Consider the following 219,931-nt stretch of genomic DNA (forward strand, 5'->3'; position numbering starts at 1 on the left):
AAATGGCAAACCACTCCATTATCTTTGCCCCAAAAAACCCCTCATGGGATCATGAAGAGTCCAACACAACTCTACAACAAGCAAAAGAATAAAAGAGATCAAGTGTAGAATCAATCTTTTTCATTCCCCACCTCTACCCCTTTTCCCTATTCTCTTTTTGAGATGGAGGAAACTAAACATATATATGAGACCAGCAGCCTGAAAATGGATTCCTTTGATCCCTGGCTCCTTAGGAATTAAATAATGGTCCTCAGCCAGATAACTCCTGGACTTTGAGCTCCTAGACTATGATGGTCTAAATCCAGTCTTGGTCAACCAAAAGTCTGTGGCAGTTGTGCACTTGCTCGGACCCATGGTCTGCTCTAGAGAGGAGAATTACACGAGGCACTAGCCCTCTACAGAGAGAGGACAATTCTTGAGCAGTGTCAACTGAAGGGAGCCTTAGGACCCAGCCTTCGGTGGGAGGGGGGGGAATTCTAGGACAGCAACAGCTTCTTAAAGAGAAAAGGATGGCAAAACAAGACCCTGGAAACCCCCTCAGAGCAAGAAGAGCATCAAGGGATGAGAGCCACACATAAAAAAGCAAGATACCTGAACCTTCTCCAGACTCTTTCGATTGCCAGGTATTATTTAGATATTAATGTTATCTGTATTATTGTAGATCTAAACAGAATGTTGGGAAAAAATTGAAGGTAATAGATCTCTGGAGTCTGATGGGAAAACTGACACCTCTCTAGAAATTCCAATTTGCCTTCCCCTTTTCTGGGGACAGGTAGTGAGTGCTAGTACCATAAGTCTGGATATCTATAGGGGTCTCTGGTGAAGGTGGGGAGCACTGCAGTGGTAGGAGAGTTCCCTTTTGGGCAGTCTTAACTATAGTTCACTTCTGGGGGAAGCCAAGGCCTTGGGGTAGTACCATAATGTTGTATGCCTGGAACTAAAAGGGTATTCACCAGAATGATGGAGGTTAATCCCCTTTGCAAACCCAAGTTTTGTTTTTCTTACAATGGAAATCAGAATGACAGGATAAAGCTGAGTCTGGGAGATTGAACTGGATCTTAAGAGAGAATGAGACTCACTGGATAGAAATAGGGAAACCTATTAACTATTTATGGGTTACTAATCTGAGGGTCTGATTAATTGATTAATCTGGTCCAGCTTCCTCACTGATCTCCCAGAAGATGGCAAACCGCTTGTAGTGATGTTCATTACTTTTAAAAGATACTAATTATTTGAATTATCTACAGCATCCTGAAATGTACCAAATTTATTTGTAAGATGAAATAAAATTATAAATACCAAAAGGAAATTTTTATCCACTTACTCCTCTCCCAGAAGCAAAAATAAACAAATAAAGGGATTCTCTGTTTCACTGGTCAATAAACCAAAGTTTCATTAGCTCAGCAAGGAAAGCTAGTTTTAGAATAAGTTCTTTGGCGTAAAATTCAGAAGTGTTTCTAGGTGGAGGAGGCATTTATCTAGAAGTGACTGATGTATGAAAGATGACAATATAATTTTAATTGTAAAAAATGGAAGGGGGGAAAATCTTTCCCATAAAGTTCAGCCTTTGTCATCATAAGTAAATCCTCAGTTGAGTTATTAACAGTCTTCTGGGCAGTAAAGTAGTTTTTCCCCCTGTCCTTCCTAGGGAGGTTCTAGCAGACATTTCCATCTTCCCTTTCCTAAATCATAGCATTTTAGAGCTATCCTGGGACTATGGGTGTGGGACACTGCATATATTTGTCAGATTCAGTTGATGTATTAGCTAGTTTTGCTGAATTTTTTTTTCTCTTTTAAAATCCTTGTTATAATGGTTAGCTTCCTGGAGAAGAGAAAGGAAAAGATAGATCTGGACATTAAAACGATATTTAAAAATCTATTCATATGTTAATTTTTAAAAAGACTTTTGGAGCCAGAAAGGACTTTATTGATCATTCTAATTCTAATCCTCTCATTTCACATATAAGGAAATGGAGACACAGAGAATCTTGTGCTCAGGCCCAGTTAATTTCCTGAGTTTCTCTGTTCCTTTTGGCAACTGCAGATCTTTATTAGTGGCGGAAGTAAAAGAGAGGTTTACATGGCCAATTCCAATAATGAGATTCCTACACACACTTCATATCCTTCTCTTTATATCCCTGGGGCCACTTGGGCCAACTTCCATTTAAATCTAAAGTTTAATTACAGCAGGAAATCATAATCTCTGTCCCACTCCCTTTCCATAGTTTTTCTGAATTTTCTTGGAAAGTGACACCCGTATATGCAAATCCAGGCAGTCTTCAAAAAGCAAACAACAAAAATATCTTCACTTGACTCTGCCTTTGCCCCCAGACTATTATAGTCTTTTATCTCCCTTCCCTTTCAAGGTTAACTTCAGAGATATCAGTTGAATAAGATTGATGATAGCAATCTCTAGTTTTGCTTCTTACCACCCTCTACTTTTCTAGGACTTTTGTTGGGTCTTCTTGTAGCCTCAGGATAATTGGAATTAGGTTACTAGAGGACTGGACAGGAGTCAAAAAAGGGGAATGGAAATGGGGCTCCATGGGGTCTGATATTACCTCGCTAGAAACCCCAATTTCACTTATCATTTATCAGGGGAGGAGGTGAAGTACCAAGAGTCTGGCTACCTGGGTGGGTCTCTGAAGTGAAAGTGGGAGAAAGTATTAACCAGGCCAGAGGCATGTCCTCCCAGGCAGTTTTATTGTGTAAGGAGAGCCTGGTTAGCCTAAGCATATTCCAGCTTTGGGCAGCTAGGGTGGGGATGGAAACAGCAATGGAAGAGTACAATGAAACTTGGATAAAAACTAGACAGTTTGAATAAAGCCCACTGTGTGGCTCTAGAGGAAGTGTCTTAGACCAGTTAGTTCCTAGGTCTATCTGACAGCTTTACAAACTAGCCCGGGAGTAGTGAGTTTTAGAGCCAAACTGTAGAAGAACCTAGACCTGCCCTTTATCAGTACTGTGAGTCACATGGGCTGTGTAGGGTCAGGTCCATTGCTCACACAAAAGTTTACTAAAAATTTCCATGTTCTGTGCCAACAGGAGATTATTCCCCAAGGCATCTATCGCCATTAAGGTACACAAAAAATTAACAAAGTTTGTCCTGTGACAATCAGAGGGGGTCTTTCTCTTAGTCATTGCTGGCCCAAATCCTCCTTAATAGGCTAATCCTTCACCCGGAAGATTATCTTCCACCTGAGAGCCAGGGTGACTTCAGAAAGGGCTGAGGAGCAATCGATATGGTGTTTACTGCCCAACAACTCCAGAACAAGTGCCAGGAGCAGAATAGAGGTCTTACATACACAACATTCATTGATCTGATAAACTTGATATTGTCAGTGAGGGCCTGTGGGAAATTAATCAAAATTTGGTTTCCTGAAGGGACCCGTATGTGCAAGAATGTTTGTGGCAGCCCTTTTTGTCGTGGATGCCCCTCAATTGGGGAATGGCTGAATAAATATGGTATATGAATATTATGGGATAGTATTGTTCTGTAAGAAAGGACCAGCAGGATGAGTTCAGGGAGGCCTGGAGAGAGATGAACTGATGCTGAGGGAAATGAGCAGAAACAGGAGAACATTATACAGCCGTGTTGTTAAAATCCTTCATACAGCATCAAGGTCAACTACTACACCCATGGTAAATTCTTTACCTTGAAAAGGTTCCAAGCCAAGACCAAAAGTAAAAGGAGAATCAGTTCATGATTTTTGTTTTGTTTGTTTGCAGATGATTGTGTTTTTAATGAAGCCTCTGAAACTGAGAAGCAATAAAGTGTGGATTGATTTTCTGCTGCTTGTGCTAATTCTGACCTAATAATTAACATCAAGAAAACAAGTACTTCATCAGCCAGCATCACATCATCCATACACTGAACCATAGATCACAGCAAATGGAGAAGTTTGAATACTATGTTCTATATTGGATTACTTGTCATCTAGGAAAGGAGGTGGGAGGAAGGAGAGCAAAATTTGGAACACAAGGTTTTGCAAGGGTCAGTGATGAAAAATTATCCATGAATCTGTTTTGGAAAAAAAAAAAAAGCTTCACTAAAAAAAAAAGGGGAGATATTTTCAACAAATGATGAAGAAATTTTAAAAAAGAATACTATGTTCACTTACCTGGGCAGTATCCTTTCTAAGGATGTATACATTGATAATGAGATTGATGCACACATTACCGAAGCTAGCTCAATGTTTGGGAGAATCTGAAGGAGATGTGAGGGATAGAAAATCCTATCCAAAAATGACTACTCAGAGACCTCTGGAAGTAAAAAGCAGAAAAGGTGTTTATTCTATTAATTCTTATGAGAATGGGCAATTCCACCTCGAGGAGGGAAAGAGAGAGAGCTCATGGTAGAAGGTTTAAAGAAGGGGATAAGGTATACAATTTTTATAGGTTTTAGTTACAAAGGATTACATCATGAGTTGGAGAACATTAAGAGATAGGTGCCCCCCCCCCCCTTAATTGGATGTTATTGGTGCCAAAAATAGCAGATTCCCTAGTTCTGGGAGGAACCATACATCAGGCAACTAGTTGTCTAAACACTGATAACTTGAACAGCGATAAATGTCATCATTCTAGGTTAAATACATATATCTAAAATCTAAGTACATATTGGCTACTACTCAACATACTTAGGTCACAGAGACCTAGAGAAACTAAAATATAGATGAGGGATTTAACCGTCCTTGGAAGTTCTTTACCTTATCTTTATTACACACAGCTGCTGGAAGTTCTTCAACCACACACACACACAGAGTATGGGAAAGAAGAGGTATTAGACTGACCACTAAACTGAAGGTCATTGTACTGATCTCTTTATTATCCACCTGTGAAACCAGTGCCATTTCAGGAAACTGAATTGCTTCCATTTGAATTATCTTAGAAAGACTCTGAAGATCGCCTGGCAGGATAAGGTAGCAGACACTCAAAATAAAGTGCCAAGTGAAGTGTTCAAGAAGGGACCCTGAAACTCTAAAACTCCTTGAAGGAGAAATTCTCCTTGGACTCTGCCTCAGTGAGAGACCCTCCAGAGGTAAACAGCTTCTTTCTCTTATCTAGGTGGGGCTGGTTTGGTCCTGAGCTAAAAGAATTCCAACCCTGTTCAATTAAAGAAACTCATTCAATTCTATTCAAATTCAGCTCAAGCTGAAACCCAGCTAGTAGATGAGCCAACTTGGGACTCCACCCACTAGCCCCCTTCAGCTTGTAGCCAAAGCTCCTATTATAAAAGAGTCAATGTAAAATCCTCTCTTTGCAGAGGTTCTGAACACTGCCATGCTATGCCAAGGAAGCCTCTGCCCATTGGATAATATTCTCTTCCAGGGTCACACTCTTTTTATCCTCACCTATTTCTCTAACAAGACTTTGTGCCTCTCTGTCGAGATTTCTAAGCTTCCCAATCCCTATAATAAACCTCTTTTATTAATCTAGGTTTTCAGGTTTATAAATTCCTTTACAGAGAATCTCTGTGCTGCCAGAAGGGGGTTCCCCAAAACTCCCTATCCTTGCGCCGAATCCCAAGGGGTGTAGGGGAGCCAAACTCCATTTGGTTCCCTGAACCCCGAACCTGCCACTAACCTTATCATTTAATTCCCTGACCATCAGAAACCCTAATCTCGTTTTGATTCCCTAAATCTAGACCTTATCATTGATTCCAAGGGAACCCAAAAACCTAATCCTCATCATATTTTTGGTTCCCTGAAAAGGAACCCCCAAAACTAGACTTTACCTCATCAATTCTACTGCACAGAGCACAATTCCCATGAGTTGGCCACTTTGTTCAAATACCAAATGCATGTTTTTCTAAAAGACTATTTTACAGAGAATTTGAGGAAAAAAAGCCACCAATGTGGTGGTTAGAAGAACTACAAGAATACTCTCAAGGTTTCTCTAAGAACTTTTGAATTGAATGCATGACATGGGAGATGCTGGCAAATAACTACAGAGCATGGCATCCTGCATCAAAGATGGCCCATACTCTGAGCAAAGCAGAGTCACTGTAGCTCAAAAGAAATGTGAAGGGCAGCTAGATGGTGCAGTGGGTAGAGCACCATCCCTGAAGTCAGGAGGACCTGAGTTCGAATGTGACCTCAAACACTTAACACTTCTTAGCTGTGTGACCCTGAGTAAGTCACTTAATCTCAACTGTCTCAAGGGGAAATAAAAAGAAAGAAAAGTGAGATGTGCAGATTTAGAGAATCCACCCCAAAAGTTCCCATGGACTATTTGTGCTTAACCTGCAGTGGAGACTTCAGAACTCATAGTGGGCACCCTGTAACGTGACTGATATAGTGATGTTGTTTTGATCTTTGAGAATGAAGAACAACCAAAGTTCAGGGAGGTGAAGGGAATCACTATTTCGCTGGGTTCTTTCTTCAGTTTGGAGGGACTTCTACCTCATGGTGACACTGGAGAAAAATTGCACAGTCTCTTGGGAAACATGGGGCCCAACAGAGAGCAAAGTTTACTTGACCATGAGTATGTGTGCTGTTGGTATTCTTTTTTTCATATGAAAACACATATATGCACACACCTTGTTAAACATTACATTTCCTGCTATCTTAGTGCTTGCAAGGACATCCAGCCTAATTCTTTTTATTTTCTTTTTAATAGTATTTTTTCCGAATTACATGTACAAATAATTTTAAACATTCATTTTTTAATAAAATTTTAAGTTGTAAATTTTCTCCCTCCCTTCCTTCTCCCCTTTAAGCAATTTTATATTAGTTATATATGTGCAATCATATAAAATATTTCCATACTAATGTTGTTGTAAAAAAAGTTTTCTTTCTTTTTTTTTTTTAATTTATTTTATTTATTTATTTTATTTTATTTAATAATAACTTTGTATTGACAGAATCCATGCCAGGGTAATTTTTTACAACATTATTCCTTGCACTCGCTTATGTTTCGTTTAAAAAAACAGTTTTCAAAAGGAAAAAAAAAACATACAAAAAAGTTAGGGAAAACAGTATGTTTCAATTTGCATCCAGATTCTCTAGTTCTTTCTTTGGATGTGGATGGCATTTTCCATCCAAGAGTCTCTTGGAATTGTTTTGGATCATTGTGTTGCTGAGAAGAACTAAGTCAGTCATAATTAATCATTGTACAATGTGGGAACCAATCTAATTTTGATATTCCCAAGCCAGAATTGTTATCGGAACACTTTCAATGGGTAAATATGATACCAAGCTTGGCAACTGATAAGTGGATTGATTGCACCTATACTTGCTACCTCTACATCTCAAGGTCCCCTTACTTCTCAATTTCTTACAATTTGGCTTCTGAACTAAAGACTCAACTGAAACTCTTTTAGGCAAGATAAGCATCAAGTAATATAAATCTGAAGGCTTTTTCTCAGTCTTCATCCTTCCTGACCACTCCATCTTCTGACATTGTCAATCATCTGCTCTTCCTGGTTGTACTTTTCTCCTTTGGTAGCCAGGACATTTCATTTTCCTGGTTCTTCATGAAATTATCTGATTCCTCAAATAGGTACAGGATCCTCCATCTTCTTTATGGGATCAACCATCTTCTGGTTCTTCTCCTACCTATTGGATTGATCCTTCCTAAGCTCCTTTGCTTAAGGCCAAATTTACTAACTTGGAATCTTTACAAAGTGTTAACTCATTAGAGTTGATAGAGACAATAATTATCTAATTTAGCCTGGTTCAGTATGATTGATCTGATCCTAGGAGGAGATGTGATGGGTCAGAACTTGAAACAAGGTACAAAGTGGAATCGAGGAGACAATGTTTAAATCTAGTTTAGCACTGATTTAATCATACAACAAATAATGGTTTCCCAGTGATATGATTGGTGTGTACTCAGTGAACAGCATATAAGCAAGAAGCTCTCAGGGCCAAAGAGAACTCTGGGACAGACACAGGAGCACACTGGGAGATACAGAAGCCCACTCTCGGAGGCAGAGTCAGACCATTCCATTTTCTACCTTTGTGCTGGCTGGAGGCTGAAGGCAAACCTTTGGATTTGGAGACATTCAGAGGGAGCTCTTGGAACCAAGCAGAGAGATAGACCACCAAGAAAACTAACCAGGCTATTTTGGAGGAAGCAATAAAAGATCTGAACTTTTAACACCTGGCTGCATTTGGAGTGATTATTGATCTGAACTGAAACTAAGGCTGCCTCTAGAAAACCTCCCCAAGAAACCTGCTCCCAGAGAGAACCATTATATTTTAAAGAAGAGAACACCACAACTAACCAGGAGTGTTCCCCAAAAGCTCTGTTCTGGATCACTTCTTTTCTCCCTCTATACCACCTCACTTGATGATTTCATCAGTTCCTCTAGATTCAATTATTATCTTTCTACCAATAATTTCCAGATCTCTATATTCAGGTCTAAACTCTTAGCTCTGGTTTTACATTTCCAACTGCCTCTTAAACAATTTGAACTGAATGTCTTATAGACATCTCAAACTCAACATGTCCAAAAAGAGAGCTCTTTATCTTTTCCCCCAAAACCTCCTCTTTCCAACTTCCTTCTTATTGAGAAGACCATCCTCCAGATCACTCAGGCTTACAATTTGTATATATCTTTCTTGACTCCTCACTAGCACTCAACCTAGATCTCCAATAGATTCTTAATCTTTCTTACTTTCACATCTCTCTCTTTTTTCTTTAATCACAGAGCCACTTGCCCTGTTTAGGCTCTCAGGTCTCACATGTAGAATATGGAAATGATCTTCTGCTTGTTTTCCTGCCTCAAGACCCTCCCTACTTCAATCTATCTTCCACCTAGCACTCAAACTGATTTTCCTAAAGTTCACATCTGTCCACATCATTCTCTCCCTCTTCCATTGCCCTCACTCAGTAAACTAGTAGTTTCTTATTACTACCAAAATCAGCCATAAAGCCCTCCATTGGACATTAGGATCTCTTTGTGGTTTTACCTCTACTTTTTGGAAGATTAAAATCAGATAAAAGCCCTGAACCAAAAAATGAAAAGGAGTTGACAAGGAGCTTCTATGAGGTTCAATAAATTCTCAGCCAAAACTCCTAAAAATTGCTTTTGTACAATCCTTGCCCTTAGGACACACAGGACAGTTTCAGATCAATCTTCCTGGGAGCGAAGTTAAATCAGAAGAATACAGCCAGGTCTCACCACTTGCTCACCACAGACCCACTGCTCTAGATGGAGGATGGAGGCTTAACTCATATCTCCCTAACTCTACCTGGTCCAGCACAAATCATGTTTTCCCTGTCTTTCTTTCCTTCTCCCATATCAAAATCATTTTCTGAGTGTTTTGTTCTTCCATCCATGTTTCACTAGCTACACTAATTCATCTTATCAGTTTTTTTTTTTTTCCTGGAATGTCTTTATAGCTTCTTCAGTGGGCTCCCTCTAGATTTCCTTCTCAGATCCATCTTTCTAAGCCACAGTTTTAATTAATTAATACCTGGTTAATAACCTTCAATGGCACTCTATTGTCTCAAGGGTAAGAGATAAACCTCTTAGTCTGACAGTCAAAGTCCTCAGTTACTTGGTCCCTACCTGTACCTTTCAGATTTACTTCCTTTCATGGATTCTACAATCCAGCCCACCTAGACCACGGGCTATTTATTCCCTGAATTCTTATTTATCTACAACTTGAGTGTACAGATGATTCCCCCATGCCTGGAAAGCTCATAAAATGCTTATCTTTCTTCAAGGATTGATTCAATCAGGTGACCCTTTTCCTGATCCACACAGGTTAGATGCCTCAGGGTAGGGGGTCCAAGCTCTGGAGCGAGGAAAACCTGAGTTCAAATCCAGCCTCAGACACTGGCTCAGACACTTAAATTTTCTCTGCTTCTTTTTTTTCAACTGAGAAGTGAGGATCACAACAGCACCTATCTCCCAGAGTTTGGGCGAGGATCTACGGAAATTATGTTTGCAAAGTGCTCTTTAAGGTACCCTGTACATAGTAGGTGCTTAATAAATGCTCTTGTGTCCTTCCTTCCCTACAAAATTACTGTCTCTTTTCTTCTTTGACTTACTTAAAAGAATCTGTGATCTCTTAGACGTGGGTGTTCTTTACAACAACATAAATTGCAAGCCATCTGTGCCTCCCCATGCTGTGAAACTCTTCCCTAAGTTTGCCAGAGGGGTCTGCCCAGTGTTCAAGGGAACTTGCTCACAAGCTAGCCCACAGGCTAGCTTCGTCTTGCTGCCATGCTATGTGACCAGCTCATCTTTTTTCTTTTTCTCTTGTACATTTCCTCGATATTATCCTTTATTCTACATCATAATTCCACATTTATGTCATCGTCTGTTCACCCTCACCATGAACTCTCCATTGCCCTCTGGGTGATGGATGTTTTCAATTTCTTAGAGATTGTCGTATTCTAGGTCTCACAGCCATACAATAAAATAGGAAGGATTTTAAATTAAAAAGAGGGACGTTTGAGAGCAGTAAAAGGATTTTACATTTTTCCAAAGATCATCCGTAGACTCTGATCCTCCTGTTCAAAACTTGTTGATCTGAATTTAAGTCCATTTTCCATTCAGTTTTCAAAAGCCCAGGTCTGACCCTCTAACCCTCCTGCTTAATAAATTCCTGTGGCTCCCTATCACCTCCAGGATCAAATGTGAAAATCTGTTTGGTGTTCCAATCCCTTCTACCTTTCTGCTCTTCTTACATCCTGAACCCATCCTCCTCCCCACCAACTCTGCAGCTCTGAGACTGGCCTTCCTTCAGCAACCTCCCTGTTCCCCACCTCCCGGAAGTGATTTTGGGCTCTTTCTGCTCATCCCCATCTCCTGGCTTCCTTCAAGTCCCACCTTCACTGGAAAGTCTTATCCAATCCCCACTCATTTCAGTGCTTTCTGCTGATTGTTCCCAATTTATTTTACACAGAATCTGCCCTTCGCTGCTTATATGTTGTCTCCTCTAGTTGAACTCCGGATAACAGGGGATTTCACCTTTCTTTGTATTCCTAGTGCCTGGCACATGGTGGTTTGACCTTGTTTTGGAAGAGGACCAATGACATCACAGGTGATGTTTTGACGTGCTCGTGAATTGGATTTAAGTGCGGCAGAGTTGCACCAGCGAGCTTGACCAGCTCGGCTCCCTCTCTCTCCTGAGTCATCAAAATCTAGTGGCAGGACAAAAGTCAGGAAGGTTGGCGAGAGCCCAAGAATCAGTGCATGACCCTGACATCTTTCATGTCTGACCAAGCTCTAAGGGCTCCAGCTGCCTTCCCATTCTTGTTATCTGTCCAATCAACCAGGGAGAGTCCTCCCATGCTTGGGGCAAACATCTCCCTGACTTACGGACAGTCTGGGGCTCCCTTCAGCCTGGGTTAGCTCGTCTGCCCAGGATGGTTTTGCCAGGGTATGACCGCTGGTCGTGCTACCTCTTCTTGAAGTCACAGCTAAGAGTCGAGGGCAGGCAGATGCCAAAGATGGATGAACAGCCCTGAAAAGGGCTTGGCAAGCCCTCACATCCGAGGGGCCAGTCCTTCCTGAGGCCTCCATATACCCCGGGAGCCCTCAGTGAATGTTTGTTGAATGGATGGATTGGCGATATCTGTTCATGGTATATATGTCTGTGTATGTATTTATGTGTGTGGATGATACATACTCTAACGGGCAGGCTGAATATTGCCTGAACAATAGACATTGTTCATCGACTTGTTCAGCCTAACTCTTTTGCCTGGTCATAAATCTCATTTAGCTTCTCTGCAATGTTCTGATAATTGATGTAATTTGCACAAAGTCAGCTGCCAACGGAGCATCTGGAGGACTTCATCACCTATGAGCAATCCCTCTCCACTTCAGCTCTCTGGTGGATCTCCATGAGGCAGCAGGATGTTAGTTTTTCCTTTTTTTAAATTCGGGCACCAATAAACCCCTTAGGATTGTGCAAGCTCTATGTCTTGTTTCTACGTCTTCTATGTCAAGAAAGTCAATATCAAAGAAGACAAATTGACGTTAGCGCTGTCCCTCATATGTGACACTCCATCTCCACCTCCAAGCCTTGGCTTTGGCCATCCCACTTGCTTGGAATACACTTTTCCTGAATCTCTACATATAATGCCTTCAAGATGCAGCTGGAGCATCCATCTGGGTTCTACAGCTAGGACCCTCCCCCTCAAACTAACATGAATATCATCCCCTGGAGGCTCACTCTCCCCAAACAGTCTTCACAATGGCAGAAGTTGGCTTTTTTGCCATCAGGTGTCATACTGAGAGATTGAGCCCTTATTAAATAGTGTCCCCTAAAATAGATCAACCAGTTGAAACCAATCAGACAACAAGAGTTAATTTGCTTTTAGGGAGGTGGTTTAAAAACGGTTGGTACATCAACCCCCTCCCAGCCCCCAAACACATAGTCTGGAACATCCTCTCCCTTAAGTCCCTACTGAATCCAGAGGAAAGTGGGGTCAATTTTGGGAGACACAGAGGGCAAAGGGGCAACTCATAGCTCTTGATTGGAGGGAAATCCTTTTCTACCTTTCTGAAATCTTTATGAAGTTCCCCTTAGCTCTCTGCTGACGTTTGAGAGTCTGTGTCCATCTAGAGACCAGTTATTGCTTTTCCTCATTGTCTGTTTTCCTTGGGGAGTCTCTAAAGTCCCAAATGCAAATATAGCAGGTCTTCTGGAGATGCTACTACCAATACCAACAGTAAACCTCCCAACTTTTCTATACCCAAAGCAGCTTTGGTCAAGGAAGAAGAGAGAGAAATACTCATTCAATCTTCCCCACCTCTTCCTGCCCTCTGATTTTGAGTTCATCTCCTTAAAGAAACTTGACTATCTTTCCTGCTCAAATCCTTTTTTTTTTTTGACATTGTTGTTATTTTCAGTTGTTTTTCAGTTGTGTCTGACCCCATTTGGGGTTTTCTTGGCAGAGATACAGGAGTTTGCCATTTCCTTCTTCAGCTTATTTTACAGGAGGAACTGAGGCAAACAGGGTTACGTGGCCTGCCCAGGGTTACACAGTTAGGAAGTGTCTGAAGTCACTATAATTGTGAATTCAACTGTGGTGGTTTCGTTACCCTTGATGCTGAAAAGAGTTTGCAAATATTTTCCTTCTTTCATCCATTTCTTGGACTCCTTCCATCTTAATCTTCAAATGCCCTCAGGATGACTTTGAACAGGCTTTCCCACCTATTGTTTCTTTTTGTCTTATGAAAAAGCTCCAACAACCAACTTCCACTCTTCTCTGTTTGATTGTACAAATGAAGTTGTTTTTGCTAGGCAAATAAATCAAGTGTTTGCTGGGTCTACTCATTAAGGCAATTGGTTTATTTGGCTTAAACACATGAGATTATTATGCTCTGTGCAGATTCCTCTACTTTCCATATCCCCTTCCTTTTTTTTTTTTTTTTTTTTTTTTTACACATCAGTTTGGAGTCACCATAGAGTTCTTATTTGTATTCCTTCTTTTGATTTTGTATTAATTTTGATCTTTGCTTTAACAAGTCAGTGATCTGACTGTATGTAGTAAGATGATTCAGCCACGACTCCTACGTCAATAATGAGTCATTTCCTGTGGGTTAAAATATAATCAATTTAACTTTTTGGATGTCTTTATTTGTTGTTTGTTTTTCAAGTACCTTCTGTACCTTTCCCACCCCACCACAGTGTTATATAGATAGAAGGTTTCTGTTCAGTACATATACCTTTGACTTGCCTCGTTCCTTCTTATTTATTTATTTTCCATTCTTTACTTCTGTTCTATACTTGTTCTTGTTCATTCTTGTCTAACTGTTGGTGAGTCTTGGTTTTCTTGGCAAAGATATCTGAGCAGGTACTGATCAGGAGCATTTTTCTTTAAGGTGACCCAGTGAGCCTTAGAATGATGTTTTCTTTTTGAATCTGGATGCAAGATAAAACCAATTCTGCTTTTCTTTGCCTTTCAAAAAGAACCTGGGAGTCTTTCTTTTATCTAATTGACACTTCCTTTTGTCTTCTGGTTTGGTTTATGGTAAACAGATCAAGATGGAAGGGGCTATTTCAGTTCCTTCAGTAACATGACCCACTGATAATCGTTGAACAAGAACCCACATTGAGAGTACCAGCAGCTAAGGGATGTATATTTATATACAGTCTAAAAACTAATTCTTTGCTCCTTCTGACCTCTGTTCTACCATTTGGTCACTTTTATTGCAGGAGAAGGGGGCCCCCAAGGTCAGATCTCTTTGTTTCCTGGGTTTTCAGGCTGGAAAAACCCAAAACAAAACAAAAAAACTCAATTCATCACCAATTGGCCAGATTATATATAATGGTCTTCTCCCTACTTACTGAGACTGATCAACTAATAAATTAATCAATGACTCAACCAATCAATCACAAAGCATTTATTAAGTGCCAAGCACCGTTGCTGGAACTGAACTTGAAGCTTTCCCAGCAGGGCAGAACCTGTCAGAACTTGTGTTTTGCTGGCTTGCCTTTGCGCAGGGCACCTGGGCTGCTGCCAAGCCATGATGAGGGAGGCATCCAAATAGGTCTTGGTGGAGGAGTCCTTCCCACCCTCCACCCCAAGGCATGCTTGTTGTCTCTTTGCTCACTGGCCTGTTATATTTATTTGTCCTCCACTTTGATCCCTCTAGTAAAATACCAACTTCTTCAAGTGATAAGCAATAGAAAGCCAACTCTTTGAGGGAGGGGATAGGTTCACTTTCATCCCTATTTCCCCAGCGCTGGGCACACAAGAGATGCTAAAGAAATAAGAATAACTGTATATTTATACTGTGTTTACTACTGATGGCTATCAGGATGGTGGAAGGGAAGGGCTACATTGGGAAACGAAGGTGTAGTAAAAACAGAAGATTCTACTACCAGTTCAAGGATGCCAGGAAACCTTCCTTGCCCACCTGGTAGAAGGGTGCCCCGGAACCCTATGCCCTCCTGGACTTGATTGTGCAAACCAGGGGAGAACCCTTGGGCCTGTTAGAGGGATGCTTTCACAAGCACAGCTAATCTCTCCTTGACTAACAAACAAGCAGATTGGGCTGCTGGTAGCTGGCTGTCACTCAGCCTTCAGGGAAGATTTTCCCATCAGTCTTTAGCAGGTTGTGGACAGGGAGCCAAAAAAAAAAAAAAAGGTCCCTCCCCCCACAGGTGCCGGATAATTTTAGCTCTCTCTGTGCCGGCGCACTCCTTGCTGAGACAGGAGCCACTGCCGGGCCTTTTTATAGACTCTGCGCCTCCTGAAGCGCTGGACAGAGTCCTGTGTCTGGAGTTCTGATCCTGACAGGACACGAGGGAGAGCTGTGACCCAGCAAATCCCTGAGAGGGCCGGGTCCTCTTAGCCTGACCTCCCAGCCTTTGCACTAGGGAGGCAGCCAGGAGTCTGCCACCTGGCAGGTCATTCTGCATCAAGGGATCCGCCCCCTGTATGTTAGGATTGAGGATGGTTATCAGTGGTGGGCAGGTTAACATTTAACAGTCCGGGTGGAGTAGAGTGGAAAGAGTTGTATTTTTAGTTTTAGTCTGAATCATGCACATTTACTCCATGGCTTTCTTAAGTCTAGACAATCAACAAAACAATAAATCAAACCCGAATTTGCTGTGTCGGCCGATTCTTGAGCTTGAAGATGTTTATGGGTACAAACGATACCTAAAGTGGACAAAGGCTGGGTCTCCCCACGACTGGCAGGTCCTCAACCACAAAGATCCAAGCGATGGGCGTTGGGAATCCCCGGAAGTTTCCAGGGGATTTCTGGGTACGTGCTCCCTGGGCTGACTTTCACAGGCTCATTCAGCCTCACTACGTTATTACTACACTAGTAAGTGTCTAAGGTTGGATTTGAATTCCTGACTGCAGAGCTGGAGCTCTATCCACTCTGCCATCTAGCTACCTCCTGAGCTCAAATCTGACCATATGACAAATAATAAATTAAAGTAAAAAATAAAATTACAACACAACATAGATAATGTTAATTTGTGATTTTCAAAGTCAACATGCAGGAATGCATTTCTATTTGAGTTTGACATCATTGTTATAGAGCTCTCTTTGTCTTTCTATATATCTATATATATACATATATAACTATATGTTTGAATATGGGTATGTTTATAAACTTATTTCCAGATTATTCTTTTTTTTTTTAATTTAAATTTTTTGGATTGATATGTTATTTTTATTTCCCAAAGAGAAACCTATCTTTTCCCCAAGCTAATTAGGATGAAAGGGAAGAAACATTTATTAATTACCTGCTATATGCTTGACATTTTGCTAAGCATTTTTTTTCAATTCTCATTTTTTCTTATTAAGACTTTTTATTTTTAAAACCTATGCATGGATAATTTCCAATACTCACCTTTGTGTTCCAAATTTTTTCCCTCCTTTCCCCCACCTCTTCCCCTAGATGGCAAGTAATTCAATATATGTTAAAAATGTGCAATTCTTCTATATATATTTCCATAATTATTGTGCTGCACAAGAAATATCAGATCAAAAAGGAAAAAAATGAGAAAGAAAACAAAATGCAAGCAAACAACAACAAAAATGAAAATACTATGTCCACACTCAGTTTCCACAGTCCTTTCTCTGGGTTTTGCAGATATTTATTTCAGTTGCATTCTCACAATAACACCGGGAGAGAGATACTACTATTATCTCCATTTTACAGCCAAAGAAATTGAGGCAAAGAGGATTAAATGATTTGCCTTGAGTCATGTAGCTAAAAAGTGCCCGAGATTTATTGAGGATAGACTAGAGACAAAAGGAAGCTGAAAGGTTGGGGGATGGGTGGGTAAGAGAAGAGCTGCCTGAAAAATATGCTAGGAAGCATGATAGAAAAATCAGAGAAAGTCTGTAGCTAAATCAGTAAGATGAGTCCTTCTTGACTCCAGGCCCAGTGCTCTATACACTGTACCACCTATCTGCCAGTACTCACAGTGCTTAATAAATGTTTATTGATTGATTGACTGAAGTAAGAAAAGTACACTTTTGGGGGGATGCCACTTTATGATGTTTCCTCGATTGAATTAACTATTTAGTTTACATTTTATAGCTCTTTAGGCTTATTTAAAAAAAAAACTGCCTCTGAAATATTTTAAAAATATAATTCAATCATGATAAAAAAAAAGGAATTAGAGAAAGGTAGAAAATTATTAAAAGAAATAAAATTTTTAAACAAAAAGGGCATTTTGCTATAAATGAATATGCACAATAGTTTTCTATGTTGATAAGTGCAGATGTCACACTGGAGGCATCTGGTTTAAGGGAGTGGACCAAATCAAACAGGGAGATCCACATATCAGTCTATGAGAAATTCAGGTTTGAGTCAGTGAAAGTGGCTTGAGATTACCCCAAGGACCGAGAATGCTTACTACTACAAAGGGATGTATCCTTTGCCCATAATTATTACTGTGCTGGGTCAGGATTTAGGGGCCAAGATTCCAAGACTGTGGCAGAAGCTAAGGTGTGGTCAGCATGTAATGTAATACTCTGAAATTTATACCACGCAGGAAGAGCTTCCAGTAGTGGAAGCCAATTTTTCTAAGTGGTTACCGCCCAGCTTCCACTATCTTTAGAGTCCTAGGGCAGATACCTATTAGGTAATGTGGTGGCTGCTTATCTAACCTCTCCTCCCAGAGGCCAACAATATCAAAAGTTTGTGTGAAACCTACTTATTTTTAAGAATTTAGCAACTCAGATTGCGAGGCGTGAGGTGTACAGGAATAGCAAATAGGCATTTATCAGAAAAATAAAAAAAAAGAGTTTTACTTAACGTGTTTTATTAAAATGAAATGCAAATAATAAAGAGATTTTATGTGTGTGTGTGCAGATATTATTATTAAAAATATTAAGGGTGAGGACTTAGCAATAACCAGATCTGCTTGTGTCCTTATCAAGAAAAGATCAGCCACAGTTGTGAAAAGCTCGTTATTGAGCTTCAAGATCCCATCAGCCTTGGGACTCTACCTGATCCCCCACCCTGTGTCTCTCTGTGAAAGAATGGAGTCGTGGATTCCCAACCCTCCATTTAAGGAAGCTCAGCTCTGAACTTGTCTCCTTTTTCTCCTGGCTTCACTCCTTTGGGACTTTCTTTGATTTTTCTATAATGCTTCCTTAGGATATTTTCCAGGCCCTCTTCTTACCCCCCACCTCTCAGCTTCCTTCAGTAGATTGTAAGATCTCCCTTGGGGCAAAGACCAGTTCTGATCTTTGTCAAATGGAGGGGCTTGAATTTGGGGATCTCTTTTGAAGCTCCTCCCTGGTTCTCATCCATCATGGATGACTCTCAGAAAGGTGTTTTGTGATTTCCCCACCTTGGTGTTCTTCCTGGGGCACATTTTACTACCTGAAAAACCTGAGGGCCAAAAATAGGTGAGCACAAGCTGTGGAATGTCTCCCTACTCCACCCAGGACACCTGGTCAATGACAGGGTATTTCCACACACTGTAAACCTCCCTGACTCAAATAATCTCTGATGGAGGAAAGGAGGCTCTAGCTTGGGTCTTAATAAAGACAATAGAGGTATTCTTTTTAACGGCCTGGGATGCTTTCAGTTTGGACTTTTACCTAATCCTGAGCTAATCCTCCATTTTGGGTTTAATGATATTTGGTACCAGCTAGATTGCCCACACACTGTAATTACACAATTTGTTATATCCTTATGCCCGTTGAGGGCGGGAGAGTCCAGTGTTTGATCATTAACCAGGTTTAGAGAAGTATTCTTTGTTATGCTTGGAACTTCTCATAATTATTTGCCGGTCTTTCACACTGGCTCTTTTTTTTTTTTTTTTTTTTTTTAAATAAGAATATGAAAGTTTGTTTGTTCTTCCAAGATTGAACCATAGCCATGATTTGAGCTTTAGAAATGGTAACATCGACATCTTTCCAGGAAAAAAAAAAAGGCTACTTTCTTTATAACTATCACTGTTTTCTCAAATTAATTGTGTTTGGACAGTATATGGACAGCATATACAATTAAGTAAATGAATGTCCAGAGATTTTGATTATGTATGTAATGCTTTAAAGTTCACAAAGTGTTCTTCTTACAACCCCTGTTATATTCTATTTTGCAAAGATGGAAACAGTCTCAGAGATGCAAATTCACTTGGGCAGGATCATGTGAACTATTAAATGCCAAGTCAACTAGCATTTATTAAACACCTACTATGTGCCAAGCATTGTGCTAAGGACTTTGGATACAAAGAAAGGTTAAAAAAAAAAGTAAAAAATACTTGCTTTACAGGAGTTCAAGATCTAATGAAGAGCTCAAAGTGACAGATCCTGGGCCCAAGCTCCTTTGCTTCTAAATCCTGAGACCAAAATTCCACTTTATCACTTTGCCTAAAACAGAAGGCCTTGTAATCTTGGCCTGTAATATTTATTCAGGTTTGTTTGATGAAGGCATGGAGAGAGACCTTCAATAGAAAGCTGTTACAATTCAATAAAATTGGTTGTTTCAAGTGTTTTTTGGTTCATATATATGTGGAATCCCTTAATGGCCTCCTTGGATTATGCCAGCAGGTCCAGTCTTTTGGGAAATCAATCCTTTCCAGGGGAGGGAGGATTGAAATTAGGCTTTAAAGGGTGGATTTGTTGAATAGAAAGTAACTTCCAAACAGCTTTGACCTTTTTGCAATTATTCTATTTACTAAACTTTTGCTTTTCTATTTTTAATAATAATTTTTCCAAATACACACAAAATCATTTTGAAATTTTTTATTTAAGATCTAGGTATAATTTTCAGCATTCACCCTTGCAAAACCTTGTGTTCTAAATTTTTTCTCCCTCCCTTTCCCCCATCCCCTTCCTTTGACAGTACTCCAGTATATGTTAAATATGTGCAATTATTCTATATATATCTTGCCACAATTACGCTGCACAATAAAAATATGATCAAAAAATAAAATGAGGGGGAAAAAAAGCAAGCAAACAACAAAAAAGGTGAATATACTATGTTGTGATGCACATTCAGTCTCCATGGTGCTCTTTCTGGATACAGATGATTCCTTCCGTCACAAGTCTATTGGAATTGGCCTGAATCACCTGACTGTTGGAAACGAGCCACGTCCATCAGAATTGATCATCATATCATCTTCTTGTTGCCTTGTACAATGACCTCCTGGTTCTGCTCCTTTCACTCAGCATCAGTTCGTGTAAGTCTCTTCAGGCCTTTCTGAAATCATCCCCCTGATAGTTTCTTAGAGAACAATAATATTCCATAACATTCATGTACCATTACTTATTCAGCCACTCCCCCACTAATGGGCATCCAAGTCTCTGGCCACTACAAAGGGCCGCCTCAAACATTTTTGCACATGTGGGTCTCTTTCCCTCCTTTGTGATCTCTTTGGAATATAAATCCAGTAGAAACACTGCTGCATCAAAGGGTATGCAGAGATTGATAACCTTTTGGGCTCTCCAGATTGCGGTCCGAATGGTTGGATCAGTTCACAACTCCACCAACAATGCGTTAGTGTCTCAGTTTTCCCACATGCCCTCCGACATTTATCATCTTTTCCTGTCATCTTATCCAATCGGAGAGGTGTGAAGTGGTACCTCCAAGTTGTCTTAATTTGCATTTCTCTAATCAATAGTTTGTTAAGAGCCATTTTTTAATAGGACTAGAAATAGTTTCAATTTCTTCACCTGAAAATTGTCTGTTGAAATCCAACGCGAATTTATCATTGGAGAATCACTTGTATTTTTATAAATTTGAGTCAATTCTCTTCGTGTTCAACATTCACCTTTGCAAAACCTTAAGGTCCAAATTTTTCTTCTCTACTCCCTCCCTTTCTCCTCCCCAAGAATTATTTGAAAAACAAAGAAAACAAAATTTAGTCAGGACTGTGTGACCCCATGGGGGTTTCCTTGGCAGAGACCCTGGAGTAGTTGGCCCTTACCGTCTCCAGCTCATTTTACAGATAAGCAAACTGAGGCAGACAGGGTCAAGTGCCTTGGTAAGAAGCGTCTTGGGTCTTCTGGCCTCCTGCACGCTACCCACTGGGCCACCCAGCTCCCCTTAGAGCTAGACATTTAGAGTGTAATTATGTGGTGATGGAAGTGCAGCTGGCTTTGTGACTTGTCTCCTCTCGACATACTCCAGCAGTTTCTGGGCAGCCAGAGACCCAACTCCTCTTGCTGCCTGCTAGAGGGGAAAGCGACTACAAAAAGGGAGGGGCAGGGACTCTGGAAAGCCCCAGAGGGCCTGGGGTCCAAGCCATCTCTGATTCTTACCCAAAGATGCCACTTTGGCCCAGACATCTCTGGGGCCTCCATTTCCCCTGCATTGATGGGGGACAGTAAGCGGTGGTGGCCAGTGGCTCCCCCACCCGGAGTCACTTGTGTGACCCTGGCCAAGTCGCTCTGTGTGCCTCAGTTTCCTCATTTGTCAGATGAACTGGAGATGGAATGGCCAGCTACTCCAGCATCTTTGGCGCCCCCCACAAACCCCCCTAACCCAAGGGGATCAGGAAGAGTTGGATATAAACCATCCGGTCCACCTGAGTCCTTTTAGAAAGCTCCCTGAGGCCGGGAGAGGGACTGAGCCGCCCAAGCAGTAACTGATCAACACTTATTGAAACTTACTCCGTTCTAGGCAACGTGCCAAGGTTGGGAGCCAAGCAAAAAGGGGCTGCCCTCAGGGAGCTTCCAGTCTCATTGGCAAAGTGGAGGATGCTCCAATATTTATTTATCATGTATTTATATTCGTTATACATAAACATGTATGAAATAAAAATCCATAAATTGGGGGAAGCGCATAAAATTAGAAGTGGCGGCGGCTGGATTTAAAGGGACAGCACTGGGGGAACGGTGGAGGAGGGGGTGGGGAGAGAAGGGAAGGTGTCAAGCATCATCAGGCTCCGCCACAGGTGCTTACGGCAGGGATAGGAGGGAGGGGTCAAGGGCAGGGGGCGTAACCAGACGGTAAAACCGAAATGCGCATGCTCAATCACTGGGGCCGAGCTCTCGGACTAGTAAGCATTTGTCCTTTGGGACCGGTATCCCCCACTTCACCTTTCGGCTTTTATTTGCGCGACTTCCCCAAGCCTCGCGAGAGTTGGTTGCCCACAGTTAAGATGCCTGGGCATGCGCCTTGCCCTTGAGGGGGAGGCTTCCCATCCCAGAGAAGCATCTTAGAGAGTCTCCCAGGCGCAACTTTCCCTCCCTACCTCCAGAATACCTCTTTTGTAGTGGAACAGGATCGCGTCCCCTGCCGTCACGCTAAGCCCCAGGCCGCAGTCCACTTTCCCTTCCCCAGTCTTCACTGCCCTTAAGCAACATGGCGGCCTGAGCCTCCCGGAGCGCCCCACCCCCACCAGTATGGCGCCCCGGCAGCCCGCCCCACGCCCCGCCCCGCCCTGCCTCTTTTTGCCCACACCCAATAGGGCCCCCGCGGCGTCGATCACGTGGGCCCGGGAGTACGGCGCGGGAGAGGGGCCGGGCGGGCGGGCTAGTGCAGGGTGCGCGCTCCCGCGGCCGGCCGTCCGTCCGTCCCGCTGGTAGGTCTCCGTCAGAGTCACTATGGCGGCCGGGGCCGGGGCCGGGACCGGGGTCGGGGCCGGGGCCGGGACGGGGAGGGCCGGAGGGGCGGCGGAGGGCGCCTGACGGGCCGGGAGGGCGGGCGGCGCCTGACGGCGGCCGGTCGCGGTTCTTGTCGCCCGCAGGTCGGAAAGTTTGGCGGCGGCGCCGCGTGAGCCGGGGCGGGCGGCCGGAGAGGGCCCGCAGGCCAGCGTTCGAGGCGGCGAGAGAGCCGGGAGAAGCGACGACCCCGGGGCCGGCCCGTCGGCGGCCCCCCACGCGCCGCCGCGGACACGCGGGAGCCCAGCCCGGGCCGCCCCCGACGCGCGATGCGCGGCCCCCGCTAGCGCGAGCCCGGCTGGATCGAGGAGCTAGCGAGCCGCCAGGCAGCCCACGAGCGAGCGGGCCCACGGGGAGGGGAGCGTGCTCCATGCGGCAGGGCCGGCGCGGGTCCGGCTCACGGTCCTCGCGGGCTCGCGCGTGAGCGCCCCGAGCGCCTCCCGGAGCAGCCCCGCGTGGATGCAGGACGCCCCCTCCGTGCCGCCCGCCGGGAGTCTCCTCCAATGTGGTTGGAACCCCCGGGTGCTGAGCCCCGGGGGGATGGAGTGAGGGGGGCCCCCCACGCGTGCTCGTGCCGCTGCTGCCGCTGCGGGGCCCCGCGCCCTGGCCATGCCCGGACCATTCCCGCGCTGCTGACCCACGCGGGGCCGATGCTGGCTGGGCTGTGACCGAACCTGCTGCGGGGGGGTGGGCAGGGACACGCGTGGCGTGGCCGCCTCGGACAGACGGCGTGGCTCAGGAGGAGCGCCTCTTCGGACCCGGGCCTGGCTGGAGCGGGCTCCCCGAGCTGTCCTCGATGCCTTCGGCCCTGGCCATCTTCACTTGCCGGCCCAACTCGCACCCGTTCCAGGAGCGCCATGTCTACCTGGACGAGCCCATCAAGATCGGGCGCTCGGTGGCTCGCTGTCGGCCCGCGCAGAACAACGCCACCTTCGACTGCAAGGTGCTGTCCAGGAACCACGCGCTCGTCTGGTTTGACCACAAGACGGGCAAGGTAAGGGTCGCCCACCCGGGAAGGTAAAGGGGCAAGGTGAGGTCAGACCGCTGCCCACTGCGGGTGCGAAGAGGGGCCAGGTGAGGGCTGGACCCTTACCCACTGCGGGTGCAAAGAGGGGCAAGGTGAGGGCTGGACCATTGCCCACTGCGGGTGCAAAGAGGGGCAAGGTGAGGGCTGGACCATTGCTCACTGCGGGTGCAAAGGGACTGGATCAGCACCCACAGCAGAGGGCCAAGATAAGGTTAGACCAGTGCCCTCTGCAAGGAGCAAGTGGGCAAGGGAAGGGCTGCCCCCCCTCCTCACAGCAGGGGCTGGCTGCCTCCCCTCATCTCCAGCAGAGGGGGCCAGGTGAGGGCTGCCCCACCCCCTGGGCAGCAGCCCTCTCAGCAACCTCTCCCCAGGAGACCCAGCGGAACCAAGGACCCCCTTTGGCACAGGCTGGCTCTGAGCCGCACAGGTGCTGTCCACCTGCTGTGCTCTTCGAGGGCATTTCCTCACCCGGGACTGCCTCATAAGCCATCCCAGGTGAACTTGGCTGAAATCAGAATTCCTTCAGCGTCAGCCTGGTGGTTTGTGGGGACTGGGGCTGGAGCTGCAGGCGGGTGGGAGTCGGGAGGAATCGGGCTCCAGCTTTCCTTCTGACACACCCCAGTCACCCAGTTGGGGAAGTGCTTTAACCCCTCTGCCCCGGGCAACCTGATCAGCCTGAAAGTTAGCCGAGCCTCCCTGGCACTGGCAGAGGGAGTTTCCCGGTGGCGTTCTAGAGCCAGTGAGCCGACCCAGGCCTGGAGAATGGAACCGCGGAGCCCCTGGTCCTCGGCCCAGCCGGTTGTCCAAGTCCTGCCCGAGTCTCTCTGGGTTAAGCTACTCTAAGAGGATTTTAAAATCTAGGGCTGGTGTGTTAGGCTCCTTTGCAGTCATTGGAGAAAGAGAAAAGGGAAGAAAGGTCTTTGGGATTCTCTGGGGTTCTCGGGTCCTGAAAGGACGGCATTGCAGAGTCACTGGCTTTTAAAGGCAGGAGCAGAAAGAGCCCTTCGGCGTCCGCGCCCAGGAGTTGGGGGAGAGCGAGGAGCGACGGCCGCATCTCCTAGGAGAATGCCAGCAGGCTGCCTCACCTGGGCAGTGATTTTCCTTGGGTCCTCTCTGAAAGCCGGCCGTTTGTGTGTAGGCCAGACTTCCTGGAACCCAGGGAAGCTTGGAAGTGCTCCTGGGGCCGGGAGAGATCCTCCCTCACCCAGCCGGCTCTTGGCTCCCAGCTCGGAGGAGCAGGCGACCGGGGGCTCCCTGTGAGACATTTTAAACACCGCTTTAAGTTTTGGGGGAGAAATGGTAATCGGTAACATGAAGGAATCCTTTCTAGGACTGTGCAAAGATAATATCCCACTGGCTTAGTGGGAGATGACTAAGACTCTTAACAGAAGTGGGCGGTTTTTGGCATGAGAATTGAGATGACATGTTCAAAATTTGTACTAAACGTGTTCTTGAAAGCTCTTCAACCACAGTTACCTTTTAAAATGAAACAATTGGGCCATTTCGAATATTCTCCCTTTTCCCACTCCCTAAAAGAGGGTAAATAAAAAAAAAACTGGCTGATAGGAGGGTGTTAGTTGCCAGGATGAATCAGTCTGTGGCACTGTGGTTGATCAGGTGGGACTACGTAGAAATAGGGTCATAAATGGTCAGTGGTCATTTGGAAATGTGATTGCATAGGCGAGAGAGACAAGCCTAGCGGCCCTGTCGTGGCCTGATGTTCTTGTGAGAAATCTTCGGATGTTACCTTTGTTTCTCCCTTTGCCCTGACCCCGGAGCCCCCTCGCTCCAGCAGCTTCCAGTGTGGGACAAGTTCTCGGCTTCATTGTGTTTACACCGAGCCACTTAAAAGGGGAAATAGTTTGAATTTCGGTCCTCGTCCCTGCAAGTTCAGAGGACTTTGCGTCATGTCATTGAGACACACTTTAGGGAACTGTCCAGCTTCTTAGGCCGTGCTGGACTTTGCAGAGACAAAAAGAGGTGGAAGGAAATCTCTGGGGCTTAGCGTGTCTTCTGTGAGAGGAGGCAAGTGGAGGGGCCGGTCTTCTCACACCCTGGGCCCATCTTTCCTTGTCTGTAAGCTGAGGCATTGGACTAAACGGCCTTTGAGGTCCCTTCCTGCTCCAGGGTTTATGACCCTGTGGACTTGGGGAAAATGGTAATAAAGACATTAGGACCTGAAGTTATTTTCCCAACCACCCTGGGAGGTAGGGCCTCTTATTATCCCATTTTATAGATGAGAAAACTGAGGTGGAGTTTAAATGATTTGCCCAGGTTTCTGCAACTAGAAGGAGGAATTTGGATTTGAACTTGGGGCTAGTGCTCTATCCACTAGGCCATCCATCTACTTTTCCTTTGCCTGGGTGAGCTTGTGGAAGGCTCTGCCCTGACCCAGGCTCATTTCCATCTCAGGTTTTGAGGTTTGCAGAGTCTCATTTTATTCTTTTAGCAGTCAGAGGAATTGAGCACCTACTGTGTGCCAGGCAGCGTTGCTGGGTACTGATGGCCCCAAAGGAGCCCAAAGGCTGCCCCTCCTCAGGGAGCACCCCGGCGGGTGGGCACGGACCAGGTTTAGCCTGGGGGCACCGAGCAGCCTGGGAGGGAAGGCACCAGCACCAGTGGGGACTTCCTGTGGCCGGGCATTTCAGGGGAACTGGCAGGGAGCCAGGAGTGATGAGGAGAGAGAGATGGAGGCGGTTGGGCTCTGGGGCCCCGGGGGCTGCTGGGGAGGTGGGAACGGGCACTTAGCAAGGGCTCTGGAGGCCAAACTGTATTTTGTCTTTAGTTCTGGAGGCGATAGGGAGATGGGGGCGCTTGGGACCCTCAGTTATCGGCTTGGTGAGGACCCCCAGCTGGTGAGCCTGGGCCCGTGAGAGGATGGTGGGGCCTCCATCAGAACAGAGAGCTCGGGGAGAAGAGCCTGAGATCCCTTCTTGAGATCCCTTCCCAAGAGGCCAAGAGGATTGTCTCATGGAGACAGCCCCATTTTCCAGATGAGGACCTAGAACCATTAAGCTGCCCAGCAGGTTGCCCTCAAAGGTGGCGTGTAGGCCCCCTGGCTCCCTGTCCTCGTCCGTCCGCTGTGGGCTCTTGCCCCACGGACGTGGGTTCCCAGGGCCCGCTTGGAGTTTGGCTTTGCACAGAATGTGCTGAGTTTGTGGGGAATGCTCAGCAAGGAGAAGCCCCCCTGGTCCTGCTGAGAGGCCGGCCCAGGGGCTTCTGTCCAGCCGATGCTCAGAGCCAGGCCAGGGAACCAAGGGGAGGTCAAGCTGGTCTGGGGGCCGGCCATTAGGAGTGCTCTGCCTTTGTGGGGAGGACCAGCGGACGAGGAGACTGCCTTCAGTACCATGCTGTGCCCAGGGGTGGCAGGGCCGTAGAGCATCGGCCGTGAGTTCTTGAGGGGCGCCCAGAAGCCCCCTGGTATCCAGTACCCCCCAAATTAAATCCTGTGCTGAAGGAGCTGCCGCCTTTGTTCTGTTCTATTACTGTTACACACACTGATTTGAGAAGGAAGGGAGAAGAAGGGGGGCTGTACTCCAGGGAGCCGCTGGGAGATGACCAGGAAGGAGCTGGAGGTGGCCTGCCAGCCATAGGCTCTGAGATGGGCAGTGAAGAACCGGGATGGCCGAGGAGGATTCTTGGTGCCAGGCTGAGGAGGGGCAACCACGTGCTAGGGGAGCCAGAGGACCCCCGCAGCCAGATACCCAGGCCTCCTCCAGGTTCCTAGGAGGCTGCTGGTGTCCTTCTGTCCAGACGGAGCTTCTCTGCCCTGTGTAACTAGGTCTTTGGGCAGGGCTGCCTGTGGCGCGTCCATCGTGCCCCCCACGGTGTGCCCACTGTGCCCCCTGTGGACAGGAGTTGTCTGGCTGTGTTTTATGGAGGTGATTCTGGTCATTTTGAGAGATCAGGGAGATACTGGAAACCGAAGAGATGAGGGAGCAGGGGGCAGGAGCCCCTTGAGTGGAAAGAAGAGATTTGGGGGGACGGCCATCACATGGCAACTGAGTAGCTGAATCTAGCTTTGTGGGTGACTCTGGGTTTGTGAACCTGGGGAATGAAGAGGCAGGAGAGGGAGAGTTAAGAGACGGGGGTGGGAGTGGGGGGGAGGGAGGGGCATTTTGAACAGTGGGAGTGGGACAGGCCTGGGCCTCCTGCTGGAGGGGGAGTCATCCGCAAAGTCAGAAGTGACCCCTGGAAGCTGGAAAGTTCTACCTGAGAGGTGCAGAAAAAAGAGGACCCAGGATAGCCTTGGGGAAAGACCCGAGGTGAGGGCGGGGGCAGGGAAATGGTCCAGAGGAAGACTGAGGGGACACTGAGGAAAGAGGAGAATTCTGGGGCCAGAGGTTAAGGAGTTGGGCAATGGGAGGGGGTGACATCACAGGAAGACCAGGTGGAGTCAGTGATCCCCTAGAAACCCCGGGAGTGGGGATGGGGGGGAGCTATTGGTGGCCTTGGTGGGGCAGCTGAGCAAGAGTTTGAATTTTCCTTGACTAGGATGTTCATGCAAGTATGTGGATGGACGGGCATTTGCATTAGATAGGAGTCTGAGAAAATTGAGAATGTTTATCAGGCATAGTAAATGGACAGTTCTGAGAGCCCGGACTCCTTTTTCATTTAATTTTTAATTACATCTCAGGACAGTGAAAAAGAAAATATGAAAACAGAATGAGAGATTCTTTCCTTGTGTTTTGCAGAAGAACCTTGTATGAGTGGGAAAACTTGCTTAATTTTTTTCCCTGTCTAACTGGAGTGCTTTGGTTTTCCCCCAGACTCTCAGAAGGGATAAGCTAGGGATTGGTCCTTTTGTATTGATAGAGGGAACGCCCAAATGAGGGAACTCCCTGCTGGCCCCTTCTTAGCCACTCGGCCTTAAGCTGCCCAGAGCAGACATCAGCCACATCCTCCATGCAGCCCTAAGGAAGCCAGATTGTCAGAGTGCAGTATTTAACAAAATAAAGATCCAGTAAAACGGGGATCCTATTAACAGGGTGGGGGTTTCTCCGTCAGTATGTGGCCTGTAGGGCATCCTCTCGGGTGGAGTAGTGGCTCTGCTTTGACTTGTCTGACCCACTGGCCCGGAAGCGACTTCCTAATCCAGCCTCCTGCCCCAGAGTCTCCAGGAAGGAGAGAAAGGGCGTGAGATTGATGTTCTCGATGGGAATTCCTCCACATTTGTGTCCCCCGAGGAAGAAAGGGGTTGCCTTTAGCTTCTACCCCTTGTTCTCCCCAGAGAAGCCCGGCACTCTCCCTGGAAACAACCCCTGGTCGTTCTGTATAGAGTTTGGGGCCCCAAACAGCCGAGCTCTCATAACAGCCTCACAGGGTCAGACATGTTTCTTAGTATATATAAGATGCCAAGCATTGTGGGTACCGGTCTCGCCTCTGCCCTCTCTGTAACGGGCCGATGAGGACGGTGGTCCCCGACTGGCCGGAAGCTCACGTAGCCTCTGCTCCCATTGCTTCCCACTTCTACCAAAAAGGCCCTGCTTTGGCTAATTCTGTTTTTCCAGGGCCCCAATTAGTCATTAGAATTACTCAGGTGTGTGTAATGTTCCAAGTCGTTTGTCAGCCATGGACATATTCCGCAGCTCTGTGGGGAGGCCAGGGCAGGGACCAGTTCCATTTTACATGTAAGGGCAGAGAACCGGAAGCCCGGGTGACTTGTTCAGAGCCATCCCAAAGTCCAGGTTTTCTGAAGAGGCCTTTCAAGTAGCCCACCAGACTTTCTTTTTAGGGATTATTGCTGACTACACATTGTATAACTTTTTTGGTAAAGTGTCTCAGTTTTCATTAAAATAATTATTTTTTAAAAGAGATGGTTTTGGAATTATAATCTTCAGCTTTTCTAGTGATCTACTATCTTGTGATCTAAACCATGGCTTTGTAGACATGATCAAAATGTCATATGATGGAATTACAGAGACTCCGTTAATTGTTTCTGGGTCAGCTTACATTTTTGGCTGATGCTGTTGCCCCTTTTAGAGGTAGCTGGAGGCTCCTTTTCTTCCTTGGCATGCATTTCAGCAACTGAACTAGATTTGGGGGCATGTACATATGAAATGAGACATTGACAGTTTTTTAATCTTTAAAATGAAAACTTTGAAAAATGTAGTTTATACAGCAGTGCATAGAGTGTCAGGCATGAAATCAGGAAGATCAGAGTTCAAATCTTATCTCAGACACTTAGGAGCTGTGTGACCCTGGTCAAGTCACTCAACCCTTATATTTACTCAGTTCCTCTTTTGTGAAATAGGGACACCCTGGAGGGGAAATGGCCAAGAAAACCCCAAGGACAAGTCCATGGGATCATGTAGAGTTAGCTACAACTGAACAATCACTATTACACATAAGCTTTAGAGTATGGTATTAGTTTTTTGTTGCTCTAAAAGGTTGATTGTCAAATATACCCTTTTTGGTTTAGACTTGGTATTGAAAACATCGCTCGATGTGAAAAGATTGAACTATTTTTAGGTTCCTTTATGCAGATACTTTGCATTTGTAACTGTATATTGCGGCTTTTGATACTTAATGGTTATAACTTATAGGTGCCATATTTTACTATATTCTGCAGGTTCTGTGTGAGGAAGAGTGCTGGACAGGCTAAGATTTAGAAAATTGGTTTCTAGTCTCCTGTGTCACAGGCTAGCTATGTGACCTTGAGCAAGGAACCTGTCTTCAGTTTCTGCACATTTAAAGTTCTTATCAATTATAACATTGCATGAGTCTATGATTAAAAAAAAACCCTGATATTTTATTTGTCAAATTATTTATTTAAATAATTTATTTAAAGTCACATTGGTTGTGTAGAATTCCTTTCTGTATGTTGTATTAGAAGAATTCAGCATGTTTCTATGTGAAATTTTTCCATTGTAGGTTAGAAAAATGGGTAAATATGCTGAGTTTTTTTAAATTTAATACACATTTTAAAATGCTCCCTTTATTTGGTGAGAAAACTGTTCATTCCCTGTGATTCTGTGAGATAGGCAAACATCTCGAGTATGTCACACACACAGAGTAAATTGCCATTGACATAAAAAACAGTCCTAACAGCCCTTTTGTGGTAGCAAAGAACTGGAAATAAGGACATATTCTGTTAGGGAATGTGTTTCTGAACATGCCAGGAAAAATGAAGGTTACAAAGAATCGAGAGAAACAGAAAGTCCTTCAGTAAACCAAGACAAAGTGAAGTTAGCAAAACCAGGAAAACAACACACGAAAGCCTAGAAGGGATGAGAAAGAGAGAAGAATCGAACCTCGGATTTGCCTTTATACACATGGCGACCCTGTCCAGTGTGGATTGCTTTGCTTGTCTTTGGTCCTGCCTCCTCCTGCCTGATTTCCTCTTACTTCATGCTATGAGTGCAGCCTTACAAGGGGACTGTGACAGTTGGGTCCAGACATAGGAGTTCTGTTCCTGTTGCCGGTGACGAGATGTTTTCAGTGATCCTTAGTGTACTTGGGTGTGTGAGTGCTCGGGAGGTGACTGGATCTCCCACCAGCTCGTGTGGGTTTGTTCTCAGCGGCGTCTCACTATTTCTGAAGCTGCACTCTCTCTGCCTTCTTGTTTCAGTATCTTTGGCTTTCTTCACATTTGACTAAGAAATTGTGATGGTATCTTCTTTACTTCTCCCATTTTTGTTCCCGCTTTTCAGAATTAACAGATTAGCTTAGAGAGGATTCATCAGAGTAGCCAGCTCCTTTTCCATATTCTCTTTGCTTCTCATTCCATATGGACTTTGACCTTCGTTCTAGCCAGGCTTTGACTCTGTTGGACTGACAGCCGATTCTAAGGTTAAGTCATTCTGCCAATTTATGATGTTTGAGACCCATCATTTTGAACATCTTTTTGAAATACTTTTTTTAATTATAGCTTTTTAATTTTCCAAATACACGTGAAAATGATTTTCAACATTCACCCCTGCAAAATCTTTATTCCAAATTTTTCGTTCTCTCTTTTCTCCTCCTCTCTCCCCTAGACAACAAGCAATCCAGTATAGGTTAAATATGTGCGATTCTTCTAAAGCTATTTCCATATTTAAAATGCTGTACACAAAAAATCTGATCAAAAAGGAAAAAAGAAAACACAAGAAAGGAAAAAAACCAAGCAAACAAACAACAACAAAAAAGGTTGCAGATACTCTGCTTTGATCCACATTTGGTCTCCATAGTTCTCTCTTTGGATGTGAATGGCACTTTCCATCACAAATCTATTGAAATTGCCTTGAATCACCTCATTGTTGAAGATAGCCACGTCCATCAGAGTGGATCATATAATCTTGCTGTTGCTGTGTACTGTGATCTCTTAGCTCTGCTCACTTCCCTTGGCATGAGTTAGGTAAATTTTTCCAGGTCTTTCTGAAATCATCCTGCTGATCATTTTCCCATTCTTTGCCACTACAAAAAGGGCTGCTACAAACATTTTTGCACATGTGGATCCCTTTCCCTCTTTTATGATCTCTTTGGTATACAGACTCAATAGTGAATCCTTTGAGTATAGTTTCAACTTGTTCTGCATAATGGTTAGATCAGTTCACAACTCCATCAGCAATGTATTAGTGTCCCAGCTTTCCCACATCCCTTCAACATTTCTCATTATCTTTTCCTGTCATCTTGGCCAATCTGAAGTGGTACCTCAGAGTTGTCTTAATTTGCATTTCCTAATCAATAGTGATTTAAAGAACTTTTTGAAATTCTTCTTGAAGAAAATATTCACGATGGGAGAATTTAGGATAGCTTATAAATCTTTGGTATTAATCAATTCTTCATCCTGTCATGTTTTCTAATACAATTTTTGCAATTTTCTTTTGCCCTTAGCTGTATATTTAAACAACTGATAATATTGCATTCCTCTACTGTAATGTTTTATTTCACATTTATATTCCCAGCCCCAATACAATGCCTGGGACCCTTAATAAATGCTTGTTGGATGATAGATTTTTTTTTTTTTGCCCGAGGCATTTAGGGTTAAGTGACTTACCCAACTTAGCACAGCCAGGAAGTACTAAGTGAGGCCAGATTTGAACTCTGGTCCTCCTGACATCAGGGCTGGTGCTCTATTCATTGTGCCACCTAGCTTCCCTGGATGATAAGAGTTTTGAAGTAAACATTGGCTACGGAAGAGGTCATTTTTCATAGATTTTTCTTTATCAGTTTTTATTTGTGTAAATATTTTCTTCAATTACATATAAAAACAATTGTTAATGTTTTTTTTTTTTTTTTTTTTTTTTTTTTTTACAAATTTTATGTTCCATTTTCTTTTCTTTTCTTCCTTTTTCCCTGCCCTTTTCCTTGAGGAGGCAAGCAATTTGATATAGGTTATACATGTGCAGTCATGCAAAACACATTTCTATATTAGTCATGTTGTGAAAGAAAACGGATCAAAAAACCCCATAGGAAAAAAAAAAACGAAAATAGTTTTGATTTCCATTCAGACTCCATCAGTTCTTTCTCCGGAGGCAGATAGCACTTTTCATTTTAATTCCTTTGGAATTGTTTTAAATGATTGTATTGTTGAAAATAAGCAAGTCATTCCAAGTTTGTCATGGTATCATATTGGTTTAACTGTGTACAGTATTCTCCTGGTTCTTTCTGCTCATTTCACTTTGTATCAGTTTGTACAAATCTTTCCAGATTTTTCTAAAATCATCCTGCTTATCATTTCTTACAGTTACTCATTTTTCACGCCACATCTTGGTGAATAATATTCATTGTGATAGTCTGCTGGTGCATTATTGTCGAGAGAATAAGTATGCAAGATGAAATGACCTAGTATTCCACAAAATAGTATTTCTTGTCTCTGGGTGTGGGATGAAAACAGTGTCTTTATTTACATCTTTGGGAAGAATTGGCCAGCTTCCATTTAATGGTGGCTTCATGTCATCTAGTTTCACTTATGGCAAAAATAGTAACATGGACACATTTTGGTAACGTGACAGTTGTGTTGCTGGACACAGTGTGGCACATCAAGCACCAACATTTTGGTTGGCTTTGCCAAATTTTTTTCTTTTCAATTTTGTTACAACGGATGATATTATAAGAGGAAAGGAGGATAGATGTGGAAATCAAGAATACAGAGACAAACAATTTAAACAAGAAGTCGATAAAAATAGAGAAAATATTTTCAGGGTATGCCAACATTTAATCATTTGTAGGCCATCTCACAAGTCTGATTCTTAGCATCCTCTTCCCCCTTGTCTGTAGTCCCAGTAGTCTTGCCTATGGAAGGGGAAAGAGACTGACTGCACAGGCCAGAGGAGGAGTCTGTCGTTTTGTCTGTTTTGTGGGACCGCTCAGTCAAAAGCTGGTGACTAACCTCCTGCTGATGACCCTTGGGTGCTCAGGCAGTGGTAGTGGTCCAGGCCCTCCCTGAAGCCCTCCGACCCCGTTGGTCTGGCTGCTAGTGTGGCCTTTGAGAGCGCAGAGTCTCTTCTGGTTGCTGGGAAGAGTTTGATGTTCTTACGAGTTCCTTGGCGAGTCATATGTGTACATGACTTTTCACAAAACTTGGGGAAACTTTTCAAAGGCTCTGTAGGAAGAGTATCAGTCACTTACAGCTCCTGCTGTCAAGCTCTGACATTTGTCTCCTTCATGGAGAAGCATGAGGGCTTCCTGCTGGAAGGAACCTTGGAGATGTGAAGGGAGTCCTCTAGGAAATAAGGAAGGGAAGGCTCAGCATGGGAGGATCCTGTTGAGGAAAGGGAGCGCTGATGTGGAAGGTAGAGGAAACCAAGTTCATATGCTGCCTCTGAGCTTAAGGCCTTGGGCAAGGCGAGTGATTTCTTGGGCCTCAGTTTCCTGTGCCTGGCTCCAAATCTATGATCGGGACCATCAGAATAGACTGTGGGTGAGGAAGTGGTGTGAGGGAGCGGGCCCAGACGGTGCTGGGGCCTGCAGGAGCCCATGAGCACTGGGGCTGGAGTGGCGCGTGAAGAATAAGTGCCAGGCCTGCTTTGCCAGGGAGAGCCTGGGCTGAGATCCCTGGGCACTTGGCTTCTCTCTAGGGGAGGTAAGGTTTCAGTTCTTGAGGGTATTTGTTTATGCTGAGGTGAAGGGCAAAAGGGGAGGATTGCTTCCCTGATAGCCTCTCCATTCTGCATTCTAGGGAGCTCTGGGAACCTCTTCTGATAGTCTCGATTTATGTTTCAAGGACATTTGTTTGAGTTCTAATTACATATCTCCTTTCGACTGTGAATCTCTCCGTACAGCTCACTTCCAAAGGCTCCCTCTTGGCTGCAGCCTCGTTCCAGGTGCTCTTGCCCTTCCTCCTTGTTACTTTTCCTGTAATAAAACCCCACTTGTGCATCTCTCAGTTCCTTTATGTGTGTTATATGTGCCTCCCTCTGTCCAGACTGAAAGATACTCAAACTTTGACTGTCTCTCAGGCCTAGAGTATGGTGGGTGCCAAAAGATACTGTTAAACATTGATTTGTCTCCAGCCCTTCCAGGCTGCTAACGTGGTGGGGTGAAGAGAGTGTGTTCTAATAGTAAGAAGTGGAGGCAGGTAGTCTGGGAAGTTGGGAGTAAAGTTAACCCTTGCCAGAGTGGAGAACTCATATTCAGAGCCTGAAATACTCCTGTTTTGAATTTTGGTGAAGTAGCAAACTTTTAAAAATTTTATTTTTTTTTATTTAATAATAACTTTGTATTGACAGAATCCATGCCAGGGTAATCTTTTACAACATTATCCCTTGCACTTGCTTATGTTTCATTTTTTCCCTTCCCTCCTTCCACCCCCCTCCTCCCAAGATGGCAAGCAGTCCTATACATGTTAAATATGTTGCAGTATATCCTAGATACAATACATATTTGCAGAACCAAACAGTTCTCCTGTTGCACAGGGAGAATTGGATTCAAAAGGTAAAAATAACTCGGGAAGAAAATCAAAAATGCAAATAGTTCACATTCGTTTCCCAGTGTTCCTTCTTTGGGTGTAGCTGTTTCTGTCCATCATTTATCCATTGAAACTCAGGTCTCTTTGTCATAGAAATCCACTTCCATCAGAATACATCCTCATACAATATCGTTGTCGAAGTGTATAATGATCTCCTGGTTCTGCTCATCTCACTTAGCATCAGTCCATGTAGGTATCTCCAAGCCTCTCTGTATTCATCCCGCTGGTCATTCCTTACAGAACAATAATATTCCATAACATTCATATACCACAATTTACCCAGCCATTCTCCAATGGATGGGCATCCATTCATTTTCCAGTTTCTAGCCACTACAAACAGGGCTGAGTAGCAAACTTTTAAAAGCCATTTATTTTAAATATGAAAGTCCTTGCCCTCCTCCTGCCTGTTCAGTCTTCTTCAACCCTTTCTCCTTTGGTATCATTGCAGCATCATGAGGATGTGAGATGACCTCTATGGAAGCTTTAATACAGTCCAAGGGACAGGGCCTCTTTGGAGGGACCATCAGATTGATGAATCCAGCCATCAGGAGACAATTAAGTCCCTTTTGGAAACTGCTGAGCTGGTCAGCCTCACAGCAGATGGTCTCTTACTCTTTGGGGCTTTCTGGCTTTCCAAAGGTACTGAACTCTGTTAGAGTGGTTGCCGTTCCTTATTGTGTCCCTTCTCAGAGGAGCAGGTCCGCCTCTCCTGGCCCTGGGAGTCACCGTCCTCCATCATTGGTGTCCCTGCCCGGGGACCCTCTTCTCTGCTGGTGCTCAGAGAGCCAGGCTCATGCCCAGCTCCTTCCTCTGAGCTTGGCAGGTGCGCAGCCTTTTTGGCTTCCGTGCTGTGTTTCAGACAGATTGCTGAAGAGCTGTTTGGTTCTCGTTTTGCTGATGAGAGGCGTGCGTTTGTCAGAGGAGGGACTTGTGGTGAAGAATTTCCTTTGCCTTTCTGACCCTCAGAGAATTAAATGAAGTGACTTGTCAGGAGCCTTTCCAGAGCTGAGCTGTTGGGAGGGGCAGGGTTAGTGTATTTTGTATCTGAGGTGACGTGTTGGTGTTGCACAGGTGGGATTTGAAAATGGCTGTGTGCTTCCAAGATACCTTTGATGCAACCTGCTTCTTTAAATGGGGAAATGTCTAGCTAGATGACATTTTAGGAAGAAAAAACTTGACCTTTTGCTTAGTGATTTAAATTGGTTTTATTTAAAGCAGATACAGATTAACCTTGTCTGTTCCCCAATGAAATCCATATGATTTGGGATTGCTGTGCCTAATTTGACAGTTGAAGAAATGATGGAAGTGACAATTTGTTGAAGTTCCATGGTCACAACTCAACAATTCTTCTCCATCTTCCTTATTGGAAGTTTTTGTTCTTGAATGGTGACTGATGGACTAGACAACTAGACCAAATGCTGAGTATCTGTTTTGTGCATGGCATTAGGGTCTCTCACTTCCCTGCATTGTCAGCCATAAGATCTTTCATGGTTTTAAGGTCGACCTTTTTCATTGCTGTTCAGCTGGTCGAGATCATAGTTTCTACCCTCAGTCTATTTTTTTCTGCTTAATTTTTAACTTGTATTGGTGCCTTTTGTTTTAGATCAGTCATTTCTTGACATTCTGCTCCCGCTTTGAACTCTTCCTTGTTATCAAGAAAAAGTTAAGCCAGACCATCTCCTCTCCCCCCCTCCTCCCCATGAGCACCGGTCTCTTCCCCTCCTCTCAGGCCCCAGGGGCGGCATTCACAATTCCTCAGTTGGGCCTCCTTTTTAGGTTGTCTTTTGCCCCCTCCTTTTAGTCTTGTCTCTTGTTCTCCTGGCTCTGCCTCCTTGACTTTGCTTCAGTTTAAGCCTTCCCATGTTCTCAGAAAAACCTATTTGTCTTTGGGTTTTAAAGAGATGTCATTGGTACCTTTCCCCCTTTGCTTCGGGGTCACTTCACAGAGACTCTTTGGCCCCTCTATGGAAAAGACAAAGGGTATTGGCAAGCCGAGGTGAGAGATCCGAGATAGACTGGCCTGAGCGGAGAACGTGGGGTCAGCACGTAGAACTCTCTGGAACCTCACAGGAATTCTCGCGGTTCCCCTTTGGGGTCCACAGAGTCCAAGTGAGTGTCCAGAGGCCCCTCCAGGGGCAGCGCTCGGGGGATGGAATGCCAGGGCCCCATCAGCCTCAGGGTCGGCAAGAGCTGAACTCAGATGGGACACTTGAGGTTCCGCCTGGGTGATCGTAGATAAGTCACTTAACTTCTGTTTGGTAATAATGCGGGTAGTCACTTCCCAAGATCAAATGAGGGTATGTTTACGAAGCACTGCGCAGGGTGCCGGACACAAGTAAGCACTGTATAAATGTTGGCTTTTACGGTACTCTGCTTTGATGGGCTGGCCAGTTTTGTGGAACTGCTTGGTTTTTGTTAATAGGGAATGCTCTTGGGCTTAGGGTTGGGATTCACTGTGATACAGACGCAAGGATGTCAGTAAGAACACTAGTGTTTCTTCCCTCCCGGTAACACTGTCATACTGACCAAGCTGGTCCCGTTTTCATCGCTCCCTTTGTGCCTCTGCTGTCAGACTTGTTGGATGGGGTGATTCGATTTGCTTTTTTCCCCCACTCTTTTTGTTACAAGGACTGGTTGTTAGGGTGAGGGTTGGGGTAAAGGATGGGGAGGACAGGGATAAATTTAAAGTGATATTAAAAGAAATTAAAAATAGACTTTAAAATTGTGATAGCATGACCTTTAAAACTATGCTTTAGACAAAACAGACAAAATAAGTGTCTCCTTTGTTTCATAATGAGATGATTTTCCTGTCTCTTACATTTGTTGTATTTAAGGTTAATTTCAGTAGTCTTGCCAATTTCCTTTTGAATAACAAAGTGACTTGTAAATATAGATCTCTTTGTCATCAAGCAATATGAAATTTCCTCTTAATTAAACAAGTCTTGAGATGCAGCGTGGTGTAGAGATATCAGAGTTGAACATGGAATTAGAAGAGACTTGTATCTAAATCCCCATTCAGTACTTACTAGTGCTGTGGCCAGGGCCAGTTACAGCCTCTCTCCACTTTAGTTTTCTCATCTGTAAATGGGGATAATAATAAAATCTCTTACCTGCGTAAGGCTGCTCTGGGAATCAAAAGAGCTTTAATTTAGAGCCTTTGAAGGCTCTGGATTTAAATGTTAGCTCTATTGTTGTCATTTTGGAAATATAGTTGCTTCTTGGTCTCTCTTCTACCTACATTATTGGAATTTTTTTCTTTTCCTCACTTATTTGATCAGAAATGCTATATGATGGGGACTGGCTCTGGTGTGTCACTTTACATTTTGGTTTTCTACTGGTGTGAAATAGATTATTCTTTCTAGCCCATTGAAATTATTGCTTCTGGGAAAAGTATTGCTGTGCTTTCGTGTTGTGCTGAATCATTTGTGTGGCTTCTTAACTTAAGTGGGCGTGGTCAAAAGCATGGACATAGAAAGGAATATAGGCTTGCTGCCTTCCATGCTCAAATTCAATTTCTAAGCCAGTTGGGCCCTATGAGGTGTGGGAAACAGCAGCAGGTGGAGGGGCAGAAACCCTGGTTTTTAGTCTTGGCTTTGCTGCTTAGTGCTCAACTAAGCCTAGATGAGGCACTCTTTACCTCAAGTTGCCTTCTCTTGAAAGTACTTGGACCTTTATTCTTTAGATATATTTTGAATATTTGTATTTGAGTCCTCATAAGAAATTCAGCATGCTTCAGTTTGCTTCTTGTTCTTTTTCAATGTCCATATGTTTCTGAGGAAGGAAATGACTTTACATTAACTGTATGTGGGATTAGATAAGAGGAGGATATTTATTCTTCACTAGATGAATAACTGGATGTTAATTTGGTTAAACATAAGGAGATATTAAGTTATGAGACGTTCTCTTGAAAGTGACTTAAAAATCTTGTATAATATTTTAGTAATAGTTGATCAAATGGATTTTTAAAGTTTTAGTGGTTATACAGAGATCTTTTTGTTTTTATTTTGGGAAATATCTAACTTTTAAAAAAAAAGTTAGAAAAATATAATCACCTGGGACTTGGAAACATTCACATTTTAGTTCCTGAAAGTGAGTTAATGTTTAATTTTAGTTACACAACTTTATCCCTTTCCTTGTTAATGCTTTTACTACTTTGGACTTGTGTGGATCTGCTTTATTTATTGTTAAATAAGTTGAATTTTAGAGTTAAAGTTATGATGTGATTTTTAAAAAATTGATTTTATGATTGAAAAAAGCATTTAAGTGATTACTTTCTGCCACAAATTCTTGCTCTCTCTTGAATTCTAAGTAAGGGAGACAGCATATACTGGAGACTGTAGTGTAAGAGTGGATGGAAAGCCCAGGAGTTCTTAGGTTAGGCTGTGGGGCAAGCTAGAGTGTGGGCTAGGCCCTCTGTTTGCTGTGGAAGGCACTAGATGTACAAGATTTAAGTTATTCTTTGGACAGGTAGGTAATGATTGGTTATTGGTAAAAAAAAAAATCATTTCTGAATAATCTGTTTATAGATATCAAAATCAACAGCAAAGTAGAAGAGAGGATAAAGATGTAATCATGCACATTGTCCTCTTAATCCACCTATTCAAATTTATTCTAGCATTATTTATTTTAGAAAACAGATAAAGGAAAAACTTTGAGAGCATATCACCATTTTCTCTAGGAATATCTAGCAATTTCTGCACAGTGGGGTACCCCAAATTCCCAGAAATCATCACAACTAGTATACAGCTTCATATTGTTATCAAGCAGAGAAACATGGCAGCCAAAAATCCATCATTTTTGAATAAAAACTCACTTATAAAATGCTGAGGAAGAAAATCATGAGCATTATTGCTTTAGAGACTCTTACTATATCCTAAGTAGATTTCATTTTCTTTTCTGTAAATCTCTTCCAAACTCCTTCAGTCAAAGGTACCACTTTTCTAGTCCTTTAGCTTTGTACCTTTGGTATGGTTCTTGTAGAATTCTCTCTAATTTAGTTCAGCTCCCCATCACCTCTTAATTATTGGAATGGCATTCTACTGTCCCTTTCCTTTAGTGTCTCTCCATTATAAACCAGTAAGCAGGTGCCAAAGTGATTTTGCCTCGCTGTGGATCGTCACTAAAAATATAGGGGCTCTAGTGCAATGTGAGAAGGGCTGGTGGTGAGGAGGGTTAAGGGGAAAGCCTCATGAAGAAATGGGACATGGAGGTGGACACCGGCTGAGGGGTTCAGAGAGAGAGAGGAGGAGTGATGGCTCTCGAGCCCTGGGAGAATTCCTCCTGGAGATCATTGCTGAATCTGTGCTTGCTGATGAGGGCAAGCAAAGAGAAGAAGAACCAGAACGGAGTTCCAGGCTGTGCTGACATATCAGGGGTGTTGATGGAGATACTGGGGAGAAAAGAGAGAAGAAGAGGCTTGAGGGACAGTAAGAGGAAATGCCAGCAGCCAAAGCTTGGCGTGAGATGGATGCCAGAAGGGGCTGTCTGTCAGCAGCATGAAGAGAGGACAGGGGGAAAGGGATCAGATGAGAGGAAGGAGATAATGGAATGATAATTTAAAGAGGTAGCATGGGAGACTCAAGGGAAAACTTTTTGGACCTGTTGTGAACAGTAGTGACAGAGCCCACAGGTAAGAGTTGGAAAATGAGAGGATAGGGACCATTCAGTGTTTCACATCCTTATACTGTATGCCTGGGAGTCATGTCATAGCATACTTTTTAGGGATCCCAGGTTCAGGTGGCTCAGGAAGCAAAGGAGGAGTGTATGTCCTGCAGGCTGCAGCAGCCTGTCCCTAGTCCTGTCTTCACTCACTGTATGGTATAAAAGATTTCATTGATAAGAAGTGTGACCGAAGCAAGAGACGAAGGTACGGAGCAAACATTAGAGGAAGGCTTGCTCTTGGGGCAAGTTTTTGGACAGGCTGTTTAGAAGGGAAGGTCCTCTTTATTGTATTGTATTTTTGCCGAGGTTTTGAAGTGTGGAAGGTGCTCTATGTAGTGATGTGTAGATTTAAAACATTTTAATGCAATTTCTTTAGGATGTAAAATGGAAGATTTTTAGAAATTACAAAATTAGGTTTGAATTTACATTTATATTATATAAATGCACAATATCTGGAATGTACTTCCGTATATAAAAGGAAAATATTTTCCCTAATGAAAGACCATATGTTTAAGTGACAAATTAAAAATTGAAATTTAACTTACATAAGAAATAAAAATCTTCAGTCACTTCACAATATAAAGCCATATGTAAAATATCTTCTAGTGTAAGTATTTGAAACATATCTATTTCTAGAAAGAAAAAAATTATAAATATGTGATTCCTAAATGGAAGTCAGGGAATATTTTTTTAAATAATTACGCTTTGTGGTAATTTATAGATTTATTTATATTTTATTTAAAGAAAATTCAGAAAGAGAAAAACAGAAATCAGATTTTCTAGTCATACTTAAGGTGTGTTGACACATTTAGCATAGTATCAAGTGCCGTTTACTCATTTGATAAAAGCTAAGTTCTTAAAAAGCGTAGCATTCTGCTTTGTTTATATTCAAAAACATTTAGATAATAAGTGTAACATTAAAATGTATTCCATGATAAAAGTAGAAGTATTTCATATTTTTGTTTGTAACATGAAATCTGCACAGTCACTTCCTTATTTTAAAAGCTTGCTTTGCTATAAAGGTGACAGTGACATAAGAAGACTTGGTAGATTGTTTTTCATGGCTTTGAAGAACAAGTCTACATTAGAACAAAAAAGAGAAATCCCTAAGGTAAGGTATCTTATTTTGGGGAATATGCACATTTCCAAGTTAATTTTAATGCTTGGTCAAGTTTTAGGTGATATAAACATAACTTGGCAAATGTTTAGATATAGTGTAAGCCTTATTTTTGTTTGTAGTCCATTAAAATGGAAAATTTGAAATATTTTATTTTGGGAGGATAATTTCCAAATTGCTCACTAATAAGCAATTCATAGTTAAATTTTTTGTGGTTCTTTATGCTTTAATTGTGTATATTTTTAGTGCTTATAAGATAAAACATTGTGTTGTAATTTCAGGAAACAAATAAATATGATAGTAATAATAATAGCCACTATTTGTATTTGCAAAATATTTTATATATGGCATCTCACTAGTATATATATTTTTTAGTTTAAAATTCCATTTTACTTCTAATTTGCAGACTCAGAGTTCCAGGAATATATATTAATTTGCTGCTTTTTTTTTTTTTTTTTTTTTTTTTTTAAGATTGAATTTCCTCATCTTTCTTAATTTGATCCTGATAGAACAGGGTTGTAATTTACATTACTGCGGTTATTAGCATTTTCACCACTTTGGAAAATTTCTTCTGCCTTTCCTGTCAATGCTTACCATTCGAAAATGGCTCTTGTTATTTTAAATGTGCATCACTTTATATTTGTTAAATGTCAGGTTTTTATCAGAACTGTTTAGTGCAAAGATTCCCCTCCCTCTATTTTATTATGTTTAAGTCCTTGTTCCTCCTTCCTCCCCCTTATAAAACACACTTTTTTCTTTTATCTTTCTCTTCTCCTTGTCTATTGCTTCCTTTCCTGTTACTTACGTTTTGCCCAAGTCTCCTTCATCCATTAAAGAAACAAAAGCCAAATCTCTCATTTGATTGATATTCTCCATTTGCTTTCTCCTGCTCTTTGAACCGCTCTGTGGTCTGGCTCCTGACCTCCTCATCCTTCCCTCATTTCCTTCTCCAAAGTCAGCCAATGGCCTTTCTCAGGTCCTTTCTTGACCTCTCTGTAGCCTTTGGCATTCTGGATCCACATCTCCCCTTGTCTGTCCTCCCTTGGTTTATGTGATGCTCCTCGTCTGACCATTTTTTCTTGATGTCTGGATGGGTCGCCATCCACCCCCTACCCCCCCCGACTCTCTTCTGGTTCTGGTCAAGTCCCCATGGGGGTTATCAGATGCACAGCCATCCCAAGGCTCAGAGCACTTGGGACAGCTCAGACTTTATATGCCTGAAAGGGAACTCATCCTTTCCCCTCAAGCTCCCCCCTTACCAGCTTCCCTCTTGTTGAGGGTAGCAGCATCTCCCAATGAGCCAGATCACCGACTTTGCTTCATCTTCTGTTCTTCCCTCTTGGCCCGGGTCATCTATCTTCCCCTTGGTTCCTGTGGATTTCCTCCTTCATCCCTGCACTCCTGAGGCCTGGTTCTCTTTCTGCCTCAAGGCTGTTCCCATTTTGCTTGGCTGCCCAAAGCTTAGGGGTGACCATGTCACCCCCTCAGTGAACCCCTATGGTTCTTAAGTGGTTCTTCCAGCCCTCTGTTTAAAGTCCCTGCCTCCCTCTTCAGCCTTCCTACCCCTGCTTCCTTTAGCTGTCCACATCAGACCCATAGCTCCAGCCCTGGGGACTCTGCCCCTTATCCCTGGCGCCAGTCTGGGAATTCTGCACTTTCTCCAAGACCAGGAGACCTTGGCCTGGGCTTCTTAGCTGCGGGTGCTTCTCTTCCTAGAGACCGGGTCGGCTTTGGTCTGTCTGCTCGCTCAGTCCTGCACCGAAGGAGGTTTTCTGAGAGTAGCAGCCTGCTGGCTCACTTGGGTTTTTCTATCAGAATTTTGCTCATGTGATAGTGATCCTTGGCTGTGTATGGGGCACATGTCTAGAACTTTTTCTCCAGTAATAAATGTGTTTTAGGGAAATGCCCATATTTGATCAAATAGCTAGTTTGTAGTACATCTGATTTTTTTTGCTATGTTTTGTTTTGCACATGCTGTTTGACCATTCCAGTCTTGTTTTTTTCTTTGTTAATTCGGTTCTTCCAAGGCTACTAAGTGTGTTTATAGTATTGTAGTCATAGTATTCCAAGTATTCAATGATAAACAGTTCTGAAGAATCAACTTTTTTTTTTTTTTACTTTTAAGATGTGTAAACTATAAAATTTGTGTGCAAAAATAGTTTATATTCACCAATTATGAAGTTTTTTTTTTTTTTGTGTTATGCACGTCATGAATTTCTTAAGTATATAACCTGGGATTACTTAAATTTTTCTCAGTACTAATATTGTTTAGTGAGAGAAATTTTAAAATATACTTATTGAGACAGAACAGAATAATGACATAGTAAAAAATGTTCCTGATAGTGTTTTCAGTGACTTTTATATCACTTGCTAAGGGTTAAACTTACAGCAAACTTAGAGCTGTTTCTAAACAGCTTATCACCATGACATCATCCTTAAGGTAAGGCACAGTATTGCTCTAGATCAGGCAGCTGGATGGGGCAACACCTACTTAGAAGCAGCAAGACCCATGTTCCAACTCCAGAGACATTTCAGTGCTGTGTGACCCAGAATCAGCCAACCCTTCCATCTCCACCCCAGTCTTTTATTAGTGATTCAGAACATTTTTCATATGAGTATTGATAGCTTTGATTTTATTTTCTTTTGATAACTGCTTGTTCATATCCTTTGGTCATTTGCCAATTGAAGAATAACTTTTTTAGTTATAATTTGGCTCATTTCCCTATATTTGGGAAATCAGGCCTTTATCATAGATAAGTGCTGTAAAAATATTTCCACTTTTCTGCTTTTCTTCTAATTTTGTCTGAAATGTTTTTGTCCATATAAGATTTTTAGATTTCATGTAATCAAAATTATCCATTTTATCAACTCTAATCTTCTTTATCTCTTGTTTTGTCATAAAGTCTTCCTTTATCATAGATCTTAACACATAATTTATTCCATGCTCCTCTAATTTGTTTGATATGTCTTCCTTTATGTCTAAATCATGATTCCTTTTTGACCTCATCTTGATTTACAGTTTGAGATGTTGTTCTGTGCCTGATTTCTGCCAGATTACTTTCTAGTTTTCCCAGTAGTTTTTGTCAAATAGTGAGTTCTTGGCCCTAAAGCTTGGATCTTTGAGTTTACTAGGTTATACTAGGTTATAATGGTCATTTGATTCTGTGTATTGTATAATTGTATACCTAATCTGTTCCACTGTTCCACCACACTGGGGTGGGGATGGGGGGTTGGCTTATTCTGGGTCTCACAGCTCTGAAATGTCTCTGGAGTTGGAGCTTGGGTCTTCCTGCTTCTTAGGTGGGTACTGCCCCATCCAGCTGCCTGATTTAGAGCAATACTGTGCCTTACCTTAAGGTTGATGTCATGGTGATAAGCTGTTTAGAAACAGCTCTAAGTTTGCTGTAAGTTTAACTCTTAGCAAGTGATATGAAAGTCATTGAAAACAGTATAAGGAATATTTTTACTACATCAGCATGTTAGCATTTGTATTTGGGTGACCATTTGTTGATCTAATCTCTTTTCCTTGTAATTGAAAGTTCTCTTTCCTTCCTCCGAATTATCATGCAATAGTTTATTTGTAGCTTTCTGTGTACACATATATTATAATTTCCTTGTGAATTATACCTGTTAGGGCAAAAAATAATTTATTGATTTTTTTTTTTTAGTCCCATAACTTTTAGATATGGGTGCTCAAAAATTCACTTATTTCTCACTTTCCAGCATTCACAACAATCAGTCTCTGTTTAAATCTTTTACCTTTTTTCCTCTCTTCAAATGCCATTGTATTTACTTATTTATGTACCTATTTTTGTCTCCTTAATTTCCTCTTAACACTCCTACCCTCACTTTCATGCAGTTACCTTGAGGGCCAGGATTGTGGGTGTTATAGACACTCAATGATTTTATTGGAGGAAACTCTTCCTCCCCAATCAAAAAAAAAAATCAGCTATCTTCTTTAAGTCAGTCATTAAGCATTTATTAAGTGCCTACTATGTGCCAGGCAAGCATTGGGAGTATAAAGAAAGACAAAAGACAATTCCTGCCATCACAGAACTCCCAATTGAAAGAAGGAAACCAGGTACACACAGGCACACATGGGATCCATGGGAAACCATCCACAGAGGGAAAGCTCTATGATGAAGAGGGGCTAGGAAAGCTTCCCTATAGGAGGTGAGATTTTTAACTTGGATGGGAAGGAAGCCAGAGGAGCTGAGAGGTGGGAAGGAGGAGTGGGAGTGACCCAAGTTATTGGGGGAATCCAGAAGGAAGGCCTGCAGTGGGCACTGACAGGGGGTGGGATGAGATTCCTTCTGGAGACGGAAAAGGAGACTGATCCAATGGGCCTGAAGAGAGCGCCCAGGGAATTTGAAGGGGAGGCCTTTTAAATTTAATGTACACATTAGCATCAGCAGGATCTTTGCTTGGGCAGAGTTGTCCATTATCCAGTAAAGTGCTGCCCAGTTTAGTCCAACTAGATGGAGCCTGGGCCCTTGGCATCCTGTTAGAAGCCTGGTGGCGCGTGGTGAGGTGCTACATGTGAATCTGACCAAACCAGCTGGACCAGATGTGGCCTGAGAGGAACGTTGCACATATTGCAAGGGGAAGGGGGGGTGAGGGGGTGGGCTGCTCAGCCAAGTTAAACTTGAACAAGACTGAGGTGGAAGGTCAGCTGTAGCTGATGGAAGACGGCCATAAAAAGGTGATGTGATGTATGGTCAGGAGGCGGCTGCTTGGTGCCCATGAGCCCTGCGAGCTGGCAACATAGGCTGTTGTGTATTCCTCTGCAGCAGAAAATAGTCCTTAGCCTTGGGAGAGAATAGAAAACCTTCAGTAGGGAGCTTGATTTGCCAGATTAAGGAGGATTTAGTAAGAGCCACCCAGCTGTTGCCCTTAGTTCATGTTACCTTCACCAGATTAACTGGATTCTAGGGTATTATGAGGACTGGCAGGTAGGATTGATGATGCACTGAGAGTAATGATGGGAGATTTTCAGAAACAGCAGAAAATGAAATCTGTAAACTAGAGGTAATTCTATGTGTTACGCATTTAAAAGCATGATTCTGAGAAGGGATTCATAGATTTTACTGGACTGCTCATACTGTCAATAACACATAGATTTAATTTGTTATTTTTCTTAATGAAAATTTCCTGTGAAAGGAAATTGTATGTATGCCTGTGAATTTTCTCTGAGAACTGCCTTTGTTTCATCCCAAAAGTTTTGGTATGTTATTTTAATATTGCCGCATTCTTTGAACTTATCTGGCCTTTTCTGATTTCAGAAAAGTATGGAAAAACTTACATGAACTAAACCAAGTGAAGTGAGTAGAACCAAGAGAAAATTGTACACAGCAACAATAAGCTTGTGTGACCAACTGTGATGCCCTTGGCTCTTGGATCAAAGCTAGTATTTTCACCTTTTGTTGTTGCTATTGTTGTGTTTTTTTCCCCCCTTTTAATATATAAATCTAGCTATTGATCTTTCAATCTTTTTTTTCCTCATTTAGTAATCCCCAGAGATCCATCACAGCTATCTTTTGTAACATTTCTTAACTTCATCTTGTTTATTTTTGAATGGGTTTGAGAAGGATACATTGACCTCTATCATCCACGTTTGGATATCTTTTCCCCGGTAATTTGATTTACTTCATCTATTTAGATGCCAGGCCATTTGATGCATATATACACTGAGTATTGTTATTATTTCAGTTAATAGTGCTTTTAAAATTAATGTCGTTTCTTGTTTTTTAGATTTTTTTTTTACTATTGTTTGAAATCATGATCAACAACAACAAAGAGATTGTTCTTGTTACTTATAGTTTTTTTTAAAAAGTTCACCTGAATCATAGTAAATTCATATTAACTGTATCTTTATATTTCAGGTATTATTATTGTTAAGTAGCTTATTATTGAATTTTGTTTTCTAATCCATTCTGCTGACCTCTTGTGTTCTATGGATGAGTTAATCCCATTCACATTCATGAAAATGATTGTTGCATTTTTCTCTCTGTGGTAGACTCTTACTTTTCTATTTCCTTAAAAGGAAAATGTTTGTAAAAGAGAAGGAATGAGATCCACACTGATTTTCAATTAAAGGCGTCTGCTTTGCCCTGCATTGTTACTTCTCTCTTTCTATCTTTTTTGGTTCTTAGTCTTTCCTTCTTTCTTCCTTCCCTCCCCTCTCCCCAATTCTTTGAAGTTGAACTTGTTTTGCTTGTAAAAACAATTAAAAAAAAAATCTTTTCCTGATTCTGCCATCCCTCTTAGCTTTTTTCATACTTAGCTGTTCCCTGTCAAGTTAGAATATATTAATTTTTGTCTAAAAAGAGTGTGTTATTTCATCTTCATTCTCAGAAAAGACCATGACATTCCAGAGGTGATGCCCTGACTTAGAAGTGGATTGGATTTAAGTGAGGGAGGGCTATGACTTACTTTCCCCTCCAGAGCCACATCTGGGAGACCACAGCCTATTTAAGCTAAGATTTAACAGATCTCAGTTTGACTGAGACAAGGACCAATTGGTGATTGGCAAATCAAGAAAGTAAGAGGCCAAGAATGGTCTCTTTTACTTAGTCAAAAAACCAAAAATATCAAATTCACCCCAGGATTTCTGTCTGATAAGCAATTGCTATTTACATTCACTCTGAGCCAATCTGGGCTTGAAATGTGAGTAAATGGAGTTAGGTCTGGGACCTGGGATGATTTGAGTTTGAGACATGGTTCTAGCCAGTGGGTCCTAGGATATCTTGGGAGTTTGCAGAGATTAAAATGTACACCTCTGGACAGAGTGCCCACAGGTAAGGGTCAGATACCCTGTGTGGGCTGAGGTAAGGGAAGAGAAAAAAAAAAGAAGGGAAAACATCTGTATGCATGCAACTCTTTGCCAATTCAGGCAAAATCACGTTTCATAAGATGCTTGCTCCCTTTATATGTTCTTCTGTGCTTTATACTCATACTGTCCCTATATTCCTAATTTTTCCCCTATAATGTTGCTTTATCTCTTGGACTTTGAAAACAGAATGAAACCACCTTTAATCCTTCTGTTTGTATTATTCAATTTCCTATGTGACTCTCCAAGACATTGTAAAAGGAGACTTCTCTCTTCACCTTGTCTTTCCTATTAGAATATTAGCCTTTCAGTTGCTTAAATATATTTACTTAAAAAAAAAATTGTTCCTTTGGGCTCCTATGTTTGAATTGTGGTCTTTCCTTCCAAATACTTTAAAAGTCTTCGGCCAATTAGTATCTCACCTGTCTCCATCCCCAATTCCTTTCACCATTATTATACTTAGTCTTGCAGATTGTTATTCTTGGTTTTAAGCTTTTGCCTTTTGTGGAGTCTTGTTATGCGACTGATTTTTTTTTTTAGTATTGAACTCTTTTGGCTGTGTGTGGGACAATAGTGACCACTAGTTTGAGTATGAGTGCAGGAAAAAGTTTGTTTCTTTCCTCATGAGAAAGATTGTGCAGTCTGACAGAAAGCTGATTTGAGAGGTACATACCAAGGCTGGGGGGGAGTTCCCTTTTTAATTCCCTAAGGTGAACTCCCCTCCCCAATCCTTAGGTCCTTTCCTCATTGGCTGCGATCTGTAAAGCTCTATTTCTAAAAATGTGAGGTATGAAAGCCTATCAATTGCTTTCCCTGCCTGCTAGGAGCTTCCATTCTAGAAAGGGAAGAATACAGTGGAAAGCAAGGGGCAAAGAACAAAAGATTCTTTGCAAATCTCAGGCCATCTACTTTGATTACAGAGTCATGTCCCTTCCCCTAAAGAGCTCACATTCTTATTTTTTTTTTTTTGGGGGGGGGGGGAGTAACCTCCACTTTCTTATGTCCCTGTGGCTTTTAATTTTCCAATTTAAATTTCATTTCTCCAATTTAATTTTTATAACTGTGCAAACCAAATAAATGCCCATCCATTTCTCACAGCTGCTTGCTTTATTTTTTATTTAACCTAAAAACCCTGTGGAAGTTTTTATATCGATTTTTCCTCAAGAATGGAGTTCTTTCTCTTTTCACTTTGCCAACTAGTTCAGATAAAGTTTGGTTGTTTTCAGTTTTTATTTCTTGATATCCAGAATATCTTGATATCCTATTTCTTAGTATTCAGTTTTTGCCTTTAAGTAGAGGATAGGAAAATAGGGTGTGGGAGTTGGATTTTTTTTTTCCCCAGGAAATCATAGATTTTTTTTTTTTAATATGTGCAGTCCTTTTTAATGATTTCCGTATTTGTCATGTTCTAAAAAAATCAGACCAAAAGCGAAATAAACCATGAAAAGGCAAAAGGAAATAATAAACAAGCAAAAAAGGGTGAAAATACTATATTTCAATTCACATTCAATCTCCTTAGTTCTCTCTCTGGATGTGGATGACATTTTTTATCCCATATCTGTCTGTTGGAATTGTCTTGAATCACCTTTTTGTTGAGAAGAGCCAAGTCTGTCACAAATGATTATCACATAATTTTGTTGTTATTGTGTACAATATACTCCTCGTTCTGCTCACTTCACTTAGCATCAGTCATCCTGCTCATCAAATCATACAATTCTATACATACATACAATTCCATAACATTCATATACCACAATTTATTCAGCTATTCCACAATTGATGGGCATCCATTCACTTTCCAGTTCCTTGCCTCTACAAAAAGGGCTGCTCTTCCTTATTTTTGCTCATGTGGGTTCTTTTCTTTTTTTATGATCTCTTTGGGATACAGACCCAATAGTGGATCAGAGGGCATGTATAGTATAGGACATTGGGCATAGTTCCAAATTGCTCTCCAGATGATTGGATCAGTTTACAACTCCACCAAGAATGCATTAGTATACTAGTTTTTCCACATCCCCTCCAACATTTATCATCGTCATTTCCTGTCATCTTAGCCAATCTGAGAAGTGTGAAGTGGTGCCTCATATTTGTCTTTACATTTCTCTTAATAGTAAATCCATGGATTGATAAACTATATTTCCTTGATCTGTCTTAGTAATCAGCTCTTTCTGATAGTTGATCCCTTATATTTTCTTCTTTTTTTTTAGTCTTTATTTTGTTTTGATGTTTCTTGTCATTTTATGGAATCATTATGTTCAGTCTATTTCTGATTTTCAGGGAGTCTATTATTTGCATAAATTCTGTCTTCTTTTGTAAGCTGTTTTCCCAATTATTTATTCCAGAACACTTGTTTTGCATATATATAACATATCTTGCATCATTTCTGCCAGATTTTCCTGTGGACACGCTTTTTTCCCTCTAAGGCTCTGTTTGTCGCTGTTGGCAGTTGTTTTTTTCTTGGTTTGTCCTTAGGAATCTTTTCTGTTTGCTCATCTCTCCAGCTTCACTTCTTGATTTGGAACTTGGTGTGGGTCTCGACTCTAACCCTTCCCCTATTTTTGGCTATGATTCCCTAGGATCTGTTTTATTCCTGAGCCCAGTTTTCTGGAGCCCTGTTCTCGGCCTCCTCTTCCCCCACAACTCCCCTTGCTCCTTGTCCTCTGCCTTCTGGCCTGCTCCCTTGAGCTTGGACTGGCTCTTCTGGCACCTCTTTTCCTCCTGGCCCTCTTTTTGTGTTGTCCTGTGCTGACTGAAAGTGCTCCGTGCTGCTTCTCATTCAGTGTCTTGATCATTATTCATTTTTAAATGTTAGAATGTGTATGTATGTGGAAGAGCTGAATTTTTCTTTTCATGCCAGCATCTTCACTAGAAAGGGAGGATGCTCATTTCTCGTTTATAATATGGTGTGTAATTCACCATCATATGAGTAAGTCATAATTTATTCAGTCATGCTGCATTTATTACATTTATGAACTACTTCAGTTGTGAAATTTTTTTGTACTCATTGGACTTTTTTAAAGACTGTATTTCAGGGTAAAATTCTTGCAATGGATGATAGTCATAGATTTAGAAGGTGGAACAGAAGGGAATAAATATTTCTGTAGCACCTACCTTGGGCCTGGAACTGTGCTCTTTGTTATTCAGTCATTTCAGCCCTTTCCTTTGACAACATTTTGGGGTTTTTTGTTAAAGATATGCTGTGGTTTGACATTTCTTTCTCCAGTTTCTTACATGGATGAAGAAGGGGTGAAATGACTCACCCAGAGTCACCCAGCTAGGACATGTCAAGGCCGCTGCCCTTGGACTATGTAAAACATTTGACAAATGCTTTGATGCTCACCAGAGCCCTGTATGGTAGGTGCTGTTCAGCCTTTTAAAGTTAGGAGACTCAGCAGACATAACTGTGGTCAAGACTGAATTTGAATTCAGGTCGTTCCTGCATCTTCTCCATTGTGCCATATTGAGGTGATGGGGATTAGAGATCTGGTAGGCCAAAGAACCAGGGCCTGTGAAGTTTAGGGATTCTCCCAGAAATAAATAGATGGGAAAACAGATTGGGATTCAGGTCGTTTGACTTAAATCCAGAGCTCTTTCTAGTGCAGTTCCAGGTATATATTGGTTGGCTAACTCTGAAAGTGAATGATTTGCTGAGCCATTTCCTTTGGGATTTTTCTTCCTTGACTAATAAGTCTTATTATACGGGTGGGATCTTAGGGATTTAGGAGTTATTCTCAACTGTAACAATATAATCATCTAAATCTTAAGTCACTTTGGATTTGGCAAATTGTTAAAGTAAATGGTAGAAAGATTTAGAAGGATGAGCTTCTATGTCATTATGCTTCATTATTGAGCAAAAAAATTTTTTTCTTTGCAGTAGATTTCTTTGAGATAGTAATTTTGTGAAATATGGAAAGAAACAAGGAAATAGGGCAAAGCATAAGTTTAAATCCTATGTGTTAGAAGGTGGCTGAGGATCCAATAGAGTTGTTGAGAGGGAATGTTTAGTTAGGCAGGAGGAGAACTAAGAGAGAGGAGAGTATCAAGGAAGGAGAGGATGAGGGTCCACAGGGTCAGAGGTTGCAAGAAGGTTAAACTGAGTGAAGATTGAGAAAATTGGTTTTTGGCAATTATAAGAGGTCATTGGTAACTTTGGAGGGAGTAGATCAGTGTGATAATGAAGTTGGAAGCTGTTTTGTGAGGGCTTAGAGAGGAGAGAAAATAGAGCCTTCGATTGTAAAAGGCTTTTGCAAAAGAGTTTTGAGATGGAACAATCCCAGAAGGGTTTGTCTAGAAGGTGCTTGGACATGTTTGTAGACAGCAAGGACAAAACCAGAAGAGCAGCAGAGACTAAAAATACATGATAGAGTGGAGTTGACAGAAGGAGTCATCTTTGAAGAAGACTGGATGGAAAGAGATGGCTTGAGGCTTGGTGAAGAGGAAGGCCATCCCATTATGTGTGCTTGGGATGAAGGAGCAGAGAGGGGCAAAAGTGGAGGGTTGTAAACTCTTAGAAGAGCTCATCACTTTCACTATACAGAGGAAAGGGCATTTACACTTGTTTCTTCTGTCCCCCTCACCCCCAACTCATTTTTTGTTTCTTATGACTTTTGTTACACCATTTGCTAAAACTTTTTTGTTTGTTTGTTTGAAGGTTATTGGCAGTCTGCTAACTCCTTGATGCAATGGCCTTTTCTCAGCTGATCTCTTTTCTTGTGTCTTCTCTTTTACCTGTATTCTTCTCTCCCTTACCCTCTTTCATCAAATTTCTGACTGCTAATCAAATAAGTCACTGTTTCTTATCATTCTTTTTAGCTATCCCCTAGGCCTGGAATGTTCTCCCTCCTTTGCTCCGACTGCTGACCTCCCTAGCTTCATTTAAGTCTTGACTAAAATCCCATCTTCTACAGGAAGCCTTTTCCAGCCTATATCAATTCGTATTATTCCATAAATTCTTATCTACCCTTTATATTTATGTATAAACATGCTTATATTTATCCTGTATATAACTTGCTTTGTATATATTTGTATGTTGTCTCCTCACGTTGGATTGGGAACTCCTTTAGTACAGGAACTGTCTTTTGTGCTCTTTTTGAATATGGAGGACTGTACTCAAGAAGTGTCGATTAATCTAAGTGAAAGTGATTCTCCATATCAGGAGCCTCTTTTTAGCCATTCCTAGGTCTCCTGATCATTTTTTGATTTTTATATCTCATATCAAATGCTTTTGTTGAATGTGCCACCAAACTAAAACTAGACTTTTAAATACTTCCAACCTACCAGCCTCTGCCTAATCTTTCTTTTCTCCACTATTCTCCAAGATTTACCACTTAGGAGACTTCCTTGACCTTACTCTTCCTTCTTTCAGCCAATCATTTGCTTCATTTTGGTGATCCTACTCCTTCCTCTTGAAATTACTTTGTACTAATTTTCTTCCCCTACATATATAGAGTGAGGCAAAATTTTATTTTGGTCTTTGTAGCCCTAGAATGTGCTATGGTTTTCTGCATGTAGTAAGGCACCTCAAAAATATTTTCAGTTTGGTTGAATAATGTCTTCGAAACAGCATAGCCTATATTGGAGGGATTTCCCCGTGTAGTTCTCTATGTTAATTTTAGCTCCATCAAGCTTGTGCCCTAGAGTTTTATTTTTATATCCTTAACTCTAATAGCATTTTTATTCTGATCTCCAAGAAGATGATTCTTAGAGTAAAAGTCATTGGCAACTGGAGAGGAAGTGACCCCATCATGTTAAGAATTGGGTGTTACTCAGAATTCTGGCCTAGGCCTTCTGTGCTTCCTCTGCACATTCTCTCTTGGGAACATCAGTAGCCATTATCGATTTATCATTTCAATGCTGTTCTCTCTGCCTCAGGCTTTAGTCCTGCACCCCCAGTTGCCATTGATACATTTTTTGCAGAATATCCTCCAATCACCACAAATGTCACCCATCCGAAACTGACTTCTTCTCCAGTGCCACATTCACCTCGTTCCCCCCTGCAGATTTCCTAATTTCTGCCAATGGCATCTCCATCCTTTCAGCCTCTCAGACTTATAACTCAGAATTAGCCTTGACTTCTCACTGTGCTAATCTCACATATTCCTTCATTTGCTTAAATAATTTCATTTCTGTCTCAACACATCAAATCCCCTCCCCTTCTCTGCATTCAGACCCTCATCTGTCATTCATCATTTTAGGATCTCAACAACACTTGCCTAGATTATTACAACTTCCTCAAGTCTCCACTCCTGTCCATTTTGCATGCTTGCATGCTGCTAAAGAATACCGATTATATGGCTTCTCTTGCCAGTAAATTCCATTGGCTTTCTGTAGCCTCTCCAACAAAATATAAACTCCTCTCTTTAGCCTCTCCTTTCAGCCTAAATGGACTTTATTTTCCTTCCTGTTGTTCCCCGATACAACCAAAGCTTCCCCACTAAAGCTCCCAGTCCTCATATGTGACTCTACATTTCCCAACTTTGGAGAAATAAATGATGACTTTTATTTTGGTTGTACCAGCACTTCCCATGTCTGGAGCACGTTTCTAAGGAATTTCTCCTCACTCGTTTTAGCTTAATGGAACTATTTTTTCTTTTTTAAACAACAAAATAGTTCTCTTCCTGTTATTACCATCCTGAGAAATTAAAAATAAAACAAATTCTAGTAAAACAGATTGCCACATTAGACATGTCCAAAAATGTATGTCTCTGTATTTTAAATTCATCATTCTCTGTGTCAGAAAATGAACGGCATGTTTCATACTCTTTCTTTTGGACTGTCATTGTGTTGTTAATCAAAGTTTTAAAGTCTTACTTTTCATTGTAACATTATCATTGTATAAATTATTCTCCTACTTTTTCTCATTTCTTCTGAATGATTTTATAAAGGTCTTCCTGTTTGCCTTTAAAATTGTTCATTTCATAATTTCTTATGGTCCAATGATATCCTATTACATTTATATTTCATAATCTGTCTATCTCTCCTCCCCCCTTTTCTCCATAGGAGGACATCCCTTTAGTTTCCAATTTTTGGCCACCTTGAAAAAACTACTAAAGATAATTGTTTCTTTCTTTTTTCCTTCCTTCCTTCCTTCCTTCCTTCCTTCCTTCCTTCCTTCCTTCTTCCTTCCTTCCTTCCTTCCTTCCTTCCTTCCTTCCTTTCTTCCTTCCTTCCTTTCTTCCTTCCTTCCTTCCTTCCTTCCTTCCTTCCTTCCTTCCTTCCTTCCTTCCTTCCTTCCTTCCTCCCTCCCTCCCTCCCTCCCTCCCTACTAGTGGTGTAACTGGGTCAAAGGTTATGGAAAATTTGTTTATTTTTGGAAGGGTCTTGTTTCAAATTTTCTCAGATTAGGTCCAGAATAGCTGGACTAATTCCATTAATACATGGACATTTATCATTTTCCATTTTTGTCATCTTTGTCAGTCTGAAAAGTTTGAGGTGTTTCAGAATTGTTTTAATTTGCATTTCTTTAATTAGTAATACAGATCATTTGATTTTATTTCTTTTTTTTTTTTTTTTTTGAGACTACCTATTTATATCCTCAGGCCATTTTCTGTTGGTAAATGGTTATAAATTTGAATCAGTTTTCTTAGATATCTTGGAAAGAATACTCTTATTTATTTATTTATTTTTGCTGAGGTGATTGGGGTTAAGTGACTTGCCCAGGGTCATACAACTAGGAAGTGTTGAAGCACCTGGGAGCAGATTTGAACTCAGGTCCTCCTGACTTCAGGGCTGATGCTCTGTCTACTGCACCATCTAGCTGTCCTGGAAATAATACTTTCATCAGAGAACAAATTTTCTCCTTCTTCAGTTAACTTTTTCCTTTCTGTTCTTAGGAGCATTTATTTTGTTTGTGCAAAATTTTTTTCTGATTGTTAAAAATTGTCCACTTAATCTTTTATGATCTGCGTGATAATTTCTTTCTTGCTCTTCTAATTTGCTTATGATGTGACCTTTATTATCTAGGCCAGTTGGCTCTTGGTGGATGGCATGAAATCTTTTTTTTAATAATTTCTACCAGATAGCTGTCCAGTTTTCTCAGCATTTTTTGGTGAAATAGTGGGTTCTTCCTTTAGTAATTGGGATCTTACTTTTTTTTTTTTTTTTTGATTACCTAATCAGTTTTGCTGATTGGACTTTTTAAACTAGTGATTACTGAAAACATTTTGAGCTTATTTTCATTTAAGACATAGATAGTCCCAATACTTCTTTCTGCTTGAAGGCTTTCTTGATTCTTTCCCAACTGGTAGTACTTTCTCTCCCCATCTATCTTAGCCATTTTATTTTTATGACCTTTATGTTTATGCAAATCTATTTTCTCATTAAGTTGCAAGCTCCTTATCAGAGATTTTTTTGGTACTTAAGTCCTCATCACCTAGCAGAACATTTGGTACTTGGTAGATCTTTAGTAAATGCTTGTTGATTAATTAAATAACTGCAGGTCATATGTACTTTAGGCTTTAAGAAATCGGATTTCAAAAATTTCCGGAAATGGATAGATTTGAATGATGTAGCCTGAAAATCTTCCTAGTGTTTGGACTCAAAAGGGATGTGATGCTTTAAGGTATGAAATTCCAGCCAAACAATTGTTTCAGGTGAGAAAGAAAAGGCAGAATTATTTAGAGATCTCTCTGGGCTGGGATAGGAAACAATTCAATCACCTCCTGTTTTAAAAGACTTGAGAAAAATACTCTAATTGAATAAAGATTCAGAAATACGAGGAATAGAAAGAAATCTGGGAAAGTACATTATTTAATAATACAAGCAAACCACTATCATGTAAAAGGAAAAGTGTATGGAAATGAATGAACAGAGGAACTATCTTTGAGGAAGGGATTGACAAATTGTATCATTTTAGGCAGTAGTTATAAATTATTTACATGTAAATAGTTGCAAATTAGATTTGATTATATTGATGTTCCCTGAGGACTTAGGTTAAAATTAAATGTTCCCATTAAAAACCAGAGAAACTAAATAAAATTGTTTCAGAACTTCAGTATTCTACTGCATCTGTGATTTAAAGTGGGAACTTTTTTCCTTGCTTTCACTATGACCACATCATTATTTTTTCCTGTCCTTTATTTCTATAGTGATATCTTTTATATCTTTCTGTTTAATTCCTCATTTGCAGCCTGCTCATCCTCTACACCTAGAATGTTCTTTTTCCTCATCTCTGTTTCTTGGCTTCTAATTTTAGCCAAAATCCCATCTTCTATAAACTGGATTAAAATATCTGTTTCTGCGTCATTGATGACACTAAAGTCAATTCTTAGAGAGGAGGGAATACCAGATAATCTTACTGGTCACTTGAGGAATCTATTTGGAACAAGAGACAATAGTTGGAACAGAACATGGAATAACTGTTGGTTTAAGATTGGAAAAAGAGGGGCAGCTAGGTGGTGTATGGGATAGAGCACTAGACCTGAAGTCAGGAGGACCTAAGTTCAAATCTGGTCTGACACTTAACTGTGTGACCTTGGACAAGTCACTTAATCCCCCCAAAAAGATTGGAAAAAGACAGGGCTGCATATTGTCATCTTTGTTATTTGGCTTATATGCATAGTAACTTATGTGAAATGTCAGGCTGTATGAATCAAAAGCTGGAATTAAGGTTGCCAGGAGAAGTATCAACAGTTTCAGATATGCAGACAATAATGCCATTCTGATGACAAAAAGTAAAGAAGATTTAAGAATACTTTTGATGAGGGTAAAAAAGGACAGTGTAAAAGCTGACTTGAAGCCTAACATCTAAAAACCTAAGATCTGGACAACTAGTCTCATCACTTCTGGCAAATAGAGAAGAAATGGAAGCAGTATCAGGTTTTCTCTTCTTGGGCCCAAAGATCAGTGCAGATGGTGTCCACAGTCATGAAGTGTAAAGACTTTTGCTCCTTGGAAGGAAAAGGCAAATCCAGACAGATACTAAACAGCAGAGACATCACCTTGCCGACAAAGGTCAAAGCTGTAGTTTTTCCAGTAACAATGTGTGACTGTGAGAGTTGAATTATAGGGAAAGCTGAGTAGCACAGAATTAATGCTTGCAAATTATGGTGCTAGAGAAGACTTTTGAGAGTTCAAATACTTTGGTCATGTAATGAGGACATGAGACCCTTTTGGAAAAGACCCTGATATTGGTCTGATATTGGAAAAGATTCAAGGCACAAGGAGAAGGGAATGACACAATGATTTGGAAATAGTGTTATGGAAGCAATGAGCATGAACTTGGACATGCTTCAAGAAATAGTGGAGGACAGAAGGGCCTTATATGTTGTGGTCCGTGGAATCATGACTGAACAATTACAACAAAAAGGAAGCCTTTCTCCAGTCTTCTTTCTGCTACTTATTTCCTAGTTAATTTGAACATAGCTTGTTTATGCTTATTTGCTTATTGTTTCCACAGTTAGAGGGAATCTCCTTGTGAGCAGGGTCTGTGCTATTAACTTGCTAATGCCTATCACTTGCTTCTCCATTACCTTTTTTTTTTTTTTTAATATTTTATTTTATTTTATAATAACTTTATATTGACAGAATCCATGCCAGGGTAATTTCTCCATTACCTTTTGAACAATTTTTAATTTTATTTCAAAGACCATACCATATAGAATTAACAGAAGAATGCTGTGTAATAATCTACCTTTCAGTAAGTGAATATTAATGCATAAAATGACCTCCAGTATCTTGACTATATCTTCTGTGGGAGGAAAAGGCGGTAAAGAGAAACATAGTGGTAGAAGTAAGTGGTTTGAGCCAAGCAAGACAGTCTAGTAGCCAGAACACATGGAATTAGGAAGATCCACTGAGGCGCTTTGGAGAAGAGTGAACTGGGCTTTGGGAGAAGCGGCTAATACACTGAAGCTGGTTCTGCCTGCTTGAGATGCCAGAAAGAGTTTTTTTAAGAAACTAAACAATAATTGTAGAAATATATATAGAAGATTTGCACGTATTTAACATATATTGGATTACTTGCCATCTAGGAGAGGGAGTAGAGGAAGATAGAAAAATTTGGAACACAAGGTTTTGCAAGGGTCTTAAAAATAAAACACTTTAATAAAAAAAATTTTTTTAAAGCTTGCTAGGGGAACAGTGGACAGGTAAAGAAAGCTTAAGATGCTGTGTGGGGTGCAGGGGCACAGTGAGAAGCCAACAGATGTTGAGAGAAATAAAAGGGAGATAGCTTCTTTATAGTTTTGTGGTTCAAGGGAATTTGCTCCTATTTTTTTCTGACAAGGAAAATGATTGGTCCAGAATTCCCATCACTAGGAAGCATAGACCAAAACTGTTCACCAAGGAACTGGGAATCCCAGATAATTGAGAAAAAAATGAACACTTACTTGTTCTCAATTATTAATGGTTGCCAGGACTGGACAGGCTAAATCTCGGGATTGAAAAGCCTTGTGAATTTGATTCTTGGGCTGTTTTTAGTAAGGAGGAGGTCAGAGCAGGTATGGTCACCTTCAACTCCGTTCATAGAAATCTGGAATGAGGAAGGTCATCTGGCCTGCTTAGATCCCTTTAGCCACATTGTTCTTGAATCTGAGTCGCACTGCTTCCTTTCTTAGTGTGGACCAAGATCACATTAGTCATTTTGAGTGTCCTCCCGCATTTCAGGAAAATGCTCAGGTTTGTTTTGGACCAACTGCAAGGTAGCCACACTGTGGGCATCTTGCACTGGTGAAGTTAATCTTTTGTACTTAAACAAGGACTTCTTTTTTATCCTTAAGAAATTTCATCAAACTGTTGCTGAAATTTCTGGTATGTCTACATCAGGAAGTGAGGCTAGCCTGCGTGAAATCAAATTGTCTGGCTTGTGATCATGATCTTTTCTAAAAGTTTAATGACCATCCCTTTTATATAGTCTGTAATTTTCCCAGAAATAAAATGTCAAGCCCAATTATTATTAATTCCAGGGAGTTAAATTTAGCATTCAGATTCCACTGTTTGTTTTTTATGAAAGTTGGGATATTTGCCTTTTCCTAGTGCTTGTTTTTGGTTTTGTTTGTGGTGTTCTCTTCTTTGTTATAATATATGATGGTTCTCTCTGGGAGCAGGTTTCTTGGGAAGGTTTTCTGGAGGCAGCCTTAGTTTCAATTCCGAGTAATAATCACCCCAAATGCAGCCAGCTGTTAAAATCCAAACGTTTATTTTCTCCTTCCAAGTCTTGTCTCTTTCCTTGGGCTCAGGTAGCTTTTTTAGAGGCCTATTTCCCTCCTTGGTTCCAGAGCTCTTGCAGCTTGTCTTATAGCTCTTCCAGCTTCTGCCTTTAGCTCAACTCCGACTAGTGGCTTCTCAGTCTCCAACTGACGCTCCCCTCTCAATCTTTTCAACTGAGCTCTCCTGACTGAGCTCAGCTGTTTTTATGCTCTTATAGAGTGTAAACTTAAAGGTTGACTCCTCCTCTGAAAGTGGGATTATAGGAAGTGTGAATTTGGATATCTCATACTGAACTCTGAAATCCCCCTAATGTGTGAGCTAATGTGTGAACTCTTAAAGGTGTTAACTTCTGCATTGTTTCTATCAATTCCATTGAGTTATCACCTTGTTTCCAGTTCTGGTTCATAACATTTGTTTTTTAATTTTTATCCCCCACCTCATCCTTCAGTATTCGCTGACAGTAGCTCAGTAGTTGTTTAGGTACCTCATGGGTCTAGTTTCTCTAGGTCTGTGGATTTGAACTTGGCACAGGCATTTAGGTTCTTTTGTTCCCCTTTGGTCTTAGTTTCTCTTTACTGTCCATTTTTATTCTTTCCTTCCCATCTCTCCTTTTCCCCATCCTCTTTATTTCCTCTTTCCCTCAGGCCAAAGGGCTGAGTAAAAACCAAAGTGAGCGCTTCACCTTTTTTTTTCTGGGGAGCTTTGTGGTGGTTTGTGGATGGGTAGGTGGGTTATGTTTCTATCCTGAGCTGAACTGCTTACCTGTGGGCTATGTAGGCCTCTATTTTTTTCATTTGTAAAATGAGAAGTGAGCAATAATACAAGATTCACAAAACATTTTACACAAATATTGTCTTATTTTTTTCTTATTAACAACCCTGGAAAATAGGTGCCAGTATTAATTATCCTCATTTTACAGTTAAGTGACTTGTCCTAGGTCACACAGCTGATAAATGTCAGAGGCCAGCTTTGAACTCCAGATTTGCTGATACCAGCTCCTGGGTTCCATCCACTGAGTTAGCTGGCTAGGCCTTTGGAAAATCACTTCCAAAGCTCTTATTCCCAATGTAAACTATTAAAAAGATAAACAGACAAAAAAGCCTTTTTTGTGGTCCCCTGCTTTCATTTATGAGTTCCAGGTCATTCTGAGCCTCTTGCTCCTGGCTGTTTTTTTGGAATGAATTTACATTTTTATTTACTCTGTTACCTGCCTTATGCATGTATTTAATTAAAAAATAAACAAACCACAGAGTTGGTGGTTAAGGGCTCTGGGTATTCCCTTGATCTCTGTAGACTACACCCTCTCTCTGCTAAATTGTTTTTATGTATGTGTTCCAAGATTTATTATTATTATTATTATTGGAGACAAATATTTCTGTTTTGGAAGAGGTGTTACTCAGGACTCCATTCCAATGGAAGCTTTGACCTGCTCTGTTTTTGACCTGGGCTAGTTTCTTCCTGACACCATGTTGTAGACTGGCAATCTGGTAGCACTGCCCCTCCTACCCGAATGATGCTGGTCTTAGTGGTCCTACCCTTTAAATTTAGATATTCACTGCAGCACAGAACTCCTAAGTTTAAGAGCTCAGTGCGTCTCAGGCTCCCTGATCATGGACAATTCTTGAACTTTCTGTTCCTTTGCAGAGTTTTATTCCATGAAAACCTATCTGTCCTTTTCCTGAACTCTGAAATTTGGTCTTTCTAAATCTAAAGTGTTTTAGCAGACCATTTCTTAGGTTTCTTTTCCTTCTCTGTAACACATTTTAAAGTTGTTTCTACTCAAGGACTTTCCTAGCAGATTCTGTTTAACCCCCAGTAAGAGTCATGTCCATGATAGAATTCTACTTTGTGTTTCTGCCTTTTGAAGTATGAAATTTAAGGAAACCTAGAGTATATTAGTTGCTCTGTTTTTCAGAGAGAAAGAGAGAGAGAGAATGCGCCAGAGCACCTGCACAGTGCCCAACTCTGCAGTGTCTCATCTCCTTGTTGGACTGATAAAATTTGTTTTTTTGTCCTTTTGTATTTAATGATGATTAATATTTTTTTTTGTTTTTGTTCTTTGGAATTTCATAACTTTTTAATGAGAATTATTGTCCTTTATTAGAAAATTTCTTTTGGTTTTTCAAAACTGAATGCAAACAAAGGTTTGTTCTGTTTTTTTTTTTTCTTCTGTGGCCTCTGTAGATATTTATATGGATATAGATATCTATAGATAATTGTTATTTATAATGATATTCATGGAGCACTATTTTAAGATCTATATGTTCAGCTGTTAGATTGATCTATTTATATGTCTATCAGTTGTTTATTGTTGAAGTAGCTAATGGGAAAAGAGCCTTAAAAATAATAATAAATTAAACTCTTGTATATTATATTTTACATAGCAGTAGTTCTTTCTTCCTCTCCCCTGTCTTCTCTTTCCCTGTAACTTTTTCTCTTCTGGATATGCCCCATTTCATCTCCATTCAAATGAGCTTCCTCTTGTGACAAAAAAAGAACAGTAAAACAAAACATCAGCTTTGTCTCACAGAGGTAGGCAGCCTTGCACACCCTTCTTTTCTTTCTCTCTGGTGAATGGAATGAGGTGCATTTACTCATCTTGTTTCCAGAGCCCAGGATTAGTCTTTAAAATCACACAGTATTCAGTTTTACTGGTTTACTTTACTTTAGTAGCACAAGTGCCCTTGAAAGAATTCTCAGAGAGACCTGTGGGAACTGAGTGTGGATCATAACATAGTATTTTCACTCTTTATGTTGTTTGCTTGCATTGTTTTTTCTCATTTTTTTCCTTTTTGATATGGTTTTTCTTGTGAAGCATGATAATTGTAGAAATATGTATATAAGAATTGATTGGATTACTTCTCATCTAGGAGAGAAGGTGGGAGGAAAGGGGGAGAAATTTGGAACACAAGGTTTTACCAGGATCAATGTTGAAAAATTATCTTTGCATATGTTTTGAAAATAAAAAGCTTTAATAAAAAAACTTAATATAAAAACGATTAAAAAAAAAATTCTCAGAGCTTAAAAAACTTTAGGCATACAATTACATGTATTTTAAAAACTAACAAATATCTATTTGTATACGTTCAGATGCAAATATGCTATTATATATACACAGTTTCAATAAGAATGATTGCCAGTATCTTGGCTATAACATTCTTGGCCCTCCTAGAATAAGTGGCCCTCTGGTTCACCCCTTGAATCCGGTTTCCCTCTTTGGTTAGAGCTCTCTCTGTTTAACCCTACCCAGATCCAGTACATAGCTCACTAGCCACGTTCTGAGCATCTGTCACGTGTCTCTCCTCTACTTTGACTTCAGCAGGAACACTTTAGATCCCTTCATGGGGCCCCTGTGTTTCCTTATTCCCTTTTTCCTTTCCATTCAAAACTCTGGGAGCAGTACTCAAACCATCACTTCCATTCTTGGAAAAAGACATATCAGTTGGTCCACTCACCATCTCTGTTATTTCTGGGACCACAACGCCAGTCTCTGGCATATTTATTGTTTATTATTAGCTTAGCATCATGCCTAACGTATAAGCTCTACTTAATATATGCTTTTTTCATTCCTTTAAGTGATAGCACAAAGAGTGATCTAAGAACTAAAAGTCAAGATGAATATCAATAGGTGGGTGTCAGTGGAGGAATCAGAAAGCTGTAAAAGGATGGAAGTCTCTGAATTAAGTTCTGCAGTTTAAGACCTTTGTGGTCTGAGGGAAGGAGGTAGGAATGAATCATGATGCTAAAAAGATAGAAAGTATGGACTTAGGATAGCCGGAGGGCTTGAGTCTTGTCAGTGAGGTAGAAGGCTGTGACATCTGCTGTAATGACTGTAACTTGTTGAAAAAGAAAAGGTTTGGAACAATGACTAGAGCAGGAGACAGAATTCACAGTGGATCAGCAAGAAGGATCATTTATAGCAACAAAAATTCAGCAGAGATTGCCTGCTTTGAAGACTCAGCTACATTTTGTGACTTGGGTAATTTTTCCATGGGGAAATGATAAAATATAGACAGAAATTGGATGGATGAGAAAGTATGGGAGGGTTTTCTGATTGATCTTGTTTGTTGGAAGCCCTTGGGTGATCTAGCTTATCAATATGGTGAATGTTTCCATTGGTATAAGCAGATAGCAATTTGTCCACAGTTCATTCTTTGAATCTCCTGCCCATGCCCCTGCATAAATTTTAAACTATGCAGTAAGGGCATTGGAGGCCTTCCCTTCAGTCTTTTAGCATTTTGTGGGTACCAGGAAGGCAGTTTCCAGCCCATCCATCTGGAATCATTCTTGGTCCATGACTTGACTCACCTCCTTTTCCAAATGTATTTTTTTGGATTGTATTTTTGTTTAATCCAGGGACATTTCCCAGCTTTGTTCTTTCTGGTGTTATTTCTAACTTTTCTATAATCCCTCTGGGACTGGGGTACTTGATTGAAAAAAAAAAATGCTACTATTGTTTTTGCAGGGTTTTTTTTTTTTTTTCCCTTTTTTTTTTTTTCCTTCCCTCTATTTTCATTTTTAAAAGGTCCTTAGGGTAAACTTAATCAGCTTGATAGTTTCTAAGTTGTCTTCAAATTTTTTTTATCCTTTACTGTTTGTCATTGTTTTATAAGAAGCCTTCTTAGTAAGATTTTACAAATAAGTTTATATTTTCATTTGTGGCCTTTGAAAGCCATCTATGTAAAAGGGTGATTGAGGCATTTTTAGGCTCTTTTAATTCCCGTGATATTTAATGTCCATTGGTTAAATTTTTATGGAAGTTTAGTTAATGTTACTTCTCTTGTCAATTTTAGAAATTTGTAAAATATTTGTTTAAATAGTTCACGATTATGTTGCTTGACTCATTTTTCTTATTAAAAAAAAAGACTAATTCAGTCTTAGCTGTGATAAGCTTGAGCACAGCACATTTCAGTGAAAGTTCTGTATAATAAAGAATAAAATAAAATAAAAATGATATTTGAATTAGTGTTTGCTTTTCCAACATCTACTGAGCTGTTGTGTTTTTTTTTTTTTTTTGGGGGGGGGAGGGGAGGAGCGAGGGGAAGAAGGTCAACCACCCAAGCAAAAGTTAAAATATAGAAAAAGATCCGAGAAGCTTAGTGACCTGAAAACTTGGTATAAATCAGCAGTATGACATAGCAGTCTCAGGTGATTCTAGTAACAGAAACACAATAAAGGAAGAGTAGACAAGCAGAAGGCAGTGTGGTTCCCAATTGGTAGTTTGGGGGTATTGTTGTATGGCTCAAAGTTGAAGCAGAATAGACATCTTTAGCCTCTTTTCCCACCCACCCTTTTTCAAGAGAAATTTTAATTCCTCAGGAGGGAGAAGCAAGAGATTAAGGCTGGAAGTTGACTGCTTTCTTCAGAGAGGAGAGTGTACCAGGCTAGAATTCTGTCTTAGCTGTTTGCTTAAATACTGTTAGTCTCCTGGAAGATAGGGTTCTCACATTCAAATTTTGTCAAGTCATTTATTTCACAGCCTTTTCTGACTATGGAGGGGCCTTTGGGGCCATCTGATCTACTCTTATTTCCTGTCCTGCCTGAGGAGTCCTTTAGTTCTTAATTCTGAAATATATTTTGCACTTTATTGCTCTCCTTCTAAGGCTTACCTTTGTGGAAGTCACCAGGTATCAAAATACAAAGAGGATCTCATCCGATTCTTTGTAGAATTTTTCTAACTCTACATGGGCTATTTTTATTTATTTTTTATATGTGTGTATGTGTGTGTGCATGTGTGCGCGCATATGCACACTTATTCTTAAGATCTTGAGTGCTGCCAAGGAAGAGAGATTGTTTTTTGTTATCTTTGGGCACATGCAATGAAACCAATTCTGCGTTTTGCTTGTTTTTTGGAGCCATTTTTCCATTGAACTATGACTATTTTATGTCATGTAATGGAAGGAAATCTTCAGGAAAAGTACTAGCATTGGAGATGGCTGGGAAAGATCTCTTATATAAAGCAGGATTCGAAGAAACCAAGAAGTGAAAGTGAGGAAGGAGGAGGACATTCTGGGCATGAGGCAATACTAGAGCATAGATGGTATATAAAAGTGACTATACACTTAGGTGCTTTAAGAAATGCTGAAGAGGATGATTTCAGAGAAGACACATAAGAACTCATGCAAAGTGAGCAGAATGAGAAGTACAGTTACAATCAAACAGCAGTGATGTAAAGATACTTAACAACCCTAATCAATACAATGATCCACCACAGTTCCAAAGAACTCACGGTTAAACATGGTGTACACCTCCAAGGAGAAAGCTGATGGAACTCAGAGTGCAAACTGAAGTTACATTTTATTTCTCTCCCCCCTTCTCTCTCCCTTTATATGTCTAATGGGAAAATTTTCCTTCCATGATTTTATGTGTATACATACATATTTTATGTACACACACAGAGAGAATGGATTTTGTTTTGCTTATCTTCTCATTTTCACGTTGTTAAGGGGAGTGGAGAAAGACAGAATTTGGAACTGAAAAATAAATAAAAGGGATTTAAGATACAAATCTAGAAATAGAGAATAACTCTTAAAAAATCTACAGGTGTGTTTTGTTTTGTTTTGTTTTGCTAAAGCAGTTGGGGTTAAGTGACTTGCCCAGGATCACACATCCAGGAAGTATTAAGTGTCTGAGATCATATTTAAACTCCTGACTTCAGAGCTGGTGCTCTATGCACTGTGCCACCTAGATGTCTCTAAATCTAAAATTTCAAAGGAAGACATAGCTTGGGCACAAATTCAGCCAAAACTTCTAGCAGAAATAAAGCAGCAAACAACCAAATGAATGAATGAATGAATTGTAAGCATCCAGAAAGAAATAATTCAGATATTGTTGAGCCAGTCAGGATAACACAAAATTTAGCAGCTTCTCTGTTAAGGATAAGATGGCTTGGAATGATATTTTGAATGGCAAAGGATTACAATAAGATATACTTTCCATCAAAACTGAATATAATCTTTCAGGAGAAAAAAAGATCTTCAATGAAATAGAGTACTTTCTGGCATTCCTGATGAAAGATCACAGCTGAATAGATTATCTGACTTTAAAAATACAAGACTCAAGAATAAAAAGCAAATTTCCCTAATAGAGGCCTCATTTTTCAAATATAAAATAACTGAGTCAAATTCATAAAAATAAGAGCAATTCCCCAGTTGATAAATGGTCAAAGGACATAAACAGGCATTTTTCAAACAAAGAAGTCAAAATTATTTATAGTCATATGAAAAAATGTTCCAAATCAATATTGATTAGAGAAGTACAGATTCAAACAGCTCTGGGTTACCACTGCATACTTATCAAACTAGCTTATGTGATAAAAAAGGAAAATAACAAATGTTGGAGAGCATATGGGAAAATTGAGACATAATGCTCTTTTGGTGATGTTATGAACCAATTCAGTCATTCTGGAGAGCAATTTGGAACTTTGCTCTAAGGGCTCTAAAGCCATACAATTCTCTTTGACCTTGTGATATCACTACTAAGGCTATATATATAGCCCAGAGAGAGGGGGAAAAAAAGAAAGAAAGAAAAAGGACTTATATGTACAAAAATCTTTACAGAGGCTCCTCCTTTCCTCCCTTTTTAAATTTTTGGATAGTGACAAAGAATTGGAAATTAAGAGAATAGTCATCAGTTGGGGAATGCCTGAATAAGTTGTGGTATATGAGTATGATGGAATACTATTATATTATAATTGAATTCTATTGAGAGAAAAGCTGATTTCAGAAAAACCTGGAAAAACTTACATGAATTAGTGCCAAGTGAAATGATCAGAACCAGAACATTATACACAGTAACAGATGATCAACTATGAGACATAGCTACTCTTGGAAACACAGTAATCCAAGACAGTTCTAAAAGATTTATGAAAATTGCTATTCATCTCCAGAGAAAAACTGATGGAGTCTGAATGTGGATCAAAGCAGACTTTTAAAAAATTTTTCTTTCTTTTTCTTTTAATCTGTATTTTCTTTTACTGCATTGAAAATATGTTTTGCATGATTGTACATGGATGTATAACATATCAAATTGCTTGCTCAGTAAGGGAAAGGAGGGACAGAATTAGGAATTCAGTATTTTTTATTTTATTTTATTTTTCCAAATATATGGAAAGATAGTTTTCAGCCTTCACCTTTGCAAAACCTTGTGTTCCAAAATTTTCTTCCTCTACTCTCCCTTTCTCTCTGCTCCCCAAGACAGGAAGCAATACAATATAGGTTAAACATGGGCAATTCTTCTAAACATAGAAATTCAACATTTTTAGAAAAAAATGTTAATTGTTTTTACATATAATTGGAGAAAGATAAAATATTAAATAAATGTGTATATATTTTAAAAGATAAGCTGTAGAGGCAGCTGAACAGTGAAGTTTACAGGGACATGAATCCTTGCATGTAACCTAGGCTTCAGCATTGTTAATTTGTCCTTTTTAAATTAGATTTAATTTTTTCTTAGCTATCAAGAATTCTCCCCTCTCCCCCCAATCCCTTATAAAAAACATGTCCAAGTATGTGTGTCACCTCTCGGGCATCCCCTTCTTTCTCTTCATTCCTCTGGAATTGTTATTCACTAATGTGTCTTTAAGCCTTTTTTTCATTGGAATAACAGATTGGAAGCTGTGTGGAAGATGGCATGGAGAACAGAGGAGGGCATTGAACTAGATGGCCCAAGAGGCAGGAGCAAAATGAGATCAGATGGAGATGGCAATTGTGCCTTTGGGCAGTGTGGAAGAGTAGCCATAACAGAGTAGGGACAGGTTTAAGGACTCACTCTAGGAACTGGATCTTACATTTTTGGGGAATTGAACTTTGAACTAGACCTTGATTCAGGATTTGGTGTGGCAGTAGGAGATAGCTCTTCCTGGAGGCCCAGGTGGGGGAGTGTGGCCAAAGGTTCTGCTCCACAGAATTGTGAAGAGGTAGCTTGGAAGAAGAGCAGTACCCATTCAAACCTTTTCCCAGAAGCATTGTGTGTAATAAATTAGAGAAAACTCCAAAAAGTAGTTACATTTTTTCACTTAACACCAAGCCTTTCAATTTCTTCTCACCTTTTCTCTCCATCCCAACCAAAAGACAAAGAAAAACCAAACACTGGTACAAAAGTGCAGCCAAGCAAAACAAATTCCTGTGTGGATCATGTCCCAAAATGCATGTCTGGTATCTTAAATAATAGGAGGTGTTCGAGGAATAATGTAGTTGAGAAGTAATTGAAGTCACATTTATGGAATGGTTTTGCCAGGTATCCTACATTAAGTGTTGCCTTCATCTTGAGGAGGCAAAGTTAGTTACTCTTTTGAAAAGAGAGATGGAATTTTAGGATTGAGAGAAGGCTTTTTTTTTTTTTTTTTTTTAAAGACTAGAAATCTGACTATATTTGCATTCAGAAAAGAGAAGATACCTGGGAAATTAGAACAAAATAATGTGTTGAGTATGGTTTTCTTTGGTCTGGATAGGGAAAGAATAGATGAAGAAAAAATGAGAATTTTTTTTTAATCATATTTAAGAAGGTCAGAAAAGTGAAAAGTCTTTTCAAGTCTCCCAGTAAGTATCAAACGTAGAACCAGAACTCAGGTTTTCCTTACTTCAGGCCATCCCCGTGGCCCTCAGCTTCCCAAACCATCTCAGACCCAGAAGTGGCCTGTGAAGTCACTGTGTGGATCTCACATCAATAAGGCCAGGATGTTTAATCCCATATCTTACCTAGCCCTGGAGTATAATAGTATAATAATAGTATAATGAAACACAGGGAGGTTTTGAATAAATATAAAACATTTTTTAAAGACTCACAGATATGAATTGTATTTTGAGTTAGAAAGTTTAGTTCATTTAATTCAGTCCCTTCATTTTATTTTTAATAGGTGTTCTAATGCCTTCTGTTTTTATATCAGTTTTTTCTAGGTCTTCTCTTCCCTTATTGATCCAGTTCCCTTCAAAAAAAAAACCACTCCCCCAAAAAACAAACAAACAAACAAACAAAAAGCTTCCACTATAACAGAAAAATGGAATGACTTCATCTGATACTGTATGGAAAGCTTTGCCCCTATTCTTTACCTTTCTTCCAAGAAAGGTTCTTTACAGCCACCTTCTCAGGTGGTGGCAGACCATTATGTCTTTAATGGCTATTAAGGATTCCCTTTGTCATTGAGTTAATATTGTATGAAGCCAGGAATAGCTCTTCTGCTGTCAAGCATTGTACATTTTTCTGCCTTTTTTGTATTGTCATCTATTCAAGAACCTTGTTTCCACCCTTTACCAGTAAAACTTTTGTAGGATAAAAAAAATCTGTCAACATTCACTGCTTCTATTTCCTCACTTCACTTTGTTGCCCTTTGTATTGTGGCTTGCACCAAGTGCAGCTTCCCCACCTCTTCTTACCTCCTTAGTACTGATACTAATTTTCCCAGGGTTATCATTCATACCTTAAAAATTTTTTTAAATTACATTAATACATATTTATAAAATAAAATACATATAATGAAATAAACCAAGCATTTCCATCATATAGTACAATAAAAGATGATTGTACAAAACTGCAAATCTACCATGAACAACTTATTATTCTTTTCAAATATACAAAATTCTCATGTACATTTTTTCCCTTCTTTCCCTATCCTCTCATCCTGCTGTAGAGGTGCTTATAGACATACACACATATGGAAAATTATTCTATACATACTTCTACTTAATCAGGTCTTTCTCTGGATGCAGATAGTATTTTTCTTTATAAGTCTTTTATAGTAATTTGGTTATTTATAATAGTCAAAATGACTTAATCAAAGCTGTTCTTAAAACAATATTGATATTACTGTATACAGTGTTCTCTTGTTTCTGTTCATTTCACTCTGTTATTTCATGTAAGTCTTTTTTGTGCAAGTTTTTCTAAGATCGTGCTCATCATTTCTTGTAGCACATTAGTATTTCATTACAATTATATACCACGACTTATTCAGCCATTTCCAAGTTGATGGGCAATTTCCACTTCTTTGCCACCACAAAGAGAACTGATATAAAACATTTTAGAACGTAGGTTCTTTTCCCTTTTTTAAAATCATCTTTGGAAATAGATCTGGAAGTAGTATTGCTGGGTCACAGGATATGGGTCGCTTAATAACCTTTTGGGCATAATTCCAGTTTGTTCTCCAAAATGGTTGGATCAGTTCACTATTCTGACAACAATAAATTAACCTATCAATTTTTCCATGTCCCTTCCAACATTTGTTGTTTGCTCTTTCAACCATTTTAATCAGTCTGTTAGGCAAAAATAATACCTCAAGGTTGTTTTAATTTTTATTTCCCTATCAATAATGATTTAGGGCATTATTTCATATGGCTATAATTGTTTTGATTTCTTCTTTGAAAAACAAAAATAGCCAAGATTAGAAGGAAAGGTGGTAGGTGGAGGGGGTGGAGTTTATAGACAGTTTTTCAGATAAAAGTCTCATATCTAAAATATGTAAAGAACTTTGTCAAATCTGTAGAAGTATGAGGCATACCCTAATTGATAATATGGTCAAAGGATATGTAATTAATTTCTTAAATTTCCAAATTGAAGACTTTGTCTCAATTCATCTGCCTTGATTTTTTTGACCCTGTTAACCCCCTCCTTTGGGTCACTGTTTTTTCCTCACCTTCCATGCTGTTGTTTTCCTCTGGTTTTCTTTCCACCTCTTTAACCATTTCTTTTCATTTTACTTTACTAGATCATCTGTGTCTTATTTTCCAAACCTGGGAATTTTGCAGAGATCTGTTCTGAGCTTCTTTTCTCTCTTAAAATTGTCCCTCTGTAGTAAAAATGCATTTTTAAAAAAACAAAACCTATTTATTATGGGGGAGATGAATTAGTTTGCTTCTTGCATTGTTAAATGCCAGTGCATTAGTTGAAGTCATTGTGCATTGAGCAATAATTCTGGATAAAGTCACATTCCTTAAATCTTGTTTAGGGTAGGCTTAAAGCCAAATTCACCCCCAAAGATAGAATTAATTCAACTATATAATGAAACCAAAATGTGTGGGTAAAAAAAAAAAAAAGACAAAAAAGTGTAATAGATCTGGGGACAAAAAGAACTTTATATATATATGTATATGTAAATCTGTAGCTAACATTTTCCCTTTTTTTCTTTTCTATGGAAGAACAAATTAAATTTACTTTTATTCTTCACTTAGAATATGAAAAGCCTCCAATTTGGAGATTTTTTTACTGCCAGAAACTATAGGGAATCAGAGATTAAAGCCACATGCTGGCAAAATTATAGCAAATCTTAAATCTTATTTTCATCATAATGTTGGAATCTGATTGTGAAAGGCTTTAAACAGCAGATTTGGAATTTTGTATTTTATTCTACAGGAAACAGCAAATTATTGAAGATTTGTGAGTAAAGGAATAACATGGTGACAGCTATATTTTGGGAATATTAGTTTAGCAGTTATGTAAAGGGTTGATTGAAGAGGAAAGAGAATGGAAGCAGACAGATGAATCTGAAGGTTATTGAAATAGTCTACCAACAGCCTTGAGGAACAAAACTCTGTTGGAGGTAACATGAAGATAGGATAAATAAGATCTAACATCTGATTTGATATGAGGGATAATGAAAAGGAATGTGGCAAGGATGATTTTTGTTTGTGAGTTGTGATTGTAAGCTTTGTGGTGCCCTTGAGAAAAATGAGGAAGTTGGAGTGGAGGGTAAAATTTTTGAATTGCATTTTCATTATACTTATGGGACATGCAGGTGGGGATGTTCAACAGATTATAGGGTGATGCAGGACTGTAGTTCTGGAGAGAGGTTTGCCTTGATCTTTTTATATTTGGGGATTGTTTATGACCCCAAATAATGTTGTCTTAGTACTAAGTGAAAGAGCTAGGATTTAAATCTTTCTGACTTTAATCTACACACAACATTGTACTGTGTTTCTCTCCCTCCTAATTTTTCATCTCATTTTTCTAAAAATGGATCTAGATCTGAAATGTATTCTATCTTTACTAATTTCTCCTAGAATCCCGAATTTGTTTTATAACAGCTCAGGATGTGGCCTGTCCTGATTCCCCAACAACCAGTGGACTTTTGAAGTGACTTTTAAAACAATTTTCTCTACTGTATTCATATATATATATTCCCCTAATTTCCCCTAAGAAGGCAGCTTTGGCTGCATCCCGTATGTTTTGGTATGTTATCTTATTGTCATTCTTTTGGATGAAATTATTGATTGTTTCTATGATTTGTGTTTGATCCATTAGTTCTTTAAGATTAGATTATTTTACTTTCCAATTACTTTTGGTCTGTTTCCAAGGCCCTTTATTACATGTAATTTTTATTTCATCATGATCTGAAAGGATGTATTTGTTATTTTTGCCTTTTTGCATTTGATTGTGAAGTTTTTAAATGCCCTAATAACATGGTCAGTTTTTGTGTAGGTGCCATATACTGCTGAGAAAAAGGTATATTCCTTTCTGTCCCCATGCTTTTCCAATCCCTTTTCTACCCCAATTTTTGTTGTTGTTTGTTTTAATTATAGCTTTTTATTTTCAAATATATACGTGGAGCATTTTCGACATTTATCCTTACAAAACTCTGTTATAATTTTTTTTCTTTCCTTCTCCCAGTTGGCAGCGAACCAATATATATTAAACATGTGCAGTTCCTCTATACATATTCCTACAAATATGCTACACAAGAAAAATCAGATCTAAAAGGAAAAAAAAATGAGAAAGAAAACAAAATGCAAGCAAACAATAACAAAAGAGTAAAAATGCTATGTTGTGATCCACACTCAGTCCCCACTGTCTCTCTCTGGGTGCAGATGCCTCTCTTCATCACAAGATCTTTGGAACTGGCCTGAATCACCTCAATGTTGATAAGAGCCATGTCCATCAGAATTGATCATTGTATTATTTTGGCTGTTGCCTCCACCCCTAATTTCACATTAAAGTCTACTTATAATTATACCCTCTGAGTCTATTCTTTTATACTGTCCTGACAAAGATAGAATTTTCAAGACTTACATGTAACTTCTTTCCATTTAGGAATGAAACATTTTAAAACCTTTAAAAAGACATGTTTTTTTCCCCCCTTCCATTTTCCTTTTTATAATGCTTTTGAATCTTGTATATGGAGATCAGATTTTTTATTCAGCTCTGATCTTATCAGAAATGATTGAAAATTCTCTATTTCATTGAATGTCCATCTTTTCCTCCAAAAGTTAATTCTTAATTTTGCTGGTTAGTTGCCTTCTGGAATATCTGGAATATTCTTGGCCCTCTGATCCTTTAACGATTTGAATTTCTTAATATTTAAATTGTTTCTGGCTGCTTGCAGTATTTTCTTCTTGATCTGATAATTCTGGAATTTAGCTACAATATTCCTTGGAATTTTCATTATGGGATCTTTTTCTGGAAGTGATCAGTGGATTCTTTTTTTAGTGACTAGTTTACTCACTAGAGGTCATCAAGGCAGTTTTTTCCTTGATGATTTCTTGAAAGATGTTGTCTGGGCTCTTTTTCATCATAGTTTTAAGTAGTCTAATAATTCTTTTTTTTTTCTTCAAAGTATTAATGTTATTCTCATATATTTAACTTGGATGCACCGACTTTTATATGTTTGTGTGGTATGAGATACAGAACAAAAATACAAATTTCCAAACCACAATTTCAAAAAAATTAAAATTTGTAATTCTATTATTAGTTAATACTAGTATTATTGTAGTTATTGAGTCAGTGTAATGGCTAATAAATTCTTTTTTTCTTGAAGTTTATATTTTCAAAACATATGCAAGAGTAATTTTTTTTCAACATTGACCCTTGAAAAACCTTGTGTTCTAGTTTTTCCTCCCCTTTTAGCCATGCCTTCCCCTAGGTGATATGTAATCCAATATATGTTAAACATATAAAAATATATATTAAATTCAAAATAGGCATACAAAATTTTTTTTTATTAAAGCTTTTTATTTTTCAATACATATGCATGGAGAATTCTTCAACATTAGCCCTTGCAAAACCCTACGTTCCAATTTTCCCCTCTTTCCCCCACATCCTTCCCTAGATGTCAGGTAGTCCAATATATGTAAATCCACAATATGTATACATATTTAAACGTACAAATTTATACAATTATCTTGCTGCACAAGAAAAATCAGATTAAAAAAATGAGAAAGAAAATAAAATTCAAGCAAACCGCAACAAAAAGAGTGAAATGCTATGTTGTAATCTACCCTCGGTTCCCATAGTACTCTTTCTGGGTGTAGAAGGCTGTCATAAGCACAAGATCATTGGAACTGGCCTGAATCATCTCATTGTTGAAAAGAGCCACATCCATCAGAATTGATAATTGTATAACTTGTTGCTATGTAAATCTTAATTAAAATGAAATCTTAATCCAAAAATATTCAAAATCAACAGATGAAGTTATAACTTCACCATTACTTATTGCTTAGCAAAAATATTCAGGAATTATATGTTTTTGTCAAGAAGTAATGCAATAATTTCTGTATTGCTTTCCCTCTTCCTCCATCCCTCCAATCTGTTGTCAGTCATATTGGAGGAAGCCTTGGTTATTTGGGCTAATATTTGGGTGGAGGAGGGTCCCTTTCTTCTCTCAGCAAGTAACATTTTTCTAGAAAGAAATGGGACCAAAGTCAACCCTAAGATGAACTATATTTTCTCCCTCTTTATACTAACAAAGTGATCAATTTCCCAAGTGTAAAATTCTTTTGAATTCTTTATATTAATTATTTTATAGCATCATTCATTTCATGTATTACAGTTTGTCTACCTATTCTCCACTTGTTGAGCATCTACTTTTGTCTCGATTCTTTTCAACTCTGGAAAAAAAAAATACTCTTAGTACTTTCCTGTATATTGATTTTTTTTTTTTTTTACTTTCTCCATGGGAGAGACAAAAATAAGAACAAATTTAATTTGGAGGAACAAAGGCCAAAAATCTCAAGGGAAATGGTTTTTAAAAGAGTAGAGGGGGATAGTAATATGCTTACCTCAAAATATACTACAAAGCATACTTTTAAAATACTTTTAAAAAAAAGTAAATCAGTAGAATGGACTAGATTATGATTGAATCAGAAGAAGAAAAAACACAGTTGGTTGTTCTTAATGATCTAGAACACGTTCATATGGTTACTAATAGCTTGGAGTTATTCTTTTGGGAACTGTTCACATCTTTGGATCAATTACACACTAGGAAATGACTTTTAAAAAATTTTTTGTATGAATGATTTATATTTGTTCCCAAAGTAAGTCAATAAACCATTAATATTTGTTGTATATCAGATTTACAAGACATCTCATACAAAAGACTTTTTTCCCCCAACAATTGCTTCTTTTCTTATCCTAGTTGGTTCACTAAGTTTGTGCAAAAGCTTTCCAATTCCATGTAATTGAAAATGATCTATTGTGATCTACTCTATCCCTTGTTGCATCAGGAATTTTTTATTATGTTGTCTCTCCCATCAGAGTCATGACATTTTGAGAGGAAGAACTGTTTTGTCTTTTGCCCAATCCTTAGAAAAGTAAAGAAAAATAGCTGACTAAAGTGTGGGAGAGGTTATTGAAAGATAGGAACACTTCACTATACACTTGTCTTAATTTTCAACTGGTCCACCCATTTTGGAAAGCACTTTGGCATTATGTTCAGAAAAGGAGTGGTATGTCTATGTCCTTTGCAGCTGAAAGTCTTAGAAAGTTGTGTGGACCTTGAAAGGTGAAGCAATTTGACCAGGGTTCTGAAGAGTATGTCAGAAGTAGGGTTTGAGCTTGGCTTTGATATTCCTTCATCGGTTCTGCAATACTGCCTCTGGGAAACCTTTTCTCTGTTTTAAATGTTTTTTCTTTTTTATTATTATAACCTTGACAGGCTTAAACTTATCACATACAAAGAAGATTAGGAAAAAAGTTTTGTATATAAGATCATGACTCTTTTATAGATAGCTTAGAATCTTTAAAGTACAGGCTAAATTTAACAGGGTAGTTCCAACTCTGCCATAGCTTAGGATCTTTAAAGTACAGGCTAAATTTAACAGGGTAATTCCAACCCTGCCATACTTGTCATGTAGTCCATTAAGTCTCTGCCAAGAGTGGGGAGCCTGAGAATCCCTCTCTTGGATATAGTTTTTAGGAGCAAATTGGAGAAGTGTTGTATTTCTGCACTTGTTATAATTACATACACTATTAAAGACATTGCCTTAACAGAAACTTAAGTAACAGAATTTTTTATATTGATAATAAGTTACCAATTAATATTAATATTACCTGTTATTAATATTAATGTTACCTCTTAGCCTAAACCAGTTTAAATGCACTAACAAAAGTTAGCCAAGAATGGGATGGAAAAATGAAATATTTGTATCTAACTTCTAAATCACTGGACTTTAATAACTCAAATTAAACTCATTTATATTCTTTTGTAGAATAGTTAGGTTCAGTGGTCTTGAAGATCTTTTCCTTCTACAAATTTTTAACCCTAAAATTTTCAGAGCTGGTGCTCTATCTACTGCGCCACCTAGCTGCTCCTGGTTTACCACTTTTTAAAAAGTTTATGTGTGAAAGCTTTACAAAAATGAATGTTGAAAACTCTTTACGTAATATTTGGAAAAATAAAATACAATTGAGGAGAAAAAAAGAATTTGACAGGCAAACCTGAGGTGGGGACATATAGAAAGCAGGAAAGGCATGAACAAAGACATAGATGGGGCCAAATTGTGGAGTCCTTGAATGTGATGTAATGTTTTAATAGGCAAAAGAGGATCAGGGGAAGAATTATGGATGACATGATCAAAGAAATGAAACAGTGTAGAAAACAGATTCTAGAGAAAAGAAACTGTACTCAAGAAGCCCAAGGAGTGAAAGGACAATAGGCAAGAAGTGATGAGGGACTAAAGGATAAGGAAAACAGAAGTGGGGAAGAGGAGGGGAGGAAGATGGGAAAGATATTAGGGATAGAAACTTCAAGACAGCAACCAATTATATGAGGACAGGAGTAAAGGGAAAGAATGAATCAAAGTCAGTTCTGAGAAAAATAGTACCATGAACACAAATAGTATCACCAGGTAGATGGTTAGATTTTGGAAGAAAATGAGTTTGATTGTAGACATGTTGAGTTTGAGGTGCCAATAGGACACCCTGGTAGAGCCATCATAGAATCAGGATGAAATGTGGTCCTTGAGGTGAGATGGGGAAAATTCTTGGAGACAGATTCTCAGGATAGAAACCCTTTGAAATAGTGGCTTAGAAGTAAAGTCTATAGTTTTATCTAATGTAAACTTTCACAAGTATTTTTAAAATAAATTTTAAGCTCATTTTTTATTATGTGTAAATTTAATTTACAAGTTCTCTGTTTTTCAAACTTATTTTTTTCTGCTTATACATGTGGGTTAATTTTTTAAAATTAATGCACATTTCTTTATGAATCATATTGGGAGAGAAAAATCAGAACAAAAGGGGAAAACCACTGGAGGAGGGGAACAAAAACAGAAGAAAAAGAAAAAAAGTGAACATAATATACTTTTAGGTCTGATACAGCTAAGCTTCCATCCTTCTCAGTTTGTTTTTTAAAAAAATGAAACCTGAATGGAATGCAGCTGACAAAACAATGACTATTTCTTGCCAGTGAACACTTTATATGGTTTTACTTCATTTTTTGTTTAACAATTCCCTCCTTATCTTTTTCCCCTACCCATAAAGTCTGGAGTTATTTAATTTTGAAATGTTTAATTGGATGTCCACTATTACATATATATATGATTTCAGAACTAGCATCCTATCAACTGTACCACCTACCATCTGGACTCAGATACTTAATACCAATACCTTTTGTTATTGTTTTTGCTGAGGCAATTGGGATTAAGTGACTTGCCCTGGATCACATAGCTAGGAATATCTGGTGTCTGAGACCAGATTTGAACTCAAGTCCTCCTGACTTCAGGGCTGGTGCCACCTAGCTGCCCCCACTTTGTGATCCTGGGCAAGTCACTTAACTTTATGTGCTTCAATTTCTTCATCTGTAAAATGAGAAAGTGGAGGAAGAAATGCAAACTACTCCAATTTCTGCCAAGAATACCTGAAATGGGGTCATGAAGAGTCCAGATATGACTGAAAAGACTGAAGAGCAGCAACAGCAACAAAACTTTACATCCCTCTCTCACTTTTGATCTGTAGCTGTCATAGTTACCTTCCAAACCTTTTTGTTTTGTTTTTGCAGTTTTATCTTCAAGACACTAAAAGTAGTAACGGTACCTTTATAAATAGCCAGAGATTGAGTCGAGGATCTGAAGAAAGTCCACCATGTGAAATTCTTTCTGGTGACATTATCCAGTTTGGTGTAGATGTGACCGAAAACACACGGAAAGGTAAGAGTGGGTCAGTTGAAGGGACTATTGTATTTAACAGCTTCAACCTAGGTCACTTTGTAAGAAAATTCCATTTGTCCAGTAAAAGCAAAGTTCCCTTGTAGTGTCCTTTGATGAAATTTTTTATGGGGGAACATGGATTTTAAAATAGAACTTAGAAGCTTTCCTTAGATTACTGGGGCCCTCATCCCATTGACTATTTCAGGGCAAACTGAACAGAATTAATTAATGGGAAGAAGCAAAGTGTTTAATGAGAAATATGAATCGGTGTCATTTTCTCCAGTCTCCTTCCCCAGGGCTATTAATCCTGCTTTGGGTATATTTCAGCTATATTATGGCATAATCCAGGAGTGTAGGAACTAAATATGATAAATAAGAAACATTTATATTGGAAATAAGTTTTGGGCCATGTGATTGTCTATTAGTCAGAAGATCTCTTGTGCTAGAATTTCTTCTTTTTCTCTTGGAGCATAGAACCAACTGCTCAATTCATTTTGGAACATTGCGAGTAAGGTTTGTCTCCTTTCAGTGCCTCAGAAACACTGAAATGAAAAATTTCACAGAAAATGAAAAAGTTCTGGGTCTCTTTTGCTATCCTCCACCTTTCTTTCACTACCCTCATCCTGAGCTCCTGCTCACAGTTTCTCAACCTCTCTCCTGTTACAGATCTGTTTACACTGCCCAGATCTCAAATATGTGACCTTTTTTATAAAATGACAAAAATGAATATTGCCTCAGACCCTAATTGCGTCTATGTAGACTTTTCTCATAGGATTTGGGTTCAGATGAAAAGGGGGAGAGCCTAGAGGAAGGGAGGTTTTTAAAACTCTATTTCCTAATAATATAATAATAAACTTTTCAAACCATAGGCTGTGTTATTCTTCAAGGGAGAAGTTGGGAGATTCCTTTCTGTTCCTGTTGTGTAATGGGATACAGAAAAACTTTAGTTGTAAGTACCAGGGGCAATAAATTGAAGGGAAAGCATGTGAAGCTAGTACTTGGGTTTCCTGGAAAATGATAAAAGGGAGTGACCAGGTACCCTGAAAAGTATGCTTGGGAATTTTTGCTAGTAGGAGACTCTGATTTCATATCCCCTATTCTTGATATATTTTACTGTTGATCTCTAGCTCTAAGGGGCTTTTATCTGTTTTTTAGTTTCTTGTCCCTTCAGTTTCTGGCTGTCTGCATCTTAGGGTCCCTTTCTTAGAATATTTTTTAAATACCTATTATAAAAATATATGTGATAAAGGAAACAATTATATGGAAATAGCTCTCAGCAGATTAGAAAAAATGAAAACCTTTGATTTAAAGTTATTTTCCTCTTTTCTGCCTTTTATTTGCTTTTTCATTCTTCCAACTCCTTTCCAAAGATAAAGAACCAACAGTACTCTGGTTCAGGGAGGGTTCGTTATGCCACCTGATCAACACATTAAGAGGTGGAAGAGGTGCTTTTGGCATTCCAGTTGGAACTTGAACAGCATTTTCCCATAGAAACGTTGTTATAATTGATGGTTCAAGAAAGTAGAATATTTAATATAGTACTGTGCTTTGGGTAACTTATGGATTAAATAGATTTTTATAGACTGACTCATAACTCTAACCACAGTTCATTACAGTACCTTTTATAGGTAACTTTATTCTGATTTATAAATTTCAGGAATATAGATCTTTTCACAAGTTGAGACTTACAGATCTTAGTCGTAGTTGTTTTTTTCTGTCTGTAAAATTATGATATCACATTATTAATCTTTTTGTGATAATAGTGATCTTAGTAGAGTGCTTTGTGAAATACTGGGATATTACATTATGGAATATGCTATTATGCACATGAATATTAAAGTACAGCACTACTCAGATATTCTGTGGTGAAATTTAAAGAATAAAGGTTGTGGAGTCAGAAGGCGTGGCTTTTGAGATCCCAATTCTTACCATCTTTCTGTCTTTGGATATGTCACTTCTCTCTCTCTCTCTCTCTCTCTCTCTTTTTGGACCTATTTCCCTACTTGAAAGATAATGAGTTTATTCTAGATATTTGATGGTTCCTTTCCCCAATAACTTTTCAATCTTAGGTTTTCTGATACTTTGAAATACTTGCCAGTTTTAAATATTGTGAACTTAATGATCACCTTAATTACTGATCATTGGACTTTCTCTCAAGACATTAACTCATGCCTGAATGAGGCATATAATCCTTAAATGTTGAAATAGGCACCCTCTGTTTTCTGCCATGAGTTGTTTTAATTGCTAAGTAGACAATCAGCTTAGCACCCAAGGGGAAGAAGGAAAGTGTGGAGGAAAATCAGTGAGATTTGCTTTCAACAATCTGGATTGGAATCATTTCGAGTAGTGTTGGGCAGAGCACTTGGCTCCTCTTGGAGCTCTGCTTCTTCCCTTATTAAATGAGAGTGTGGCCTTGACAAACAGCATTTCTTCATTAATCCTATGAGATACACGAGAAATTGAGTTCTTTAAAGTCAAGATGCCTTTAACCATGGAACATTCATCCATTCTGTTGTTACTTCTGAGTATTTGATATTTTGTCCGAGAGAGATTCAAGCATAAACAAATGAACAGTACTTTAGTTACTATAGATAATGGGTTAACAAAAAGGATTCTAATGTAAATTCTAATTAATAATATGAGAAAATTGGTTAGTAATTCTGTTTATTGTTAAAACTCGAGTCTCACAAGGTAATTTATTATAGGGAAAGGGAGAACCAAGGGGAAATGATCATATTCCTTTGCTCTCTTTCCTGTCAGTCAGTTATAAGCTTTAACAGTTTTTTCTCCTCAATAGAACAACATTTTTTTGCACATGGAAAACTGGTAATAATTGACATTAGAGTGATGTGCAAGGACATTTTAATGGATTATGTAACAACTCAACAAGTATTTAGTATCTAGGTACTATTATGCTACATGCAATATCAAATGTCAATTTATATTCTGTCTTGATTATCCATTGACATTCTTACCCCAAAACTATGAAAAGTGAAACTTTGTAATACATTTGAGTTGTACAGGTACATTTTGTATAACTTTAAATTCTAAAATGAACATTTGAAGATTCAAATTGTATTTGAACTGAATAATTCTTGTAATTAGCTACTTTCTCTTGGTTTCTTTAGTTTCATTTGTACTTAGTTGTGTATTTTTTTCTTGAGTTTATTTTAAACATTATTTGTATGTATAACATACAATTGATATCCTGCAGTTTAAAACTTATTTGACTTTGTTTCTTTGTTTCCTTCTTTCCTTTTTCTCTTTTTCTCTTTACCTCCCTCCCTTCCTCCCTTCCTTCCTTCCTTCTTTCCTTCCTTCCTTCTCTCTTTTTCTCCTTCTCTCTTTCTCTCTTTCTTTTTTCTCTTTTTCTTTCTTTCCTTCTCTTTCTTTCTTCACTCTCAGCATTTTATCATCTAGTACTTTGTATATTGTAGTTATAATTTGTATATGGAGCTTACGCTTTCCTGTTAAACTGTGAGCTCCTGGAAATCAGGATGTCAGCTCATTGTTTAAAAGGGAACAGTGGTAATTAGAGTCCTGCATTAGAATTCTCCCTAAAGAAGACAATGTTTTGCGCTTTGTTTTTTAATAATTTGAAAGTTTGCCTGTTTTCAACCTACTCATTCTACTTTAAAAAATGTTTATTTTTATTATTTCTAGTTACCCATGGATGTATTGTTTCCACAATAAAACTTTTCCTACCAGATGGGATGGAAGCTCGACTACGGTCAGAGTAAGTATATTTCCATTGATAATGGTGATGATGATGATGATTGTGAAATTAATAGCTCAGATTGATATTTAGTGCTTTAGAGTGTGCATTCCTACAATGACCCTGGAATGGAAGTAGTGCTAGTATTATCATTCTCATTTTTCATGCGGCGACAATGATACATTGAAAGACTACACAATTTGCCTACAAGAAAACAAAATTAGTGTTAGAAACAGTTTTTCTGACATGAAAACTCAGTGATGTTTTGAGGAATTGGGGCTGTTTGATCTAGAGAAGAGACAATTTGGTAGGGCCCCTATAACTTTCAGTTATATAACAATCATCACATCAATTAATTAATTAATACAAGTTATATAACAATCAGATACATGATTGGCAGTCATATAGCAAGAGGATTTTCCATGTTGTATTTGACCTCAGATGGCTGGATGAGGAGGTGGAAGCTACAGGTGGCATAACAGCCTTACAGTGGGAGGGCTCCCTTGGGAGGACCTTGGCTGCCCCTCACTGGAGATCCCAAGGTAGGGACTAAATGCCTCCTTGGCATATGAGGTCTAACAAAGATTGGATTTCACATATGGACTGGCCTAGATGACTTTGGGTTTCTTTTCTACTTTTGTGATTTTGTGATGAGAATTTAGAGAAGGATAAGTGATATAGGAGAAAGGGGAAAGAAATGGATTGTTAAATGAACGAAGCAGCTCATCAATGGGATTAGATGTTTTTTTGGAATTTTTGAGGACCCAGAAGCCCTGGATTGGCTCTTAAAGTGACTTATTGCTCTTCAGGCTTTGCTTTGGACACGGCAATAATGAATATTTTTCCTCTTGCTGTATTAGTTGAAAAATGTTTTGTGCGGACCTAGTCCACATGTGTGAAGAAGCAAGGCAGTAGTGGCCTTATTTCTTGTGAACAGAGTGATGGGAGATTATCTCTGTTGAAGCAGAAATTTCCTCAGGGGCAAAAAGCTTTGTGATTTGCTATTCCCAACAATCTAGGGTTCCACAAACTCTACCAGAATCACTAAATGAAATACAGTTTACTCATGGTTGAGTGGATTAGTGCTATCTAGGCTGCCTTTGGCTTTTCTCTTAGTTTTTTCTTCACTATACTTTCTCCTATTAAGGAGATAAATGTACTTTGGGGTTCATTTTCTCACTTTAAAATGGGGATTATAATTATTGTTCTGTAAGAAATGACCAGCAGGATGAATACAGAGAGGCTTGGAGAGAATTACATGAACTGATGCTAAGTGAAATGAGCAGAACCAGGAGATCACTTTACACTTCGACATTGATATTGTATGAGGATGTATTCTGATGGAAGTGGATTTCTTTGACAAAGACTCAATTTCAATTGATAAATGATGGACAGAAGCAGCTACACCCAAAGAAAGAACACTGGGAAACGAATGTGAACTATCTGCATTTTTGTTTTTCTTTCCGAGTTGTTTTTTACCTTCTGAATCCAATTCTCCCTGTGCAACAAGAGAACTGCTCGGTTCTGCACACATATATTGTATCTAGGATATACTGCAACATAGTTAACATATATAGGACTACTTGCCATCTAGGGGAGGGGGTGGAGGGAGGGAGGGGAAAAATCGGAACAGAAGCGAGTGCAAGGGATAATGTTGTAAAAAAAATTACCCTGGCATGGATTCTGTCAATATAAAGTTATTATAAAATAAAATAAAATATTAAAAAAAAATAAAATGGGGATTATATACTTTCACAGCTTTTAATTATGCATGATAATTTCTAATGAGTCCTATGAATATTAAAATCCAAAAATTTCAAGTTAAGTGGTGACTACACTAATACTTTTCAGTCACTGTAATCCATTGAATCTTTAAAACCATTACCTCCCTCACATCCCCTGGACTTGTGCTTAGCAGTCTTTGTATTTCTGTAGCCAGGATAAAGTACAGCTGAAAACTAAAGAACCCCATTTCTATGGCCATCACATTCAAAGCAGCCGGGATAGTGATGTGTGGATAGGCAACAAGGAGAGGGAGGAAGAACAATTAGTCAAGGATGGAAGAGAAGAAGAGGAAAAGAAAGATGCCAAGAAATGGAAAGGGAGAGGAATTAGAAAGCCTTGGAGCAAGTGTTGAGTCATTGGTGTCCTTATAATATTTTGTGTTTTTATCATGATAATTGTGCTAAATAGGAAATGATACATGGGGATTGTTTAAGGTATGATAATGAGCTTCACATCCCCTCATGCTGTGCACAAATGTGTTTATGCACATGCTTTCCATTCGTACTTAAAACAAAAAAACTTTACCTTGCAGATGGTGCGACTTGAGGGAGATCCAAGCCAAGGTTAGGCAGGACTTGGTGGTCCTGCTTTAGACCACATGGGCGTGATCCCTGACTGGCTCTGTCCAAAGTGCTATTCTCATGTCCACTTTGACTGACATTTATAGTATTTTTAGGCAGTTAGTCGCAATTAATAGTGTCAGCTTTTGGAAAGGTAGGGATTTACAACTTGAAACTAAATGGCAAGAGGGATAGGTGGTTAGCTATTTGATTTACTTCAATTTTTCTTAGCTTTTCACATGATCATACACGATTCAAATTTATGTCCCTGTTGCTAGTAAGCATTTAAAATTTTATTGCATGTTTATGTGCATTTTAAAAAGAAACTTGATGTACAAAAATTCAAAGGTATGACAAATTTGAAAGGGTTTGTATATAAGTTGTTCATTTTTACCAGAGTATCAACTGATAGGAATCGTTTTGATAAAAAAACCTTCTAGTAAATTAAAAAAATGCAATTAGATTTTTGTAAAATCTGATTATGAAAAGGTAAGATATCTGTTTACTGTGAAAAACTAGGAATGTTTTAATGCATGTTTTAATTAGGACTCAGAGAATTTTGTATATTTATTAAGCTTTAAAAAAAAATTCAGCATTTGTTAATCCTGCTCAGTACAAATTGTTACTTTATTTTCTTCAGCAGTAAATATGAAAGTCAAAGGTTGTAATTTCTGAGGCATATTTACAGAACTCATTCTGGTTTTTTGAACCCCTTACTTTAAAAAATTGTTAGATTTAAATGCTTTTTTCCCCTTTTTGCTTCTTTTCAGTGTCATCCATGCTCCATTACCAAGTCCTGTTGACAAAGTAAGTTATTTCTACAGTTTGTGCTTCTTCCACACGGGAAAAAGTTCGATTTTGGGGGGGGCAGATTTTTGCTAGTAATGAAAAACAACAACAAAAAAGTACAGCTCAATCAAATGTGCAGAATAAAACATTGTAATATGCAAATCTGCAAAAGAATTTTTGGAGAATAAACAGATCTTTTAATGCTGAATATTGGGGCCTGTTTCATTGAAGAGGGCAAAGTGGATCAGGCTCATTCTCCTCTTTCCTTTCAATAAGAAGGACCAGGATCATAGAACATGGGCTTCGTCTGGCTCTTTCTGAGGCCCAGAAAGTTGTGAGTTGCCTACAGGCCATAAGTACTAAAAGAAGTGTGATAGAAAAAAAAATTAACCTGAATAGAAAGGAAAAAATCAGAAGTCCTCAATAAGTGAGTATAACATGATTTATATTAATTAAGCAATATTTAATAGTGACCACATGGAAAACAGAATTGAAGATTATGTAAAATATCAGTTGGAAATACAGGTTCCAAAAACAACCTTCTTTCCCCAGAGAATTTGGAAAAGATAAAGAATTATTTAGCAACTGTAGGAGAGGTCAAGATATATTAATGTCAGGATTTCTAACATTTCGTACCGATTTAAAAATAGAATTTTAAACAGGATACTTTAAGAAATTGCTGGAAGTTGCTGGAAGTATTCCTCAAAAGTAATACTACACAAAGAGAATTTATGAGACTCAGATGTGAAAGAGCTCAAATTCAATAATTAAAACCTTATAATTAGATTGTGATGTTATAATGATACAAACAATGCTTCAGGCCTTCAAGAGTGGCAAAAATAAATTTATTAGATTCACAACTGAGGTTGGTAGAATATAAAAGGATAATGAAGAGAGGAATTGGAAGCAAACATAAAAAAATTGAATAGCTTGAGATATGGCATCAGAGGACATTAATGCTCTGAAAACAAGAGGGGACTGGAAAAGACTTTACACTGGCAACTTTTGGCAACCGATAAGCAGGCACTTACGTTAGTCTTTTGTTATCAAACTTCTAAGCTCTACAGTTAAGTATTAATTCAATTCACACTTTAAAAATCAAGATAAAAGAGTTGTTAACAAAATAAGAGCACTGGAGCTTTGACAAGAGGACTGAGTTTTTAAGAAGGACATTTCAAGAAAGTGACATCAGTGAAGGTAACCAGAAGGTTGAAGGCAGCAGGAAGAATATAATCTCTAAGTAAAACTGCTTCTGCTTTTGACAGTGAGGAAATCCTATGATAAGAAAGTTTGTGCAGGTAAAGAAAATTGCATTGTTGTGGATATTAGAGACAGGTTCTTTTATGTAGGTGGCTTTTAAATTTGCTAAATAATTGAACCAAGAATGTGTGTGTTCTTTTCCTTCACATCTGATTGAAGACATGATGAAAATCTAACCTTTGTAATGCTAAATGTAAATGCTAGATTTTTCATTAAGATTTGAGAAAATCCCAGCTTTAATATGAAAACAGAAGTAGGCTATTTGTAGGCAATATTTTTAATATGGAAAGTTTTTGCACTTTTGAACATGCCAAGGGTTCTTCCCAATTTAGCATTCACCTGCCAGATGATACAGTTAGAATATGGTGTCAGCCCAAGTGAAATTCACACCTCATCCCACCCCATCCCCCCAGACAGTGAGAAAAATTGAAATAACATAAATCAGAATATTCTATTTAGCATGAGGTTCTGTCAGTTTAGAACAGAAGTACCTAATAATTCTACCGGAATTGTCATGAAGAAAAACTTCAGCCTTTCAGAAATGTTATTGAAAACACAAATAATAGCAGAATATTTTTACACCAAAACCTTAATGAAAAAAAAAATCATATGCTTTCATGAATCACAAATATGGAATAATTAGAGATGGTATTAACTACATTCATATATCTATAGCATAATGACATAAATCAGTCATATAAATTGTAATTGTGAATAAAAACTGGAGGCCTAAGTTACAAATAACAATTATTAAATGACTACAAATGAATTTTTTATAAGCTGGATTGCATCTGTGATAATGATTATATTAAAACCTATAGGACAAAGTCAAAGCAGTGCTTTAATTTTGAATTTGTTGACTTTTTATCAACAGATTTTTTTTTTTCTTGTAATCCACACCTTTGATTTCATTGATGTATAGAAACTGCTTCCTCTGAAACAGATCAGGATTCAGCTGTATTTTATAGTCTTAGAGCCATGACTGAAGGCTTTGATTTATTAGTGGTCACACAAAGATTCTTACCCAGGAGCCTGACTGCAATGCCATTTTTCCTTCCTCACTGCAGTTAGTAAGAAATAGAGAAAATGAATGAAATCTGGACTGAGGAGATAGTGTTACTCTTCACTTTGTTGGTGAGGAATTTATAGCTGAGTCTCTAATGATATACCTTGCCCATGGTCTTACAAATAGAATGAGAACCAATCTTTCTTTTTATTTTATTTTATTTTTTATTTTACACCTTTTTATTTAGAAGACATATGCATGGGTAATTCTTCAACATTGACCCTTGCAAAAAGCTTCTGTTACAACTTTTCCCCTCCTTCCCCCCCACCTCCTCTCCTAGGTGGCAGGTAGACCAATACATGTCAAATATGGTAAAGTATATGTTAAATACAATATATGTATATATATTTATACAGTTATCTTGCTGCACAAGAAAAGTCAGATTTAGAAATAAGGTAAAAAATAACCTGAGAAGGAAAACAAAAATGCAAGCGGACAAAAACAGAAGGGGTGGAAATGCTGTGTTCTGGTCCACACTCATTTCCCATGGTTCTTTTGCTAGGTGTAGCTGGGAGAACTAGTCTTTCGACACAGGACTCTTGATTCCCAGTCCAAAGCTTATTCATTGTGTCACAGCCTAGGATAGATGATCTCAGGGAAAAGCAGGAGTTCAGATGACCTGATAAATCTCACTTTTTTCAGAGCTCCAACAAAATTGGTAAATCATAGCTTACAAGAAGACTTCCAACCCTGGTCACCAGCATTTGAGATTATAAAAGAAATCTTTGATTGCTTATGGAAACATAAAATACCATAGTTCACAAATCTAAAAAATAGAACAATTTCATAAGAAATTGTATTGAATTTTAGGGAGTTCTACAGAAAATAGACAGCATGCTCAGGTGGATCCATAGTCAAATTTGACTCAACCATTAAAGCAGAATCGACTGATGTACTTCTTAGATTGTTTTAAAATACAAAGAAAAAAATTAAATCAACTTTCTAGTTCTTCATATGAGGGAAATATGGTTTTGACTCTAATGTGGAGTAAAGACAGCTGAAAGTCTAAACTAGAAGCTGATTTTAATGAATATTAACATAAAAATAATGAATAAAATACAATGAATATAGTAGAAGATTCATAATTTTAATGATAGGTAATGTACAAATGGTGCCACAAGGACTCTCCAGGAGCTTGCCCTCTGTTAGGGAGAATAAAACTTAGATCGTGGATAACACTTAATATTTCCCTGCTTCGGTTTCCTCATTTGATCCTTTGTTGGCAAGAAAAATGGGGAGGAGTCCTTAACACAGTACTCCCTGGTACCATGTGTGCTTAATAAATGTTAGTTAATTGATGATGGTGAACTCTCACTTTATTCTTGCAGTGCAGGAAAGGTTTAATACTTTGGGATTATCCCTTGCAGGGAAAAGGTTTAATAAAAGAGAATGTTGTTTCTTAACACATTAAATCTCTAGCAATGGAAAGAGTTGAGTGTTTAGCAGGAAAATCACTGTATAAACTCAAATGGTCTGGGTAATGTGCATTTGCAGTTGAACTATAGGGCCAAAAAGGACCAGCACCATCAAATTTCAAAAAGGACTCTCGGGGAGTAGGAGTTGAGAAAAATTAGTTCTGGGATAATCCAGAGTGAAGTAGCTCATACTGCCTTAGCATAGAGGAGCCACGGACAAGAACCCATTAAAGGGTGTGTCTGTGTGCATGTGTTTGTGCACGCATGAACATTCATTTAGCAAGTAAACAATCCTCTTACCTTTGGAGAGGCCAGCTTCAGATGAGCGGGATGGTCAGAAGCTTGATGGCAGGTGATTGGGTTAGGGCTTCTTACACTTTTTCCTTACATAGGTACTTTTTTCCCTAGAAATTTTTGCCTGATCTGGGGTATATAGGTATGTTAAATAGGTATGTATAAATCAAACATTTACTGAGAAGAAATCACAATTTTGTGACCCCCACATTCAGTTATGAGACCCCTTGTGATTGTGAAAGGAGAAACAGTGCAGACACTAGGAATAGAAAGCAGAGGAAAGATTTGGATGGTAGCTCAAGGAGATAGTGAGTCAAGTGAAGGATGAATGTGTGTTTGTAAGCAGCAGGGAAAGAGTCAGTATGTAGAGATGATGGTTAGAACACTTTGTTAGGGAGTTGAAAGAGGATGGGACCAGGGTTGGGTATTGCACAGTGCTGCCATGAGGCAGTTTGATTGTCAGATCTTTGGATGAAAGGATGGCAACCAGGTGAGATGGAAGAGAAGAGAGTGTAGAAATGACATTGGGGAGAGATCTGGGAAGGGTACAAAATGTTTGGGATAGCTACTGTGGTATGAATGTGAATGAAAAGCAGGATGGTGTAAAAAGATGCTTTGCTGCATTAAAGGACCATTTAACATTATGTAGCATAAACTTGTAATGAATCCAGTCTCTAGGGTCTAGTGACCCATAAATAGAGAAATGAGGGAGACAAATGGTAAGTTGGAGTGTCGGTAGGACAAGGGGTCAGGAAAGCCAGAGTAGATGCTATGATAGCTCACTAAGTAAAAGAACAAGAGAAGGAGGCAGAGAGCAGAGGGGCAGCTTGGTGGTACAGTCAAAAAAGTTAATTGACTTGTCCAGGGTCACACAGTTAATAAGTATCAAGTATCTGAGGCCTCATTTGAACTTAAGTCCTATTACCTATTATCCCAAGGTAATTAACCCTGATTCACTCAGAATCTCTTCCCCCACCAAAAAACAAAACAAAATAAAAATGCAAAGAGTGTAGATAATACAGAAAGGTTGGCTTTGGAAAGAACTAATAAACATGGTAAAAAATAAACAGGAATAGAGAAAGGCTTAGGGAAAGATGGAATGATAAGCTTTTTTTGCATTCTGCAATCTGAATATATTTTTTAAAATCCCAAATAACTGGAAGACAAAGGTTTTTTGCCATACAAATGGAAAATATTATTGGAAATCATATTGTGTTTGGTTATATTTCATGGAAAACTTTTGTTCAGCAAAAATCAATCCTCCAAAAGTAAAAGGAAGTGCAAGGGTTTGATAAATGCTTATCTTTGAGACCGTTATTCTATAGTAGGCAAAGGATGTGAACATTTCTTGGAGGAGAAGCTGTGAACTATGGGAAATGATGGGCAGTTTTCCAAATTGTAGAGAAACGCATATTAAAACCACTTCTAGATGCCATCATAAGCTAGGAGAATTGGTCCAGGAAACATGAAAAATATTCTACATTGACTGGCTAAGACATGGTTATTGGAACTGTAGACAGGTCTAGATATTTTGGCAAACATAGGATTCTGGGAAAATGGCTGAATAAAATTGGTAAATTTTGAGCTCTCCAGATTTCCCCTATAAATAGAACAAATTTGCACCTCAGGGCAAACATAGCCTGGGGTTCTCCTGACTACAACTAGAGAAGATTTGAAGAAAGACTGGGGATGAACCTGTCTCAAGTGCAGATATCTCTGGGCTAGCTCTGCAGAAACAACACATGGGGAGCCCTTGACCAGCTATGTGTGGCTAGAGGCATCAGCAGGAACTTTCCCCTCCAGGACTGCGTGTGGAATCTGCGTCTGAGTCCAGGAAGACTGAGGCCACACCACATATATACCATGAAGGTTACAGCACCCTAAAATCTATTAAAAAAAAATAAAGGGGGAGGGATAGGCAGATAGGGAAGCAAAGGGTGAGGGAGGGATCCTTGGGCATGGGAAAGGTAAGTAATAGCAAGGCAACTTATGGAGCAGAATTTAATTAAAGAGCTATCAGGGACATTTTGACAAATATTAAAAGCCACCAAGTTGATAATATTGTTTGATCTAATTATTATATTACTAAGACTGTGCACTTAAAATGTCATGTAAAGGACCAGTCTATACTTAGTACTCAAAGCTGCCTTCATTATAAGACAGCGGCAGAACCCACAACTGAAATGACTTGCATTTCTGAATATAGTAGTTGCTGGATAAATTGTGTTATGTTAATGGAATTTTTATATAAAAGAGAACTAATAAATCTGGAAAAGACCTTTACAAAATGAAATTGCATTAGTGTAGTAGACTGTATAAGAAATCCATTGAGTACACCTGTAGATTGTCTTTTAAATATTTTTTCCCTTAAGTAAAATAAGATCTATTTGAAAAGATGAGACAGAGCAGATATTTGTTGTTGTTAATTATTTGGTTTTACTTTGTTAAATGTTAAAATTTATGTAAGCTTTTATTCATTATTTTGTATTTTCTATTTGGCTTAATGGTAATTAAGTTGATAAGAGTTATGTGTAGAACATGTGCTAGATCTTTGTAGAATTTATATTTATATGTAGTTATTTTCTGCCCACCTCAGATATGGAATGTTAGGCTAAATATATTTATCTTAGCCATATTCTTGTCTCTGTATAATTTTTTATAATTTTGTATATTTTAAATTTTTTTATTTATATTTATACAATTTTTTGTGTATTTATTGTGCTGCACTATGTATAAATGCTGTTCATATTTTATAAATCTCTTACTGAAATATTTTAGATGAGATTTATAGGAATGGGGAATATGATGTACTTAAGAGATGGAGTATTACTTCTAAAAGGACTAGAAGATTATTTTTAATCTGTTGCTGCATGTTATTGACTTTCCAACTAATGTGTACTAAATGTGATATTTCTTGACTTTTCGTTTTGATCAAAACAGGCCAGAAAGTTTTTTATTTTTCTTTAGAATTCCTCCTTTACTAATTTATGTAGGTAATTCTTTCATGGTTCATATTTAAGACATCTTATTATGGATTACTGTTTTGTTTGATAACTAGTATGCTGTAAGGATATTCGTGGTTTTTAAGCAAAACATCAAAGTCTTTCTACTTTTTTGTTTTTATGTATAGGAAGCTAAGTTTTTTGGTACCCTTTCTTTTTCAGATAGCTAATCACCAAGATCAACTATTTAAAGATTTCTTCTAGTTGTAATTAGACTTTTATACCTTAGCATATTATTTTTCTTTCCCATTGCTCTTAAATTAAAACTATATATGATTGATGCTGTAATGTTCATTCTACTTTAGTGGTTGTGGAAGACTTTGTGGCACAAAAGGGGTATAATATAATTCAATTTAAGAAATATTGCTATATTAATTTGCTAGTTGAAGAAAAAAAATAGTCACTGCCTTAGGGAGCATCCATTTTATCAGAGTCATCACCTGCATAAGTAAATATTTCTTTGCATTTTGTGGGCATAAAACCTCTTTAAAAAGTACAAATGTTAATGACATCTTTTCTCACCTGTAGGTTGCTGCTAACACTCCAAGTATGTACTCTCAGGAACTGTTCCAACTTTCACAGTATCTACAGGTAAAAATGAACTCTTGAGCTTTTGGAAGTTTAGAACCTGAAAGTGAAATACGTAAAGCTTTGAGTCACTTAGCAGATTCAGGATGGGGAAAACCTGGCACATTGACACAGTTGTGACAGACTTACGAGGACATAGGTGGGAAAGTTGAAAGAACTATGCGTTTGTTAATTTAGAGAAGAAAAATTTTCCATAAGAACAAGTTGGAGAAGGCCCTGAGGTGAAGGGATCAGGAAAGTCTACTGCTGAGAGTGCAATTTGAGTCTTGAAAGAAGCCAGGGAAGCCTAACGCCCAGGTGAGGAGCCAACATCCCACGTGTTGGTGCAACCGTGCAAAGTTGATGGGAGATGGAGGCTCACATTCCAGGACCCTTCTTTAGTGAGAGCTGATTTGAAGGTTCTAATGGAGGCTTCCCTCTGGCTTAGTGACTGATCGGATTATCTGTGAGTGAGCCAGGCACGAATCTCCCCAGTTCTCTGTACTTTGAATTGCTTCATCTTGTCCATGTTAGAACTGTGGGCATACATGAGGCCCAAGTACTGAGCAAAGGTGCTGCCCACAAAGCTTCTCACCCTGTGATCCTGTGATGTTTGTGACCCTGGCCTTTTGCTCAACTGTAATATGGAGATGAGAATGACCCCCAAACCACAAAGGGCTATCTGAATGTCCGTGGTTATCCCAGCATCTCATCATCACCCTCCCCAAAGCACACGGAGGTAGTTGGTCTCTGCTCCTTTTTCATGAACTTGTGCTAGATCTTGGTGATCATTGCTTCCCCTTCTAAGGGCTTGTCAGGCATCCCTTTACTAATGGGTTTTCTATTTTATCAAGAATCTTGCTCACCAGCCTATAGATGGAATTTGCCCCCTTTATTTGAGCACTGGAGCATGCCTGTCTCAGCCTTATCTTTGAGTGCTCTGTAGGTGGCTTAGTGACTTTAGCTGATTGAAGGCAGAGAAGCTTTTTTTTCCATTTACATCTTCACTTATTTTGAGCTTGAACTCAAAAAACTATTTTTTGTTCTCTCCTTGCCGATCTGAAGATTGTTTCCTTTGGTATGTTCAACAAAATCAAAATAACACAAGGTATTTTTTTTTTCTTTATTCAGTTTTTTTCCCTCCTCCACTTTTTTCTTCTTATCCTCCTCATCCCCTCTTCTGTGACAATAGCCTTATGATCTCTTTGCTCTTTCCAAGTCACCTTAATTTAGTCCTTTGGTTTTTCTTAGTGGCCAAACTAGACTGGAAGTTCCATTTTCTGCTGTCTCAAGCTCTGTCCTTTTCCTGTTCTGTTTTCCTTAGCTTTTCCACAGTCTCACTTTTCCTTTCATTATTTTTGGCCTTTTTTCTTTTGTGATTGTTTCCCTCTGTTGCTAGCTCCCATTACTTGTCATCACCACACTGAGCATTCTTTGAACTTAGTTTTGGGTCTTGCCCTCTGAGTGTCAGGAAGACTTCACACTTTGGGCCCTCAGGCTACTAGATAGCAAGTTTTTACTAAGTCCCTCCTATGTGTGAAGGCAGAGCAGCATTAGATTATATTGGAGAATAAGTTGGGTTCCCATTCTCCTGTGCTGTTTATTTGCTGTAGACTTTGCTTTTCACTTACCTCAGTACACCGGACCCCTTTTTCATATTGGTTTTTAAAAAATGGCAAACATCCAGAGTCAAAAGTGAGAAGGATCCATTGTCAGGAAGATCATGTTTTATTAAGAATAACAAATCCTACACATTGAAATGTATGTATGTAAGAAAATACTTATATGATTGATTGAAGTTAATACAGGAACAGTGAGGAGATCAAGAAAAGTGTCATATTAGAGTGACACAAGCTAAGTTTTTTTTTTTAAACATTAATTTAAAAGAATTTTTTTAGCTCCCAGTTCTCTCCTTCTACCTCTTCTTCTCTGCCCCTCCCCCCAATCCCATTATTGGGAAGGCTTACAATATGATATCCATTATACATGTGAAGTCAGGCCAAAGTTATTCTTATTGGCTCTGTTCCTCCTCCCCCCCCAAAAAAATAGATATAGATAGATAAATAGAAAAAATATGCTTCTGTCTATACTAGTATATTATTTCTCTGCATGTCATTTTTCATCATGAGTCCTTTGGATTTGTTTTAGATCATCTTGATCAGAGTAGTTAAATCTTTCACAGTTGTTCATCATCACAATATTGCTGTTAAGTGTGTACAGTGTTCCCCTAGTTCTGCTCACTTCACTTTGTATCAGCTCATGTAAGTCCAGTTTTTCCTGAAATAATCTTGCTCATTTTTTATAGTATAGAAATATTCCATCACAATCGTATATCATTTTCCATTTGATAAGCATCCTAAGTTTCCACTACAAAAAGAGATAAGATCAATTTTGAAGGAATGTAGAGATTCTAAGAAATAAAGGATAGGAGACTATGTTTTCCAGGCCTCAGGGATTATCTAATGGAAAAACCACTTGATGTGATGTATCTGTTGAGTTATAGATGGATTGTAGGGGTTGATCGAACTTAATATTTTGTATCTGCCTTTTTTATCAAGATAAAATTGAGGAGCAATCAGTAGTAGGCATTTTAGTTTAATACTAGAATAGCTGGACAATACTAGAATAGTCACTACCTGTTTTGGAATTGAAAATATTTTCTTGAAGTAATAGATTTTAGCTTAGAAGTAATTTGTATTTTGGATGTTTTAAATGAATTGAATTAGACGAAAGATGTGTAATAGTATATGAAAAACTTCAGACGCTTAGAAATAATTCCATTTAGTAACTGGAGTTTTGAGATACATTACCTATTTGTGACAATATAATACCCATCAACATTTTCTGAGTTGTAATGGATTTCATTTTTGCTCTTTAGTTGTTTGTCATGTTCACCTCTCTGTGACCCCATTTGGGATTTTCTTGGAAAGATATTGGAGTGGTTTTCCATCTACTTCTACATCTCATTTTACAGATGAGGAAACTGAGGCAGATAGGATTAAGTGACTTGCCTAGATTGCACAGCTATTAATTACCAGAGACCAAATTTGAATTCAGGTTTACTTGACTTCAATGCTAGCATTCTTTTTACTGTGTCATGTAGGCTGCTCAACTCATTTAGAGTTCTTCATTTTCTTGTTTATGGTTGACCTAAAAATAGAAAATCTATCTTGCATTGTTTATAAGCATTTCCCAATTATAATTCATTCAACATGTAAAATATTTTTTAAAATCCACATTTCTAGATTCAAGCAATCTTTCTTTAGTACATCTGACTTTTTGTTGATGATGTTTCCATTAATATACAAAAATAATTTTAAAAAATAGAAACAAATAAAATAAGAGTTGAAAAAATCATCAGTCATTGAGGATCTCTTCTATGTGTCTATCATCAGCTTGGCTATTGACTAAAAGGCACTCTCTCACTAGCTCATGGATAATAGGCAACATAGCTGTCTCAGATCATGCTCTTAAAATCGCTTCTTTAAAGCTCCTGAGTACTTAGACATAACTTTTGGACTCTGGTCTCCCATCTCCCTCTTTTCCCTCCACTGCAGTTGCTTTTAGGCAGGCCTCCCCTATATTTTGGGCAGTGTGATCTCAGTCACCTCTTGTGCCATTGGGCAAGAGTTGAGCCAGAATACCACTTCACAGGTGCCAGGTGAACCAGTTTTGCTACTGAAGCTCAAAGGTTGGGCACAGTTGCTCTTTAGACTTGATTCCTGATATTCTTAATTCCCATTTTTATTGAACAAAATTAGTTGAATTCTCAGCATTTTAAGCAGCTCAAGTCACAGTATAAACCACTTAAAAATGATGTGCTTTTAATTTGGAGTCCTTTTGAAGCAGTATTCTTTGATTTAACTAGTATTCTTTACCTGTAGGATTGTCTTATTGACAAATTTTACTCAGTATTTCACAGACTTTGTCAGTTATGAATTAACGGTTCACAATGATACGTTTTTTGTAAGAGTGGATTTTAAATGACTTGCAACTTTAATCTGACAAAAGACAGGCTTAAATGATTCAAGATGTTGAAATGACCTGAACTTGCTTGATAAGTTTGTTAAGCACGTTGTAAAATGTTAGAAGATTTAAAATGGAGTTTTCCTCTATTTGGTGTTAAAATAAAACTTTTAAAAACATCACATTCTGATTTTTTATTTTTGTTTTAAGAACATTCTGAAGTTAGCTTTTGGAATTTTTTTTTTTTTTATAGGAAGCCTTACATCGGGAGCAGATGTTGGAACAGAAGCTAGCCACTCTTCAGAGGTTATTGGCCATCACACAAGAGGCTTCTGATACTAGTTGGCAGGTATCTGCAAAAATTGTCCTCACTTAATACACTCTGTCTACATAGAGCATAAGAACTTCAGTCTTTGATGTGAAACAAACAAAAATATATAGAGTCATAACAGGCTTCATAATCCCCAAAGAAATGCTCTGACTTGAAAGAAAGTATTTTATTAAGTAAGATTAGTTCCACTTGTGATTCCAAATCTTGGCAATGAAAAGGCATAGGTAAATAGATAAAATAATATAAAAATTAACTTCAGAAAAGAATAGTGCTTATTAGCCATAGTAAAATATTTTTATGCATTTTAAATCTTTTCTTTTCCAGGCTTTAATAGATGAAGATAGACTGTTATCACGGTTAGAAGTTATGGGAAACCAGTTACAAGTATGTTCTAAAGTAGGTACATTGAGTCCCTTGTCTAGCACAATTGTGTACGTGGAGAAATCCAGGAGTCACTCTTTCTATTTCTATGCCCTCTTGTACAACTTGTGTCTTATTGAAGAAGTGATCACTGTCACATGGACCATTTCCAAAACACCAGTTTTGAGTCTGGATTAGATTTGAATTCATCCTTAGAAATTACATTTCAAGCCTTCAAATGTTCTGTGGTTGTGCAGTCCAGAGGAAATCCCTGTCTAAAGATCCCCTTCACCAGACTTACATAATACATTCTGTAATGATTTGAGAAGGAGGCTGCTTGAAGATGGTTGTGCTCATTGTATCTTTACCTAATGAATGTAGTTGTTGTTTTAAACTCTGGCCTTCCTTTGTGTCCCTAGCACATGAAGTGCCTAGAAAGTGTGCTTATGGACTGACTGACTTTTGTAATACTGTTTCATTCCTAGAATCAGACAGAAGATAGTTTAAGGAAAGAACTTGTAGCATTACAGGAAGATAAACACAACTATGAGACGACAGCCAAAGAGTCCCTGAGGCGGGTCCTTCAGGAGAAAATTGAAGTGGTCAGAAAACTCTCAGAAGTTGAGGTATGTTTGTTTCTTTTTGATTGAGTTTAAGGCATTATTATTAAGCAGGAAAGCTCCTGGCCATTTCGAAACTACTGCTGCCCCAGTTTGCTCTGCTCTTTGTATGAGCTCATGAGTCTCCGGTGTTTCACTTTGGACAAGGGACTTTCCTTACAACCCTCAGCACATTGGGTTCTTAGCTCACTGAAATCCCCAGGCTCTGATGTGATGGGAACAGCCGAGTTTGAGTGCTAGTCCCCTGCCTGCCATCGTCCTCCACAGCCTGACTGTATAAATGAACTACAGCTTCCCATCAATCAAAGGGTGAAGGTGCTGAAAGGGGAATCGTAAGCCCTGTTGATAAGTTTGGCCTGCCTGCTAGGCTCTGACCCTACTTTGTACTGGGGCTTCTCTTTCTCCCCTGAGGTAATGGTAAAGGCATGTGGAGAGACGAGAGTTCTCTGACTTGTGAGAGTTGAGAAGAAACCAGACAAGGGAAGCAGGTTTTTCCCTGACACCTCAGTACCAATATTAGCTTGAGCCACAAAAAATACCAGATCTTGTATTCTGGCAGCATGTGTCTGTCGTAGGTGCTTAGCAAATATTTGTTGAAATGGGACGGACCTGAATTATCTTCATCTCACCACAAGCCAGACAATAAAAGACAGATGGAGGGCCAAAGTGAAAGGCTTCCTTACTAAGTGTTGTCGGTTGGTTCACATCCAGCCTCAGACTCTTCCTAGCTGTGTGATTTGGGCAAGTCATCTGTTTGCCTTAGTTCTTCATCTCTAAAATGAGCTGGGGAGGGAAATGGTGAAGCATTTTAGTATCATTGCTGAAAAAAAACCCAGATGGGATCACAAAGAGTTGGACATGACTAAAACAACCAAACAATAACATTAAATTATTTTGAAAATACAGAGTATAAAAGCAATAACTTCTTTTCTTTCCCATTTATTTTCAGATTTAAAATTAGAAACCCTCCCAAGAACATGTATTAACTAAATTTAAATCAGAACATTTAATTCAGTCTCCAAATAAGAGGTCCTTTATGGCATTTGCTAATTTGTGACAAACAGAATTAAATTAGGTTTTATTAATCATGTTGCTTTAGAATAGACTTGTAAATTTAATTTTGTTTCTCAAACTATTGAAGCTCATTTTACATTTACCTTGACTTGTTCCATTCTAATCTGACTTGAAAGCAACAGCCAGTGATTACTTTGAAGAATTCAGATAAAAGAAAATCTAGATTTATGCAAAACAGTAATTAGAAAAATTGACTTCCTTTAAATCTTCCTTATAAATATAAAGCCATTTACATTTTTTAATGTATTCTGTAAAATGAGCTTTTGTAAGCTATGTTTTGACATTAATTGTCCCTCTCCAAAGAAAACATAAGAAGATAATAAGTGTATTTTAATTCTTTTTTTATAAGTTGAAATAGGAATTTATTTAATTCTAAATGAGTGACTTAATTTCAGCGAAGTCTGAGTAATACTGAAGATGAATGTACCCACCTGAAAGAAATGAATGAAAGGACTCAGGAAGAATTAAGAGAATTGGCTAATAAATATAATGGAGCCGTTAATGAGATTAAAGATCTCTCTGACAAACTAAAGGTAAGTTTTCAGCTCTCTAGAGATGTGTCCCTCAGAACTGTCAACAGACAGTTGTAAGCATAGTTAATATCATAGAAAATTGCTTATCATTGTCATTTCTGCCTTACATATCACAGATATCTGAAAGCTGGAGATAAATTTCATGATAGTGACAGAAAAAAGAGTGTAGACAGAGAAAATCCTGTGGAAAAGTCATTAAAAATCTCTAATATGAGCAGGTAGATTTCAGAAAAACTTAGAAAGACTTATTGTGAACTGATACAAAGTTAAAGCAAACAGAGCCAGGAGACATTGTACACACTAACAGGATATTATACGATTATCAACGACTTAGCTATTCTCAGAAATACAGTGATTTAAGACAGTTCCAAAGAACTCATTAAATAGAAGATGCATCTACATCCAGAGAAAGAACTGATGAAGTCTGAATGCAGATTGAAGCATACTGTTTTCAGTTTATTTATTTATTTTCTTTTTTCTTGTTTATTTTATTTTCTAATAAAAATAGATTTATTATCTATTTTCTTTCTGTTTCTTTTAAAACATGACTAATATGGAAATATGTTTCATATGATATAACTTATATCATTGTTTATTATCTTAGGGATGTGGCTGTCAAGGAGAGGAAGGAGAAAATTTGGAAATGAAAATTTTAAAAAATGAATGCTGATTTTTTTTTTGCATGTCATTTGAAAATATAAAATATTATTAGAAAAATAAATAAAATCTTTAGTGTTTATGACTTTAGGATTCAGTATCACTATTCAGATTACTCTCCTAGCTATAGCCTCTCTTTAATTCCACCATTTCAGCAAAACATGCAATTCTTCCTTCCCTAAGTGGTCAGGATGTTCTGAGGGCCCTAGACAGTCTCTGAGGTTTTTTCTAGCTCTTGTATGACTATGCTTTTGACCAGAATAACCCATACCCTGCCAATAACTCAAGTTCTTCTCTCCTAGGTTTCCCCAGCCTTGCCTCTTCCCTCACTGCCCCCACTTCCCCCACACACAACTTTTCTTTTCCTTTTGATCATTTAATTATTTTTCATTAGCCCCAACTTGAAATTTGGAAGACATCTTTGGTATTTCTTTTCCTTTATTTGCCACAAAAGAATGTTTTTATTTCATTTTTCCTCAGTTACATGTAAAAAAACCTTTTTTTTTTTTTTTTTAAACATTTTTGAGTTCTCAATAACCTCTTTTCCTTTAAACCCTCCTTGAAAACAGGAGCAACTTGATATAGTTTAGACATGTGTGGTCATGTAAAGCATTTTCATATTACTGTATTGCAAAAGAGAACATAAAATAAAATAAAATTTAAAAAGCACGTCTTTCTGTAGGAAGTGACGAGCATTTTTCCTCATAAATCCTTTGGAATTGTCTTGGGACATTGTGTTGCCAATAATATTCTGTTACAGTGCATAGTGTTATTCTGGTTCTGCTCACTTTACTCATATTAGCTTTCCAAAGTTTTTTGAAACTCTCCTGCTCATTATTTCTTTGAACACAATAGAATATTTGCCCCATTTAATGAGTTGTCAAGTCCTTGTTAATTTCCTGCCACAATATTTCCTGTCTTTTTTCCTTCCTCTTCATGTTTTAGAATCTCTTTCCACCCCTTGCTTCTGCCAAATGTGTCTCTTACACAACTTCTCAGTTGGTTATCCCCATAATAAGGCCCACCCTCCCCTGCCAGCCCTTTGCATCTTTCTGGACAGATTTTGTTATCTCCTGCTTCGTTTTGCAGCCTGCCGTAGGGGAGATTATTTGGGCTCAGTGGGAGGCTGCTTCATCCTGGCCAGTCATCATCTTTCTGAGGCTCTTTGTTCTCTTGATTGAGGCTTGTCGCACACCTCAAGTGACAAAATATGAGGCCCGTTTCTAAATTGCTCTCCAACTCATCTTCCCCGTGGATGATCCCTTGCTCTTTGAATTTAGAACTCTTTTTGTCTGCCTCTCCTTTGCATTGGCCACAGTCTACTTATCTCTTCGTAACCCTTCATGAGGTTCTAAATTCCTTGTGGTCAGTGACTTATTTTTCATCTTTATATTTCTACGGTTCAAACTCTGTAGAAGCAGGCATTAATAATGGGCACTAAGTAAAACATAAATAAATGTTCCCAAATATGAACTATTAATAAATTATTAATACAAAATAAAATGTTGATAAATGTAATAAAATATAAATGAATGCCCATTAATTTGTGGGTATTTAATAAATGTTTGAACTGAGCAAAAAAAAATGTAGGTATTTTGCTTACTGATACAGCAATATTCTTAAGACGGGGAATTTTAAAGAGGAAATATACAAGAGAAAGCCACTGAAAAGAATATGGACTCCAAGGAATCCATTCTTTGAGAAACCTGGGACAACTTCTTCCCCTTGTATCCTAGTATATCTGTCCTGTACATAATCGGCTAATGCCTGGATTGGGGGCGGGGGGGTGGGGGGAGAGACGACTTTGCCCTTGGCTCACGAATTTTCATTGTTGCCATTGGGCACCTGACCTATGGCAGTCAGGGGCTGCTCTTTCATGTAGAAGCTCAAGGTGATGATGCGGTATTTTAAATGTTTTCAAGTTGATTTCTTTATTTTTTTTTCTTTTAAAGGCGGCTGAAGGAAGACAAGAAGAAATCCAACAAAAGGGACAAGCAGAAAAAAAAGAATTGCAACATAAAATTGATGAAATGGAAGAAAAAGAGCAGGAACTTCAAGCCAAAATCGAAGCCTTGCAAGCTGACAATGACTTCACCAATGAACGGCTAATGGCCCTGCAGGGTAAGCTGGGCCAGCAAAAACACTGTCTAGTGGCATTGCTCTTTTGCTCTGTAAGCTACCTTTTTCTTGGAATTTTATTTCTAATCTTAGAAAATCTTCAAGTGAAAACTCTCAAAGAGCTCAAAAGTATAAGTAATCTTCATATTTAAACCTGTGTTTTATCGCTCAGTGCAACGTGATTATTTCAAAATGTTTTCTTTTCAAAGGAAATGACTGATTTAATGGAGAATCCTAGTTTAGAATTAAAGAGCCTTAAAAACAAAAGACAAAGCTACCACCAGAGGGCCTCACTGCTTGGACTTTGAAATATCTCAAAGGAATTGGTTTATCTGTATTAGTGCCCTAGGGGGCTTTTTGCTGGAGAAACTGTTAGGTGGGCGTTTTTTTGTGGTTGTGGTATAATATATGCCTGTTATATAATTGAGTAATGCTCAGATCTTCATTTGTTCAAACCGATGAATTTTTTTTAATAAGTATGTTAAGAAATTTAGATCATTATATAGAAGTTTAGTTTGTGAGTCATAAAGTAATTCAGAGTCATACTAGGTCACTTGTAGATCAGTTTAAAAAAATAGATGTATTTTCTTTGATCAGGCAATGATACCGTTTCTTAATCCTAGGCATACAAGTTGAGGACCTCTTACCTAAAATTAATGGGAGCACAGAAAAAGGTAGTGTAAAAAGATTAAATCTTTTTCTTTATAGCATTCCTCCCCCATTCTTTTTAGCTTGAAAGGGAAACCAGGCTTTTTAAGTGTTTAGAATGTTTGGAATGAAAGACAACTAGTCTCTTTGTAGATTATCAGATTCTGGCTTTACAACCTAGTTGATCCCAGCCTTGGAAAACCAAACATTCTTTTAGTTTGTAATGATTAAGGCTGAATGCTCTGGTTTGTTTTTAGATATAGGTATTACTTGTTACATAGCAACTTAGTACATTTTTATTTAAAAGTATTAGACATATTAAGGAAGAAATTTTCTACTTAATGTTTTTATTAAATCTTTTTTTAGTTAAATTTAAATTTTCTTTTTAATTTCCATATTTGTACCATTAGTTTGTCCTGCCATATTTTGCCTACTGTTACTATAGTGACTTCCCTTTTTCTTCCAGAAAGTCCCAACAGCTTTCCCTGCCCTTGCCCATTTATTAATTGAAGATATAAGTAGAAGGATGAGTCATTAAGTTTTGGAAAGCCATACTTAGTTCTTGGGCTGTGACCCTACTTTCTGAGAAGCTAATTTTAAATTCTTGCAGGTTTCAGGGTCAAAAAACATTACTGTGTATGGTCTGGATATTAAACTTAAGTAGATAGCTGATTTCTGGTAGCCATCTAGATTTCATTCTCCCTCTTTTTTGTAAAACTCTTAAGTATTACTAAAATATGGCTCCTTATTTGGAACTATGCTCAAAAAATTCTCAAACTGTACATATTCTTTGATCCAGCAGTGATCCAAGGCCTGTATCTTAAAGAGATCTTAAAGGAGGGGAAAGGGACCTTTGTATGTGCAAAAATGTTTGTGGCAGCCCTTTTTGTAGTGCCAAGAAACTGGAAACTGAGTGCATGCACATCAGTTGGAGAATGGCTGAACAAATTATGGTATATAAATATTATGGAATATTATTGTTCTATAAGAAATGATCAACAGGATGATTTTAGAGAAGTCTAGAGAGACCTACAGGAACAGATGCTGAGTAAAGTTAGTAGAACCAGGAGATCATTATACATGGCAATGAAAGATTATATGATGATCAATTCTGATGAACATGGCTCTTTCTAATAATGAGATGATTCAAATCAGTTCCAATAATCTTGTGATGGAGAGAGTCATCTACACCCAGAGAGAGGACTGTGGGAACTGTGTGAACCACAACGTAGCATTTTCACTCTTTTTGGTGTTTTTTGCTTGCATTTTTTTTCTCAGTTTTTTTTCCCTTCTTGATCTGATTTTTCTTATGCAGCAAGATAACTATATAAATTTGTATATATATATTTGTTTTAACATGTATTTTAATATATTTAACATGTATTGAATTACCTGCCATCTGGGGCTGGGGGGAGGGGAAAATTTGGAACACAAGATTTTGCAAAGGTCAGTATTGAAAAATTACCCATCCATATATTTTATCAATAAAAAAACTTTAAAACAAACAAACAAAAAATTATGGGCTAGCAAAAAAAAAAAAGTATTTCTCAATTACAAAAATAAAATATGGCTGCTTGAAAGCCAAGGGATTTTCTTAAAGCAATGGTCTCTTTTTTTTTTTTTTAAATTAATTTAATTTTTAAGTAGATAACCCAGTAGGTAGGTCATTAACCCTGGAGTTGAGAGAACCTGAGTTCAAATATTATTACTTCAGACACTTCCAAGCTGGGTAACTCTTGGCAAGTCATTTAACCCTGTTGCCTCCCCCTTTCTTATCCTATCCTCCTCCCTTTCCCCCAAATAAAAGTTCAATAGAGTTCTGTATATCAAGGAATGAATTTCTTTTTGAATTCCAGTGATCTTTGTGCACACTAGAACCTAAGATCTTTCACATTGATTTCTTGCAGTGCTCTCTCTTCCCTGTTACCCAGCCTTCATTCATTAGAATACAGTTTCCTTTAAAGTTTCTTGCCATCTTTTAATGGACAATATTTACATGAAGTCAGTAAATTTATGATAATTGCATCATCTTGGATGATTGGAAGCAAAGCTTTTGTGTATCTGTCACCTTATTGGAGAAAACAGGGTATCTGATTTTGGAGATGTTTGTATAGAATGTAAAAATACATGAGTGACTAATTTGGCCATTAATATGAAGAAATGATAGCCAATATATAGTATATTACATTTCACTGCAATACTTTTAGTTGTCCAAGATAGCTAAGGCTTAATTGAGCCCATCTTGGACTTTCTCTTTAATTTTCCCTCATATATGAAGTCCTTATTATAAAATAGCATGGCCTGAACAGGGCTACTTAGAGTATTTTTAGGGAGACCTGATGAATGAGCAGCCCCAATTCCTGTAGCTGTTTGAATGGGGTTAAAATATGTGTTTAAATTATTCTTTGATGGAAGACTGACGAATGAAAGAATTTGAAGCTCAGGAAAACAGCTGCAAGGCTGACATTAAGTCAGGTCATGAGGCCAAATGTGAATCTTAATTTTAATAATGGGATCCAGGAGTGGAGACCAAATCTTCTAGAATTCCTTTGAGAAATAGATCTGTATTCTTACACGATGCATTCAACAGAATCATCTGGCTGAAGCTGGAGGAGGCTGAACTAGACACTTATCCTTCATCATTGTGTGAGGGAATCCTGAATTCTTCAAAACTGGGAGCATGGAACACTAACCTGGCAGCCTCTTCTGCTTGGAGAAGCCTTTCTGGAATGAGTCAGGTTTTCCTGGACTCCCCTTTCTCAGTCTGGAAGGCTCAGTAGCAGCAGGTGGGCCGTATGGGGATGAACCCTTTGGCCAGCGCAGCCTGTCATGTTAGAAAATGGTTGCTAGTTAGATCAAACTATTCTAACAAATATGATTTTTGTTATTTCCTATTTAATTCTGCTGAAATCTAACTTGAAAGGTTATATAAGCTTGTGCTATATAAAATTGCCCAAGCTATGTCATTTTGTAGGATCATGGTTAAATAAATCAAGGTCATTCTCAAACTGTAAAATTCTAAAATGTTAGGTTTACGACTATGATAATGGGTCACTAAATCATTGTTTCACTTAACATTGTGAAAATCATCAACATTAATGATGTTTAATTTCCTTTCCTTTCCTTTTCTTTTTATATTTAAGTTTTCCCTAGTGTCATTTAAAAAACAACTTTTTCTTTTTTGTTTTTTGGTTATACATGTACATTTTTTACATATTTCTATAAGAATCGTGTTGGGAGAGAAAAATAAGAACAAAAGGGAAAGACCATGAGAAAAAAAAAATAGAAGGAGAAAAAAAGAATGTATTATGTGTTGATTTACATTCAGTTTCCATATTTCACTCTCTGCATGTGGATGGCATTTTCCATCCAAAGTTTATTGGGATTGCCTTGGATCACTGAACTGCTGAGAAGACCCGAGCTATGATAGTTGATCATCTGACAGTCTTGTTGCTGTGTATACCATATTTTACTTTTATATATCACAACTTGTTCCACCATTCTCTGATTTTCCAATTCTTTGCTATATAGATCTTTAATTTTCTTCAAAGAAAATAGACTAGAGGCAGCTAGCTGGTGCAGTGGATAGAGCACCAGCCCTGAAGTCAGGAGGACCTGAGTTTAAATCTGGCCCCAGACACTTAACACTTTCTGGCTGTGTGACCCTGGGCAAGTCACTTAACTTCAATTGCCTCAGGAAAAAAAAAGAAAAAGAAAGAAAGAAAGAAATACAAAATAGACTACTAAAGGAAAACAGAACTCTTAGAAAAAGTAAGTAAATGTCATTTAAATAAAACGGGTCCCATAGTAGCTCATTGTTTTAGTTTTGATTCTCTTCTGTCAGCACCTTCCTGCCTGCTGCTCCAAAATCAGACCTGGCCACCTTGCGTGGTTCATGAGTTAATCAGTGTAGGTGCCCTCACCACGTCCATTTACATGAGTTAAGGCCGAAAATGTCATCCCCAGCTTCTCTGTTTTGCCAGTCTGTCCTTGGGCAGCAGGCACAGAGGTTGTTGGACCTGCAGGTGACGCCTTCTTTCCCCCTGATAAGATGAGCTGGGATGACCGTCTAGAATCTGCCAAACTGCTGGTACCCTCTCCAGGGACTCTGGGAGAATCAGGATTTTAAAGGTAGTCACGTGTCAGTCAGTTGCTAGACTTGGAGTCAGGAAGATCTATGTGGAAAACTGCCTTTAACCTTGACTGTCTGAGAGACCACGTGCAAGTCATTAAACTTCCTGTGTCTTTTTCATCTCTAAAATGGGTTTGCTAATAACACCTATAGTATTTTATACTTTATACTTGTGAGCCTGACAAAATCTGAACTATAAAAAGTGGTTTTATTAGCGAAAGCTCACAGATCATTGGAAACATGTTTTCCCACGAGATGTGTTTTCATGTTTCTTTGTCTAAACCATGTGTCATAGTTTTCACTCCAAGCAACTAGTGAGTTTTTGTGTTTTGTTCACTTTAAAATGAGAATTGATGGAAAGATGAATTTGTAGGGAAAGCATGAGGGACTAAGCCCTTGGAGCCAGTGGTTCATGGTGACTGTATCCATCAAGTATTAGAAGATACAGTGATGGGGCCGAGGCTGCGAGTTGTTTAGCCAACTGGTAATCGGATCTGGGTAGCTGCCTATTGGATTAAAACTGTGGGAAGACTTGGATAGGAACCTCGGGTTCTGAAATAGGAGGGAATGGGAGGGGACGCTTTGCTAACTTTAAAGCTTTGGGTATTGTCCGCCCTCCCCATCCCCTTGCTCCTTAGATGGCTTGTTTGCTGTATAATGTTAACTTAAGTAAGTGATTTATGTTCTCTGAGTGTCTCCACAGCTTTGGCCTTTTTGTTAATTTCCCGTTACAGAGTCCTGCTGTGTTTAGCGTTTTCCCCCTTTAGGGGGCAATATCACACTGAAATACTGAAGCCTTTTTATCTGTAAAACTTTGAACTTTCCTAAGCTGCCTTTTTGCTAAATTCTTGTTGTCTTGTAGCTAGAAGGACTGAACTTGTAGAGGGTGTGCGCGCCCCTTGGCTACAGTCAGGGAAAGGACAGGGCAGGAATGAGGGAGAGTTTTCAAGGAAAAGATGCTGGTAACAGAAATAAGTGTTCAGAGGCAAAGGGTGACCTGAAAGGAAAATTTGAAAGCCCTTGACAGAGAGCAAGGGACATTTAATCCCCAGATGGTTGTATCATAAGCGTGTTGTGTGCTTGTTTGTGTTCTCCCATTACAGGGAGATCACATACAGAAAAGAAGTAGGGAATGGAGGAGAAAGAAGGCTCGCTTACACAAATCACATTGCTCACTTCTTGATGCCATTTGTCTGAGTCGGCTTCATTTGCGTGGGCAGCTGTTTCATTGGATCAGTGCTCCTATTGAAGGAGGCATTTCCTTTACTGGCGCAGAATGAACCTCATCTATCATGTTTCACTGTCCTGAGTAACTGCTCACTGTATTTTTCTGCAGCCAGTTCTTTCAACTGTGCTTCTAGTAAAAATAATAGTTAACAGAATTTTTTTTTTTTTGAGATACAAAATATGACTAGGAAACTTCCCCTCAGCCTGACTCCATCATCGTCTCTCTGTCTGATATCTCTGGGTTGGATGTCCCATTGGTAGGTGCAGAACTGGGCTGGTTTTCTTTGTATACCTTCATTGAGCTCCTTTATTTTGCTAATCTGATGTGGAATTTTCAGACTCTTTCGAAGGTACTCAGGTTATTAGTTTTTTTCACTGATATTGCGCTTTTGTTTTTCTGTTACCTACATTTTCCTTGATATTCCCTTCCATCTTCCATCCATCCTTTAAAACAGAATTATTGTAAAAGGAGAAAAAGAAAAAAAAAACCATCAAAAATAATTGTATATCGTATGTGAAGGGTATGGGGAAGATATCTCCTTAAGTCTGTAATGGTTACTTTTAGTTGTTTTTCTGTTCATTCTATTTGATTCCTGTGGTATAGCAACATTGATTTTGTACTCTACAGATTCTCTTCCTGGTTCTATTTTACTCTACTTTGTATTAGCTCATTTCAATTTGTGCCTCTCTCTGTAATAATCATGTTCATGCTCAGTAACAAAACATTATGGCCACACAAATAGATTGTGTAGCCATTTTCCTCTGTGTTTATGCCTCCTTTGTTTCTAATGCTTTGCTACCACCACAAAAAGAGTTATAATATGTTGTTTACAGACCCTTTCTTTTTGACATTAGCTTCCTAGAAAAAGTAGCCCGACCACTAGAATCAAAGAATACAATGACTTTGTATTTGTGTAGTTCCCAATTGCTTTCCAGAATAATGGTTGTATTAATAAGAGCTTGAGCGTGCCTATTTATCCACAACTCCTCCACCATGGGCTTGTTCCATCTTGGCCAGTTTGTTGGGTTGTTGATATCTGAATTACACTTAACATGTTGGTGACAGTAGTTTGGATTTCTTATTTTGAGAACTGTTTGTACTTTTCTTGCAGGAGACAGCCTTATAGTCCCTTATACTTCAGAATCCCTTTGGCTCATTCCTCATTTTTGTCCCCCACAACTATCACCCAGCTGCTAAGTTAATGCTGCAGCTCTGACACTTCTATCTCTTTCTTTCTCTTCATACTCACGGTTCATCCCTGTCCTTTTGGTCCTCAGCTCCTCTCTCTGATCTGACCATGACCTTAACCTCTTAATTGGTCAGATCCTTCCTTCTTAGCCTGACCATGTTGCTGCCCTGCCTACAGGCTTGGGTTCTTCCCTTCTCCCAGTGGATGTCTCTTCTTGGATTTGGGAGATAGGATCGAGCTGCTTGGATTCTGAGATCTTTGGTTTCAGATCTGCGATAAAAATAAAATTTGCTTTTCTTATCCATCCTTTTAGCTTTATTTCTGATAATTCCTTCAGTTTTACTTTCTATTCCAACTGAACTAGCATATAGCAGACACATAATAAGTGTTTGTGTTAGTGATTTTGGATTCTTTCTTAAAACTGCTTTTTGTACTTTAAGCATATTTTCAGTTTCATTCTGTCATTTCTTATTCTGCCTTGATTGTCTTTGAATTGTGTCCTCTATTCCTCAAAAATGTCATTTTTTTAGACTTGAAGGTAAGCCTTTGAGCTAGGCTACTTAAAGATTAAAGGTATGCCATTTGTTATAGAGTCTCTTTTTATAGCCTTTCTATTTAGGAGGCAGTGGAGGACTTATACTGCCCTCTCAAAGCCTTCAAGAATCCACTACTCCCTTCACCCATGATGAGACATCAGGAAAGTGTAAGCATATTTTTGTTCTTTTGATGGGTGTGGAGCTCTCATGGATGAATTTCTTCCCTTCCCCGAGGCCTATGGGTCTTTGAATGTCACCATCAGGCAGTGGAAAGTTAGCTCATCACAGCCTAGCCCCTTTGGGAACCTTTTCTTTGATGTCCAGCCTCCTATATTTCCTCCCTGCCCATAGCCCCCATACACTCCTCTGTATACATATTCATACACTCTCTTTTACTCTTTTATAGCCAGCCCTACCAGCCTCAGTGTGTCCTCCTTTGATTGACTTTTCCTTTGAACAATTGGTAGGCCATGAGGTAAAACTCCAAAGTTGTTCTGCTTTGCTCCCAGTGATCAGGAGTATATTTTCATAGGGTCATTTATAGTTTAGAATTTGAAAAAAAACCAATTTTGTATGCTGGGACTCTGGGAAAAGGTTGCTGGCGTTGTATTTTCCTATTGTTTCCTATTTATTTTGTATATCAAACTAGCATCAATGATTACCACTGAAAATATTTTTCTACTCTATAATTTTCCTTAATTTGTCTTTGCTTTTATGTGTTAAAATCTTTCAATTTTATAAAGTAACTAAAATTATGTCGTTCTATTTCTGCTTCTGTCTTCTCTTTCCCGTGTTTGGTTAGGATTTCTTCTAATCACTTTATGACACAGGCGTGGGGTGAGGTGTGTATGTAGATATATTCAGAAGTGAGCATATGGTAAAAAATAGTGTTGATAAAATTTAGAAAAAATTTCTCCCCTAACCTAAGTTACTTAAGCTGTCTGATATGTTCTTCATTCTACTCTGTTTTTTCTTTTTCTCTTTTCTAAATTTCATCACCTCTTTTGAGCTTATTTCTTCCAAATTGGCTTTCCTGTTTTCCTTTGTCAAAATTTGACATCTTTCCCCAAGTAATTTAGATTCTTCTGTTTATCAAATCCAGGCTTCAATATATGTATATATATTTTTGCTTACCCTATCTGTAAAATCATGCTGCTTTTCTGTTTTGTAACCAGCTCTAAATCATTTCACAACTTTCTTTTGGAATAAACTTTGGCATCTTGAGATGCTCTGCCCCCTTTCATCCATAGTGTTACTCACTGGGATGCAAGACTTTTGATCCCTTCTAATGTGTCTTAGTTCTCTAAAATGTCAGAATATCTATATAGATTTTGATTCACTCAATAATAGCTGTAAATAAATCTGGATACTGTTTGTCATTTTTATTATGTTAATTCTGTCCAGCAATGATCATTGAATATTTGTAGTTATCATAGGTTCATAGATCTTAAATCTGGAAGGTTTCTCAGAACCTGACTGGTCCAGCATTCTCATTTTACAAAGGAGGAAACTGAGGCACACTGAGATTAAAATGACTTGCTCCTGGGAATAGCCTTTTAGTATTTAATCTTGTTGGATTACTATAAAGACCAGTGTTTTTAGTTCCACATATTAATCTTCTGTGTCTTGATAGATGTATTAGGCAACATATGATTGGCCACGCTAAGGATTTTTTCATTTGTTGGACTATTGTGGCATCCATGGTATAACATAATTTTTCTCATTATTATTTTTCTTGGGAAGCTTTGTGTCTATAACATCCCAGGCTCTCGCTCCATCATTTATAACATGCTTTGAGGGATGACCTTGGAGACTTCACAGCACTCAGACCTGGGCAATACTTCTGGCTCCAACCCATCATAACTATTGATCAGCAAGACAAGTTTTCTAGAAAATAATGTCAATATTAGCCTTTCTCTTATGAACTTGAATTCATCAACTTTGTAAAAGCAGAACAGTCTCTTTCAATAGAACCCTTGTGATTGCTTTTCTATCTTTCTTACTCCCCTTTTGCTCCTGAAAAATAGTCATTGTTTGAAATCACTCTTTTTCTCCCATCATGTTAATTTCTTTTTTTCTTTCTGCATTTTTCCCTTTGAAAATTTTGGACACATCTGTGGTTTTAGGAATTTTCCTATTATGGATAGGCAGCACAATTTTTTTCTGTAGTTCAGACCTCTTTCCCAAATCTTTTTGTAGTAGTGATTCCTTTAATTTATCCACCTGAATAGTCCTTCAGGAACTCAAATCTGACACTTCTGATAAGACTTGAAACCTTAGAATGGCTTTGATAAGTGAGCAACTTCTTATGCTAAAATAACAAATGCTAAGATTTTTTAAAATCTCAAGTAGAGAAATGAAGTAGATATTTGTTTGTAGTATGTTTTTTTTGCCATTGAAAGGTCTTTTCTCAAATCTTCATATTATTAGTAATGCTATTGTGCAATTAAAAAAATGTGCCTTTAATATAATGAGGCAGTGTGGATAGCAGATAGGGCCAGCCTTAGGGGCAAGAAGACTTGCATTCATTATTGGCTCCATGCTCCTATAGTCAGGCAATATGCTTTCTACTGGAGGGGAGGAGACATACTACACATAAATTAAATAAATACTAGAAAATTTAATTAAGAAGAGAACACCTAACAACTAGGGGAATGCTCAAAACCATCCCTGAGCCTGAACCCTAAAGGAAGCTCAGAATTCTGAAAGGGCCTCTTGTGGGGCAGAGAATGGGGAAGGATTCCAGACATTTGGCACCCTTTGCTGAATCTCAAAGGCAAGAGGTGGAGTTGAAGATTTAGGAATTGAAAAGCGTAATAATACAAAATGAATGTGGAAAGTCACACTAGAGAGCCAGACTCATGGAATTAGGCAGAGGAGCAATAGGACATAATTAAAGATTGTTGAGCAGTGACTTGCTCACATATATGCTTTATCAAGATGTGGGGGGAGGCAGCCCTCTAGAAGATGGATTTGAGGCTGTTGGTACAGTTTCCCAGGGAGGAGCTATTGAAGGCCTGAACTGGTAGGTAGTAGGGAGAGCTGAGGAGAGGACAGATGGGGAGAAGAATCCACATGGGGTGGCAAACAATCAGTAAGAAGGAATGGTGAGAGGGGGTAGAGTGGTTACAGGTAGGCCTGGATGGGGGAAGGGGATATACCCCCAACTGGAAGAGGGTGATTCTTGAGGAGTGGGAGAAGATAAATTTTCTATAGGCTGTATTCTTCTTTGAATAAAACCATAACATTCCCAACATTCTAAATAGGTCCAGAATTTGAAAAGACATATTCCCCTTTTCCTTTTTTTTGTCCAGTGCCTATGTGTACAAATAAGACAACACAAACAGACAAATCAAACTTCTGGTACAATAATTTTGGTGTCATCTAAAAGAATTGTGCCTTTTAAGAGAAGCTGATGTATAAAAGTGGGATCTTTAAAATGGTTGTTTCCTTTGAGGAAAATGGGAGAGAGAAACATAGAAATGTGCTTAATAAAAACATTCCCCTTATTTCCTTTTGAATAGCCGTCTTCCCTTATAAATCCATTTAATTTGGAAACTTGTGGCTTTCATTCAGCTCCTTGAGCACAGCTGTATTAGAGAAAGTAGAACAAGTATGACCTATTTAGTCTTAACATGTTGGCACTGAACTTCTTTGTTTAAAGAGACCTTTTATGGAAATATTCCTTCATTAATGTAATACCATTAATTTATTCTTAAGCTCTTTAAAAAGCAACTGTGCAGGGAAAAAAAGCACCCTGTTAGTCACCTGGAGGCTTTAAATCTGGTGAAAACCCAGTGAAAAGAAAAAAAGAAAAGAAAATATTGCAAAATGTTTTATCTCCTGTATTTTAAAGACGAGCGCGAGTGCTCGGTCATTGTCTAAATCGTTTTGCCAGCTACAAGTTTTTGTTTGAGCTCGGCAATAAGTATGAGTAATATTATCAGCTTTAAATTTGGTCATGGAATGTGAACTGCATAGCTGCGGACAGAAAGGCTTGCTCAATTTGAGCTTGGATGGTAACATTTATTTTCTTTGGCAGACAAGCTCATAGACGAAGGGCATCTAACCAAAGTGGTCGAAGAAACAAAGCTTTCAAAAGGTGAGCTTTTTTGTGTTTTAATTTTACTTGATTTTCGGGAGTTTCTTGAATACTAAGTTAATTGTATGTATATTGAACTTCATCCACTGTCTTAGCCTATTATTGGTTTCAAACAGGTTATTAAAGTAACATGAGCCAATGAAAACATTAAATCATGCTTCTGCGCCAATCGACATTAAGGAGAATCTTTCTTTTGAAGTCTAGTTACTTCTTTTTTTTTTATAAAAATATGTGTTATATATTTTATTAACTGTTTTAAAAGTGATTTTATTATTATTATTATTATTTGCATTAGTCATTCAAGGTCTAGAATTTCTTAGTTTGACCTCATTTACTAGGAAATTTCAGCAAACTTTGTCAGGTTCTCAGTTTCCTCTTTAGATCAGAACCACCTTCATTTTTAGCTGTTACTATAAAGTCCTTCAGCCCTTTGTGCCTATTATGAAATTGACTCTGTAATTATGCTAACAAATAGAAAAAATAAATTGTCATCATTTAAGATCATGCCTTTAAAACTGTTACTTTATTTGAAGATAGACTAATGCTTTATCCCTCAAAATTGATTTTTATTTCCAATGTGTGGTCTTTTATTTTCTTAACTTTTATAAACAAGCAGTGCCATATTTGGGAAAAGAATGCATATGGCCCTCATACCTAGCATCATGCTGGCACACAAGGCTTGGGTTTCAGAATAGTGAACTATTTTTAGCATATATGGTAGCTAATTTCCTCTTGATGGGTAATGAGAACAGATTTTAAAATAGCCTTTACTTCATCTTCTTAAAAGATGTTGAAATTAAGTTTGTTTGAAGGCCTGACACTTTAAAAGAGGATAAACCTTAGGAAGTCTTCAGTAAAACATTCCTGCTGCTAAGGTTTCAGTTTGCATGGAGTGGTAGAAAGCATGCTTTTGGCTCATTAGTGAAAACATGTAGCATAGCCTTAAGAATTCAGTTTTATTTAAAACTTGTAGAAATTCTTACCAACTTTCAGAGTTTCACTAACATGGTCTAATAGCTGATGAATCTAATAGAAAGTAAAACTGAAGGTCCATAACTCATACTGCTGCCCCTGTCGTGTCCCATTTTCTTGGACCTTGAACATGGATATTTGTGCCAACTGCGTGGTAGAATTGGTATCTTGGACATTGCTTTCTAGTTTGTAAGAGAATCAAACCATGTCAACAGGCATTTATTAAGGGCCTGCTGTGTACCAGACACTATGTTAAGCATGGGGGATACAAAAGCTGCCCCTGCTCCCGAAGAGCCCACGGTCTCATGGAAACATGGAGCTGCAAGGTCACCCCCAGTGTTTCACAAGAAAGCTCAGCTACTGCAGAAGGCCAGAAGCTGCTCAGAATTGGCAGCAGATAAACATCAGTGGTGTACGGGCTTCCTTATCCCTATGGTCTGGGGAGGGACGAGGCTGCAGCCTTGCAGAGCCAGGACTTGGGCTGGGGTATCTGGTGCTTTAGCCGGGCCTTGTTATTAGCAAGTCACGTTTCTCCTGTCCCCACCCCTGCCGTCCCCTTCAGTGTTTCCTCACATGTGTCCTCCCCATTCCCCCGTGCTCCCTGGGGAGGCTGTTCCATAGCCACAGCAAAAAACCCCTCCATCTGCTGGCGCCCTAAGGCCTGGCACCCAGGCACAAGGCGCCTCTGGCACCCTTTATGGCACGGTTGTGGTCTGAGAAAGCATCAGGATGCTCCCTGCACACCCCCCTGCCCCGTACTCCTCCCTCCCCACCCCCACTCCATTGCCTCTCTTCTTGGAGTCTCATTCCTTGCAGGTGTTTCACCCGGTCTGCTGCTTCCCATGGTGCTCTCTTTCCTTAAGGACTCCATGCCCCCTCCTTCATATCCAACCCCTCTCCTTGCTCCCTCCATCTGCTGTGGTGTGCACACCGAGGTGGACCTGCCTTGGGTCCTGACATTGCTCACCATGTCCATGTTGGTGAGCCCCAAATCCCAACGCTTAATCTTGTTTGCATTAAAATGCCCCACCCTGCTCTCCAGGGCCTCCCGGGCCAGCCTCCCTTGCCAAGCCCCCGTCTTAGTCTCCCCCATACCCTGCTGCACCGCTCTAGCTCCTGGCAATTTTCTCTCCCTAACCCTAAATCTCCCCCTCTCCCGTCCTTTCCTTCACTTGCCAGACTGACCTTCCCCAAGCCCAGCCCGAGTCACTTTCCTCTCAAGGAGGCTCTGGGTGCCCCGGTTTGACATCAGAAGTACATCAGAGCTGTCCCCCCCTTTCCCTCCCCACTCTCTGTCCAGGCCTCCTCCACCAGCTTCTCTCCTGACACCCGCTATCTTGCTGTTCCTCTCAGCCCTCTCTGCGTCGTGTGCACCCATTGTCCACCATGCTTGGAACACTCTCCCTTCTCCCTTCCACCTGCTAGCTCAGCCTGGTTCCTGCCCAGGCCCTGGGACATCTATGTGTGTGGGGGGTCTACTGTGTCCCCTCCCCTCCCTCCCAGACAGGGGGCCTTCCCATGACCTTTTGTCATGTCCCTTCTTCTGGGCCTGGACCACTTGGGCCCCATCGCCCTTAGGCCCCTTTCTCATGAGCTGGCTCTCTTCGTTTGGCTCCAGAGCCTTTTGTCTTTGCCGCACACTCCTTGTAGTCCCCTTGGTGCGCTGGGCTGTGTTATTTTTTTCTGGGACTCTAATCCTGACCTTCTCTTCATAATGTTGTAGTTATCATGTGTCTGTCATTCATTTTCAGTACAAAATAATATAGTTAGGTTGGCAGCTCTAGGTTTTCTACCATTGCTCGGTTGCTGGACCCCTGCTCTAGATCAGGTTCTTTGCTTATCAGGTTCAGGACCACTTTGTTCCCCTTCCCCCAAAACTATATGGCTTTATATCCAAATAGGCTTTCTGATCTAAAAGTATGTTGATCAGTCACTTGTGTGATGTCATTTACATTCAGACTAGTCCAAGCACTCCACAGCTGGGCCGTGTGTTTGTCTTCCCCTCCAGCACCGACTATTCCTGTCACTTGTCATCATGTCAGGATGCGTAGAATGAGGTGAAACCTCCGTGCTCAGTTTCTTTTATTATTTGTGATTTGGAGCATGTTTTCATGGCAGTCAGAAAGCTGGTATTTAACCCCTCTATGCTAGGGCCTGTTGTAGGTACACAGGATACAAATAGAAAATGAATGAAACATTCCCCATCTCAAGGACATGTTCCGTCATAATTTTATTAGTGTTTCAGAAGGAATACACAGTAACAAGGGAGGTTGCTTAAAGTCTGGGGGCCCTGGAAAGGCTCAGTGCAGAAGTTGGGAGGGAGGACGGCAGCAGCTGAGGCAGGGGAAGGGAAGGAGAGTCGTGTGTCTCAGGAACAGAGAGAAGGCCACTTGGAGACACCATTGGGAAGAGGGAGTTGGAAGGAAGATGGAGCAGGCCTGAAGCAGGCTGGCTCAGATACCTTATCCTCATGGTCACTCTGGCAAGTAGGTGCTATTATTATGCCCATGTAACAGATGAAGCAATGGAGGAGGAGAAACTGAGGGACTTAGGTTGCCCAGCCAGTACGTGTCTGAGGAAAGATTCCGCCTCCAACTTTCCTGACTCTAGGGCCAGTGCCCTTTTCATTGGGCCACCTAACAGTGTGAGAGAAAGAGATGAGCCGTTTGGAGTGACCACAAAATGCATAGGCTATGTGGAAGTCAGTCCTTGAAGCATACTCTCTACCTGCCTAGTTCGAGTTCTCCTTAAATAAATCAAGAATTAATCAAATGACCGGGATCCAGTCAGTCCTTTTGGCTGAGCAGCATTGCCTTTGTTAACTGAGATTCCAGTAAGAAGTTGTTCCTTTCAAAATCTCCCACACCCATGAAGCTCAGTCTTTATAATCAAAATACTTAAAATTCATTGCCAGGAACCTTTGTGAAACTCTGGAGTTCACTGTTAGTGGTGCTTTTCCCCCCTAATAAAACGTGATTTGGTAAAGAAGGCTTCTCTGCTACGTAATAATGGCTTTAACTTAGCTGAGACAGAATGATCCTTGGAAAATGGAAGTGTGGGAATCATTTCTATTCCCTAGTATTTTTAGAACTCTTAACTTGAGAAACCTCCTAGAGCCAACCCCGACCCAGGTAGAGAATTCATAACTTTCCTAGTTACTGGCTCCTTTTATGAGCTTCCACTAATCAGATGTATTTTAGTGATGCTCTCCTTAATTTTTTTTAATGCTGCTGATTTATGATGTGCTAAACTGAGTTGACTTTAAAAGGAAAGTGTTTTGAGTTTCAGTTTTTTTTTTTTTTTTCCAGTTTGTAAATAAGTATTGCCAAGGCATTTTCAGTCTTGTGGCTTTGGCTGTTTATCTATTTGAGTCAGGGTTTTTCATCCATGTTGTTCTGCAAATCTGGTTCTTTTGTTGGAGTGGTTTTTTGACAATAGCAAAGTGAGTTGTCATGGCATTTCACTTGGCAAGGGAGCAGCATTGAGCTCTGGGCTCCAGCTCTGAGCCACATTAGTGTTTAATCTTAGCAGTGACATTCCATTTTGGAACAGGGCTGCAAAAGGAGGAGACCCAGAAGCCTCCACTCATTTAATGAGCTCTGCAGAGAGACGACTGTTGAGGTGAAATAAGTTTTGCAAAATGATTTGATGTTAGTAGGTTTTTCCTTTTTTTCCCCCTCTTTTCCCCCGGCAGAGAATCAAGCGAAGGAAAAGGAGTGTGATTTGTCTGATACTCTTAGCCCGAGTAAGGAAAAGAGCAGTGACGACACCACAGGTAAGTGTGGATGTGGTATGGACAGCTGTGTTTCTTCGTCAAGGACTCTGGAGATTACTCTGTTTGTCAGGGTCTTTGGGATCTGTTTCCTGTAGAAGCCATAGTTTCATAATTTATAGAAACAAGTCATTCCCTAGGTAAAGTTTTAGGACATTTCATGCTAGTTCATTTGAGCTTCTTAAAAAAGAATATGTATATACATATTGCTTGTTAGTTATTCCTGGTTATTTGTTTTAATATTGTTAGGCTGGTTGCTGGTGGTTTGAATGCTAATATTAATAGTCCTTTTTTTCCACAGACGCCCAGATGGATGACCAAGATCTAAATGAACCTCTTGCTAAAGTTTCTCTACTAAAAGGTAGTTTTAATTTTTTTCCCAGTATTTTAAAGTATGATTTTAGATGATTTGTTTTTACAAGCAAGATATATAAAGTTTTTGTGTTAGTCTTTAAATATTTATCAAAATGTTATAGTAAGATTAGGCAAAAAAGTGAGGGTTATAATTGAAAACAGTATCTCAGCTCCGTGTCTTAATTTATATATTTATTTGTCAAATTGTATGATCAGGAAACAATGGGATGTCTTAGTCTCCTGCCAGGGAAAACAGGGAGAAGAGGAAAAGGCAGTTCAGTTGCTCTGCTTCCTTATAGGCACTGGTGCTCACGCTTTGCTCTTGGTAGAAATTCCAAACCCTTGGGACTTCTGTGCCACAAAATCTTGGGTTTTTCGATTCATTTAGTAGAGAAGAAAACCATGTCTCAATTCCACCTCTCCCCACCCTGGCCATATCATTGCTTCAGTCAATAAATCGATGTGTCTGAGTCCCCAAATTTGTTTCTTTTGAGGAGGGTTCACTCTACGTATCTGTTTCATTTTTCTAATGTCTGAAAAAGGAATGCTACTCTATTTTGTGCTTGTCATGGAATTAATTGGATAAGACACATCGAGGCTTTTGGATGGGTTGTTCAAAGTTATTTTTAGATAATTTATTAGAAAATCACTTTTTATTTAAAATTATATTGCTGTATTACAGTACATTCACCATAAGTTCTTACTTCCTTTATATTTTGAAGAAAGAACTTTAGAGTATTTGTCATTAGTTGTGATCTCACTTTGTTTTATTCTTCCAAAGGCAGAATAAAAATACCCTTTAAGTGCCAGTAGGAGCTAAAGTGTGACTAAGATGTGCTATTCATTGATCAACCTAAGGTGTGGGCAACCTGAGGAGGAAGAACAAAGAAAGCGAAAAGGAAAAGAGAAAAGAGTTAGTGAGGAAGGGGAAATGAAGGGAGTCTACTGAGGACACTCATTGTAAGATTATGAGTCGTTCCAGGGAGCTCTGCGGCTGTTTCTCTCATACCTGTTTTAAGCCAAGGTTAAAAAAGGGTAAAGCCTTGCCCTTGTATGTAACTGTCACCCTTGGTAGTGAAATATTGTTTTCTCAGTGATTGTGAAAGCATTTTGTAGCTTGATTTTTGACAACATTCTTTTGAGTTAGCTGGTGACAGTTCAAATGGCAAATTTCAAAGCAGGTGTGTGCCAGAAAATAAATCACTCCTGGAAGTGATCGATAGCAGTGGGAGTTTTTTGTTTTTGTTTTATTTGTTTTTTGGTTTTCCTATTCAGCTATTTTTCATTTTTCTTACGCTATATAAATTGTAAAAAATTATGTATTTGCCTTTTTAGAAGCACTTGTTAAGGGTTGGATATATAGAAGACTAGCTTATATACTTTGTAGCTTGTTTTTGTAATTAGTTTCAATAGCTTGATAGTATTTTTCTCAAAGTAAACTTCTAATTAATTAGGCCAAAACATTGACTTTGAGAGATCATATGGAGATATGTTGATTTAGTTTTTGTTGATTTAGTTGATTTAGTTTACAGAAGGGAGTTATATTGGCTTAGTTTGTGTGTCTTCTGGTGTGGACTTCTAGGTTTTTTTCTTCTTTTTTTCTTATTTTATAAACCCCTCATGTTTTATCTTATCACTATGATTTTGATGATTTTAATAAGAAAATTTAAAGTTAATGAGTATGTACTCCAGGTGGGAACAAAATACTTATGGCAATCACTTTTTCCAAATTGGGGGCCATTTCTCCTTCAAAGAGACGTCATGGGGAAAAAGAAAAATTGAAATCTAGCCTTGAATTTTGTCTTGAGAAGATATATTTTGAATCACTGATAAGTGTCCTCAGCCAAAGCCAACAGAATACTTGACTTTATATGTCTTTCTCATACAGTTTTATTGTAATAGTCATGATTTGTTAAAAGCTCTCTATAAATAGTAGCCATTAGGTTTTATTGATGAGGAAAAAATGTAGATGTTTGTGATGGCATTGGTTTCTTGGTGAAATTTGTGAATCCTAGTTTTAGCTTCTTTCCCATGGGTCATTTTTAATAAAACTTTAGATACATCTTTATCCACCTTTCTCATTTATGGAATCTTTCTCTTCTTAACAACCCTCCTCTCCCCCCCTCAGGGAGTGAAGTATATGTACTCCTTTTGAGGCTCATTCCAATTGTTGGTTATATTATATGGTCCACCTTTTTATTGCAGGCACTTAGTAATCTCTGGATCATCTCCTTTATTCTTATATTTTCTTTTCTATTTTCACTTGTTTGATTTTATCCAAAAACTTGTTGTCTTATGTAAACACTGATTTTTTTCTCTTCATTTCTAGTTTTCAGAGAGTCTATTCCCTAGGTAAAGTTTTCTACTTTCTCTTCTAAGTTACTTATTCTCTTTCCAGTTCTTTCTTTCATAGATTTTAGATTTTATTTTATTTTTTGTCTCTTGAAGTTCAGAGCTGGAAATCCTCTGGCCTCTGACATCTCAAGACACAGTATCAGACTTGGTTCTATGGGTGCCTGGGTTGTAGTATTTTGATTCCCCTGTGGCAGGGGTCTCTACTTTGGCTGCCTTTTGGACCGAAGGTCCTGTAGATCCTGCATACCTCTGTTCTCATTGGAAAGTGCCAGCTTGTTTACGTGCACAGGCTTCTCGCTGACTCCCAGGATGGAAGGAGTCCCTCACTGTAGCTTTTCACCAACTTTTTTTATTGTTGTTCAGTCTAGTGCAAATTTCAGGTTTTTGCTGGCACAAGTGCAAACTGGGCAGCCTGCCTCCATGTAGACAGCTGTCTTGGACCACAGTCTCTCCATTCTCAAGCAGTGGAGAACTTGGCTCACCGTTTTCTTTGCGACTCCCATACATACACATGTCACTCGGCCCTAGGTCATCCTGCTTTCCAGGTGCTCTTGAATCTCTCACCAGGATGTCTTACTCTCGGGTTTTGTGGTCACCCATAACCTTGCAGTCTCCACAAATCCTTGCCTTGCTCTTTCATCTTAGAGCCTCCAGTATTCACTCAGCAGTGGCTGTGAATACTGCCCAGCGTCAGACACACCTTCTCTGTTCTCTCTCTGCTTCTTCGTTCCCTTTCTTGCGGCTTCTCTTGCGTCATTTCATGGCCTGCCTTTGGGCCAGTTCAGTGCAGCTGGGAACCGTCCTCAGACCTTCTAGTGCCCCGGCCCCTGTGCTTGTCACCGATTGTCTTGCCAAACGTCGCTCTCTTGCTCCTCCTTGACTTCTTCTCCAATGGAACCAGATACTGTTGGGCAATGTCACCCCACAGACCCGCAGCCATGTTTTTGTGGCTACTAGCTCCTGCTATGCCTGCATTTGGGTCTTTGCCATGAGTTTCAGGAGGTGGTCTCTTGAGTTGTGGCCTCTGTTCTTATGTCTCAGGTGTCATTTCTACTGTTAGATGAAAAAACAGAAAATCTCTGTGTGAACTTTTAACCAGGATCTGTGATACATGGTTTAAATGGTACTGTAAGGCTAAACAGAACTGCTGGAATATCTCACTTGTTACATTCACAAAAAAGAAAATCAGTCAGTTTTTGTTATAATTTCTTATTTTTAGAAATGTAATCTCAAATGAATTGTTGATGTTATGTTGTGCATACCAGCCTAAAAAATGATTCTTAGTTCTCATTTTGACTCAAAATAGAATGCTTTGGAAAATGCAACATATCTGGAGGGTGTTTAGAATATTTTAAGTTTTCTCATGTAGATGCATATGAAATAAAGTTTTGCAAGGCAGAATTCCTAGCATAGTGCTCTGCACATGTTCAGTGCTTAAAAAATATTGTATTGAAGTGATTGCAACTATCTTAGCTCTTTATAACTTGAAACATAAAAGAATTGCTCATGAGCTTTCATTTCTAGAATTTGAACTCCTCATCAGCTTTTTTTTTTTTTTTTTTTTTTTTTTTTTTTTGTGGTGGTTGTTCAGTTGTTTTTCAGTTGGTTGATAGTTGTTCATGGCCTCATTTAGGACTTTCTTGGCACAGATACTAGAATGGTTTGCCATTTCCTTCTCCAGCTCATTTTACAGATGAGGAAACTGAGACAAGGATCGTTACATGAAGGGTCACACTGCTGGTTAGCTGTCTGAGGCCAGATTTGAACTCAAGGAGATGAGTCTTTCTCATTCAAGGCCCAACACCCTATTTGTGTAGTTGCCTTTTGATTTTTAAAGGAGAGTTCAGTTGACCCCCTAGTTATTATAAGAGTAACTAAGGGATAGCATGAAACCTCTGGTTTATATCAATACAAGGACAACATAATTCATATTGAAGGACATTGAATATTTATAGTATTTAATTTTACCTTTAACTAGCCTTGCCCTTTCAGTGCCAAAACTGGGGCCCTGTGAGCTCGGTGTGGTGGGAGTGGAGCCAGGCTACAGCACGCTAATGAGACATTTTCCCACATAAGTATCTGAAGCATGATGAGCACTTGTCCAAACCTAGTAGTGCATACAAATGGGCTCATTAGTAAATAGTGAAGTTTTGACCATTGTTATTCTAAATAAAGGCTCTACAAACATTTATTGGCTTATATATGGTTGTTTTTATTGGTTATTCTCATTAAATTATGTAATTTTGTTGGGGCTTCTATTTTGTTTCAGGGACTTCTATTTTTTATGTCTCTTAGCTGATAAGAATATCGCAGTGCTTATAGTATTTTATAAATATCATTTGATGATTTGCCCCAAATACATTTCTGACATGTTTTTGAAAGTCTTTCACTTCAGTGATTTAAGTAAAGTGAATAACAGGATTTCTATAACTAATTACAATGCCTATAATAATATAATTATATGTAAGATTCTTTAGGTAAAATCATGACTTGAGATGGGTATTGTACAATAAAAACCTATTGTTGTTAGCCTAAAAGTAAAGTACTAGTCTTGTCCCCAGTGCCTCCAGTATTAGAGATGAAGGACTTAGTCTACATGGGCACTGTGCTTTAAGAAAATCTAACCTTCAGTAGTATTATAATTACCATTTTCAAATTATAATTTAGTAGTATTATAGAATATAAAATTATCATTGATACTAATTATTTACCATAGGCATCAAATTTTTGATTTCCTATTGTATAACTCTACATTGAACAAGGCACTATAGGACATTCTGAAGACTGCATGATCTTCACCTGCAAGTTTACTGTTGGTGGAGCTAAAGAGTGAACCCTACCCTTAAACTCCTCCAAACAGTGTTTGAGGAAAGGAAGGGGCATTAGGCAGTGTGACTCCTAGGAGGTGAACAGGATTTCAATTCCAAATTCTAGCTCAATCTGCATCCTGAAGAACAACAACCAGATCAGGTATCCCAAAACCAGAGGGAAGCCTAAGTTCTGTGTTTGGTACCCCAGAACCAGCAGATCTTCCTTTAGAGCCCAAGAAGATCTAACATGTCTTGTGCCTTACCCCAGTTAAGGAATTTGCAGCATTCAGACCAGAGAAAGAACCCCTGGATCAGACTACTTTGGGAGCACTGAAAACCCCTCCTTTGTGCTATCCCTGAGATCTTGGCAATACATAATGCTTAATACACTCTTCCCTCCGCCCCCACCTCCACTCCCCCAATCAAAAGTAGCAAAAGTATCAGCCCACATCTTCCCTCAGGAATTGTGCAGATTCCAACCCTGAGTTCAAGTTTGAAATAAGAAACTAGGTTGAAAGAATGAGGAAACAGAAAAAAAAAAGAGAACACCATTATAAAAAAATTAAATAAATGAGAATAAAAAGCCCTACAACTATATGACAGCCCAGAAACTCAAGAGACAAATAGAAGAGAATGGCTTCAAAAGACATAGAAGAATGCCTCAAAGAAAAGTGCAACTTGGGCACAAATTCAACTAGAATTCAAAGAATTGAAAAACAAGAGCTTTAAAAAAAAAAAAAATTTTTTTTTTTTTATAAGTGGAATAAGAGCGCTTGAGGAGGTCAAAATGAAAAACAAAACAAAACTAAGAGCTGTGGAAGAACAAATTGGAAATGGAATTGATATCTTGGCCCAATACTTAAACAATTTTACCCAAGAATCAAGCTTTCTAAAAGTTAGGATGAACTGAATAGAAGCTAATCATTCCATGAGGCAGCAAAAAATGTTTAAAAAAAAATTAGATTAAAAAGTAAAAAACATATTTCATATCAAAAAAAACAAAAACAAAAACAACTGACCTGGCAAACAGACCTGAAAATCGCTGGACTTAACTTGAAGATCATGACCTCCCCAAAAAAGAGTCTAAACATCACATTTCAGGAAAACTGCCTAGATCTCTCAGAACCCAAGGGCAAAATAGAAGACTTGATCATGATCTTAAGAATGGAAAGAGAGGTTACGAGTGAATACAGGCAATACTTCAACCTAGGACTTGTTCCTAGATCATGATCCTTGTTATAGGTACTTGAACAATGGAATAACAGAAATAAAAGGTGTTTCAGAAAGCCTTTTTGTCCAAGATTATTTTAAAAGATAGATGGGAGGTGGGAACAGAGATTGAGTTCAAGAAAGCTAGTGTCCAAATAGCAATGGCTTGAGCCCCAGCCCTTATAGTGTCAGAAAAGAAATCAGTTGTGATCATTCTTGATCTGAAAAACAAAAAGAGGAGTATAGATTTATTTTTCAAGTCAGTTGTTTTTCTATGATGACATTTCACATTGTCTTCTATTTTTTCATTCTTTTGGCTTTGTTTTATTGTTTCTTGATTTTCCATGAAGTCATTCACTTCCATTTGCTCACTTTTGATTTTTAAGAAATTATTTTCTTCAGTGAGCTTTTGTGCCTCTTTTTCCATTTGGCCAATTCTACTAGGAGTTGTTTTCCTCCTTATATTCATGCCTCCCTCTTCTCACACTCACTACCCCCAATTTGGTCAATTATACTCTTTAAGGAGTTTTTTTTTCTTTAGTGAATATTTGTGCCTCTCTTTCCATTTGGTCAGTCCTGCTTTTTAAGACATTCTTCTCATTGGCTTTTTGTATTTCCTTTATCATTTGGCTTGGTCTGTTTTTAAGGTGTTAGTTTCTTCGGTATTTTTGTGTTCCTTTTCAATCTGTTGACTTGTTTTTCATGATTTTCTTGGATCACTTTCATTTCTCTTCCTGATTTTTTTTCTCCATCTCTTACTTGATTTTCAAAATCCTTTTTGAGTTCTTTCAAGGCCTGAGACCAATTCAGATTTTTCTTGCAGGCTTTGGATGTAAGAGCTTTGATTTCATTATTTTCTGAGTGTATGGTTAGGTCTTCCTCAAGGAGACCTAAAGGTCATCATTGTAACCTTCTATGGTTAGAATCTTTTCCTGTTTTTTGCTCATTTTCTCAACTTTTTATTTGACTTTTAACTCTGTTAATTTAGACCCTGCTTCCAGGCTGGAGGGTGCAACTCCCTCAAGCTTCAGGGCTTTTTTTTACAGCCATTTTCAGAGAACCTTCCAGAGCCTTTTAAGTTTCCTGATCTTCCAAGACACTGTAATCTAAGGAGAAGGGTTTTACTGCTCTCCTGGCTCGTGCTCTTTTCTGCCCTGGAGTTGTGAGAGGATCTGCCCCGCATTGTGGCTGCAAGCTCTGATGTGCTGGTGCTGCCCCTCACCTGGGGCTGTGCCAGATGGTCTTGCCCCTCCCAGGGTGGCCCACCTTTCCCTGCCTCTCTTTCCTGCTCACCTGCTACTTTGGCTTGGACTGGAGATGGTCTCACTCCATCTTTGTGTGGGCTCCCTGCTCTTGACTTACTTAGTCATGGTGGTAAAGCCTTTGGAGGTGTGTGGGGGAGGGCTCCTCCAGTATGGCTCTGCCGCCATCATTATTCTCGGAGGCTTGGGCCTCTGTGGCCTCCTCCATGAGACCCTTGGTGGCCCTGGCGCAGTGGAGTTTGCTGAGGGCATCCATGAGGTGTGTGGGCACTGGGGCTGGGCTTTGCCAGCTATTTCTGTGACAAGATCAGCTGGCCACAGTGCCTTCCTCTTCCTTACGAGTTCTCTGCTGGTTTTCCTCTTCCTCTTGGAGTGGGTGTGAAGGATGAACGGTAGCTGATGTGACTCTGTGCAAATGGTGCGGGGTCACCACGGTTGGAGACACAACTCTTGGTGAGGGTGAGGGGGTCGTTCTAGGGCCCCAGACTGCCTTGCAGGGGGTGCCCACCTGCACTAGTAGAAGGAGTTCCTCATCCCAGCCCCTTTAGGTGATGCTTCCTCCAGGCATCTTGGGCTTCAGAGTGCTGAGCCTCTCATTATCCAGATGAGAAAACAGGCTCAGGGATGAAGGGCAGAGCCAGAATTTGAACCAGGTCTTTCAAGTCCAGGATGTTGTTTCTGGTGTCTCCTAGTAGTTACTAGGTGTTTTTTTCTTTTCTTTCTAGTAATGCTTTCCAGAATAGTTAGGAGGTTAAAACATTTTAGAATTTGCAGATAAAATTATTTCCTGACTTACAACTTGTTAAAACTTGTTACCTAGTTTAATGAATCCATTCAGGCAACTGGATTGTCAATGAATTGAGTACTGGGCCTGAAGAAGTTAGGAAAGGTCTGAGTTCAAATCCAGCCTTAAGCATTGACTAGCTGTGTGAACCTGGACACTTAAATTGTTGTTGTTACTTATTGTTGTTATTATTATTATTTACTTTTGCCACTATCATGTAAATATTCATTATTTTCTGCTGTAACACGCCAGTTTTTTCAGGGGATTCTGCAGTATCTAGGACTGCTTAGCTCTCTTACTGTTTTCCATGGCTGCTTCTTCACTGCCTTGGGCCTGCTCTCTCCCTCTGCTGCCACTTCTACCAGCCACCATGTCTCTGCGGGCATTCCTTTTCTTCTCATACTCTCTTTTTCTGATGCTTGGCACAAACAGCTACGACTGGCTAAAAATGCTACCCCCTGCTCCCTTTAGACCACTCACATTTCATCGTCTAGAGTCTTCTGCGCTCGCAGCTCTTTTTAGGGTTCAGAGTGCTTGGGTGTATAGTAGCCAGATGATGAAGATGTTGCTGTATTTTGCTGCTTGCTGTGCTGTGCTGAGATAGACCTAACTGGAAAAAGATTGCACTGATAATTTACTTTTAACTTACAATTAACTCATTGTGAAGACATACTCCAGCTAACTCTGCACGCCTAACAGGAAAGAGGCTGCTTCTCATTAGGAGTAGAGGTGAATGTGTTATGCTAACTTTGGCTTTAAACCCCATGTTTTTATCAGATGAATTGCAGGGGGCCCAGTCTGAAACTGAGACAAAGCAAGACATTCAGCATCTTCACAAGGAGTTGATTGAAGCTCAAGAGCTAGCTAGATCGAGTAAACAAAAATGCTCTGAACTTCAAGGTGAGACCGAGATTGATTTGCCTCTTCAGTGGCCGCGTTAACGATGAGATGATGAAAGAAGAAAAAACATTAGTCTAAAGCCTTCTGTTTTCAGTCAGTTAAGACTTAATTTGATGACCCAGGATAAATTATTCTAGCCAGGGTCTAGGCCCTAAGTGGGAGAGCATGAGTGCTCCCTCTGCCTCCTTATTTCTAAGGGAGTTTTCTGTGCCGCAGCCGTACGGCGTTCCAAGTCTTCAGCTAGCGCTGTCCACAGCCACTCCTCTTGTCACGTCTTCCCATCCTTGCCTCCTAGAAGATCATAGAGAGAGAATCAGAGGCCGCGATAACTGAGCCTCCACAACAGCCTTTCAGGCTAGACTAAACAGTACTGTAAAGAGGGAACAAGGAAATCCCTATTCCTGCTGCCTTTTCTTTAAGTAATTACTGATGTTGTAGCACTATATTCTTCCAAATATAGGGAAATGTTGGGCTAAAATGAAACATTTGTAAATCACTTTTAAAATTTCTTCTGAGGGACCTTAGCTATTTTTAATGGGCAAATCATAAATTAATACGGAGCAGGTGAGTCACTTGTCTTACTGTGTCTTTCAAATGTCAACATGTCAGTAAGTAGACAGCACTTGCTTTGTGCCCAGCGCTATGTAGATATAGAAATATCTTGTTGCCAGTTTTCTGAACGTAACCCTTTTTATTTTTGAGAGCAGTGAACGGTTCTTTTATAACATGTTCCTTATAAATAGCACACATCTTTGAAATAGGCAATTTAATAAACTGAATAAATCGGGTTGCCCTGGCATCAAGTTCACGTCAGTTCAACAAAGCAGAGAGCTGAGTTCTGAACAGCCAGAATGCCATGTAGAAACGTGAACCTCAAGAGGTTCAGAGTCCTAGGTAAGGAGGGACAGGTCTTTGCTAAGGAGGGTGTCAGGACTGGCCTTTGTGTCAGGAAGGAGCATTTGTGCTGGTCATTGACTACTTATTCGTGTGCTACTAAAATGTTTAAACTGCTTGCCTAACAATTGAGATTGGTTACTTAATTTTGGTTTTCTACAGTAAACTTTTGATGGGCATTTCACTTAAAATGTTGGGCTGGTCAACTCTAAGATTGAGTTTGTTATTTGTTTGTTAAAGTAGGTCGCTTTTACTTTCATTTTTAGCTCTTTTGGAAGAAGAAAGAAAAGCCTATCGAATGCAGGTTGAGGAGTCTACAAAGCAAATACAAGTTCTCCAAGGTATGAAGCAATTTATTTGAAGATGAGGGACAGTGACGGCTGATCACCGCCTCTCACAACCTCCTCTTCTGTCCTTTGTCTAACTTGCTATTAATGAAATTAATGAAATAATGAAAGAGCCATGAATTTTACCTTAAAAGGTGAAAAAGACTTCAATTATTTAATTTTGATTTGCATTGTTAGGTGAGCATTTTTGCATGGTCACTCTCACTGAATAAGAAATCTTAAGGTCCAGACTCTTCACGGGGGAATAATCCATCATCCTTCATCTTTAAAGGCTATTACTTGTGATGACTCAAGATATTGTATAGAATGCTGATGAACAGCTCTGTTTTATGCCTCATCTGATATTTGTTATTAGAAAAACACTGAACAAACTGGGTGAAGGAAAAATGTAGACTCTTGATAAGCAAATTGAATGGACATTTTATAAAGCTGTTCAGTCTCTAAATCTTGTAAAGATACTATTGTTTGAACAGTGATCGGAGCCCAGAATGAATAGGAAGAAGAAGAAAATAGACTAAGTTGTCTAGTAAATATCACTATGCTTTTGTCTATCCTAAGCTAGTACTCTTTGATGTAAATTTAAAAACTGTTTTTTTTTTTAACCCTGATATTTTTCTTGGTACAACATGGCTATGAATCATGAAATATCACAATCTTCAGACCATCAAGGTTATGGGTGACTTTGAAGACAGTGTGTGATGTATTTTAATAGACCTCAGGATATATGACCAGTGATAATTTAAGCATAGAAAGTGGATTAAAAGGCAACAGAATACAGGAACAGGAAATAGAACAGAACCAAAGATAGCAGGATATGTGAGGAATTTTTCCCTAGTGCCCATCCGTAATAAAAGGTATAAAGAAATCCAGTATGTTAAATGACAAACACAGATAAGTTGACTTGGCTAATATTAGAAGGCAAAGTCCTTATCGTTATCCCAGTACCACTGAGCAAACCCCTCAGGTTCTGAAATGAGAACAAAGATCAGGAGGGTTAGATCCTGGGATGCTGAATAGTCGTACAGAGAAGCATAGAATTTTTCACTTAAAAGAGTCAGAATTCAAAAATATCTTGAAAAGCTAGAACATTGGACTGAAACTAATAAAAAATTGAAGAAGGATCAATATAAAGTTTTAATCTTTGATTCATAAAAGGCCACTTCAGAAGTACATTGGCAGTGAGTGGGAGGTGTGGAAGGGGGGAGGTGGAATAGATATGGTCAACCAGCAATTCCATACATCTTACTAGAAATCAAAGAGAGAAACACAGAAACAAACGTTCCGGAGCTCAAGAGCTTACATTTTTCTTGAGAACAGAAAGAGAGGTGCCACACATTTTGTTTGGGTAAAGTAAAAGGTGATTATAAGAGAAGAGGGAGCATGAGCCACTTGAGTTTCTAGGAAGTTTTCATAAAGGAGGTCATATTCTCAAGCTAAGCATGGAATATAAAAAAGGATTCTTTCACTATGGATGATCTTATTCCTTTTAATTTACTCTTTATCTGAAACTTGGGTAATCATATTCATATAGGACTGTGGTTTTGTCTAGGGCAGGATGGAATCTTCCCTTTTAAAATCACAATAACCCTGTCTTGGTCCTGGATGACTAAGTGCCTTTCAAAATACCTCTTGGTCCATTGGTCAGAGAGAAAAGGAAAGAGCTGAGTGGACTACGAAATCTGAAGTTCATTCCTGTTATCCCTCATATCCTTTTCCTTTTTAGCCCAGTTGCAGAAATTACATACCGATATGGAGAACCTTCGGGAAGAAAAGGAAAGTGAAATCACGAGCACAAAGCACGATTTGCTCAGTGCCCAGGATGAAATTCTGCTGCTTCAGCAAGTAGCAGACAAGGCTGCCTCAGAGCGGGACATTGACATCGCTTCCTTGCAAGTCGAGCTTCAGAAGGTTCGGGAGGAACTGGAGCGGTGGCGGAAGACAGCCTCCGAGTACGAGCAGGAGATCCTCAGCTTGCAGTCCAGTTTTCAGCTCCGCTGCCAGCAGTGCGAAGACCAGCAGAAAGAGGAGTCCTCCAGGCTGCAAGGTCAGTCAGCGTCGTGGTCATCAGAGTAGAGAATGCTAAAGGCACAAGTGGGCCTCTCTGGTAGCAACGGGCCATTTTCTTCCCCTATAATAGCTTATCCACTTTTTTAGGATTGAAGAGACAAAAATTATCATTTTTTTGCACATGATGAAATGGTATACTAGATGAATGCACCTTAGATAGCCAGCTAAAAATCAGTTAAAACAGTAACTTTACCAAAGTTGTGAGATAGGAAATAAATCCACTTAAATCATCAGCATTTTGGTTTTATTACCAATGAAGCCCAAGAGGAAAAGATAGAAAAATTCCCATTTAAAATAACTACATGTTTATTATGATTGTACACATATAATCCATATAAGATGGCTTGCTATCTTAAGGAGGGGAACAAAAATAAAAAGAAGGTTAACTACATTATGTTTAAAATAAATACTACATTTATTTGTTCAGTGCTATACAGTTCAAACAACTGAAGAATTTACCTTGTAAAGCCAGAACAAAAATCAAAAGGTCAGCAATTATCAAGGGAGATTTTGTACAAAGTGGGAAGGAAAGAGGTTTCATTGGGATAGACTAGATATACCACAAACACAGTAATATCTATAAATCAACAATTAGCAAAAGAAAATCACTGTTTGTCAAAATTTTGGAAAACATTTTGTTAGAAGTTAGGTATAGATCAACATCTCACATGCTATACCAGGATAAGTTTCAAATAGATATAGGACTTAGATGTAAAAAGTCATATTATAAACAAATTAGAGCATCAAAAAGGCAGTACCTTTCAGAATTATGAATAAGGGAAGACTTTGACTGAACAAAGAATTCAAGAGATCTTAGAAGATAAAATGGATAATTATAACAATTTTGATTATATGAAATTTAAGCGTTTGTATAAACAAAGCCATTGTAGTTGAAATTAGAAGGGAAACAGTTAATGGAGCCATGGGCTGGGTAGGTAGGTGGGATTTTTATAGCAAATTTCTCTGATTTCATTTCTAACATATATAAGGAACTAATTCAAATTTATAAGAATATGGGTCTTTTAGTATGTGAATATGGTAGAATACTACATCTAAAATGACAAAAGAATTGGCTCACGGTAACCCAGAAAGACTTGTCTGAACTGATGCAGAGGAAAGTGAGCAATCCCTATACCATTGTAGGGATAAAACAGCTTTGAAAGATTTCAGAATTCTGGTCAAAGCCGTCATCATTCACAGTTCCAGAAGATCAGTGATGAAGTATACTACTCTCATTTCGTGAAAGGTGATAGATCAATATAAAGGAGATATGAATTTTTGGACGTGACCTGTACATGAATTTATTTTTCTTCACTATGCATATTTGTAACAAGGGTTTTGTTTTTCCTTTTTTTCCCCCAGTGATTTGAGAGAAAGAAATAAATGCTTATTGACAGAAAAACAAAACAAAATGCAAGTTTTAAAATTATACTAGCTAAAAGTTATAAATGTTATGCTTCTTTAGGAATCATCAATTTTTCATCTGATGTTCACAAAGTAGATACTAGGGCTTTTTTTCCTTTTGATGTTAAAAAAGAGTATGTATAGAGATTTTAATGTTTGATGCTTTATGTAGCATCTAGTTAACCTCATTTTGCAGTGAAATAAACATATTTCAAATTCAAAAACTATTTTGCTACTAATGCCATGTTTGAAAAAAAATTTTTTAAACCAAGAATTTAACCTTTAGATTTCAGCAATTAAAAGAAAAATTTTGTTTTCACTGTATTTGTAAGGCAGTTTAATCCATTTTCCTCCAAAATTTTCTCTACTAACCTTGATAAAATTGCTTGACTTAAAAAAAAAAAAAGCCTCTGTGCACACACTTATAAAGATGAATAAAGGACAGACTTGGTGAGGGGGTCCGGCAGCATCTCTGCTCTATGTTCTGGTGGCTCCATTCTTCCATCTTCTGGACTGAGTGAGGGTCTAAGCCAGTCCCAGAATGAGCCAGGATGTCATCTTGGAGACTGCAGTAAAAACAGGCGGCCTCCTCCTTTTTGTTCCATCAGACATGAGGACAGGACTTGGATAATAAATTCTGGTGACTTTTCTGTTCTGTCCAAAAAGAATAACCATAACCATGTTAATGTTTGTAGCATGTCTTATAACAATTCTTTAGCCCTTGCCATATGGCTGGAGAAGCCTGTATTTGGAAACTCACTAAGCAACTGTGTTTAAAAGTGTATACCTCCATAGCTGTATTAGTCTAAATGTAGGCAACATAGTATATAATTATAATAAACATATCATTGACTGATGTTTGAAGCCTGTAATAAAGATGAAAGAGGGGCAAAAATCCATCTCTCTAGAAGACCTCAGGGTAAGAATTCACCAATAAAAAGTGACCATCCAAAATCTGAATATGGAGCCTACTGGATTTATCTGTTGTAAATTAGATTACGCTAGCAATATGAGATTTAAAGGCTATGAAGAAAATATAGCTCATCTGTATTTTAGTCCTCTTCAAGAGTATTAGGTCACTAATTTTAAAAGTGGCAGTACTTGTATGATGACCATTTCTAGAAGAAAACCCTAGATGTAAACTCTTCTGGAGAGGAATCATGTCTTCTGGTGATTTTTTTATTAGAATAAAGAGTCACAGTGTTCAGGAAAAAGTATGAACTCTTTCTTAGAGAGCATCTCTAATTCTTCTCACAATTTGCATGAGCTCTCCATGAGTCTTCCGTTTCCCAAAAGGATGAGTGTAAATCTGTTCTCCTTTGTCCTTTGTCTCATAATGAGATTCTTTCGTTGTCAGCTAAAAAAAAAAAAAAAAATCAAACATGACTTCCCTTTGTCATCCATAGAGCAACTTTTTTCTCTGATGATAAATATTCCCAGTATAGAAACTTTAATTTGGAAAGAAATTCTTTCATAGATAGTTTTGTAATTTAGAAAAGACTTTGTAGTTTTTTAAATTTTTATTTAAAATTTAATTTATTTAAAAAAATTTTTTATTCAGAATGTAAAAATAGGACCAGCATTTTTATTGAAGTCATACACTGTATGGGACTTTCTAAACTGATTTATTCAGTACCATTAGAATAAATGGATTAAATAGAGAGGAAGAAGTCCAAATAATTGCTCCTTCTTCAAGATGATAGTAATTCTGACAGTTGGGTGGGAAAAAGATTTGATTCTGAATGAATCTCAATCTATATCCATCTAATTTGTGTCTCACCCGCAAGTCCAAATAATGGTAAAATAAATAGAAAGCTTCTGATAATTTTTAAGGAAAAGTAAGGAATTTTCTTGATTAAGGTAACTGGATATATTCCCTCTTTGGGTTTTTGTTTTGTTTTTAATTTTAATTAATTTTAATATTTGATTTTCCCCAAAAATCATATATTAAAATAATTTTTAAAACATTAAAAAAAAACACAACATTTTGACTTCTAAATTCTATCTTCTCCTTCCCTCTACCCCTGAGATGATAAGCAATTTGGTAAAGTTTTTACTTATACAATTAGGTAAAACATTTCCTTATTAGTTGTTTTATATACAAAGATTCAAATTTTTTGAAAAAGAATGAAAGAAAGTTAATAATAGCATGCTTCAGTTTTTTTCAGATAATATCAGTCTTTTTCTGGAATTAGATAGTATGCTTCATAATTAGTCCTTTGGATTATTTTTAAATCATTATATTTCTGAGAATAGCTAAATCATGCACAGTTCTTTATTATATAATATTGCTATTGCAGTGTACAACATTCCCTTGGTTCTGCTTCCTTCAGTTTGTGTAAATCAGAAACCTTTTTCTGAAATTATTCTGCTCATTATTTCTTATAGCACAATAGTATTCCATCACATTCATATGCTATAGCTTGTATAACCATTGCCTAATCAGTGGTTTTTTTTTAGTTACTCTAAAAAAATTATTTTATTACACTATGGCATAATACTTTTTGGTTGACTAATTTGTAGGTGAGCTGGAGAAGTTGAGAAAAGACTGGAGTATATTAGAAGCAGAATGTCATTCTCTGAAAAAGGAAAATGTTTCACTTTCATCAGAACTTCAGCGACAGGAAAAAGAATTGCATAGGTATGTAATTCATAAGGGAAATGCAGGTTATTTCTTTATCTCAGGCCTTACATTAACTCTTTTTACATCTATATATATTTTTTGTAATGAAATGCTTACTATATTTCAGTTTGACACAATCAGCATTATTGATTCAATAGCTATTTTGAGCAAGGTATACTGGTCCGTCAATTATCTATAGCCAATATGTCATCCCACCCCCTGTTGTGAGCGTTAGTCTAGACTTCCTCAGGGAATGCTAATCTATTGCAATATTTACTTATAAATAAAGCATAATTGTGAATATGACTCTCCTAGAAAAATTTTGTCACATAGCAACTTGCAAATACAGATGGATTTTGCCTTATTCATGCTACTGAATCCGTCCACATATAGTATGTGCCCTACGTTTTGAATTCCAAAATACCATATGAAGAAAAGAGATATATAAGATTATGAGTCTTAAAAAAAAGCAAGTATTCCTTTTGTTTTTCAACTTGCTGTAATACTTTGGTGTTAGATGTCATTCTTATTGACTATAATACTGGAATGGGGAGGTTACTTCGCTACCTCCACCACACCCTAAAAAAAAAAAAAGAAAGAAAGAAAACTTCTTGAAGCATTTTTTTTTCACTGTGCAAAAGAGACAAGAGAACTTTGAGAGTTATATGTTGAAATTAATTGTATAATGAATGTCTGCATTTTTTGACATTTTTTTCCCTATTGTGTGAAGAAACTTATTTTATTTGGTGTTTAGGTTCAGATTGAAATAAAATGTTAAAATATTCATAGAGGGAAGGTCAGAAGTCACAGAAAAGCTGGATAGTTTTGAAAATTATATAAAGGATTTTATATTTTAGAAGAAACTCAGTATACTAGAGATTCGTAGTTCCACATACAAATCATCCTCTCTATTTTATTATGTCAGTGGGAGTGTTCAATCATTATTAATTATTTTTTAAATAGTAAACATCTTTAAAAACACCATTTAGACTCCTGTGGGTCTCGGGCAGAGCGTGACTTGGCTTTTGTGTTGCAGCTCTCAAAAGCAGAGCTTGGAGCTCAGCAGTAACGTGAGTGTGCTGGAGAAGACCCGGAGAGAGCTGGAGAGCCAGGTGGGGTCCATGCAGGAGCAGCACCATCGGGACTCTGCCAGCTGGAAGACGCTGCTCAGTAAGGCTGAGAGCGAAGCCAGGGAGGTGCAGAAAGAGGTAAAGGGAAGAGCCGTCGTGCAGACCCCAGGGATGGGACTCCACGACAGAGGCCAGGGAGAGAGGACAGAGAGTGCTAGTGGCTCCCAGGGTCAGAGGGCGCCATGATGCCGGGGTCCCGGAGTGAAGAGGACCCGGCCCAAACCCTGGCTGTCAGTCGGCAGAGCTCTGGTCTCCTTCCTAGTTCTTGTGCCCTCTTTAACTCCCCACATCAGGAGATGTTTTCTATCCGATTGTTTCATCTGTCCCTGGTGGCAGAATACCTTCTGACCACTTCTGCCTGACCGTCACTTCTGCCATGCTGGGTTCTGTTCTCTTGGATCTATTAGGAAGATTTGCCTTCTGGGAGATTTGATTGTATAGCAAAAAGTAGCCCAGAGGATTTTCTGTGCATTTTTCTTAATGCCCAGGAATGTTTGCACTTTATAATAGCCTCCACATTCAGAGACCTTTTATTCATAAATCTCTTCCTTGAAATTAATAAGGGATTAGGTTAATCGGAAGCATAGTAGTTCTCAATCCTTTTTTGTTTTTTTTTTTTAATGAGAGGAGCCTTTTGTAATTCTGTTAATCTTTGAAATCACAGACAACTGACAGTAAACAGCCACTTACTGGGCTCTTCAGGAGCCAGTATTTCCTGTTATACAGATGTTCCTGCTAAGAACCATGACAACCCTTAGAAGGGACTATGGCAGCATCTCTACCTTCTGACCAGGGACCCTAGTGATTATTGAATGATGATTATAAATGAATGAATCAAGACAAATCAGTCTTTTATGTATTTCCCATGGCAGTTGTTAGAAGATGTTTCTTCATTCCGTGTAATGTTTTGTTTTTGCTTTCCTTTCTTTGTTGTGTCAAATTTGGAAATGATTGTTCTTCTGTCTTCGTGTTTGTTGCAAAAAACCTGTAAATTTCTTTGTGTTTTCTGTGGGTATTTTTATTCTGTAATGTGTGCTTCTTATCTTTTGTTAAATATGTTCAATCAGAGAGAGGCTTTACTTACCCTTTGCTGGATCACAAATTGTGTGCCAAATTACATATGCCATTGTTTAAACGACCTCAGCACTTTGTGGCCATCTTGTCACCCATATTCCATGATTCTATAATCCAGGAAGAATTATGCCTATGGAAGATGGTTTAGTTGTATGTTAATATGAAGGCATTAATCATTTTTTTCCATTAATCTTATGAATATTATAGTCACTGAACTTACTACTCAAGGACAGCAACATGTTGTCCCAACCTCTTGAGTGTTGGTAGTTACTGGATTGCATTAAAGGCAGCCATTCATTTGACTGTGTCTGAGCTTGCCAATACAGTTCATGTGCATTTCCCTTTTAGCTGGTTTCATATTAACATGGCATAATTATGTGGAGTCATCATGTTCTTGTGATATGAGATGGTCTATCCTTCCTTTTGCTGTGATTCAACTCAAAACTTCTTGTATATTATTCTATTATCCAAAATTTTGTGAATGTGTAACGCTTCGTGTATATGGAATTCACTGGAAATTAACTGGTATTGCTTTTGTATATTTGTATGCATTTCTCTTCACGCTCCTCCTCACCTTCCTTTTTCTCACGGCATCAGGGCATATAGGTGCTAGGTTACCTACCCCACTCTCCCAGCTTGAGCTAAGGAAGATAGCTGGGTAACTCGGGCTGCTGGCACTACATTACATAGAAGTTTATCTCTAAAACACTTTCCAGAGTAATCCTGATGACTTCACACCCTCCCCCCTCACTCCTGCACCCACTTGTGAGCCCTAAAGGGTTACAACCAGACAGACTTGCTGTTCTTATCGTCATGGTGGTTGTTGATGGGAGGATGAAACTATAAGACGGGAAGCCAAGGGCAGAGAATTCAGAAACGTTTATATTGGGCTTGGCAGACAGTTTTTTTTTCTTTGAAATAATAGGAACAAGCATGTTGTTCAGGTGCTTTTCAGTAATGTCCAGACTTCAAAACTGGGAGTTTTCTTGGCAAAGATACTGGAGGAGTTTGCTGTTACCTCATTTAACAGATGAAAGAACTGAGGCACACAGGGTTAAGTAACTTGCCCAGAGTCACTGAGCTCCGACGGATCGGAGGCTACATTTGCACTCAGGAAGTCTTGCTGACTCCAGGCCCAGTGCCCCCATCCAGAAACTCGCTGTCCTGCTTGGGGACCCCTGCCAGGGTATTTCCATTAGTCAGCACCATGAGGGGACAGTAGTCATTTTGTTCAGTTCCATCATTTCTTAGAAAAGGAAGCCGAGGTGACTTGCCAGAGGGGACCCAGGTAGCAAGTTGCAGAGGCAGGATTTCACCCTGGGTCTCTGGGTTCCATTGCATGATGAAAAGTATTTTATAAAGCTAAAACAGGCAGGGATTGGTGTCTCTCCAACCTGCCCAGTCACGTATCCATGCCCTGCCTAGGTTGGGGTCCCCAGTTGAGGACTTTGGTCCAAGAGGCTTTCTGCTGAACCCCAGACAGAGAGGAGCAGTTAAGATGGCCACCAAGCCAGAAGGCCTCTTGCCATTCTCTTTGAACCTCTTGTCTGAGTCTGTGCCCGATGCACATTGCAGTGCCAGGGTTTAGAGGACTTGGTACTGGAAGAGCCTGTTGGCCAGGCAGAGGGAAAGACTCTGTGCTCCAAGGAAACAGCTGCAGGCCTTTGGGTCGACAGTCGGGCTGGACCCTGGTGAGAAGTTTGTCTTGGGCATCCCTCATCAGTGACCCTCCAGGCCTCCTGGCCCGGCCCCAACTTTGCCTCATGTGCCAAAAACCATTCTTCCTCCTCCTCCTTGAAAAAGACCACAACCAACCAGCCACATTTTCTTAAGTACAACTAATCTCAGACTGACTCTGGATATGGACTCTCAACATTAGAACCTAGAGATCCCCTAGTTTAATATTCCAAGAATAATTTGCCTTTTTAAAAACCTACATAGTTAATGAAATTTCAGTCCTAACAAAATGAAATTGATCTTAGACATTGGTGTGGAGAGCTTTGGTGACAAAAAGAATCTTCAGTAATTGGAAATTTTGGGGGGACAGGGACTGTATTCAGTTTGCTTTGTTTAATTTACATTCAGCTCTTGTGTTTCTGTCCCTTTGAAAACTGTTTTGTCTTTCATTTGGGGAAGTGAAAAGCAGAGGCTGTGGGAGGCCCGTTCACACCCAGCCACAGACATGTCTTTCTGTCTATATTGTCCTGCTGTTTGTTTTGTCAGTAGCACACACTATGTTCGAGTTCAACCCTTCTTTTCGATCACAACCTCCAACCTGTAGGTTCCTAGAGATGGCACTTACCTGCAGCTTCAGAACAGAGCTAGAGTCAAATCCGTTTCATTCATCAGACATTTATTAGGAATCGTCCTGAGTCGAGGCATTGTGTCTAGGTTCTAGAGCTGAAGAAACAGCTTGCCCTCAGAGCTTACGTTCTGCTACACAACAGTCTCAGCAGAAACACACTCAAAACAAGGAAAGACCTTGGCGAAGCTCCGTGGAGGGACTTGGGCGGAGCCTTAAAGGAAGCTCTGGGTCTGAAGCAGGAGGAAATGAAGGCAGGCTTCCCTCCAGAAGGAGAGGAGAGATGGGACAAAGGAGCCGACCCAGGGCTTGGGGTGTCAAGCCCAGGGAAGAGCTGAGGGTCAGATGGGCCCGCATGTTCACTTTGTCGTGGGTTTAATGCAAAATGCAACTGGAGAGAGAGAACGCTTTTGGTCACATTGTAGCTCAGCCAGAGTTTGGTGTGGAGAGGCTATTTAGCAAGAGTTAATAGTTAAATAGTCCCAGGGCGAGGTCTCGGACTGGGCTGGTGGCCCTGCAAGTGGAGATTCATGGGAAGGACTGGTGTAGACACCGGGTAGGAGGTTTGGAAAGCAGGAGGCACAGGGAAGAAGATGCTGGTCCGGCTGGGGGGAGCGGTGGGCTGGGAGCTGGGAAGCCCATGAGCAGCGGCTTGGGACACGGCCCTGGGGGCTTCAGGACTGCAGGGCTGGGAGTGTTTCCCTGAAGAGATGTTCCTGTTGGCTCTTGTCACTGAAGCTTTGGAGCTGTCTTTTTCCTATTCCCTCATCCTCTCTTGGAAGCTCTCTGGGGAGGGGGATTCTGAGAGCTCAGAGGCCGGTAGTAGATTGTAAAATTCCTTGGCCACAAAGGCCTGCTGCCAGGAGTCGCAGTGAAGACTCCTCCAAGAAAGGCTGGGCTCTCCCCTGCCACGATTGTCCCGGACAGTGTAGAAGCCCGAGGAGCAGCCCGGCTGCACGCCCATTCTAAGCGGGGTCCGCCCACTGTTTTTTCTTTGCCTGTTGTAGTATGAAAGGACACAGTCTCAACTCTCCGAGCTGGAGGTGAAGTTTGAAAGGACCGAGCAGGAAAAACAATCCATCACCAATGAGCTCAGACAATGTCAAGACAGCCTGAAGCAGCTACAAGAAAAAGGAAACAATGTAAGTCTTTACAAACTCGGGGAAGGTTTGGATGAGGGACACAGACGGTAGGGCTTCAGTTGGTGTCTCCGAGTGTTACCCACTGGTGTCTTGGTGGACACTCAGCTCACCGTGCCCAAAGGAGTCATTGAAACACTGGTGGGCAGCAACAGGATACCAATATGAGTAAGTACTGGGGCTTTGGTGAGGGAAACCCCAGTTTGGGGGAAGAGGAAGCATCTCCTGATGAGCAGCCTCTCTTCTGAGGTGGGGTCTGAAGTTCACACCCTCCACAGTTGCCTTGTCTTCCACGTAATCTCTAGGATATCCCCTCCCCCCAATGACTGACGTGGTCACCAGAAGACTTTTGAGCCTTATTTTTATATCCAAATCATATTAAAGCCCAGGTTTGGTTTTTCTCCAGCCATATCTAATGGCATAATTCTCTTTAGTTTTTATATATATATAGTTAGGAAGATGGAAGGTCACTCCAGTCTTTTCTTTTTTTTGGAAATATTGTATAATGAAGAATGTTATGATCTAAACAATAACAAGAGTTTGTATTTGCTCTTTAAAAGAAACCTTAGATCCCTTTGATGTTGTTTTGTGTATTTGGTCCTTGCCGACCTCGTGAGCTTTGACTGGTGGGTGTTCTTTCAGTGTGACTGACTTTGCGAGTGTTAGTAGCTTTGACTCTTCTAAGTCTCCTGTCACTGCTTTGGGTACTGCAGTGGTCGTGACCGGCACGTTTCTGTGGGCGCTGGCATGAGGCTTGATTGGCAGCACCACCTGTAAGAGAGCAGCACCGCGCACGTCGCCGTGCATTTCACTGGTCACACACAGTTTGTCCTTCTCCGGGATACTCTCTGTTGACATATGATCTGGACTTGCTTCACAAGTTGAGGTCTTTTCAATTGGGGATAAGCCCTGGATGGAGTTTTTACAACCAAGTGACAATAATTTATTTCTATTTTAATAGCTATAGGAGGACTCTATAATAAATTTAGATTTTAAAGTTACTTCTTTCTTTAGTTTTGATTATACTTTCCTGATTTTGGAAATTCAGTTCTCTTTCTTTAAAAAATTACTCTAAAAAGGCATCTAGCATAATCAGAATTGTAGCCCCTGTGTCATCAGAATCGTTTCAAAAATAACTTCTCTCTTCAGTGATGTTTAAAAAGAAAAACTCTAAAATGTTTTTTGTTCGAGACAAACTTGCCATTTCATGATATAAAACCTCCAGCACGTTTTGTTAATTCACAGACACATATGTGTCCACACAGACATACCCCCCGATTGAAATTTGTTTCAGCAATATTACAATAACTTATTAAGAGAAATAATGGACTGGAATATTTTTTGCCAGTTTAATATGAGCCCTCTGATAACACGTAACTTAGACCTGTACAGCTTCTTTCTTGCCTTTTTTGAAAGGGAGGTTACTTCACAAATACTTTGGTGCCTCTAACTCAAGTTCAAGAAGCAGCCTCACTACTGGAGAATGTAGAAATGACTCCACTTGGTACGTGAGGAAAGGATTGGTCTGAGACCTCTGCCAGGAGTCAGGAAATAACCAGATGGATCTAAATCATTAGTGATCTCCAGTGGTTACGTTATCCAAAGTGGTTTGGGGCATATAGCTCCTACCTAGAGCAGTGCACTAACAAATGGTTTGGGCAGTTAATGTAAAATGGAACCAGGCATTTTTACGTAGAAAATTCCATTTCCGTGACTTGTTTTTTGAAAGGAATAACGTGCTAAGTTGGTATGCAACAGTCCAACTTTCTGTATTATGTTAGATGTCTTTGATACTTCTGATTCATGCCAGACTTAATGCTATAACTTAGCTTTCCCCCATCTCAATCATCTGATCTGATTTTTAGAACACAAAATGATTTTTAATTCCCTTCCCTTCTTTAGCCGTCCATATTCCAACCCGTCCCAGCCGTTTTCATCGGCCTATTCCTGGCTTTCCTGTTTTGGTGTTACGGTCCATTGTGGTAGAGAAAGGTACAAGCTCCCTGTTGAGTCGATGTCTGTCCGTCCCTGTCACCTCTCTGTGCCATATTTGTAAACTAGTGCATGGGGGAACAACACAGATGTTTTGTTTCCTGAAGCAAACCCTTCATTTGTGCTTCCTCCCACCCAAGCTCAACAATCAACTAATCATGTAACGTTCTGTCTGTTTCCTTTGTGGTGATACTAACCGTGAATTAATTCCAAACATATCAGTTGTTCAATGTTCAGCTTTCAGCTGGGTCTTTGTCTCTCGCAAAAGCAGAGTAAACTTTACGTCTCTAATGCTGCAGTGTCGGTCAGTACTTTCCAAAAGAAAATGAAAAGTTAACTCAGGTTTGAACAAGAAATGAAGAGTTTGCCTCTCCATTATAAGCCAGCTTATTTTTCCTCCCCAACTCATTCCCTTAATACTGTGGCAGTTATTTAATACTTTTTCTCTTTTCACTGTGGCTGTGAAGAAGATGAAAAAGGATGAAATTGGAATAATGGACTCATCTTAAGCCCTGCTCTTCTCTTCCGACACACCCTTGGCCATAGCTTTTAGATCTCTGACTTGTTATAGAAGAAACATTAGTTTCAAAACAGTGGATTTGGGTTTTTGGTTTGTTTTTGATGGGATTAGAGGTGGAAGATGGTCAGTACCCACTGAAAACAATTGAAAGGAAAGCTGACCACAAAATTAGATTGGTCAGTAAAAGGAAAGACTTAAAGTTGACTTCAGGGTTGGTTTGCATAGCCCTTTGATGCTACTAATTGGTGACCACATTCGTTTATCATGAAACCAATATGCAAACTGCTAAATTGAAGCCTACCTGAAGAATATCAAATACATATTTAACACAGACTTCAAACTATCTATTTTTAAGTCTCGTGTGGTCTTCAGGTCACGCTATCCTTGGCCCATTCACCTTTTGTGTAACTTATCTCATGCTGGATCTTTAATTGAGAAACCTAAAATTTAGTCTAAATGTATTACGGTAAAACTACTCTATACAGTTCATTATTTTAGACTGATGGAAAAACCTTGGTAATAGCACAAAGAAAAGGAGCTTGAATTCTGAGAAGTTTAACGGGGAAGTCTCTCTTCTAGGTGCCAAATGTGTAGCCAGGTTGAGAACGACTAAGGGCATTTCCTGGTGACGTGTTTTCCTTCTGCACAGTTGGCCACTGGAGTTGGACCTGCTGGTCACATTGCCTTTTTTGTTGTTGGGTTTTTTTTTTTTTTTTTCTTTCTTTCTTTTTTTTTTTAAATGAGTCTTCCTGGTTTAAGAAGACAAGATTTTCAGATAGTGAGAAGCAGAGTTAAAGTTCACTGGGCTTTGTCATGAGTTCTCAAGACTCTTTGAATGGAGGGCTTAGGTCACTAGGTGGTATGAAAGGCTGAGGGAAATGTGATATTGACTCTTGGTTTCTTTCTACACAGAGACACTGGCCTTGGATGCCCATGTTGGCAGCTCTGGTAGCTGTGACAGCCGTAGTGTTGTATGTACCAGGCCTAACCAGAGCTTCGCCATGAGAACTTTGGTTGGTTCCGTACCCTGCCCTCCTCTTAGAAGCTGGCGGGGAGAACAGATCCATTTTCTTCCTTTTTACCTCTTAATACAACAAAAGTGCAAGAAAAGGACAGTCGGGTCATTGCTTTAAATTGTATAAAATGTATCTGTCTATAAAGAGGGAATAAAATTGTGACTTTATTCTACTGTAAGCAATAATTTGCTTGCAATTTTTCATGTAATTTTTTTAATTAGTATGTTGAGATTCTAAATATTATGGTGGCCTAAAGTAGGCTTCTTGGTACCAAATTATTTATAACATTTAGGTCTATGGCTATTTTACTCTAGATGCTGATTGCCAGATAATTCATTTTCTGATTGGACACCCAAACCAGACAACTGATAAATACATGGGAAAAGAGGCACTGTGTGCTCAGTGCCGATCATTTTGAAATAAATATATGCACATATATTTTTTTTACATATTGACACCATTTTTACTTGCTATAAACCACTGAGCTATTGGGAACAAGACTTAGAGACAACTTCTACTTCCATAGATTTTTCAAGGAAAAGACACATTTGGAAAAGGTTCTTCTGTTTTAGCAGTGACTTGAGAAATATACATGCTTTTGTGCAGCCTTAAAGTGACTTGAAGATGTGGATGGCATCAACCTGGAAAAACTTTGTAATGGTGTGTGTATTTTCTTGAGTGAACTGAAGTATTTCTGGGAGCAAAAAGTTAACCATTTCACAACTACAGCAACAAGTAAACCAAACTATTCAATTGGAATGTAATTTATTCAACTTTATGCATTCAAAGTAAAGAGATCTTTACTTTTCATCTACAACATTTTAGGAAGCATGGTTTTTTTTTTTTTTCCTCCTCACTTATTCTTCCAAACATTGCTTTAAAAAAAGAAAAATGTGTCTTCTTTAGATAAACTTTTATTGACTTAACTTTGTTATGAGAGTTTGGAGTGCATCTATAGCTAATCGATCTACTGGACGAGGTGAATTTCTATAAACCCAGGGAATCTTAAGGTTAGGGATGCAAATGGCTTTTTTTTTTTTTTTTTTTTTTTTTTTTGTCTTTTTTTTTTTTTTAAACTGAGTAGTTTTGTTCATGAGAAGCACTACTTCAGTTGGGATCTTATCAGTTAAACGCCCAAGCTACGAAGTGAGCTCGACGGTTATGTCAATAAAGTTTACTGAAGTCTCTCTATTATACTGAAGTATTAACGGAGTGAAGGTTTTTTAGAAAATGGAAATGAGAAAAATCTCACAGAATTTGGCTTGGATTCTCCATGGCAATCTACAGGTCTCGCCAAATACTTAAATAGGAGTTTAGCATATAATTTGCCTTGTGAGGTTTTGGGGGTCATTGTTTATATGTTAAAGGTTATATTTTAAGCTATTGGGGATTTGCTGTTGGGAGAACCATTAGATTTATGGAAGAATTAGTCCGCTGATGACTTGTAGGAAATATCACCTTGTTCATTTCACCATTTTTCTGTTGCAGGAAGCTATTCCCCCACAGAATGCTCATATGCCAGTGGTACTCTGTACCTCTTGTATATAGGTTATTGCAAATATTGTTCTGAAATGCTTAACTTCAGAATTACATTTTTTAAAGTAAATAATTGTTTTAAATCTATTTTGTAAAGATATAAAGTACAATAGAATTTCTGGAATACAGATTAAACTATTTGCACTAACACACGTGATGTGCATGATTTAATAAAATAACTTTACTCTCCCTATGCATGTTTGAGTTGGATCTCATTTGAAATCTTTAGGGTTGATGATACTACGGGGTTCATAATACACCTGTCCTCAAGTGGCAGTATGACGGTCAGCCACGTATGCTATGTTGGGTATCCTTAGAAATTCCTAGAGATCTGTAAGCCTTGTTTAACTAGACTATCCTAAGTCTTCTACTCCCAACATATGTCTCCTTTTCATAACTGACAGTGTTGTGAACCAATCAAAAGATCTAGTCCGTAAACATAAGAAATGGTATCGTTATTCATGGTACAGGGTTTCTTTTGGGTAAGTTTTTTGTAAGCAACATTTCCATCTTCTTGTTATCAATCAGTTTTCGATGTGGATACTTTTTATCGTAATACATGCAACAAATACTGAGATATTTGTAACTAGGCAAGATAACGACAACCATCTCTACCATCAGAAGTGAAAAGGTTTTAGGAATAACAACTATATACATATATATGTCCTGAACTTTTTGAATACCAATTCAAAACTCTTGTGGCAACTTCTTTATTAGATTTGCAGGAGCTCAAGTCATCCTTTTTTTTTTTCTTTTCTAATTAAGGGGAAAATATTTTGAATGTCAGAAATGAGTTAACTGAACTTTTGGGTTGAAAGCTGGTTGTATGAATTTAAAGGCCTGCCATACTTACATATAAAAAAATCCTCTAAAGTAGGTTAGCTAATTTTTTTCCCAAGCAAACACCATAAATTAGTGGTATTCCTGCAAAGACAATATCTTTACTTAAGCAATGCTTTTGTTGCCAAAAGCAGATTTTTATTGCTTCTCTTAGAATTGTTAAGGACGGGGCAACTAGGTGGTGCAGTGGATAGAGCACCAGCCCTGAACTCAGGAGGACTTGAGTTCAAATGTGGCCTCAGACACTTTCCTAGCTGTGTGACCCTGGGCAAGTCACTTAACCCCAATTGCCTTGCTCAGGGGGGAAAAAAAAAAGAATGGTTAAGGACTTATACATAGGTATGTGCACGCATTATACATACGTACATACATACATATATATGTGCATACTCTTCGTCATTAACTAATTGGATTTATTCAACTTTATGGATTCAAAGTAAAAGTTGGGTTTTGTTTTAGACAAAGATGTTACTTCCAAGTTTGATCACTTATTTATTTACTAAACCTAAATCCAGATGCCTTTTTGTTTCCAAAGATCAAAGGATGAAAATTTGTCCCCATTGAAGACAAGCCAAAGAGCATGCTTCTGGCTCAGAGGGCAGTCCACAATCCAAGCATGTGTTTACCCAGCAGGTGTCTAAGCGAGTCAGGTGCTTAATGGGACCCTCACTTCCATGCATGAACTCTGAGACTGTAAATCCCCATTACTTGTAATGATCCATGGAATCATCCAAGTGGGAGGAACCTTAAAGACCATCTTGTCCAATTCCCTTATGTGCAGATGAGTGAACTAAGGTGACCCAAGTAAAATGACCTTATCCAGATCACAGGCCCACCTGGGCCACTGCCTGAAAGCACACAGACACAGACACGTGCACCTGCTGTGGGCAGGGGCCTCTGCTTGGACGGGCCTGCGTCAGGGAGCTTGCCTTGTAGGTGAGGGAGAAATTCCATGTGGAAGAACTTAGGATAAGACACTTGAAGGGGAAATCGAGGTCGCTAGGGGTGAGACTCTTAGCCAACGTCCCAATCTAGCATTTTCCCTCTGTCTGGATACTGGTCCTAACCCCGGTGGCTAGCGAGGACTGCATTGTCCTGGAAATGTCTTTCTGAAAGTAACCGTGCTCCTCAGTTGGCCAGTGCCACCATCAAGGATTTTGTGCAGCTTTTGGCAAGAGCCTTTGTAATTGGAGTACGGAGCCAACACCTCTTTCAGTGAAGGCAGGGCCGAGAGACCATTCGGAGTCAATATGACCTACCTGCTTAAGGCATCTTCCTGTGGCTCACAGACTATTTTTATTCCTCTGGTGACATCGTCTAGAAATGTCCTTCAGCATGTCTCCCACAGGGAATTTTAAAAGTCTCTGTCAGTGTTTTGACCTTTAAATTTAGTCATGTCAAGAAGTCAGATTACCTTTATAAGAACATATTTGTAATATGTTAATGTGGTTGTCCGTTTATTTTTTTTGTTTTAGTAATTTGATTTGTTCTAAATACAGGCATTTAAATGCCATGTAGGACATGATTTTGTGTGAGGGCCAGTATTAGCAACAACAATATCAATAATTACTATTGTAGTGCAGAATCCTTTACAAATATTTTCACATCAACTTCGGCAGATAAGTAGTTATTATTCCTATATTCTGGATAAGGATACTGAGGCAGGCCTTGGGGAAGTGATTTGTCCCAGGTCACTTGATTAATGTTTGAGGCTGAATTTGAACCTAGCGATTTCCAACTCCCAATTCCAGCTCCGTATGTCCCCTGTGCTATCTACCTGCTTCCTTCTCAGGGTTGAGGTTTTACCTTGAAGCTGGGAGCTTTCCTCCTTCAATCATATTTGTCACTGTTTCTTAGGTGGTCAAGGTTTTGCTTCTCTACCTCTCCCCGCTTCAGCTCCCTTTGGAATAAATAAGTAGATAATTGTCATGTCCTCCAGATAGTGGGCATCTGAGGCAAAATTTGAAGCCGGTGGGCTGACTTCAGTCCCAGCACACCATCCCTTGTGCCAGCTGAGTCACAGCCCAGCCTGTCACAGTGACCAGTTTGTTTAGCACAGTTACATTAATGGCTTTCAGATCATTCCGACTTCCTTGATCTGTGGTCCTCCAAGTTAGATTCTCCAGCACTTGGTGAACAGAAGTCCCAAAGGGCTGCTGATTTTCTAGGGGCTCTTGAAACAGCTCTGAAAAGAAATTATCTCCATGCTTTAAGGTAATGAAAATCCCTCAAAACCCATACTTGACACAAAATCAGCAGATGGAATGAGGCAGATAATTCGGAGCCGAGAGTGCTGTAGGAAACCATGAAAAACAAGTAATTAATTGATCATTTCTTAGGGGATAGTTTAGGCAAAAAAAAAAAGTGAAATCCATTTTTGCCCCAGGACTTCTTATGATAATTGTCTCTTGGTCACAAACCATCCCATTGTCATCTGAGCTGTATGTCTTTGCTCCATGAATTTGTATCCACAGGCTGTGAGCCTGTGTTGACTGAAAGAGGAAATGTTGTCAAGGTAAGCATCGTTGATGGTAAAAGTTTTATAGACTCTTTTTCCTAGAGTCCTTAGATCTTAAGTTATTTTAAGATTTTTTTTGTCCAAAATGTTGCATTTTCTTTCACTGAAGTTTTCTAAAGATCAGTGCCTCCTTTCCCATGTCATCTTGTGATTATGGGCAAATAAATCACCTAATATTTCAGAACCCATGCAGCTCTTAGTTACAAATGAGATAATAGTCAGTGGAGGAAGTTTGTAATTTTCTCCTTCAGAAGTTCCTTCACCAAGGAAATCACAAAAAATCTGGATCAGATTATGTTTCATTTTCTTTTACATCAATCCAAAATCCACCTCTCTCTAACTTTAACCTCCTCGGTTATCTCCCTAGAGCCAAGCATTATAAGTGTACCTCATCTTCTGTAGGATAACTCTTCAAATTAGGGGAGCATTTTGCCTCAAATCTGTTTAAGAGAATGTCTCCAGATTTGACACCCCTGCTTGCTTCAACCATTGCCAGGGGGGTAACTATTCTTGATCCCCCTCTCTCACTTGCTTTCTCTTTGTCGTTGTTCATCCTTAAATATTCCCAGAAATTCACCAGGTGTGGTCCCTCCAGAGCAGACAATTGCAGGACTGTCATTTGCCTTCTTTCGGGGACTGTACTTGGAGCAGCCTAAAGTCACCTGGGCCTTTTGGGGTACCCCATGGCATTGTTGATGTCTGTTAAACCTACAGTCCCCCAAGGCTCTGAAGGTCCCTTTTCACATGAAATAATACCTAACTAGTCTCCCATCCTGTATTTGCAGTTCTTATATTTGTGTATTTTTTTAGATAACCAAGTGGGAGACTTTATATTGATAAAATCTAATTTGCTACATACAGGCTTTTGTTTTGGATCTCCATCCTCACTAAGGAGCTTCATGAAGTCACTATTGTGTCTAAACTGGGTATCCTGCAGCCCCCTTACTCCAGCACTAAACACAGTGCTCTGGGGGTGGGGACGGGGACGCTGGTGTCACAGCCTGTGAGTAATTCCTGGTGGCGCCAGCAATTCTTCTGTAACACAGTCTTAGGCCCGTGGCCTGTGGCCACATATCTTGTGCCATGAAAGGAACAGTCCTTAAGATGAGGAGGTTTGACTCGACTGATGCTGTCAACTAGAAGTGGAGGCAGCTAATCCCATGCATAGGGATCCCTACAGATTACATTTTTACTTAGAAAATCACATGTTAATATTACCTGTATTTTATTGTATTTTATCTCCTTTGTTAATTATTTCCCAATTACATTTTAGTTTGGTTTGGGCCATACACAGGAGAGCTGTGGCCTTAATGTGGCCACTTGGGGGCTGACTACTAGTCTGTTCCAGCTCTTAATCTCTGATCCCTTATATCAGTGAAAGATCTTGAACCCAGATTTTCCTGGAGAAGACAAGACTTAGCCACTTATCTACCATGTCAGTCTGTCATTGCGCAAGCAATTAAGTATTTAGTGCATACCATATACTGCTAAGCATAAGCAGGAGGGATACGAAGTCAAAAAACAACCCCATCACACAGTCGGATGGGGGAGACAAGAAAACCAGGAGCTCACAAAGGGAAGATAAGGTTGCTTATACAAGATACCAATTATCAGGGACTTGAAGGAAGATAGGAGGGAAGGAAAAGAGAAAGAGTTCCAAGCATGCCAGACAGCCAATGAAAATTCCTGGAGTCAGTTTTGTTTTCTACGGATAATGGCAACTACTAAGTTTAAGCATTCAACCAAGGGCAATGAAAAAGGAGCCAAGAAGAAAGCGACTGGTTCCATGTGAAGGCACCAGACACAGAAACTAAAGGAATGAAAATTGCATCTAATGGTCTCCAGGGCAATATTCTTGAAAACCAGCTTACAGTCTGCTCAGTGATTACTTTTCTTTGATTTAAGCTGATTTGCTGAAGATGAACTCTTCCATAGACAAGATGTGCTCCACGGCCCGAAAATGGCAGCCCATAATTGAATCCCACGTTGAGGTCAAAACTACTAATGGCTACTTGTCCCACCTTGTGTTGGTTTTCCCAAGAAGTGCAACCACCGTTCTTTAATACCTTTTATGTCCTTCATACCATCGGATTTGTAGCAGCAACAATACCAACAACAAAAATGATGGAAATCGTGACCTGGAAAGTACAGACAAATGACTCAGAACAGAACTGACTCCAGTCAGCAGTGGAAACACATAGAAAAGGCTTAACTATCCACTTACCCTCTTCTTGGTATTTTTGTTTGAAAAGTTAAGATGGCTCAACATCGTATTTCATGATGCTGGTGGTGACGCTGGAAAACATTCCGAAGGTGAGACAGACAGAAACATAAAAGACTCGGAAGGTGAAGAGAGGTCAGGTTATTAAGGGCCTTCAGAGCCAGAGGGTTTTTATATTTAATCCTGGAAGGAATAAGGAGCCACTTGAATTCATTGAATACAGGTCAGACCTGCACTTGGAGATCCATCTGACAAGTGATTGGAGGTGAACTGGAGCTGGGAGAAATCAGAAGCAGAGAAACTGACCTGGAAGCTATTGTACTAGGCAGTATTGTGATATTACCTATAATAGGATCTGTACTACAGAAATGGCAATCTCAGGAAAGACTAGGGTGGGGGCCAGACTATATGACAGAAATTAGGGAGACAGAAAAGTCCATTGGGTTTGCTGGTTAAAAGGGGAGCATTAGAAAGAACAGTTTGAGTTGAATAATGAGAGAAAAGCCAGACTGCAGAGAGCGAGGAAAGGAAGGGGGAACACTGACTTAACTTGCCTTCTCAAGGAGCGTAGCTACAAAAATGGTAGCTATTGGGGATGTCCTGATAAAGTGAGTTTTTCAAAAATGGAGACACGGGCATGTTTGTAGGCAGTCAGGAAGCAGTCAATAGGCGGGTGAGATTGGAAGTGATAGAGGGGATGCTCTTTTGGCGAAGATGGGATGGAATGGGAGCATTGTGCAAAGAGAGAAGTTTGCCTTGGCTGCCTCATAAATGTCAGTTAAATGAATATGCTCGAACTACAGAACATATACAATTTGCCCAATGATTTAAAAAATACATATATTCAGGGTTCTAGTTCACTTAAATTTAGTTCATGTTCAGAATTAGGAAAACACATATGTTTATTATTAACCAAAACCTTAGGGGGGAGTACAGGGAAAGTGGTGTTCCAAGTGTGTGATTTCTGCTGAAATACTCTGGCAAAATAAATACCTAATTCCCAAGAGCTGGAGCCTCTGTTTTCCCATTGCACAATATGCCTACCTCAGGTGTCTTTCCTAAATGTCTCAACTGTGTCAGCAAGAACTCTTGAAGCTTTCCTTTCGCTTGCCTTATACAAAAGGCTGAGACAACTAATCCCTCAAACAGCTCTGCTGGTCAGGGAACCCTTCGGATGGTGGCTGCCAAATTTCGCTGATCATTGTAGAACTTGGCAGGGACATCTGTGAAAGTGAGAACGTCTTTCTGTCATCAGCTTAGAGCACCCAGTGAAAAATGTCACCTGCTTGCAGTTTTCCATGTTGTATTCCCCATGTTGAGGATGCTCATGGAAGGGGAACTGTGGAATGAAACTACTAGTGCTGGCAGATTTAAGAGAGTCAAGCTCAGGATTTGTTCTACAGCTCCTGCTCGGGTCACTAACAAACAGCCGTGTTCTGCTCCTTCAGAAATTTGTCTGCCATTAAATGAAGCCAAACATTTAAGTTCATTACAGAGACCTCCAAAATCATCTGATCCAAAGCTTTTTAAACTCTGGGTGGCGATCACACAACTGAATGTGGGAGCCATGAAAAATTTGGCAACAATAAAAAGTATCCAATGTTCCACCAAGATTTAATTCTTTTAAAAAATTTTTATTATAGCTTTTTATTTACAAGTTATATGCATGAGTAATTTTTCAGCATTGACAGTTGCAAAACCTTTTGTCCAATTTTTCCCCTCCTTCTACCCCCTCCCCCAGATGGCAGGTTGACCAATACATGTTAAATATGTTAAAGTATATGTTAAATACAATGTAAGTATACATATCCATACAGTTATTTTGCTGTACAAAAAGAATCGACTTTGAAATAGTGTACAATTAACCTGTGAAGGAAATAAAAAATGCAGGTGGACAAAAATAGAGGGATTGGGAATTCTATGTGGTGGTTCACACTCATTTCCCTGAGTTCTTGCATTGGGTGTAGCTGGTTTAATTCATTACTGAGCTGATTTGTTTCACAAGATTTAATTCTTGATATAAAAATAAACGCATCCATCTCAGTCTGCAAGTTTGCCTTCATCTTTAATAAATGGTAAGATTATGTGAAATCAATGAAATGTTTTAAAGTAAATTTCTTTGATGTCAGTAAATGTTTGATTTGTGTACCTACTTTATATGCCTATAGATCTTGGGTCACATAAAATTATCTCAGGTGAAAATGGGTCACGAGTGAAAAAAAGAAGCCCTGATCTAATCCCAGTTTCATTTGGGGGGTTCAAGCTAGAAGTATCCCTTCAGAAGTCATTTAACCCAAGTGAGGAAGATGATGCTGAGGGAGACCCTTTTAATCACGGGGTGCCAAGAGCAGACATATATTTGGTTTAGGGAACAGGATCATATGGAGCAAGTTGTTAGCAAAAAGATGGTTTTTAATTAGTAAATCTGACTGTGAGTGACCAGATCAGGAATTACCTGTACGTCTCCCTGATGTCATGGTTCTCTTTGGGAATAAAGGATGAGCAACAATAACTAACCAGCCCCAGCCCTGTTTGAACTCCTGAAATTGTGAGAGGATTGGGCATTAGTTAGCTTTTACTAAAAATGTTTTCTGAAAAGGTGTGAAAATGGTGCTAACAAAACCAAGCCCTCTAGTCCAGAGTGACAAACAGTAGGCACTTAATAAGTGCTTACTGGCTTGAATCCCTTCAAGCCTAGCACTTTAATGTCCTTAACAACTCAGCTCTCACTTCATTCTAGTGACCCCTTTGTAGGGTCAACATGCAATGATTAAGCACCTACTGAGTGCCTGGAACCATGATAAATCAGAAGTCTGAGAAGACTTACCTTATGTAATTTACCTGCCCCGCTGGCACCCCAACGTGGGTCTGACTTTGGAAGGGGAAAACAAGCCCGCAGGGCCCCTCTCCTCTCGCCATCCCCAGCTGTGACACATCGCCACGGGCGCCGTGCCAGGAGCATCCATGTGGAGGAGACCCAACAAGGCCCTGACATGACAAAGTGTCTCGGTGGGCCCTTCGGACCCATTATGCTCAATTATGTCTCTTCCCAACAGCCTTAATCATCACAAATACCGGGGACCTGATTAAAAAGCCCATCAGTTTCAAGCTCTTCCCATAATTTTGATCGACAACATTAAACGTTAATAGAAAAACATCTTATCTCTAATACAACAAGTGCCGACACGAAGACGGATGGGAAAAAGCAGCCGTATGGCGCGCACTATTCTCAGTGCCTGCCCGTGTTCCCAGCAGTACATCTTCGGTAGTAAGAGATGTAAGTGCTTAATAAATGCTTTCTTCGTTCACTTATCATATTGTGTCACTGAGCAGAATTGGAGTTTATTGGTAGATTAGGGGCAGCTAGAAGGCGCCATGGATGGAGCACCGGCCCTAAAGTCAGGAGGACCCGAGTTCGAATCTCAGTCCTGCCGCTGCATTTGTGGTTCATCTCCGGGAGTTCTCAGTCTAAGGGGGTTATTGGTGGCCGCTGCTGCCCCCCTGTGGTTGGTGGCGGGATTGCAGACCCCTGGGCTGAGAATCCCGAGCCAGCCGGACGTTTTGGGTCTAGAAATGCAAGGTTTCTGTAACGGATTCGGCCTCGTGGTCGGGGCTGCTTCGCGTAACCGGGACGGGAACCGGAGCTGGCCCGGGCTTGACTGGCAGGAGGAAATTCCCTCTGCTCATACACTCCCCCGGGGGGGAGTGGGAGGGGGCTGTCCAGACTCCCAATCTGCCACGGCCAGAGGAGGCTGCGCCCCTCCCATCAGCCCCTCCCGTTCCTCTGCTTTAACGTCCTGACTGTGGCAAATGGAAGCGAAGGCAGTGAGCGTTTATATAGCGCCTGCTGTGTGCTTGGCCCATATCCCTTTTGAACCCCACAATAACCGTGCAGATCAGGGGCTGCAGGAAACCTGGGATCGAGGGGAAGTGACTCCCCAGAAATCTGGGTTCGAACCGCGCCATTGAGTTGCCGTCGATGGGCAAAGGGGCCCCTTACTGCCCCTTTCTCCCAATCGCGGCCTTTGGCCAGGGGGAGGGCTCAGCGGCAGCGGACGAAAAGCTCAGGAAGGATTCTCGGGGGTCAGGCCGATTCACCAAAGCGGCCCCAATCTGGCGCCAGCCCATCCCCGGCACTGCGCCCTCGTCCCGCCCTGCTGGGGCTCCGGGCCCCGGCTCAGAAACCCTTCCGCATGGGCGCCCATTTCCTGCCCATTTTCTAAAGGTGGAGTCATCCCCATTTTAGCGATAAGCAAACTGAGGTTCCTAAGCGGCTGGCTGGCCCATCCATGAAGTTTCCTGCAACTCCGACGGTCACGTCCGACCCCTTGTGACCCCGTGGGGGGTTTTCTTGGCAGGGCCACTTCCTTCTCCAGCTCATCTTGCAGAGGGAGAAACTGAGGCCCACAGGATGGAGTCAGATAGTAAATCCCGAAGCAGGACTTGAACTCGGGCCTCTCTGCCTCCGGGCACTATCCGCTGACGCCCTGGGCGGCTTCCGCAGCCCTTCTTCCATCTGGCTTTGCTGCACTCCAGCCCAGCCTCCATCTCCCGACCCCAGGCTTTTTCCTCTGGCGGTCCCTGCCACGTGGGATGCTCCCCCCCCCCCTCCTCCTCCTCCTCCCTTCCCTTCCCCTTCTCCCCTCCTCTTCTTCCCCTCCCCCTTTTCTCTCTCCTCTCCCCCTCCCGGTCTCCCTAAAACCCCACCTTCCGCCGGAAGCCTTGCCCCCTCCCTCTTTCTCCTCGTGGAGCCTGCGGAGGCCCGGGCGCACCTGGCCTGTAGCTGATGTCTGCGTGGTCCTGGAGGACAGGGGCCCTGCTGCGGAAGCAGCTGCTGGCACAAGGAGAGCGCCCAGCCTGGCTCGGGAAGTCCTGACTTCAAATCTGGCCTCGGGGGCTGAGCTGCGTGATCCTGGCCGAATCACTTGCCGCGGCTTGCCTCAGTTTCCTTAAAGAGGATGAACGTTATCTGTCTTCCAGGATTGCTGTGAAGCTGAAATAAGATACTAGTTGTAACCTGGAAGAGTGTTTGCTTCCTTCTTTTTTCTCTTCTCTCTCCAGCATTCAGCAGTGTGCCTGCAGACAATAGGTGCTTAATAAATGCTTGTTTACTTGGTTGAAGATTATAAAGTAGGGAAGGGGTTGGGGGAAGGGAGAGAGGAAAAAAATTAGAAGACGAGGTTTTGCAGGAGTGAATGTTGAAAACTATGCCTATGTTTTCAAAATAAAAAATCTTTATTTCTTTAAAGTCTTTAAAAACTACAATTAAAAAAAATTTTTAAGATTATAAATTAAGGAACATGGACAAAATAGTTTCTTTTTCTTTCTTTCTTTCTTTTTCTTTAAAGCTCAAAATAGTTTCTAAAATCCCTTAGAGTTGAAATTTCTAACCCAGTGACTTTCAAAGGCACATTTATTATCATCCAAGCGTTCTCCACCTTTTATGTCAAAGCGAGAGAAACCAATGAACCCCTTCCCAGAATACGATTGTAAAATGCTTAAAACAAAACACAAGAGTGCAAAAGAAATCTATTGAAATAAAAGTTAAACTTTTTTTAAATTAAAAAAAAAAGAAAGTTGTAATTTTTCCCTCCCAAGTTCATGGACCTCCTAAAACCTCTCCGAGGGCTTCAAATTAAGAACTAGTAGATGATGCTAAGTCAGAGGTAACTTCAAAAGGGACGTCCCGTCATTTTGAGGCTCCCCTTAGCCATATTTGACCTTGGGTGGTTTCTCCTCTGCCACAGAATGAGTTAGTTGCTGTATCTGGTCCCTTGCACGGGTGCTGGTCGTCTGGAAAGTTTTATCCAGGAGCGTTTTCCATTAATGAGCAAAAAGGGGAAACTGAGGACTTCTCACCATAATAAACTTGGGTAATTCAGGACTCGGCGCCTAGGATCTGTTCATCCCCGAGGCTCTTGTTCTTCCTTCCAGTAGAAAACATCTAAGCGATAACCCCTGGACCTTTACTCAACTGCTTAGAGAAGAGCCTGAATAATACTTTAATGGCTTGGAGACATACTAGAAGTCTCCGAACTAGCAATCTGGGTCTGTTGCTTGAGAGAGCCCCAGTAAACCAAGTGTCCTAAAATGTTTTAGAAACCTTTAACCCCTCTGGCTTACTTCGTTGCTTATCTCTAAATCAATCTCCTATTGTGAGGGATTATGGGGTTTCTCATAAAGTCATTAACTCAGGTGGATCGAACTAAAACCTAAATTTTAGTTTCTGAAGGCCTGAGGGCTTTTGGGAAATGGAGTTCTTTGTACAAACGGGACAATAGAGGGTCCGGATTAGCTCGGGCATTCGCCAATGCTGTGACAAGCTGGCCACGGTCAATTTAGGCAAACACACTTGGGATAAATCAACTAAATGGGCTTGACTAGAATTTAGCAAACCTTTGCTGCTTCCACCTGAGCGAGCAGAGAGAATTAATTTTTTAAAAATTTTTTTTTAGCTTTTTAATTTTTAATTTTTTAAAATAACTTTTTATTGACAGACCCCATGCCAGGGTAATTTTTTACAGCATTATCCCTTGCACTCACTTCTGTTCCGATTGAGCAGTGAGAATTAACTGGGTAAGGGGGTAAGGTCGTGGGTTCCTGTGACTATTTAATCGCTTCTAATTCTGTAATCTGGGCCTCTTCTCTGAGAATCCAGGCCGGCTTCTCGGAGATTCTAATAAGGCTTCTGATCTTCACTGAGAGATCCGAGTAGACATTTTGAGTTGGGGGTTGCCAGGCCTGTCCCCCCACAGGAAGAAAATCCCAGCAGTCCTGTGACAGCTAAGGAGCCATCTCCTCCTCCCTCCCCCCCCCAAAAAAAAACCCAAAAAAACTGCCCATATGAGGGTGAAAGAAAGAACCAAGTTAGATTTTGTCAGAAATTGCCATTAAGGGGCAGCGCGGTGGCGCAGTGGATAAGGCATCAGCCCTGAAGTCAGGAGGACCTGAGTTCAAATCTGATCTCAGACTCTTAACACTTCTAGATGTGTGACCCTGGGCAAGTCACTTAACCCCAATTATCTTAACATAAATGAATTAATTAATTAATAAACAAATAAATAAATGAATGGATAGATGGATGGCTAGATAGATAAGAAATACTTAAGTCTCCAGGAAAACATGGAAGGTGTCAACAGCCTCCTTCTGCAATGGCAGCCTGGCCCTGAGGAATGAGTAAGTCTCTGATTTTGGCTCAGGACTTTGAGAAAAGTGAGGAAAGCTTTGCTCTCAGCTTGTCTGGAAGCCATTGGCCCGTCCTTGAAATTTACCCCGTTCAGTTGGCAAGTCAGGACTCAGTCTTGGGCCAGCCTTCATCTCCTTCAGACTGCCGAGTTGGTTCTACCCGAGACCCACAAGGAAATCCAAAAGCTCACTCATTGCCATGAGCTCAGGCTTCTGTTTTTTTCCAAGCCGTCTGGAGACTCATTCGCCTTCCTCGACAATACCCACCCACGCCTTCTCTTTCACCCCAGTCCTATTCCCCCCTTCTGGGTGATGAAGGGACGCCAGTGTTCTCAAAGGCAGGGGCTCATACCTGCCTCATGGCCCAGTGCCCTCCTCCTCCGCCTTTCCCTCCCTTCCTCAACTCGATCCCTTGGCCTTGAGGGTCCACTTCCTGCGGGGCCTTCTCAGATTTAATATCATCAGCCTTTGGATTGGAGACTCCAAGTTGGGCCTTAAACTTTGCAATTAAGCTTTAGATCAATCTGTAATCATTTCAGAGTGGGAAGAAAGCTTGGCTCAAACTCCCGGTGGGCTTCCCTGGCCACCCCCCAGCACCTTTCCCTCTGGGATTAGCATGAGTATTGTACAAATACATACATACATATATATATATATATATATATCGAGAGAGAGAGACAGAGAGAGAAAGAGAATGTGTGTGTATGTGTGTAAATGTTGTCCTTGTAAATTATTATTCAGGACCACTATGGATCTCTCTAGATGTGGCTCAGCAAGATAAATATTAGGAGATATTCCTAGAGAATCCTCCATAACCTCCCATCCAAGGGTGACAGATTCCTGCCAGAAGGGGAACGGGAGATTCAGGCCTTGAGACTGACCCATGGGCTCTCCTCAGAGAGAAGATACCAGGCTGGGCTTAGCTCTACCCGCCCACTAAATATTGTCGGTTCAGGAAAAATCATGTTAGATAGGATTGTACTCCTGATCACTATCTCTTAATAAGGACGGAGTGCACCAAGTTACATCTACGTGAGGCTTGAGTCCTCTTGGGGTCATCTCATCAACGAGAGAGAGCGAGACATTTTTTCTGATTCTCATAATCTTGAGCTTCTCTAAAATAGGAATTATGCTTCAAAGATGAAGCCATTTTAACTGTCTCAGTTGGTTAGGGCATCAAGAGTTGTAATAAGATAACAATTCAGTGAACTGCCAGCAGAGAAGGTTAATCCTAGTCCACACTGGACCTGGCATCCCTCCTCTGCCCACCCACCATGTTCCTGCAACAGGGCTGCACAAGCTCCTCCGCTAGCTCGCAACCAAACTCTTCTGGATGGAGGAAGGAATAGATGAAGAGGTGGATGGGTGGATGGATGTGTGGATGGATGGATGGGTGGATGGGTGGATGGATGGGTGGATGGGTGGATGGGTGGATGGATGGATGGTGGATGGATGGATGGATGGTTGGGTGGATGGATGGATGGGTGGATGGGTGGATGGATGGATGGATGGGTGGATGGATGGGTGGATGGATGGATGGGTGGATGGGTGGATGGTGAGTGGATGGGTGGATGGGTGGATGGATGGATGGATGGTGGATGGATGGATGGGTGGATGGATGGGTGGATGGGTGGATGGATGGATGGATGGATGGGTGGGTGGATGGATGGATGGATGGATGGATGGGTGGATGGATGGATGGGTGGATGGTGAGTGGATGGGTGGATGGGTGGATGGATGGATGGATGGATGGGTGGATGGATGGATGGGTGGGTGGTGAGTGAATGGATGGATGGGTGGATGGATGGGTGGATGGGTAGATAGGTGGATGGATGGATGGGTGGGTGGATGGGTGCATGGATGGGTGGATGAAAGAAGCCCTGATTCTGGACTGTAATGTTCTCATTAGCTTTCTGGAGGTCTTTGAATCAGCCTTCATTTCAGCTGAGTAATCACCATGAGAATAGCCAGGTGATAAAGTCCAAAAGTCTTTCTTGCCTGGGGCTCGGCTAGCTTTCTGGAGGCCTTCAGACAGACTTTAGTTTCAGTGGAGGAGTAGAGGAGGGCAGGTCAGCCACCACCGTGGGGGAGATGAAGTGAATGTCTCTTCTTGGCTCTGAGATGTTGAGCTCCAGCCTCCAATCTTTTGTCTTCTCTGAGTCTGCTCCGAGTCCTCTCTAGGTCTGACTCTGGACTCTTAAATACTCTGTTACAATTCAATTCATTCATAATCCTGAGTATAAACCAATCATTATATCACTAGGGAATCATTATTTGTTGTAGAGAACTAGAACTAGAGAACTATTAAGCACCATGCACATAACTATTGTCTTATCAATTCCACTGAGTTAACAACTTGTAAGAATCCTAGTTTCAAGTACAGAGTTCTGGCCCATTATACTGGATCCAAGGATCTTTCCTCAAATCCTACGTTTGTCAGTCTCTCCTACCTATGTGACCTTAATCAAGTCATTTTTACCTTCACAGACTTAATTTTCCTTGCCTATAGAAAGAAGAGGGCAGATCAGCGAATCAGGTCCTTTTTAACTAAATCTTTGAGTATATATTTTAACAAGGGATTGAATCTCTAATACCCATTGCCCGTCCCCATTCCCAACTCTATTTTACTCACCACTAGGAAACTTTGGCCCAATGGCCCAACTTGATTTAGACATGATTAGGCAGTCATAAATTTGAGAGAGAAAGTGTCTGATTTATCCTGAATTTCAAATTCATACTGAGTTCCAGTTTATGAAAAGATTGTCAGACATAGAAAAGTCTGGAGGCCTGACCCCATCTCAAAAACTTACTAGTTAAGGGACATTGGATAAGTCATTTAACTTTCCCGACTTTCAGTTTCCATTTCTGTAAAATGGGGATAATTATCTTTGCACCCATCTATTCACAGGTGCTTGTGAGAAAAGCACTTGAAAGATCCCCAAATACCATCAAAATGGCATTATTATTTAGGGAATTACGTCACATGAAATTCAAGGAGCTCTTGTGTCCGGCTGACCTGTTTCCGATCTATAAAGCCCAGAAGAAATAGATACTAATATGGAGCATAATATTGATGGTCTTTAAAGAGCACAGACCTTGGGTTGTTTTTGCTTCTGTTTTTAAACAAATATCATTTGGTTAGTTCCTGCTTTCTCTAGTGCAGTTTCCCCAGAGGTCTGTCCAAGTGGCCTGTGAGCTTCGGCCCACAGCTCTAAACCAACCTTAGATGCATCCCCAGACCAACGCAGAATTATGGCTTTCCGGCTTTGGGGATTCTGCCAGGGGGATACTGGAGTCTCCTACAAGGGGGGCATTGTAGCCCGGGACTTTCAGTAACCGCTGTGGTCAAAGGGCACAGACTTCCCCTCTGTGAACTGTCCATCTTTCCACACATTTTGCCCAATTGTGGTTAACGAGGGAAACTGACTTCCTTTTTCCATTGGTTCACTGGACACAAAATGATTCAGTCTGGTAAATATTTCATGGTGCGAAGCAGGGAGCGTCCTGGCTGCACTTCTCATGTCATTAAGTCCTTTCTCTCTTGTCTGAACCTTCATTGCCTTTCTTGGGGCAATGGAGATTTATGAACCTTTATTTTTTCCTATATGATTATGTCTGAAAAAGTTGTCTGTTCTATTTCCCTCAAAAAATAGTCTTTCATTTCCAAACCAACTCTCCCTTCAAGTGTTGATAAAGACCGTAACCCGACACAATGGTTTTTTAGACTCTGGGCTCTTCGGAAATTGGTTTCTGGGAGGAGACGGAGCCCTCGGCCTCGATTCTCCAAGGGCCAGGAGGACCAGCGCCAACTGGAGCCACAGGCAACAGGTCCAGCTGGAACCCCTGCTGTGTGGGCAGTTTGAATTCTCTGTCCAGAACAAGCGCTAGATTGGGACGTGGAGAGCCGATTTTGCTCCATTACCTATTATCTGGGTGACTTTGGACAAAACCTTCAAACTCCCTTAATCCCCATTTCTTCAGTGCTGTTAAGGTTCCTTCCTGCTCTAGAGCTAGGGTTCTCCTTTTAAGCAAAGAGTGTTGAAGGACACTAGGTCTGGGTTCCATGTGCTGGCTGGCCCGTTTGCTCGTTGTACAGTCTTTGTTTTGGGGGAAACCCTGCTGAGTTAGGGGAGAGGGAGAAGGGATACAGGCAAAAATGAACCCGCTCTAACCCAGCAGCATGACTACAAACCAGTTCTGGATACTCTGGTCTCTCACCACCCACGTCTCCCTAGACACGAAGGCAGAGCCGCCCAGATCAGAGGAGTTTGGGGAGCCTGGGGCAGCCCCGGGGCACAATCTGGGCTTATTATTATTATTATTAAAAATTATGATGTGGGCAATTTCAAAGGAAAGTGGGGAAACCTTTGTGATTTGATACAGACCAAAGTAAGCAGAAATATGAAAAAATGTATACAATAACATTATGGAGAAAAACAACTTGAAAACTTTAGAACTCAGTTCATCAATGAAATGATAAGGCACAATAACAGAAAAATAAAGATGAAATATACCGTTCACTTCCTAATATAAAAATACTGAATTTAAAACACAAGAAGAGAACTATGTATTATGACTAATATAAAACTTTGATTTGATTGACTCTGCAGCTCCCTGCCTCCCTCCCTCCCTTCCTTTCCTTCCTTTTCACTTCCTCTCTCTACTTCCCTCCCTCTCTCTCCCCCTTTTTGTCTTTCTCTCTGTCTCTGTCTTTCTTTATGCAAGGATAATGAGAGACAGATTTTTTTAATGTGAAAAACAGATAAAGTTGAAAAAGAGAAAAGAAAGGGCTCTTCCATCAGTCACATGCCCTCCAAGAAACAGGCTCCCAGGCTCCATATCCATCCCAACCAGGAGGCAGAGCATACTTTGCATGCTCCAAATACTGTCGGCCACTGGTCAGTCCCTTTTTACGGGAGCGCCTGATGTAGTAATAAGGTTCTTCTTGCATCTGACATAAAGAAAACCATTGGGGAGTGTTTGATGTGGAGAAGAGAAGGTCAGGAAGGATCTGAGAGTTGTTTTGCAGCTTTTGCGCAGTTCCCATATGGAAAAGGGATCAGACACATGGCCTCTCCAGGACAGAATCAGAAGCAATAGGTCAGTGGTCAAAGAGGTGAATGTAGGTAGGCTTAATATCCTCCCAGTGAGAGCGGTCTCCAGATGCAGCGGGCAGCTGGGTCAGACAGTCAAAAACACTTATTAAATACCTACGTGTGCCAGACACTATGCTTGGTATTGGGGACACAAGGAAAGGTAAAAGATCCCCGCTCTCCAGGAGCTTATGTCTAATGGCAGAGACAACATGCAAATAATTATGTAAAAACAAACTACACACAGAATAAATTGGAGTAATCAACAGAGGGAAGCGGTCAGATTGAAGGGGAATCAGGAAAGGCTTCCTGGAGGAGATGGGATTTTAGCTGGGACTTGAAGAAAGTCAGAGGAACCCAAGAAGATGGCGGTGAGGAGGAGGAGAATTCCAGGTGTGGAGTTAAGAGGATTTTGTATGAACAGCAAGGAAGCTGATGTCGTGTTTGGCAGAGGATGCAGAGGGGGATGAAGTGTAGGGAGCCTGGAAGGTTCATGAGAAGGGCCAGACAGAAGAGGTAATGGGGAGCCATGGGAGTTTGTTGAGATCAGAGCTATGCTTGAGGAAAATCCATCCTGAATACAGGATACATTGGAGTGAAGGGAGATGGAGGCAGCAGATCTTCCAGGAGCTATTCCAGTAGTCCAGGCTGGAGGTGACGGGGACAGGGTCAGAGGAGGGAAGGGCCTGGTTCTGGAAAGGACGACTGATGGTGGGAGATGAGAGACAGAGGACCAGAGGAGAACCTCTAGGCCATAAGCATGTAAGACTGGGAAGACGGCGCCCTTAATAGGAACAGGAAAGTCGGGAGGAGGAAGGGCTTGGGGGATAATGAGTGCAGGACATGTTGAATTTAAGATGTCTATGGGACATAGGTTCACTAGGGATGTCACAGTGGATAGAGAATTGCATTCTGACCTACGTGAACTGATGCTGAGTGAAATGAGCAGAACCAGGAGATCGTTGCACACGGCAACAGGAAGATTACATGATGGTAAATTCTGATGGATGTGGCTCTCTTCAGCAATGAGGTGATCCGGGTCAGTTCCAGTGGTTTTGTGATGGAGAGATATCTGCATCCAGACACCCCCCAGGGGCCTGGGGATGGATCACAACATAATATTTTCACTTTTTTGTTGTTGTTTGCTTGCTTTTTTCTTTCTCATTTTTTTTTCCTTTTTGATCTGATTTTTCTTGTGCAGCAAAAGAATTATGGAAATATATGTAGAAGTATAGCACTGTTTAGGGGAAGAAATGGGGGAAGGGAGGCAGAAAAAATGAACACCAAGTTTTACAACGGTGAATGCATGTGTATTGATAATAAAAAGCTTAAAAAAAAAACCTTTGTTTTTTAAAATTAAAAAAGAGAGAATTGCCCTGTGAGGCATGAAGACCTGAATTCAAATCCTTCCTCCTATACTTAATATCTGTGTGACCTGGGCACTGACTGCTTAACTTTTCTCACCTTCAGCTTCTTCATCTGTTAAATGGGGGCATTCATAGCCTCTTCTCCTGGGGTTGTTCTGAGGATCAAATGAAATAATATTTGTAAAGTGCTTTGGAAACCATAAAGTCCGATAGACATCCTGGCTCTAACTCCTAGCCCTTGTCTGCATTTCTAGAAGAGACCATCAAACGCACAGTTTCCTGGGCAGCGATACATTGTCATGGCAGTCCTTCACCTTTCACAAAACATGAGTAAAGCCATTAGCTCCCACAGCTTGGGACTGATTCACGGTTTCCATGGGGGAAGTGACCTTTTGATTTGTAGGCAGGTAGAAGCTGTTGATGGGATTTGGACTCCCTTCCACCTGCTTCCCCTGCTGCGAAGGTTGCCATAGAGTAAAGAAAATAAACGCTTTTCATTGCCCTTTCCTGAGTTCCAAAAAAATTCCCAAATCCAAGTTTGGAAAAACTAACAGCATCGCTCCTTTTTTCACTCTTTAGGATAAAACCCTCCCCTGCAGTCCTCCGCTGAGGTTGGTAGTCAATCATCAAGCATTTATTAAGGGCCTACTATGTGCCAGGAGAAAGGCAGAAGGAGCTCATGGACTATTGGGGGGAGCACAAAGAGTGCTTAAGGTCCAAACCTTCCTGCATGATCTTGGGTTGCTCACTTCACTTTGCTGGGCCACAGTCTCCCCGTCTACAAAATGGACAGAAGAGGCTTTATCTCTCTCAGCTATAATATTATGGCCTTTGTCTATTGGCTCCCCGGGCCTGGATTTCCTCATCTGTAAAATAAGAGGGTGATCTCTGAGCTCCGTCCCGGCGTTAGAGCTGGGAGCCCATAATATGTAGGGAGGGACCTTGAGTTCTGGGACACGCTTCCCTAGGTCCTTTGCTCCTGAAAAGGCTTCCAGGCCATGACTAAAGGATGGACTGACTGGGTGTCTGCTGCCCCAGACCTGGCCGAGGGCGGAGAGTGACACTTCCGGAGCTTGGGCCAAAGCTAATGGATTATGTCCGAGGGCGGCAGCTGTTCCAGCGAGGTCCCCAGCCGGCCGAGGTGTTCTGTGGCTGTGGAATCACACGGGAGAGGAGGGCCGGAGCCCTGACCGGCCACCACGCGGCTTGAGCACCCCAAACGTGGTTCTATTTCTGGGAATGAGCTGGGGTTTTACCCATCTGTCCATGGCGGGCAGGCAATTTCCCTCACAAAAACCCTGCGGCTGAGGCTTCCTTCTCTAAACAGCCCTAATCTCACCGAGCTAAACGAGGAATGGCCCCGGACGGGCAATGCCAGCTAAGTCCAGACAGAGGAAGTGAGAGTGGGGGGGGGGGAGAAGGGGGGGCCCAGAGGACGTATTTCTGGGCAGCCTGTTTTCCATTAAAAACCAGCAGGTCTTTTGAGGAGAACTTGGACACAGCCCGAGCCTCCGGCCTCCACCTGAGCCTTTCTCTAGCCCCGGAAATCTGGGAACGCTTCCCTGCTGCAGCCCCTGCAAAGGACCCCGAACTTATCTTGGACGTGCTCTGATGTTCTCTCGGTTAGAATGTGAGCTCTTTCGGAGCAGGGACTGTTTTGTTTCTTGTCTTAATGCTTCCATAGCCCTGGTCAGTGCTGGGCACATAGTAGGTACTTTTATATGTTTGTGAGTGGATTATATATGTATATGTAAACACACACACACACATATATTATAGTTGTTGGGTTTGTTCATACAAATAGGATTTATATATACACACACAAACATACGCAGACACACACATGCATGCACACACACACACGTGTTACAATTGTTGGGTTGGTCCCCACGGCTAGGATTTATACACACACACACACACACACACACACACACACACACACACACACGCACATACACGTTACAGTTGTTGGGTTGGTCCCCACAGATAGGATTTACACACACACACACACACACACACACACACACACACACACACACGTTACAGTTGTTGGGTTGGTCCCCACAGCTAGGATTTACACACACACACACACACACACACACACACACACATACACGTGTTACAATTGTTGGGTTGGTCCCCACAGCTAGGATTTACACACACACACACACACACACACACACACGTATTACAGTTGTTGGGTCGGTTCCCACAGACCGGGTTTGGACCTTCCCGGCTCCGAGCAGGAGGAAGGCTGGTGCTGTAACCTGGAACACGGGGTCATTCCTCAAAGATCAGAAGGGTCTGAATTCATGAAAGCTTTTAGGCCTTTAGCCCCTCCTCCCCGGGATGTCCCAGGCTTGGGGACGGAAAGAGCCCCAAACACCATCTAATACACTTTGTCGCTTGCAAATGAGAAGAATGTGGCAGAGTCAGGGGATCTCCCAGCGGGGACGTCTGAGGCTGGATTTGAACCCAGGACTTTCTGACTGCATCCACTGCCCCACCCCGCTGCCCCTGGCATCTGGTAAAGCCTTAATAAAAGCTTATTTTGACCTCCTCTTCAAGGAATGTGAAGGGAAGTCACAGAAAGGAGTCTCTCAGAAAACCTTTTCCTTATCTTGATTTCCACGCCCTGCCTGGGAAGAAATCGGCTGATCTGGGGGTTCCCAGCTTTCCGAGGGGCGTTTGTGGGCCTGGCCCTGCCTGGGACCGGCAGCCGGACCGCCGCCAGGGGACACGATTGGATGGCACATCATGTGTGGGTCCGCAGCTGCCCTGCTTATGTCCCAGAGTGGCCGGCGCTCCCCGGGCCGCCCGGTGCAGCCTCCAGGCCTTCCTGCTTTTGTGGGAGCTTTTCCTTCCTTGAGCCTCTCGCTGAATTGGGAACAGGAACAATTGAAAAGTCCAGCTTGCTCCCAGCAGCCCCCTCCCCCAAGCTCTCGCCTCTTGGACCTTTGTCCCTCCCGTGGGCAGCCCTGGAGAAGCTCGGGTGGGGCTTGAGTTTAAGGTCTCTCTTCTCCCAGCAGGGGGTTGGGGGAGGCGGGAACCCCACTTTTGGAGCTGGCCACTTTCTCTCTAAGGACTTTGGGAGTCCGAGGTCCTGGAAGTTCAGTGGTGACCAGAACTGACTTGGGGATCCAGGGGAGCAAGGAGACCTGTGTTCCGATGCTGCCTTTGGAGCTGTCCAAGGTGGGGCCTGGGCAGGTTAGTTCTCCCTTCGCCACCTGCCCAGAGATCTAATGCTGCCCCTCATAGGGTTATCATAAAGAATCATCATCACAGCTTTTCCACTCTTTTTGTTGTTGTTTGTAATTTATTTTCTTACTCATTCTCTCTCTCTCTCTCTTTCTTGGCAATTGGGGTTAAGTGACTTGCCCAGGGTCACACAGCCAGGAAATATTAAGTGTCTGAGTTCAGATTTGAACTCAGGTCCTCTGACTTCAGGGCCGGTGCTTCCTCCACTGCACCACCGAGCTGCCCTCCTTTTTTCCCTTTTTGATCTGATTCTTCTTATGTAGCAGGATAATCATATAAATATGTTCATGCATATTAGATTTAACATATATTTTAATATGTATAACATTGCAATCCAATGTGGGGGAAGGAGGGGAAAATATGAAGCCCAAGGCTTTGCAAGGGTCAACGTTGTCAATATATCCATGCATATGTTTTGAAAATAAAAAGCTTTGTAAAAAAAGAAAGAAAGAAAGAAAGGTAAAAAAAAGAAAAAGAAAAATTATCCTTGCATATGTTTTAAAAATAGAAAGCTTTAATTTAAAAAAAAATCATTGGACATACATCTTTTCCCCCTGCCCCCACAAATTTGACACCTTGATAAACCAATCCACTCAGATTTTTTTTTTCTCCTTTATTTTTATTATAACTTTTTATTGACAGAACCCATGCCAGGGTAATTTTTTACAACATTATCCCTTGCACTTGTTTCTGTTCCGACTTTTCCCCTCCCTCCCTCCATCCCCTTCCCCCAGATGGCAAGCAGTCCTTTACATGTTGAATAGGTTGCAGTATATCCTGGGTACAATATAGGTGTGCAGAACCGAACAGTTCTCTTGTTGCACAGGGAGAATTGGATTCAGAAGGTAGAAATAACCCGGGAAGAAAAACATAAATGCAAGCAGTTTATATTCATTTCCCAGTGTTCCTTCTTTGGGTGTAGCTGCTTCTGTCCATCCTTGATCAATTGAAGCTGCCACTCAGACTTTCTAAAGCACCAATACTTTTATCAGAATCTGTGATAAAAATCAAAATGGAAGGATCTGAGAAGAGGACGGAGCATCTGGGTAGCGCCATAGGAGACAGAATTCCGGCCTAGAGTCAGAAAAACTCATCGCTGGGAGCTCAGGTCTAGGCTCAGACACTAGCTGGGTGACTCTGGGCCAGTCACTTCCCGGGTCTGCCTCGTTTTCCAACCACTTCAGTGTCTTGGCCAAGAAAACCCCCAGTGGGGTCATGAAGGGTGGGACAGGACTGAAAAATGGCTCGTGAAAAACAACATGCACAGTGTCTGCGGGAGATGAGGGTAATCTAAGAACCGAGGGGCTTGGGGAAGAGGGAAAGGCCTCCTGTAAGGGGGCGGGGCAAGGAGACAGAGATACAGGCCTAGAGGAGCAGCAGGAAGGCCGTTTGTAAGCTGTGAGACCGAGGAAGGTCAAGCGGACGAGACCTTTCCAGTCCCCTTTGCCCCCTCAGACCTCACTGATAAACCTTCCAGGGAGTGTCCCAGGGAGCCTGAGTCAGCTGCTGCTCCCAGGGGAGCCGACTGCAAGCCAGCCTGCCCTTCATGGCATTTCTTAGCCCGCCAGAGCCCTCAGAACGGACGTTCCCAGGGAGGGAGATGTTGGGGTGAAGGACACGGAAGGGAGCAGATCACAGGGGAGCTGAGCCACGGAGAACTGAAGGGACGGGCCAGGATCCTGGGGCTTGTGGGCATCTGTGGCAGGGTCAGGGCTAAGGGCATCCCATGCCTCCAGGGTCAGGACTAGGGATGTCCAGCATCTCCAGGGTCAGGGCCAGGGGCTTCCAGCACCTCCAGGGTCAGGACTAGGGATGTCCAGCATCTCCAGGGTCAGGGCCAGGGGCGGCCGGTGCCTCCAGGGTCAGGTCCAGGGGCGGCCGGTGCCTCCAGGGTCAGGTCCAGGGGCTTCCAGCACCTCCAGGGTCAGGGCCAGGGGCGTCCTGCACCTCCAGGGTCAGGGCCAGGGGAGTCCCGCACCTCCAGGGTCAGGGCCAGGGCCGTCCTGCACCTCCAGGGTCAGGGCCAGGGGAGTCCCGCACCTCCAGGGTCAGGGCCAGGGGCATTCCATGCCGCCAGGGTCAGGGCCAGGGGCTTCCAGCACCGCCAGGGTCAGGGCCAGGGGCTTCTAGCACTGCCAGGATCAGGACTAGGGGCATTCCATGCTTCCAGGGTCAGGGCCAGGGGCCTCGGGCCTGTGGAGCCCCTTAGGCTGTGGGCCTGTGGAGCCCCTTTGAGGGGGGCCACACCCTCCGGTGCCTCAGTGACCTGGCGTGGCGCCCGGCCAGGGGATCGGAGCTGTTGGGCAGCTGCCCAGGCTTCCCCGGCTGAGTCAGATGCCCTCCTCTCCTCCCAATCTCGCCCTGACGGAGCGGGGAGATAAAGAGTCCATTCCGGAAACGAGGGATGGGTAGCTTCGTGGGCCAGGAAATGACTTGTTGGTTTTTCTGTGGTTAAAGGTTTGGGGCGAGGCTTGAGTCACCCCAGGGAGGAGGTCCGCGGCCGCGGCCAAACCCTCAGTCAACAGAGGCCGAGCCGTCCAGCTGCCCCACCCGTCTCAGCTACCGAGCCAGGGGTCAAGGAGAGGCCGGAGGTCCGAGGCACCCGCCCTTGACCCCGCTGACCCCTCCACGACCGAGTTCTCCTTCCCTTTGCATCCTCTCTTCACTTTCTCTCCACCCATTCCCTTCTCCATGGCTTGCAATCTCTTCTGACTCAGCTGAAACTTTCCTCCCTCCATCCTCGGCCGCCATATCCGGTGCCCTTTTCTTTGCCCTCATGACCTTCCCTCTCTGGCCTTTGACACGAGGCTCTTCCCAGCCTCTCTCTCATCAGTGGGATCTCCCATAGGGGGGCTCACCTCCATAAGCCCAGGGCTTCCCCAAAGCTCCTCCCCGAGCCCTGGACTTGTAGTCCCCAGACCTGGGTTTGAGTCCTGCCTCCTGACCAAGGGCAGGTCACTTAATCTCCAGTAATCCCATCATTAAAATAAATAATCAGCTAATTAGCGAGCTTTCTTCAAGTGCCTTTGGTCTAACAAAGATGCACAGAGGAGGGCAGCCAGGTCTCAGGTGGATGGAGCCCTGGGGCTCATGGCCAAGTCACTTAGCGCCACTTGCCTCGGTTTCCCCATCTGTAAAAGGAGCTGGAGGAGGAAATGGCCAACCAGGCCAGTATTTGTGCCAAGAAATGCCCATGGGATCAAGGAGGGTCAGAACAATAAACTGCTTTGGCTAGATATCATCTCAGTACACATGACTGCGTGTCAGCAGCCAATTTCCAAGCATTTAGGTGATGAATCGGTCAGTTTATGAGCATTTCTGAAGGGCTTACTATGCACCAGGCACTGGGCTGAACCAAGGCTTCAAAGAAAGGCAAAAACAAATAAACTTAGAGAAGAAAAGGAAAAAAAGGAAAAAAAAAGAATAAATGGAGGCACGTGCACATACAAAAGTAAAAACATCACTCGCCCTCAGGAAGCTTACATTCTAATATTCTAGTGGGCGATACAACCTGCCCATCGCCAGGCACATACATATGTGTATATATATATACACAAATAGATACAAGATGTCATATATACAACATATATATTAAATATGTATTGTATATATAGAAATTATATCTATACAAACATGCACATATATACAAACTATATATATATATATATTCCTGTGTAGTTATGGTAAAGGGTTATTTTTGCGGGGAAGGCTCTAATAGGAATGGAACCTCCTATAGAAAGTGGTCATTGAATGGAGTCTTTTTTTTTTTTTTTTTTGAGACTGGGCCTTTTGAATGAGATTTTTTATTCCATTAACATTAAGAATCCATCCCCTGACCTATTTGGAATGAGTTATCTTTGACAAACATTTTGATAATTCCCAATGGCGGTGATAATACGGCTCAAACACATTTATACAAATGCATGTTGTAATTTGATCAAAAATGGATAAAAATAGCTGAAAAAATGGAAAAGTTCTAACGATTGAATTGAGTCTTAAAAGAATTTAGGGAAGCCAAAAGAGTAAGGAGAAAGGGCATTCCAGCCACAGTGACGGCGGGTGCAAAAGCCGGGAGGTGGGAGATTAAGAGGGAGAAAGAGCAGACAGGCTCCGGGGCTGGCTGCAGGGAGACAGAGATGGAGTCCAGACCTCTGATCTCAGTTGAGTGGGGAAATTTGCCGAGTGCAGATTTCCTCCAAAAGTCTGGATTTGCAAAATGATCCAGAAGAAAAGGAAGAGGAATTCCAAGAAGGGCCGCAGTTGGGGCGGCTGGGCCGATGGATGTAGGGATAAAGCCCCGGCTCTGGAGTCATGAGCATCTGAGGTCAAACCGGATCTCAGAGACTTGCAGCAAGCCGTGTGACCGTAGGGAAACGTTTAGCTTATTACTGATGACTCTACCGATAACCACAATAAATGATGAAGAGTAAATCTCATTATCAATAAGGAGTAAACAGAAATGGGAGACATTATACAGATGAAGACACGGAGGGATACGTTGGAGTGAATGAGCTCTTCCCCAGGAGCTGGATAAAAGCGCTTCAGCTCAAGCAAGGAGATGATTATCTCTCTGGGGGATTTCAACTTCTCTTAGCTACGTAAGAAGTCAAGGAGCATGTTGGGGGATTGATTTCTCCTGCATTTCAGAGGAAAGTTTGAATGTTGCCTCCCTCGGCCACCTTTCCCAAAGTTCTCTGGTCTCCCTTCTCCGCTCAAGGATAGAGCATTAAAGGCTCCTTTTCAACTCTGGATTTCTTCAATGCTGAGACTAGACACACATTTATATTTTGGGGTTTTTTCTCCTCAAAAGAAATTCAGAAGATGTGGACAAGGAACATCCAACACTATCCCCCAAACAATGGACTACAGCTTAAATGACAAGAAATGAGCAGATATTTGAGAGTCATTTGGAAATCAGCTGTCTTCCCAGTCAGACTGTGCGAATCAACCCCAAACTAGAGGAGAAATAACTTTAGAAAAGGTGCTTCAGTCCCTTAGGGTCACACCTCGGACCCTCGGGGAGAGAGAGCCTTTCTTTGGGAGGGACCTGCCCTGCCCATGGAGTTCAGTTGGGAAATTAAGTCCCAGAGTGTATGTTTAGATACATACATGACATACACACATATACCATCGGTATGACATTTTAACAACCAAAATCCAGTTATAGGACATGTACATATATGTCTATATGTGTGTGTTACATGACTGAATTTTGTTTGTTAAAATATAACAAACACTGTTTCTTTTTTTTGTAGCAGCGTTTAAAATTTATTTTAATTTATTTAAAGCTTTTTATTTTCAAAACATATGCACAGATAATTTTTCTGCATTGACCCTTGCACAGGCTTGGGTTTCAGATTTTCTCCTCTTTCCCCCATTCTCTCCCCTAGATGGTGGGTAGTTCAATACATGTTAAATATGTTAAAGTAGATGTTAAATCCAATATGGATAAACATATTTCTTGTTGCACAAGAAAAATCAGATCAAAAAGGAAAGTAAATGAGTAAGAAAACAAAATGCAAGCGAACAATAACAAAAAGAGAAAATACTATGTTGTGAACCACACTCTGTTCCCATGGGTATGGAGGGGCTCTCGTCATCACTGAACAATTGGAGCTAGTTTGATTCATCTCATTGTTGGAAAGAGCCCCGTCCATCAGAATGGATCATCGCATAATATTGATGCTGCTGGTGACACAGTTTCCTTGTGGTTTTCCTTCAGAATAACCAGTTAATTTGGTTAATATGTCAGGATTACTGATAAACTGGTTTATGCTGTTTCCATAAATGGAGAGAATTCATCCAGTTTGGGTTTTTATAATCTCTTAGCTCCAGAGCCAGCAGGGACCTTAGAGGCCTTCTAGTTCAACCTCCCCTCTTCCCCCCAATTTTGTAGATGAGAAATCAAGGCCCGGAAGGTTAAGGGACTTGTCCAAGACCACAGGGCTCGAGGTAATAATCCCCAGCAGTCTTTGTTACTGGTAAGCAAAGTAGTCCACTTTTGTATTTCTACTGGGCAGATCTTAGCTTCCAAGTATTGTTCTTGGTCACCTTTTGCCCTCTGTAGTTGTCTTAGACTGAGGGTCAAAAAGTGACGGAGTCTGGACATGCTCTATTTTTTAGATAAGATTTCGTAAAGACTTTTGCATAGTTTCAGTATCTCTCTGTTTCCACAGGTGACATTTGAATAAAAAATTAAAATCTTCCCAAGTGGATCTGAACCTGGTTTCTTTCATTTGTATTATACTGCTTGGCTTTGGGGCTGGCTTTACCAAAAGCAAAGCAGGGGATTGGAATCACATTATGACCTCGAGGAAAAAGACCATATTTTCCAATTAAATTCGCCCTCACTTCTTTGATCCCTGAAATTTTATTGCTGTTCGGAAATTTTTCAGTCGGGTCCGACTCTCCCGGACCCTTGTGGGGTTTTCTTGAGCAAAGATCCTGGCGTGGTTTGATATTTCCTTCTCCGGCTCATTTCACAGATAAGCCGAGTGAGGCAGACAGAGTTAAGTGACTTGCCCAGGCTCACCCAGCCAGGAGGCCTCTGAGAGCAAAACTGACGGAGGGAAGACGGCTCTTCCTGACTCATCCATCCACAGGCCATCTCTTTTAGCTGGGGGCCACTGAAGTGCCCTTAGGAAGGTAATACTTATGTAATGGGGGACTGGCCACTGTGCCTTGTCTGCCTGAGTATGAACAGAATGCCATTGATGTAATCTCCCACCTGGAAGAGGCTAAAAAGTCAAAAGAAGCACCTGGGAGAGATCTGGAGAACGTACAGATGTCGAGTCTGTTTCTTGTCCAGAGTGGGAAGGAGCAGCCTCTTTGTCTGGCTCTGTAGCCCAAAGCACAAGTTGGCTGCTTGTTGGGTTGGTCAACTTGGTTGGCCATCCCACTTCTTCCCGGCTGGTGAGGGAAGAGGCCCAGGACGAGGTCTTGGACCCTCCTGCTCCAGGACAATATTTGAACCACAAAATCAGGCCTAAGTTCTTTACCAGGGATTTTTTTTTTTTTTTACATGAAGGAATTAATCTGTATGCTATGACCTTGTGAATTTTGAAGGTCAGGAGAATGACCTCTGAACCTCAGAACCAGGAGTCCAAGAGTCAAGTTCATGATAGGTTTTATATTCTAGCTTCCATACCTTGAGGAGCAGGGAGTGACCCTTGTGGCCTAACTCAGCAGCGCCTTGTTTAGATTTTAATTTGGTCTGACCTATGCTAAAATTGCTAATCCTAAGCCCATTCTCCCCAGGGTCTGAGGAAAAAAATATACTCCCATAGTGGGAAATGGGGAGAGAAGCGTTTGTACTTCTGGTTTTCTTTTTCTTTTTTTCTTTTTTCTTTTCTTTTTTTTTTTTTTTTTAACTATTTCTGACAATAAATATCCCTTTACAAGAGCTAATTGAGGTTAATTGGTTAAATGGAATTAGGTTGAGAGTCACTGGCAGTTAACTTTAGGGGGGGGCACATCTGGAATGGGGGCTTGAGGTGACAGCATTTGAGAAAAGACACATCAATCTCTCAGAAGTACCCCCTAGAACCCTGAAGGGGCAAAAATAGCTAAACTAATTCTGGGACCGTGAGCTTTGGGGACTCACTACATTTATTATCACTTAGCATAAATGAATTTCAGATCCTTTCTGGTTTTCATTGTCTTCTCGACCAAAAAAACCTCCCACCCACTCTGTATTTTTCTCATATATACCTAATTGTTTACACATTGTCTCCTTCCATTCAAATGTGGACTCCTTGAGAGCAGACTGTTTCTGCCTTTCTTTGGGCTCAGCAGAGTGCTGGTATATAGTAGGTGCTTAATAAATGTTTATTGAGTATCTGACCCATTGTAAGCACTTAATAAACATTTGCTCTCTGGCTGCTGACTGTAGGTAGCCAATGGAAGTTAGTACCGACTGGATTTTTTTTATTTTTAAGTTGTTTTTTAGACTTGTGATTTCACCCTTGGAGGTAAATCCCTCTACCAATCCAGGTCAGCACTTTCTCTGTAACTTAGACTCAGAGAGAGACACTAGCAGCACTTAGCATTGAAGTGACTTGTCTAGGGTCACACAGCCTGACGTCTCAATCTTCTTGATTCTGACATTGCTTTTGAGCTAGTCCGAGGGAGAGAAATTTCTGAGCACACATGAACGTAGCCATTCCAGGTAAACCCCATGAAAAGTTACTCCGTGCTTCCACAAGAGTTTTTGGAGTGTCCCTTACGCTCAGAGCCCAGAGTACGGGGAGTAGCGAGCCCCCCAGAATCCCAGTCTCATTCGCCCCACAATAAAGCACTGGAGCCTCTCAGTTGGAGGTACAGCTAGCTTAACTAACAGACAATATCTCTGTTATTAAAAATACAATTTGTATTTTTTAATGTAAAATAACCCTCCTTGCCTCCCCATTTGTGGATGGCTCCTTGAGGGGCTGACCCCCTTGCCCAGCCTCAGTAGCGTCCGCTCTTGGCCCAACCCCACTGGTCCCGGTTCCTTAAACCATCGCTGCTGAACTCCCAAATCCAAGAGAAATAGCCTCCAAGCCACTTCTTGTTTTCTTATCAGAGGAGAGCTCACTTGAGTTTCTGTTTCCAAATACTTTACTGCCTCAAGGATCTGCAATTTCCTGGGTGTGAGTAGCCTTTCCTTCCACACAGAGAGAGATAGCAGCCCCTCTGAGTCCCAGGGCTTTGAGACTTGAAAGGGTCATTCCCCTGTTTCTAGTCAGTCAGTAAATATTTATTGAGCATTTATTATGACCGGGCACTGGGCCAAAGCGCTGCAGAAAGGAAAGGCAAAAGGCGGACCTTTCTCCTCCCGAATTCCGAATCTAATGGCTGGAGACACATCCTGTACAGATCAGCTGGACTCAGGCTAACCGGCAGCAGAGGGAATTAAGAGGGATTGGGAAAGGCTTCCTGTAGAAGGTGGGATCTGGGCTTGGATTTGAAGGAAGCCAGGAAAGGTGGAGAGCCGGGCTGCTGGGGAAGGAACTTCTCCTATTTGGCCAAGTTGGATCCAGGCAAATGTGCGATTAATCCATCCCAGGCCGGAACGCGGGCGTTCCAGCTGGTGGAAGGCACCAGACCGCACCTCCCCGGCCAGATGAGCCATCGGGACAGGATTTCGGTGCAGATGATTCCAAACGTGGCCGTGTGAAAGCGGAGCTTTGTTCCGCAGAGGTCCAGGACCCCACAAGTTCAAGGCGCCCATTATTTCTGGCTGCCGAACCACCTACAGAGACAGTGAGCGGCCATTGTTTTAGGAGACAGCAGGGCTTGGGCTGCTTCGGTTTAAAATTGGGCCCCAGCACTGGTTTCTTCAGGGTGGGCATCTGTTGCTAAGTGTGGGTCAGCAGAGTCTGAGAGAGTTGCCAGGATCTCCGAGATGGGCAACATCTTGTACCAAAGAACAAAAAAGGAAAGAAGATTAGTAAAAATTAGCCGAGACAGTAAACAAGTGTGTGATTACCGGCTCCCCATGGTCCTTAAGGATTATGAAGGGCAAAGAAGGAAGAGAAATCTCTTTTGATAGCTCTTCTCCAGGCCAAAGGCGCTGATGATACTTGTATAGCATTCAGATTTTTTTTTTCTATTTACATTGTTACAGTCACTGTGTATGTAATAAAAACCCATATATAAAAAGTGCAATCTAGAAATAGCAGGCCCACAAGGGGGTCAGGGTAAATATTGGTGGCAAAGGCAAATACTGGCGACAGGTAAGAGTAATCCCCAAACTTGAAAACATCCTTCCCCACAGGCCAGCTGCTCCAAGAGGAAATGGAAGTCCTTGGTAAACACCGGCAAGGAGTCCAAAAGGCACCAATAGGGTGCCCACCAAAAGAGTTTCCCTTCTCTCTCTGCTTCTTAATCAGCTTGTAGAATTACATAATCTAGAGATTAAAAAAAAAATTCTCACACCCTGACCCCTCTCTCTACTTAGTACTTTTTCTTCTTATCCTTTTGAGCTGGCAGAGAACTAGGACTGCACAGTAGCCAAAATCTTTTTTTTGTTGTTGTTGTTTGTTTATTTTTAATACATATTGTTTTGTGAATTATGTTGGGAGAGAAAAATCAGAGCAAAAGGGAAAAACCATGGGAGAAATTAAAAAAAAAAAAAACCAACAACAGAAAAAAAGAAGTGAACCTAGCTGATTTCCATTGTCTTCTTTCTTTCTCTGGTTGCAAATGGCACTTTTTGTCCAGGGTCTATTGGGATTGCTTTGGGCCACTGAACTACTGAGAAGAACCAAGCATAATCCTGCTCTTATTGTTTACAATGTATTCCCGGTTAAATTTATTTATTTTTAATAAACATTTGTTTAAGAATTATATTGGGAGAGAAAAACTAGAGCAAAAGGAAAAACCATGGAGAGATTTAAAAAAAGAAAAAAAAAACCCAGAAAAAAAGAAATGAACATAGCAAGTGTTGATTTACATTCAGACTCCTTAGTTCTTTTTCTGGTTACAGATGGTAGTTTCTGTCCAAAGTTTATTGGGATTGCGTGGATCACTGAGCCACTGAGAAGAACCAAGTCTTTCATAGTTGATCACACATTCTTGCTTTTACTGTGTACAAAGTATTCCTGGTTCTGATTGTTTCGCTCAGCATCTGTTCAGGTAAATCTCTCCAGGCCTTTTTATTTTTATTTTTTTTTTTTTATAATTTCAATTCTTCCATCTATCTTCCTTTTTTTTTTTTTTTTTTTTTTCTTTTTCTTTTTCTTTTTCTTTTTCTTTTTTAAATTTTATTTTTATTTAATAATAACTTTGTATTGACAGAATCCATGCCAGGATAATTTTTACACGACATTATCCCTTGCAATCACTTATGTTTCGTTTTTTTCCCTCCCTCCCTCCTCCCCCCCCCCCCCCAGGATGGCAAGCAGTCCTATATATGTTAAATATGTTGCAGTATATCCTAGATACAATACATATTTGCAGAACCGAACAGTTCTCTTGCTGCACAGGGAGAATTGGATTCAGAAGGTAAAAATAACTCGGGAAGAAAAACAAAGATGCAGATAGTTCACATTCATTTCCCAGTGTTCCTTCTTTGGGTGTAGCTGTTTCTGTCCATCATTTCTCCAATGAAACTCAGTTAAGTCTCTTTGTCAGAGAAATCCACTTCCATCAGAATACATCCTCATACAATATCGTTGTCGAAGTGTATAATGATCTCCTGGTTCTGCTCATTTCACTTAGCATCAGTCCATGTAGGTCTCTCCAAGCCTCTCTGTATTCATCCTGCTGGTCATTCCTTACAGAGCAATAATATTCCATAACATTCATATACCACAATTTACCCAGCCATTCTCCCATTGATGGGCATCCATTCATTTTCCAGTTTCTAGCCACTACAAACAGGGCTGCTACAAACATTTTGGCACATACAGGTCCCCTTCCCTTTTTTAGCACCTCTTTGGGGTATAAGCCCAATAGAAACACTGCTGGATCAAAGGGTATGCACAGTTTGATAACTTTTTGGGCATAGTTCCAAATTGCTCTCCAGAATGGCTGGATTCGTTCACAATTCCACCAACAATGCATCAGTGTCCCCGTTTTCCCGCATCCCCTCCAACATTCATCATTATTTTTTCCTGTCATCTTAGCCAATCTGACAGGTGTGTAGTGATATCTCAGAGTTGTCTTAATTTGCATTTCTCTGATCAATAGTGATTTGGAACACTCTTTCATATGAGTGGTAATAGTTTCAATTTCTTCATCTGAAAATTGTCTGTTCATATCCTTTGACCATTTATCAATTGGAGAATGGCTTGATTTTTTATAAATTTGAGTCAGTTCTCTATATATTTTGGAAATGAGGCCTTTATCAGAACCTTTAATTGTAAAGATGTTTTCCCAGTTTGTTACTTCCCTACTAATCTTGTTTGCATTCGTTCTGTTTGTACAAAGGCTTTTTAATTTGATATAATCAAAATTTTCTATTTTGTGATTGGTAATGGTCTCTAGTTCATCTTTGGTCACAAATTTCTTTCTCCTCCACAAGTCTGAGAGATAAACTATCCTATGTTCCTCTAATTTATTTATAATCTCGTTCTTTATGCCTAGGTCATGGACCCATTTTGATCTTATCTTGGTATGTGGTGTTAAGTGTGGTCCTTGTCTCCAGGCCTTTTTAAAATCAGCTTGTCCATCATTTTTTATAGAACAATAACATTCTATTACCTTCATGTACCACAACTCGTTCAGCCATTCCCCATTTGATGGGCATCCATTCCTTTTTCAGTTCTTTGCCAGTAGCCAAAATCTTTATGATCTAGGGAAAGTCTTCGGGTCCAGTTCCTCAGGGAGGTTCTAGCTGGGGATTCCCCCTCCTTCCGGATTCCCCAGTTTGCCAACCTCCATCACCTTGACTAACACAATGCATGAGACGCAAGAGTTACCAATTTCTTTACATAACAATGGAATAAACGGTAGCAAGAGTCAGGACAAAAGCTGAAGGAAGAAAGAAGAGTTGGTGAAAGGACTGACCCGTACATTTATTTTGTTGAAAATGATTATTTTTATATTATATATTATTATATCATTATAACTAAATTTATATTTATTTATATTATTACATCAAAATAACTAATGCACAAAAATAATTAATCTGTTTTTACATCAGACAAAGACCTCTCCTGGCAGGAACGTAGCTTCTCCTGCTCAGTCTTTTGGCCTTTTAGTGACTGCCAAGGAATAGTTCCGTGAAAAAGTGAGCATCGCTCCCAGCTCTGAGGCAAAGAGGGCAGCGCGGAGTTCATCTCGGCTAATCATCACTGAGCTGCGATGGACACCACTGTAGGGAAGAGCCGTCCCCGCTCCAGCAGAGTCCGGGAGGCCCACGTAGAGCTGTCAGCACCTCCACCACCAGGGACAGAGGAAAGGAAGTGGTCAGGTCTGCAAGCTGCCTCATGCAAAGATGGAGGAGGACCCATTTCTCGCCCTCTTGGTCTGGCTTCCTCCAGCCTCCTTCCTCCCACATCCCCCCGGAACACACCCAGAAGCCCCCTAGTGTGGCGATGTCAGTGGCGGCTGGAATCCTAGGAAAGCGTCCCCATCTCCACGGTTATTCATATTCCTACACAGTTACACCTGTATGTTTTTCTCTCCCAGTTACCTCACTTTGTGTCCCTTCATACAACATTCCCAGGCTTCTTCGAAACCTTTCTATTTATCGCTTCTTATGGCCCAGTAATATTCCATGAGATCCCTGTCCCTGACTGGTTTAGCCCCGGCTGATGGATATCGGCTTTATTGGCTCTTTCTTGTTATCAGAAAAAAGCAGTCATGACTCTTTTCGTGTATTGAGGGCCTTCTTTCGATCTTATCTATTTGGAGTACGTGCTCCACAGAGGGAGCTCTGGGTCAAGGGGTATAGACAATTTAGTCACTTTCTTTAGCCTGATTCCAAGTGGCTCTCCAGAATCGTTGGACCAAATCACAGACATTTCTTATATTCTGTAATCACCAACGATAAACTCTTGGAAAATTTTATTTTTAAAAAAAATTTTTATTATAGCTTTTTATTTCCAAGATAATGCATGGGTAATTTTTCAACATTGACTGTTGCAAAACCTTCTGTTCTAACTTTTCCCCTCCTTTCCCCCTGCCCGCTCCGCTAGATGGCAGGCAGTCCCATACATGTTAAATATGTTCAAGTATATGTTAAATACAATATATGTATACATTTTTATACAGTTATCTGGCTGCACAAGAAAAATCGGATCAAGAGAAAAAATTGAGAAAGAAAACAAAATGCAAACAAACAACAACAGAAAGAGTGAAAATGCCATGTTGTGGTCCACTCTCAGTTCCCACAGTCTGGGGGCAGACGGCTCTCTCCATCACAGGTTCATTGGAACTGGCCTGAATCATCTCACTGTTGAAGAGAGCCACGCCCATCAGAATTGAGCATCATATAGTCTTCTTGTTGCCGTGTACAATGATCTCCTGGTTCTGTTCACTTCCCTCAGCATCAGTTCGTGTCAGTCTCCGCAGCCTCTCTGAAATCCTCCCGCTGATTGGAAAAAAGTTCTTTTCCCAATGACTCAGAACAAATAAAATTCACTAAAGATATATTTAATAAAATGACTAGTTCTTTGTCTTACTGAACTTCTTTGTGACCTTCGGGTTAGAGGTGACATTCAGGTGTTAGTCATTCATTTATTAAACATTTATTAATTAAGCATCTGTTATGTGCCAAGGACTGGGAGAGCTGCAAAATTTACCTCCCTCCCTGCTGCTTTCATTCAAATAGGGACATAGTGCACAGACACAAATAATTATAATATACACTAGTCTGGGGCAAATCCATCAGAGAGGAATCAAATAATTACACTGTATTCTGCTGAGGGGAGTGGTCCTTACCAGGGTTGCAATGATGGGAAGGAGAAGGGACGGTGGGCCGCAGTGAGCGGGGAGGGAGAGGGGACGGTGGGCTCTAGTGAGCAAGGAAAGAAGTACCATTTGAAATGGGCTCTAAAGGACATGTAGAATTCTTGTGTCCAGAAGAGGGAAATTGGAGGAATCCCATGAGACAGGAGAAGCACTGGGAGCTCATCAGATCTAGCTTCCCTTCTCTGATGGAGCCAGGGAAAATAAGTTTAGAGCCAGCTCTAGTCAGAGTACAAACCAATCATCCAAACAAGTAGGAAAGAACTTTTCCTTGTGAATATTCCCCAGCTATCCTGATTTCTTGTAAGGAGAGGTATCATGGAGAAGAAGAAAGAATCTTTAGGATTTCTGGGGATCTAGACTCCTGGGACTCTCCTAACCCAGCTTAGAGAGGATGTAAAAATGAACTGGATAGAGTTGGAAGAGCTGAGTTCAGATACAAGTTGTGTGATCCCAGGGAAGCCATTTGACCCTGCTATGCCCCAGTTTCCCCATCTGTAATATGAGCTGGAGAAGGAACTATCAAACCACTCCAGTGTCTTTGTCAAGAAAACCTCAGATGGGACTGTGGGAACTGAATGTGGATCACAACACAGCATTTTCACTTCTTTTGTTGTTGTTCGTTTGCATTTTGTTTTCTTCCTCATTTTTTCTTTATTTTGGATCAGTTTTTTCTTGTGCAACACAATAATTGTATAAATATGTCTGCCTATATTGGATTTACGTGTATTTTTACCACGTTTAACGTATATTGGATCCTTGCCATCTAGGGCAGGGGGTAAGGGGAAGGTGGGGAAAAATTGGAACACAAGATTTTGCCAGGGTCAGTGTTAAAAAAATTATCCTTGCATATGTTTTGATAATAAAAAACTTCAATTTAAAAAAAAAGAAAGAAAAAGGAAAGATCACAAATAGTCAGACAGACAGAAATAATCAAAGATCCCTTCTAGCCTTCAGTCAAAGGTCCTTTGATTTTCTGATCTTAACTCTCACTATAATCTCTGAGGTCCTCGGGATGTCCTAGAGAATGTGATAATCAAATCCTTTTAGCCAGAAAGGGAATTGACTGTTTATCCCACTTGGGTAAGAGCTGGGAGGTGCAGGAGGCAAAGGTCAGAGCCGCCTGGCCTGGGTGGGGCTTCGCTGCTTATGGGGTAGGAGTCACTGAGAGGAAGTTTAGCAACATCCCCCCTCCTCCCCTTTTTCCCCCCATTCCCCACCCACCCTGGGGAGCAGGGGTTATCTCTGCCGTTCCTCCCTCAGCTTATGCCTAAGGGATCTGGGTCCTGCCCCAAAGCTGCACTCTGGGAATTGATGGGGTCCGGGAATGGGAGAGCATTCTCTTCCTCTTACTCACTGAGGAGCCAGATCTGTGAGAAGGGATGGGGGCGAACCCAGGAAAAGGGCAAGGCCCCGAATGAAAAATAGAAACTGGGACTTGCCATAAAAGAGAAAAAGAAGGTTTCGTCGCTGGATCGGAAGCCCGAGGAGCCGGGTTCGAATGCTAGCAGGAGTCTTTGTACTCCATCCTCCCACAATCCTGGCAGGCAATTGCCATTATCACTTCCATTTTCTAGTTGAGGAAGGAGGCAAACAGAGGTTGTGTCTTGTGTGGAGTCACAGGGATTCTGGGGCCAGATTGGATACAGGACTCCTTGACCAGGAGTCCAGCTCTCTGTCCTCTGCCCTACCTCGTGGCTGCCTCTTAGTGCTTGTGTTCCCTTGGGCCTCAGTTTCTTCATCTGTAAAATGAAGCAGTTCGATTATTTAGTTGGCTTTGGAGGTCCCTTCCAGCCTTAAATCCAGAAGCTCCTTGAAAGCGAGCATCATTTCATTCTTTGCATATGTGTACCTGCTTAATTAATAATCACTGATTAATTTCAAACTGCCAATATTTGCAGAGGAAAACCCCCCTGGCGTTTCTCACTTTAAATCAGAAGCTCCTAGAAACTGCCATTGGAGTTCTTTGGCAAAGCCCATGGATATCTTCTTAGTATCCTGATGCATAAAATGAAGGAGGATTACAAAATAAATCTGATTTACTCATAATAGTTACCAAAAAACCCTTTTTTAAAGATATCAAGCTCTCAGACTCCCAGGTTAAGAGACTCAGTTTTGGAAACATTAACTCATTTTGTCCTCATCACAATCCTGAGAGGTAGATGTGATTACTCTCATTTTAGGGATGTGGAAAATGAGCTCATTTACTAACTTTGGAACCATGGGCAAGTCACAACTTTTCTGGGCCTAGTTTCCTTATATGTAAAGGGAGGAGATTAAACTAAAAAAGATTAAAGGTCTCCGAGATCCTTTCCAATTCTAACTCTATGATTCTCTGAACCTGTGTACTTATTTGCACAGTATTATAGTGTAGTTTTAAAATGTCTGACTCATGGATTCTATAACCCCTTTTTATTGCATATAAATGAATATAGTTTTGTTTCTTAAAATTTTATAACAGTCAGTGCTAACCTTTCCCCCTTCAGGTCATGTAAAAAAGTCAATGTTGCTTGCTATAGAACGGATACATGCACACATATGTATGTATATGAAGGAATACATACATTTATATGGAGCTATTTGAAAAGAAATGCTTTTAATCCTCCATTAATATTTTTTGTGTATTAGAAGTTGAATTCTCCTTTTCTAGGCAACCTGAGCTAGCATTTTCCAGATAGGGTCTCAAGGTAAAGAAATCTATATGGATATTTTTAAGCTTTTTGATTCCTCACTTAAGAGAATAACCCAGGACCATTCTCTTACCATTTACTAGGTAATTTAAAAGACACTTGGCGGGTGTCCTGTAAATATTAATTGCCTTTTGCTTCTCTTTTTAAAATCAGCCCAAGCAGGTATCCTCCTTTTTTTCCCAATGTCCCCATAAATAAAGTGTTTCTTTGGGCCTAGAAAGCCTGAGAGCATCATAGCATCAGAGATAAGACCCTTCATATCACCTCCCCTTTTTTAGCCAAAAGCAGAAGTACCCTGATTTCCTCAAGGATGGCTTTTCTTGAATTAACCAGGGTATATTTCATTCTTTTATGTTCACCTCCCACAAGCAATTTCTTCACTAAAAGTCTTCAAATCATGGATTCACAAGCACAAGAATCAAGAAAAAAGCTTGATTCTCTACCAGTCATTGTCTACGAAGTCCAGAAAAGGAGGGAGCATCTGGGATACCTAGCAGAGAGGAGGCACAAAGAGCAAGTGGAGAAGCCATTTCTGAAGCTGCTGTACCATCATCCCAATTTGGATACCCGTTTGGAGGGCTACAGCGTTCCACTCCCAATCTCTAGCCCTCCTGGGGCTTTGTTTAACTGCGTGGAATATCCTTCAATAAATCTTTTTTTGGTCACATCAATTCTAAGTGTAACCCTTTTTCTTTTCCTTCTAGCATGGATGTTGAGTTGCCATGGACGTTGAGTTGCCATGGACGTTGAGTTGCCATGGATGTTGAGTTGCCATGTAACCACTCATTTAGAGAAGCTTTTGATGCTCAATGTAGGAACTCATAGATAGAGGCTACAACTGTTGTAAACTTCCACAGTCTAATAGGTTCCAGGGGTGAGATGACTTTGTGCTATCTCAGACCCTGGGAGAGATATGAAAGAACAAACATAGTGGCAGAGATTATCTCTGTCTTTTGTGCTTTGTGACTTTAATCCAAACTTGCTTCTTCAGGTTGTTCTTAAAGATAGATATGGGGAAGAGTAGATTTCTGGAGATGACATTCAGTGATTAAAAAAGTTAAAGGGGACATAATGTATGGGATTCCAGAAATTCCAGCAGAGTTGATCTCAAAGATCCACTTCTCCTTCATAGTGTTTTCTGAGCATCTCTTATTCTAGACTTCTCTTAAGGGATGGACATTTTCTTAATGGGAATAGTCCATCCACCCTGTCAGAGCTCTTAAGTAAGAGACAGAAAAAGGTCTCTGCACAGCAGCTGTGTGCTGGTAAATGTTTAGCAATGGAAAAAAAAATACACATGACACACTTTAAAGCTTAATTTGCAATTATTTACATTTTCTCTATCACTTTATTTTTTAATTTTAATCCCCCCCACAATATATTGGAGATTAAGTATAATTTCCAATTGTATTTAAAGATAGTTTTCAACATTCATTTTTGTAAAATTTTTTCTTCCTCCCTCTCTTATCTTCTTCCCCACCCCAAGCAATCTGATATAGATTATAAGTGTACAATCTTTTAAAACATATTTCCATATTTGTCCTGTGGTGAAAGAACAAATTAGAAAAGAAAGGAAAAAAAAATGAGAAGGAAAAAACAAAACAAAAAAAAGAACATGAACATCATATGCTTTAATCCACACTCAGTTTCCATAGCTCTTCCTCTGGATGTGAATGACATTTTTCATCCCAAGTCTTTTGGAATTATCTTGGATGAATGCATTGCTGAGAAGAACTCAATTTATCATAGTTAATCACCACATTATCTTGCTGTTACTGTGCACAGTATTCTCCTGGTTCTGCCCACTTCATTCAGCATCAGTTCATATAATTCTTTCTAAGCTTTTCTAAAATCAGTCTATTATAAAATAATAATTTTCCATAACATTCATATACCATATCTCATTCAGCCATTCTCCAACTGATGGGCATCCACTCAGTTCCCAGTTTCTTGCCACTACAAAAAGAGCCGCCACAAACATTTTTGCACATGTGGTTCCTTTTCCCTCTTTTATGATTTCTTTGGGATACAGACCCAGTAGTGAGACTGCTGGATCAAAGGGTATGCACACTTTTATAGCCATTTGGGTATTTTTCCAAATTGTTCTCCAGAATGTTGGATCAATTCACAACTCCACTATCAATGTGTTAGTGTCCCAGTTTTCCCACATCCCCGACGACATTTATAATTATCTTTTCCTGTTAGCCAATCTGAGAGGTGTGAAGGAATATCTCCAAGCTGTCTTGATTTGCATTTCTTTAATCAATATTTGATTTAAAGTATTTTTCGTGTGAATATGAAAATTCATATTTTCATGATGAAATGGCTTTCATTTCTTCACCTGAAAATTTCCGTTCATATCCTTTGACCATTTATCAATGGGGGAATGATTCGTGTTCTTATAAATCTGACTCAATTCTCTCCACATATAATATTTATCAGAAACACTAGCTTTCTGCTTCCCTTCCAATCTTGGCTGCATTGCTTTTGTTTATGAAAACCCTTTTTAATTTAAAGTAATCAAAATGATCCATTTTGTATTTTATAATGTTCTCTAGTTCTTCTTTGGTCATATCTATCACTTTCCAAAATCTATCAATAAAATGATGACTCAAGTCCTGATTCAGAGAGTTGACTAATTTGTGAGATGTCATCTGACACTCAAAATTTAGAAAGAATCCACCTCTACCATACCAGGAGAGATGGTGAATTCATCCCTCGATAGTTCACAAAGGTTTCTGGGTAATATATTGTAAGCCATAGTTACCAAAAAGAATAAGGGAGAGAGGCCTTTGTGAGCCAAACCAGGCCCCAGGTAGGAATTTTTCCCTTTCGACTGTCAAGTCAGGCATTCCACCGATATCTTAGAAAATTAAGTGTCTCTAGGTTTTATTGGTGGATAATAATTTAATGAAAGCAAATTTAGCAATGGAAGTTGGTATTTAACCAGGGCATATAAACAGGAAGTTAGGGATTTTCCTAAGCAACAGGCAGAGGTCACTTGCAGTCAAGGTATGCTAAAGAAACCAGTCAGTATTGCCTTATTTTTATTATTATTATTAAAGTAATTATGATGATGATGATTATTATTAATAAGGGATGGAGGGCCACAACAGGTTGAGATAAAACAGACTTCTGCTTTGAGAAAGGCTCAGCAGAGGGAATTAGCCATTTTGGTTTTCTTGTCAGTTATATACAGAGTTAAAAAGTGGGGAAACAGAAGCTGAATTAGTGTCAGACGTTCTAGTTCCTGATTGGGAAGCTCCAAATCCACTGGGAAAATTACTGAGGTATCTTTTCTAAATTATCATATAACTGTTTTCGGTAACTAGGAGACATCCCTTCTTGATTTGAGGAATTAGGGGCTTTCACTAAAGAAAGAAATTTAATACCACACAACTCACAGACTTGGGGCTGGAAGGAGCTTTTAAGACCAGGGGTCTTGTCTTACAAGCAGTAAGAGAGAGGTGGGATTTGAACCTGGGACTCTATGCTTTCTACTACTGTATCAACTAATCTTTCAAAGAAGACTTCCCAGAATCTCTCCTGCAAAGAACTCAACCCAAAGCATCCTGGGGCCTTCATTATGTCTCAGTCACAAATCCAATGGGAAGAGAGGTTTTGTCCCAGCAGCTCTGGGCTGACTTGGAGCCCCAAATCCCCTTTCCCCTCCAGTATGCACAGCTGGTTCTCAGGCCATGTCTGGCCATTCCTCTGTACTTTGCATATTGGTGTGACATTTACTCTGTATTCAGTCTAATTTAAAGTGAGTTTAGGGGTTAGGTTTCAGCCCTTGAATAAAAAGCCATTTGTTTAGGGCTGGGGTACATTATTGATGAGGAGGAGAGCCGGGAGTTTTCGGATTCCCCGTGAAACTTTAGACGCAGAATATGGAATCGGTTAGTTATTTGTTTCACAATTTGTAACTGAGGTTGCGTTTAATTTTCCATCTCTTTTAAACCAGAGCAATGCTTAGGAATGAATGCAAACATAATTAGACAAAGAGAGTGGGTTTAGGGAGATGGGCTGCATAGGGAAGGTTTCCAGGGAAACGTTTCTTTTCCTTAAAAGTCACGGGATAAATGTCCCCCTCGAACTCAACAATAAAATGTGCTGCTCATTTGGAAACTTTTTGTTGATTTTTCTTTTAAAGCAGTCATTTCTGGATCTACCCATCCTCGGCCCTTCCCGCCCCCACCCCCCATACCCAAGAGAGCCTTCCCCTGGTTCCCAAAGAAACCCAGTCAAGAAAAACCAGCGGGCAGTCGCTCCAGCTGACAGCGGGTGCGACAGTCTGATCCCCTCCAAGGAGAGGAGGGAGATTCATTCCTCATCTCTTTTCCATGGCCAGCGTAGGTCATTACAGTTACGTATCATTAGGATTCATTTTGGAGTTCTTTTTCCCCCATTATGGCAGTCGTTGTATTCTGAGTCTGCTAGTCATTACATGGATTTATGCACGTCTTCCCACGTTTCTGAATTCTTCTTGGCTGCCATTTCTTAAGGCACATCAAATATTCCATTATATTCGTTTACCTCAATCGTTCACCCATTTCTCTAGATGTTCTTTAATCCGGATATCTCTGATCCCTACCCAGCTGAGACGGAAGCCCGGAAGCCCGTGCCGGGCAAGTGCAGTGATTTGGGACGTTGGGGAAGGGAGATGAGGGTTGTGGGCTCCCAACTCTTCCCCCAAGACCTCAGGGCCCCCTCCCCAAAGCTCAGACCAAGTCCTGCCTTGGCCCAAGTGGAGACTTTCCTGTCAAGAGGCCTCCCTTGGCTGTCCCGGTGCTCAGGGGAGCAAGAAGGTTATGGATGAGGATGTTTATGAGATGATGATGCTCCGAGTTGGGAGCCGGGGAGACAAAAGGCCTGAACTTGGGCTCAGTTTTCCCAGGCCCTTTCCCATAAATAGTCATAGGGTGATAGGAGCTCAGAAGTCATCGACAGAGAAGGAGCCGGTGGAAAATCACCTCGCGGTCCATATTTAGTGCTGCCTCTTTTATTCGCCCGGAGATCTCAGGCAAATTGCTCCACTTCTCTGTGCCTCAGTTTCTTCCTCTGTAAAACGAGCTGCCTGGACTCAGTGGCCGCAGAGGCCCTTCCCACTTCCACATCTACCCTTCGATATTATCCCAGGTATCTGTTTTTCTACTCCAAACTACAGCAGTTAAAGAAACGGGTTCACATTCGGTGGGACTCCCTTAGGAGCAACCGTAAATCTCTCAGGTCTGCGAGCTCCGACCAGTTGGAGAGAAAAGGTAGGAATCATTTAGAAAATAGGGAACCTCTCTGGATCTCAGTTTCCTTTTGAAAAATGAAAGAATTGGACCAGATGGTCTATAAGTTCCCTCCTAGTTCTTAGATCTCTGGGCCCAATGAAGCCTGTTTCCCATCAGGACCAGAAACACAAGAGATTGAATTCAGTACCAGCAGGTTAATTAACCACTAAACACTTATTAAGCACCTACTGTGTGCTAAAGTTAAAGGCGGCCACGTGGCTGCCTTGGGATGGTGGGAGACCCTGACAGTAACCGACATGCTGTGGAATCCACTTCCTCTGTGTGACTGAGAAGTGGGAAATAGAGGGGTGAACTACGAGATGTCTAGAGGGCTGGGGGAGGGGGTGCATTAAAGTCAGGAAGACCTGAGTCTCAGTCCTGCCTTTGACACGAGTATCCAGCTGAGTTCCCAGCAAGTCACTTAACTACTTTTAGTCTTAGCTTCCTCATCTGTAAAATGGGGGCAAGGATCTAGGTGTCAGAATCAAGACAGTGGAGACTTTGGAGTCAGAGGACTTGGTTTAAAATCCTACCTGGAGTGGATGGAGCACCAGCCCTAAAGTCAGGAGGACCTGAGTTCAAATCTGGCTGTGTGACCCTGGGCAAGTCACTTAGCCCCAAACATCTCAGCAAAACAAATAAATAAAAGTAAAAATAAATAGATAATAAAATGCTGCCTGGGATTTGTGACTTTGGGCATCTTACTCCAACTCCCCTGTAAAGAGAGGGCACGGGACTAAAGACTCCCGAGTCCCCAGTCCCACATCTTGTCATTGCTACGATTAGAGAGCGATTTTAAAAACCTTCATTAAAAAAGCCGTGAAGTTCCCTGGTGGGACGTGTCTAGGAAGGAGTTCTAAAAGTCATCTCATCCATCCCCCTGCCTTCGGGCAGAGCCGCACCTCCCCTGGACAGAGGCTGCTTCCCTTCTCGGGTTCCCAGGGAGGGCAAGTGACTTCAGGCTTCCCGGATTAACCTCTCCCAGGAAGCTGGTCCTCCGTCAGGCTCCGGGGCAGGGCCACCTCTCCCTCCTGCCGATTGTGTGAGCTCCTCCTTGGGGCTGCTGGGGAGGGGCGTGTGGGGCTGTGTGCCATGACATCACCACATTCCCGGCGCATGAGGAGATCGGCAGCCAGCGCTCTTGGCCGGGATCCCCTTCCTCTATTTCTCGCCTCCCCCGGGCCGCACCCCATCTCCTGGCCTCCCTGAAGCAGGGACTTGGGGGAAGGAAGCCCTGAGACTCCTGGCACTTGTTCCTCCTCTATTTTCTCTTACTCTAAGGGGAATGTGGGAGGGCGGGATTTCCAGAAGTGGAAGTCTGACGTTTCCAGGAAGGGGCCCCCAATGCCTCCTCCTTTTTTCTTTTTGCTGAGGCAATTGGGGTTAAGTGACTTGCTCAGGGTCACACAGCCAGGAAGTGTTAAGTGTCAGGTCACATTTGAACTCCTTCAGGGCGGGTGCTCTACCCCCTGCACCACCCAGCTGCCCTGTTCCTCCCTATTTTAAAAGCTAAGAGGAAAGGATTTCTCCTTCCTCTGGAGCCAGGAAAGATTTAGCTCCTCTCTGTGGGCTGAGAAATACCTGATCCCCAAATGGCCCAGGGGAGGGGTCCCATCTGATGGTGGCAGGGGGTCCGCCCTGGGGTTCCTCGGTGGCCCCCGTGCTCTGGCTCAGCTAACTCCGGTGACGTGGCCCGAAGGGGCTCCAGACAAGACCCACTCCGCCATGGCTTGGGCCCCTCTCAAACACTAGAAGGCTTATTAATAGGTAATCTAATTAATTAATAATGAATCAGCCAGAGGGATTCCCTTAGCTTCTACCATAGGCAGGGCCCTGTGGGCACCAGGTGCTGGGAATACAAAGACAAAAGTGAAAAGCAGCCCCTGGCCTCCAAAAGCTTACAGCCTACTGGAAGATAGGAGATCTCTGCAAACATGCGGTAGGCAAATCCTGCCTCTGCTGACTCCCCTACACAGAATGGAGGCTCCCGGAGGAACCCGCCAGCGGGCAAAGCGGAACACTCCCGGGGGAGAGGGCCATGTTCCAAGGCCGAAGAGGCCCCAGGGACTCACCGAGCTCCGGAAGGTACCTTTTTTCTGGCCGGGTTCCAGGCCCGGGCAAGCCCTCCCTCTTCCCCTCTGCCTCCGAGGCTTTCAAGATTCTTCAAATTCCACCTTTTTTTATTTTAATAATAGCTTTTTTCTTCTCAAAAACACGCAGAGATAGTTTTCAACAATCACGCTTGCGAAACCGTGTGTTCCAGATTTTTCTCCCTCCCTCCTCCCCTAGACAGCCAGTAATCTGATATAAGTTAAACATCTGCAATTCTGCTAAACATATTTCCACATTTCACGCTGTGCAAGAAAAACCAGATCAAAAAGGGCGAAAATGAGAAAGAAAAAATAAGCAAATAACAAAAAAATAAGGTGAAAATGCATCATCCTTCCCATCTCTCCATCGCTTGGGAACTGACCTGAATCACTCCATTGTTGAAAAGAGCCGCGTCCATCACAGCTGATGGTCACACAGCCTTGTTGTCGCCGTGTACAGTGATCTCCTGGTTCTACTCCCTTCGCTCAGCATCAGTTCATGTCAGTCTCTCCCCCATCTTCTGAAATCATCCTGCTGCGAACCCCCTCTTCGGCTTCAGATCCACCTTCCTGCTAATGCTCTCTCTGCTATTACGTCCAGTTACGTTGTCTGTATCTTATATGTACGTAGTTTCGTGCTATTTCCCCTTTCAGATGTGAGTGTCTTACAGAGCAGAAGCCATTTTTCCTTTCTTTGTATCCCCAGGACACAGTGCCCGGCACATACTAAGTGTTTAATAAATGCTCCTTGAAATGAGATGATTCACGTCACATCTAATGGTCTTGTGATGGAGAGAGCCATCTGCACCTAGAGAGAGATTGTGGGCACCGAGGGTGGCCCACAACAGAGCATGTTCACTCTTTTTTGTTCTTTGCTTGCGTTTGTTTTCCTTCTCTTTTTTTTCCTTTTTGATCTGATTTTTTTTATGCTACATGATAATTGTGGAAATGGATATAGAAGAATTGCATATGTTTAACCTATATTGAATAACTTGCCATCTAGAGGAGGGGTGGGGAGAAGGGAGGGAAAAATTTTAGAACATATAAGGGTGAATGTTGAAAATTATCATTTATTATTTAACACGTATTGGTCAACCTGCCTTCTGGGGGATGGGATAGGGGGGAAGGAGGGGAAAAGTTGGAACAAAAGGATTTGCAATTGTCAATGCTGAAAAATTACCCATGCATATGTCTTGTAAATAAAAAGCTATAAGAAAAGAAAATTATCGTGTATGTATTTTGAAAATAAAAAGCTTAATAAGAATTTATTTTTATTTTTATTTTTATTTTTTTTAATGCTTAATAAGAATTTAAAAAAGAATAAAAACAAAACAAAACAAAATGCTCATTGACTGACTAACGGAATCACTTTTGTAAATATCTAATTATGGAGGTCAGGAAAAGCTCTTCGAGAACAAGGTATCCCAGCTGGATTTTGAAGAAAATAAAGAATTGTAGAAGGTGAAGGGGAGAAGGGAAAGCATCCCACTTATGGGGGAAGGAGTACAAAGGTGCTAAGATGGGAGATGGGCTGTAGTAGGAGCTTATGAGGAACAGCGGAAAGACCAGTTGGGCTGAAATGTAGAATGACTGTAGGGGAGTTCGGTGTGAAAATGCTGGAACGGTACACCGGGCCTGGTTGTATAAGGAGCTTGAAGTGCCAAATAGGGGATTTTGTATTTGATTTTTAGGCTGCAAACTTTTTTGCTCATCCATCAGTAAAAACTTTCAGGTGTGCAACCCTGATATGTGTATATTTATTTATTTCTTAAGCTACTAATAATTATGGGTATTATAGTCCATAATTAAACTAAAAAGTCCATTTCTAAAAATAGAAATTTAAAAAGGATGAGGGAAACAGGAATGACGTTTAGGCCTAGAATTAATAGGGAGCCAGTGAAGTATATTGAGTAGGGGAGGTGACACGGGAAGGTTTGAGCTTTAGGAAAGTCACTTCGGCAGCTGAGTGGAAGGTAGATGGGTAGCAGTGAGAGGACACCTGAGACAGGAGGCTGAGGCAGTAATTCATGAAGAGGAGAGGAGGGCCAAGGGGGACGCCAGAGAAGAAATGACAAGATTTGGCCACGTCGCCTAAATGGGGTGGAGGAAAGGAGGGAGTTGAAGGGGATATTGCCATGTGGACCCGGGTGACCAGGAGGAATGTTTGGAAGTGGGGAGGACTTGGGGGGAAAGATAATGTAATGACACGTAAGTTCTGATCATCATGCGTCTTGTGAGACTCCTCCTGTCCCACCGGAAATGAAAAAGAGAGTGTGATGTTCTCACTCACTGGGCCCTGCCCTGGGGCTCCCAGCTGCCCTCCAAGGGATGACTGCCGTGTTGGAAGGAGAGTAGCAGGGGTAGGGGGGCCGGGGATGGGGACGTCGGGAACCCGGCCACAGCCGCTTCTGTGCTGGCTGCAGGTGAGATCACATTATAATGACTTAGGTCTCAAAAGGTGGGAAGCTGGGAGTTAGAGGAGGGAAGGGGCAGATAGCACGAGGGGATTCGGGTAAGTGTGGATGTGCTAGAGAAAATCCTCATGGCCGGCTAACTCTGGGAGGATGTCCCAACAACCGCTGATTACCTGTCTTCTGAGGTCAACAAATCAAGACAACAGCTCCCTGGGACCCTGCCCCTCCATCGCTGGAGGAAATTGGCTCTCTCCAGGGGGGGCCGAAGTCCTGCCTCTTGGGAGCTCTTCAAGAAGAGGACTGATGGCCCCTTGTCTCCTATCCCTTAATTAGGAGGCTGTAGAGGGGCCTCCCAGTGATCTGACTCGGGGTTCTGTAAAAGGGAGCCAGGGGAATTTACTTAACAGGAAGGAAGCCTATTCAGACCCGTGCTTTAGAAAGATTGTTGGGAAGACCACCAGGACCACTTTCCCTTTAAACTGTTAATTTCGAGCCTTTCTGTTAGGTGCGTAATAAATATCGGTTGACTTGGGTAATGCCATTGAATGGATGGCGATACATGAGGGTGAGTTCATTTGCTAGGTCGATCCCGCTCCGTGTGATCGCAAAACCTCTCAGGCTCAGTTTCCCCGTCTAGAAAATAAGAATTCTGATTCCCTCACACTCACATGTCAGCAAGAGGACGAATGAGATCATACCTATCGGCGGCGGGAACCCCAGGATGAGTCAGAACCAGGAAAACATGATATCACCGTCCGTAGCCCAAGGGAAGCCAAGTTCCGAAGCACCCGGAGCTCTGAAGTAAGCCCGAATGCAGGGCTAAGGGCTCCCCGTTCTCCGTCTTACAAAAGGGGGGAAGGCTTGGCAGGCCTTGGGGCAGGGGCCGAGCTCCAGGGATGCAAACGACTTACAAAATGACTCGGTGCCTCCTCAGAGCCTTTTCCCTCTCCTAATGCTGGAAATTGGAAATAACCTTCTCTGGTAATTGTTCAGGGACTAAGCAGTGTAGGGGAGAACTTGTGTGTGTGTGAGTGTGTGTGTGTGACTGTATGTGAGAGTGTCTGTGTGTATGTGTGTGTCTGTGTGAGTGTGTGTGTGAGTTTGTGTCTGTGTGAGTGTGTGTGTGAGTGTATCTGTGTGAGTGTGTGAGTGTGTGTGTGACTGTATGTGAGAGTGTCTGTGTGTATGTGTATGTCTCTGTGAGTGTGTGTGTCTGTGTGTGTGAGTGTGTGTGAGTTTGTGTCTGTGTGAGTGTGTGTGTGTGAGTGTGTGTGTGAGTGTGTCTGTGTGTGTGAGTGTGTGTGTGTGACTGTATGTGAGAGTGTCTGTGTGTATGTGTATGTCTCTGTGAGTGTGTGTGTCTGTGTGTGTGTGAGTGTCTGTGTGAGTGTGTGTGTGAGTGTATCTGTGTGAGTGTGAGTGTGTGTGTGTGAGTTTGTGTCTGTGTGAGTGTGAGTGTGTGTGTGTGAGTGTGTGTCTGTGTGAGTGTGTGTGTGTGAGTTTGTGTCTGTGTGAGTGTGAGTGTGTGTGTGAGTTTGTGTCTGTGTGAGTGTGAGTGTGTGTGTGAGTTTGTGTCTGTGTGAGTGTGTGTGTGAGTTTGTGTCTGTGTGAGCGTGAGTGTGTGTGTGACTTTGTGTCTGTGTGAGTGTGTGTGTGAGTGTGTGTGTGAGTTTGTGTCTGTGTGAGTGTGTGTGTGTGTGAGTTTGTGTCTGTGTGAGTGTGAGTGTGTGTGTGTGTCTGTGTGAGTGTGAGTGTGTGTGAGTTTGTGTCTGTGTGAGTGTGTGTGTTTGTGTGAGTGTGAGTGTGAGTGTGTGTCTGTGTGAGTGTGTGTTGTCAGAGAGTTGTGTCAGAATTCCAGCTCAGTCACATCTTGGCTGTGAGACCTGCCCCTCTGAGAGTCACGGGAACCAGAAGGAGTCGGAGATCCTCACTCTCTGTCAGAGCTGTAGTTGGGAATGGGCTTTGTAAGTTATGAGCCGCCACCTGTATACACAGAGGGGGCGGACCGGTTGCCGCCTCCCCTCCAGGACGTCACCCGTCTCTCCTGTCCCCGAAGCCGGGACGCCGTTTATGTCCCAGGCAGCCTGGGAAGATGAACCAGCCAGGTGCTGAGCGCCCCTTCCCCTATCCCCCCCCATCCCAAGGGCGTAACTCCCTAACCTCACGATGTAGAAAATCCGAATCCTCCTGCCCAACACGCTCTGCTCACAGTTTGTTCCCTTCCTCTGGACAATTAGCCCTGGATCCCACCCTCATCCCCAAGCAGCTCGCTCCAAAACCCAGAACCTCCCGCTCATCTTTTCCGCCCATCCCCGTCCCCCGAGTTGCTGAGTCTGCTTTTCAAATCACTTTCTGCCCAGTCCTTTCCACATCCTCTTCCTCGGCTGACAGGGATTTCAGCATTTCCGCTTGTGCCGGCCCCAGACATCCTCTGCATTCTGGAAGGCAAAAAGAAATTCGTTAAAGGCCAGGAGAGGAAAGCGCCTCCCGTCGCCCCCGGGACTTCCCTTCGTGAGCGAGGAGCAGGAGACCGGGCTTGCCGTGGAAGGCCCAGCTCCTCCTGGCCCGGGCTGTATTCCGGGAAGGCGGCCTGCACCTTTTGTGTTATTTCCCTGTCTCTCTGCTCCCGGCTGGATTGGAAGCTCTCTGTGGGCGGGAAGCTGTCCTTCTAGGTCCCCCCAAGGAGGATGCAGGGTTTAGCCCAGGGTCTGGTACCTAGGAGGAATCAGCACGTGGGAGAGCATCTCTTCCCACAGGCCGGCCACGGAGTCGCCTAATTCTAGTTCCTAGTTCAGGCCTAGGACACAGGTTTTGGTTTTTTTAAACATGTTAAAGTATATCTTAAATGCAATATATGTGTACATGTTCATATGGTTCTCTTGTTTAGAGAGAAGGTAAGAATAACCTGGGAAGAAAAACAAACCTGCAAGCAAACACCAGAGAGAGTGCAAATGCTGCATTGTGCTCCTCACTCATTTCCCAAGGTAGAACACCGGTTCTGTAAGATCGGGACTTTTCTGGTCTTGAGAAGTCTGTGATTTTCTGGAGTCGTCAGTGTTGACCCCTCAGCCAAGCTAGTCAAGAACTTAATCCCTCCTGATTCTCTCTTCTCAGAACCACAGATTCGGGGCTTGGGAAAAGGCAGAGAATGGCCTTGGAATCTTGGAATTCCCCCTTCTTGCTGGGAATGGTTGGTGGAGGCTCTGAGGGGCTTCCCGGGGACCCTGGGAAAGAGGAAAAGGCTAGATTACTCTGATCCGCTACTTCTGCTGAAACACGTTCAAATATTCAGAGCAAACTGACTGGGAAGAAGGCGTCTTTGTAATTCCCAGAAAAGCTCAGGACCGGGGCTTGGCCCCCCTCTGCTGAACGCCATACTGTTGGTCTCATCCGGCCGGCCCAGTTCTAGAGGGGTCTCTAGCCATTCAATGGCCCCACTCCTAGGTTACTGACGGCTCATCACTCTGGGCTTGAGTCACCAGTCTACTGGAGGTCCCCACTTGGAAAAGAAAGAAATGAGTTCCCAGAGGAGGAGTGAAGGAGGGAAAGAACTATCCAAAACAAAAGCATCAGTGAAAAGAAACCAAAAAAGAGAAGATGGATCTACCTTTTGGGCATAGACTCCTTTTCCCAACAGCAAAGGATTCTGAACGGGGCTGGATTTGAGGTTCTTGCTGCTCTTCTATGAAGAGGGAATAAATAACAGGAGAGAACACGGACAAGGGATATCCTGAGTGTTTTTCATAATTTGGGAGATAGCTTTTAAGTAAAAGTCTTCATAATTTTTATAATGTAAAGGTTTCAAAGCCCAGGATAAGTTTTCTCTCCAATCTTGGCTCATATTCTTATGTCCCAGCCAAACTGGATGTACACTGTTCTTAAATCACAGAGCACTTTCCTAACATCCAAGTGAATCACTGATGCTTTCCATCTTTTAGAGTAGTGGTTCTCCAACTTTTGTTTTCAGTATCTTTATCCTATTACAAATGATTGAGGATCTCTCCAAAGCGTTTTTGTTTATCTGGATTATATTTATCGACATTTACCATATTGGAAAGAAAAACTAGTTTTGAATTTGTAGACCCTCTAAAAGGGTTTCAGAGATCCCCAGGATTCTCTAGACCGTACTTGGAGAACCACTGTTTTAGAGGGAGATAGAACAGCACAATGGTAAGCACTAATGGATCTTCATCTATATCCTGGTTCCATCTCACACTTGTGGTCTTTGGGCTTGTCATGGCAATTTTGAGGGCCTCGGTTTCCCCCTCTCTGGTCCCTTTCCTTCCCAATCTACAATCCTATCCTGTGATCCCCTAGTAAACTCTCTGCAACAGGGGCTGATGAGAGCAAGACAGAAGTATCAGATCAGAATAATCTCAATGGGAGGTTGGAGTTTGTATAGCTTTGTTGTTCTGCTTCTCTAATTCAGGCCCTCATCCTCTTCCAAATAAAGTTCCTTGTCCCGTGTCCCATTTTCCTGGCTTCTCATCAACAGTCTGAGTGGGTAATCTGATGAACAAATTTATGCCATGATTTTTTCATTGACAGAGCCCACTTCTGGGTAATTTTTTTACATTATCCCTTGCACTCACTTCTGTTCCCTCCACCTCCTCCCCCAGATAGCAAGTAGTCCTATACATGTTAAATAGGTCACAGTATATCCTAGATACAATATATGTGTGCAGAATCGAACAGTTCTCTTGTTGCACAGGAATAATTGGATTCAGAAGGTAAAAATAACCGGGAAGAAAAACCAAAATGCAAGCAGTTTACATTCATTTCCCAGTGTTCTTTCTTTGGGTGTAGCTGCTTCTGTCCATCCTTGATCAATTGATTCCATCAGAATACATCCTCATACAGTATCGTTGTTGAAGTGTATAATGATTTCCTGGTTCTGCTCATTTCACTTCAAAAAAGATTTTGATTTTCAAACATATGCATAGATGATTTTCAGCATTCACCCTTGCAAAACCTTGTGTTCCAAGCTTTTTCTCCCTCCCTTCCCCCACCTCCTCCCCTAGAACATAAATAATCCAATCAATCTGTTAAACATGTGCAATTCTTCCATACGTATTTCCACCATTCTTATTATGCAATGATGTTAATGGCTGCCTGAGCCTTGCCACACCACCACTCCTTCAAGAACAATTGACATTTTCTTTTACAGGGTACTGATCTCTTTATTTTATAGTTGGTTGTTATTTTTCGTTCTTTTTGTAAATTAAAGCTTTTTATTCTTCAAAACACATGCACGGATAATTCTTTGACATGAATCCTTGCAAAACCTGGTGTTCCAATTTTTCCCCTTTCTCCCACCCTTCCCCTGGAGGGCAAGTAGTCCAATACTGAACAGTTGGCCTTTTCAAAGGGAGTCATTCAGTTATTTTTCAGTCACGTCCCACAATGTTTTATCCCATTTGAGGTATTCTTGGAAGAGATCCTGTTCTGATTTGCTATTTCCTTCTCCAGCTCATTTTTACAGTTGAAGATACTGAGGCAAACAGGTTAAGTCACATAGCTAGTAAGTGTCTGAGGTCAGATTTACATTCAAGATGAATCTGCCTGACTCTGGGCTTAGCACCTACTTGCCTTTTTAAAGGGGAAAGTCAGAGCTTAAATCAATAAATCTCAGCTGGTGAATTCCGGCCACTGAGGCAGTTTGGAGAGAAAATAATGCACTAAGCAATGTGTTGCTTTCATTATGATTACGGTTAGAGCAGAAAGCTTGCCGAGCCATCCCTTGGATCACACCGGATAAAGGGCTGCTCACTTTGCTGACTTTTCGTTGCCTCAGTCTCCACTGAAGCCTTTTTGTAAAGTTCTTCAGCTGGCGATTTCCCCCCCAAAGTCAAGAGGTGATGCTCTCCTACAGAGAGACGTGGTGACGGACGAACTGCGACTTCACCGACGCCATATGTAGCCGGGGTTGGGTTAGGGACCTTCCCCTTCTCTCCCCCGTCACGGGAGGTCTGAAATGTCTCAAAGGACTCCTTATGGACTCAACAACAGTCTTTTCTTAACCCAGAGGCAGAAAAGTGGATTTCTGAGGGATTATCTGGGCACGGTGGTCCCGGTAACCGTGTGACATGTTGGCTGACTGGTGCAGTCGCCGGAGAAGGGGCTGGGAAAGAGCCACAGCAGGTACTGCAAAGACCAGAGCTATTTGGGGAGTCTGGGAGACAGTGCAAAGGTAAGGACTTAGGTCTCGCCAATCCAGTATAAACCGCCTCGACACAATCGAATTGTTTCCTTCTTGGTGGGTCACCGGAGCCCGCCGGCTTCGAAGACGTGGCCAGGAGACCGTAAATCATGGCCAAAGGAGACAGATTCCATACTGATATTAAAACACACCCAGTGCTCCGTGTCAAAGAATGACAGATACCTGAATAATAAGCTCCATTTTTTTTTTTCAGGAGACATCCTGTTGGGGGTGGGGGTGACGGTGACATTTTGGACTCATATTTGCTGGCCAAAGTCTACTCCAAGGCAAACAAGATAGCTCATTCCACACATTTCTGATACCGGGGAGCGCCCGGTGCATTCAGCCTTCCTGGCTGAAGCCCAGTGCCATTTCATCTGTTTTTCCTCTTTATCTCTTGTGGGGGGGAAAGGAGACAGGGAACAGAGATTAGCCGGAGTCCTAATTAAGAATCTGGGTGCCTGGACCCAGTAGAATGAACTTTATCCTCAGTTTGATCAATCATTTCTTAAGAGCCTACTGTCTTAGGTTGGACTACTTGCCATCTAGGGAAGGGTGTGGGGGAAGGGGGAGGAAATTTGGAACACAAGGTTTTGCAAAGGCTAATGTTGAAGAACTGTCCATGCATGTGTTGGGAAAAATAAAAAGCTTTAATAAAGAAAAAAATTGTGAATCTCAAAAAAAAAAAAAAAAAAAAAAAAGAGCCTATTATGTGCCTGACACTGTCCTAGGTGCTGGAGATATAATGAAGTGGTCTTTCCTCTCAAGGTGCTGACATTGTAATGGGGAAGACAGCAAACATGTACACAAATATATGCAGACTAAATAAAACTAGAATAAAGACACAACAACCCAAGGTAGTCATGTACATGCTAGCTAGAGAAGGAGGGGAGTCCCAGAATTTCACATTATCCTACAACTACTTAAGGGTAGCTAGGAGCCAAAGTGGATCACTGGGTTTGGAAAACTCATCTTTGTGAGTTCCGATCTCAGATATTTCCTAGCGGTGTGATCCTAAGCAAGATACTTAGCCTTGCTTGCCTCAGTTTCCTTATCTGTAACCTATCTCAGTTTTCTCAAAATGAGATAGAGAAGGAAATGGCAAACTACTCCAATATCCTTGCTAAGAAAAGCCCCCAAGGGATCACCACGTCAGACACAACTGAAAGAATCGAACAACATAACTTACATAAACGTTCTTTTGAGTTCCGGTAGTCAGTGGATTTTTAAAATTAATAAAATTTTAAAAAATTTTTACAATTAAAATCAAGAATAATTTTTTCAAAATTAAAATTAAACTTTTAAATAAAAAAATTAAAATTAAAATGAACGAATGACATTTATGTTGACATTTTGTCTAGAGTACTATAATAATTTGTAAAAGGAAATGATCTTGAGGATTTACGTAGCAGGCTTATGGAGAAGGTGGATTTCAAGCCGCTTCTTCAAGGAAGCATTTTGTGAGTGAGATGAAGTGGTCGTGTTTTCTAGGCGTGAAAGGCACGAAAATGGGAGACTGTGTCCTGTGTGAGGAGCAGAGGGCAGACAAGTTTGGCAGGATTGCGTAGGGCCATCAGTTAACGTGCAATGACAAGAACAGAAAGTGTCTCGAAAAGGTGGTTTGAGGCCAGATTGTGAAGAACATTAAAAGAGAGATAAGAGAGGGTCCCCTGTGATCCTAGGGACCGTAGCCTAGGACCACTGGAGTTTTCCTGAGTGAAGGACTTGGAGATCATTTGGGTCAGATCAGGAAAACCACTTTGATCATTCAAGGAGAAAGGGAAATGTCCCCCGTGAGAGGGCACTGGAACTCTCCCACCCGGCTGCCCCTGGGTAAGCTACTCCATGGTGAAGGGGGCAGAAGTGCAGAGGCTGAGAGTGGCAGGAACTCACAGCAGCCAGGCCATTCAGGAGCTTCCAGGTTAACTAATGATTTTTACGCATTGGAAAATTGGTTTTTTCTATGCTGCTGAAGCACTGATTATTTTTTTTTGCCAATAACTTTTAAATAAACATCCTAGACAAAGCTCCGGTCGCCCTCCCTAGTTACATCTCTGGGGACGCAGATTCTTTAAGGAGGTTTTTGTTTTGGACTTGCTCTCTCCTGAAGACGTTGGCAGAGGAAATGGTGGTTTGGAGTCCAGGACGCTTCTGTGCCACAGAGCCAGGGCTCTGTCCTGTGTGCAGCCTGAAAAGTGCATCGTGGCATTCTTTTGTGGGCTTGAAAAAACAAACCAAGCCCACATATAAATCTCGCAAGGAAAGGAGAGCAAAGGAAAGTGGGAGGGGTAGGGATCGGCTCCTGGCAGAGGGTTTTCTTGGTCTTTCTGGCCAAGATTAAGAACCCGGGATTAGGCGTCTAGAAAAGCAGATCTTTGAGGGATGGCAAAGTCAAGGGAAGTGCTCTGTGCTAGGGGCAACGGTCACCGCCTGAGTTTCCGTTGCCACGGCCCAGAGGCTGGTGAGTGCTCTGCCAACGGGTGCCAATCTATTCTGAGCGTGTGTGACAGCTCCCTCAGCCAACTGGACCGCTCGGGAGCCGGGTGTTCTGGTTGAATGAAATTTCAGGTTAATTTAGCATTACCCAGAAACCCCTTTTGGTTCAAACCTTGCTGTGGAGAGGCTTTTGTAGTGTCTTTTCTAATTCTAAACATCTCGAATTTTATGAACTCTTGTTGTATATGCATGTGTCCCAGTGTGTGAGCACACATTTTAGTAACATAAGTTGAATATAAAGGACAGCTAGAGAAAGGCAGGAGGATCTGAGATCAAATCCAGCCTCAGACACATAATATAGATCCTGAGCAAATCACCATTGCTTTGCAAAAGAAAGAAAGAAAGAAAGAAAGAGAAAAAAAGAAAGAAAGAAAGAAAGAAAGAAGGAAGGAAGGAAGGAAGGAAGAAAGAAAGAAAGAAGGAAGGAAGGAAGGAAGGAAAGAAAGAAAGAAGAAAGGAAGGAAGAGAGGGAGGGAGAGAGAGAGGGAAGAAAAGGGGAGGGAGAGAGAGAAGGAAGGAAGGAAGGATGGAAGGAAGAAAGGAAGGAAGAGAGGGAGGGAAGGAGAGGAGGGAGAGCAGGAAGGAAGAAAATGGGGAGGGAAGGAGAGAAGGAAGGAAGGAAGGATGGAAGGAAGGAAGAAAGGAAGAGAGGGAGGGAAGGAGAGGAGGGAGAGCGGGAAGGAAGAAAATGGGGAGGGAAGGAGAGAAGGAAGGAAGGAAGGATGGAAGGAAGGAAGAAAGGAAGAGAGGGAGGGAAGGAGAGAGGGAAAGAAGAGAGGGAAGGAAGAGAGAGGAAGAGGGAAGGAGGAAGAGAGGGAAGGAGAGAAGGAGGAAGAGAGGGAGGGAAGAAAAGAGAAGGGAGAGTGGGAAAGAAGGAAGGAAGGAAGAAAGAAAACTTTCTTTAGGATATATTCAACATAACAGTCTGATTTTCATAATTGATAATACAAGTTTTGGGGACTTTGTTCTCAGTTAATCATCTATTAAGTGCTTGCTATGTGCCAGGTTCTGTACTTAAGTCCCGAGGCTACAAAGATACGAATAAAAAAATCCCTGCCCTCAAGAAGCTTCCATTTTATCTGGGAAAACATCATGTATGTGTGTATGTATGTATACACTCATATATACATATATACACTCATGTATATATGTATGTATACATCTTGTTTTTCCAGATAGGATGTACACACACGCACACACACACACACACACACACACACGCACACACACACACACACACACACGCACACACACACACACACACACACACACACACACTCATACCCATATTTGATTGTTTTGGTCACGTCCCCCTCTTATTTTGAGGTTTTCTTGGCAAAGACTTGCTATTTCCTTCTCCGACTCATTTTTACAGAAAAGGAATTGAGACAAATACAACTAATGACTTGCCCAGGCTCTCGCAGCTGGTAAATGTCCGAGTCTGGATCCAAACTCAGGACCTGCGTTTTCCTGTTGGTGCTCTCTCCACTGCACCATCTCGTTGCCTCTAGGAGTTCAAATCCAGCCTCAAACACTTCCTAGCTGTGTGACCCTAGACAAGTCACGTACCTGCCGCCTGCCTCGGTTTCCTGTAAAATAGAGATCACAAGCGGCACCTCTATCCCAGAGTTGTGAGAATAAAATAAGACAAAACATTTTGCAAAACTTAAATCTCCTTTATGTGTGAGCTGTTACTATGATATCCAAAATGTTTACAAACAAATACAAATGAACTTGGGGCTGGGGGAGGATGGAGACACTAGGGGCCGGGGAAATGAGAGCAGATGTGGGTTGGAAGGGGGCGACGTTTGAGGTGAGTTTTGAAGGAAATCTGGGCTTTGGGGGATTCAGACAGAAGCAGTCTTTGTCTAGGACTGGAGGAAACGGAGGGGCAGAATCCAGGAGTCAGACTGAATGGGGACAGACCCCAGAAGTTGCTCTTTGTGAATAAATGGCCTGTCTCAGCTTATTTTTTACTTTTCTTTTCCTGAAGTCAAGTGTAGACAAAGAACGCTAATTAACCAGAGGAACAGTAAACAGAAATTCAGAGTTTCTTCCGGGGGCTTTCTGGGAGGAATGATAAGCCTAAAAAAATGTTAAAAATCTTCCAAAGGGAAGTTCTCAGAGACTTAATTGGGCAGGAGCATCTGAACTCAAGAGGAGGGGGTGGGGAGAAAAGCAAGCTCTCCCATCAGCCATCCTGACAGAGCCATTGGCCCCCTGGCAGCTGGCTGGGGCCCAGAGATTGATGCTCTATTTTACATCAAACCTTTTTTTAAATAACACACCCACTTTTTATTCCCCAAAACCCTCCCCCCCAGGGGTCTGATTTGGGGGCGCCTTCCTTGGTGTCCCACTCCCGCCCTTAGCCTCTTTCTTGGACGGAAGGGACTTGGGAATAACAGTCCCTAACCCCTGGACCAACAGTGGACAGCCTCCCGGCCCAGTCTCACCCCAGGGACGTGGGGTTGGCGGGTGTGAGGGAGCTGTAAGGGAGCCAGCACCTCAAGAGGCCAGCAGGAAAATCAGCTTCTTGTGCGCTCTGGACAACGCCCTCCTGCTTCATAGCCTTGAATGACCATCCCTGTCTACGGGTCAGAGATTTAGACCTGAAGTCACTCCAAAGGTCACGGAGGAAGGGGAGGTTGGGACGTAGGGGCCAAGATTTGAGTCTTTTTGACTTTGAACCCAGTATCATTTCATTTGTGCCTTAGATTAGGCAAATCTAATGGAAGGAGCTGATGGGACACTGAACTAAAATTTGACAGGTAGGACTTGGAGATTTTCTTTTTTTGGTAAGTAATAGGACTTGCCTCAGATCATAATAAGTATCTGAAACTGAATTTGAACTCAGGTCCTCCTGACTACAAGCTCACTCCCCTATCCACTGTAGCACTACCTCGCTGCCCTGCCTGGAGATGTCTTATAGAAAAAAATCCACCCCATTATTCTAGGAAACTGAATGAAATTTGGGTAATCTGAAGAAAAAAGAGCCCCCGGAGTTCTTGGGACCCCACTTGAAAAGTATTATTTTACATGTAATACTGTTAGCTGTGGGCAGCTCTGGAGATAGGAAGACTCTACATGAGTTCAAATCTGGCTTCCTATACTTCCTACCTATGCGATCTTGGGCAAGTCACTTAATACCACTCGGTATATGTAAAATGAGCTGGAGAAGGAAATGACGCATCAGTCTTTTCCAAGAAAATAGAAGAGTTGGACATGACCGAGACGACTGAACAAAAACAATCAACTACTGTGTGCCAGGTGTTAGGCAATGGGCACATGAAGACAAAAAGGAAACGGTTCTCGCCCTGAAGGAGTTTACCTTTGGGACTATATATTCATATCTGGGTACAACAACTCACATGATGAAATTGGCTGGCTAGATATCCCTCTTTGGAAACCGAGGAAACTAGTGATCAGTCCTTGCACGAGGGTACCTGTGCTTCCATAATTAAATACAGAATAGACAATTTTTTAAATTAAAAAAATGTATTTTTAAATAATTATAACTTTTTAGTGACAGAACCCATGCCAGGGTAATTTTTTTACAGCATTATCCTTTATACTCACTTCTGTTCCGACTTTTCCCTTCCCTCCCTCCACCCCCTCCCCAATTGGCAAACAGTTCTATACATGTTAAATAGGTCACAGTATATCCTAGATACAATATATGTGTGCAGAACCGAACAGTTCTCTTGTTGCACAGGAAGAATTAGAGAATAGACAATTCTTGAGAAGACCGGATAATAGCATTTGTTTTGCTGTTTTTAAATTATTTATTAGCAATCCATTAATTTTTTTTGGCATTCCAAATCCTCTCCCTCCTTTACATTCATAGAGAAAACAAGCAATATAACAGCAATTATTCCTGTGAAATAATGCAAACATTTCAATATTGTTAATGTTGCAAAAATAAACAAATAAACAACAAAATGAAAAGCAAGAAACATAAAGTAAAAAAAAAAAATTGCTTCACTTTGCTTTCAGAGTTCATCCCATCTCTTTCCAGAGAAATCTTTTGGAATTGCCTTGATTAGACTCGCTAATCCTTTCATAGTTGATCATCCTTAAATATTGTTGTCACTCTATATATTGTTGTCCTGATTCTGCTCACTTGGCTTTGCATCAGTTCATACCCAGGTTTTTCTGAATCCATCCCTCTGATCATCTCTTACAGCCTCCTTTTTTACTAGAAAACAAGCCATCGTAACCATATAACACAGTTTGTTCAGCCATTTCCCAACGGATGAACATGCCTGTGATTTCCAGTTCTTTGCCACCACAAAAAGAGCTGCTATAATTATTTTTTATGGGGATAGGTCCTTTTCCTCCTTACTTTGATGTCTTTGGGATACAGACCCAGCAGCAATACTGTATTGTTGGGTCAAAGGCTATGCACACTTTTATAGCCCTTCAGGCAGAGTTCCAAATTCCTTTCCAGAAGGGTTGGATCAGTTCACAACTCCATGAACAAAGCAGTCGTGTTTTTATTTTTCCATATCCCCACTGGTATTTGTCATTTTCCTAATTTTATTTCACTATTTATTTATTAAATTTTATTTAATTTAATATTTAAATAATATTATAAATATTTATTATTATCGAATTATTATTTATTTTAGCCAATCTGATGGGTATCTCAAAGTTGTTTTAATTTGTACTTCTCTAATAGTGCTTTAGAGCATTTTTTTATATGATTGGAGAGCTTTGATTTCTTTGTCCGAGAACTGCCTGTTTATATCCTGTCCGTATTTAAATCAATTGGGGAACGGCCCTTATTTTTATAAATTCTGCTCAGTTCCCTGCAAATCTGGAAAAAATCGAGACCTTTATCAGAGAAATTTGCAGAAAAATTGCCCTCCAGCTTCCGGCTTCGCTTCTAATTTTGGCTCCCTTGGTTTTGTTTGATGATAACATTTTTTGGAACAATTCCTGGGGAGTAAGAGATGACCTCATGGCCCCTTGCTCTGAGGGCCTGGGAAGTCTAGCTGTGTGTGAGGCGTCCGTTGGCCTCAGGGAGCCAGGCGGTCCATCCCACCCCAGCAGAAGCAGCTGCAGGGACATTCCTCTGCAAAGGCCTCTATTTCTCGGGCGTGGACACCATGGACCCCCCCAGGGTGAGGACTGAGTGCCCGTGATGGAAGGCAGAAGGATTCATTTTCCATCCCATGAAGAGCCTGGGGTCACTCTCCAGCTGACGCCCTTCCTTCCCTTTTTGGGCCTCTTTTATTTGATTGGACTATATGACTTTTAAGATCCCCTTTGGCTCAGTTTCCCCTGCTTTCCATGTCAGGTAGCAATTATCTTGCAGTTCTCCTGGGTCCTTTTCATATATTATTTTGTATTGAAGTTACTTGTGCATCATAAGGCTTTTATTTCTAACCCTTGTATCTCTCGTGGAAGCTTCAAGGGGCTTTGTACACGCAGTAGGTGCTTTATAGTCTATTAATGGATCACAGGAACATAGAACCTTAAAGCATGAGTCCAACCCCTTCCTTCTATATAAAGAAGCTGCAGCTGAAAGTGTTTTAAGTGACTTGCCCAGGATTACACAGCTATCAAGTGTCAGGGCAGGATTTGAATCCAGACCTTCCTGGCCCCAAGTCCGTCTGGCTTTGCCCTCAAAGGACTTGGGTTCAAATCTCATCTTTGCCATGTCCTGGCTACTAGATTCAGTCTTCCTCTGGAATGTCCTGGCTGTGTGACCTTAAACAAGTCAGTTTCTCATTGCTCCAGGTAACTATCTGAGGATGTAAAATGCACAGAAGGTGCCCAGCTTCATTGTGGGTAGAGTGAGTTTCCTCACTGCCTACATCAAGGTCCAGTTTTTAATATTAATTATAATAGTCTAATATCCACAATTCTGTTGAATTAAATTGAATTTCTTCTAAGTCAAATCAAATCAACAAGCACTTATTAAGCACTTACTGTGTTCTGGAGAGTTTTCTGAAGTTTCCACCCATGCAGCCATCATGTCTGATCTCTCTCTTTCTCTCTTTCACACACACACACACACACACACACACACACGTGGGATGGTGGACAGGTGAGCCATCAACATGCACGACTTTGCCCACAGAGGAAATCTTGGGTCTCAGTTGCTGTGATCATCTCCACTCAAAGTGAGATCTCCGGCAGTTTTAACCTTCAAGAGTGTGAAAATCACAGAACAGTGTCTATAAGATCAATCAAGTGAAAAAACAAAGAAGAATCAACAGTGAAGGAGACATTCATTGTGGGACCAGGTCTAGAGCAAAGAGCTGGAAGACACAAGGCTGCGAGGGTCAAAATAAAAGGCCCAGTGAGTCACTGGAGAGAACACGGAGCCGTGGGATGCCCGGGGTTTGGGGGTTTTCGTTAACCAGGAGGACCATGAAGGACGGATGGAGGGAAACGGAACACCCAACGTCGGGGTGAAATGGCTGCTGGCTCCCGGAGCGAGCGGCCGTACACTGAGCGGCGAGCTCTGGTCTCCGCGGGGCCGCCTTGCCGTCCACACAACAAGCCCGGGTTACCTGTCTGAGGTTTCTGACAAGCTGGGGGGCCCAGGAAGCCTCCATCCTGCATCCCGGGTCAACCGAAAAAGGCGGAGGCTGTGGGAAGGTCCTGGATCAGGAGGATGCTGCTAGGAGGCAAGTCTGCCAACTTGACAGGGTCAGGCGTCTGATGGGGGAGTGAATCCCGTCTGAAGGTTTTATTGAAATTTGAATAACTTAACGGGAGTGGGTAATGAACAGGACACTGGCTGTTATCTGGCTAATCAAAAAAATAAAACAATCCCAGGGGCAGCCGGATGGTGCGGTGGGCAGAGCACGAGCTCTAAAGTCCGGAGGTCCAGAATTCAAATCCTGCTGCTGACATTTAACGCGTCCTAGCCGTGTGATCCTGGGCAAGTCACTTGCCCCCAGTTGCCTTGCAAAAGCAGGACAAGACAATCCTGTTGTGATCTTGCGCAAAAATAGAAAGAATAGCGGTTTTTCCTTTGGAATTCTCCAAGTGTCACCAGGGAGGGTAACATAGTTCAGCTGCTGAATGTCTTTAATCTGAATTTCTTTTAAAAACTTATGAATGGGGGAGCAGGTAGATGGTGCAGTGGATAGAACACCAGCCCTGAAGTCAGGAGGACCTGAGTTCAAATCCAGACTCAGACACTTAACACTTCCCAGCTGTGTGACTCTGGGCAAGTCACTCAACCCCAATTGTCTCAGCAAACAAAACAAAAACCAAACTTATGAATAAAGTGACATTAAAAAAATTTTTTTTTGCAGAATAGATTAAGAAAAGTACAACAAAACATTTCTTTCTGAATTAAAAAAGGCTGAGTAAATAATATCCCATAGGGCAGAGTTCTGCTCCCCCCACGGGGCCGCCTGTGCTCCTGTCATCTGGCCCTCTCCCCCGGTGACCAGCTCTTTTGCTTCCTATCACCCTCTGAAACAGGCTCACTTCTCTGCAACTATTATTTAGAAAAGCAGAATGGGAAAAGGCTGGTTTTTGAACCGCAGGAGCCACAGCTTCATGCTGCCAGGATGACTTTCACTACATCCTCTTCTTTCTCTGGGCCTCAGTTTCCCATCTGCCTGAGGCTGGCAGAGAAGTCGCCAAGCTGCCTTTGTAGACGTGGGCTGTTTTCCGACCTGAGCCTCAGTTTCCTGATCTGTGACAAAAATGGGTTGGCCTAGACGGGGAAATTTGGGCAGGAAAGCTGTGGATAGATTTCAGGGTCTCTGTGAAGGGGAAGGGGAAAGAAAATCACACCTTGGCGGTTTTCACTGAGACAATTTTAGCATTTCCTTCAGTCATTGACAAGCATCAGTCTGATAACCAACCCAGTGTGATAACCATCACACACACAGAGTCAAGAACATCGGACCAGGTGATTGAGTTCCCTCCCAGCATGCCCTCTGGGGTCCTTGATGGCTCTCAATGTGCAGCCTGGGGACTTCTGGGGCTCCATGAGGTCAAAGTTATTTTCATAATACTAAGAAATGTTAATTTAATTGATTTAAGATAATTTTATAAAGATACAGGACTGCTTTGTCATTTCTTTCTCCTGTGGATTGAGGAAAGCAGAAGTAAAGTGACTTGTCCGGGGTCACACTATAAGTTAGTGTCTGAGATCACATTTGAACTCAGATTTTCCTGACTTCAAGCCCAATGCTTGAACCACTGGGCTGTCTGGCTGTGTCTTCAATGTACAGAGAGAGAGAGAAAGAGAGAGAGAGGCAGAGACAGAGAGAAAGAGAGAGACAGAGACAGGGAGAGAGACAGAAACAGAGAGACAGAGAGAGAGACAGAGAAACAGAGAGACAGAGAGAGAGAGGGAGGGAAAGATAGAGAGAAAGAGAGAGAGAGAGACAGAGAGTCACAGAGACAGAGACACAGAGACAGAAGATCAGAGACACACACACACAGCTAAAGAACAGAGACAGCCAGAGAGGGAGAAAGAAAGATAGAGAAAGAGAGAGAGTAGGGAGAGTAAGAGAAAGTGTGAATGTCCCAAATAAACAAAAGCTCTTTGCGATGTCCTCAATAATTATTAAGATTATAAGAATTATATATTATATAAGATTATTATAAAAATATATAAATTATAAGAGTATTAAGATGTATATTATAAAGTTCTGTGGGAAATGAGTCGTTATCGCAAGAAGATATTTTGTAGATCAGTGTTCAGGCTACGGTCGCTCTCCTCCTGGACGCCGCCGGAGAGAACTTGGCTAGTCCATCACGGGCTTATCTCTGAAGAGGTGCGGCCCACAATCCCCATCCTGAAGGCAGCCTTCACTTGAGGTTTCTGGAAACCCCAAATGTGGAGAAACAGCTCTAAGGAATATGGCTCTGAGCCCCCGCAGAGGGTTCGAGGCCCCTTTCCTTAACAGTTAAAAGCAAGAAGTTGGACTTGAAACCTTTTGATCAGGGTTTATTTTTCCATCTGTCCTTCCTTTCCTCTTTGGCATCTACCTGCCTGATGTTTGGGAATGTGGGAGTCCTTGCTGTTGGAAGCTGCCGCTCTGTTTATGTTTTCTTCGAAGAAGTTTATTTTCTGCAGTTCTCCCTACTGTGGCTGAAGGGGTTGTTTAAAAGTTTGACATTACCGCAATTCAGTCCAATTCAACAAACACAGGGAAATGTTGTCACCTCTCGGGCAGCAGGATGAAAGGCCCGCGGGATTTCAGAACTGGCAAAGACTGGAAAGGATTGGTCTCTGCTGAGGGTACCACCGTCTTCCTGGTCACTCTGGGTGAAATCTTGAGGGTCACTTAAATGTAACTTTCTTTTTTCTTATAAATAAACATGAATATTTCCAAATAACAAGAATTTTTAAAAATGTCCTTCTTTGGAAAATAGAGGATTGTGGGCGTGGAATATTGCTTGTACAATTAGACTTGGCACATACATGAGTTGGTTTGATAAAATGACTTTTTTTTTCTCATTCATTTTTAATCTTTGTTACTGGGTGTGCAATACTGCTTGTACAATCAGATGTGGTAGATATGGGAGTTGGTTTTGAAGAAATGCCTTTTTTTCTCATTCATTTTTAATTTTTGTTACAAGGGATGGAAGAGAAATATTTGGAAATGAAGAAAAATGTGGTAAGACAAATGATAATGAGAGAAAGAGAGAGAGTGAGAGAGTAAGAGAAGAGAGAGAAAGAGAGAGCAAGAGAAGAGAGAGAAAGAGAGAGAGAGAGCAAGAGAAGAGAGAGAGAGAAAGAGAGATAGAGAGAGTGAGAGCAAGAGAAGAGAGAGAAAGAGAGAGCAAGAGAAGAGAAAGAGAGAGCAAGAGAAGAGAGAAAGAGAGAGAGAGCAAGAGAAGAGAGAGAGAGAAAGAGAGTGAGAGCAAGAGAAGAGAGAGAGAGTAAAGAAGAGAGAGAAAGAGAGAGAGCAAGAGAAGAGAGAGAAAGAGAGAGATAGAGTGAGACCAAGAGAAGAGAGAGAGTAAGAGAAGAGAGAGAAAGAGAGAAAACAAGAGAAGAGAGAAAGAGAGAGAACAAGAGAGAGAGAGAGAGAGAGAAGAGAGAGAGAGAGAGAGAGAGAGAGAGAGTAGTGAGCAACTTAGAATCACAAAAGTTGTAGTCATTGTCTATATTGTTTTCCTGGTCCTGCTGACTTCACACAGCATCAATTCCCATAAATCTTCCCATGTTTCTCTAAATTCCTCACATTATTATTTCTTATGCTGTAGTAATATTTCATTACATTCATGTGATATAATTTGTTTAGCTCTTATTCAATTGAGAAAGCCTAGTATTCTCCAAGTAATATGTCAACATCACAAAATACCAAAGGACAGATCAGAGAAGCAAGACAAGTCATCACCATCATCACTACCATTATCATCATCATCACCATCATCACCAACATCCTCATCCTCATCACCATTATCATCAGCAGCAGCAACAGCAGTGGCAGCAGCAACATATGCTTTTACATTGAGCCAAACACAGAGGATCCAGGAAGGGACAAAAATCCCTGCCCTGAAGGAGCTCAGAGACTACACAAGAGCAGGATGCAAACAGTTGTGCACAGTGTGTAAATAGGGTGTGGTCTTAGCGGGTGGGCCGGGGCCTGGTGGATGGAAGAGGATTGGGAAAGATCTGAAGCTGGACTTAAATTTAGGCTGGAAGGGAGCCTGGGAGGGAGGAGGGGGATAATTCTAAGCAGAGAACATGTGAAAAAGCACACAGTGGGGGCTGAATGTCGGGAAGGCCGCCGTAGCTGGCTTGTAGCGCATGAAGAAGGGAGTAAAATGTAAAAAGACTGGAAAGGCAGGAAGGAGTCAGGTTTTAAGGGGCTTTAAAAGCCAAACAGGCTTTTTTTCTTTGAAGATGGAGGTCATAGGGAGCCTCTGGTGTTTGTTGAACAGAGACTGTGCTCTCGCCAGATGACTTTGGCAGGGGTAGGGAGGAGGTACTAAGAGTGGGAAGAGATCTGAGGAAAGGAGACCCACCAGAAGTGGTCTGGACATGAGGTGATAAGGGCCTGCATCCGGATGTGGGCTGGGTGATAGAAATGGGAAAACAGGTACCTATAAGAGAGAGATTGTGAAAAAAGAAACAAAAAGACATGGCAACATGTTGGATAGGTGGGTAAGGCATGGAGGGTGAATCCGAGATTGTGAGCCTAGGTGACTGGGAGGATGCTGGGCGTACAATTAGCGGAAAGTCTGAGGGGGAAATAAGGTTCTGATTTGGAAATGTCGAGTTTGAGCTGTCTACAAGACAAGTAGTTCAAGATGGCCAACAGACTGTAGGTGATCAGAAAAGAGAGCTGGATAGAGATCTAAGAATCATATGCAGAGAGATGATCGTTGAATTCATGGGAGCTGATGAGCTTGCTAAGCAACAGAGGGACAGAAGAGAGAGCCTTAGGGGACACCCAACATTAGTGAGCACACCTCATGAACATCCAGATAAAGGAACCGAAAAGGAGCTGTCAGATGAATAGGAGGAGAGGCAGGGAAGAGGAGAATCCTCCTCCTCCTCCTCCTCCTCCTCCTTCTTCTTCTTCCTCCTCTTTCTCTTATTACTTCTTTTTAATAATTTTTTATTATAGCTTTTTATTTACAAAACATATGCATTGACCCTTGTAAAACCTTTTGTTCCAACTTTTCCCCTCCTTCCTCCCAAGCCTCCCCCAGATGGCAGGTAGACCAATACATGTTAAATATGTTAAAGCATATGTTAAACACAATATATTTATACATATCCAAACAGTTATTTTGCTGCACAAGAAAAATTGGACTTAGACATAAGGTAAAAATAATCTGAGAAGGAAATCAAAAGCAAGTGGACAAAAACAGAGGGAGTGGAAGTGCTATGTAGTGTTCATACTCATTGCCCAGAGTTCTCTCTCTGGGTGTAGCTGAACAAATGGAACTGATTTGGTTCATCTCATTGTTGAAGAGGGCCACGTCCATCAGAACTGATCATCATATAGGATTGTTGTTGAGGTGTACAATGATCTCCGGTTCTGCTCACCTCACTCAGCAGAAGAGAATCTTAGAAACCCAGAGAGAGAAGAGGCTGATCCACAGTATCGGGGGTTCCTAAGCGTTCCAGAACGCTGAAGACCCAGAAAAGGCCACTGGCTGTGGTAATCCAGAAACCCCTGCTGTCTCCAGAAAGAGAAAGCTGAACGTTAAGGCTGGAAAGACCTTTTATAGCTGGATTTTAGAAGGGTCTTTAAAGTCCAATCAGTCCAACAGCTTCATTTTACCAATGAGGAAACTGAGGCACCAAGTCAGTAGCTGAAATGGCCTTTGTGAGTAACAGGGATGGGCTTCTGAGTTTGGAGATGTCCAGATTCCTCTCGTGCGATGACCTTAGACAGGTCACTGAATCTTGGTGAGTGTCTTATCAAAGGAGGAATCGATCCCTCCCCCTCCTTCCCTCCCCCCTTCTAAATCGTTTGCAAGACTGTAAGCTCCTTTTGGACCGGGACTGGTCTGCTTTTGATCTTCTTACGTCCAGCCCCCAGACTAGAATTGTGTACAGAACAGACGCTTATTGAAGCTTCCGATATGGAGGAAGGATTCCTAGCCTTGGCCACAATAAGATTGGGGACTAGATCCCTGATTTCTTTGGGATGAGGGAACTTCCGAGCGAGGAAATTCCCCCAACAAATGCGCGCTATTTTTATAGCGGCCCCGAGCACTGAGAGATTAAGGAGGCTGCTCCTAGTCAGGAGGCCCGTCTGTGTCAGACGCAGGGCTTAAACTCACTAGGCCACACTGCCTCTTCAAACAGCAGGTGCTTAATAAATGCTAAGCGGAGTGACTCGGTAGCGCTTGGCACAGGCTCTGGCACAGAATAGGAGAACAAATGGAGTGACTCGAAAGCATCTGTCACGGGGTCTGGCACACAGGAGGCGCTTAATACATGCTTGTTGAATGAGTGCGTGAAGGAGCTAAGCGCCCTTGGCAAGGGCGAGGATTGCTGCTTAGCGGC

General features: G+C 40.9%; 1 protein-coding gene across 12 annotated transcripts; it reads left to right on the forward strand.

Annotated features, from left to right (window-relative positions):
• Positions 1-23,189: 23,189 nt before the first annotated feature.
• On the forward strand, positions 23,190-149,116 carry SLMAP (sarcolemma associated protein). Of its 12 annotated transcripts, XM_051979542.1 has the most exons (22): positions 23,190-23,491; positions 80,367-80,514; positions 84,178-84,250; positions 87,345-87,381; positions 94,929-94,991; positions 99,187-99,282; positions 99,589-99,660; positions 100,110-100,250; positions 101,714-101,851; positions 104,461-104,629; positions 105,250-105,300; positions 116,402-116,461; positions 121,128-121,208; positions 121,507-121,566; positions 130,757-130,879; positions 132,040-132,114; positions 133,844-134,164; positions 138,115-138,232; positions 139,251-139,422; positions 143,728-143,862; positions 145,762-145,851; positions 147,284-147,382. In XM_051979542.1, exons 1-21 carry the CDS (start codon positions 23,294-23,296, stop codon positions 145,843-145,845), a joined length of 2,415 nt encoding a protein of 804 aa, XP_051835502.1. In that variant the 5' UTR covers positions 23,190-23,293; the 3' UTR covers positions 145,846-145,851; positions 147,284-147,382. The 12 variants fall into 12 exon arrangements, with proteins under 12 accessions (XP_051835502.1, XP_051835493.1, XP_051835547.1 ...); XM_051979533.1 differs by lacking the exon at positions 145,762-145,851 and having other exon boundaries at positions 147,284-149,116; XM_051979587.1 differs by lacking the exon at positions 130,757-130,879.
• The last annotated feature ends 70,815 nt before the right edge of the window (positions 149,117-219,931 follow it).

The sequence above is a fragment of the Antechinus flavipes genome, chromosome 1 (assembly GCF_016432865.1).
Source record: "Antechinus flavipes isolate AdamAnt ecotype Samford, QLD, Australia chromosome 1, AdamAnt_v2, whole genome shotgun sequence".
Classification (NCBI taxonomy): domain Eukaryota; kingdom Metazoa; phylum Chordata; class Mammalia; order Dasyuromorphia; family Dasyuridae; genus Antechinus; species Antechinus flavipes.

Bases quoted from the DNA above. Each gene is read 5' to 3' on its own strand.
- SLMAP (XM_051979533.1), top strand. From the start codon at position 23,294: ATGCCTTCGGCCCTGGCCATCTTCACTTGCCGGCCCAACTCGCACCCG. The intron at 99,661-100,109 runs GTAGGTACATTG...TTTCATTCCTAG, and splicing joins AGTTACAAGTATGTTCTAAA to AATCAGACAGAAGATAGTTT. The intron at 101,852-104,460 runs GTAAGTTTTCAG...TTTCTTTTAAAG, and splicing joins ATCTCTCTGACAAACTAAAG to GCGGCTGAAGGAAGACAAGA.